This window comes from Aythya fuligula, chromosome 18 (assembly GCF_009819795.1).
Source record: "Aythya fuligula isolate bAytFul2 chromosome 18, bAytFul2.pri, whole genome shotgun sequence".
Lineage (NCBI taxonomy): Eukaryota > Metazoa > Chordata > Aves > Anseriformes > Anatidae > Aythya > Aythya fuligula.
Genome location: NC_045576.1, coordinates 3,624,875 through 3,901,994, shown reverse-complemented (window position 1 = coordinate 3,901,994; position 277,120 = coordinate 3,624,875). Strand labels below are relative to the sequence as shown.

The following is a 277,120-nucleotide window of genomic DNA, read 5'->3' as shown; positions in this document are numbered from 1 at the left end:
AGTGGGGCAGGCAGGAGTAGGCTTTATTACCCCATGGGGATGTGGATAGTGGAGAAGAGGTAAGGGAGAAGGCCGAGCCAGGGAATGAACGCTGCAGGCAGCTGCCGAAGAGGGCTCTGCTGCTAGCCTGGGAAGTAGAGGTAAATGAACTGGACCATATGCCCCCTGAGGGAGTTTATCGAGAGCAGTGCTGTGACACGTAACTTCAGTCGCACCTCAAAGGACAAGGAGGGGAACAGGAGTGGGTGGAGAGTGAACCCATCTGTCATCCTGCTGCCTGCCGAGGCGGCTAGCAAACACCCAGCAAAAGTGCTGATGAAAAGATCCAAGGAAATTTGTCTCGTCCAGAATGGCAGGCTCTTGAACCAAGCAACTAGACTGAATAGGTTCTTTCTACCACCCTTTCCCCCCCGCCTCCCTCCTGGCTGTTCAGTTGGATTTCCTTCAGTTCCTCTCAAGCACAGGAGACAAAGGGCTGCCTACAAGAGGCAGGGCTGCAGGGAAACACGCTGCGTTATCTCTGCGCCCTGCTCCCCGCGCCTTTCACACAGACTGCAGCACGGGCTGCCCATCTCCGTGCCAGTAGCCGTGTCCTTTTCTATTTAGCCGTGCCTTTTGTTCTGCCTCTGCAATCAGCAGCGGGGGCACTGAGATGGGGCAGGGGGCATCACATAACAAATATGAACAGCAGGATAGACAAAGAGGTAAAGCTGGGTATGGATCAGAACACCGACAGGCTCTTTGACTCAACAGAATCTGCTTCGGGAAATAGGGAAAAGGGGTAGGATGTTTAGGGTCGGCCCCACCGAGGGGGTGTGGGGCAGAAAATGCCGTGCTGAGCTCTGGGGCAGGGTGCTGGAGGAGGGCTGGGGCTGGATGTGGCCCAGCTGGCAGGGGGGCGTGCGGCTCCTCAGCAGCAAGGCTGTGTCTGAGTCCTTGCAGGTGGTCTCTGGGGAGGGTGTCTGGCAGTAATCGTGTCCCCCCATTGCATCCCACGCAGCAGCAGGGCAGGAGAGGTCACTGCTAGGGAGGCAGCAGAGGAGCACTGGCTAAACAGAGGCTATTTAGCTACCAGAAGTCCCTATAACCATGTAGGTTGGGAGGACACCTCTGAAAGCCTTTGAGCAAAAGGTTTGGGTTCAAAGGAGCAGCTTCTGTTCATCTTGCCCAGTGCTTTGGGGTGATCTAGGGGATGTGGCAAAAAGCTGTATGCTGTCTGTTCTTTGCTTTGCGTCCTGTCTGCACCTCTCTTCCCAGCACATCCACAGGTGTCTGCATCCCTGTCTTCCTGAGGAGCATTTGCTGCGGTTGTTAGGGATGTACGTGGGGAGGGAGGGAGCCCGCAGGCAGCATTTGGACATCTGGGCCAAGGAATCCTCGCAGGTGGGTGGGAGGAACATAACGGGGAAGGGGCAGGTGCCTCTGTGGGGTCTCAGGCTAAACGGGGAACCCTCATCCCTGGCGCTGGGATCAGGCCTGTGTAGCACAGCTGCTCCCCTTTTAGATCTCATCTATGTGAGGACTCCAGCCTGGGGAGGTGCCAGCGTCCTGTGCCTTGACGTCGGTGTGATGGGGTCTGGAAAAGGCCTTCCCCACAGAGCCCCTTTCCAGCACTGCTCCAGCTGGTCCTGGCCTTGCTCCATGGTTAGCCCCCTGTGCCCCGGGGGTTTTGAGCATGGGGCAAGGCCACAGCAGGTCAGCCTGACTCATTTAGGATGGGAATAGATTGGCTCAGCCATAAACACCTTTACCGTAAGCGAGATAACATCTTTAATATGCTGCTCTGAGAGCTCTGACAGTTCAGTTGTTTTTCCTTTCCCTTACGCTTTCCTCTCTGCTGGTATTAAAGGAGGGGAAAAAAGCACTCAACCTTTACCACCTTTCACAGATAAGAGTCCCAGTCCTCCCTTTGACTTCCTTGTAGAAGAAACTCACAACAATGCTTTCGCTTGTCTCGAGAGCAGGTCTGCCTTGGCACAGCACACGGCTTCCTTGACCTTTGCTCCTGAGCTCTTCAGGGAAAATACTGACCAAAGAGCAAAGAAGTCCCATGAAAAGCAGCACAGGTGAAAATTCCTGGAAGTTAAAATGGGGTGAAGAGTTTTAAAGTTGTAGCTTGAGATCTCTCTACGTGCCTGTCTGGCTTTATCGTCCAGGGAAAGAAGGGGAGAAAATTGACAAAATACCAGAGGCGCAGTGTGGACGTGCTTCTGTGGGGGGTGGAAGCTGGCAGAGCCTGGAGTGGAAATGCAGGGCCCCTGTTACGAGGTTTGTTCTGATCTGCTCTGATCGCTAGAGGTGAGTGAATGGCTGTTTGTTCTCCGCGGGGTGTGGAATGAAATACTGGCTGTGTTTAAAAATCCCTGCAAGCGCGCTGCGTGCACTGGGGGCACCTGGAGGCTTCAGAAGTCGTGTGCAGGTGGCAGTCTGGCTGTGTAAGGGTGGATTTCTGTTCTGGGGGTATCGTGGGTGGCTGGCAGCATGAAACCAGAAGTGTGGTAACAAATTCTTCTGTGCTGTGAGATGTTTTTAATGCCTTTTTATATTAAATTAATCTGCAACAAACAGCTCCTCCATGTTTGACAAGGTGTTTAACAATGCCTGCACTATTCCCCAGGAGTCTCAATCAGTGTAATCCCCTGCCTCTAGCTGATCTGTGCTGGCTTTTCTCTAGTCTTTGTAAAGAGCAAAGCAATTTCCTAATCTTCAACTGTTAAAGCCTCATATGCAAACTAGACATTTAATTTTCCCTCTAACTTTTCTTAAAGCATTTTTTTTTATTTTGAAGAAGCTGCGTAAGCAACTCTGCTTCCTCTGAGCTGCCTTTCCACATCTTCTTGATCCACAGACCTCTGTCCGCTGTGTTTTACAGTCAGGTTTAAAGCCCTGTACCTGGGGTTCCCTGATGGCCATGCAGACTGCGAGGCACGAGCAGCAGGAGGAACTAGCAGTGTGAAAATCGGCTCATTGGCATGAAAAGCCACAAGTCTGGTGTTAGCAGCAGTAGTTCTGAGAATTGCTCGCAGTCCCTTGAAGCAGTGCAATTTCTATCTGCCTGATTTTGATTGAAATAGTTAGGATTAGCATCAAAATTAGCCAGTTTCTGAAAGTACCTTGGTTGCCAAACAATACAACCACTGGAGGCAGATGGTGCCGGACCAAAAGGCCAAGCAGGCAGACTTAGGTGAGACACCTGGCCCCAAAATTGCTCTCACTTCAATTTGCTTCCAGGATATGAGCACAGGCATCGAAGTCCCCAGCTCAAATACAGAGAACAAGTACACAAAGTTGTATTTTGAAGGCTCGAGTTTTGAATCCAGAGGCTCCACATTGTCATGGTGCTTAGAACACCGGCCGTGCCAAGAAGCGGGGAGTCTTTGGGCAGTGCTGTTGGTAGAGGTTTTGCTCTTCCAGGGCGACATTCCCCCTTGAAATCCTTCTGTCCTTTCTCTCTTTTCCATTCATCCTCTCTGGGGGCCCGATGTCTTGTGTGACAGAAGAGCCCTGCTGTGCAGGGGTGGAAAGAAGCAGCGCTGTGCAGCATCTGGGAAACCCAGGGCAGCGGAGGAGCAGAGCCCTGCGATGGAGAAGGGAGGCACCTGGACTCCTGAGGTGGAAGCCTGGAGTTACACGCTTCACCAAGAGCTGCCTGAAGCTGCTGCTCCGCCTAGCAGAAGCACACAGATCGGAAAGCTTTCTGCTGCGGTGACTTCAGTGTCCCCTAGTGAACAGCCACGGTCACGGGCAGTGAACGTGGGGAAAAGTCCTCCAGAAACTGGGTCTGCTGAGTGGATTCTGGCGCCAGTTTTAGGCATACGCTGGCATCTGTCATGCTGTTGTTGTTGACGGAGCTGCTGTTGCGACATGGCTCTTTTGCGGGGCGGATGGCCACTAAGAACTGGCGCTTGAAGGTCTCGCTGAGGGTAATGTAGAGGAAGGGGTTGAGGCAGCTGTTGGCGTAGCCCAAGCTTATGGCAAAGTTGTAGGCGTAAAAGAAGGCCATGGACGGGGTGTCAATGCCGAGGTGAACCAGCTGGAGGATGTAGAAGGGGGCCCAGCAAATGAAAAAGGCAGAGCAGATGGCAACCGCCATGCGGGTGACTTTCTTGGTACGTACCCGGAGGCTCCTCTGGGGCAATGGGACCACGGTGGTGGCCATGTGCTGCAGGATCTTGAAGTAGACCACGCAGATTACAATCAACGGCACGGCAAACGCCAGCATGAACTGGTAGAGGGTGAACCAGTAAATATCAGTCTCTGGGTTGGGAAGCAGGAGAGCGCAGCGGACTGTCCCGTCCTCCAGAGGCATAAGGCCTGCGTACATCCACACGGGAATGATCGTCAGGAAGGAGAGCAGCCACACCAAGCAGATAACGAGAGCTGCAACACAGGGAGTCCGGACATAGGTGGATTTTAGAGGGTAGACCGTGGCCAGATAACGGTCCAGGGTCATCACCGTGAGGATGTTGGTGCTGGTGATCTGACTGTTGGTGTCCAGGGCAGTGATGATGGTGCACAGGGGAGCTCCAAAGTACCACGAGCCATTGCCTAGGAGCTGGTGGATGAGGAAGGGCATGCCCAAGAGGAAGAGGAGATCCACAATGGAGAGGTTGAAGATGAAAATGTCAGGCACGGTCTGCTTGCACTTCAGCTTCTTCTTCTTGACAATAGTGTAGATGACGATGAGGTTCCCCACGATGCCCAGGAAGCAGATGATGCTGAAGAGACTGGGCATGATCACGTTGGTGTACGGTGCTGGCTTCTCTGCTACTGCCAAAACAAACCAAAATCATCAGTGCAACCCAGAGACCACCTCAAGATATGTCTGCTTGCCCTGTTTTGGATCTGGATCCCCCTCGAAGACATAGCCTGGAGAGATGTTAAAGACCCTCTGCTGTCCTTGAGGAAGCTTAGCTGAGGATGTGACACCTCCTCCCTGCTGTGCAGGGCATGCAGCACCCCCCACCCCACCCCAAGTCTTACTGGCTCTGTAGGCATCTTTCCTCAGCTCTCCTGACGTATTTCAGTCCTGCCCTGAAACAACCCCGGCCTTGCTGGGGGCTGACATCAGGCTGGTCTGCCTCTGCTCCTGCCAGCACTCCCCAGGGAACTGATAGTGACTTTCCTGGGAATATTGGATGTCCACCCTGTTTGGAAGGCGGTGCACGGGGCAGCTTTGCACACAGGAGAAGCAAGCCTCTACCTGGGTGCCGAAAGCCAGATACAGCGGACAATCAGGCTGCTGTCAGTAAACTTCAGTTTGTCTGTCGGGTGGTTTATCTGTTGTTCAGTACGAGACAACTTCATTGTTGTCATCAACAATGAGTTCATTGACCGTGCTGGCACGTAACTAATGCTTATCTAAATGGGGAGATCTGGGACCGTACTGTGGCTGTGGCCCAGCAGGATTAGGCTGGAGCACGCCTCTTTCCTGGCTTCCTTCCCTGCCCCTCTCCCTTCCTCTAGGTTCCGTGTAGAAGAAATCCAGGTGGGGGGGGCAGGCAGGGTTTGGAGTAGGTTTCAGCATGGTCCTAAATCAGGGAATGCCCCACCTCTACAAGGAGCAAAAACACGTCTTAAAGCTGCTCTCTCTGGGTTGTGGATGTGGGTGGATTTCCAAGGCAGAATTATTGCCTGATAGCACTTGGCTTATCAGCACCAATACTTAAATATTGCTTGTTGAGGTGAGAGACCCAGACATAATCAAAGTCACGTTCTCCTCATCCCTACCAGGGTTTAAAATCACACCGAAGCCACGAGCCCACAGTGCCAACCGACAGATTTCTGCTCTTGTGCCCATCGGGTTGTATCTGAGGCACTGCTCGAGGTGCTCTGCGTTGTGCAAGTGCCACGTGCACGGTGTGAGTCCCAAATCACCCTGCTCAGCTGAGGCAAGCCTCGTTGCATCTCATTACTCCCTTCCTTCCTCTGGGACCTGTTTTATTGTTTTTAGGGGAAGGCTTTGTGTGAGTAATTTGTGTGGCTGTTACAAAGACATGCGTGACAGCCCCAGAGCCTTTCATTGAGTCGCAGATGATTCAAAGTGATTGGAAACGCTTGTCAGTTCCTCTACTATTGCTTCTCAGCAGCCTCCACCTGTAGGAGTGAGGTCAGCTCCTCCAGCGTAACTGAGGGAAATACTGGAAAGGAGATGAAGTGAGACAAGATACTCCTAATGCGTTCACTGCCAAAGTGGTGTCTGTTTGGGGTGGTATTTGCTGACACCTACAATTCTTGAGTACAAATGTCTGCGGATTTACTTTGGTGTGCCAGATGAGCTTGATTGAGTTGGCAAAATAACGGAGGCTGCACCACTGGTCTGGCCCTTGGCTGGAGAAGTGTGTGTGTGTGTCCTAGCACCCCTGCGTGGTGTTTCAGAGCTCCTAGCAGTGGGGCATGAGCTGCCGCTGCCCCATGTTTCTGCCACTAGGACACAGCATAGGTGTACACAAGGGCAGGCTCCAGCAGAGCTGTTGCTGTGCCACTTGGTCTGAAAGCTTTCGTGCTGAGGGCAGATCAGCCAGCATGGCACAGAGCAGGACTGCCAGGGGCCTGAAGGTAAAGGTGAAAGCCAGTCATAGGGGAAACAAGCCTGGTCTGGGCTACGTGGGGGAGTTAATGGTCCTTGTTCCTCCTGGCTGCTCTTCAATGCAAGGGAATGCCCCCTGATAAGCGGCTATCGATAGCTAAGTGTTATCAGCATCCTACTGAGACCTGATGCTTACTCTTCAGCATCCGGCTTGTGCATCCCCTGAACAGACAGGCAGGTCTCACACCTGAATGCTGGGGGATGCCAAATGCGGTTCTGCTATTCTGTGGGTGGCTGCTGGGAGCTCTGCTCGCCCTTCTTTTAGCCCCAAACTTTGCTGAGAACGTGGTGGGAGTGGATTATATGATTCAAGTGTGAAGGCTGCTGCTTTAGCTGAAAATTGGGACAAAATGACCCTTTTTTGCAGTGTAATAGCAGTGCTCACGGTGACCCTGTAAGGTTTCAAGTGAGCTCAGCTGGCCTTAGAGCGAAGTTTGTGCAGGCCCGAGGGCTGTGCGTGGAAGGCAGCTGTGTGTAGTGCTGTAGCAGCTTGCCTGATGTCGGTGTTCGCACAGGCAGGAGTTTCAAGCGTTATTAGCTGGAGGCTAGCATGAAGCTGGAGTTTGCGTGTGTATTATGGGATGGAGTGAGAAGTAGATGATTGTCAAATACTCAGAAAGTTCTCTCATCTCAAGAACAAAGAGGCTTTAGAAACGATTGAATCTGAATTTTCAATGCGGCTTCTGTGCGGATCCGAGTGTCTGTTTGTACACAGAAGCAGCTACTCTGAGGCATTGATTTCTCCTTGCCTGGAGGTTTGTGGCTGCCCTGCTGCTCCTGAAAAGCCCCAGAGGGGACTGCACTGTGTGAACTCAGCAAGGACCAGCATTCATCTTTTATCCAAAAGTGATTGTTGTCCTCAGCCATGCCCTGACACATAGCGAGCTGCGTCCTCGGTGCCTTTCAGGAGGAAACACCACAACCCTACTTTTAGGTTCTATAGGACCCATGGAGGGAGAAGACACAAAAGTCCCCCTGCAGCCACCTTCTGGGGGGGGTCTTCCACCACCTTGTACCCTTCAGGACCGCCCTGCCCGCCCCTCCACCACCGACCTGAGCGGAGAGAACAGGAGGCTGCGGGGGGATGCTCTCTGCTCCCCTCCCTGCTGGTTCTCGGCTCCTGCCTCCCCTCCCCGGAGGCCGGCGGGGCTTCAGCCTCCCCTCCCTGCCTCCGAGGCCCGGAGGCTGCGGGGCCAGGCGGTGCCGGAGGCCGGGGCCCGGAGCTGTCCCCCCGCCGGTGCTGAAGGCTCCCGGCCTCCGAGAGGTGCGAGGCCGGGCAGCCTCCGCGGGACCCCATCCCCGGGACCCCATCCCCGGGACCCCATCCCCGGGACCTCTCCCTCCTTTCCCCCCCTTCTCACCTGAGCCGTTCCGAGCCTCCGGCGCGGAGAAGTTCCTCGAGGAGTTACCGGGGGCCATGGCACCGGGCTCGGCGGTGGCCTCGGGGGCTCGGCGGAGGCGCCGGGGTCCGTCCTGCGGGAGGCTGAGGCTGAAGCTGAGGCTCGGCAGCGCTGCTCTCCGCTCGCCCGCCCCGCCGAGCCCGAAGCAGGTACTGACAGCGAGGAGCAGCCGAGCCGGCGGCGGCTGGGAGGTGCCCAGAGGACGCCGAGGGGCAGCCGAGGGTCGCCGGCTCCCAGCCCAGCTCTGGCCGCTGCCTCCCGACGGCTGCGCCGAACGCCCCTTCGCATCGCTCTCCTGCAGCCCCCCCGACGGCCGGCTGGGGCTCGCAGCCTCCCGTGCCAGCCAGCCTCCTCTCGCTGGCGTCAGGAGAGGAGGACCGGCTTTTGCCTTTTAAGCAGCTCGGCTCCCTCGCCTTTCGCCGTGGGTTTTCCTCTCGCAGACGCACGTGGCCCTTTTCGGCCCTGAGTCATAGGCGAGGCCCCGCCAGTGGGGCTGGGGGGTGTCGGGGCACCAGGTCGCCTTCCAAAAGCTGTTGTTTTGACCTCCTCACCCCTCTGCCTCTCATTCCCACCTGAGGTTCTTCACTTGTAATTAATCCTCTGCTGTTTTCTGCTCTTACAGCTCATTTGTTTCCTAGCTCCAGTACTCAGCTTGATCTCTAGCTCAGGTTTTGTTTGTGCTCTCCTCCTTTTGGCCTCCAAAATACCAGGCAAGAACCCTCCCCATGAGTTTTGAGAGAGTGCCCTGCTCTGGGTGCAGTGTCAGAGCAGCAGCCTGCACTTTCCCGTGGCTCTGAGCTGATGATTTTGTCATGCTTCCTGCCTGCTGTCAGTCCATGGGCTGCGCTCCTCCGTTATGGTTTGATATATCACCTGTTGCCATCGGATCGTTCTGTACCTCCAAATGTTTCCTGCACTGAAGAAGTGTGGTGTCGTGTCAGAAGTCTGCAAGAAAACTGGCAGCAACAGGCAGCTTTCTGTGGTTTAGTGCAGTGTAAGGGATTAGGTTTACTTCATAAAAACTTAGATCTCTGCCTGGAAATCTCCTTTCCTTCCCTCTATCTGTAGCACCAAAGGCTGACACCAGCTGTAGGGACTATTTTTTTTTTATTGTGGGGGGGCTTTGCAAGTCTGTATCAATCAGGACCAGAAGTGACACCTACCATTAAAAATGAGGCCCCGTGTACGTGCTAGCAACAAGCCCAGCATGGGCTGTGAGTCAGGTTTGACAGCAGCAAATCTGACAGACAGTGCGGGCCTTTCACCACGTCAGCCGAAGCCGTTCATCATTATTAGGTTGTCCTCTAGTGGACCGCCAGGTAGACAGAGACCTGCAGCGTGCTTTGCCTGGGCTCTGAAGAACTGGAGACAGGATGGGGCCAGTTGATTGTTTATATTACATGAGGGGGTTTTAGTGAGTCTCCGGGGTTACTGTGTCAGTGATTTGCCCAGCAGGTTTCTCCCCAGCAGATAGCCGTGGTGTGTAAGGCAGTTCTGAACCCACACAGCCCGTGGGAAAGGCGGCGTTTCTCAGTCACAGAATATTTTCTTAATACCCTTTCCCTTTTACATCTTGGGTAAATCTTAGTGCTCATCTGTCTGGGGTTACTGCTGCCAAACAAGCCGCCGTTTGTGCACCGGGATGATGGAGTTAAGGCAGGAGAGCTGTTGGGAACAGGGAGTAGTCATCTGCAGCGAGTGCCTTTGTGTGATTATGCCTAATCCAGTCCTGAAGTGCAGAGATTGCATGGGAAACGGGTGGGCTGCTGCTATTCCAAACGTTTTCCCTGCACAGACAGGCTCCTACTCCCTTTCTTGGGAGAGGAACTGCCTTTCTTTCAGCTTTCAAAGCAAGAACCTGCTGTTTAACCTTAGCAGTTCCTAAAGCACAGCGTTATTTTTAATTTGCATCCTCGAGTATTGTTCATCTGTGAAACTGCCTGGCGTGTGAGGGGAGCTGTAATTCCTCCTTGTCAGCTGTAGGGGCACGGCAAACCCCAGCCACTCCATCCCTGCCGCACGCGTGTCAGCTGTGGTGACAGCACCGCGCTCAGCGCCCTGCGTCCACATCACCCGCACCTGCCTGTTTGATTACCGAGCCTTCATCGCCAGGTTTCGATGAGGTTTGGGCCTCCCTTTTTATGTCAGCAGCCTGGGGAAGTTCTCATCCCTAAGAAGGGGTGGTCTCCCAGCCCCCCCGAGCTGAAGGGTTAGGTGGAAGGAGCGGAACAGGAGCTGCAGCAGTGAGCGACGTGCAGCCTGGCAATCAGCTCATTATCGGGCTGAGCATTCGGAGGCAGCGGCTCTGGAAAGGACGAGTTCTGTGAGTGCTCGTCTGCTGGAAACGAGCAGGGATGGGCACTCAGGGGACCCGGGGATGTAGCCGAGGAGTTGTACTAACCATTCCGTGTAATTACAAGGAAGATTGAGACGTTAACCCCTTGAAAACATGTCTTAAATTAAACGAAAGATGTAGTAATTAATGTAAAATCAGGGAACTGCCATCTCAACAGCCTAGGCGTGGAAATGGGGTTCAGCCCTTGGTTATAAAGCAAACAATTACTTCTTCCTGCAATCTCTGCATCACAACTATCCTTCAACCATCCTGTCTGCAACATCACTGTTATGAAGAAAGATAGTAATCTTCCAAGGCTGCTGCTAGGCAAATTCTGCGATTGGGGAATGAATCTGGCTTGTTTAACAGTGGCTTAACCCTGAAAGGCTCTTGCATTTCAGTAATGAGCTCCATTTCCTGCGTCTGTCCCAGCTGGAGGTCCTGTCTTACCCAGTACGAGTAGAACCGCAGCATCCCCGGGGGTTGAGCACAGCACCAGCCTCTGTTACTGCACTGCCGAAGCCTTTCCCTGGCTGTTTCACCGAATACTTTCTCATTAGGTGAGAAATTAATATTTATTTAGCACCTAGCTACTACTCCGATTTGCACCCTGGAGAGAGGAGCCTTAACTGCGAGCTGAGTTGTGAACCCTTCCCTGTAGCTCCCTGGTCTCCGTATTCACAACGCCAGACTGGGAGGATGGAGCTCTGCTTGCTGCTCAGCTCTTTGCCCTTGTTTATATTGATCAAATGGTGTAATAAGTGAAGTTTAGCCCTTGCAATGGCCTGAGGGGCAGGCGTGATTTCATTTGGGATGTTAGACGTGATGTGTTGACCCTCCAGCCTGGCTGAGTGCCTGACTGCTCGTGTCTCTGGGCAGTAGCTGCACATCAGTCTCACTTCCTCTTTTTCAGGCAAAATTGGTATTTTCCAACTACTGATCTGTTTTTACCTCCCTTCTTCCTAGAAACTGTCTTTGCTATTACTTCTCATCTACAGGGAAAGAAAATCGCACGTGGCAAAGTTAAACATTTTCCCCCCTGCTGAGCTGGAGGTCAAAAATTGACAGTAATTCTCTCTGCAGCAGCGCTGGCTCAGGCAGCATCTCCTACACCTCCCCGCAATGATTATCCCAGCACGACTGTTTGTAGCAGAACAGACAGATATGTGCTGAATCCAATCACTTGATTTAAAAAATAAATAAATTAGGAGCAGCTTCATCAAGGCAACTTGGTGGTGACTCAGGTCTTGCTGTCATCAGTCTGGATGTGCACTGCTCGTGCCGTCCGTCTGGCTGGCTGGAAAGAATTTGCTGTCGTATTCTGATGCCTGACCTGAATCGGAGCAGTGCTACCCTGAGCTCGGTGCTGCCCCAAGCTGGTATTAATGAACCTGGAGCCACGGCCTGAGGCTGAGCTCCGAGCAAACCCCCCTTTTCCCAACTCTCAGGCTGTTTTCTCGCACATGTGTGAATTTCTAATGTAGGCAGCAGAGTAAATTCCCTTTCTCAGCTGCTCCCCAAAGCCAGGCATGCCTTTACAGGAACACTTAGCTCAACAATTACCTAAGTGCTTGTTATCCACGTTGGATTTCTTGTTAATTAGAACAAAGTGGACATTTATCCGAAGCAAGATGACCGCCACCTCTCTCCCTGCAGGCTTCCTCCTGCTGAAATGAAAGATCTGGGCTGCCTGGTCAGTCCTGCCTAATTCCAGCACCACGCTGCTAATTTGAGGTTTTAGCCTTCAGCATCTGCCCATTCTGGCTGCTCGCAGCGAGCCAAAGGCCAAGGCAGCAGCTTTCTGTGGTTTGGTTTTCATTGCTAAAGCTGAGAGGATCCCAGAGACAAAAGCACAGCCAAAAATAACAAGGAGGGGCCAAGCAGGGCTTACCCCGTGACGGGGAAGCAGAGAGGCTCGCAGGCTGGCCGCGGCCAATGTGCAGAGGTCAGGGATGTGGATGCACGCTCAGCGAAACAGGCAGATCCCGCTGGCCAAGATAAGGAGCTGCAGGCAGCTCTGTGTCAGCCAGAAACAGGCAGGAGCCCCGAGGGAGACAAATCCAGCCTCAGGGTACGGTGTTAGTTGCCTGGCTTCCCTTTTATGAGAGCAGGCATTAGCACAAGGCAGAGACAGCTGGAACTTGAATTCCTCCTGAATCTGAATGGGAACAAAAGTTTCAGCTCAGATCTGTAGCTCGTGGATAGCTGCGCACCGGGCTCGGGAGGAGGGCAAGAGGCTGTTTTGCTGGAGGGGGTGGGAGGAATAAACAGGAATAGATGTCTGCCCAACCCACGGCGATGGCTCTGCTTACCCTTTCAGCGAGGACGATGATAGCGTTGAACTGCTGCTCTGACGTTACAGATCTGAGATGAAGCAAAACTGAAAAGCCTGAGAGGTTCAAGTCAGGGAGACGAGATAAACCCCCCTCGCTGCCTGGGAAGAGCTGTCACATGAAATTGCAAATCCAAGCACAAGGATTTATGACGGAGCTATCAAAACACGAGGTGGTGTTTTATAACCAGACAGTGCAATCCCGCTGCCTGACCCCGAGCAGGGGCAGGAGGGCAGTCACAGCTGATGTTGGGAGCCGCGGTGCGCTGAATTTACATGAGTCCGGGAAAGCGTTTGGTAGCGTCTCCCAGGAAATCCTCAAGCTGGAGGAGAGGAGAGGCCCAGAACTTGTAAAATCCAAAACAAAGCACGAGTGAGAGCGAGGTCTTGTGTTGAGAGGGGAGCTGTTAGCATTGATAGCATCGGATGGGAAAGCCTCCTGACGGGGACCTGCCTCCTGATGGGGGCAGGCTGGGCTCCATCGCAGGCTGCTCCCTGCAGCAGCCAGATGGTCCTTGCCCCTCTCACCCCTGGCACACCACCAGCCGGATCTGCTGGGTGCTGCCACTGGGAGCCGAGACATCTGCCCCGCTGCAGGCGGTGGCTCGGGGCATCGGAAGAGGTGGGAACCTTTTAAAATGATAATGAAAAAGCAAAATGACGATCATTTATGAAAACAGTAATTGGTAAACCACTTAGCATTTCACAGCCCCAGGGCTAGGAGCAGAGGCATGCGTTCAGCAGCAGCAGTGAGCGTGTGTTTATCAGCTGGGAGTTCATTAGGTGGAAAGGCAGGAGAGAGAGAAGCAAGGCAAGGGTTCGGTACGAGCTACCTGTTTAACACGGCGTTAAAAAAGGCAAACGCGGTTCTCGGAGGGACCAGGGGAGACGTTTCCCTTGCAGGAATTACTGCCATTGTGTGAGATGCAGGCAGACTTCCTCTGGAAATCCGTGTGGGTCGTTGCTGTGTCGTGTCCGGCTCCCCGCAGGAGGCTGCAGGAAGGAAGAAGCGGGTCGGGGTGCGGGGCGCTCAGTGCCCCGCTGGGGCTCAGCACCACGGCCGCTGCTGCACCTCGGGCTCCCAGGACACAGCCGGGGTGGTTGCTGTTCTCTGGTGCTTCTTTCGGGCTTGGTGCAGGTTTCAGCAGAAGGGTTAAACAAGCCCGAAGCAGGCCGTTTTGCTGGTGGCCTTAAAATACTTGGAGAGAGTTCATCTGGATAAAAATCAGCCCCAAATGTTATTTTTGATTGACTCAGTTCCTGAAGGGTTTTGCGGCAGTCCAGGATGCAGATACAGCAGCGTAATGCTTTCTAAATGTCCCGGTTTGCCACCAGGCCTCTTTCTTTCCTCTTCCCCTGATTCTCCTGGTGTGTGAGAAGGGCGCTTGGTCTGGAAGGCACTGGAGATATTTCTGCTGCCTCCTGCCCTGGGTTATTTCTCTACACCAAGGCCCGGCCCCACATCTTGAGCCACCATGGCTCTGTGGTTCAGTGCACACGGTGCCTGCCGGCAGCACGTGCCTTGCTTCTGTCTTTTTTTTTTTTTTTTTCTGCTGTGCCGTCTTTCCCAGAGTGGGGTGACAGTGCCTTTGTAAAGCAATTTGAAATGTTTGGTGAGAAGTTTTGTCTGAGAGCCTGTGTCTGCGAATCTGTGCTGCTGACACTGCAGCCGGAGTTGTTAGCAGACCCAAGAAACCAGAGCTATCTCCCGATGCAGGTTCCTTGCCTGTCAGAAACACGTAGTTAATTAAAGCCTCCTCCTGAAAGGAATTTCTTAGCTGCACTAGAGGGATAACAAAGCGAAAGCAGTGTCCTTAATCCAGCCCTTTCATCTCCTAGAAATTCCTTCCTCTCCCGTCTTTCTCTGTGTCCTGATTGCTAAAAGAAACGAGAAATAATTTCCACTTGGAAAAAAACCAGGACAACAAAACTCCAGCCCAGCTGATCGCAGCAGAAGCCAAGGAGACGGGAGCTGAAAGGAGGGAGCTGTTAATGAAGCGTCAGCAGCGAGCCAGGGGCAGGAGCTGGAGCCCATCCAGATGGCCTGGCTGATCTGCTGCATCCACTTCACAGCGCTCCTCTCGGGGACGAGGCTGCGGCCTCTGCAGCGCCGGTCAGCTCCAGCCTCACCTGCAGCCTCCAGGGAAGGTTTGCCCAGGTTGCATCAAGCCTCCAAACAGTCTCACCTGAAATCTGACCCCCCGTGGATGCAGAGCAACGCCTGCCCCCCTGACCCATGAGGGAAATGGATCCCAAGGCTGGCTTTCTGCACCGCATTCCTGCAGGGATGCATCAGCCGCCTGGGGCTGCTCTCCCTGTGGCCCTCCCTGCCCTCAGGGCAGGGCAGGAAAGAGCAGAGGCTGTGGAGAGGCCGGGAGCACAGCTCGCAGGGCTGCTGGCAAGGGGATTGGGGGCTCGCCGGCACGGCTCTGGTGGCAGCGTGCTGCAGCCTGAGTGCCCGTGCTTCCCTTCATCCCCCTCAGCCCGGATATTCGCGTTTCCTGGCCTGACAGATAAGGCGGCCTCGCCATTAATCAAGAGGCCTGGAGAATGGGATCAACGTGAGGCAGGCGTGCTGCGGAGTTAATCTCCTTTACTCCCCGATGATGGATGGAGCTCATTTCAGACATTAATCAAGTCTGTGAGCGTGCACCGGGCAAAATGGATTAGACGCTGTGCTGTTGGCAGAGGCGCTCCCGAGTCCCTGGGCAATCCTGGAGGACGCCCGAGGCGCTGGCTTTGGGCACCCTCCAGCTGGAGCCGCAGCACAGAGGCATGGTGAGGGTGACGGAGGGATTACAGCTGCTGGGGCCTGGGGAGAGCTTAGGTGTACCCTCAGTTTAGCTCCACAAGTGCTTGCTGTGCTCTCTTCCTGGGGACAGGGCTGGGAAGCGGGTCCCAGCTGTTGCTGAGCCGTGTTTATTTGCAGAGCTGCGCTCCCAAACAACTTGTGGAGGCTCCTCGGTGGTTCTGGGTACAACCAAACACCTCCAGGTCTGCAGTCCCCGGGCTGCAGTGGGAACGGAGCTGGAGCACCAGGTCTGGGACACGCAGCAGAAACCACCTGTGAGCCCTTGGAGACTCCAGGAAAGGGCTGTCCTGCATGAGAAGGAGCAGGGGACGCCCACAGATGCCAGCCCTGGTCACGGCTCTGCAGCATCTCGTACAAAAACCTTTTATTCTGCTGTACAATCAGTGTGGGACAGAGATTGTAACCCAGCTCTGAGCCATGCTGTGGCCCATTTGGATGTCATTGGGCTTGAGGAGCGGTGTCTCAGAGGCAGAGCACCCTGTTGTAGATGATGTGAGAAAAATGCCAGGCCCACAACAAGCTCCTCACCCACTTCAGACTAGTGCTCGGTTCTGGGATTAGCAGGAGGTGCTGGCTGGTAAAAATAACCCCGAGTGTGCATCCTCCAAAGGGAGGTGTTTAGGCCTGGCGAGGCAGAGGGAAATGCCCAATTCTTGGCCTGTGCCATGGCCCAAATGTCACGCTACAGGAACGGGAAGCCAATTCACACCTTACCCATCCCAGCGCACCCGCTCATCCCACCGCAGCTCAGGGTATGCGCCGATCTGTATCGCCGTTATGCCGGTGGCCTGGCAGGCCGGACAGTCAACGAGCTGTGTCTTCAGATGTTTAATTCCCCCTCGCTCCTGATGGGAGCCGTTCAGCCTCCCCGGGGATGTGTGATAACCATCGGGGCAGAAACCTGCCGTATGCACACCGTAACGCCCAGCGCCGGGACTGCACGCGGCGGGGTTGGTCCTGGAAGGGCCCCGGGCTCTGGCAGTGCCCGGGTTTGTTAACGCACACTTTCTTTCCCCCCTGCTTTAAGTGCAAAACCCAGCTGACATCAAAGCACCAGAAAGTCTAATCCCGTTTTGAATCAGTGCAGCACACGCAGCGAATGTTAAACAGGGAATCCGGCAGCAAGAAAAGGGGGGATTATCTTTAATTTCCTGAGAGAGTGACTGAGGGGGGGAGACAGAGAAGAGAAGGCACAGGAGCAGAAAGAAGTAGCTGGCGGCACAGGCAGGTAGTGGAGGAGGAAATGGGGTGGATGGGAAGCAGAGAGGGGCTCGAGCAGCAGCACGGGTGTGCAGAGTCCTGATGGGAATGGGGCTGTGAAAAGGCTGCCGAAGGAGGTCGAGGGCTACCCAAAGGCTCCTGTTGGGAGCACGGCTTCCTGGGGGCCTCGCATGGGGTGCGTGTTGGGTCAGGGTTTGCGTTCAGGTGAATCCAGCAGGAGCCAAGCACTGGCACGTGGGAAGGCTGCTCCTGCCGGGAGCCCCAGGCCCAAGTTCCCAGGTGGGCCCGGGGAAGGGATTGTGCAGAGGGCGCGCTGAGCTGGGTGCTGGGGACAGGGCTGCCGAGTTGGTTTCTGAGGGAGCAGAGAGCTGGAGTCCACCAGAGCGATACAGAGGGAGGGCTGAGCGTGGTTTCGAGCGGGGTGGAGACACGAGGGCTGGTTACCTCTGGTCACACACTGCGGGCTGTTTCTTTGCCATAAAAGACATTACCTACTGGAGAGCTGCCTCTAGCTATGGTTTATGCTGCTGCCTATCACCACCGGGTACTGCCAGCCCTGCAAAGGGCAATCGCTGCTTCTTTGTACTGTTTTTGACATTTATGGAGCTGTGTCCACGTGGAGGATGTGTCCCAGCCCACGGCTCCCCACAGCGGCCACGCTGCGCCTGGCCCAGGAGCAGGAGGCGACTGGGGCCAACCCGACCCCCGTGCCTGCCTGCTGGAGCCTGGTCCTTGGGAGTGCAGCTTCCTCCTCCTCCTCCTCCTCCTCCTCCCTGCAGCCTGTGTCTCCCTCACAATCAAACCCCTGAGTTTTGCTCTCGGACTTGAAGCAGCAGCTATTGCCAGGCAGGTTTTAAAAAGGTGACGGAGTGAATGTGTGCATAGACACCTCGTGTGTCCTGCCCCCTGCCCTGCTCTAGCTTTGCCCTTAACACTGCGATGAGTGAGGTGCAGAGTGGGAAGAGCTGTGTCTGGATAGGGGAGAGGGGACAGGTACCTGTGTAGGAAAAAGGTCCCTGGGGTTGGGATGCGGGTGCTGAGCACCAGGAATGAAGCCGAGATTTTCTGTGCTGCTCACGGACAGGCCCAAAGCCCAGCAGCAGGGCCCTGAACACTTTTTGCTGCAGGAATGAACACCTGGAGCTGCAGCTCTGGGGGTGACTTTCCATAACCTGCCTCCTGCCTGGCTGCCTGCAGGAGCAGCCCTTCCTTGCCCTGCTTCACCCTCAACCCGCACCTTCATTCCCATGGGACAGGTGATGTGGCACCAGGGGGGTGCCACAGCCCCCCTGGAGGTGGTGCTGGCCTCATGGGTGTGCAAGCTGCACACCAGCAAGTGTCCCGGCAGTGTCTGTGCTCCCGTCTGGGGAAAGCAGCGCCCTGGGGATCCCCCTCGGCCCCCACGGGACTCGGAGCCTCCCCACACCCAGGTGCGAGCCGGAGCTTTCGGGTTGCAGCCACGAAAGGAGGAGCCTGAGCTGCAGCTGAGCCGGGAGGGGGAGAAGTGCGGCTCCGTCCAGCTGGTTCACAGCATACTTAAAATGTTTCAGATGTCTGCTGCGGGTCTCCGTGGCCCTCCTGCCGGCTCCTGGCTGGGTGGGGTCACCGCTGCCGCCGCCGCTTTCCAAGTTCGGCTCTCGCAGGCGAGATTTGGGAGCGGGAGCCCCGCGCCCTCCGGCCCTGGGCTGTGGAGCTGGGTCTGGCCTGGCCTCACCTGAAGCCGTCGGCGGAGCTGCCGCGGGCGTCACTCGTGCCAGCGGGGCCCCTTCCCTCCCGGCAGCAACTGCGTGTGCCGTTCTGGTTTGGTGATGGAGGGAGGGGAACAATTAAGGCAAATCGCAGAAGGGAGGGAGGTTGAATGCCCGCTGGGGCCGCAAGGACGGCGCTGAGCTCCGGCCACCAGTCAGCTGCCCAAGCCCTGGGCTGGGGAGAGCTGGCAGAGCACTGAGCTGTGTTCTCAGCCTAAGCTGCCTCAGTCGGAGGAGCAACGAATCTGCTGCTTCTGCTCTGCCCCTACCCCAACCACGCTGCTTTTACACGCTGCCGCGAATTAAAAACAAACCAAAGCAAACCAGCTCCTTCCCGGCACCCTGCGAGCAGCTGATCGTTGTAGCATGGGCTCTAGATGGCAACAGCGACCCGAAGAGCTGCGGGAGGAGCAGGGTCCACACAGGACCAGGCAGGGCCATGGCTCGGTGCTGCTTTGGGCACCTCGCTGCTGGGGCGCAGGGGCTCAGGCCAGGGTTGAGCTCTCAGCCAGCCTCCTGAGGGTGCCTCTGCCCCGAAAACTCCTCTCAAAACACAAACAACTCCCCCGTGGGCAAGGAAGTAACCAAATGTTAGAGAGGACTTTTCTGCAGTGGGATTTCAGTGAATTCCCTCAGCCCCTGGTCTGCGGACACGTGGAAAAAAACAAAAAACAAAAAACAAAAAACGTTCCAGGCCTCTGACACCTCAGTGAGGTGGAGAGGGCAGGTGCTGTGCGTGGGTCTTTGTGCTGAGGATCACCAAAGGGGCAACAATTTACCCAGGAGGTAACGGCAAAGCTGTGAGGTGCACGATAGGAGATCAGGGGCACTGAGGTTAATCCTCCTCTGCTGCTTGCCTGCTGGCACGACTGTAATGTGAAAGCCTCAGGCTTAGGCGTGGTGTCCGGAGCACCCAAACGTTGTTTAACACTCAGAGGCTGAGCTGGAAATTGTGGATGTCCAGCAAACCAGGGGGAGCTTCCCCATGCACCCTCGATTCCAAGGGCAGAAATTCAAGCTTCAGTGCCCCCGCTTTGGCCACGCAGCGGGTGGGGACGCGGGCGAAACGCACCCGCCCTGCGCCCAACTGCGACGTGCGCCTCGTGCCGGGCTCTTTGGAAAGCAGCTTTAGTCTGTGCTCGGGGAGCTGCACGGCGTAATTAAGATCATTCAAAGGACAAAAAGTGCTGGAGAAATTCAGGGGAATCTTAGAAATGTCACTGAGCTTTACAAGCTCTGGCACAACTCGCGGAAGGGATACCGAGCCCCGGCGCTTCCTGGGATGCTTCCAGCTTCGTGCTTCGACACAGCAGCTGTGAGATGTTGCCCTGGATGAGGTGTGCATCACCACCTCCTGCTTCGGGCTGTGCAGGAGGCCACCAGCCCCTCGCCGCCACCCCGGGTGCCATTTGGGGTTTGGGTGGCAGCGGGGCTGGGTCTTTGCAGCTCCCCCGGGAGCAGCGGGCCGGGCGCTTGGCACAGCAGACCCGAGCCTCTGCGTGGTTTTAATCGGCTCGGCTGCCGCTAAGCCGCCGCTATCGTGCAGCAAAAGCCGGCCGGCTTGCTGGGCAATCCCCCGCCTTAGCACAGCCCTGCTGGGGGCACCGGGGGGGGCAGAGCGGGGCGGATTGCAGAGGGGGCGAAGGAATGGGACGGGGGGGGCTGAACGCGGGGCTCGGCCCGCAGCGGCACCGCGCCCCCCGGGGACCTCTCGGGGACCTCTCGGGGACCCCTTGGGGACCCCTTGGGGACCCCTCTGCCGCCGGCCCGGCCCCGCTGGAGGCTCGGCACGGCTCGGCACGGCTCGGCCCCGCTCCGCCGGCGCCTGGCGGTGAGTGACAGCAGCCCCGGCCCTGCCCGGCCCGCCCAGCCCCCGGCCCTTTCCAATCAGGCCGGGCAAGGGAGGGATTTCCTGCCGGGACGGGGAGGCACGGCTCGGAATTGCACGGCTCGGGACTGCACGGCTCGGCACGGCTCGGCTCGGCGCTGCACGACCCCGCTGGGCTCGGGCTGTCCCGCTGCTTTGCGCTCCGGTCCCGGCACGGCTCGGCTCGGCACGCTGCGAGCAGCCCAGGTGAGTGGCGCTGCCCCCCCCCGGGACCCCGAGCTGCGCCCCCCGGAGCGGGGCACGAGTCCCACGGAGCCTCCCCGGGGCCGGGGCCTCGCCGAGCTGGGGCTGGAGCCCCCCCGGGAGGAGCCGGAGCCCCCCCCGGCAGAGCGAGCTGCCCCCCGGCCGCCCCCCCGAGCCCCTCTTTCTTTGGGGGGGAGGCGGCAGCCACTTTCTAGCATCTTTCCTGCCCCGTCTGCGCGATGGTTTCGGGTTTGTTTCCCTCCCCTCTTTCCTTTTTCCTGCGGCTGGTGCAGAAACTTCGCTTCTCCAGGTGGATTCCTGCGCTGGAGGCAGGGCTGGGATGGGGTGGGATAGGGTGGGATGGGATGGGATGGGATGGGATGGGATGGGATGGATGGGATGGTCGCTGCAGCTTCTCCAGCTCTGTGCCTCCCGCAACTCTGCGCTGCTGCTCCTCTCGCAGGAGCGGAGATCGGCACTCGGAGCTCCCCGCGCCTCTCATTGCATTTGTTGAGCCTCGCACGCTCCTGGGGAGGCAGGGAGCAGCGGGAGGCTGTTTGCTAGGTGAGGCCACGTGGAGGTTTTTTTTTTTTTGTGTGTGTGTGTAATAAACGGATAAACAGCACCAACGCCCTCGTACTCCCTTTTTTTGTGCTCGCAGAGCGGCGTGAAGTTGGATTCGGTGCGCTGCGGTAAGGGAAACAAAGTAGGCTCGAAGCCGGTGCAGTGCAGGAAGCTTCGGGAGGAGATTTGTTTGTGGCGAGGGCTCGCTCTGAGCTGAGCGGCTGAAACTTGGTTGGGATGGGGCTGAGCTGGGGGGGTGATAGCTGCCCGAACCGGGCACTGCTATCAGCACCAGGTGCTGAGGGTTCGTCAGCCGAACCAGCCCACGGCCCCAGGGAGTGAGTGAGAGGGGGAGAGCCCCCCAGCCTGGCCTGGGAATTTGGGCACCTCCTTGTCCCAGGAGCCAAACCAGCCCCAGAGCCTTGCCCCTGTGGCCGCCCTGCATGGCACTGCACCCAGGGGAGGGCTGGAGAGGGGGAGCCCCGTGCCGGGGGGCTGCACGGCTCCCAGGCTGGCCGTGGGTGGGCTGAGCGGCGCCGTGCTTGGTGTGGGGTCCCGGGAGGTGCTGGGACGGCCCTGCTGCTCTTGCCCCTGAAGCAGGCAGGACCTCTCCTCCCGCTGTTGTTGCTTTCTCTCTCCTTCGGTGGTTTCTGTCCTCGAAGCAGTGACCTGGATCGCTGGGAGGAAGGAGCACCCAGTGTTATGTAAATGGCCGAGGGCGAGCGCTTTGGGAAGGGAGACGGCTGGCACAGCACGGCCCGGCCCGCCTGGGTGCTGGCTGGGGGAAACTGGAGCCAGTTCCCATCCAGCCCGGGTTGGCGTGGCGGGAGTCGTGGGGCGGGCTGCTGGCAGCCCCGCAGCTGGCACGGGGTGAGCTCCCTGCCCTCCTGCTCCTCCCCGGGCTTCAGGGCAGCCTGGATGCACGGCCCTGAACCAGGAGCGATTTTCTTGCTGCCCTGATGCAGGGGGAGAGCATGGGGCTGGGAGGGGTGAAGGGCTGCAGCAGGAGCCCGGGGTCCTGTGGGGTGTCCCCGCCAGCCACAATCAGGGCTTGACCTCGTTCCCCTGAGCGTGGCTGTGCTGCCTGCTTGCACCCAGCTTTTTGCTTTGGGCCTAAGAGCAGTAGTTTACCCGGTGAAATGTGTCTTGGGTCCCGGGGCACTGAGCTCCCCGGGTAGCTCGGAGGGCCGGGGTTTGTCCCTGTGCCGGAGGGGAAGGGTGCCAGGCAGGTTCAGCCGGTCCCAGTGGCTGTGCAGGGAGGACTTTGGCTCAACCTCCCCTGCTCCATCGCGTGGGTGCTGCCACCGGCAGAGGGGAGGGAGAGACGTGGCAGAGCCCCGTTTGCTGTCCTCGGGGAGGGCACGGCGTGGCCAGTCCCCTGGGCAGGAGGGCAGGGAGATGAGCAGAGCAGCAGCACTCATCCATCCATGCGCCCCCCCCCAGGAGGCTTCCTCCGCAGGTTCTTCCCTCTCCTTCTAACAGGAGGATGAGCCCAGTCCCGCCAGGACTAAATATAGTCAAAGTATTCGTTCTTCGGCGCAGATACAAAAGCTGTCGCGACGGAGCCGGGAGGTAAATGGCCTCTGGGGGCTGACTGTGCTCTTCCCCTCCGCAGGTCCCAGGCTGCCGTGCCAGCCCGCACCGGGGCTCGGCTGCGCGCGGGGCTCCCCAGCGTGGCTGCAGCGCTGTCGCCAAGAGGAATGCCGAAGCGAGGGGGCTAATGAGCACCAGAGAGGGAGGATCTATGACTTCCAGATGGCAACGAGCCTGTAATCCCTTTGGGAAGAATTAGGGACTCATCGGTGTGGCAGAGCCTGGCGAGGGGAGCAAAGCGGAGCCCAGCGCAGCTTCAGCTCAGAGGCTCGCAGCATCCCGATGTCGACCCCACTGGGTGCCCTGCCCCAAGCCACCTCGCTGGGTCTCGTGGCGTCATCCCGTTGCTGCCGGGAGCTGGTCCCTCAGCACTGAACTTTCTCATCTTAGCTGATTGCATGTTCTCCGACCGAACCCCGTCTGGGTCCTGCTCCTCCCAACGCAGAAAGGGACCTCAGCCGCTAACAGAGACACTTCTTCCTTCATTTTTTTATGTCCCGTGGGATTTTAAAGCATCTTTCTTGCTGGATTTCACCGTCTCTCCGAGCATGTTTTGAGGATTTACAGGCTTACTCTCATGGCTTTATAAACCTCCGGGATCCGAGGGCTTCTTCCTTGTGCGCCGCTGCCGCTCCCACCTGTCCGCCATGGGGCGAGAGCAGGAGCTGATCCAGGCCGTGAAGAACGGGGACGTACCCGGCGTGCAGAAGCTGGTGGCCAAGATCAAAGCGTCCAAGAGCAGTGAGTACCTGGGTGCGGAGCTGCTGCTTCCCCTCGCTCCCGCCGGGCATCACCGCGTGGCCCGGGCTGTGCATGGGGCTGGTTCAGCATCTGCGCTGGGGTGTGAGCGCTGACTTTGAACCTGGTGGCTGAGTTCCTCCACACTTAGAGGCGGGAGCACAAAGGCAGCCCGGGCTGGTGGAGGACTGAGCTGTAAACCTCCCGGCAGGGCTCAGGTTCCCTTCGGGCTCAGCGCCAGGGACCCCAAAGTGTGGGCACCGAGCGGGGAAGGGCGAGGGGAAATCACAGCGGGGCGGGCGGCGAAGCTGCTCGGGGGGTGCGGTACAAAGGGTCTTGAGCCATCGCCGCCCGCTCCTGGCCGTATTTATCTTGTGAAAAATTATCATCCGAGCCGGTCGACTGGAACCAATTGTCAAGCCTTGAATTTCAGTCTGGTAATGTTTAACCCTTCAGCAGTGCTGTTTTCTTTCATGTGTGCTCGGAAAGGTCAGCCGCGAGCGGGCTCAGAGCAAATGCTGGGCTCAACCCATGCTGAGCGTTTGGTGAGCCGGGGGCCTGCTCCTGCTGGGGCTGTGGGGGTCCTGGAGGGACTTTGGGGTCCCTCCCAAAAACTTCCAGAGAAAATGGGGGTTTAAAAAGGCGGAGGAGCAGATTATGCTTGGTGCTGCAGACCTTGCAGAGAGCTGAGCTCCCGGGTAGGGGCTCCGGTCACTTCTTGTGCCCTGCAGAGAGAAGGAAGCTGGAAAAAGTAAATAAAAGGGCGCTTGTCGGCGGTGCGTGACCAGGGCAAGGCTGCACAGCTCCTGTGTGGGCTGCAGGAGCTGTGCTGGGCGAGAAGAGGCCAGAGAAACCCCTTCCCTGTGCTCACAGCCTGCGGGGTGGCTTCAGCTGGGAAGTTGGGACAGGAAAAACGCATCTGGGCCCAGCTCCCTGCTGCAAGGTGCTTGGGGAAACTCCATGAAGGGCCCTCCTGGTCGTGGCCCTTGTCGGGGTCACGCATTGTGGGAGGGTCTCGGGGGGGCTGCAGGAAACTGGGGGGGAGGAGAAATATTTTGGAGAGGGAGAGGGGAAAATCAGGTAGGAGAAGAAGCTTGCAGCCTTAATCGGGGTGGTTCAGGGCAGAGAGGCCAGTGCTGGGAGCCCTGAGTTAGGCTGGGGATTATAAACGTGAGGTGGGGATAAAATCCCCTGCGTCGGCTCCTGGAGGGATTTGACTGGGGCCAAAAGTTGGCAAATCCCAGCACTGGGCTGCCTCCTCCTGCCCCCGGAGCCAGCCCCGAGCCTGCTTGGGGCACCGAGGGTGCTGGGTGCCCCATATCTGGGTGACAGGACCGGGTGCCTTCACCTCCACGTGCTGCTCAGGGTCCCTGGGGGTCACAGGCCGTGTGGGGCAGGGACAAACACAGGTGGATTTCCTCATGCAGGAGGCTTGAGGGATGCCCCGAGGCACTAAATAAAGAACATCAGCCCCGAGCTGGTGTCCCAGGGCAGGCAGCACGATGCAGGCAGCTTGGGGCACCCCCAGCTCTCCTCCCCTGCGTGCCGGGGGCAGTTCACACTTGTTTCCTCCGATAGCTCTCGCTCTCAGCCCCTGTCTGTGTTTTCTCTGGCATCCTTCCCCCCCCTCCAGCCACGGGGCACCCACGTGAACGCCTGCCTTGAACTCCCCCGCTGCAGCGGCGTCTGCAGGTCCCTCGCTCTGCTTATTTTCATTTTACTCCTTTATAAGGAGGGGGAGCCAAAAGCCCAGACCCTGGCAAGGCCACCTCGCGGCCCCACCGCTCCCTCTCCCTCCTCCCTCCCGCGCCGTGCGAGCAGAGCGTTTGCTGCTCATTAAAGCTCCTTTTCCATATGACAGGCCGAGATGCCGATGTATTTTTTTTATTTTTTTTTTTAAATCCCTCTAAGAGTCCTTCTGCTGTCTCGGTGGATTGGGAGCTCCGTCACTGTGATTAGCCCTGCGGGACTTCCTGTGCCTAAAAAAGTCACCGCACGTAAGCAAGAAGCGAGCGCCAGTCCCGGCAGCGGGGATTTCAGGGCCGCGGCGTTGAACGTGCACCCTGAGCAAGCCCTCGGCCCCACAAGTGGGTCACAGCACCTGGCATTATGCAGGGGGACACAAAATTTGGGTTGGGAGGAGCAGGAGCAGCCTGCGGGAAGGGGACATGGGGACACCGCCGTGGCCGCTCCTACAGCCGGAGAGGAGAGCGGGCTGCTCCCGCTGCCCCGGCCGCTCTTTGTTGAGGTTCCCCTGAGCAGCAAAGAAACGGCTCCTCTTTTTAATTTCCTCCCCTCTCCCCTCCCCTCCGCGTCTGGAGTTTAATTGAAATTGTTAAACGACCCGTCACGGCTTTGGCCTTTCTCCCTGGCGATCAATCCCGGCCCTGCCTGGCCCCGCTCGCTAACAATGCCCCGGCCTGGCCGCGTGGGGCACGGGGGCTCGAGCCGGGGCCGCAGGAATCCCTGCCACGGGGTGACGGCTCCTGGGGCCGGACGGCTGCCACGGTGCGTGGGGAGCTTTGCGTGTCCCTGTCCCAGCTGGTGGCGGCGGCAGGGTGAAGGGGCAGGCAGTGGGGTGGACGCCGGGGGGTTTTATCCGAGGTGTGATCCTTACCGCCCCGCCGATAGCCCGGGACTGGAGGTGCTGGGGAAGGGAGCAGGAGCTGGGCTCGCTGTTTGCCTTCCTTCAGGGAGTGGTGGAGCTTTTTGTTTAAATGCGCGTGAAGTGCAAAGAAAGGGCGACAGCTGAGCAAACGCGCGCCGAGCTCAAGGACGGGGAGCGCAGCCCTGCTGAGCCTTCGCCCCCTGTCAGCAGCCACCCCGGGCTTTGGGGGCTCCCAGACCTCGAGAACGTGGGTGCCTGGGGTTCAGATCCACCTGGGCCGGGGCCTAACGAGATGTTAAACACCAGGAAAGCTTCTGGAGGGGGGAGCCTTGGCTCTGCCCTGCTGCCTGGCTCCGCTCACTGCCGCGTCCCGGCGGTGCAGGGCACAGCAAGGGCTTGTGCCAGCTCTCGGCTGCTGCCACCCGTCCAGCTGGGCAGGGGAGGGACGGTGCCTGGGACACTGCAGCGGGCAGATGTGGGCTAATTCGCTCCCTGCCTCCCCCTTAACTTTCCTCCTAAGCCCCGGTAGCTCTATCAGCCTAAGCCCCGAAGCGTGAGCTTTAATCTCTCTCCTCCTATTTGTTACCCTCTGCCACCGGCGCTCTGTGTCCCCGTTCTCGGCAGAATCACCTGCCCTCCCTCCGAGCCCTGCAGGATTTTTTCCTTGTCTCGGTGGCAGCAGGACCCATGGGTGTGCAGGGGAAAAGGTCGCTGCTCTCCTCGATCCAGGAGTTCCTTCGTGATGGCACTGGATGCGCCGTTGTGTCAGCAGCCCATCCCGCATCGTGGTGTCCTTCAAGGGGGCCCGTCCCACCCTTCCCACCTGCGGGGAGGTTTGGGTGGCGTGGGGAAGAGCCAGGACCTGCAGCGGGCTCGTTCTCAGTTCAGGCTTTTGCCACCCTGCTGCTGGTGGCACAGGGACTGCCGGGCACCGTGCCTGCTCTGCTCCTGCCCTGGGTGCTGCAGCTTTCGGGCTCCGGCCGTGCCACCGAGCCAGCACGCTGCCCTCACCGTGTCCCTCGAAGCCTGGATTTCAACCAGGACATCCCAAACATCCCCGGCGAGGTCCTTTCTTCCTCCCCATGCCTGCTGGAGGTCTGTTGGGCTGGCCGGGCTGCACCGCTGCGTGCGGGCTTGGAAAGGCCACGGGCATGCCCGGGGCTGCCACGAGCGGGGCCGAGAAACTTTGCCACAGCAGGCGAAGCTCCAAGAGCCACCGGCAGAGCCCGGCCAGTGGTGGCCCTGTGCCGGGGAGCCCCCCACCCCGCAGCCTGCCGAAACGTGCTTTCAACCAGCCCGCGGTAGGTGGGAGGGGGAAAAGGAGGCTTCAAAGGCTCCTGCCAGCGCGGCGCGGCCGCCTTCCTGCCGCGGGGATGGCGGCGAGGCTGCAGCTGCATGGTACCGAGGGGGGAGCCTCAAATCCTTTCCTCCTCCCACGGCTCCTGGCCTCTCCGGGGGGGTCTCTTGCAGCAGTCGTGTGCCAGCCTGCAGTTTGCTTGGTGCTTTGTTTTGTTTTGTTTTGTTTTGTTTTTTTCCTTGTTCCCCCCAGCACACGCTGTCATGAATCCCGCCTGTCCCAGCTCGGGGAGGGGTTTGCCCCCTTTTCTTCTTTTTTTTTGGGGGGAAGGACAAGTCCCACACAGGCAGCGGCAGCGAGAGGAGTGAGGCCACGATGGCTTTTCAAAGTTTTAAAGCCGGCCTCTGCCGCTTGTTGTCTTTGGACGGGGGCCACAGGCGGCCCTGCCGGGGCCTGGCTGCCACCGCTGCACCCGGAGCGAGCGTCGCCGAGCGGGGAGATAAGCCCCGAGCAAACAGCGCCACGAAGGCAGACGGAGTGGCTGGTGGGAAGGGGTCACCCAGCCTGTGGGGCACAGCTTTGATGGCCTCTGTACCCCATCACCCCATCCCGGGTCTGTGTTTCTGCCCCCATCCTTTTAAAAGCCCTTTGGCAGGGCAGACTTCAGCTCCGTGCTGCAGCCTGTGCCACCTGCGGCTGCTTTTTTCCCTCTCTGGGTGAAATAGTGGGGAGATAAAAAGGGGGATAACAGCGGGGAGTTGCGTAAGGGATGTGCAGGGGAGCTGCTCTGGGGTGTTGCTGCCTTCCCCAGGGGTTGGCCAGCAGCTCCTGTGTGTCCCAGGGACGTGCCCGTCTCTCCTGGGGAGCGGAGCCGTGCACGGGGCCGTGCTGGCTGCGTTTGGGCCGGCAGCAATCCCCAACACAGCACGCGGGAGGCTGAGGTTTGGGGCGGGAGAGGGATTTCCGTCACTCGGGCATCTCCCGGTGACTCAGCCCTGACCACAGGGCTCTGCCCTCCCCCTGTGGGAGCTGCGTGATCCCTCTCAGCTGCCTGGCCCAGAAACGTGGCACGATTTGGGTGCCGACAGCTCCGAGGCAGGCGGGCAGGGAATCCCAGAGCAGCGTGGGACAGCGCCTGCCCTGCTGCCGGAGGCTGTAACGGGGACAGCGCTCCCCAGGGCTGCTCCCAGGCGGGGGAGGAGGAGAGGCAGCAAGGGCACCGCTGGCACTCGTGTCCCGACCTCCTTCCGTGTGCCTGGGACGTGCTGGGGGGGCACGGGGCTGACGGCAGGCAGCAGGGAGCTGCCAGAAGGTGTCAGGAAGGCTTCCCGAGTAGCGGTAACTGAGCTGGGGGTGCTGTGGTGTCCCCCCCAGGGCCAGGGTCTCCTGCTGGAGCTGACGGTGTGCTCTGCGAGCACCTCTGCCGTGCGCCCTGCCACGTGCTTGGAAGCAGCCCCACACGTGCCCGTGCTCCCTGGCTTGCCGCCACCCAGGAGGGAAACTGCTTCTAGATGGAAACCTCGCCGTGCTCCTCCTCCTCCTCCTCCTCGTGCCTACTGGGGCTGAAAATCTCGGCTGTGACCTAGAAAAGCCACCCGGAGCGTCTCCAGCACCCCGGGCATTGGCCCTCTTTGGAGCGGGGACAAGGCCGTCCCCGAGGACTGCGACCAAGTCAGCAGCACGCCTCGTGCTGCCTCTCCACCGCACGGCCCAGGGCGGGGAGACCATTTCCCCAGGCCGAGGAGCGAATTACCCAATTCCAGCACCTCTCCAGGAGGATGGTTTGCAGCTGAGCTGGCTGGGAGCGCCCGGCAGCATCCCGGAGAAGGCCGGGAAGAGTTAAAGAGGCGCTCGGTGCCGTGCGTGTGTGTGTGCATGCACGCGCCCTGCTTTGTTTTGAAAAGCGCCTCGGCTGGCCTGGCCCCGCGCCAGTCCCGGGGCCGCCGCTGGCAAAACGCAGCTTCGGCGAAGAAGTATGAAAGGGCAGAAACTAAATAACAATAAACCACCTTTTCTGGCTCCTGCGGCAGGCAGGGGGTGGGGAGCCGAGGGGCGGGAGCCTCGAGCTTGCTGCTTTTCCCCCAAATTGTGCCACGGATTCCCCCCCAAAATCACCCCCTGGCTGGAGAGGCGAGGAGCTGCCTGAACCTTGGGCCTCACCGAGGTGTCCCGGTGAGTCACGGACCTGTCTGGAGATGCCCGACCTGCTTGGAGACGGCTCCGCCGGAGCGCTCTTTACCCTCCTGGGGAAGGGCAGGACGCCCTCGCCCATCCCTCGCTCCCGTCGGACGCCCGGGGCCGCGGCAGCCAGGGCGCGGGGTTTGGGAGCGAGGGCACCTCGAGCTGTTTGCGACCCGGGGAGAGCGGCTGGGGCGGCGAATCGCCGCCTTCGATGGCGAGATAAGGGCAGCGGGGCCGAGCCGCGTGCGCGGCAGGTATGCGGCTCCTGCAGCAGCGCAGGCTTGGCGCAACACGTTCCGGCTGCGCTTCCGCAAAGCCCTGCCAGCGCCGCTGCCGCTCCCCCGGGAGGCCCCAGCCAAATGTGTGCAGGGAGCGCGCGGGGGCCCCCAGCGCCGCCACCCAGCCCCTGCCCCTGCCCCTGCCCCTGCCTCTGCTCGCTGGGATGGGCCGAGCTGGGGGTGGCTGCGCCGTGGGGTGCGAAAGGGCTCCAGGGTTTCCTAGCGCTGCCCATTGGCTGCAGGCGCTGCTGGTGCTGGTTGTGTAGCAGCCCTGGCCTTCCCGTCTCGCACAGGGACTCGAGCAGAGCAGTTGTGTGCAGTAGGGAGGATGGCTTGGGGTGCTCGAGGTCTCCGACCTTGGCCCCTTGGAGCAGCGGGCTCAGGGTCTCCGTGGCTCCTGTCCTCGCTCCGTCCTTCCCTCCCCTCCTCCAGCAGCCCAGCTCCGGTCTTGATCTCGTCTCTTTGCAAGGACGGGTGCAGATCAGGGGTTTTGGGGCTTGAGCTGAGTTGAGTACAAACACCCCTCGGGAGAGCACAGACTGGGAAACCCCTGGAGCTTTCCCCTCATCTTCGGAGGCTTCTCTGCCACCCCTGGCATGGGGCACGCCGTGCAGCAGCAAGGCGACGTGAGCGCCGCTCACCTTGGCAGCTTCCAAAAGGGGCCAGAGTCCTCCCTGGTGGCTAATCATTGCCTACGGGGGGACGCGGTGCCCTGCGGGCCTGGCCGGCAGTGCAGGGCAGCGGGGATTGCTCCAGGCTCCAGCCCAGCTCGCTCTGGTCACCCTGAAACACCCCCGGCTGGGTTTTGTTGGGGCTGGTGTGGTGGGAAGGGCTGCCCCCGTCTTCCTCGAAGGAGCTCCCGGTTATCCCGAGAGGTTAAAAAGAAGGGAGATGCTCCTTGCAGGGGAAGAGGCAGCGGGGCACGGGGCAGCCCGGGAAGGCCTGGCAGCCAGCAGGGATTTGAGCTGGCCCTGGCCCTTTCCTCGTTAGGAAAGCCACGTCCCAGAGCGGGGCTGAGTTGTGGCCACGTGAGGAGGTGCCGTGAGACAGCTCCTGCTCGCAGCCTGCCTTTGTGGCGCAGGCACGTTGGGTTTTGCCTCAACCCCATAGCAGCTCCTTGCCCCTCACGTGTGGGGCCCCCAAACTTGTGTTCCCCGGGGCTGGCAGAGCTCCCTGCCTCGGAGCGGCTGTCCCGCAGCACGTGCCGGGCTGGAGCCGCTTCACCTGGAGCCTGGAGTGGGTGGGGGTCTCCTCTGCCTCCCCGCCGAGTCGTGGCTCTGCTGCACCCCGCTGCACCCCGCTGCACCCCGCTCCCAACGCCTGTGGGGCCAAATTCATGCTGGAGACGACCCCAAACGTTTTCCCGGCTGGGGTGCGCGTAGGGTGAGGGATGCAGGAGCTGGTGCGAGGGGGTGCCTTTTGCCCTTTTGCTATGAAAGTGAGCCGCCGCGACCCTTTTTCCCCCTTCGCACCCCCCTCTTTCTCCTCGCCACCCCCTCCGGCGGGCGCTGCGAGGCGGCAGGCGGGGTTTTCTGTGCTCGGCTCCCAAGTCCTGCCTTTGCCTTTGCCTTCGCCGCCAACTCGGGCTTGCCGGGGCCGTTCCCGACACGCACCCGGCGCGCTGGAAAGGCGTAAACAGATCGGGTTCCCGGCAGGGGTCCAGGGACCGGGCAGGCCTTGGCTTGTGGCCCACCACCGCTCGGTCACGTTGGGGTGCTGGAAGCGCCGAGGGAGGGTGCTGGGACCACGGGGACGGGCCCTGACCCCGCTGTAAATCAGCCCGGCCGCGTTGTGTGGTATGCGGGGCGGGGGGACAGGGCTGCTCCGTCCCGCCCTTGTCCCCAGCTGGTCCCCGAGCAGCTGCTGCCCGGCTCCGGCACGGCTGTGGGGCCACGAGCCCAGGCTGGGCCATGCGAGGAACCCCGAGCAGCTGGGCTGCAGGGAGGGCAGGGACGCGGTGCCTGGAATAACTCAGCAGCCACCGAGGCGCATGGAGGGACGGGCACAGAGCCCCCGCCGTGTCCCCGCTCCGCCATGGGGACAGGGGGACGCCTCGCCCACGATGTAGGGCATCGCTGGCTGCTGCAGGTGTTTGCTGGGGGAATTTGCTTCCACCTGGGGACACGCAGCGAGGTGTGGGGCGCTCCTGTCCCCTGCGGGGGATCGGGGAACCTTTTACTGCCGCAGCCAGGTGACAACGTCCCTACGGCCAGGGACAGGCAGCAGAGCAGAGCTGGGTCCTTCTCTCAGGCTCACCCCAGGCTGGATGAAGCTTGGCCCGCACCAGGTGGGACGGATCCTTCCTCGCCCCTTCCTGCGGGCAGTTTCCTCTTGCTTTGGGCAGGGAATGAGGGCAGCGAGGAGACGTCAGTGCCCGCTGTGCCCGAGCTGTTCCCAACTCGCTTTTTCCTTTACCCGAGCTGGGGTTTGGAGAGGAATCCCTGCCGGCCCTGCGGCACGTGCCCTGCCATCCCCTGCCCCTGTTCGCTGAGATCCCGCTGCTCTTTCCCAACGCAGGTGCCACCGGAGGCTGCAGCACCTCTGCACCTGCAGGAGCCGGGGCTGCACAGCGTCCCCAGGGCCAGCGGGAGCAGGATGGAGGCTGGGTTTCGGCTCCGTCTGGAGGGAAGGAAAGAAAAGCTTTGCTGGAGCCGCTCAGCTCTGGGCTGGGACTCGGATCAAGCTCTGTGCGTTTGCTTGAAGGTGTCCCTGGGAAGCCAAGAGCTGCTTCAGTGGTCTTGGCCCCTCAGAGAGGGAATCCTTGTCTGGCACGGAGGGGAAACATCCCCAGACGGGGTCCTGCTGCCTTCCCCATCCCCTGCAGGGCCGGGGCCGCGCACATCCCGGGGGAGCCGCCGGCGCGTTCCTGAGCGGGGCTGGCTGGCAGCAGCGCCGGCTCGCGGGGTCAGAGTTGAGGAAAGGCATCCGCGAGGTATTTTTAAACACTTGTGACTTCAAACCCTGTCCGCACAGCCACCAGCAGCGCTTGGAGGTTAGTGCTCGGCTGCGGCCGGCCACTTGCCCGGGGCTCCTGGCACAGGGGGTGCCTCGGAGGGGGCAGATTCGGATCCCGGCCGCTGCAGCACGGGGCCTGGGCCCTGGGAAGGGGCGATGGTGCTCAAACCGTGGACCTTTGGGGTGACCTCGAGCGAGTGGCTTCACCTCCCGGTGCCTCTCCTCCCATCCTGTGTGTGCCTTGCCTAGATTAGAAAGCATCCAGGGTGGGGACAGCGGCTCCGGCTGCCCCGGCAGCGCTGCTCCAGGCACACAGCCACTTCCCCCGGGGCCAAAGGGTGAGGAAGTCACAGGATTTCCAGCCACCGCATCGCTGCCTGCTTCGAGGACCGGCTCCACCGGCCGGAGCGGATCCCAAATGCCGGCTGCCACGTGCAGGGGACAGAGCAGCCCCTGTGGGTGCCGAGCTGGGGCAGACGGGGACAGAGCAGAGCGCCTTAGGGCGGCACCAGCCTGGTCCCCCTGCCTCAGCCGTGCCCTGCCGTCCCCGGGAGTTACACAACGTGCTGCAGCCTTCCGAGCTGGAGCCTCGCTTCAATCCCTTGAGCTCACGGGGTTTTTTTGCCGGCTGCTCTTGGCTGCTCTCATTTTTATCTGGGGCTCGTCGTTGGAACGGTAAAATGAGTGGTTAGGTGCTCCTCTGGAGCGTCAGAACCCTCCAGGTGTAGGTGGGTTGCTGCGTCCCTGCCCGCCCTCCCTAATTAACTATTGCTCAGCGAATCCGGGCCGACTGACCTGCCCTAATCCTCCCGTGCGAGGCGAGCCCTTCAGCTGCCTGCTCCTGCTGCTCGCCTCGCACGTCCGCCACCAAGCCCGGCCCGTGGTGGCTGCAGCCCCGAGGGGGCACCCGGAGGCACCCCAGGAGGAGGATCCCCCCCTCAGGGCTGCCTCACGCCGCTGCCGAGGTTGTTTCCCTCACCTGGGGCTCCCTTTGTGCTCCCATTCATCGCCTGGTCCCCCCACATCCTGCTTCCCCCCTTTCTTCCTCCCATTGAACGTCTGCTCGGCGGAGTGTTTCTCCCCAGATGCTCAAGTTCGCTATTTTCCCAAGCTGAGTCTGCACCAGTTTGTTCCCTGCTGCCTTCCTAACCTCTCCGAGGCCCTTTGTATGATGCCGACCTGCCCAGCATCCCCCCGGGTTTCATTAACGTGCCCTTTACTCGACATCCATGAAATCGCTGCGGGTGCCGCTGCGGCCCCTTTGCCTGGGCACTCGCAGGGACCGGCGGCCCCTTCCCCAGCTCCTGGCAGGGAGCTCACGCTGGACCAGCTGAACAGGAGCCAAAACGCGTTGGTAACGCCCGAGCAGGTCCTCTGCTGCCATCTGCACCCCGCAGCCCCCGAGGTGTCCCCAGTGTCCCCTCGGCACAGGTGGGGCTCGGCGCTGTCCTTTCCGGGGCGGCCGCGGGAGCCGCACTTGGCCGCTGGCCCCCTCGGCTATCGCCCCATCTCTTCCCGCTCCGGGAGGTGTCCTGTCCTTTCGGAAGGATGGGGGAAATGGAAAAGGCTCCACCTCTTCCCTCGGCAAATACAGCTCCTCTGAGTTCACATCCTGCAGAGCCCAACGGCCAGGTCCCAGCAGGGACGGTGACTTCACCTCCCGGTAACGCGTTTCCCCGGCCAGCTGGGAAAGGAGCCTCCGTATCTCTGAAGGAGCCGCCTGGCTTCCCCCACCCAAAGCCTTTCCCAGCTGTTTCCATCCTGACAGGGGCCGGGGGATGCAGAGAAAGATTTCAGCTCCGTGGGGAAGGGGAGCTCCTGTTCAGCCACGGTGCCTCGAGGCTCGGCCACGAGGCTGGGGGAGCCCCGGGGCTCGGGGGAAGGAGTCGCGCAGGTGCAAACCCCGAGGTAGCACGGGGAGGTGGAGCGAGCACCCTTCTGAGATCCTTCTGAGATCTTTCTGGGGGCCCCAAACCTGGAGCAGGGGCACGTCTTTTGCTTTTGCAAGGAAAGAGGTGACTCCTGAGACGTATTTCCAAAGGGCTCTTGTGGCATCGCCTCCCCTCCTCGGGGCTGGCCCCCTCCATCCCCACCGAGACTGCGAAACCTCAGGGCAGGGAGGCGAGAGCTGCTCCTTCCCCAGCTGCACGGATGGGGACAGGGCTTCCGACGTGGCTTTTCCTTTCATTGTTCTGAGCGAGTTTGCTTTGAACGAGCTGTGTGTTTTTTCCTGCTTTGCTTAGAGGGGGAAATGGCAGGGGGGAAATCGGGGGTCTGGCTGGGGGTCCCTGCGGATGGCTGGGGCCGTGCTGCAGGTGAGGGATGCCCGGAGGCTGCGCTGCCTGGGGATGCTGCCCCCGCTGTTTCCGACCTCTTTCAAATACTTCATTGTTGGATTTTCCCTGCGAAAAGCCAAAGAAGGAAGAAGTCTCCGGCTGACTCCAGGGTCCTGCTGCCGTGCCCTTGGACTCGTCAGTGGGTGTGGGTTCCCCAGACCAGCCCACAGAGGAAGGCAGAAACTTTGGGCCTCTGAAACTCCTCCGTTGGCTGCTCAGAAATGGGTTTGTGGCTCCTTCAGTGCAGCCTTTGCATGAGGGGACCCAGTGGGGTGCTTCCAGCGAGACGTGGGGCTACCAAACCCAGGAGTGGGGCTCGTTTGTGCCGGGCACTGTGCAGCCTCTGTGGCACCAACACACGCAGGGCCCTGGCCAGGTTTGGTGCAGCCTGCGCCCGGCTTTGGAAGGTTTCTCAATGGGTAAAGACACCAATTATCCCCGAGGAGCTGCCAAGACACTGGGGCAGGGAGTGATGAGGGGTTTCCAGCCACCCAGCTCTCTCCCATCGCCATGGGATGGGATCTGCCTCCCCGCTCGCAGCCTCCCTGCCCCTGCCAGTTACCCCAGTGGCTTTGCCCCAGTCGGACGCACCCCACGGGCGCCTGGCTTGGCAGAGGAGCTGCTGTCAGCGTTGGCCGAGAGCCTGTTTGCAGGGGTGCTGCGAAGCCTCAAAGCCCAGCACGAGCCATTTGTGGGCAGGAAGGCGCTCGTGGCATTCGTGTGCTCGGCCGGGTGTCGCAGGTGGCACCACCCTGGCCCCCGCCGCCACCCTCTCATCTCGGGGAAGATCGGGGGCCCCTTCCCAGCGACCTTGCCACCTTTTGGGGTGCGGGCTGGTGGCTGTGGCAGGCAGCCAGGGTCGGGAGCCTCTGCTCTCAGCCAGGCTCGCTGGGCAGCTTCAGTTGTGTCTCTTCGTGTCGCTGTGGCCGAGCTCCTTCCCTATCAAAGCGGGCGAGTCTCTCCCCAACCAGTTGGGGAACAGCGCTGCAAACAGCAGGGAGGAGCCGGGTGTGGGTGGCCGCGGCGGACGTGCCTGTGGACGGAGGGGTGGCAGGAAGGGGAAGGTTCCCGCGGAGGAGGGATGGATGTCACCTCTTCACGTCTCATTTTCTTGGCAGACACCAAAGTCTGCCCTGAGCCCCTGGTCCAAACCTGCTGCAGGCCAGGGCAGGGCTGCTCCGGGCCATCGAGGCCGGGCAGAGCAGGTCGGGTGAAGCTGCCACCTCCTGCCACCTCCGCCTCCAGCCCCGCGAGGTGGCTGGCTCCCTGCAGGAGGCGGCTGGCGAGCTCCTCCAGCTGGTTTATGGCCACAGTGGGGACAGTCCCCTGGTGGATTTTATTTTCCTGAGAGCAGATGTGCTCCTACTCGGTGCGTCCAGAGCTCACAGCTCTGCTCCCACCTCCCGGGGCAGCAGGCACGTGTCCCTGCGGTGCCCAGACAGGGCACGACGCACGGTGCATCAGGTGCATGATGCTCGGGGTTGGGTGTTCGGGGCTGCTCGTGGCTGGTGGTACAGGGATGCTGGTGGTGCAGGGGTCTCCACCATGCAAGGACAGCAGCCACGCAGTGAGGGAGCCCTGCTGTGGCACACAGGGCACACAAATTCATGGGGGGGTCCCAGCAGGGGGAAGGCAAGCCTCCTTTCTTGCACCTCCCCAGGCCAGGAGGCCCCAAGGGACGCGTGGCAGGTGCCTGGGGCGTTTGGGTATTTCCCTCCCCAGCGTGACGTGGCCAGCGGCACCGTGTCCATCTGCAGCGCAGCGCTGGAGGGGAGAGAGGGCGTCCTCGCGGGGACGAGGTCCCCGGTGAAGGGCGCGGGTGAGTCACGGTGCCCGGCGTGCTGGCACAGGGGGTGCCGGCGGGGCTGGGCGAGGGCACGCCTGGCTCCACGCAGCCGGCACAGCCGGCGCCGGGCGAGCGCCCCAGGGGGGGTAAATACGGGTTTGTGCCGGGCCGGCTGCCAGCGGTGTGCTGAGGCACCCGCCCTGGCCCGCTGCCCCCCCTGGGGTGCCCCCGCGCCCCACGAGGAGCTGAGCACAGCCCCGCATCGCCGTGGCAGGGAGCAGCCCAGCCCCGCGGGGAAACTGAGGCACGGGGGCAGCGTGCTCCTTCCCCCGGGGGGCTGATGGCTCTGGGGAGCTGCTTCCCCGCACGGCACGGGGCCGTGCCGCCCCAGCCACCCCCCTCAAGCAGGTGCAGGGCAGCTCCATCCCTCCCAGCCAGCGATGCGGGACTGGAAACCTGCTGTGAGCAAGCGCCCGACACGCCAAGAAGCCGGCCGGGGTGGAGCGATCGGCCGCGAGGGTCGTGGCACCGCATCGCAGCGGAGCCTCCGCCACGGCCGGCGTCCCGAGGAGCACGTGGGCCCGCATTTGTAAGCAATTTGCTGGAGCTCTCCGGAGGTGTTTCCTGCCTGCCGCTTTGGCAGCGAGTCGCCGCACAGAAGCTCGCTGCCTTCCCTCGAGGCCTCGCTCAGCCCCGGCCGGCGCTGCCGAGCCTCGTCCTGCCCGGGCAGGAGCAGGCGAGCGCCAGGGGCACGGATTGGGGCCGGCGGGACCCCCAGGAGGGGCACGGGGCTGAGCACAGAGGACGTGCGTGTCCAGAGTTAACCCTTGGGGTGTGCAAAGCCCTGCTCTTCCCTGGAAATGTCCCCATCGGGGTTTCTTGCCTTTCGGTGTCAGATCCACCTTTTTTCTGGTCTTGACTCAGGGTTAATCCTTCTGGGAGGGGTGCGTGGTCCCTGCGTGGTTCCTCCGGGCTCTCCGGCCCCGGTGCAAACCCAAAGGAGGTGCCAAAGCATTCGGGAAGGATCTGACCGCCTGCCCCATGTCAGTGCCGTGGCTCAGCCTCACAGGGTGCTGGGTGCCTGCTCCTTCCCCTGCCTGCACTTTATCTTTCATCCTGGCTTCAAACCCTGCAGATCTCCAAGCAGTGATTTACCCAGATACAAAATGGGGGTGAATTCCTCCCCTTCCCCACCAAGAGGCTTTATGGCATTTCCATTCCAGAAGAGCCCCAGAGGCGGAGGCTGCTCCAGCTCCTCTCTTTGTCCCTTCTGCCTGCCCCATGTCCCGGCACAGCTCTGCCGAGGATGGACCATGCAGGTCCGCTGGGGTGGGGAACTAATTTGAGGAATGTTGCTTGTTGAAAGGAGCAAAACCAGGAATTTGGCCGTGCAGATGCTGGCTGCTGCCTCCCCCAGGGCTGCAGGGACACCCGCTGCGTCCCAGCCCTGCTCACCGGACCCCTCTGGCCAACCCCAGCCCCTCACAGGAGATTTTGGGGACAGCTCTCCCCATTCAGATGGCAGGCACTGCTCAACTCCAGGACCAGCTCCTGGGGGTGTTTCTGCCTCTTTGGGCTGTGCTTGTGCTCGGTGGGCGTCTCCATCCATCCCTTCTCGTCCCGCATTGCCCACCTGGCTCGGCTCTGCTGCTCCTGGCCGAAGGCACAGTGAGGATCCCTCTTCCTCCTCCCCAGAGCCCCTGCTGCTGGTGCTGAGAGCAATTCCCTCCCAGACTTCATTTCCTGGTGCACAGAGCATCCTTTGGGACTGCGGATTTATAAGCCCTAATTAAAAGACAGGGGTGCAGGAGGCCCAGCATGAGAGCCCTCCTTTCAGCTCCAAAACTGCTTGTGTTATGCTGTGCCAAAAAGGTCGCAGCTCTCTGCAGCATCGGGAACTCCTTCATGGCATGAAAACCAGAAAGCATCCCTGACCGGCCTCGTCCTGCGGCCGAGCAGGAAACACCAGCTCTGTGGGCATTTCCGTGCTGCCGGGCAGCCAGGGAAGCTGGTCCGGGACTCGCTCTGAGTGATTAAAGCTGCTGTCGGTAACTCCGAGTAGAGGAACCCTTCATTTAGTCTTCAGTTTGATCTCTGTTGTGTCCTCTGGAAATCCCCCAGCAGCTCCTCAGCTCTTCCTGCTCCCCGTTTCCAGCTTCTGTCGGAGATTTTCGGATGGGGAAGACGAGGACTTTTCGCAGAGCAGCCAGCAGCCTCCCTGGCTCTGCCGGGTGCCCGCAGTGCGATCCTGGCTCAGAAAACGCCTCTGTAAAACACACACCACGGGGTTCGGCGTTTATTGTCCCTCTGTGACTCAGATGAGAAGTGGCCGGCTGCTTTACAAGTGAAATGTTATTTTTTCCTAAGTGTCAGGCCCGCGGCCCTGGCTGGCCGGGGAAGCAGCCCCTCCGCGTGCGCCACCGCGGCCAAGGGAAGCGGCTTTTCCTTGATGCCGACCCCAGATCCTCGGGTTTGGGGTGAAAAGGGGCTGGAAGGAAAAAGGCAGAGCACTGTCCCCGGGAGCAGCCTCCTTCAGGGAGCCTTCGCACTTCTGCTTGGCACGGAGCTGCCCGCCCCGGCGCTGGTGAAGAGCTAATTACGGTGATCCCATCCCGATCTGCTCTGCTGTGGCAAGAGTCACGAGCCCTTCACCAGCAGCCACTCAAAGCCCATTTGGAGTTAATTAGGCTGTTTACAAAACATTTGAAATTGCAGTAATGAACGTGCACCATTACTCGGTTTCCTTTTAATTATACATTTGCATGATGAAGGAGCCTGCCCCCTCTTCAGCTCTGCTTTCCGGCAGAGGGGCTGCGCGGGGGAGCTTCGGGTGAGATGGGCGGAGAGGCTGGGAGAGGAGAGAGAGGAGGAGGAAAAGGAGAAAGAGGAGGAGGAGAGGAGGCTGGGAGAGGAGAGAGAAAAGGAGAAGAAGGAGGAGGAGGAGGAGGAGAAGGAGAGGGCTGCAGCACCCGCCCCGCAGGCCTGCCCTGCTGCAGGGGAGGTGGCTCCTTCCCCAGGACCCTGCCACATTTCAGCAGGGCTTGAGTGGCTGCTTCAGCCCAGGCTTTGAGCCCAGCTCCCAGACTTTGTTTTTCCATAGGAAACAACACAAACCTTGCAAAGCATTTAATCCTCCCCGGCTCGGCAGCGATGGGGCTGCCTGGAAAAGCAGAGGAGGAGCGGCCGCATTTCTTGCCCCCTGCATACCTTTCCCTTTCTTTCCCTTTTTACTTAGCACATGAATTCCAGAGATGTTAATCCGCTCTCAACCCCTCGGTTGAGAATAAAACGTCCTCTCTGTGTGGGAGGAAGGAATTCATTCGAATTAATTGCGGGAAGGAGCGGGGAGACGGGGGGCGCGCGCGCCAGGCTGTGACGAGGGTGGGGTGAGCGTCCCCCGCCGCTCGGTGGCCCCGCAGCGGAGGGGAGGGACGGGCAGGAGCTGGGGATGTCCAAGGTGGCACAATCCTCACATTCATGGCCGGAGGCTTCAGCCTCTGCCCGCGCCGTAAAAATGCCAGCCATGTGGTCTGTGGGCCTGGCCTCGGCGGCTGTGGCAGGCGAGGACAGCGAGTGGGGGGCGAAACGGCTCCGCTCAGCACTTCTGGGGTGCCACTGCGTATAAAAGGAGGGAAGCGACGTCCCCCCGCGCAGGCTGGCAGGAGCTGCGGGGCCCCGACCCATCCCGGGGCCGTGGGGGCGCGCAGAGATGGGGCAGGAAGGACAGAGGGGGGAAGAGATGTGAGCTGGAGCGGGCTCAGCCCGTCGAGAGGGTCCGTGGAGGTGAAAGCAGAGCAGGAGAGAGGAGCCGTGGCGGGGATGGGGCAGGCGCTGTTCTGCGCGCTGGGAGGTCAGTGTGGCCGCGGGACGTGCTTCGTGCAGGGCACCGAGGTTCCCGTTCAGCCCTGTGGGGCTGCCGGATCGTCCTCTCGCCCTGACCTTGGCCTCTTTTCTCCGCAGAGCTCCTGGGATCTGCCAAGCGCCTGAACGTGAACTACCAGGATGCGGACGGGTGAGTGCTCCCCGCTGGGGGCTGGGCGCCTCCCGCAGCAGCGCCTGCACGGGGCAGGGGACGGGTTTGCTCGGGGCAGCTCTCCTTAACATCCAGTTGGTTCTGCCTGGGTCTCGTAAAGCTTTTGGGGTTAACTGCTGAGCCTGGAAAACACAGCAGCATCCCGAGGCAGTGCCACTTCACGAAGCCAGGGCAAGCCCGACAAGAGGCAGAGCCAAAGCCTGCGTGGATCTGAGCTAAGGGCTGCGCTCAGCCCACCCTGCACGGGTGCTTTAACAACAAAATTCTTCATAAAGCGCTTCTGCATCCCCCTCTGTAGGGCTGGGGGTAAAAAAGGGTGTAAAATGTGCTCAGCCAGTGCCCTGCGTGCTGAGTGCTGGGTAACGCAGAGCGGAGCAGCCGTCCGTCCAGCCACAGCGCATGCACGTGCTTGTGTCTGTGTTTAATATCCCAAGAGCAAAATCCCTTCATTCGGGGGGTTAGAGAAAGAAAAGATGAGGTTGCTAAGTGACCACAGCATATTTGTGTAGCTCATCACTTCCAAAATCCAGGCACTTAATAAGCTTGGTACTGAGAGTTAAGGAAACCACAAAGGCCCATAAAATAAATAAGCGCATTATTCTTATTGAATTAACTCTGACCCATGAGTTATTAGCACTGGTTTATGTATTATTGTTGTACCTAATTTCTACATGTTTTCTTTTCGAGGACTCTGTAGGAGGAGGTGTCAGCTGATGAGTCCTAGCAGGCCAACAGGGGGTTGAAAATGTGCAGGATGGCTGTCTTAAAATAATACTATGCAGATGGAGCTTAATAGACACAAAAATGTAATAATAGAAGCGATGATCTGATTCTGATAAGGCACAGGGCTCGCGTTCGGGCGGCTCCGGGAGGGCTGCTGGTGTGAGAAGGGTCTGTTCCCCTCCGCAGGGCCACATGTGGTGTTTGGGTTATAAAAAGCACTGGTGGCTGTGCTGGGCTTCCCTGGGGGGCGGGGAGGCAAGTCCCGTGCACATGGGGCCACACCACACACCCCTCGGGAAAGCCCTGCTGCTGGCGGTGCCCTCGTCCTTCAGAGGGGGTGGGCGTCCTTATTTTGGGGTGCAGGTTTTTGGCGTGGGCTCGGTGGTGCGGTGGCTGTGTTTGGAAGAGGGAGCAGGCCTCCCTGCTGCGGTCAGCCCTTCGGTTAGCCCAGAGACCCCGCAGGGACGCGAGGATGCCCTGGGGTGGCAGGGCAGGAGGGGCGCCGTGCTGGTCAGGCCGTGCTGGCGGTGCAGGGCTGGGAGGCTGCCGAGCCCTTCGGAGCCTCCGCGGTGGTGCGAGAGCCCTGTGCTGAGCCTTGCCCTTCACGTGACAGCACCGGGGGAGCACGCTGGGCAGCCGGGCCCCTTTCACAGCCCCGAGACACAGACCTCATTCATTCCCAGCTGCCTCCCCCGCTGCGCCGTGGGCTCCCGGCATCCCTGCTGGCACGGGCAGAGGGACGGCGCCGGGACAGCCGAGGGCACGGAGAGCACAGAGGGCTTTATCTCCTCTTTGCTCTGGGGAATCCCATGGGAGCTGTGTCTGGAGCAGGGTCAGGAGGGACGTAGCCGTGAGCCACCCCGCTGCGTGTCCCCACGCAGAGCAGGGGCTGCAGGGACAAGTGCTGAGCCCTGCCTTGTGCCCGTAGGTTCTCGGCGCTGCACCACGCGGCCCTGGGCGGCAGCCTGGACCTCATCTCGCTGCTGCTGGAGGCACAGGCCACCGTGGACATCAAGGACAGCAACGGTAAGGGGTGACCCCCTGCTGCACCCTGCGTCTCCGGCAGCCGGCTCAGCCCTCCGAGCGATCCCGGGGGCCTGAGCCCTGCCCTGCCCTGCTGAGCCCTCTTTGCCCGCAGGGATGCGCCCCTTGCACTACGCGGCCTGGCAGGGGCGCGTGGAGCCGGTGCGGGTGCTGCTGCGAGCTGCTGCCTCTGTCAACATGGCCTCGCTGGACGGGCAGATCCCGCTGCACCTCTCGGCGCAGTACGGCCACTACGAGGTGGTAAGTGAGAGGCGGTGCCACCCCGACGGGGTCTCTCCCCCGGTCGGTGATGATGGAGAGGGCAGGGGCACGGGGTGGTGCTGAGCCCCCCATAACCACGTTGCTCCCCCGCAGTCGGAGATGCTGCTGCAGCACCAGTCCAACCCCTGCCTCATCAACAAAGCAAAGAAAACCCCCCTGGACCTGGCCTGCGAGTTTGGGCGGTTGAAGGTGAGCACCTTCCCTCTGCCACGAACCCCAAAGCCTGGCAGCAGCACCCACCTCCCCCCACGGCTGGGCAAGGCCGGATCCTGAACCCACGAGCTTTGGGTTTTGCTCCCAGCCTCGCAGCGGGGCAGCAGCAGGCTGGCAGCAAACCTGGGCATCCTGATTCCAGTTCCCTGCAACTTCTCCCCCCCCAGCCCCAGCTTTGCTCCCGTTTAAGCACAGACAGGCTGAGCTCCCTAATCCCCAGCAGCCCGGAGCGCCCGGCTCCACTCAGCTGCTCAGGATCCCGGCGTGGCTTGTGGGGATGGGGCCCCCCTGTGCCCCAGGAGACCCCCACCATGGGGCTGGGCTGGCGTTCAGCCAGCCAGACTGTCTCATGCCCCCACCGGGGAGGGGAGCAGGGGCATATTTCCATTCCTGGAGTATCTATAATATCTGCAGCTATAAACAGGGCAGTAAAAATAACTCCTCTGTGCCTTTGAGCTGCCCTGCGATGCTGAGAGTCGCTCAGGGCTTTGAGAGACTGAAGTTTTTTAGGGCTTGGTCTGAAAAGCCTGATTATGGGAAGACTATTTCTGGCTGTGCTGACCTTCTCCAGCCCCTCACAACAGCGTGGCCCCTGCCAAGCTCTGTCTGGGCCCCGCCAAGCCCTGGGGCTGTGGGATGGACGGGAACAGTGGGTGGGATAGGGAGCACAGAGCTGTCCCTGGCAGCAGCAAGCTTGAGTCCCTTGCTGGGATGTTGTGACGGGGACACCTACACCTCTGCTCACCCCTGTGCCCTGTGCAGGTGGCCCAGCTGCTGCTGAACAGCCATCTGTGCGTGGCCCTGCTGGAGGGGCAGTCCAAGGACTCGACCGACCCCAACTACACCACCCCGCTGCACCTAGCAGCCAAGAATGGGCACAAGGAGATCATCAGGTAACCCCCGCCAGCCCCTGGCACTGCCCGATGCCAAAAAACCATCACGACTTCCATCCTACATCCACCTAAACCCACATCCCTCCTACAGGCTTGGGTGCCTCATCCCCAAAGCCTCAGCGGTGCAGAGGGCTGTCCCCTTCCCATTGCAAAGCAGCCGATCCCCTGACCCCTATACCCGTGGCCCCCCGTTCACGCCTTTCCCTCCTCGATTCCAGGCAGCTGCTGAAGGCAGGGATTGAGATCAACAAGCAGACGAAGACGGGCACAGCCCTGCACGAAGCCGCGCTCTATGGCAAAACAGAGGTTGTGCGATTGCTGCTGGAGGTGAGCACCAGGGGACAAAGCTCTCGGGCCTGGCCTTCGCCTCCCTCCCATCCCCTCGGTCCCTCCATCTCCAGTGGGGTGGCTGCTGCTGCTGCAGGCTGTGGCACTAACCGTGTCCCCTCCTGGGCAGGGTGGCGTTGACGTGAACATCAGGAACACCTACAACCAGACGGCACTGGACATCGTCAACCAGTTCACCACCTCGCACGCCAGCAAGGACATCAAGCAGCTGCTGAGAGGTGAGATGGGGCCTGTTTGTGGCCCCTCCCTGCCTGGAACAGAGGGGGACTTCTCCCTAACACGACCTGCCCCGTGCTCCCAGCTCCTCCTAACAGCCTTTAGCTGCAAGTGTCAGGATCTCAGTCCCATCGTGCTCCCACTCTCTGTGCCAGCGATCCCCAGAGATCGAGTCCTTCCTGCAGTGTTAATGTTCTCTTCTTCCCTCTCCTTTCTCTTCATTTTCTCCTCCCGCCTTTCTCAAACCTCTCTCTTGCCCCGCTGTGCTCTGGTTCCTTTTTTCTTCCCTCCATCCCTTGTCTTCAGAGGCATCAGGAATCCTGAAGGTCCGAGCTTTGAAGGATTTTTGGAACCTCCACGATCCCACTGCTCTCAATGTCCGGGCAGGAGATGTCATCACGGTGAGGCTGCTCCCCACTCCCTGTCCCCTGTCCGGCCGCTGCCTGGTACCAGCCCTGTCCTCCTCATCCCCACGCAGGTCCTGGAGCAGCATCCCGACGGGCGGTGGAAGGGGCACATCCACGACACTCAGAAGGGCACCGATCGCGTTGGGTACTTCCCCCCCTCCATTGCCGAAGTCATCAGCAAACGAACAGGTCGGTGGCCCTCCTGGGTGCGTTGTCCCCGCTGTGAAACCACCTCTCCCTGCCCAGCCCTTCCCACAGGACAGGTCCCTGTCGCCCCAGCTAGCTAGGGGGCGGGGAAATGAAGGATTCTGGTGGGTGCAGGGGGTTGTGTGACCGGTGGGGTGGAAGTTTTGGGGTTTGAGACTCAGATACCGCCCCCCCCCCCCTTGCCGCCTCCTGCACGAGCTCTGACCACGCGTGTTTTGTCTTTGAATGCAGGCATGATCCTCCCCCGCATGGCACCCACGCACCAGCGCCAGGGCCCCCCCGGGGCCCTCACGGCACCCCCCGGCGGGCTGCAGCACCTCCCCGACGAGTGTCCGCAGCAGGCAGCCCCAAGCATCCCAGCACCCTATGGCCACCTCACCCTAACCCGGACGGCCCCGGGCCCTGACAGCTCAGGTCAGGGGTGGGGCTGGGGAGGGAGAGGGGCCGGGGACCTTCCCCTGTCCCCAGCCCTGCCTGCGCAGGGGACGTGGGGGAATGCTCTCCTTCCACCTCCCGGCAGGAAAGCAGCCAGACAAGAGGGAGCAGCCACAGGGCAAGGGAGTTCAGGGGAGCCCATAGAGCAGCCCCTTCCCTCCTGGAATCTGTGGCCGTGTCCCCGGTTCCCACTTCCCCTTCGTGTGTCCCTTGCCAGCTGAGGTCACCCTGTCTGTGCTGTGTGTGCCGGGAGGGACTGATGCATGCTCTGTGGCTGGAAGGATCTCGTGGGAGGCTGGTTTTTACTGGTGTCACTGCTGGCACACGGGTCCCTGCCGGGGACTTTTGTGCCCTGTGTCAACACCAGTCCCGGGGCACTGCTGATGAGCTCCCCGTCTGTCCTGAGCAGCAGGAGACAGGAACAGCGTGGGCAGCGAGGGCAGCATCGGCAGCATCCGCAGCGCCGGCAGCGGCCAGAGCACCGAGGGCACCAACGGGCAGAGCACCAGCATCCTCATCGAGAATGCCAGGGTAGGTGCCAGCCCCTGCTGCCCCCACGTTGCTCCCCCAGCTCCACCCGATGTGCTGGCAATGGGGCCCAGCACAATCCTGTAACCCCCGGCACCTCCCGGCAAGGAGGGGGCCGCAGGAGCCGAGCACCCCCCACCAAGCCCGCATTTGCTGCTGGGACTCAGGGGGGAAACGTTCCTGGGGCTGGAGTCTCCTGGCTGCTCCAGCAGCACAGCTCTGCCCCCTGGGAGTGGTTGGTACCGTGTCACATCTTCACCTCGTCCTGTGTCACCTGAGAGGATAAAAGGGCCACATCCTGCCCAGATCTCTCGCTAGGGGCCAGCTTTGCTGGGCCATGCAGTGAGGCTGTGCTGAGCTCCCAGGGGTGCAAGGCAGACCCGGGGACAGGGCCCTGTCCAGAGGGATTTCCTTCCCCTCCTCACTCTTCCTCTCCCCAGCCACTGCCCTCCACTGGCGACGACCTCCAGCAACACCTTTTGGGATCGGAGCCACGCAACGGGCAGCTGACTTCCACAGCAGGTGAGGGATATCCCAGCACCATGGGGCCTTGGGGACAGCTGTCCCCCAGCCCTGGGGGCTGCTCGGTGCCCAGGTCCCCCTGTGACACCTTCTTCTCTCCTGTCCTCTCTGCCAGGGCCCCCAGGCCACCAGACCCCTGGCAACTGTCCCCCTGGAGACAGGGTCTTCTCCCACCAGTTCTTGCGGCCTGAGCAGCTCCTGGAGGGGAAGGTAACTGGGCCAGCGGCGTGCAGGGTGGGAGGGCAATGTCTGGGGGCCTCCGACCAGCTCTTTCTGCGCTGGGCACATGGGACTGGGTCTTGGGGACGCTGGGGCCAAGTGAGTCTTGCCCCAGAAGGTCCTGTTGTCATGCCCCAAGCAGTCAGGTCCTTCCAGGCCCTGCAGCCGCGGTCACGGGCTGCTCTTTGCCTCGTCCTCTCCCCAGGACGCAGAAGCCATTTACAACTGGCTGAGGGAGTTCCAGCTCGAGTCGTACACTGCCAACTTCCTCAACGCCGGCTACGATGTCCCCACCATCAGCCGCATGACCCCCGAGGTAAGGCAGGGCCTTCCCTGCACCCCCTGAGCTGCCGGCGGTGGGTGCCCACTGCTCCACGCTCCCCGTGCCGCTGCTGACTGCGGCCCCGCTCTGCTTGCATTAGGATCTGACAGCCATCGGCGTGACCAAACCGGGCCACAGGAAGAAGATCTCCACTGAGATCGGGCAGCTCAGCATCGCCGAGTGGCTGCCCAACTACATCCCGGTGAGTCCCTGGCACCAGGGCTTTGCTCCGTGGCACCCCCTTTTCTCAGAGCTGCATCCCCCAGGACAGGATGGGGGCTGCCGATGAGTAAATGAGCTCTGAAGCGACCAGAGAGACCCCCAAAAAGCAGGCTCCTGGCCAGGGGCAGGGAGGGGATGGATGGAGGCACCGCCTGTCCCTTGCTGCTCACGGCAGCATCTCCGTGCTCTTCGCAGGCTGACCTGATGGATTGGCTCAGTGCCATCGGCTTGCCCCAGTACCACAAAAAGCTGGTGAACAACGGCTACGACTCCATCACCATCGTCACGGACCTGACGTGGGAGGACCTGCAAGAGATCGGCATCAACAAACTGGGTGAGTCCCTGCTGCGGTGCTGGGGTGGCCCAGGGCGGCCAAGTGTCCTGTCCCCGTGCCCTGACATCCCTCGGCATGTCCTGTGCACCCAGACAGGGCAGATCAGGGCCATCCCCAAGGACTGCCCTGAGCAGGCTGAAGCCAGGCTGAGCTGGGTGAATGTTGGCAGTTTGTCTCCTCCCGTGGCAGGGTTTGGATAACCGGGATGTCTTTGGCCTGGTTGATGACATGACTGTGGCTTTTCTTGGCCAAGAGGCTTTTTTAGGAGCCAATTTAATGCCCCTTTCCTGTTGCCCCTCTCCCACAGGCCACCAGAAGAAGATCATGCTGGCCGTCAAGAAACTCAGAGACCTCCGCAAAAGCCTCAACCAAGCGGAAACCACGCTGGCAAGACGCAAAGTCCCCGGAGCCCTGGACATTGTCACCATTGAGTCGCTGGAGAACGGGGAATGCCAGTCCCCACACACTCCCAAAATGACCACATTCCAGGACAGCGAGCTCAGCTACGAGCTCCAGACAGCCATGTCCAACAGCTGCCACGAGACGCTCAGCATCAAGAACAGCCAGGGAATGTCGCGGAGCCAGGAGAGCATCGGGGTGCGCTCCCGGGGCTCAGGGCACTCGCAGGACAATGTTTTGTCCCGACACCTCTCCAGCCCCTCGCAGGAGAGCCTGGGCAGCGGGGAGAGCAGCAGCAGCAGCGGGCAGTCCTGCGCGCCGCCCCGCAGCAAGGAGAGCCCGGCCAGCCTGCCGGGACAGCCCAGCCCCGAGCCCTTTGGGAAGCTCGTCTCCCCCGAGGGGCTGAACGGCTACACCAACGGCAGCGGGGGCAGCCCTCTCAAGGAAAGGAACCTGCCTGAAGGCACGGATCAGTACGCTCGGCCAACGGCTCAGAAAGGTGCTGGCCCTGCAGGACCACCAGCAGTCACCCCTTGTACCCCTCCCCAGACCCCCAGCAAGGGGACGGCCCCGTATGTCTTCATGTACCCGCACGTCTCCTTGAAATCCCCGACGGCCCCTTCCCTCCTGGGGGCTGAGCAGCCCAAGACCCTGGCACACCCCTACCCCTCCTTCCCTTCTGGGCAGAAGAGCAGCCTGCAGACATCAGCCCAAAAAGCTTTCTCCTACCTGCACAGCCAGTGCAGCCCCACCGAGCCGCCCAAGGCTGCCACGGCCCCGGGCACCTGGCAGGCCGGGGAGCAGCACAACGGGGGCGAAGGCTTCAAGTACAAGAAGCGCTCGCACAGCCTGAACCGCTACACGCTGTCAGATGGAGAGCACGAAGAGGAGGAGGGGGTGCCCACCAGCACCCTGGGCTCCTATGCCACCCTGACGCGGCGGCCGGGCCGCAGCCAGATGCCGCGGGCCTGCCTGCAGGCGGAGGCCAAGGTGACCCGCAGCCAGTCCTTCGCCATCCGGGCCAAGCGCAAGGGACCCCCGCCGCCACCTCCCAAGCGTCTCAGTTCCGTCTCCAGCACCCCCGCCACCGAAGCGAGCGGCGAGCAGCCCCCCGACCCCGAGCAGCAGTCTCCTGTCCCCCAGGACATGGCTGATGCGGGCGCCAGCCCCGGTGACGCCAGTCGCAGCAGGACAGTGAGGAGCCTGGCAGCTGCACTGGAGGGGACACCCGGGGCAAGCCCACCCAAGCCCCTCCTGGCCCCAAAACCGCTGCATGTGGCTCAGGACTCTCTCTCTAGGGCCAGTGTGGACGATCGGTCCTACGATGGGGGTGATAGCGGCAGCACCGTGCTTGCTGACGCTGGCAGGGACGCCTTTGAGAGCAGCAAGCCGCGGAGACGGACACTGAGTGAGCCCAGCGCTCCCATGACGGAGGCTGTGCAGGTCGGGCGGGAGGACGCCTGCTCAGACACGGAGGAGGAGGCCAAACCCGAGGTGTCCTCATCCTCCCAGAACAGCTCCAGCGAGTGCATCCCCTTTGCAGAAGAAGGCAACTTAACCATCAAGCAGCGGCCGAAGCCTGCTGGGCACCCCAAGGCCGACACGGCAGTGCAGGACGCAGAGCCCAGTTCCCAGCCAGCAGAGCCCCCGTGCTCCACTGGGAAGGAGCCGGCGGCACCTGCCACCACCAAGGAGCCGCCCGTGCTCGAGTTCAACCTCACCGAGTCGGACACGGTGAAGCGCCGGCCCCGCTTCAAGGAGCGGGAGCCGCTGCAGGCTGTGCTGAAGGCGTTCAGCCTGGCGGGGCAGGCGGAGGCGGGCGGCAGCCCCACGCCCCAGTACGCCCAGTCCCAGGCTGTGAGCATCGTGGGCCCCACCACTGGGCTGGCACCACGGGCCGGGCTGGCTGGAGACACCTTTGATGACGACAGCGTGGAGTTCAGGATCGCCGAGATAGAGAAGAGCATCTTGTCACTGGAGAAGGGGATCAAGAAGACGCCGAGCCCCACCAAAGCCCCCAGCCCCACGGAACTGCTTGGCACTGCCGTGGTGAGGACACCTGCTCCAGGTACAGGGACTCGGGGGGGTCTCTGTGAGGCGGTGGCAGGGCCTGAGGCTCCCTCCTTCCCCTGCTGGGGCAGGACAGCATCCCCGGCTGGCCAGGAGGCAAGGGGGACCCGTGCCAGCGCCTGCCACGAGGCTTCTTCCCTTGCAGACGTCCCCGCCAAGCACACCTCGGTGGCGTCCACCAAGCTGGTGTTCTCCGGGCCCAAGACCATCTACCAGCAGGTCCTGCAGCCCTCCCGCCACACCGTCGCTCCCTGGGCAGCCCCCGAGGCGGTGCCAGATGTGGTCGGGTCCCTGGCTGCTCCCAGCCCTCTGACGCTGGAGGCCAGCAGCAAGGTGTCGGCGAAGCCTTTGGCCACTGCCCCGGGGACCGCCCTGGCCCAGCAGCGGCTGGAGCACACCAACTGCAGCCTGGCTGCTGCGCTGCAGGCGGCCGAGAAGAAGATCACAGCGGAGGAGGTGGAGAGGTGAGGTGGCGCTGGGGGAGAGGAAAATGCTGGGTGAGATCCTGGGGAGCGAAACTGGGGAGCCCCCAGTGGGGGCAGGCAAAGAGCTGGGGGTCTCCAGCCCTGGCAGGCGGCACCTCAGGCGCTGGGGCAGCATTTAACCAGCTCTCCATTCCCTCCCCAGCCCCCCCGGGGCCGTGCACTCGGCCAAGAACATCCTGGAGGACATCAGCAACATGTTCGACGACCTGGCCGACCAGCTGGACGCGATGCTGGACTGAGCCTTGCTCCCTCCTTCCCTTCCCCGCCTCCGGCTGCTCTGCCAGTGCCCGTGGTGACGGGGGGAGAACGGATCCAGCGCCGCTCGGTGCCTCCGGGGCTCTCCAGCCGCCTCCCTCCCTGCACTTTGCACCGCGGCCGGGAACGTGGCCACCCCTCCTCACCCGCCCCGTGTCACCGGCCCCAGAGCCCCCCGGCTCCATGTCGCACGCCCCGGCCCAGCCGCGGGGGTCAGGCGTTTCCCACCGGACTGGCAGCAGGAGGAGAGCCCCGAGGGGCTGCGCCTGTGGTCCCGGAGGCCGCAGAGAGTCCCTCGCACAGCGCTGAGGAGCCTCCACAAGGGACCTTTTTCTTTCCGCACTGCGTTGCCCAGTCCTGCCTCTCATTATTTATCCCCTGCCAACAATGTGTCAAAGGAAAGACCTCCCTGGGCAGCCGCCACGGAGCTGGCTATTTACTGAGCAGATCCCAGCCCCGGCAGGGCCTGACAGCAGCTAAAAGCCAGGGCTTGTCGCGATTTGGCAGCTTACAGAGTGAGAAGGAACCTCCCTGCTTTTTGTGTTGCTTTTTCCAAACGCATCAGCTTGGTGCAGCGTGTAATCCGAGGGGACCGAAATCCCTCGGTGGGACCCGCAGCCCCTCAGGAGGGGCCTGGCACAGCCCGCAGAGCTGCGGGACGCGGGGGGCGACCTGCACCCTCCTGCAGCACCGAATTTGGCTGCGGGGCCCCCGCAGGATGGCTGCACAGCACCAAAGGCCGCTCGGGGCTGCGCGCCCCTGCGTCCTGCTGCATCGCGCTGCCAGACTGAGGCTGCCCTCTGCTGACACTGCCTACACAAACTGCCCCAGTGCTCCCAGGGAAGAAGTAGCAGAGCGGTTAGTGTTTTTTTTTTTTCTTTTTTTTTTTTTTTTTCTCCCTCCCCTGTTTCCCTTTCTTTTTGGGGGGTGCCCCCCTTTTCCCCCTGCCCCTCCCTGCAGGGAGGCGCTGGCACAAGCCCAGCCCCGAGCGTCGCTAGGCGGTGGCAGCACTGGGGACTGCGCACGAGGCTTCCTCGCTGCACTAAAACCCAGCGGGAGAGGTGACCCCGCATGCACGGGGTGAATTCAGCTCAGCAACAGCTACTGTAAATATGCGCTGGATGCAGTCACAGCCCCGTGGCTGCAGCAGGGGAACAGCAGTGATAGCTCATTGCATCCGAGCGGTAGGAACGGCTGCATAGCTTGAAGACAGATTTCTCTAGCAGGATCTGTTTAGTAGTGCATGTCTAAATATGTCCAAGAGCCCCAAACTTGGCTTGCGCTCGGCATGCCAAGCAAATGAAAGCATCAGAGCACCAGAAGGGAACCTAAGATTGTACTGAAGTGCCATTTGTTACAAAAATTCCAGACGAAGGGAAGAAAAAAAATTCCAACCCTTGCCCCTTGTATAAAAAAATCACCCGCACAAAACCAAACTGGAAAGGGAGGAGGTGGCCAAAGAGGCGGGTGCTCCCCAGCCCTCCGGGGAGTTGGTGACTGACTCTGGCTGCTCGCAGCCCCTTGCTCCCTGCACTGAGGAAGGAGCGGAGCCCTCCTGGATGGGTCCCCAGGGCTCACCAGCGGCGGCAGTGCCACGGGCCCAGCCGGCGGGAGGCGCCAGCCTGGCTTTGGGCTGAAAAGCACAGATGAAAAATCCCTGGAAAAAAAAAAAAAAAAAAAAAAAAAGAAAGAAAAAAAAAAAAGAAAAGAAAATCATTGGCTGGGACTTGAGGTCAGTTTGAGGCGATTAAGACACCTCTATCCTGGCCAGTTGGTTGCTCTGTTTTATACATCACATTGAGTGTATTTTAATGACCGTGTCCGACAGGCAAGTGCTACGCCGTGGGCCTGACTGTTTTTAAAATAGCTCCAACCAGTGGCACTTTAACGAAAGGTTTGCAGAAACCTTTTAAAACTGATTTTTATTCTCACACGTCAATCTGGGGCAAGCCCAGTTATTTTTTTCCAATGTTGATAAAACTGTAAATGTTTTTTTAAAGGCCAATGTATATATTTTAAATGTGATTTATTATATATATTTACTAACCAGAACTGCAAGTCTTGTACTCTAGGGTCAGGGATAAGAGGACACTGGGGTGGAGCTGTCGCTGTCTGAGCCACCTGAGGGCAACATGCTGCTCTCATTGTCAATAAGGGAATTAAACATTTGTTTTGCAGAAGAATGACTATTTTTTAAGCTCTAGATCTCTATTTTGAAGCTACTGTATGGTGTGTAAGTTATGTACACTGCAACTGGGACTAACTGACCCTGGCTGCACCTGCTCCGTGCAGCAAGACAGTGAGGGAAAAAATAGCCCATGTAATCACCAGACTGACAACAGATTTTAAACCATCTGCTCTGTTTGTGTTGATCATGTGTTTTGTTTCCACTAACATCCATTAAGACTAAATTCTATTAAACAGTGGGGCATATTTTACCCTTTTGATAGTTCTGCCTAGTTGTCTCCTTCGTGTCAAATCATACGAGCTTGTCTCCTGCTCTGTCTGAAGTTCATCGAGGATCAGCTTTATCCTGCCCCTTGAGTGCTTAAGATCTGGGTTTCCTCAGATCATCTCCCTGGTAAGAGTTCTGCTGTCGCCTCTAGCGAGGTTAATGCTCAGTCTGAGCCTTACGACTGTGACAGTAACGGGTGGTGAGCACGCTGGGGACCAGCGCTGCCTTCCCGTGCCCCTGTGCCCAGCGTTGGGTCCTGCTTTGCTCAGGCCTCCTCGTCTCGCCGCTGTGTTTTTCTCCAGTGCTCCCAGTGCCTGTCGCAGCTCACCCCGAGGCCCCACCGCAGTCAAAGCAGTCGGCAGCGACCATCACAGCAACCACACGCACTGTGCCCAGACTGGGGCCACAGGAGGTGAGTGAGGTTACTCTGTGGGCAGGAGCCTGCAGGGCTGCACATTTGCCCACGGCTGGGCAGAAACTGGCAGAAAGCGCCAGGATCGGATCCCAGGAGAATCCAGCTCTCGGGCTGTGCTCCTGGCCCAGCGCTGAGCCCCGTTACCTGTGCCATGACCAACACACACACATTTTTACCTCCTCGCTCTGTTGGGTGCAAACTCCCTCCCACTCTCACGGGGTGTTACCAAGACAGTCGTTTATTGCCGTTCGTACAGTGGATGTGTGCGGGTTAGGGTTCGTTGCTTTTTTTTTTTAATACAAGTTTTAATACAAATCAAATATTTTTACATACATCCCCAAAATTTTAATATAAAATATACACCATTTAAAAACATCTCGATGTAGGAAACTTCTGACTGAAGCCGTTCACCCTGGTCCTCAGGTGCCTCAGTGGCAGAGGGAAGGGTGGCGATGGCGAGACCATCCCAACGGCTCCGTTCCTACACCTTGGCTCCCTCCAAGTCTAACACGGGAAGGAGGGTGCAGGAAAATAAACGTTTGTGATCACCCAGAGAAGGAAACCTTGGAGTCGCCTCCTCTAGAGGAAGGTGTGGCCAGCAGGAAGCCCTGGTAGCTGCTGCCTTTTATCACCTACAACGGTTAAGTGGCACAAAGCAAGAGCTAGGTCAGGGGAAAGCCGCCCTGCGGGGATAGCAGTGAGTGGCTTGGCGCTGCCGCTGGCTGCAGCTCAGCTTGGCCATGGAGGAGATCGTGGCCCACTTGCCAGCCGGCCCTGGCATCAGAAAGACAAGCTGGTTTCTCAAGTGCCAGCGATAAGATCTGCAGCTGGCACGCAGTGAGTTAAGTGCGACTGAGAAAGGCAGCGTGTGCTCCCTGCGCCAGGCAGCCCTGCGGACCTGAAAGGGGCGAAGGAAGAGCTCAGCCCAGCTGGCGGAGGTGAGCAGACCCACTGCGAGCAGGACTGGCCGGGTATTGCTGCATTGCAGGAGGGCAGCCCTGCCTTTCCCTGCCTGGCTCCCAGCCCTGCCAGCAGCAGAGCCCAAGCAGCTGCTCCCCAGCTGCAGGAACAGGGCCCAGACCTCCAGACACCTGCACCTGGCCCCCTCCAGCAGCCCCCCTCTGTCCCCGGAGCGCAGAGGCTGGCCCTACCCCTGCTCCACGCTGCTGCCAGACCCACAGCCAGAAGGGTATTGCTTAGCGACACGCTGTGCGAGTCCTCCCTGCGTTTGCTGAAATGGAAGGAAGACGAGGTGGAGCAGCAGGGAGGGCTGGGGTTCCCGTCCAGCTCCCTGCCTGCCAGGGAAGGGCCAGCAGCCACTTGGTAGCCTCGGACACCAAAGGGAAACAACAGCCGTGTATTTAGTGTTAATATCGGAAGCAAAAACTGTGCCAGGATTTGTCAGGTTCAGCCAGTTTTTAGAACTAGGAAGAGAGTCAGCATCTCCATCGGCTGCAAATATTCTGGTAGCCAAGCCTGGGTGCTCCTGTTTGGCCCCTAAGGGTCAGCCCCCACCAGCAGCAGTGCTCCCAGTACAGCTGGGGCCTGTACAGGAGCTGCAGTGTGTGCAGTGTGCTGCACCGGGGCAAACCGTGGCTTACAGAGCCCTCAGTGGAAGGTCGGGTGAAGAAGGGACCTCCAGAAAAACAGGTAAGAGCTAGGAGGGCAGAAGCATGAAGGGGAGAGTTCCAAACACTAGCACAGGAAGGCGTGACAAGGGGGGGTTTCCCTGTGCCTTGGAGAGCAGGTACTGGATGCAGCACGGTCCCAGGCTGGGAAAGGAGCTGCCCACCAGCTCCGTGTTAGTCACAGCTGCAAGATGCAGATGGAAAGACATCTCCCTCCCTACCTCCCTCCACGGCAGGGGAAGGCAGGTCTCAGGTTTTCTCTGTAGCTACAAATATTGCCGTGGCCTTCTCAAGCAGGCATTTTACTGAAGCAGAACAGCAATGCAAATCACAAAAATGAGGACAGTTACAACCCTACCTCTCTGGGGGCTGTGAAAGCATACACGAGCTGGATCAGCAGGGCTGGAGGAAGCTGGGCCATGCGAGCAGGCAGAGCTGTCCTCCCGATTCCCTGTGCACCTTATAAGCAGGGTCAAATGCAGCCAGTTTTCCTTAAAGCCCTGCCTCAGCCTTCTCTCGAAGTACTCGACAGCTGGCACGAGGCTACAGCAACAACGCTAGAGGGCAGGCCTGGCACAAGCTGGCCATCGCGGGGGCTTTTCAAGCGTGGTGCCAAAAACCCCTTCCAGCGTCCCTTTGGGAATGTGAGCTCCAGCCCTCACCTGGCACCCAGCGCTCCTGGAGGTGCAGGAGAGACGGCTGATGGAGGTAGGTGAGGGCACGCGCAAGCATGCACATGCACGTCATCCAGGAAAGCAGGCAGAGAAGGAAAAAAAAAAATGGGTTTCAATAGAAATCTCTGGCCTCAGCAGCCCTACGTCTCCCCTTCTGGCCCCAGATTTTCCTGCCAGGTCAAGGAAACCCATCTGCTCACACAGAGGGAAGGAGTCACTTGATTTCAGCATCACCATGATACTAACAAAAACCTCTAGTAATAAATAAATAAAGGAAGAGCAGCCTGAACAGCCACCAGAGCTTGCAGGCTCCCTCGAGAGCACCCTGGCAGGCCAGGGAGGCGCTGCATACCTGCTGGGGGGTCCTGACAGCAGTGCCCTGCCTGGGGCCCCCAGGAAGGAAGGTGCTGATGCAGTTTTGCAAGGAGGCCGTCTGGTTTGCATGTGTGAAAGAAACTCCCTGAGCCTTTGGTGCAGCCGCTCTCCCAGTGCAGGATGTGTCTGTCTGCCCCTGGCCCCAGGGAACTCAAGTTGGGAGGTTTTAAAATGGAGAATTCATCCCCAGCTTTGTTTCAAACTGCAGCTTCTGCCTCTTCTGGTAACGCACCCGGACCCTGGAGGAGACAAGACAGGAGAGAGCAGAGTCAGTATGTGGAGGGGTGAAAGGCAGGCAAAGCTGCCCCGCTCTGGTTCCTGAGCCCTGAGAAGCCCCTGACCTGGGCCCTCTGGTACCCTGCGAGAAGAATCAAATCCAGAGAGCACCCCGTGGTCTCACACCTACCCCACCCCAAGTCCTATATCCAAGGCCACCAGACACAGCAGAGAAAGGCCCAGAAACCCCTCCCAGGAACAGAGATGAGGGCCCTGTCCCCATCACGGTTCCCTGTAACCCCCCTGCCTTTCCTCAATCCATGCTCATTAGCGTTAACTCCCAGCTCTGGCTGCTCCCTGTGCTAGAGCAGCCTCACTTTGCCTGCTGTGAATTCTTGGCTTCAGCCACTTCCCGTGAAAGCGAGCCCCACAGTTCAGGCACTGTGTGAAGACGTATTTCCTCCGCCGTGATTCAACGCCTCCCTGTCCTCCTGGGACAAGATGGAGAGAACAGCCCTCTGCGAGCCATACTGGTATGTCACAGACCTTGGCTGTCTCCTCCTCATTGGAGGGAGATAAGGAAATTTCGGTCTCCCTTCCTGCTCCCAATCACCGCCCCTGCTCTCCCCTGACCCTCTTTCCTCCCCTGCGCTTCCTCCCGGAGAGGTGGGACATGAGCTTGCACACAATGGCCAGGTGATTTACACAATGCAATCATCTTTTCCTTTTTATTCCCCACCCTGTTCCCTGTGCATTATTCCTCTGCAGCTCAAGGCCAGGCTGCAGTGAGGCTCCCACCCTTTGTCTCCATCTTCCCCACCACCCCCGTACCTGATTTCGTGCAGCTTGACAATCTCGTTGATGATAACCACCAGGATCAAGGAAAGAAAACCCAGGAGCCATGAGACGGGGGAGATGGAAACGTAGTTAAAGGTCAACGGAGAACTGAGGTTTTCCCAGAGTTTCAGGTCCAGAACAGTCTGCGCCACTTGCCCCAGCAATCTAGGATTGTAGACAGACAGAGCAGATCTCAGCAGAGCGAACATGCTTCCCAGGACCTGCAGATCAGGGCTCAGGCCCAGATGTACCACCCCGAGTTTACAACAGGGATGCTTCGCTGGGAGGGAACAGAGCAGAACCCTTGCCATGTATTAGGAATTTCCTCAGCGCCACCAAACTGGTGCTGGAGGACCTGGAGCCCTCCTCCCCTCCACATCAGGGCCTGGGGATACTCACACGACAGCCACAGTGAGCGTCCACCACCGGTTGGAGAGGGGGCTCTTCTTCCACAGTGGCTTGGTGCGATGGACGTGGGTGATGGATATGAAAACTGCAGGTACAGAGGGAGCAGGGGGTTACTGAGCATCACACACAGATACATCACTTTACAATACACACCCGCAGCTATTGCCCCAAAGGAATATGAGGTTTATGTTCCTGAAACCAAACTTTCATTCCAAGTCCTTCCAGACCACACTCCCCACAGCAAATCCAAATCCCCAGATATGCAAAGGGGGACGTGGTAGCAGTACTGCACGGCGTTACTGCAGGCACACCGGGGTTTGTTCTCAGCCTGCTGTGCTTAAATAACGCACACTACCCCTCATCACAACAGCTGCCCCTCAGATCAGGAGGTGTACCTATTGACCCGGACACCCCACACATCTCAACGTGCAATGTTCTGGGCACCAAGGCACGCCACCACTTAGCGTGGTGGAAAGGGAGCGGAGGCCCCTTAGGGTTCCACGAGAGCAGCTGGAGCTGCTCTGCTCAGCAACCGTGCACTGGCTCCCCTCCCCTCCAGAGGGGATAAAAAGCCTTCCAGCTGGAGGGGTGCTTCACAACACGGCAGCAGGAGCGGAGGAACTTTTAAGGCAAGGAACTTTTCTGTAGAACTGCAGGCTACTGCCTGTTGGTTTGCAAGAAGGCAAAGGTGGAGGCTGCCCTTGTGCTGAGACTGGAAGGGACCCAGCGCTTCGCCAGAGAGAAATTCAGCTCTGAAGGTGCTGTTTCTACTTTGTTGGGGCAATGTATAGTAAGGCGAGGGGCTTTATGTCAAAAGCCCAACAGTCCCCACTTCTAATGAAGTTTGTGCCCTCTGGCATGATGAGGGGCACAGAAGGAAACAGGATGCAAGTTTTCCCCCAGAGTTGGGGGGTGGGTGCTGAGTGCTGCAAGCAGACTCACCTGTGTGTAAAACAATCAGGCCAGCTGTGAGCTTCTGGGCTACAAGAAGAGCATTGGAAAATGTCCCAAACCAGTCAGGAGCATGAGGAGCATCACTAGTAAATGAGAGGACAGGGGGAAGAAATCAGGAACAGTAAGGACTCGCTGTCTGACCCATTTCCACTAGAGCCCTGCCTCTCTCTGATAGCTGAGCAAACCAGATATGAGCTTGGAGCCTTTTCTCAGTAGCAAAGTGGGCTGTCCTGGTGCCAGGAGGTGACTGAGCAAGGCCAGGCTTTGCCCCAGAGGTGCAATCCTCCAGGCTAGGGAGCGCCCAGCCTTCTGCACAGCCCCTACAGCCAGCTCAGCTCATGTGAGAGCTTGAAGCTTGTTTGAGGGGCTCAGCTCCACCTGGGAGCAGCAGGAGCAAGAGGCACCGCAGGGTGTTGGCTTGTGCCAGGCTCGGTTCCTCACCTGTGCAGCATGATGGAGGAGCAGGCTGTGAGATTGTGGCTGGTAGTGTTCACCTCCTTGCAGGACTCGTGCAGCGTGAACCCGAAGCAGATGAGGCACGAACAGATGGTCAGGCTGAATTTCAGCAGGAAGCAGAAGAGGAAGTAGTGCTGGGTCTGTGGGTAAGGGAGAGGCAGGAGAGTGACACGGGCACGTCACCGGCCCAACCTCCCCGCCGTGAACCATCGGAGGCTGCAGTACAGATTTGGGATGTTGCCCCGTGGACCTGTCCTGCAGGCATAGTGGTACTAAGGGATTCCCTTCGTGACCATGATGAGATTTGGCTAGGGTGGCTTGTGCCACGGATCAGTTTCCCAAGGGAGCTGGGAAGCCATCTTAGCACAAGGCCTCAGCTATGCATCAACATGGGAACAAAGCAGAAGAGAAGAAAGGATGAACAATTCTTATCAGATGGGCTACCTACCTTCTTAGGAATGGAAGTCAAATTTTTCCCTGTTGCCATGGTCATGATGGAGCTGTGGGGAGGCTTGCCCAGGAGCGAGATGCTGGAGAAAGGGAAGTTAGTATTTACCAACACGTTCAGGCACCACATCTGCTTTCTGGGCTAACATCTGAAGCCAAAGAACCTCCTCTGAGTGGAGCGCTGGAACTTGTCTGACCACTGCTTGAGCTGCACTTGTATCCCACTCCCTGAAGCGTGTGCTGTGCAAGTGCTCATGCATGGCAAGTGTAGCCAGGGAGAGGTAACTTCCAACTGTGTGAGGGGGAAAATCTACCTATGGTATATATCGACCTCTGCCTGCCACCCTGTGCTCTCCATCACACCCCAGCCAGTGCAACAGTGTCAAAATCAGAAAATGATTCTCAGCTGGAGGCTCAAACAAGATAATAGCAGCTCTCAGACAGCAGGCAGGGCTAACAGCACTACACAAATGATCCTATCTGTTTCCAAGCACCTTGTCAAAGCAGATGCTTAAAATAACCCTTGCAGCCTCCTTAGCATGCTGTGAGCGGTGTCAGTTTCCTTCTACCATGGCCCTGGTGAGGCTGAGGGACAGGTCTGTGTATCCTGTGGGCAGGAGATCCCACCCTGCCTCATACTCACCTGAGCAGTGGGTAGCAGAAACAGGAGAGCCACACGATATCCGTGGTACTGAGGATGGGGGGCAGCTGTACCAGGCAGGAGAGGAACTGGATGGGAACAATCCGGAGTGAAGAGCATGAGCAGTGCGGGATGGTCCTGGTACCCCAGCTGCCACCATCCTCCCCCCCAAACACTGGGATGAGCTGGTAACGAGGCTGCTGCTGCACAGCCCCTCCACCTGTTTCGGGGTGCTGGGGCAGGGATGCTTTTCTCCAGGGAAAAAGGGATCAGAGAAACCTCTGCAGGAGGGTGAGGGAGAAGGGACAATGTAGGCTGGGATCTCAGTTTCTAACTTTTCCCAAATGTGCTGTGTAAACCTGCCTGAAGGCTGCTGCCCCACTGCAGCCACCCGTTATTCTTGTTAGCACTCCTGTCCTGTGACCTAAATGCTGTCCACAGCCAGGCTGGACTCACCTGAATGACAACCAAGGTCAGCTGGCACTGCAGCAAGAAGAGGAAACACTTGCGGATCCCATATGTTGCGTGCCGTGCCTGGAAGGAAGCACAAACCCTCAGAGCCCTCGCTGATGGGAGCAGTTATCAGCCAAGAGCAATTATTGGCAGGCAGGGGCAGAACACGTGGCCTGTGGGGGAAGTGGGAGGAGAGAGCATCTGGACATGGTGTAAGCAAAAGGGGAAGGTCTCCTGCTTAGATACAGGGATGATAGAAGGGCAGAATTTAACCAAGGGGTAAGTTAGTTTAAACCCCCTGGATCTTCTGGGGTAACACTTCTCTAGTACTGATATTTTCCAGGTAGGGATCTCTGAGTTTCTACTCAATCCAGTTGAATGATATTTGTGCCCTGGTGCAACAAGGTACCGTTCCCAACATCCCCTACACCTTGGACTGCTAGGAGCAGGCAGGAAGAGCATCTCTTGTGTTTCCTGAACGAAGGACAGGAGACCCAAGCAAAGCTGCTGTGGGCAGCTCAATGAGAATGCTCATGTGGGCTCCTGGCTGTGCTCCTCATGAGCTGCAGGCAGTGGGGTGTAGGCAAGAGACAGAACTAGAAGGGGGGTGTGCCTGGCTCACCTGCTCTATAAGCCTGATGATGCTGGTACTCTCTTCTTGGCGGAAGGACATGGAGCAAGGCAGGCTGTTGAGCTGCCCTGAAAGCTGCAGGGGGGTGAGCTCATCAGAGGCCTGAGTCATGGTGGTGCTGGTGGCGTAGCCAAAGGTCTCCCAGGAGCAGCGGGATGGGTAGAGAGGGTCCAGTGCTATACTGCATGGACAACATAGGAGTGTTAAGGAAAGACCTCATCCTGGAGGAGAAGCCATGCTCTGCTGCAATCCAGCCTGTAAAGTCATGCAGTGCCATCTCTGTCTGCCTCGCTGGTAGAGAAGTTCTGAGCTGGGATGTGAATTTAGGATCAATCTCCCCTAGATGTTATTTCCAGATAAATACTGAACATATTTGGGTGTGTGGCTCTAGGTGCACAAATCGGTTGATCCAGCAGGGAGCTGCCATTATTTTGCCCAAACAAGAAGCATCTGCGATTCCAGTTGGTGCACAATACTTCAGCATATAAGAGTAACAGCTTCCTTTCAAAGATGTAGAGAAATCTGTGTGTCAAGGGATCTAGGTGGTCACTCCACTAAAAAAAAAAAAAATCCCATCCAACACCATCTAAATGTCCCTTACACACCCAACTAATAACACAAACTGCGAGCATCCCCCTGCACAGTCGCCAAGCCTGCTGTGTCCCATGGCTGGGCACACCAAGGCAGCTGGAAGACTGGGTCCTGCCCCACCTGATATCACTCTGCAGGAAGAGGCAGCTGTTCCGCAGGTTGGCAGAGCTCCCCAGGCAGCAAGTCACCTCCCCGTATTCCTGCATGATCTTGATCATCTCACACATGGCTGCAAGGGGACAGAAGGAGAAGCACAGTGTGTTATCTCTATGCTCGCAGGCTTTGTGTATGCTTTCCAGTCTGGATAGCAAGCAGTCGTCTTTTAAAATGACCCCAGTCAGTATTTCTCAGATGTGTGTAGTCAGACCCAAAGTCAGAGGGCACAATCAGATTGCTAATTAATTGCAGTCCAAGCACCCGATGTACCTGCCTTCTGCAGGAGCTGAGCTGTGATTCCCAGAAGTGTGACCCAGAGATCTGCACCTCTAGCATGTCTCTTTCAGACCAGAGCTCTGGGTGTGTAACACAGATGGCTTCAGCATCAAAGGGTCTTGTTAGAAAACCGTAGAAATTAAACTTAGTTGAATAACTCAAATTTGAAAAAAATACACTTTCTAGTTCAGCACTTTGCTGCTGTTCCAAGTCTGAAGGAACAAAGGAAATAAAACAAAGTACTCCAAAAGCAGTGCTACACTTAGTCCTGTTCAGAGCCAGCCCCTGTTCCTCCACTCCCAGCCTGACCTCTACCCCTCATCAATCTTTTTATTAACATCCTCCTGAGGACTCTAAATCAAAGCTGTTGTTTGATCCAATTTTTCTTCTGTAGCTCTGTGCACAGCACTCTGTGGATATACATGAGTTCTCTAGAATAGTCTAGCTGCACAAAAAAAACAAAACACCCTCTGCAGATTCCTGTGTAAACAATTTATCCAAGTGACTGGTGTACCCAGATCTGCAGCACAGCAAGGGGTTGGATGGAGTGGGGAAGTGTCACCTCTGTCAGTCAAAGGAAATTTACTGGGTACTGAATTCCCAGGCAGACTGGTTTGTAGCTGGTTCTCACTGGCACTCCTGTAAGCTGTGCCCACAGGTGCCTAAAATGCCAAATCGATTCTTAGCACTTTTACTGGAGGCTGGACAGGTATTAGCCAGCTAAGCACTCAGCCCCTTTAGCTAAAATAGCATTTCTCAGAAAGAAATTTTGTCATTTTTGCTCTCTGCAATCAAAAGCTCTGCACAGCAGCAGAAGGTGCTAACAGCAACTGCCAGAGAAAAATACTTCTGGGAAGTGACTTCTGAGTTATATAATAAGGAAGCGAGGGTTGCAAGCAGAGATCAAAGTCTCCTGGCACACTGATAACACTTAATAACAGGCATTGTGGATGTTTGCTTTTGTCTCTTATGAATGCAAATTGAAAATGGAGTGGCTCTCAGCCCAATTCTGTAGCTACGGAACAGTTGTACTGAAGTAAAGATTGCCTCCCCGCAGGTAGCAATAGAGGGCCGTTACTACCAAAATGCCCGTTTGCATTTCTGGACTTTTCCCTTTCCCTTGACCCATGTCCACACCCAGATGAGCCAGAGCACATGGAAGGGGAATGTATCCATGAGGACAGACCCAGGCGTTGTGCTACTTACTTTCTGGGGTGCAGTCTGTGAAGAGGGGCACCAGCAAAGGCACGTTGTCTATGTTTTGCAGGTGGGGTCTCACTTGGTGGATCCCTCGTGGAAGTTTGGCCTGAAAAAAAAAGACAAAGAGGAGACTAAGCAGGAGTGTGTGTGAGGGAGGCAGTTAGCAAGGAACTGCTCAAATTAGAATTCCCAGACTGCAACTTCAAGATCAGATATAAATTGATGCCCCTGCAGACAAAACCTGGCTTTCCCAAGCTGTTTTAAGAAGTCTTCTACTAAAGTTCTTCACTGCCATGGCAGGCTGGCTGTGCTCTCCCTCTGGGTTTGTAAGATCAGCATCATAAAACTGCTCAGGGATTTCTAAGGAACTTTTACATGTGTGGAGAAACCAGTTGGAGAATACAAGTTGTTTTCCACCACCTATCCATTGTTTCAATTGCAGCTGTAACATGCAGCAAAGGAATGTTTTTGCCTTCCTAAACACGGGCCTAATAGATTTATTTTTTTTTTTTAATTTCTCTCTCTCTGATATTTCTGTATTCTCTGCTGAGAATGTCTGAGTTCTGTGAGGCAGGAAGAGCATGTCCCACACCCTGACTGCTGGTCAGCACCTAATACTGCTCATGGGTGGGGAAGAAAGTTTCTTCTGTCTGCGTGGAATGTGGGGATGTGCCCCGTTCCTGCCCAGCACATGGGAAGGGGACCCAGATGGACTGAGATGAGCTTCTCAAGGCTACTGTGAAGCTGCAAGTGGGAGGAGAAAGATCAGGATGTGAACCAGTCACGAACCAGTCAATCAGTTTTCTTGAAAAATGAATTCCCTCTGAGATGCTGTCACACTGTTGACTTGACAACAACACAACGTGTGTAAGGAAAGGGGACCTCACCCTGTTACAGTCCTCCAGGAAGCTGGGGATATCGCTGTCTGTTGGCTGAAAGCTGATGAGATCTGAGTGCCCTTCCTCTTCCATCAGTAGGAGCCCCTCCACATCATCTCGAGAAACTGGAGCACAGAGAAACACCACAAACAATAAGCACAAACTGGCCTCTGACACTCCTGTGCCACCCACATGGTACATTCACGTGGCACTGCAGAAGCCAGGAAGCGTGAAGCCTGATTTTTCTAGGTTAGCAAAGCTTAGATCCTCCTCAGTCATCTAAAATGCAATATTTTTAGATGACTAATCTGCTCAGAGGTAGATATGTAAGCATAGTCTCTGCTTTGAGGCACAATCATTTATCTGTTCCGTTCTTTTTCTAGGGGAAGGAGAGATGAAATCCCACTTAAAGAGAAGAGCAATGCACAGGTAAGAGACTGACCCTCAGTGGCTTGACCAGGGCCTCAGCAAGAACCAAAAGTGATAACAAGCAGTTGTAAAATCATGGCAGCTGGTGCACAGAAGGATGTTTGTTTCCAACAACTGCAGTACTGACTGGGTAGGAATGCTGTAAATGTAAGGCTCTCTCACTCACACATACACACACCTCAGGCCCATCCAGCTTTGTGCTCAAAGCTCTGTAGGATCAGGTATCTGGTGAGGACACAGGACCCTATGAACGGGTTTAAAAGAACCATCCGGGCAACACGTGGCATTCAAAGTGGTTTAGGCGCAGTTCTCTCACCCTGATGTAGGTCATCGTGCAGGGAGCCAGCATGGCTGGGGCTAGAGGGAGGGATCTCTGAGCCAGGCACGTCACCATTGGGCGTTAAGGATATGTGACAATTCCAGCCAGTCTCAAGACCCATCTTCTCAGCAAACACCTACAGGAGAGCAGACAAAAGAGCTGAGTGTAGCTATCAAGGCCAGAGCATTGCAGACAATGTCGTATCAGAGTGTAGGTACCTACTGGACCCACTAGGCTAGCTGAATCAGATTAACCTTAGATGGCACTGGAGCTAAACTCTCCAGACAGACAAGGCAGGGGCATGCAAGTTCAGGGAGTTCAGCAAAGACAGCTTACCTTGCTTTTGAGCTCATCTTCCAGGGAGAAGTAGACAAAACGAATGCAGGCATTGACCAATCCATCAATGAGGCGGACAATGTCAAGACGGGCCTGATACTGAGATGAGACCATTCCCATGAAGATCTGTCCGCTCAGAGCCTGGATACAGTCCTCCTTCTCCATCACTTCCCCAATCCCTTCTTCAGGCATGCAAACAACACGCAATCACAGAGACAAGTGGCCACATGTGCATCAGACAACAGTACCCACGGTGGGAGAGTCCACCATGGTAATACCCAGGGACGCAGTGCCCAGGCACACAGAAACATGCAGGTACACACATACAGAAGGAAAATTGAAGACATCCATTTGTCCCAGCATACCCAGTCAGAGAGGCAGTTTCAGAACATCCCCGCACATGTGACCAAGTGTACAAGTACGAAATAGACAGCATGGAAAGGAAAAAGACAAAACAGAAGACAGGGATCAGTCACAAAGAACTGGGGCAGAAAGGTAGAGGATGTGTGCAGCATAATGTTCACATGTGCTTTTTAAACGCCTCATACTGTGCTTAAACATGATGAGTCTGGCTGAGGCAGAGAGGCATCTGAGTATGAGGGGCTGATGCAGGGAACTGTTCCCTCCAGAGCCATTGCAGGCACTCCCAAAGAGCCTGTGAATGCTCTTTGTCAGATTTCCTTCACCATCACCACATCAGCCTGTGGTGAATGGGAGCTTAATACAACATGAGGGGCAAAATAATGAAATACTTCCCACAGTTGCAAAGTTTGCCACAGGCGAGACTGAAAAGGGTTCTGAAAACAGTCACCACTGCCTCAAAGCTGTTGGAAACCCTATTACTTACATTTTATAGTATGGGAGACCAAGGCAGAAAGAGATTAACGCTGGTCTTACAAGAGTCTCCTCAAGTTATGCAATGGTATGTGCTTATTTCTCAGTTTCCATTGCTGTTCTGGAGATGTACAATCTACATCTACTGGGAATCATATCCTTCAGCACAGCAACCAAATCTATCAAGGGAGGGTAGTCACATACCATCATACATCTAGTTCCTTTGAAGAAAACACAGCATATGTGATTTCCAAAAACTTAGTCAAATAACAAAGTGTCGAAATACTCAGAACTCTTGACTCTCAGTTGCCTGCTTTAAGAAACAGACTTCCCACAAGTAGAAGAACTCTGCAAGCTTCCATAGCTACGCTAGAAACATACTTACCAGCTGCTAAATCATTACTTCCTCTGGAAAAGCATCTACTTTAGAAACCCTTAGTTCTCGGTTTGCATCTGCTGCTCTGAATGAAAGTGTTCTTATACTTCTGGACTGATCAGAAAGAAAGCACCTGGCCTAGTAGCAGACTTTACTACATGCAGAACAGAACATACATACCATCAGAGCTCCAACTATTCCTCCGACTGCTCTGTTTGATGGGGGTTGTTCCAGGGAGATCACAGCATGTGAAGATGGCACTCTGCCCAGGGACCTGCACCAGCTCTATGCACTTGCCGTTGAGCTGGGAGGACAAGGCACAATGCATTGGCTTGTATGCAAAGGCAGAACAATATCCTGAGAGGCAGGCCCGCTGGTAGAAATCTAACACCTTCTTCCTATGTGGAAGAGACAAAGACCAAAGTTAGCAGAAATGGGCTGTGTTTCTGACTGTACCAGCTATAGTTCAGTGTAGAAGTCACCACCTGGGTAGGTGGAAAAATGTATTCTGTGAGGAGCAGGGCAGTGTTCCAACAGGGGCGGTGATGAACATTGCTGGTTGTTCATCAGACAGATGAGTATGAACACAGTACTCTGAATGCTCTTATTGACATCCTCTATGATTGCCAGATGAGTCTAAGGAAGTTCACTGCATGGCAGCAGAAATTGAATTAATCAGAGAGAGGTTATCTGTAGTGAGACAGACACCATGGAAGGAAATGACAACATGATGATAGTAACTATGGCAGAGATAGTTACAGCAACGGACTCTTCTCCTATCCCCTTTCAAAGTTTTGGTCCCAGGAGCTGTATTTCAAGTCCACACTCAGTCAATATTCAGTCACTAGAATAGTGTGAAGTTCCTTCTCTCTGTTGAGCTCACAAAAGTAACAAACTATACATGGGATTTTTCATTGGGTTCCAAGATGATAAATACTCCAAAAAGTTCTAGTGGGAGTTTTCTTACACCTGAGGATTAGCAGACTTAGAAGAACAACTCGCTGATATTCAGTGAAACTAAATATTACTGGTTTGTCTGTTCTGCTACAAAGAACAGAAATTTAGCCTATAGAAAAATGTGCAGCAGACGTCGTCAGATGCTGGACAGCTACAACAGGCCTAAATGGGTGTGATGTGTTGTGGAGGACTGGTTTAAAGGTGTCAACGGTAGGCAGAATTGATCACTTTGCATTTCATGTAAGATATTTCTTGAATAAGAAAACAATTCCCTGCCACCATCAAACGATCCGATTATAATCCATTGTCCTGCTACATGGTACAGTCAGGCTCCACTTATAAGAGGCTAATATGTTAACAGATACGGTACAGATTACTTCTTGACATCTAATCTCTTGCACCGCTATGATTATAATAATTATAAGCAGAGACAGCTTATGTTCATAACCTACTTCAAGCTTCTATTAAATAGCATAAGCATCAGTAAAGGGAATTTTAATAGAGTGGCCACGTTCCCTCTGCAATTTTGCAGCAGTTCCTGAACGCACCAAATGACAAAGCTGCCCACCTGTCAGAGCCAGAGAGGGGGTAGATATCGGTACCATCCCAAAAGTCTGTGCAGGCCTCAAGGATGATGTCAGCTGTCCCATGAGAAAACATCTGTTCAGTGCCTGAAATATGGAAGAACATGGTATGGAATATGGAATGAGTCAGCATCACCCATACAGGATCCCAGGCAAGAGTTCTCATAACAACTGCTCCTTTATTTGTCAAAACAGTGCTCCCACCAACTGCCTTGATCCACTCCAGGTACGCACATTCCTCTGTTGAAAGTCTTCAGTCCCTGTCAAGAAATTATTCAAGACTGGATGATACGTATGTGTTCAGCTGCTATTTGTGTCCATCTGGGAATTCAAACAAGGCTGTGATAAAATGTGACCCAGGTAGTCAGCTCCTATTCTTTCCTTATGTTGTGTTAATCCCAGTCCTACAGAAGGTGGGGAAAAATCCTGCTCCTGCATCCAATGGAAGAAGAAAATATATTCTTGTGTGCTTGTTCTCATGAGAGTATCAACACCAGTGATGAGTCTATGGGGTCAAAGTCTGCCTGAAATGGAAAGCGCTGGGCCAGAAGTGAATCTAAAGGCTAACAGCCATTCCTGAATAGCTTCTTTTCAAGTAGAGAAGATAATTTAACAGCGTGACCGGCAGCATTAGGTAGCAGCCTTTTCCACAAAGGGTCCTGAAAGTGAGTTAAATCAGGATGGGTCAAAAGTTCAGCAAAGCATACTAAAAAACAACTCACGTTGTGATCAGGGAAGAACTGAAAATCAACAGATCTCACAGCTTGTCCTATTTTTTCCTTACTCTACTTTACTTTTTAATGCAGTCTGAAAATCGTTCGTTCCCTCTTGTAGGCTGAGGTGTTAAGTGTTTCTTGAAGGTGTGTGATGCTACTTGTCTGATGCAGGTCCCAGGCACAGGACACAAAGTGTGTCAGGCTGTCTCCCCTCTACCCTTCCTGTTCCCTTTCATTTGCACTGATACATTAACATTGCGCGCACGTAGACTTCACTGTCTAGGTTCCCTCCTCCAGCTGCTCTGTGACTTTGCCCCCAACAGCTTCAAAGCTGATCTAATGAAAAAAACATCACTGCCAAGAAAAATGAGCCCCAAGGCCTCTTGGAGGCATTGTTGCTGACTGCAAATGCTCACACTAGCTGGTAAAATCAAGAGCCAAGAATATCCACTCGCACAAATCAGGCAGGGACCTTCAGGAACACCAGAGGATTTTCCAAAACACAGCAGCTCTCTGCTTTCTGCTATAAATAGTCATCGCACGCCAAGTTTATCAGCATAACAAACCTCCAAGACAAATAGGAGCTGTGTGTGAAAGACTGAGCCTGTTTCAGGGACACAAAGGAGTACTTGTGTGGGGCTCTGGTTAATTTTATTGTATAAACACCTAATCCTTCCCACCTTGGTCCTGCAGTCAGATAGTCCTTGTTGGGAAAGAGAAAACAAAACATGTTCATTGATTCATGCAATATTTATGGCCTGGACACGGAGCAAGAACTTGCAGATGACCACACACGTGCACATACCTACATTTCTGCCTGACAGCAACTGCAATCCGTTTCCTATAGGATTCCCGTTCAGCATCAACAGTGTCCCACATAACAGTCCCTCTAAGGGGTAAGTGACAGTGACAGCATGCTCCATAGCATGGAGGGAGCTCGTTCAGCTGTCGTTGCCAGCAAAGTGAGCTCAGCCTCTTCCCTCCCTAAATCATGAACTTAAAGGCCAGAATTTCTTCTCAAGGGAGAGAGCTCATGAACAGACAGGGAGGACAAGTATCCATTTATGACTGCTGGAACTCGTTAGGAAGAACCAAGCCTCTAGAGACGAGCCAATGAGACAGAACAAAAAATATATATATTTCTAAGAATGAAGCTGCAGCAAGGGTAGACAGAGACAGTACCAAGCCATTTTACTGCACCAAGGACGCTGGTGAGCCCCTCATTTCCATGTGGTTACTATGGTTTTGGGATGAATGCTGCCAGATGGTGAGGCACGTACTTCAACGGAATAGTAAGGAAACATGCAGATAAGCTACCTCCTATTTCTGCTACAGCTGTAGAATTTATGTATCTCCCTTTGACTTCAGCATGTCATGGGAGTGGGTGGATTCAAAGATTTATTCACAAATACTGAATCAGGAGAAGTTAGGTAGGATCATCTGTTCTGACTGTGCAAATACAGTATTTGATTTCACATAATAGCTGCATAATCCATTATTTCTGGTTGCACACATTTTAGAAAGTTTCAAGGGCCAAAACTCTCATGTGAGAGGTGTTCCAGTGGTTAAATAACCTCACTGGCAAAATTCCTCTTAGAATTTACTCTAGACAGAATAATCCAGGTCACACTCATATTCGTCTGAGCTCCAGCCTCTGAACTAAACCGTTTAAAAATGAGGATAAGGAGTTGAAATGAGGCAACATTAAAGGTTTTTCAGCTACACTAAGAAAGAATTAGCATCAGAAAAAATCTTGCTCACAAAGGTAAGATAGCAGCAAATGGGGCAAATGAAAAAAGCTCCTCCTAAATTAAGACACAAATTTAAGAAGAAATAGGCAAGAGAAGCCGGTTTACTTGGTAAATTTGGGGCCAACATAGTAGCCATATTTCAGATTCAATACTGAACATATGCCAACTCCAGAGAGCCAGGTTCAGTCGATTTAAGATATTAAGAAGAGACTAAGAGCCCTGACAGACAAGCTTTTAAATCTTGCTGAAGTTCTTTAAGATCTCACCATGCCCATCTGCACAGCTCCCAACCCCTCTTTGGATGCCCAAAGAAAGAGGCAGCCTTACTGGTAGTGGTGTCCTTCACGAACAGGTTAATCATGTGGCTCAGCGGTGGTCTCCTCTTGGTAATTGATGAAAGCTTCCCCAGCATCGTCTCCTTAACCATCTCATCACTTGGCAAGCGGTACAAGGCCAAATAGTTCTCCTGCTTGAAAAGATCTTTAGCACCTGGTGTGAAACCTGAAACGTGAATGCAAGGAGGAGAAAAGTGAGACTGTAACCAAATCAAAAGAAAGGTCCTCTCCTCTTCTTTGCCATCCATCTTGCCTGCTCTCATTCTGACATTACCCCATAAACAGATAGGTAAGTTGTGCTCTCTGTGCATCTGCACCAAGATGGTTCAAGATCTGTATTGAAAAATATTCAAAAGGACTAGATGTTACTAGTAATTAGAGCTTCCATGCTTCTGGTTCATTGAAGAAAGGAACGGTGACACTGAAGAACAAGCATAGAAGTGAGTTCAAGAGCTTTCACATTTTAATTCTATTGCTGCCTCTAACCTTTTACCTCTTCTATTCCTTGGTTTTCCCATCCATAAGAAAAGCTGAGGTACTACACATCATTTACACCCAATCTCCTGGTAAAGCATCCTGGTAAAGACAGGGCAGCCAACCATCCTTTAGTAGCTGTTCTTGTCTCCAGATAAGATTGTCAGACTTGAGCCAGAAGAACACCAAGTCTAGCCAGGGCTGGCTGGAAATATCTTTGAGGACAATTTTTTCCTTTGATAGAATCTACAATGTCTGAACTTGCCAAAAGCAGCCTCTTTAATAGACTCTTTTGGCAACCCAACAGGGGCAGAATCAGCTCTGTAATTCCACCTTCTCAGCAACAAGAAATTGGAAAATATTTCTCTTGTGCTTTCTAAGGATTAAGTGCCTACTGGCAGCTCTGATTTCTTTGCGTCCGTTCATCCAATTTCTCCTTACCTATGAGCCTGGCAAGCTCACAGAGGCCCCAGGGCACATGGACAGGCAGCACGGCGTTGTGAGTTTCCTGGAGGGCAATGTTGCAGAGGTGGTCAGAGAAGCGGCACAGACGCTCTGTCACACTGGCATTGCAGAGATTGAGCAGCACGTTCAGGCCCAGAGGCTTGAGGGAATTCAAGTGCATCTGCCAGTTGGAGTCATCAAACTGGATGCAGGAGGGGTTCTGCTGGTCCTGGGACAGGCTCAGCATCTCAAGGTGGTAGTCACACACAAAATCTTCAGCCTCACAAGCCAACACCTCAGTGTCACCGGCAACCTGGTCCAGCGGACAGGAAAATTGTGGTTGTTACAATGAATACAGCTTGAGTACAGAATCTTACAGGGAATTCCCCATTTAAATTCCCAAAAGAGGAGACTCTACAGGCTTGTCTATCTTATAGCTCCACGACAGACTAATTGTGTGCCCCTTCTAGATGTCTTACCTGAGTATGCTCCTCCTCTCCACCCTCTGTGTCCTTACTAAAACTCACGTTGGACCCAGAGGGATGCTTGCTTCTGCTGTTTGGCTTTCGGTGGGCATGGGCGTCGGGAGCCTTTGGAGGGTCACTAGCCCAATTGTTCCTCTCTTGCTCATTGGTCACATGGACTGCGTCTGCCAGGGAGCCAGAGAGCAAAGCGTCTCTTTCATGGGGCTGCAAGAAACCAGCAAAATGAACGGTGTTGATTCTGTGGCTGAACGTGAACCACTGTCAATTCATAAGCAAAATGTACTGAACTGGGAAGAGAGAGGAAAGAAGAGTCACTGCTTTACAGCTCCTGTAGAAGAGGATCTCATCCTTGCTGCTTCTTAATCTTTTAAGCATAGAATTACAGCCACAGGAGTTCTCTGCTGGCAAAGAGCTCCCTCTGCAATGCTACACTGCATGTCAGTCATGCTGTGCTTAGAGCCAACGTACTGCATTATGGTTCCATGTCCCTCACCTCCTCTTCCATCTCAGGGTGGCAGAAGGACCGCGTAGACAGCTCATCAGTCAGGTCTTCATGGCTATCATGTGGTGGTTCCACCTTCCCACTGAAGAACAGAACAGTCTCTGGGCTGGGGTTTGGCCAGGAGAGAATCCCCTGCTTGTCTACACAGCAGAGCACCTAGAACAACCCACAATACCCCCAAGAAAGTAAAATCTCAGTGAAAACATGTCTTGGTGGTCACAGGCAGTTGCAAATACCATGAAGTTGAATAAACACATGGGATGACAGATCATCTTCATCATCCTTCTGTCTTAAGAAACTGCAGAATCTGAGATTTCCCTGCTCTAATAGGATCGATAGGTTGTTTAATACCAATTTTATCTAAGGATATTGCAAAACTAGGCATGGAAACCATGGGAAGGGAACATCTGCTGAACCTGTTTAAGCAGTTACGTGTTTCAGCAGTTACCTTATCAGGACCAGAAGAGGGTTGTGGAACATACAGACATCCTTTTAGATGCCACAGAGTATCTCTAACTATTGTTTCAGCCTGTGAATGTGCTGCTTGGAGAAGACAGTTATAAGCTCTTCTACAAAGACAGGTGCCTGAGAGGTCTCTGATGGTGAATGGATTACTAATAGTCAATGCTCAGGGAAGGACTGCATGAACAATGCAAATGGAGCATCCATGCAGGGCTTCTCCTTCTGACAACCCAACAATACTCACAGTGACAGATCCCAGGCTGTGGAGCAAGCTGGAAGTGAAGCTCAGAGTTGGGGATTTGCCTTTTAAAACACAGAGGAAGTGGCTCCAGATGCAGCGTATCATTTCCTGCCAAGGGAAGCAGAGGACATCAGCCAGTTAAAGGCTCATTCAGAGAAGACAAGGGGAGAGAAGGAAGAAAAGGAGTACGACATAACCTGCTTTCAGGTTCAGCACAGTGATACACTGTAAGATAAACATCGGTCTCTGTGGGAACCAGTTAACTGATATGGCGCCGATGTTCTCATGGGAAAGGCATTTCTTCCCTGTTCCAAAGGATTCTAAGAAATATTCTGATTGTTGAATTGAGAATTCACTGAAACTACCTTTGTCTATCCAAAAACACAGGAGGAATTTGGAAGGGATTTCTTTTGCAGTGAATCAGCTGCTACCTCTAGGTATTTTTCCCTGAATTAACCCTCGTCTCGTTGGATCGAAGAATTGGATGCTCTGCCCTAAGATCAAGGTCATCACCCTGCAAATTGAGTAAGTAGAGTCAGTGTGGTAAAGTGACTTTCCCAAGGTTACTTACTGAGGAAGTGATGTTGGAAATGAAGCCAAGGTGGCCTGACTACTGCATCATTACAAATGAATTGTAATCAACGAGGTAATAAGCAGAAGGAAGGAGATATTTTGCAAAATTAAAATGTCACAGTGGCACCCTACATCTTCCACATGAAAACATTTCAGAGCAAGCCTCTCAGTTCAAACACCAGAGCTATGTTTTTTCTCTGGGCACTCCTAAAGCCAGCAAAGCCAGGTTTGCATTATAATGGTATTTTTCTGCTTTTTAGCTGTTGCTCTGGAATGCTGTCACTGAAGAGCACTTCCCCCCAAAGCTCCTTAGATCTAGTTCCTTAGATCCTCAGGGTTAGTACAGTCATAAGGTCAAATGCAAACAATCACGAGCTATCACAAAGAAAAAAAAAACACTCTTGTTTAAACCAGTTTCTTGCAAGAAAACTTGTTACATAGATACAAAAAGGAAAGAAGCGGATCTTTTAAACTGGGAAGGTCTGCTCAAATCAATCCCATTTTTAATACCTGAAAAACAGCTCGGCCAAATGGACTGGCATAGAAAGACAACAAAATATTCAGGAAAGAAAGCATGTGTATCCGTGTGCACTCCCCTATGTAGCTGGGAACAACAGGACGTAAATTGATTCTTATAATATCCAGGGATTTTTAATCACTCCTGGAGTCCATCTGCCTCCTTATGGAAATGGGAATCTTAATGCCCGATTAGACAGCAAAGTGTCTTTCCTCTACCTACCTGCTTAATCTGGGTGATGCAATTTATAGAGTGGCCAGATGCAGTTCCTCCCCCTGAAAACTGGTCTTTTCAATGTTTATTTGTTCCAGATTTGGAAGCATTAGTAACGTTCTTAAGCTCATTAAGAAGCCTCTGAAACAGGATCAGACTTTTGGCATGAACATCCTATGCTCCCCGTTCTGCATTTGATCTTGGTGCTGACCCCCATCCTCACTATTCTTTACTTTTGTCTCGAAGGTGTTTCTGGTATAAGCAAAATAGGTCGCTTCTTTCTGACACAGACCATAAAAAGTTTATTTTACTCCTGGAACAGGAGGACTTGAAAGAGGCACTTTCTTCAGGACAGAAAAAAGTTTATTTCAAACCATCTGCAATATTCAGAAAAGCAAAGCTGGATTCAGTATCAAAGTCACCTCGATTTATGGTCACTAGAGCAGCATTTACATGGGAGGATGTAGGAGGAAGACATGCAACCTGCATGCACAGCAAATTAAAGCAGCAAGTGAGTGACAATGGACAACTCGCACAAGCAAAAAAAGGTCTAGGAACAAGCAGGAGTTCAGACAGGAAGGGGAAGGATATCATGAAGTTCTGCAGTGAAGCTGGAAGAAAACAATTCATAATAGTAGTACCTGAGAAGATACCATCTCTGTGTAGCTGCTGAGAGTGTCCTCTGAAAACTTAGCAAGCTGCAGCAAGAGAAGAGACCAGTTACTATAATCGTGCTCAGAAATGTGTCATGAGGAACATCCTTCCCTAAGTACTACACCTTCAGAGAGAAGAAAGCAGGAGTCCTGCTCTGACAGAACTGCTATGCCAAGACAGATCAATAATTCCTCAAAGCAATTAAGTCTTCAGCGGACTATGTCATTATCTACTTGTGAAGCACAAAGTGCTTGGTGCTGTACATCACAAAAGACACAGTCGTTATCTAAATGTCTACAGAGAAAGTAATAGCAATCAGATCCAGAGGAAGCTCTTTCTGGATGGTTATTTTAAGATAGAAAGAGCCAGTATTGACTGAACTGTTTTTAAGCTATACAAGTCAGTTAAAAAAAAAGGAGCTAGATGAGCGGTTGTAAAAGCAGGTACCTGGAACACAATAGACACAGAGGAATGAGGTGGTGTGGATAGGAAATGAAAAGAAATGAGTTAGAGCAGAGCACTATCATGGGGTTCTTGGAATTACACTGCAAAATTTACTAACTGAAAAACTGTGCATCCAGCATAAAAGAACTCCAAAGTAGATGTGATTTTGAAAACCAGTTTAAATTTAAGTAGATTCATAGGCATAAGTGAATTTAGCAATTCCATTTGTATATAAAGAAAACAATACTCCAAATACTAATGCATATATCTGGCACTTTAGAAGGGATCACTTTAACATAGCTTTAAAAAAAAGACAAGACAAATCTATCAGAAATTATGTAAACTGAAAAGTATGAAGGATATCTAGGAACTGTTTAACAATATTTTATTAAAATTTAAAAAGCAACAATCCCATCATTTAAAAAAAAAAAAAAAAAAGTCTGGTCTTGAGAGGGAGTGAAAACAGAACTAAAAGTTAATATAAAAATAAGAACAAGTACACCAGTCCACTGCTTGATAGACAGTGAAATTGCAAATTGTATCGCAGGCAACCAGATGTGTTGAACAGTGCTATTCCTCATTCAGTGACATAATCATCCCATATAATAACCATGAAATGTTTTCCATTTTAACACTAGCTACTGAAACTAAATTTGTTTTAAACCAGCACACTTGGACAACTTTCTGAGTGATACTGTTCGTTTTGAATATGTCTTGAAGCATTGATTAAGACCCAGCACAATGGAAGAAAGCTAACGTGGTGCCAATACCTAATCAGGGCAAGAAGAACAAACCAAGTTACCACAGGACCCCAGACAGACTGATTTCAGACAGAATAACAGAGCAGCTGATATGAGGCTCAAATTAAAAGAACAGAAGTGGAATAATACAATCAGCGCCAAACACCACAAGCATATGGGTAATAAATCTCATTATGCTCTTGTGATTTTTTTTGATAGAATTACAAATTTGACTGATAAAAGTAATGCTGCTGATGTAGTACATTTGGTACTTTGACTGGATAAAAAGGGCTTTATTGGTTTTCTAGCAAAACCAGAGTGACACCAGAATAACAGGTCCCATATTCTGTATATTAGAATTCGGCTTTCTGGTGTATCTCCAAATGGAACAGAAACTAAGGAATCATTTGCAATAGGATGTGTTACTGGCTCAGGCAGGGCCAAATTCTAGTTATGTTATTAATAGCCTGACATAAAACACAAAATAATTACTGATAGGGACTGTAAACTATACAAAGATTGGGGAAGGGTCTGATATCAAAGAGAACAGATCATTGTTACAGAGCAATACAGACTGCTTCATAAAAAAGCAAAAAATGCATACCACAAGTTCAAAAATAAGTCTGCACACCTAGCAGCAAAGATGAAAGTTGGGCATACAGAATGAGACTCTAGCTCATAACACAGTAACTCTGTAAATTATCAGCTGAAAAAAAATGGCCATTTAAAGCAGTGGCTAAAAGATCTAACATGATTCTTTGTGCCATTAACAAGGGAACGTAAAGTCCAAATTATTCCAAAGTTCAGCACAAGCACATCTGATGCTGGAATTTGTGGTTTTTGGAGATTCATAATTCTACAGTGATCCTGAAACACTGGAGAAAGCTAAGAGGAAAGACAAAAGATTATAGAGTTGGAACATATGCTTAGAGTGACTCAAAGTGCTAAAACTGTTCCGTTAACCAAAGAGATGGTAAAAGGGAACGTGAGCAGCTACCACAGAATAGAAATTTTATTGACTTGGCAAAGGATGTTAAAAGTTTTAAGGGCTGGAAATCAGATACTACAAAAACTCTGACATGGAATGTCCATTTTTAGCAGTGAAGGCAAATAATTACTGAAAAAAAACTATCAGAGGCAGTATGAATATTTTCAAACCAATACCAAATCCCTTTCTAAAAGCAATGCTGCTGTAGTCTGGCTATAGTAATGAAACCTGAGGCAGAAGCTCCTCTGGGGAAGCCTCTGGTTTGTGCCATGCAGGATGCCTGACTACCCAGTCACGCAGGTTGCCTATGACCTTAAAAAATGGCAATCAAACAGCTTCAGCGTGGTAGGAGGGGGCAGAAAGTGGAAAAGAGTGTCACACAGGCCAAGTGATTGGAGAGGAAGAAGGTCTTACCTGCTACATTTTGAACAAGGTAGAGAGAAGGAAGGAGTGAAATAGAGAGGCCAAAAGAAGACTGCCCTAGCCAAGAGTGAGAATGACCAAGACACACCACAACGGTTGTTCTGCAGCAACAAGGACGGAGGATCGTGTTTGAGATGTCACAGAAAGAGCTGGTTGGACAGAGTGAGTTGCCTGGACAAGAAAAAGAAGATAGGAAAGAATACAAGGAAGGTGCAAATGTGAGTGACAAGGCAAATGGGTATGTTGAGAATGAGGAAGTAGAGAAGCTGAGAATTTCTGGCTTTTCCCAGCCAAAAAGCAAGGTGTGTAGAGAAAGAGGAGGCTCCAAGGAAGGAAAAATGTGATGCAGAGAGTGGGTGGAAAATGTAAAGAAGAGAAAACACTGAAAAGAGATGGTAAAGGGGCAAACACTTCATTGGGGGAGGTAGCATGTGTCCTCCCTCTCAGGACACAGTAGTCTAATCACGTAAAACCCATAGGGGAATGAACAGAAAACAGACCCAGGGCCACAGAGACCAAGGAAGGACATGAAGGAGAGAGAAAATCTGTCCCAGCACAGGCATAACAGAACGCAGCAGAGAAAACAAACAGCACAGTGCATCCCACCAACACTGCCACTGGGAAAGAACAGGAGACACCCATCAGCACATCCAGTTCAGGATCACACATCCATCAGACTACCAAATTCCAGTCCCCAATACAGCACAATCACCAGAAATTTCTCTTACTCCCTGACCACTGGCAAGACCAGGCCTGCAAGCCAAGCCCCAGAGCCTCAAGAGAAGGCTGCTCAGCCCACAGGGTATAACAGTGGATTGCGAAGGATCTTGTGTATCCCATTCCTTCTCCATAGCTAAATGTTCCCTAGTTGTGGCCATCACGTGGCATTTATCTTCACGTTGACTCCTCCAGCAGATTGTATTTAGCTGATAGAAACCATGTCTTGATGAGAGTGACGGATTCTCGGGAGCTTCCTATCACCTTTGGCGTATCTGTAGACAGGCTGAAAAACTGAAACCTGTTCAAGAAGCCATACGGTGCTGCAGGAAGAGGACATTGCTGGGATACCCAAAGATCCAACAACGTTTTATGATTATGTGAATACATCTGCTGAATTCACTGTGATCGCCTCACAGAGCCCTTCTCATCTCCTGCCCTTTTCTCTGATGTAGTTTGATGTGGAAAGATACCTACCAGTGAGGTGGATGAGGCCTTGCTCATCTGGGCTAAGACTCTGGCTTCTCCAAAGGCTGTAGCAAGAATCCACAGGACAGGAAAGAGCATTGGAAGGATGGGTAGGACACCATTCACCTGAAAAAAGAAAACATCCCGGAATATGATCAAGCACAGAGACAACAAGAAGTCAGATCTATCACACAACCTCTTTTCCACCACTGTGAAAAGACAGGTAACAGGCAATAGCAGGAAGTATGAGGAGAGCTTGCACTGGAAGGAGTGCAACGCAGGGAGAAGCACAGAAGGGAAGACACACACGCACACTTAATGGTTTGTAATGAAGCAGGACATGAATAAATCACACTAACTTGCAGCTGGTTTTCCTGCCGAATTTGGCATAAGCTCTTAAAGTTTAAAAGCAAAATGTATCACAGACATATACATACATGGCAAGAGAGAGAGCAAAGAAATTAAAGAGTAGTCTCGGAAGAATGGCCAAGGTAGAGTTATTGTCTTGCTCCACTCAGAGCTTTTGGATCCAGTGTGCACAGGATGCTGGCATGGGATGAAGCACGTTGCTGATGAATTAGTCACAGTGGTGCTCTGAGGAGGAAAGGTGTAGCGGAGCTCAACACACTCCTTTACCTGTAGCTGAAGAAGAGTGTACTGCCAGGAAGCAATTCCAGGAGCTTTGAAAATGAAGCGCACAGCATTGGTAATCAGGAAGCCAGCCTGCAATTCAGAGATGACGCTGTCAGCAAATTACCACTACTTACAGGGAAGGAGTTTTCTCTCCTTTGTAAGATTCTCAGCACTAGGAAAAAGTACAGAAGATATACTTGGTCTGCTGCTGCAGTTCTTCCATCCACTCACTGCTAGACAGCACAGCATCTTTGCTCCTCTGAACTACCCAACGTACACACAGTCAGCTAGTTAGCTGCATGAGATAGAACCTGGACACAATTTCCTGTTGATGGCTGCAAATTCTTCACCTATATTGACCAAACACGGCTATTTTCAACACCAAAAGCTTGAAATGAGACCTACCAGTACAATCGGGACAGCGTATTTCAGCATCACTGACTGTACGGTGAACCTCTCATTATCCAGGGCTGTCACAGGACGTGACAATGCCATTTCCAGACACCACCTGAAAAATGGAAAAGAAAGCTTGAGATTTCAGCAGCCAAGGTCCTAACCCTGCACCTTCTTCAGATACAAAATTGTGTTCAACCGATGCTATGAAGGGGACCTTTAGAAGAGAAACCAAGATTCAAGAGCTTTAGGAAAGCAAACATCTTTTTCTTGTTTTCCAAAAATGTGGTTTGCTTTCATGCTAACATGGACACATTGATTTTATAATTGCCTCGGGGCCCTGGCCTTTGATTTACAGAAGATGCCACTGCCCAGAGAGTTATCAATTAATCTCTATCCTCAGTCTCAATCTCTAAGATTTAAAACCGTTTCATCTGGTGTCACGCACATTTCTAGCCATCAAAAGCATGAAATCTATGACCTTCCTGCATTGTTCACATTTAGCTGAAAAGTAATGAGCCGAACAGAAATACTTTGAATATATATGTTTTTAAATATCAGCTAAGGAGGACAACTGAAGACAGACAGTAAGAGTCTTATAGTTCTAGAATTCCCAGGTGATGTAAAAGAGACAGCACAACATATTTGGAAATTCCTATACTGGACTGGTAAAATCTCTTACTTTCCTGACACGAGACAGCAGCAAGGACCTAGACAAGCTGTCAGACTCACCTGACATTATCAATTATTGGGGTCTTCAAGACACGGAAGAGACGATACAGCTGAGGATTCTGAGGTCCCTTCTTCACTTCTCCCCGTGGGGAGGGTGGAGGTGAGAAAGGTGGAAAGAGATCTCCTGGCTCCAGAACTATGTGCTCATCATCCTAGAAAAGAAGTCAGAGAGCCCAAAGGCTGCATGGCTGGGGCCTCAGTGGAAGCCTGCTTCGAGGCACTGGACTTTTAGTTAAGCAGGATCCTTCCCACTGCAAGTGACACAACGCATTTGTCATAGTTCTTTCAGCCCTCCCTCAAAAATTAATTAGTTAAACTTCTGTTTCAAACTTGAAACAAAATTAAATGCTTGTGAGCCTTAAGCAGTGACAAGGCACACCTGGCTATTTCAGGAACATTAGCATTTGGAATGAAAGGTACAATAAACAACAAAGGTAAATCTCAAGCTTTACTTTTTTTCTGAGCTTCTTCAAGCAGCTAAATCTTTGCATAGATCTTGTAATTGATTTCTTAATGTACTTCTACTACAGGTTTTTTGTATTACCTTCTTTTATAATAAATCAGTAGTAAGGGGAAGGCTAAAAGAGACAAATTTTTATTTCTCCACATAAAAAACAGGACAAAGTAGGGGTTTTGTATGTTATATCCTACTGGATATTATTTCCTTTATTATCAGCAGCACATTACACTTCCCCCTTGACCTGGAAGAGATGGAAATATGGTACTTTGGTATCACATTAGCATCTCCTGTCCATTGTGTTTGGGTGTTCTAGGGAAGATTCAGTCTGTCTTAACAAAGCACTTTCTTTGACTAAACTGGAGTTTTAAAGCATTTTCAAGGCTGGAAGTATCAATCACTAAGACTTAGAGTATTAGCAAGAAAACCCTGGGAAACATGTCACAGGCCAGGGAACCAAGACGAGCAAGTTACCTTAATTCCTCTCAGAGAAGCAAACGACTCCTGGCCTGGCCTCAAAGCAATGACGTCTCCTTCTACCAGCAGGCTCACAGGCAGGTTGACAAGGTGCCCATCCCTGTAGGCCCAGTGGAGGGACCAGGATGGGGCATAAGGCATGTGGAGGTCCGGGTACATGGAGTCTGGCCATTTCACCTCTTTGACAAGTGTATCTGAAAGCACACAGCATGAAGGAAATAAGTGGTAGAACTTCTGGAAGGGCCAATCATACATCGATTTACATCCTACAGTGGCTAAGATCAGTCCATTCCCTGATCTTTTACCATTTCTGTTTCTCCTTGATGGCTTTCCCCACCACCACCACCCTGTACAAAGAACCAAACAGTCATAACCTTGATACATACTTGCACAATGGAAAAGCTAAAGGCTGTCCTTAAAGCTGCCACACTGAAATGAACTGCCTCCTCAAGTTCAAAAGCCCCTGTTGAGAAGATGCTCATGCACAGCAATTTATTTCCTTCTGTTCTATGTTGTGGTACAACCCCACGTATTCTTCTCTCATCATCTGCTGCAAGGCATATATTTTTGTAAGATTTTCGGGATTTGAATTACTCCAAAGCACAGACATAACAGACGCCTACCTGGTAACACACAGATTGGAAGCACATGGCCACGACAGCTCAAAATAGCTATTCCACAGGACAGGCATGAGTAGGACAATTCTCACAGCCTGTGTAACGCAGGGCAAGGCTAGTAAGCTCAATTAATAACGTGTGTAATCAGGTTTGGAGAAAAATCCTACGTGCGGGGAACACAAAATCAAATGACAGATGAACAAGAACTCACCATTTATCTTATCAATGATCGTCTGAAGTCTCCTCTCCACCTCTCTGCACTTCAGCCTCTCTTGACGCCCAATCATGAAGAGATCCAAGAGGAGAAGGAAGAAGAGTGCCAGTGCATTAACTATCTCGGCACCTTGGCTTTGCACAGCAAAACAGAAGAAAGGAGAAAGCAGATGAGGTTTGAGTAAATGAATAGAACACGCTGCCAGCCACCCACAGAGATAAATGCACACTTGTTCAATTGTTTATTCCTACATCCCACAGAATTATGGCTTAAAAAGAAAAGCAGAGAAGCTATGATCACACTTCTTTAGGATACCACCACTAGAAAAGTTTGAATAGAGCTGTCTCGATTCAAAAATACCTTTACAAATAGTCGAGTGTGCTATGGCTCATGTGACAGCACAGTAACTTCTCTTAGGAGACACTGACTTCTCTGGTTTCAAAATCCTTCTGAACAATTGTAATGTCTTAGGATTTTTCAAGATCTAGGAACCCTGCAGAATGAAAATCTCATTCTCTCCACAGAACAATCTCTGGGTCTATCAGAAGCAGAATTAACTTGGCTGAAGTTTTGTGAAAGAGACTGATAGCTACAGAATTACCAGTATGAGTATGCTAACGTTTAGACAGAACGAGGGACGAGGCTGATATGGCAGCCATACACAGTGCCGGGAGGATATAAAACTACCTTTTGCTTCAGTCAACCAGCAAATGATGTTTCTGCTTACCTCCCTTGTGGCTGGCTCCCATAGCAGCACAGCAGCAACAGCACTGCCAGAAGCATCAGAGATGCACCAGGCCAGTGGAAACAGGAGCAACGGTTACCATGGTACAGAAAACTGCTCCTCCACACCTCCTACAAAAGGAGAGCAGCAGAACTGTCAGCATTCGTGGAATACAGAGCCAGGCATTTCAAAAAGCAGAATATGGATCAAGGCAGCCGTTAACAGACACTGCAGGGTGAACACAACTTTGTAAACCCCCTTAGAATGATAGAGAGCACCCCAGGGCAGTTATGGGGATGCTACAGCACTAAAGGTTGCTCAAGGAGTCTGGGTGAACACGTTCATCTTTACTCTTGCTTGGAAGAATGAAAAGGCTTCTGTGCCAGGCTGCCTCGTTGTCACTAACTCAGAAAGAAACACTTTTAACATTTAAGGAGTGTGAATAAACACTAGCACTTTGTATTCAGTAGGTGCCAGATATCTCAGGGGACAAGGGGAGACTGTTGGGTTCCACAGCCCTTTCTCTCAACTTGGTAGGGCTCTCCTGTGCACGCTGCCACCAGTGGCTCTTGAAGCCCTTGGATCCTTTGCAGCTGAAGCTAAGCTCCTATAGAGCTCCAGCCGTCAGGAGAAAAGCACTGAGAGAAATATACCCTTAGGTAATTCCTTGCTCTGGTCCCAAGGACTTCAGCATTTCTACACCCGGAAACTCTGCGGCAGCAGGCAGGGAGGGAACGCAGCCAACTTCCACTTAATCCTCATCTTTGCTTTGAGAAGGGGAGAGGGAGCACCCAACCTTGTGCTGTTTGGCGCCTCACCTTCCACGAAGTTACTTTCTTCCGTTCCTTCTGATGCCCCTCCAGCAGTGCTGACAACTGGTCTCTCAGGATTGTGAGGGCTTTCTTTGTGCTAAGGCCCAAACTTGAGGTCATCTCATCCTGAAGAGACAGAAAAACAAACTGCTCAGTGCTTTCCTATTTTCTTTTCAGGCTTGTTCCTAGTGGCTGGCTGAGCACATTATTGTGAATGCCTCTTGCTGATCATCACCGGTCTGATTCTCCATTTCCCTGAAATCATCTTCCCTCCTGTGAACTTTAGACTGCTGGCTGGAATTGGAGCACCTAGATAGCATCAGGTAAACAAACCAGTCCTGACTGTGTCAGATAAATACTTTATCAAAGCACAATACAAAGTCATTTCTGCAAAACAAGATTCTAATCAGCAGAGGCTGGAAACGATACAAAGGGAGACTGATCAGACAGCACAACACAGATGGTCATGGTAGACTTTTAATGACAGAGGATGGACTTTGCTAACAGTAGTAACAACAAAGTAGTGGAATACCTGCAATTCTAAACAAGAGTGGTCTGATTTCCTCAGCTGCTGATTACCATTTTTGGTTATAAATCCTGCCTCTGTGGCTATTTTGATGCAGAATTCCCCAGCCGTAAGCACTTGGTCGTGCATCAGTTCAGGAGGAGACACGACTCCAGCATCAACTCTTTTACAAGAGCAAGCCCTGGAGTTTTTAGTGCTGAATTGTGAGAATATACAGAGGAGGCAATTGGGCTTGAAGGAAGCACGTGCTGTCCAAAGCACTGCTGCTTCATTGTTTAGCAAAGGAGCAGTAACCCAAGGGAGTACTGTTTGGACAACACTGATTTGAGTTGCTTATCATCAAGAAAGTGGGGTACATGTTTGCTTTTCTGGGGCAAGAACACAAGCATTTACCTTCCTTTCAAATCACTGAGACTGCTGAGAGGTACTGGGGGTACCAGATCACTGCAAGTGAATCAAAAAGGAAACGCAGGCAGGTGGCTACAGCAGATACCACGGCACTGGTCAAGCAAAGCTCTCGTTTTCATTTTGTGCTCTAATACAAACACCCTGAAGCTGCATAGCACATAGGATATCCTGCACAATAGAAGTGCTCAGGTGTACCACGCTGTTTGCAGAGCACAGACCTACCGAACACAAAGCAGGCAGGAAGCTTCCTCCTCCGGCCCCCCCCCAGCGTGCCACACAGCCCAGCACACCCAGCTGAGGCAGGAGCTGCAGCCTTTCCTGCTGTGGCAGCCACCAGCTCTTACCAGCCCTGCAAAATCCACCTCGGTCTCAAACTGCAGCAGCTCAGGAGCCGCACGCATCCACACCCAGCTCTTCAAGCGCATCTCAGCTCTGACTGGCACTTTTCTTCCTGTTCCTTAATGGAGTGGTTTTGTGATAAGCGTTCACTGGAAACCAGCCTCAGACTTCAAACCCGTTTGCAGTGATGATCCAACCCAGAACTGTATCGGGGTGTCAAGGAATGGCAGAGAGCTGCTCTCCAAACTGTCATCTATCACACCACACCCCTACCTACCAAGGACAACTGGAAACAGCAAATTCTGGCCACGCAGAGTCCAGCACTGCTGCTTTAGCTGCAGTTTTAGAGCACTAAAAATAATCCTGCTGTAGTTTTCATTCTTTGTGTCAGTTTTAGGACTAGAGGAAGCGGTTCCGTGTTGTTCTTGGAAGCAGCCCAGGTAACATCAGCACAGGGCTAAACATCTCCCAAAGGCTCCCAGAGGAGAAGAGGGCAGGCAGCGTAGCTGGCATCGGGTGTGCCACTGCACCGAGGGAGTGGTGCAAGCAGGAGTGCAACGCGGGACAAGCAAGGGACACTGAGGTTGCTCGCTGCTGGCTGTTTGTGGCATAGCAAAGCACCCACAACAGCATTTACTCTTTCTTTTCAACACAAAGAAAGCAGTCAGGTAGATAAAAGACAAACTGAAACGCAGCAAGAGTAAGGGGGACTCGAACTGAAAAGCAAGGTCAAAAAGAGAAAGCTGTGCTCAACGCCAACGTCCAGTGCAGCTACACGCTGCCTAGAAAGAGAAACATCACAGCAGGCAGCGAGCAGGGAAAGGGAGCAAATTCAGGGGGGATCAGAAAGGTTCCTGAAATCCTTGCACACCTGCTCCCACCTTCACACAGCTGGGAGGGTTTTGCTGCAGGCTCAGCTGAGGGAAGGGCAGGAAGGCACAAAGCGAGGCAGATGGAGGAGGTGAGGAAGGGCGAGTGCAAAGTGCGGCAGGGCTGAGGAGGAAGCACAAATTAGGAAGGGAAGATTTTCAAACACTCGTCTTTACGCTTAAAACGTGGAGTATTTGGCGAAGCAGGCAGCCAGAGCCAGGCTGGTAAACAAACACTGTAATAATGTGAGTGCGAGGCTGCCTGTGGTGACTCAGAAAACTGTAGGTGAGCATCAAGGGAACGCACTTGGAACCAAAGAAAGAAAGGGACAGGCAATAAAAGACACCCTGGGATCCTGCAAAGGGCAGCCGTAGGTTTTCGCAACAAGATCTACCCTGCTAAGTCATCAGCTGCTAATGAGGCATTTTTCAGATGCCCCAAAGTAAACCTTTCCGCGTGGCAAAGCGAGGTGCTCTGAAGCTGTCCCAGAGGGATCCCTGCAGCGTTTCATCAGCTGCAAACGCTCTTCCTGCCACAGAACGGGAGGTGAGCACCCCGGGGTGAAGAAGGCCACTCACCGGAGGTGTCAGTTCATTACTAAAAACCCCAACGTTCACATCTCTGCTTTGGAAAGTCGCGTTCAAAGACTCATCTGCTAACTTTCAAGTCGAAGCACACACAGCTAGACAACACCAGCCCACCCAGCTGCCCGTATTCAGCACGGGGCTTCTGCTGAAGAAGAAGAAAAGAAAAAAAACAGGCAATGAACTCCAGGTTGCAGTGAAAGCAAAGCCCTGATGGATATCACGAGGCCTTTTAAAAGGCTGTACTTTCCTTTTGCCCATGCCTGAAGGGAAAAAGTCCTGAGGAGAAAATGAGCAGTTGCTTCCTCCTTTACCCCGAGAGGCCCGGAGAGCACACGAGGCTCTGTGAGTGCACTTAGGACTCTTCTGGAGCTCACCCGGCCCCAGCTGTGACAGCCGGAGCCCGAGAGGTGTGACCGAGGCCGGGTCAGTGTGGGATGATTGCTACCCTCTGCCTTGCCTGATGGTGCCTCTCTCAGGGCTGTAATCTGCAGGATGGCCATTAAGGAAAAAGCAGCCGGAGCAGGAGGTATTTCTGTACACGTGATGCTGTTTTCTAGAAGGAACGAACGCGCTGAAGGCTGAACAGGAGGCTGAAAAGATGAGCGAATGAGCTCCTCTTCTCTCTGCTTTCAGTAAATGTCCTAAATGTTAAATTACTGCTGAGCGTGCCTGCAAATGTCAAGGAAAGGGAACCTGAGCTAGATCTAGCAGCTGCCCTTTGGTTTGAAGAGCTGCTTTGGCTCTTCAGGAAAGAGACCAGAAGCGGCTCAGAGCCAGCAGTGGGGCCACAGAGTCAGGAGACTTTTTGCTGCCTTCTCCCCTCGGTTGGCCCTCCCCAGTTTGATGCAGGGAAATAAGCTGGCAAATGCAGACCGGTCCAGGAGCTTGTTTACGTCTATAGCCTTGCCTTGCTCAAAGTGAAACGTTTCCTCTACCTTCCTCGTGAGCTGATGGAGTGTTTGCAGACGGATAGGTAGGAAAAGATCGACCTGATTTTCTGATTTCCCCCCCTGCAGCAGGGTGGGGCAGGGGAGAAATGCTTGGGGTTCCCGAGCATCACCACCTAGCCCTGCCTGCTTCTCGCACGAAATATTAGTGTCCTGAAGTCCTCTTGTTTTCATACAACCCTTAGACAGCCACAGCAGCACATTGATTTGTTGTATCAGTCTGTGTTGATATCATAGTTGTTGTACCACATGTGCCAAAGACTTTTTTAAACAATACTGGAGCACACAAATATGCTTGGCTTTACAAAATTCGCCCTTCCCACTGGCTCCGCAGACACGTTGATTGAACCCAGCGGAGTGGTAGACCTGTCCTGTCCTCTGTGCAGTCAGTCTCTTGCAGAATAAAGGCGAGAGATCTCCCCCAGACTGCTGTGCACTTCGCTATAACTGCCTGTAAAAGGGCTGTTTAAACAAATAAGGGAATGGAAAGCAGAGGATTTGCTGGAAGCTTCAATTTTCATAACTGCAATTCCACCTCTGATTCAGAGTGGGATGGAAAGCCCCTGCCAGGCACTGTCAGGTTGATTCCTTCTCCCCAGGCTGCACACCCCAGGCCCCTTTTTTAACTCTTTGGCTCAGCTGCTTTTCAGATTTAAACACTTGGAGGTGGGAAACTGGGCAGGAGAATGTCCTGCCTTTTTCTGAGAGCTATTTTGCATTCCTCTAGCAGAAACACGAAGGCAGTTTTTAATTTAACAGTAATAGTTTGCAGGCTATTAATCTACTTCAGAGATCACACCTCCTGAAATCCGAGCATTATTCACAGCTTCACAACCACACGAGGAGGAATAACTCCACCAAACGCATTTGCATTATGGAAAGTCAGATTCTTGCTTAGGAGAAGGCACAACAGGACCCGCAGTGGGGCTTTTGTCGGTCCCATCGGGGAGGTGGCAGACACACACACAAAAGCATGCGATTTCTCAGGGCAATATTTCTGACAGCTAGTGCTAGAGAGGGATTTATTTTTGTTCTGAAGCAAATCGTACAGCAGTGCACTGCAGGTCTGCCCAGCTGTGGCTGCTGAGGTAGTGCTCAGACTGTCTGAAACCCAATATCCACTGCGGAGCGATAGAGATGGAGCCAGCAAAGCCAACAGACTGGTCACTCTGGGCAAAGGTTTCCTTTTATTACCTACACCCCTGATTCTGTTAGGCTTTTTGTCTTTCTTGGTGCTCACCTGGTTACTTTTAGAGGTCAGCTTCCTGGCTCTGCAAGAGTGCTCACCCAGTGACCCGAAGTACTTGAATCCTCCACCCTTACTCATTCCCTCTCCTCACACAATAAAGGATCATCTTTTGACTGAGCATCTGGGCTGTTGGTGCAGCTGGATTCTGCTCCTCCTTCTGCCACAGATTTCTGCGTGACAGTAGGAAGATCAGAGGCTGCTCCGTGCTTTAGTTTCTCATCTCTATAATGGGACTACCAACTCCCTACCAACTATAGGCATTAGGAAGATTATAACATTCACCAACCCACCTGAATGCTACTTGGCAGCACAGAAAGAAGAAATACGAGTTGATGGCGTGATTCAGGCAGCTCCATCAAGCACATCAGAGCTCTGCGGGGACCCCTGCCTTTAAAAGTGGCTGTACAAGGAAACGTACCAGAAGGCACGGCAAACACAGCTTTTAAACGCGGTTTAAATGCCACCTGACACGAGCTTGGCAGCCACAGCCTAACTGCTGGTGGTCTCAAATCAAATGAAACAAGTCTGCAGCGCAGCAGTGCCCGAATTAATGGGCAGAGCAATGCTCAACAGCTGTCTCGTTCCTCCATCTGCAGCAACAGGATGAAAGGCAGCCCCGAATCCTCCCGTCCCAGGAAAAAAAAAGAGCCCCCACAGCGTGGTAACTGGGGGCCTGCGGGGGCTCCAGTGTGGACGGTGGCTTTGAGGCTCCCTGCAGCTCATCGCTAACAGGGCCTGCAGCCCTACACCGCAAAGGAGCAGAGCAGCAGGAGCACGGATCTCGGAGATCTGGCCAGAGCAGCACTGCTCAGCCGGCTGAATCACGGCTGCATGCTGCTGCGAACAGAGCCCATTTTATTCCAGACAATGACATTCAGATTTTATGCCCTCTGTAAAGCACAGAGCGAGATGCCAACAGGCACAATCAACCTTTCCACACGGGTAACGCAAAGCTCAGCGCTTTCTTTCTCCCTCAGCCAGCAGCAGCTCAGCAGCAGGATTGTTTTGATTGCACCTTCCCCGGTCTGTCTCTTCGGTCCTGTTTGCAGCAGCAAATCCCCAGCCACAGTCACCTGCTCCACCAGGCTGCTGGCAGGATGAGGCAGTGTTTATGCAGCGCTCTGAAGCTCACCTGTACTGTGCATTTTAAAGCCTTAATTACTTTAATTTATCCTGCTAAAGTGTTCCTTCGAGTTCAGAGACCAGGTGGGGGTCCGTATTTAGTCTGTTTTGACACACTCTGTACTGCTTCATGCCAATGCAGAGCTTACTCCAGAGGATGGTAATCCCCTCCCCGAGACAAGCAATGCTCAGAAATCAATAGAACTAATAGAAGTTCAGCAATTCTTTCATCCTCCTAATAGTTTCCTTCCCATCCCCATTTCTTCATCTGAAGACTTTGGGGACTAAAACTATGATGTGATCTAGCAGGTGCACCACAAAGCACGTTTCAAAGGGGTAAGGAGGATCAACAGCTACAGATCAAAGCACATAAGAGAAGCAGACAAATTTAAGTCAAAAGGCAGAAGGGCAGCAAAGCAGGAGTCAGCAGCTAAAATCATCTTCAGTCCCTCCAGCTAGTCCTAGGGTTAAATCTGCAGTTTCAAACAGGGTTTTTTTTCCCAGCCCCTCCAACACCATCCCTTTGCTAAAATCTTCCCAGCTCCATGTCCTGCCCTAACCTCTTTCCCCAAAACACCCAAGCTCTTCATGCACCATCACGTCAGGCAGGATGCAGGTCGGGGAGGGAGAGAGGGAAAGCCATTTTGAATGTAAACGCTAAGGGAGAGAAACTTACTTTGCGGCATTTGCCTTGGCGGGGGATCCAGAGATCAGCCTGCTTAAAGAGCATCGGGGCTGAATTCCTGCGCCACTTCCACAGCAACTTGCACTGCTGCTGCCCTCCAAAACCGAGAGAGCAAAGAGGGAGAGAGAGCAAGACTGTGCAGAGCCCGGCGCTGCAGAGAATGAGACAGAAGCAGCAGAGTGAAGCACCAGGCTGCTGATTAATTCAGCCTGTTTCCAGTCACGCTGCAGATCCAGCAAGGAGGCGGTGGATGGGGGTGGGGGATGAGGGAGAGAAAGGGAAAAAAAAAAGGCAGAGAGAAGAAAGTTTGCCCAGGATAGCACCAGATGTCTGAAAGAATGGTCCATTCATCAGATGGAGCCGATGCAGCCAGAATCCCCGGGTTCCCTGCCTGTAGAGACGCATACACATGCACAGTAAGGGCTGATGCTGACAGGCAGGGCTCTGTGGAAAAGCAGATGGCAAATTAGACACGACAAAGTGCTATAAAATATTCTACAGGGGAGGTAACACCTGAGCAGGCTAGGAAAGAAGACTAGATCAAGACAGAGAGATCCAGGAATCCTAACTTCCCTTTGTAGCTCTAGAGAATCACCCAGATGAGTTCACAGCTTTGGATTCAAACTCAAAAATAAACAAGGTGGTTACAGGTCCAGTCTGAAGTGTTGCCACCCTCTCTTCTTGTCAACAGAGAAAACAAGAAAAGCCCCTCTAAGCATCCCCTATTCGCACATCCTGAGCCACCCAAAGTGCCTGCAGATTCTTCCCTGCCACGCACCGCGCCTGGGGCTCCCCACTTGCACGTGGCACAGAGAGGGCAAAGGACTGGTGCAGGCAGGGAAGGGCTGGGCACCAGCACAGGCACTGCAAGCAAAAGGCCTTGGGAGGTGAAGCAGGAACGAGTCTCCTCCGCCCCATTCTCATCTTTTACAGGAATGCTTTTTCACTGCTGGAGGGAAGTACCTCGGGTTTTTATACAGCTCCTACTTCAGCGCTGTCCCGATTCTGTCTGGGCTGCCCGGTTCTGCAAAGCAATCATTAAATCAATTACTTTCCTTCCACATGGTAATGAACCGTCCCAGCCAAGAAGCAAGCCAATAGCCTGCCAAGGACTACAGTGAGCCTGTATAAAATGGAATGAACACTTCCAGCCTCAGCAGATCGTGTCGCTCCGGAGAGCACACGCAGGTGTCAGGACTTGCCTGCGAGCCCTGGCCAAGCTCTTCACTTCCTCTCCTTCCCTGAGATTCAGATGCCTAAACAGGCCCAGCTGCTGTTCTGTGTTTAAAGCCAGAAACGCAGAGATGAGAGGTCTCAATATTTAAAATAAACCCAGTGGAGGGAAGATCTAAGACAATTCCTGAAAGAACGAGTTATCACCTTTGTGCTGGCAGTGAGTTACGCTTTGGTACGTTATCTCATGAAGCTCTTAAAGGCAAAGTTGAATGGAGGCAGCTACTGCATTTAATGTCACTTCAGGAGAAAGCAGAGGGAGAAAGAGGGAAGAGGACATCCTTCATCCTTCTGTAGGCCACTTGGTTTCCTAGACAACAATGTTAAATTGATTTTAAATTGTCGAGAGGAACAAAATGTCCTAATGGCACAATTTTTCCTTACCTCCTCCTTTCCTACTAAGAAACTAAACTCACCTCCTCGATCTATCGCAAAGAAAAAAAGTAAAGAAGAAAAAAAAAAGGAAGGACAACGATGGGGTTAGACCGGGCAAATCCTCAAGCAACATACACGTGTCAGCCCCTTCTTATTGTGGTGCTTGCTGAGCTGTTTCCTGTGGCTCTGCATCTTCTGGAGACTTGGATGACTGTGAATAAAACAAGTTGCCAGTGACAGCGCAGTACCAGGAATAACCTTTGTGTTCCGTGCAGTCAGGAGATCCCAATACAACTTTCTTCCAGCTCTGAAACCCCCCGTTTGATCACAACACAAATGGAAATACATCTAATCGACTCCTCTTCTTTACCCCACTGCTGAGAGACTTTGCTCTGAAGCATTTTGGGCAGGGCAGTAATTAGCACTACGTAGCTTCCTTCTGGTATCATCTGGTACCATAAATTGCATCTGGCCATGCATTTGTGCATTAAATAACAGAACGTGCTGTCTTAGAAAGAACAGAAGCCATAAACTTAAGGTCTGAAGATAACACTGGGTTGAAGTAACAGGCTGAGTATGAAGGCACAGGGGAGGGACTGAAACTCGTAAAAAAAAAACACTGCAGCATAGAAGAGAGACACCTGTAGAAAAAAAGATCAGTTTGGGAAAAAGCCTTTAGAAAAAGGGCTAAGATTTTAAGAACCTGCAAAGCAGTGAAAAAAAAAAAACAACAGAGATGGTTCCTGGCAAGATGAGAAGAGACGGAGGAGTTAGGCTGCTCTTCAGTCCAAAGGTAGGACTGCAGCTCTGGTTAGGCACAGCGGAAGGAGATCGCTCAGGACCATCTGTGCTGCAGCCAGAGCAACGTGGAGTAGAGCCCAGGCTCTCTCGAATCCATTCCCAGGCTGTAGCCATGAGGCACAGTGCTGCTGTCAGGCTGCAGCAATTACACTGGGGTAACACAGCTCAGTAATTACTGGTAACCGTGGGATGGATGATGTCAATAATTTCTAATAGATGGACTTGCTTCAGGTACGACCTAGCTGAAGTAACTCAAACTCATGAGCCTCGTGCTCTCCTGCAGCAATCAATGCTTTCGTCTACCTTGATATACGCTCAGCGGGTCTCAGAGCAGAGATTCTGGCACCTTTCACAAGTATTAAATTCACTTCAGAAATACAGAGAAAATTAAAAAGTCAGGAGAAAAGGGGAAAGAACAAGAAATCGGTACATTTAATTTAAGAGGGTTTTGGCACTGCTCCTAAAATCCTCTCTGCTTTTCTCCGCAGTGTCTGGCTTCTGGCAGGCTTGGAAGGTGGCCTACATTACACCTGAAAAACTCTGATCCTCAGCCATTTCTAACAACAGAAATGTATTAGCCGACTGAAGCCAGAAGACGTCTCTCATCCTTGTGAGTGACACATGTCTGCAGCAGTGCTCAGAGCATGTCCTCTGCTCCAGGAGCTCTAACTCTTATCGCACGTATATTCACCCATGGTCTTTCCTCAGCCCTTAAACAAAGGAAGTTATAAAACACAGCTGTATGCACCAAGGATTTTTTAATTCCTATGGAAAAGAGAGTGGTGATTTTAATCCCTGTTCAGAAAGGAGGGACAGAAAACTTCAGTAAATCAGGAAAGGAGACAAGGGCTTCCAAACACCACGTTTCCCTGTAATCTGTTGTGCAGGACATGCTGCAAACTCAGACACAGCTCAAGATGGAAGCCTTTTAAAGGACTGTTACAAAACAGACCACTCTGCTGTCTGTCCGGCGATTTGGTATGCTCTTCCTGCTCTGCACAAGGAAGGATGTCCTATCAGAAAGAGAAAGATGAAACAAAGATAGTGACCTGCAGCTAAAGTGTCCCCCGTGCTCTGCTGTGGCTGCAGCAGTGCCGCTGTTGGAGCGCTCAGATCCCATACAGACCACATCTCTGTGCAGAATGGTCATTGCGTCATCTCTTCCAATGATCAATACCAGAGAGCTCACAATGTCATTAGCAAGAGAATAAATAGATCATTATCTTCATTGGAATGCTACCTCCATAGAAATCCAGCAATTTGACATAACACAGTTCAAACACATCTTCCGAGCATGCCAGTGCTGAGGGGGTCAGGTGTGAGCACGCTCAGGCCTTCCTGGTGTAGCACACCACGGAACAGCAAACCCAGGAAATAAGAAGCCTAGGAGGCAAGTGCAAGGGCTGATGTGAAAAACTGAGCACCTTTTAAGTTGCTGCTGTAGTAATCTGTTAGGGCAGATCTGGCTCTAGATGATTATCTACCGCACTTTGCACTAATGAACAAAACCACCTCTTGATGCTGGAAGCACTGTAAACAAAGCAGCAGGACAAGGATGCACGCAGAGGAACAGAGGCAGCAAACGCTCCGCCTGGCAGAACAAGGTTAAAGAGTGGTGGAGGGAGGGACGCCAAAAAGGAAAACCAAGAAAAGGAAAACCATGTTCTCTTACCAGAGCCAGCTGAGAGCTTGGTGTGTGCAACCTCCCCGCTGGTCCCAAACCATCACTCCCATTACTGACTGGGATGCAGAGCAAGGCCCAGTTCACGTTTTTGGAATGACAAATACATTTGCGACCCAGGTGGCTGCTGAAATAAGGCTAAACCAAATCTTGAAAGAACATCTTGCAGCACTTCCAGCACAAAGTTGCCCAGTACCTACATACACTGGTCATCGGAAAAACAGGACTCGGAGGATTTCGTTACCCTATTTTACTGAAAACACCTTGTGAATTCAGCCTCTCAGATAAAGCTAAACTAAGCAGCCAGAGGACCGAAGCCCTACCTTAAACCTCAAAAAAGACACAGCATATGTGAGAGCACATACTTCATCTGTGTTGTTCCACCATGGTGCCTCAGTCCAGCCTGCAAAGGACTCGTTCTAGACATGGGAGTTCTGCTTTCTCTAAGCCATTCAGTTCTTCAGCTCCACCGAGATTCCCCGTAAAGGGATCTGGATGAGATGTGAGAACTCACCCCCTACCAATTCAACACATTTAAATAGATCCCTGTGGAAATAATTTTGGGCCTCTGACGAAGCAAGCTATGTGTAAAGCCATCAAGCAAAAATTAATTTCCCAAACTAATTGCCTAGGTTAGCTGACTTCTAAAAGAAAACTGAGCAGCACTAAAATCCACAGCTGACTTGTGAGCGCAGGAGGAAATCACACCGCTGGTTCCTGGGAGCCCACCTCACGAGGTCTGTTAACTGCTTTGGGGATTCCTAGCTCTCATCCCACTGAATGTTGATCCACGAGCTGTAAAATACGAGACAACTACTACAGAACAGCACCCTGCCATCTGTGGGCCACCCCACAGCAGATCTTAGCGACTGCTCCAAGCCAGTACATCCCCGGGGTGTGAAGGTGACAGAGCTCTCACTTCTGACACTGACCATGGGTTGCACCATCCCATAAAAGTGCCCAGCGGTGAGTCTTGGCTTAAAGTAATGAAAAACAGTTAAAAGGGCTCAGTGTTTAAGTTGGGCGTGACCCTTACAAGGAAACCTACCTGACACTTCTCCTTGAGGTCCATGGCGATGCAATTCCGTAAGCATGTCCAGCAGAAGGGGATTGCTTCTCAGGGGAGAATGTCTCTCACATCACCAGCTGCGGAAACAGAAGGGGAAGCAATTAATCTCCCCATACCGCTGCCTTTACAACAAGAACGCGACGGAATTCACATAATTCAGATTGTTCTTTAAAAGAAGGAGAACTGGGGAGCAGAAAGTGCTTCTAATAGTACAACACCTCCCCTTTTACCCAGAGCTGATCCCATCAGCTTAACCCCCCCCAAAACTGGAAGCAGGAGATGAATTGAGCTCCCCGCAGCTCCGAGTAAGAGCAGTAATTGCAGCCCTGACATACTTTCAGGCAAGCATCCAGAAAAAGCTGACAAGGCTCTGGATTCCACCAGGTGTTGGAGCAGGCTGTTACCCATAGCTATTTGTCTTGCTATTCTTATCTTCTGGGAGCTTTGTCCAGCTAATCTCTAATAGAGCCTGCAGTAATGATTCTTCCATTTGCTGCAAAACACTCCCCGTGACAGGGCTGTGCTGCTGGGGACCCGACCATTTTTATTTTAACAAACTGGGGATTTTTAACAAACTGGCAGAATTCAGCTAGGAAGCAGCTCTGGAGCTCCCATCCTTTTCCTCGCCCGTCCATCCCTTGATCTCCCATGGCATAAATTTGCTCTTTCCACAGACACAAAAACATCTTTTCTGGTGCCCAGCAAAGGGTCTGTGTGCCTTGCTTCAGAGTATTCTCGTATACACGCTGAGATATTAAAAGATTATGCAACAAGTGGTCTTGGGAAAGCCTGTTCGTTGGTTAATAACTCTTGTTTCTATTTTAACATCCCACACCAGCTCAGGGCTTGGACATGCACTTCTTGTAAATCCAAGCAAACAAGGAAGTAGCTAGTTCTGCAAATCAATCCCAACCATCCACACGCTTCTAGATACAGAGGGCTGGCTTTTGCCAGCAGGGCTTTATCACCCCAGACTACTGCACTGCCTTCTTCCAAGGGTTCCGGCTATCCCATCCTTGTGACAGTCACCTACAGCACTGCTCTGTGACGACTGCTACTATTACTGCGATGCTGCGTAATTTGAAGGGAAATAAAAGGCATCTAAAGCTCGCTCAGAAAGCCCCCGCTGCCAGGCTGAAGTGTTAGATGTCACTATTTCCTCTCGTGCAGGCAAGCAGTGCCCCTGCCTTCTGGGAAGCAGCAAGTATTCAGTCCTCAGGCTTCCTGTTCTCAAAGAACCGCGTGCAGCACAGCCACCAGCACCTGCAAGTGCCATTTGCTGGCCGCCGTCTGGCTGGCATGAGCCACAAGTCTGGACTCTGCCCTACTTTTCTGTTCCGTGACCCCTGTCAATGTGCACACACTGAGGGAACGAAGCTATTTTCAGTCACTTCATATCCCTGCCAGGCCAATTAGCAACTGCAAAGGGAGGATCAGACAAAGTTACTGGAGCGAGGCTGACAAAGGGAGCTGGGAGTGGGAAGGAGGAAAATGCAGCTTTGTGCGCTGGCACACAGCAATTAGAGCTTCGGTATCTTGCTTTAACTTGAGCCTCATTTCTACAAAAGAGATGATTTTAAGATGGAGGAAACGGCCACTAACAATTAGAGGGCTAAGAAATAAATCCACGATTCTTCTTTTTACTCCCTCCCGACAGAAGATTTATTAGTACCGCAGGATTTATGCACCTCGCTCTCACTCGTTCAGACAAAAGCAAAGTGCCTGAACTCTCTGGATCTGGACTTCAAAAACACAATTATCAGTGACAAGACTGGGTAACTGGGAAGCCAAAGTCACAAAAGTAGAGCGAGAAAAAACATCCTGAACTGTCTGTGCCAATCCCTCAGAGTCTGGATCAGCAGCGGTAGCGAGTGGCTCTGGCTGCAGGGCAGGGGCCACAGGGGGAGCAGCAGGGCAGGAGGCAGGATTTGCTGTGCTGCAGCGAGTGCCCCTCTGGGTTAGGCACCGGCTGAAATGTGATCTTGAATGCAACACACGCCGTGCCTTAAAGTTCAAGGCACACCACCCGCATGCTTAGGAACACCACCCCGAAGTCCCTCGGTGCTAGGAAGCAGGATCCGCAGCAGCAGTGTTAAAGTAGGGAAGTCTGGTTGGAAAGAGGCTCCTGATCTAGAGAAATTCAAAAGCTGTTAAAATGAACAATATAAGAGCTTGCAAAGGTAATCAGAAGTAATCAGAGTGGTGTATGCGGCACTGCTTCATCATCAAACACACGCAGGGCTTCTCCAAAATTGGCTGCAGGACAGCTGATAGTAAAAGCAAAGACAGGCTGCAATGAGAAACAAGCTTTCCTGAATTTCTGCACTAGGACTAGCATTGTAGCTATATAAAATGCAATTTGCACACTTCCTTTCAACTGCATGCTTTGTCAAAATAAAAACTCTGCAAGATTAGTTGCAAGAATTATGTCATACAAACTAAAACCTCAGATGCATTTCAGGGGTCTCACAAACACCCAAAAAACCGCTTCACATGACAAGAAGAGGAAGCAATTCCTGAATTCTGCAGGCAACTTGCAGTCCATCGATCTGCAGAGATGTGCAGCCATCCATCCCAGCTCTCCTCCCAGACTCTTCTCTTTCAGGGATTCCTGTAATTCCCCGCACTGGGTACGTGTCCCTCCATCACCCCTAGAAAACAGCAAGGCCGTGCCACGCTCTGGACCCATCCCAGGAGTTCTGTGCACTCCTGCTTCCTCTACACAAACGTATCTGCCTCCTCTGTCCTCCTTGTTCTTATCTCTCTTCTGTCTGCCCAGGCAATTAGTCACTCATGCTGTCAACACGTTACACTCTGCCAGAGAGCAGGACAGAAATGAAACAGGGCTGCTTTGCTGGAACATGTCAGTGGGCGTCACGTATTCAGCCGCAGACGATCAGAGATGCTTGAGGCTGCGGTTGCTCCAGTCACACACCTGAGGCTCCAAGGGCACCCAGTCTTCCCCTTTCACTTTTCCAGCACCCTCCCTTCTCCTCGGGATCCTGATGCCTGCAGCAGTCTGTGAGACTTGGGAATGGCCGGATGTGGCATTCGAGTGTCATCATGCTACAGCCAGGCTGGGAAGTGCATCCAAATCATGAGGTAGAGAGAAACCCAGCACAGCTCCCACCAAATAAAATAACCCAGTCCCGTGCTCATATCACTAACCATATGCTAACTCTGAAAATCCTGCGTGCAGAACTGGGCCTTAGCCATGTGGAGAAGTCGGCACTACACGTTAGGATTTCTTTACTTTCTAAGAATGAACGAGTTCAGCTCATTGCTTGGTTTCAGCAAGTGGATCTGCCATCCATGCCTTTTCAAACCCAAAGAATACCTTCCCGTCGCTCTGAACTCATTTCTGTTCAGAAGTGCCTTGATCTGAATATCAAGAAGTATTTGAAACATCCTTCTGAACATCAAAAGCAGAACTCTACAAAGCACCATTCAACTTTCATGTACCTAAGCATACTGAATGCTGTCTTACGCAGTCAGTGTATTCAGATGGGTAATAAACACGGCGCTTTCAGCTCCTCCATTTAAGGTCGGTTTTAAAGCATGGCAACTTACTCACACCATCAGTATAAGATATCACTGCTGAAATTTAATAAGAAATTATACAACATGATACAGCACACTGAACCTATAGACACCGGGAAAGAAAAATGTGTTTCAGAAGCTGCAAGTCTTTGGGGAGAAAAAGAAATCAAGCTAACGATAAGTGCTTTCCTGAAAGCATTCAATCACTGATTCTTTAGTGTTATTTACTGAAAATTCTCAACATAGACTATAAAAATGATGGGGACTCGGAACATTTCTTGCTGCCAAAAGTGTATTCCTCAAGAACAGAAGTCTGATCTGTCACCAAGAATAGAAACACGGGGGAACAGATAATAACGAAAAAAGCAGCTGCCTCCGAAAGCATGGCTTAGATTAGAGCTGATTGTTTTGATATCAGCAGAACCATACGGTCTTCCTACTCATCAGTAGCTGAGATGTCTGCCTGCTAATTTGCAATATGGTCACATTTGCTGATATATGGGCTTCCAAAGGTGCATAAAGTGATACTGTCAATTGATTTGAGAGCCACTGAGAGCACAGAATAATTACAGCAAGGCAGCTGGCAGTCACACTTCTTGGCTTTGCTATCAGCTTGTGAAAAAAAGAACTTGTCAAAATTTGGACCAGCTAAACATTCCCTGCCTCAATAACCCTGTACTAAAGACAAGGAGATTCATCCCTGCTTCCGAGAGAAACTCTAAAGTAAACGTATTAGTTTTTGTAAAATGAGATCCTCTGCGCTGGGGCTGTGTATGTGCTAAGTATTAGCGACTCAGCAGTGGTCAAGCGTCTCACTGGCGCGTGGCTGTGAAGAACCAGGAGTGCATTTCACAGAGGCTCCAGTTCCCTTGCTGAGAGAGAGAGACCTCTACCACCTTGAATCAGGAACAGGATTAAGCTGGAAACAAACTTAAAATTTGTCTGCAATTGGCAAGTGTGCCTTTTAGGGTGAAATTATTTTTTGCTTAAATCTTACTTGCTGAGTGTTTTTCAAAATAAAAAATCTCCGACTCCTTCCTTTTTTTCTTCAGCACAGGACTTGCACATGAGACTTGCTCCACAGGACAGTGGAGACTTAAAACAAGAGCTGAGCAACAAGGAGGGAGAAGGGCAGCAAGAAATAGCTTTGGCACACCGGCCTCTGTCTCAGGTAAACAGCCCTCAGTCAGAATATCAGCTTACTTGCAAGATTAAGATTGGTAAAACAAGATGCTACACAAAAAGAAGATACTCAAAAGAACACTTTTATTTGTGTGTTGTTTTTTTTTTTTTTTTTTTTTTCTGGTGACTTGAGAAGCAATTGGCAGATATGATCAAAAGAATGACCGAACTAGTTTAGTTTATTTTACTGTTTCCACAGGAGCTAACGCTGTTTCAAATTAAGGTATAATAAATCTGAAAAATCTTTGTAGTGTTCATTTTTTCATTTTTGGAAAAAAAATAAAAAGGAGTGTTTAGGGATTAAAGGATTGCTTTATCTTTTCTGCTTCAGGTATGCTAAGCCTGTCACAGAAAGACACAGCATGTATTCAGCCTGATTGAAAGTGAAAAACACAACAAAAGGCACAATTCTGGAAGTTGTAAGGGCCCCTCCAGCTTTTGCAGAGCGATGAGACATCATCTGCTTTGTGGCATGATGCCTTAAATGACAACTAAAACATTTTACAGCAAATGTATGAAGAATTCACCGCAAAAGTGACAGCTGTCATTCATCATCATGACACAGGTTGCTATGGGAACCAGGATTTTATAACAACCTCCATTAAAAAAAAAAAAATGAAATGCCTGAAAATGACAAAAAGGCAGCAGCTCAAAGTAAAATAAACAAGACCATGCTGTATTTATAGGAGCTTCTAGCAAATCAATTTTTGCTGGTGTACACTGACTCATAGATAAAAGAGCAGCTTTTTCTCCAGCTTATAAATAAGGGTGCATAATTGCTTATAGTAATGCATAATTGCTTATAGTAAATTGAGGCCAAAAAAAAACAAACACCTCTCACACCAGCGTTTGCCATTTGGACATATTTACCAAATGTCATGCTGACGGGAGCGTGTTTTCTGAGAGTTCCCCAAAACAGACACAGCACCTGAAGGCCATTAGCAAGATCAAACTCATACATTCGTTCAAAACAAAGCACAGCCCTGAGGTGGAAAAGGCACCGTTCAGTTCAGCAGATTGTGTATTTTGATATTTTCATAACATGTTCCATTAAAGTTTTATGATGAACAACTGTGTTTAGAAACATGGCAGTAAGCTGACTCACTACTGGGAAGGGGAATCGGGAGCTCTGTGCAGCTCCTTAACACCTCCTTTCCACCACTCACACAAGGGCACTCCGGACAGAGCACAGAAGTGCTTTATTTGGTAGAAGCAGTCCCATTTGCAATTACAGGTGCTAAAAACCCAACCACCTGAGAGCAAACCCTGCCTCCCACAGGCCTGGGGGCAGGGCAATGTTGCCCAGGCCTTGGGCAGGACTCTCCTTTTGGGCAACTCTACTGAAGGACTTGTCTTTTGGCCAATCCTCTGCACCCCCTAGCCCTGCTGCTGGCCAAGCCCACCAGCACAGGGCTATATAAGCCCTCACTGACATTCAAGAATGTCTCTCTGCTTGGAGCAGGTGGGTCTTTGCAGTGCCTTCTAGCAGCTAGGCTGGGTAGGACTACATCAGAAATGTGGGTAACCTCCAAGAAACAGCCTTAAACAGAGCTGTAATGTGAAGATTAGAGGAAAAAGGTTTGTTTTCTTGGTATTCCACTTGCAGTACCAATATTGATTTGTTCTGTGACCTAAGCTCAGTACTAATATCTTAATCTTCTCATCAGATAAAAAAAGGTTGGCAATGTGTTTGTGAAAAAGGTCGCAATTAAGAATATTATGCAAAGTGTTTTGAAGTGCTTGAGTAAAAGGCAACAAAGAAATAAAAAGAACACGAGGTATCTCGTATAAAGCCAGCAGAGTGTAGCTACTTTTACACATGCCTCTATTACAGGCTTTTTGGAAAGTAAATAGGTTGTGCTTGCCAGCTTGTTCAATTTTTGCTATATTTGAGTAAGATGTAATTCAACAGTAAGGTGGCTGCTAGGTAACAGTGTATTTATCTAGAGATTTGTGTTTTTAAGGAACCTCGAGTGTTTCATTGAGATTGTGCCCTGTATCCTTGTATCTCACTGGGTGTGAGCGGCTTGTTCAACTACGAACTTTGTTCCCCAGTTCTTGGGGGAAATAATAGGATTTTAAGCAGATGTGACATAGGAGCTTCCTCATCTGTGAAGGAAAAGTGGGAAGAAACAAAAAAGCATTTACTACTACATTTACTGCTTGGTCGATGCCTCAGGAAGATGGATGGATGCGTGAGGTTCATCTGCTGCTAACTCGGTAACTTTAAATGCCGATGAGACTAAGTTAGGAAGTCTTCTGTGGTACGAGGTTCCTTCTGCAACAACTCCATAAGTTTTAAATCCCTATAAAAATCCTTTTTCTGTCGGTGAGCACAAAACGGTGCTGCCGCGGTGTGCTGTGCCACCAGCACCGGGCACAGCCCCAGCCACAAACCTGCCCATCCCCGACCTGTTTTTGCGGGGCCCTGTGGCCGCTTTTGTCGCTTGGAGGCACAAATTCCTGTCAGCCTCGGGCTGAGAGAAATTCTTGCTGCTGGTAGCCGTGTGGGCCGGGCTGCTGCCTCACCGGGGACAGGAGCCCCCGGCCGGGTGTGTTTAACCACGAGCACGTGTTGGAGCTCTTTTTTGTGCTTTTTCTGGTGTGTTTTTGTAGTGTTTTTTTCCCTCCTTCCCGCCCCGCTTTCCCCCTCTCCTTCAGGACCGCCTCAGCAAGGCGCCGGCGGTCGGGGGCTGAGGGGAGCGGCGCCGCTCGGGAGCCTCCAGCCGAGGGATGGGACCGGCTCCGGCTCCCCTCAGGCCTCTCCGGGCAGCCCCGGCCCGAGCAGGGGTGCGGGGGATCCCGTTTGAGGGAGCAGGGCCCGGAGGGACGGAGGAGCCCGGCCGCGGCCCGCCGCCCCCCCCCCACTCCCGTTACTCACCGGTCTCCGCCGGGCCTCCCCCCCGCGCCGCCGGGGCCGCCATTAGGGTCGCTGGCAAAGCGGGACGCCACGGCGCTGGGGAGCCGCGGTGGTGCTTCGGGGAGGTGTCAAGAAGCCGCCGTCTGGTTGGTGGGATCCCGCACGGCCGCCCGGACGGAGCTCGGTGATTGGTGGGGGGAGGGTGGCGCGCGAAGCCGAGCGGCGGGTCGGGGTAGCCCTGAGGCGTGAGGTGAGGGCAGGGCAAGGCGGGGGTGTAACGGGCACGAAAACACGAAGGGTTATGTGGCGGGGAGGGGAAGCCGCTGCACAACCTGGAAAGGAAATCGGAATAGATCACTTTGCCTCTGTCTGCAGAGGGTTTGTTTACTGAGCTCAGGGTGGGCTGGCTAAGCTGAGATGTGGCAGCCTTTCTGCCTTCCCTGGGATTCTTCGCTTGAGTTGTCCCAGGTTGTGATGCCACTGCTCCCCTGTGGGGTTTCACAGAATCACAGAATTTCTAGGTTGGAAGAGACCTCAAGATCATCGAGTCCAACCTCTGACCTAACAATAACAGTCCCCACTAAACCACATCCCTAAGCTCTACATCTAAATGTCTTTTAAAGACTTCCAGGGATGGTGACTCCACCACTTCCCTGGGCAGCCTGTTCCAGTGTCCAACAACCCTTTTGGTGAAGAAGTTCTTCCTAACATCCAACCTAAAACTCCCCTGGTGCAACTTAAGCCCATTCCCCCTCGTCCTGTCACCAGGCACATGGGAGAGCAGACCAACCCCACCTTGCTACAGCCTCCTTTAAGGTACCTGTAGAGAGCGATAAGGTCGCCCCTGAGCCTCCTTTTCTGTGTTTGTACAGAACTGATGTTGGGTACTGTGTTAAAGTCCAGATGCCAAACTCTGATGCAATTGTTTGTGATTTTTACAGTAAGGAGTTGCACAAAGAACAAGCTCTGTGCTGTTCCCCCTGCAGATGAAGTTTTGGACAAGAACGTATTTTGGGAGAGTGCTCCTCAGACACAGTGTGCCCTCACAGTGTGAGTTGAAGACATCTGACTGCAGGAGTTCCACAAGTTTGGTTTCAGCTCTTGTAAATAAAATGTAAATCCGAGGAGAATGAAGGCCACAAATCTCCTGGCTTTTCTGAGCTTGTAGGTACCCAGAACGATTTCCTAGAATCAGAAGAATAAAAATAAAAATGTGGAACTCTTAGCACACTTGGGTGACGCTGTTTTTGCAGTGCCTTAGAAGGAAATAATGGCAGGTCTGGGGAATTTTCTGGTGTAATTTAGACAATATGAGGAACGGGAAGAGGATAAATGAGTTACTGGAGCTGTAACAGTAACATAAGATCATGAGTTGTACTTAGTGCTGCATGAGCATCTTGTTAGTTCCTCTCTAGATTATTCCACCCCACACCAAAATAAAATCTACTTAATTAGTAGAATGTTTTAAATAAAAGGTCAGAGTGAAGATACGTCTTGAACAGAGATCCGGAGTCTGGATTATTTTGCCTGACACAGATTCCCTGTGGGTCTTGAACAAGCCACTAATAAAACCTGGTTTTGCTCACAAGCATTCTCTATAGAATTTCTACTATTGAGACATAAAGTTAAGGGCTAAAGGACTGGACGCTAAACCTATTTGTGCCTTTATTTTGTCCTTGGTAAACTTGGTCTCACTGCTCTTCTCAGAGTGATTTAAGGACCTGGTGCTCGTAGAGCATGTTGAGTCTGTGCAAAACATTTTCAAAACACAGTATTACAAGGATGCTTGGAGCAGCAGAAGCCCCCCATGAATTGGATGATGTTGCTAATAGGTTCAGAAATCGAACAAGTGTCCAGAGAGCAACCTTCCCATGAATTACAGTACTAGATGACAAAAGGAAAACTCTCAAAAATGCTGTCATGCTTAAGAGACACTAAGGTGGGATGATTTTTGAATCTGAACTTCAGTCTAAATACCTGTTTTACAAGAAAATGCTCTTACATTACTCATCCTCATTTTTTTCTTATTACAGAATTGCGAATGAGTGTTCTAAAGGTAGACAAGATAATGGCATTTCTGGCTGTTTATAGTAATATATTCTGGGATGGAAAGCTCAAATGGGTCAATCTTGCCTGCAAATTAATATCACTTTCCACGCTTGCCTCAAAATAGCTATTAAAACTGTTCAGTGGGTGCTTTGTTCCATGTCCTTGTACTTCTTGGAATTGTTTCACTCTGTAAAGGCATTCTATGTTAGTTGGGAATCAAATTTAAATGAAACAGCTACTGCAAGCCCTTGTGTATGCTCTGGAAATGCTTAATTTCATGCTCACCATGTCTTCAGCGCAGGGATATGCTGTCTTCTCTTGGGACCACAACATATGGGCAGAGATGTGGCTCAGCTTGCAGTAAGCTTCCGCCTCCGAATGGCTTGCCGTCCCTGACAGATCCAAGGGAACTATTTGACCTGCCTGCATGTGCCTTTCAGTCAGTCCTCCTCAGTGTGCTGCTGCGGGTAGAGCAGACATGAGAATTCGAGTAGGAGCACTCTAAAGCAGGTATTGTATGCAAAAAAAAAAAAAAAATCTTTCTTTGCTTTTTTAAGTTATCCTCTGGCAAGATGTTGAAGTTGCATTTTAATCAATGTGCTGAGTAGCATTTCTGACCAGTAGTGCAAAATTGAAAAATGAATTTTAAATCACTGAGAAATTCTTATTGTTTAGAAAAGGCAATTGCTGCATGTCTGATTTCTTTCCCCTTTTGCACATTTGATGCCAAATGCTAGGAACTGACCCTATTTCTAATATTTTTGTAGAAATAAGAGGAATTAAAAGGGGAAGAAAGATTGTTACAAAACCTATTTGTCTTAAATATTTAAAAGCAGTAGTTGACCAACACCTCTACCAAAGCTTGAAGGGAAGACAGCATTTTATTTTAGTGAAATGATATTACTTCCCAGCTCCTGTGCCTTTAATATATAAGGGAGCTGTACGTAATTCAATGTCTACTTATTTTTAAAAAGTGAGATACTATATTCCTCTAAAGAATGAGATTCAGCCTTTTAGTAATAAACAGCATCTGCTTTGTTTTGCCTCCCAACTGAAAGGTAATTGAACTGACAATTCCAAGCTGTCCAGAAAATGACAGATGACTGAATTGGGAATAGGAAGAAAGCAGAAGCCCTTTTGTACTAAAGAAAGGGAGATGGCACACTATAGTTGGGTCTGGTTCCCTTTTACAGATTTCTTTCAGAGCTTAAGCAGCTCCGGGTGACCCCAGCCAACTCATTTATTGTTTAATTTCTTAATGCCAGCAGTGGCTATTACAGTTCCCAGGTAGAGCAGCATTTACTACATAGTAATTTTTACAACAGTCTTGTCCTTTGTGACCATAGAGACGTGGTATGGAAGATAATCTGCTCCTATTACATTCTCCCTACTTCTCAGATTTATTGTGAGACTCCTGGGTGGTTTTGTTTTGGACTTTTTTTTGCTACTTTTGAGTCTAAGCTAACTTTTTTCCTCCTGGTCTATAGAAGTCAGAATAGTCTATGTTTGTGTTGCATGGTGATTAAGCTGCTTCACAAGTGCTCTTGAGATCTATACTGAGTGAATTGTGAGGCTGTTTTGGCAGATCAGCTGTTCTGTCTGGGTCACGAGCATCAACACTTTATTTACTGCATTTGGACAGATTCACAGAAGTAGACAGTTGTGATAACATTTCAATGTGTGAGAAAGCCAGAGCTCAACACTGGATGGTTTCTGAACAGGGAGAGCTGGCTGACAGTTGCAGCAAGGCTCGTAAGAACTATAAATTCTGTTTGGAATGCTGTTGAACGTTGTGGCATTAGTTAGTTGTATGGCTTTGAACAAGCTCCCTACCTCTGTTCCCCTGTTTGCAGAATATGGATATTTGTATTGTATGTATGCATAGATATCTATATCCCCTTGGTGTTGTTGCCTTTATCACTAACACAACTGCCAACTAAAATGAAACTAAGAATTTAGTATATAGTGAAGTGGTTGTTCAGTCTGTTTGCTATCCTGCTCTCCAAGGAATAGCTGTGGAAAACACATCTGGATGTTTTTTAGTTTTGCTGTCTGATTCCCTTATCAGCGCTCTCTCACCATGTTACAGATAATTTGGAGAAGTATTCTGCCTAGAACAGAAACCTAGTTCTTCACATTTTTTGATAAACTCTGCTAATATTGGTTAAATCTAGTAGACTCAACAGGTCAAGCTTGTTCAATGACTATTCTAACAGTTATTTCTACCTGAAATTAGTATCTGCAGGTTTGTTGCACGTGGTGTGACTTTCAGACTAGAACCTAGATGCTAGGCTTTCCCAGGGTATTTACTCTTACTAGAGCAAGCTGTACGCATTTCTGTTGTTGCATCAGGTGTTTGGTGAAGCAACTTCAGCTCCAAACATCTAGGAAGTGGAGCAGTTTGGGTTTTTATGGTGAATGTCCCAGGCTTGATTTCTCAGGCTGAGGCCACCATTCTGGTTGATGTGGGAAGGTGATGTTCATGGACAAATCTCAGCAGCCCTGTTCCCAGCCTTCCCTCCTTGCTGTGCTTACATTCCTGGCATTCCCCTATTTGCCGCACCCACTTCAGTCCTGCTCCTCTGAGGTATATAGCAAGTTAATTCTCCCACAGCTGCCAGAACAGTCTTATGGCGTTACATTTTCAGCTTGCCAGAAAATTGATCGGGACTATCTTGAGTTATCTAAGTCTATTCTACATTCCCTGTAGCAGACTGTCTAAATTGCTTTCAATGGGAGGAAGCTTTCTCTCTGGGCTCATACATCAGGCTGCTTATATACAGCTACAACAAGACACACAGCATGATGTTTTGTGAACTGCAGAAACGTAATGTAGAATCATAATGTGAATTTTTGATCTAAAGGTGACTGGAGCCAGTCAGGGGTTTGCTTTCAGGAAAAAAGTCACTACAGTTCTTTGAAATCAGGAAATGCGTCAGAGAAAGAAAGATGCATATTAGCATTGTATTTAATTATGCTTACTGTGCCAGAATCAGTTGGAAAATAGACTCATTGCAAAAGACACAGCTCCTAAAATTGGCAATTGTTTATTGTATTGTAGTTCACGATGATAGCATATTCTCCTGTCTGAGGAGAATGGGGCTAGGAACAAATGTGAAGACTGCAGAAAGGATGAAGTGAGACATCTCGGAGAGCTTGATTAGGAAGGAAAGTTCTCTGCCTGTGGTTCAGAAGGCACAGAAGCTGAAACACCTGGAAGGTAGGCTTAAATCACATCGTTGTAAAGAAATTATTTCAGAATTTTGTCAAGAAGGTGACTTGTCTGTGAAAGAACAGTACTGATGAAGCAGGGATTTAACCAAAGCTGGAGGCTTCCATGTTAAAGTTGGGATGTGATGTCTGATTCCAGCAACCAACAAGTGGTTCTTACTCATGCTTAAAGGAATTACACCCACCCCATATTCTCTCTGACACTGCCAGTATCTAATGTACTCAGAAGTTAGATTTCTCTCTTTGAGTGATTAGAAACCTTAAAAAAATAAAATAAAAAAAAATGACTCTACAACTTCCCACAAAGTTAACATCTACAAATTAAGGCTGTACAAATTAAGGATCATGTGTTGTTTTCCACTCAAGTTTGGATTTTCCTTGTTGAAGTCTCTGCTTTATCTGAGAGATGATAGCTTTCTTGAGCCCCAACAGTCTTGTACTATCACCAGAAAGATTCTGCTGTAGTTAACTTTGCTCACGATGTCTGTGGAACATAGAGACCACACTAGCTCATTCTTTCATTACTGTGTCAGTTCACAAGCTTTTAACTTGTGTTTGGCAATAGAGAGAACAGATATGAATCAAAGCTAGAGCAAATATTTTCTGACTATGAACCCTCTCTAAGTTCAGTAGCACTCCCAATAGCTCCCAGTTGCTCTTTTGTTTGAGGCAGAGGCCCCTGGGCTCCAATTTAAGCTCTGATGCTTAGTTTTCAAAACCACCTTTGAAGCTGTGTGTTGATGATCTCAGCAAGTGGGAATGAGAGGTCACTTCTTAATTCCTGTGAATGAGAAGAAAGTCTAGAATATCTTCCTGGTTAGTGCTTAGCTTCTTGCATCAGCTCTACAAGGAAGTACACTTACTGCATCCAGCACCACTAAGATGGTGACAGAAATAAGGAACATGTACGTTGTCTGTTACTGCATGCCAGAGTAGCTTGTCTGAAGGAGTATTGTGTTAAGGTGTACGCAAAGTTCATGCATTTGCTGTGGCACTAGAAGTAGTGACCTCCAGATGACACAGTGTGATTTCTGAGTCTTAACAATACAGAAGTTTCCACAATGATTAAATTCCATGGCAAGTCCGCAAACACTAATGCAGCATAGGTTACAGATGGTGTTGAGGTAAGGCAGATAGCACTACAGTTTGTGTTCAGTAACACTGCCATTAACATAACTGCTGTTGCTAACATTAAACTTCATGTCATCAGTAACTACCGTCTTCAGTCAGTAATACTGTATTAATATAAACATACCAAGCAGCAATTTTAAACCTTAAATGGCTGCTAATGCAAAAATAAAGCTTCTAACAAATATTCCTTGAGTCTATTAATAGCAAAAATCATACGTTTATACCCCAAGACTGCTCTGAGGTGTTTAAAAAAGGATCCAAAAGAAATGTCAGACACCAAGTTTTTTTCTTACAACTTCTTAAAATATTCAGAACTAATCTTAGATTGTTTTATCGCCACAAATGGACATAGAAAATTCAAGCTATTCCTAGACTACAGAAATGATTTGAAATTGATCCTCTAGCAGAACAGTGTCTGTCTTTTCACCCTTGCTTACAGCTATGCTGGGATTTCAGCTTTTGCTGCTGTGAAGCTGCACCGTATTTGTACAGTAAGCTGTATATATTTCTAAAGCATTAAGTTGTTTGCAAAGGGGGGAACATCTATGTTAATTGGTTTGCAAACAAGTATGGGTCAGCCACTTCTTTATCAGGAGTATCTTTCTGTAGCACTTTGATCTCTATTTCTAAAATTTGTTGCTTGTTTGGTCTTTTAGGACTGCCCTTTTAAAGACAGGCAGCTGCAGCCTCTTAAAGTAGCTATCATTCAACTGGCAGCTGTTAGCCATGTCTGGCTTTTCAAGTCCAGCTAAAAGTACCTGCTATAACTTTTCTGAGATGTCATTTAACTTTCCGAAAGCCTACTACGAAGTTCTAAATCCTTCCTTTGAGGTCATATGTGAAACCAGAGACTCAGTAAGTATGTTCAAGCAACAAAGAGTGGGGACTTGAGGTATCTTGGTATCTAGCTCTGATTTCAGCGGTCTTTGTGTCATCCTAGTTGAATCACTTCTGCATCCGCAGAAAGAATGTCTGAAATATTTGTAACATCTTCAGCTCCCATAGCTCTTTTTCTCCACCCTTTCCAATTTTTGAATGAAGTATTAGAAGAATTCATACCTTCCCCTAACACCCAGATCTGGGAAGAAATTAGAGCCTCTTAAATACAATGCTGTTAGATGGAGAAAGTGATCTTGCAAAGGGTTTAAAGCACAAATTTCATCCAAAAATAACCTGTCACAAATCTTTATCAAGCTACTTAAGCATTTAGAATGAGAATGTTACCAGACAGTGTTCGCAGAATATGGTTTGCGAGCAGAATTGCATGAGGTAAGCATTTACATTTTGGTGTTATGCTAATTTTGGTGTGGATGAAACCATGACACCCCACCCCTTCGGAGCACAGCTGGGGAGATCAACCAGTGTGGTGGTTTAAAAAAAAAAAAAAAAACAAAGTGGGTTTTTTTAAAAAAGTGGGTTTAATTGAAGGATGAAAATACACAACTGTCATAAAACAAAACACCAATTGTGTATGGCAGACTAAGGTGTAGTCTTGAACCCAGTCTTTGGTCAGAGTAATCCAAAATTTAAATGAGCAGAGATGTGATCTCTGCAGCTTACATCTCGGTAGCTGTGGTAGGTGCTATACTTAGACCCCACATTTCCCAGTTTCCCCATTGTTTCAGGGAGTGGGGGAGTGAGGAGCAACCTATTAAAAACAAACTTCTATAGTTGGCTTGTGGCTATTACTGCTTACTTCAGGTAAGTGGTAAGAGCCTGTTTGGTGTGAATGCCTCCTTTCAGGGGGGTGAAATTATAGAAAGCATTATAGAAAGCATCTGTTTTAGAAGTTAACTTTCCTCTCTAGAGCAAGAGGAGAATGTTTTATGTACTCTTTACCAAGGAATTGAGGCCTGATATTTACCTAAGCAACTGTTTTACCATGTTGTAATTACAGCCTTTTAAAGCTAAACGAACGATAGGAGGGTCATATAGTTAACCCCTGGAATTAGATGCCTGTGCAGTCTGAATTTCGCCCTCTGTGCGTTTTAATTGCAAAATCTGATCAGTTTTATTCCCTACAGCAAGGGTGCCTTGATCAGAGCTCAGAACAGACGGTGGCTGCTGCTGTACCAGGTGTGCTCAGGAGTTGATGTGCGCCTCTGCACCCTCTGAAAGTTGTGTTCAAACCCAGGTTGGGTAGCACAGTGTTCCTGCCTAGGGGCAGTTCTCCTTGGTCGTTCCAGCGGCATCCTCTAAAATTACCTGAAAGGGAGCTGAGGGTCAGTGTCCTGTCACAGATAACCAGTGATAGGAGCAGGGGGAATGGCCTCCAGTTGGTAACGGGAGGTTGAGGTTGGAAGTGAGGAGACATTTCTCCTCAGAAAGAGATGTCAGGCACTGGGATGGGTTGCCCGGGGGGGGGTGGAGTCCCCGTCCCTGGGGGTGTTCAGGGCTGGACGTGGTGCTTGGGGACAGGGTTAGGGGGTGATGGTGGTGGCAGGGGGCGGTTGGACCCGCTGACCCTGGAGGGCTGCTCCAACCCTGACGGTTTTAGGTGTTTTTTTCCCTGTTAACCCCCGACCCTGCCAACCCCACGCTGTGGCGCAGACCGCCCTGCCTCACGGGCATGTGGAGACGGCGATAAATGAAGCAAACGCTCCGCGGAGGGGCTGCGCCTCCCGCCCCCCTCACGGGGATAAGGAACGCCTCACAAACCCCTCACGGCTCCCCTCAGCGCTCCCCGCCCGCGCATGCGCGGAGCCGCCACCTCCCTCCCTCCTTCCCTCCCTCCCCGGGCAGAGCGGAGCGCGCAGGCGCGGGGCGGCGGGCGGCTGACAGGGGGCGGCTCTCGCGAGATTTGCTGCGGGAACGGCGGCGGCGGTGGAGCAGGCGCGGCGGGCGGGTGGGGGGGGGCGGCGGCGGCGGCGGCGGCTGAGGCGGCGCTGGAGGGGGCGGCCGGGCCGGGCCGCGTGGGGCCAGGCGGGCGGCGAGGAGCCTCGGGCGGGCCGGGGGACCCCAGAGCTGCTCGGTGAGTCCGTGAGGGGGGAGGGCGGCCGGGCAGCGGGCCGCTGGTTTCCTTCCCGCACGCACGCACACGCAGCCGGTCCCGTAACCGGGGCGCTGAGGGGAAGGAAGGGGCCGGCCCCTGCCGGGCTCGGTTGCCCCGGGGCGCTGAGGGGAAGGAGGGAGGCTCCCGGTGTCTCGGCCTGGGCCCCGGGGGTGTTCCGCCTCTCGCCGCTCAGCGCCTCGGGGCTCGCCTCGGGCTTCCCGGCGCAGCGGGGCTGAGCCCTGAGGGGTTGGCGGGGGGGGAAAGGGGGTCCTGGGCTCCAGAGGGGAGGGTTGGCGGGGTCTTGGGCCCTCGGGGGGGGGAAAAGGAGGACCTGGGCTCTAGAGGGTGGGGGGGAAAGGGGGTTCTGGGCTCTAGAGGGGAGTAAAAGGGCGTCCTGGGCTCTAGGGGGTGTGTGAAAGGGGATCCTGGGCTCTAAAGAGGAGTGAGAGAAGGTCCTGGGCTCTAGAGAGGGGTTATCTGCGAGGTACAGTGCCCTCAGTTGCTGCTCTCCTTCCTCGGGTCCCCCAGCCAGGCTGAGGTTTGTGTCTGGGGTCTCTTTGGTTTAATGTACATCTGTGTGGTGTTGTGTGCGGGTGGGTCTTGGGCTTATTTTCAATGTTCCCCGAGAGTTCTGTAATTTCAGGCCGCTTCCAAAGGTAAAAAGGTTGTGAATAGCCTGTAGGCAGGTTAACGTCCATACCTTCTGTTCTTCTAGGACCTTTTGTGTCACGCTTCAAGTGTGAGTTTTTAAGGGAGAGAAAGACGCCTCTCTTAGTCTTCTCTTTCTCTTCTGTACTTCCTGCTTGAGATACGCTGTTGGTTTTATGCAATAAGGTGTAACTTGCCAATATAGTTCCAAATAATCTATAGAGGACAAGGGTACTGCATGAGCAACTCACACAACGTCTGACTCCAGATAGAGATCTCTTTTACAACCTAAAGAGAAAATAGTCCGTAGTGTAGTTAATAACTGGAAGAGCTATTCATAGCTCAAAAAGAGTGTTTAGGGAAGTCAGTTCCTTGTTTTAAAGATTATGAAATGCTGTCTGTCAAGGGCCCGTATTTGAAGGGTCCCAGATCGTTAAAATCCTTCAAACGTGATGTTGTCTGTAATCCGTGTCTGCACAAACTTTGGATATTGAGCATTTGTGCCAAAAACGGCCTTTGAATTATTACAATCTCTTACAATGGTTAAGTCATTTAGTGTTTTAAGTATTTCATAATACCCGGGAAGCTTGTAACATTTAAACTTGCTTTATTCAGTTTAAAATAGGAAAGTGACAATAAATAATTTCTGCTAGAGCTGAAGTTTTTTATTACTTGATAAAATGATTTGATCTGATAAATATTATCTGCTTTGTACTGCAGCTTAGTTCTGTGATATCTGGACCTAAGACAAGGCATACTTAAGGAAATTGAAATGTATTAAGCTAATAGGTCTTGAGTATCATTTATTACCCTGAATGTTCTGGCTTTTATATGTTGATAACTTAATTTATATTTTACCTGGTTAGTTTGTAATGCTATACTTCCTTATTTGGCTAATTTGAATCAGGGCTCTGCCCTTATGATTTCTTCTTTCTATTCTTTTGTTTGGAGCTGACACTTAACATTTCTGCATGTCTTCCAGATGATGTATCCATACGTTTTTGTTTCTACCACCCTCAGTCATGTTTTGTCCTATAACAGATGATGAAGTTTAGGATCTGATTCTTTGCAAAATCTTCCACTGAATGTATCTTCTTACTTTCTTTTCTAAACTGTCTGTTCTTCTATTCCTGCCCATATTACTTTCCCAAAGAACAGTGAAAAGATTGAAGTTAGAAAGCTTTCGTCTGCTAGAAAATTAGTGAGAGCAGCATAAAAAGCCTACCTTTGCCTATGTGTTTTTTGAAATATCCGTTGAAAAGATCATGAGAATTGTTTCCTGTTGGCTACAACGGGGAGGTTTGTATTTATAATTACTTATATTCCTTCCTGAGCTGCAGCACTGTATTGTGAATAAAAGCTTGCTATTAGCTGCATCTTCTACCTTTTTTTTCCTCATCCATTTTCTTCCTCGTCCTCCCTGATTTTTTTAAGAGCAAAACAGTGAGGTGAGATCTGTTAGTTCTAGTAAGATCTGTTCATTCTTGTAACGTGTGCTCACTGGATTCATATTCTGACTGTGCTTCACTCTTACCTATCTTACCCTATTTGAGGTTTGTGGACCTAAGGTACAGTAGGCTTTGCAACGTGTCCTGTTCCCGGCAGTCTGCCTAAAGCAAATACCTACAGCTGTGCTCTCAGTTGGCAGAGACCTAGCACAAGCCACTTCCCCAGTAAGCTATTTTTTTTCCCTTGTGCAGTAGGTTTCTTTTATTGCAATGGTTGTGTGGCTGACTGTCTCTAAGCTCTTATTGAATAAGGTTAGTGCACAGCAAATGCTTCCTAAATGACTTTAAGGGAATTGGTGTTCTGAGTTTACCTGTTTTTGATGTTTTCTTGGTTTAATATTTTCAAGGCTTTTCCCTAGTTTCTGTGTATCTTTGTGTCTAAACTTTAGCTGTGCTTTTGCCCAAAGTCTTGATGGTTAAAGTTTTGTTCTACATTGCAGCTGCTGTTAGTATCGTTACCTAGAAACATAACTCTTTTATATGCTGACAATATATATGGTGGTGGTAGTAATACGAATGCATGTTTAAAAAGAAAATTACGTGATGAATCTCTTTCATCTTGAATTGTTCTGGAATATTTCCCACTGTTGTACTATTGCTGAGCTCAGGGAAATGCCAGTGTAGTTCTTGGAAGTGCTGCATCAGTTTCTCTATTAAAAAAAAAAAAAAAAAAGTTGGGTATTAACTCCTTCAGGTAAAAAAAAAAAAAAAAAGTTCATTTAGATGCTAGTAGAGTACTGGGTAGCAATGCTTGTGTACCCCAAAGAGAGGAGCGTTTACCAGCTGGCAGTAGCTTCTATCTTTAGCTGTATGTTAAGCCCGTAATGTATTGTCCGGGTTGTGCAACTTGCTTTTATGCTCTTCAATTTTGATTCTAGGGTTTCCAAGGAGCGTTCCCTTAGCTGATGGCGTTTGCATGCAGATAATGATACGCAGCTTGAAATGTAGCATTGAGCTTTCTGAAACCCAGAAATGTTGCAGCTATATTTACCCTTTAAGAAGGAATAGAAACTTGGCTGTGTTTACCGTGAAGCGTACAGGACTTACTGACAATACGCTTGAACGAGTGTTTGCATTTTCCATCGCTTCATATGCGGTCATTTCATGTTACACCTTGATACTGCTGGAACAGCAGAAAATGGTAAAAACAAAACATCAGTTTAAAAAATAGGTCAGGTTAGAAAGATGAGGAGATGGGGAACCAAACACAATAGAGGCTGGCAAACGGCAAGTCTTCCTGGTGCAAGAAAGTTACTGCTGCTGTTCGTATGTGTACGTCCATTCAGTGTGGAAGGCTGATGTCAGAAAAAACAGATTATTTTAATCAATATTGAGACTTAAGCATTTTAGAATCAAAGCGTAACTCAATAAAAGGACACGCTTTTTGGTTTTAAATATGTGTATTGGCCAAAGCCTGAATCCTGTATATTTATTTCTAGTATTTCCAGCAGCACAGGCAGATCGTTCAGTGTGATCCTCGTGGCTATCGACAGCCTTGTCAGCCTTACTGATGTTTTGGTTGTGCTGTTCAGGTGTACAAAAGAAAATCCCAAACCCTGTCCATGTGGGGACTTCACAGAGATGTTCCTTCTTTGACAAAGGACCTGTAAATATCTGTCCTCGTTCTGCCAGTGTGCTGTGATAGAAATCTTAGTTCTGATTTTTTTTTTTTCTTTTGCCTTAAGCTTCGTTAGTCTTTAAGGATGTGAAGCTAAAGATTGGCCAAGCATGGGACTCGTGGAATATAAGCACGTTAATTGCTCAACTGCATTTATGTAAGGCAGATTTTTTTCCCCAAAAGGGAGAAAATACTATTGCCATATGCTGCCTTTGCATGTAGCAGTGCTCTTTCTGGGCCATAACCACAATGACTGAATTAGCAGGTGCGTGGGTTAACTGGTGTTTGTCAGATCTTTTCTGTCTTGGATTGTCATTGACAAGGATCAGCTCTCTGCTGATTCTTCAAAGCGATAAATTCATGGCGGTTTTTAATTCGCTATCTTACTTGACTTCTTTCTGATCCCTTCCCTTCCCTGCTATCAAATGAAGCTGGGCTCTGATGAAATCCCTCCTGTTCTGACCTGAGATCAGGGGGTATTTTCAAGGCCTTCAGGTGGTGTCAGTGTCTATAGATGTGATGCCAAATTTGGTGTCGTTTTTCTCTGGGGCTGGCAGAGATGCTGCCTCGACCTTGCTGATTTTCACGCTGTGCTTCTGAAGCTCTTTGGGTTTATGTTTTGACGTGTTGGGCTGCTCACGACGCTGGGATTTCAGGAAGGTTGCCTTTATGTCAGAGCGAGCCCTGACTCTGTCTACGTGTATATAATTTCGGGGCGTTTTTTGCGAGCCGTTTCTTGCCGAGAACCAGCAGCACCTATCTTCGCTTCATCTCACTCATACTCAAATCGATACAAGCTGTATGAATGGGGGGGAGGAAAAAAGAAAAAAGAAAACCAGCGGGTGTAAACCGTGGCGTAGCGAGCGGGCTGCCCCCCCCCCCCCCCGGGGCCTCCCCCACCGTGCTGCGAGCCCCGCGCTGTGCCCTGCTCCCCGGGGGGCTCCGGGGGCGCCTCTCCCCGGGGCTGCTGCGGGCGGGAGGGGGCCGGGCCCTGCCCCAGCCCCTGCCCGGGCTCCCCGGGGCCGCCTCCCGGGCTGCTGCCGGCCATTGGCCGCGGGCCGTGTCACTCGGCGAGCCGGGCCTGCGGGAGGGAAGGGGAGGAAGCGGCGGCCGAGCCGAGCCGCGCCGGGCGGAGGGGAGAGGCTCTGGGCGCGGCCCCGGCCCTCGCTCCGTGCCACTTCCCCCTAATGGCCCGTCTCTTCCTCCCCCTCTAGGGCGGACCGACCCCCGGCCTCTCCTGTATGCGCCAGGCGGCGCCGGAGCCTCGGACGGAGCCGGGCCGCGGGAGGGCTGAGCCGGGAGCAGCCGCGGAGGCTGCGGGGAGCGCTTCCTTCCCACCGGGAGCCGCAGCCCCAGCCCCAGCATGGAAGCCATCGCCAAGTACGACTTCAAAGCCACGGCGGATGACGAGCTGAGCTTCAAACGGGGAGATATCCTTAAGGTGAGTGGAGGGGAAGGGCTCGGGGTTCGCGCTCTGGCCCTCGGCTTTTCGGCTCCTCTCCCTGGTGAGTCGCTTCCTGTCCCTCTGCCGAGTCCCCAGCAATTGCCAGGTCCTTTTAATAGGGTACCTAAACGTTTCCTCGAGCCCAGTCCGACCTCTTTAAAAGCAGGAGATGCTGTTCTGTTACTGTATTAAGCATACATCTCAAAGTCTCTCTCCTCTCTTCTGAGCCTGCAATATTTGAAAACTCGGTCTTAAACACTGTGGCGAATAAGCAGAAGTACAAGACAGCGTGCTCTGCGCTGAGTTCCTTTCTATGAGAGGATACCCTTCAGTGTATCTGAGATCTGTTTGGTGTTCCTTTCCTTTGCCTTCTGCCAAAGATTCCAGTATCGAAGAATGGTGATTATATTATTTCTCAGTAGGTAATCATTTTGCATCACCCTGTCAAATAATGCTGCTGAATTTTATCTTCAGACCTGATGAACTCAAGTGATAAGCTTGTGACTGAATATTTAATGGATCTGTGCAGATTTAAGTGGATGTTGGAGTGCATTAGAGGAATTTTGCTCTATAGCCCTTTTGATATATCAAATGCTTTAAGAATTCATCTTTAGAATTTGAGAAACACCGGAGTTTCTAAGACTGTAATTAAAATAACATACAGAACAAGCCCAAAATTTTGGTTGTGGAGGGAGTAAAACATAAAGCCTGTAGTGATTTGTTCTCAGCAAAGCATAGTTCTGAGCTGTGTTGCTTCCAAGTAGTAAGAGCATTATTGCAGAGTGTATTAATGGAGTTTCATTCAGAGCCAGTATTTCTCTGTAAACATAAACGATGGGCTTACCTTCCTAGTGTGATGCATTTACTATTCAAATATTTTAAGATGCTGCTTTCTAAAATGCTTTGAGTAGAAACTGCATTGAGAGGTGCCTATCTTGCAGATGTAAGGCTGTAACTTTGTGCATGCTGACAAATCAACTCCTGCAGACCTCAGTGGGATTACTCATCTGCTCAAAATTTTTACGAGAGAAGGGCTTGATTTAGCTACTATTTTAAGATAAGTTGGAAGAAGTCCTCTACATATACACTTAAAATACTTCTTCTAGAGCTCATATTTCAATAATGAAATGTGACTGTTAGAAATGCAGTAGTATTGTGTGGCTGTTAATAGAGAATGGCAGCAAAAACGTATCCTGCTTTGAAATTGTTCTTTTAGAATAATTGCATCTGTATATGTTCTCCACATCCCTGGTTCATAAATGACCTAAAAAATGCCTGTTAGATCTGCACACCTCAATTCCCATGTTCATGTAATAACCTTTTGCTGTTTTTAAACATTCAAAACTTCAGAACGCTAGATTTCTTTTGTGATAACCTAACAATCATTTTTCTATTTTGGGTCACTACTAGCTGCCCTTGGCTTTTATAGTGTATTTGAAGAAGGGCACAACTGAAGTAAGCTTGTAGAAAGTGCTGAACAGGAAGGAAAACATAAATATAGTGAAGTACAGTTTATTTTAAAGTGAGTTCTTCGTTATTTTGAGCTAGTTTGGTATAGGTGTTTGCTGAAGTACATGAGAAATGTCTTGTGTAATGTTTGTATTCATTTAAAAATATTTTCCTCTCTAAGAATTAAAGGGAAAATAACTTTTTTTTAGACTTTATAATGTTTTGTCTGTACTAAAACTGCTGCTTGTAGTAAAATGTGCTTGAATCTTGGCCACTTGATGTCGTCTCATAGATACAAATTCTGTCACGATAATAGAAAGATGCCGATATGTATGTAGTTACATCACGTTAATCCCTGTATTTTTTCCTAGAATACAGGGATTTTCCTACTCTAAACAAAACTTAGGCTTAACACTTCTGCAAAGCTATGATAAGTTCTCAAAATTATTATTATTTTTTGCTTATATTCTGAAAATACAAATTTTACATATTCATAGTTGAGTAAACTTTAGGCCTAGAAATGAGGACTTGCTCCAGATCACCACTAAAGTTACTGAAAATTCCAAGAGTTTCAGGGATCTCTTTTCAGCATGCAGTTGTAGTGAGTTTGTGTGGTGTGGGAAGGTTCTCTGTATAAAGCTGGCAAACTTCAGAGAAATAAGCCAACAACTCTTAGAATTGTTACAGTTCATTTTATTCAGACTGACAAGCTTCTGTGGTAAATTGTCAGTTTGAAAGTCTGGTCCACTTCAAAAGCATTTCAGTTTGTGGAAATTAATTTTCATCAGGCATGCCAGATCTGTTTTGTTAGTACTTTACTCATGACTGAGAAGTCTCAGGGTATCCCATTTGCGTGCCTCGTGATCAGTCTTATTTATTAGGTCAGTCCTGCTGCCCTCAAATGAGTGACGGAAGAGAAATAAACTAGTAGGATGTTGAATGCAGCTGCACACTTCAGTGTTTAAATATCCTTTGTGTGCCTCAAAGGCAATATCCTTTGAGGCACACACATAACTCCGCATGTCTAATGAAGATTTCTACTAGGGCTGGTCTTTACGCAGCTTTGGAAAGTCATGTTAATTTGGGATGCAAGATGATGGCAAAAAATAGTTCTGTTATACCTTAGCTACGCTAAGGAAAGAACAAAATCTCTAACCCTTTACTTCCCGCTCCTTAAAAGTTCATGTTTCTGTCTGTGGGGAGAGAAGGCAAAGATGCACGCTGCCTGACTCCATCTGATTTCAGCAGATAACTTGGCTATGATGTCATGGTGCCATTATTGCTGCGTGCCCACAGATTCTGGACTTGATTGAACAGCATTTGAACTGGAGCCATTAGGCTGGTTGTTAGTAATCTTGTGGCTGGGATCCAGAAGTGAGTGAAGATAGTTGACCTTTGACTTGCAATTGTAAAACAGCTGAGTGAAGAGGAAAAGTGCTTGGCCTTTTCTTTTGTGGGCAATACATGGTAAAAGCTGCTTCTATAATTTTGTAACGCTGGCAGTATGTTGGATCCTCATATTCTTTTGTTTAGTGATTCTCTAGCAGTGTGTGGTATTACCACGTAGGAGATACGCTGGCAGCTTGCTTTAAAGCTTTTAATACACTAAATGCTACTTGCCTAGCTTTTCCCAAAGGAAGGAAAGGTTACTGCTCCCTTGTGTCCTCTGATTGTAGTACAGTGCTGCAGCTTTCAAGATCACCTTTTTTTTTTTTTTTTTTTTTTTCATGTACTGGTGGCAGCTTCACAGAAGGTGTTAGTGACTGATCCCATCAAAGGTGTGAAGCTAGCCTGTCCCGTTATTTAAAAACAGAAAAAAAGTTTGAAGGTTTCCTACTTGAAATTTTTATTTACTCTTTCACTTTGAATAGCTGACAGTTGTCACGATGCTTTTTCAGTCTTTTCCCCTTTCACTTGCTGTGTTTGTTGATGTTGAGGCTAATTAACTTCAGTTTCTGTATATATTTGTCGTTCAAGTTCTGTGTCCCCAAAAACTAATGTATTTCTAGCAGCTTCTGGTTTGTTGGCCTTTGTGCTAGCTGGCAAGTGTCCAGACCTGAAGTGTGCTGATGTTTGCTGGTGGTTTGGCAAGAGTAGAGTGGGAAGAATAGAAAAATCATCTGATACAACTAGGCAAGGCCTCTTTGCTCTTTTCTTCCTCTATCTAATCTGAAGTGTACAGTTCAATATGATGGTACTCTGAGAACCATTCTGCACTGGTATGACAAAATCACTAATCGTATTCATGAATATCCTGAATATTGGATTTACTTTAAATAAAATATATATATATATATATATATATATATATATATATGCACACACCACTGCTCTATTTCCTCTTTTTCCTTCTTCTTTCCCAGGGTTGAGGCATAGCTGGAAAGTGATCTTCTAAAGAAGTAAATAAGTTCCTGTTTTCAGTGGTGGTCAGCATAATTCAGGGGTACTGACCGACTCTTTGAGAAAAATTATTCAGATGGCGCTTTAAGTAGAGGATCTTTATCAGCTTTAATTTTGGGATTTTTACCTTGTGAGACATGCAAACCAGCTTCCGTGTATACTAAAAGAAGGAATTCCTTGTAGGAATTGATGGTTTGAGAATTCCATTCAGCAAAGTGAAGATCTTTGCCCTGCTCTGAACACTTGACAGTCACCTCAGGTTCTGTTCACATTATTGTTTACCACCGGAGGTATTTTCTTTCTGTTGTTTTTCACAGGATTGTTTGCAAACAGTTGATGCTGAGATGGCATTTTCAGTTCCTGTGTGAAAAACCATTTTGCTGTCTGTATGCAATGAAACAGTTTTGAACAGAGGGAGGGATGTGTAACCAAAGGCAGCGTGGCCTCCCTTCTCTTCATCCTCATCCCTTGTCTTTTACCTCACCTGCATTGGCTGTTTTATAGTAGATTCTGTGCTAGAAAGCAGAAACACATGGCTTGTAGAAGGGTATTGCTAAGATTTTTTTCTCTGTTATGGGTGAAATTGTCTGCACTCTGATCCTTTCCTCTCCCTTTCTTCCTATGTGTCCCCTTCATCTTCCCAGTTTTTGTCAGGAGACAGACTCAGTGTAGTCTTGATGTTTTTAATATGTGAGAAACAGTTTTCTGAATCAGCAATTCAGGTGTATTGCAAGCAGTGTGCTTTCTAGTGAAATAGGTCAGATATTAGAATGGGTTGCCTTGAAGCTGTGGAATCCCTGTCCTCGGAGCTCTCCAGACAAGTCCTTGAGCAATCTGAGTAGACTTGTTTTGAGCACCAGGCTGAATTGGGTGTCTCCTAGAGGCCCTTCCAACCTACGTTGTTCTGACTTAACTGCGAATGGCAACTCCCTTGTATGTGATGATTGATTTGTAAAGGTGTGCTAAGGTTGTGTTCCTTGGCAGGTGTCCTTGAGTGAAGGTGATGTCATCGATACGTCACCAGGATTGTGATCTAAGACAAAAAAAACTGTCAGAAAATTAAGAGACTCACAAAGTACGGAGCAGGATCTCTTTGAAATTGTAGTTAAAAGAGGTTGTGTTCTTCTCCTGGTCTATCTAACTGTTCAAAGCCTATGTCTTTACTATGAACTTCTCAAATATTGTTCCCTTGATGTGTGGTACTAGCCAGGAGGTGGGATGCATTTTATCAGCCAGATTACCTAGGCATCAGGGTAAGGCTTGTGGGGAGAAACTACCTGACCTTCACGAGCTGTGTGTGCACAGAAAGGGGAAAATTCTCACGTTCTGTATGGTAAAAGAGCACAGAGCCACTTGGAGCAAGATTGTATTGATGAAGTTGTCTTTGTGTGTATAGCTTCTATAGTTGAAGCTATATGCGCAAAGCACTGCAGACTGAAGGTCTGAGGTAATCTTTGCCAGCTTCTGGAGGAGTAAATAAATTCCTCCTTAAAAATGGCATCATTTTTATTTAGGAGCTATTTGTGGTGATTATTTAAAGTTGTTGCTAAAAGGGGGGGAAAAAAAAAGGAGCTCTTGTATGCAGTGTGCTACCTGAAGCCTTCTGGAGTTCTGAATGTCAGATGAGGCTCTGATTAAAGCTAGTAGCCACTTCAGCTAATTTTATTGTGTTGACTTAACATGTATTACATTCTGGTATAACCAGGGGAAATGATGCTAATTTGAAGTTCCAGCTGCCTTTTGCCAAATTAACGGGAGTTGTTGCAGTTTCTCTCTGAGGTCCAGCTTTTGATGGGACTGGTGTCACAGCCTTGTGAAAAGTGTTCATAGACATACCAGAAAATCACCTTTTGGCTTGCTCGATTATTTCATCTGCTTGTTCCTGCAACCCACGTGATACTTTTTTGTTGTTATTTCCTGGCAACGCAAAAACATCTCTCCTGTTCGATTCAACGTCTCTCTTGTGATGATATTCGATGAGAGGGTGTCTGAGAATTTCAGACAATAAAACCAGTTACTCTGAGGGACATCCCAGGCAGTAACGAACTAACTTTGATTATTTTATTCAATGAAAATGGTAAAAGTTTGATCTCAGTTGAGGGAAGAAAAGAGGGATTGTGACTTCGTGTGACATGCATAAAGGATCGAGCATGTCATGAGGGGAGTAACCACGGTTCTCTGGTTTATGCACAGAGCCCTCTTAACTGGGGGAAGGAGCAGGATCCAGGCTGTTGTGAAATTCAGGCTTTTCTCATTTCTTACTCTAATCAATGAGAATCCAGCTAAGCAAGGGGAGATAAGGCACCCAATCTGTGTGAGTAATAACATAAACAGTGAACTGTATTACCCCTTCATAAAATCCTCTGTGCTTTACAGTTATCACTGGCTGGTGGCTATGTACCAGAAGTCAATAACCAAAGCCTAAACCTCAGGGAAAAAAATGTTCTGGGCAAAACTGATTCTATTGCTTTGAAAATGACGTAAAATTAAGTGTAAGTCCCCTAACAACACTGGAGCCAAAATCTTACAATCTCACTTAGAGCAAGAAGGAAGTGGTGTATTGTAAAATTCATCATGTTTGGTGAATTAATCTAAACCGGAAGAACTACTAAAGACAACATGAGTGCGTTTTCACAATTGCTGGGGGGCTGAACTGTTGAATTATTTTAAGGCTATTATACCGATGCTGTCAGTTTTCCGTACTTGCTGGTTACCTGTGAATTAAAATCTTTGTGAAGTTGTTCATACTTTTATTTATATAGGTCTGAAAACTGAAAAAAACAAAGCTAGTTCTAGAACTATAACAAGAAACAACTTTAAAACAAACAACCAACAACAACAACAAAAAAACATATTTAAAGTCATTCACATAACAGGCACCAGCAAGCGATTTGGCATTGTACGTGAAATAATTGAGATGAATTTTGAGCTTTTTCTGTGTGTATGTAGCTTCTCACTTCTTCTGGTCCGTGCTGCTGAATGTCCTTCCCAGGAGTGACAGCAGCACGCTGTTAGAGCCCAGGTGGAACAGGGCAGCGTGGTGCACCCTCTGCACCACGAAGTACGGGTATACGCTGTGCGGTCAGAGATCGGACTGTAGTCCAGCTAGCTGAAAATTAGCTTGGATATCACTACAGGAGATAATGATAATGGGATTCAGTATGATTCACAAAACGTAGTGAAACTCTGGATGAATTCTTAGCCTGTGCTTATTTCTGTGTACTGGATATGTACTGAATATGATCCCTTAACGTCCAAGCTGGCTACTCTGAAGGTGTTAATTAACAAGATGCGTGGCGAAGGATATGCATATTTCCCTTCTGCCCTCCTGCCCCTACTCATTTCTTCCAGCACTGGAGGGAAAGGTGCTAGCCAGAGAGATAAAGGCGGGGCTTGAGAATTTAATGTTTAGGTAGAAAAGCGAGCAAGGAGATGCATCTGTTCTTCCTCTGATGCCTGATCTTTATGGACTAGAAATTGAGCTTTTGTATAAATCCATTTCACCAGAGCAGAAGTGAAAAAAGCAGTAGGTCTCAGTGCTTTGTTACTGGCTTTATCTAAGGGTTTGTAAGGAAGGCTGCCTTCAATGTGTGTCGTTTCCAGTTTTCTGTGAAAATGCAAAATGCAAATGAGTAGGTGAATTGTATGCATTCTGCATTTCTACACAGATTGGCAAGCTGATACTGCGGTTGTTTGGTACACAGGTTCTTATCTGCAGCTTTATCCCACAGCACTTCTTGCTCTTTCATTTCCTTTGCTGGCTCTGCAGTGGCAGTTGACATTTTCTGCCAAGCTGGGCTAACAGCAGTGACTAGGGTATACACAGAAATAAAACTGTGTTTTAGATCTTGAGGTCTTGGGAAAGGAAAAAAAAAAAATAGGAAAATACTTTGGCTTTTTTGCCTTACCTACCGTGCAGGGAATGCTGTATAAAGTCCTTTCTTTCCCTCAAATATCTGTATCTCTTTGGGTGGCTCAACAGCATTGTGGATCTCAATCTGTCAAGCTTCAAGCTGCAGTTACGTTTGTCACGTTCTAGGCTTGTGCCCCGTTGCTGAATATTTAAACACCGATCATGAGTGGCACATGCCTTCAACTTTGAAGTCATCTTGTAGCACCTCACAGGAGTGGATGTTCAAGTGAAATGGAGAAATGGTTGTGAAGCAGACTGTATGCCGTGGAGCCTGAACTTGTTCCCATGTCTTATATGCGGGATTGGTGCCACCATCTGCCAGCTCAAGTGAGAATGGGTTTAACAAACTTTAAAATGTGTTTTTCGTGGTGACATGTGCTAAACACATGGGATTGTACAGCTGAGCTCTAATAGAGCAAAAAGTGAACTGACTGTCTCCAAAACTGCTCAAGATAATTATTTTTAGGATATTTATTATATTCCTGAAACCCAGATGCTACCCTACAATACTTCCTGATTAGTTACTAGATGAATCTGAAATTTGAATTTTAAATGGTTCTGTTTATAATTTTCCTCAGCTTTTTTTTTTTTTTTTTTAAACAGAAAAAAAAGCTCTCTTTAGATATTAAATAAAACCCCCTTTTAAAAAAGTCTTGAAGAGCCTAAGACTTTTCTTCTGGTTGCTTGTTTGAATTTCCATACCTGATCCTTTTGTCTTCAGTTGTTGAGGCTTTGAAAGCAGGAAGGCGGTCCCGTTATTGAAGATGCCCCATATCAGTTGTCCTTCCCATCCCATGGGGGCAGGCCAGCATGGTGATGGGGATAGGGCCAAAGTTAGGACAGCTATTTCTGTCTAGGAAGTAGATTGTCAGTCTTGGTGGAGTGATTAATTTATAATTATGATGTTCAAACATTACTGACCTTTATAAATAAAATATAGAAAGAGGATCCTTGGAGTAGATTTATTCTGTTTGTACCTGCTCAACTCCACTTCTTTGCAGGCGTTCGTGTCAGCACGCACGCTCTGTCACGAGCTGCGTGTTGGCTCCGCTGCAGCTGGACCTCATGCAGAGAGCAGAAAGCTTTTCTTTCAGTTCAGCTAAACTGTAATTATACAGTTATTCTCTAAAACCTCTTATTTAAATAATTTGTCTCTGGAATTCATACTTTCTGCATTGAGCCAACCTCCTTCTTGCTCTAACTTGTACTAAAACTCTACAGGTTTACATCTGGGGGGGGGAAAAAAGTGCTGCAGTTATGCAAAATCCTTTCCCTTGGGAGGAAAGGGGGGAATTCTTCATGAGTTATGTATGAGCCAGCAGGTTCCACTAATCATAGCAGCTCTACTAGTGCAGAAGGCTTGTGGTCTAACCTAGTCAGCCCTCTGGTTTATGAGAAATTGGTACTAAATTTTAAGCCATGCAACTCTTGCTGAGTTTGAGTAGGTTTTTCCACTCCAAATCCTTATATGCAGTCAATTTATGGGCGTTATATCTGCTGTTATCTTCACTTAGAATATTTCATGTTTATGCCTAAGTATTTGATCTCGTTTTCGCTTTCTGCTGTTAATAGTAGACTATGGTCTGCTTGGAAAGCTGTGTTTTGATTCCAGAATTCAGTGTATTTCAGAATGCTAGGAAGGATTGTAAGCTATAGAAGTGTTCATCTTTTCCTAGTTCTTCTGGAAAATCTGCCAATTTGGCTTAAGGGCTTTTTACTGAGCTCCTGTGTAGTTCAGGTCTCGTGTTGTAATCTTTACTACTACTTCGGGACGTAACTAATCAGGGAAACCTCCCAAATTATTTGGATAGAAAAACAAATGCTCGAAGTTTGTTCCACAGTTGCAGAGGAACACAAGAAATAAATGCAGGGAGAAAAATACAATGGAGACAACTAGATTGAACCCTTGAAGAGGTGGAATTCAGCATTTAAAAAGTTGTTTTTCCCTACCTTACCTTCAAACAGCACTTGAATTTTGATGAGATGAGCATCAGCTTGAAAAACATGCCTTCTTGAGGCAGTATCAGGAAAACCTGTTGTGTGTGTATCGAGCAGCTAAATTGTATGTATTTTATGTTTGTCTTTTGTCTTGCATGCCCTTGAGTACTTTGCGAAGATGCATCCTTAACCCTGGAAGTGGTGAAGCGGGGACTGTGGCAGTTGAGGCTCTCTTCTGACCTCCATAATGGAAGAAGCAGAAGCAACTTCTGCTTTCTCCTTGCCTTCACTTTTGTCCTTGTTTCTTAAAATACGTTTTGCAGTAATGCTTCTACCTTTCCTCTAGTGATGCTGTAGTTAGTCAAAAGCTAATCTGCGGATTTGTCAGTTTTGACCATTTGTATCAGGGTGCTTAAACTCTTTTCAAGCATGGAGCTGTCTTGATACTTTCTTACCCTTCAGCAGCAAATGTTGCAGTCCTTGATTTTCCCTGAAAACTGCCTTTCAGGGTAAGAGTGTAACTTGGTCTCTGCCAGGATGGATGGATGAAGACTATTGTGACTTACCTATGAAGACCCTGAATGAAACCAGGAACTCTCTTCACAGGCCTTAAAAACAATGAGATAACCACACTGATAAGTTGACTCGGCTTTCCTGGCTTCTGCCTCTTCCTTTACAGCGTTTATCTGTAAATCTTGGGAGCTGTTACTTTCATTCAGTCCATTTAGATAATACAAAAAGGAAGAGCACGGGTAAAAAGAGGCTTCTGATGTTTCTATAAACTTTCTTGATTTTTCTTTCCCTTGACAAGCTTGTTTCATCCCACCTGACTCCTATCTGGCTTACAAATGTGCGTAATGATGCTGTAGGATTAGATAACTATTGGTGTTACTTGCTTTATGAGTAATAAGTTCCCTGTAGTATTTCTTTAGAAGAAAGATTATTTTTTGACTTTCCAAAAAGCTGATGATATTAAACATGAGGCCTTATGTTGATAAAACAGCCACTCTGTAGTTTCAAAAGCTACCAGAATCAACTCATGGGTGACTTAGGTGACTTTCAGATCAGCAGTGAAAGCATATATCCCATGAGGATGTAGTTCTAGATCCTTTGGGGCTCCTTGGTTTAAAGTCCTCCCAAAGCAAACACAGTTGCGCTTTTAAAGTTTCTTTTGACTCTAACTGGATTTAGCTGCTCCTGTTCAGAATTAGAGTCAAAATGAGAAGCCTGCCCATACCTAATCTTGGAAAATCGCTTTGCTTCCTCTCAGTCACAGTCCCGAAAACTCCTGAATTACCAAGGGTGATGGGGGGGGGAAGGGGATCCATCATCCAAACCGGTGATGTTGGTGTCCTGATGCAGGAAGTCAGTAATGCTCCAGGGGGTGCTTGGGTTTTTTTTAACTTTTATCAGCATCAGCGTTAGGCATGATCTTCTTACGTGGTCCTTGTCATGTTCCCAACTCCCCATGGTAGTCAGCTTCCTCCTCCTCACTGTTCATTGCTGCAGATAACATGAAATGCATTGTGCCTTTATCATGGATTCTGCTTTGGCGTTTTTTCTTGTGGAAGTAAATTCTAACCTTCATGATGTTAAAATACTGCCCTGTGTCTTCCTGGGAGCAGTTGCCACCTGAAGCAAATTATGGACAATTTTCATGATCAAAAGTAATAAAATGCTCTTTATACAGATAATGTTCCTTTACTCTAAATATCTGTATTATTTGCCATTAGAGGCTGGACTAGATGGACCTCTTGTGTGGCTGTAGCTGGTGAGGCACTTAGCACTGTAAGTCATGTTAACATACTACCTGGTATAATTTCATTTCTTTCCCCATCTTCTGTCCCTCTCCCCTTGTGAGAGCTAGCAGGATAATCTCTCTCCCTGGACTCGGGGAGAAGATTGGCATGTGTCATCTTGTCTTCATTGCTTTTTCTTCTGGGGGAGGTTTTGTATACTGCAGTAGTCATTCCATACTTTATATGTGTTGCTTGCTTTTCATAGTTGAATTTTTTGGGGTGGACTGAGTATAGGTGCTCAGAGAGGGTGAGACAACAGAGATTTACAGCATCGAATGTTTGCTTTGTTTTTAATTCTTTCTTAACAAAACACATAAGTAATGTTTCTGATTTTGTTTTCAGATTACCACCCCTGTCATTCCACGGTATTTCCGGCAGAGTGATTGTTTAAAGCCTACAGCTTCGTGTAGTTACAGTTCTAGGGGGTTTGGGTCTCTTGTTTCACCTCATATATGTTCCTTTGCATACCATATTTGCTTTCACATTTATTAGTTGGTCTCTTAGCATTTAAAGTTACCAGCACAATTCATCAGTTTTAAGGTTTGTGCACACTCACTCTGTCTTGACAAAGTTCCATTTCACCGCTCTGTCACCTTCTCAGGTGATGGGTGAAGCTGTATGGGATCCCGTATGGGATGGCTGTGGTACAGCCTTTCTCCATTGTGGACGTTTACCCTTTGTTTCCTGCGTTAGCATTATACCCGGTCACTGAGGGGATTGCTGTGTCCTTAATAAGTGCACTTGTGGAGATAAGCAGAAAACCTGAGACTTTCTTAAAACAAAACAACCCTCATGAAACCTAGAGAAGTTTGAGTGTTGGCCTTGAAACTATTCTAGTTTATCTCAATTAGTGATTCCTGTGTCTTCTATACGGAGCTATATTTTTGTGCTGTCTTGCCACTGATTAAATGGGAGGTCTGAGGTGAAGACTGCCTTTGCTTTTATAGCTTTGCCAGAAGAACCCAGCTTCCAAACAGCTGCTTGGAAGTCGACTTAATTGGATAGCTGTGTGTCCTGGGAGGTTTTATGGCTTCATACTAGCAATATTGCTGCAAACCAGCTGGGACACACTGGCATCTGTTATGGTGCAAGATAGGGATGGAGGCAATATCTCTAGATAAGACCCGGTGCTGGCTTTTGAGTACCTACATGAGATGGGTTTCACATACTGGAGTTCTGAGAAAACCTCATTTATGTGAAAGTATCTACACTGCAAATTTGGAGAAGTGGAAGATTTTGAATGCATCCACCACGTTAATGCATGGTCTAAAAACTCCGTTTTGTTGTGTAGGAATGATTGACCCCTGTTCAGGGCCCTGGGGGTGACTTTTGTAGTGAAGGCATTGATCCCTTGCTCGGAATCTCCCAGTAGGGGAGAGTTTTAGTGCCTTAGCTTTTACTGAGCCTTACAATGGAGATATTGTGCTGCTATAATGTACTCGGGAGCTTAAAATTAGTCTGTGGTCAAATAATATACCCTAGGGTGTCAGTGACCTGCATTATGATATCCCTTCCAGGTTATTGCAGTGGAGCCATAACAAGTTCTATTCTTGTTTTAATTTGTTCTTGACCTGGAACAGTTCTCCTAATTTGAGACACTAATTAGGAGCTGGTTTTAGTTATCTCTGATCTTTTCCGTAAAGAATTCAGTGCCTCAGCTGTCTTGACTTTAGGATTCTGGAGCGAGCTGCTTACTGCTTTTGGCGCTTAGGATCTTCATTATTCATGCAAGGACAGTCTTTGATTTTCTTTTTTTTTTTTTTTTTTTTTTTTTTTTTTTTTGCCCATAACCTAAGAAAGCAGCAGTAGACTTGTAGTGAGCTCTGGTGTTTCTAATAGTATGATGCTTCTTTAAAGGGGGGGGGGGGAACATGTGCCAGTACTTAGTTATTGGTTTTATATTTTTCTGTTCCCCTGAGGTATTGCAGTTAATACCTCTTTTTAAATTAAAAAGAAATTCTTGTATTAGTGTACTGTATTTTCTTCCTAACCCTGGGTGGTTTTAGACAAGTGTTTCTTTTCTCGAGCCGTGTGATTGTGAGCTACAGTGACTGTTGTAGGCTCGGTCTTTTAAATCCACAAAATTCTGTTACTCTAATGTGATGTGAGCAAATCCCATTTAAATGGTTTGTTTTCCCTGGATGGAGAGAATTGTACACTTATCAGTGCTATTCTGTTAGCCTGGGACTGAAAGAGAAACTTCATAACAAGGGGAAATTTTTGAAGGCATCGCTTTGATGTGCAAATGTCCATTTCTTTTTTGTCCCCTTCAGTGTGTAATTTGGAACACTGCTTTCAGGAAGCCACCACAACTGTAGTTCTGGACTTTTTCTAAGGTAGAATTCAAGTGAAACTTGCTTTAGAGTTCTTGAACCTTGCTCATTCCTAGTTTAAATTGGAGTAAGAGCACTGTCATGACACTGAAATGAGCATATATTGTAGACCATCAGGCAGCTCTGGCATGGGTGTAGTCCTCGCTGCATGGCTGCTCATGCTTCCTCCTCATTCATCAGAGGAGTTATTGGCATGTTTCTGCTTTTTGTCATTCATAATGGCTTCTGGCATTCTGTATCAGTTTCCTCTTGGGGACAGATGTGGGCCATTCAGTTACGATAGCCATCCTTGTTTTAAGGGAATAATCCTCACGGCCCAACGCCCAGTTCCTTGTTTATGATTCAGCCATCCCTCTCTCCAGCTTTTCAGTCTATCGTTAATTATTGAAGTGTTTTTTCAGTCTAATCAGGATTGCATATTTTTACAGGCTTTGTGGGGTGTTTTTTCTTGTCTTTTTAAAGGTCTAATCTTTCCTGTTTCACCTGAAATTGTTGGGCTTTTTATGGTTAAGTTTAGGCCATTTTAATTCTGCTTTTTGTTATTCCAACTTCATGAGTACAGAATTAGAGATATTTCATTGTGAGCTATCGGTTCTCCAGAAATTGAACCATAATCTAATGAGGAGTTTGGAGAAAAAAGAAAAGCCAGTTAGTTTTCTTGGAGTGAATCAATGCTTTTAACCAAGATCCATTACAATTCAAAGATAGGCTAAGCTCATTGAGAGATTTCTGGGATATAACAACTTTAGCCCATACCACACTGAAAGGAATCATAAACTGAAAGTTATCATGAAGGAAGGCTCGATATGACATGTTAGTGCACCAAACCTACGCTGTATTTTTACAGGATTTGGTGCATTTGCCCAATAGAGGTTTCCGTATGCTAAAGCACTGAAGAAGCCTTGTGCTGAACAGGCTGGTGGTTTTGGCTCTCTCCTAAAAGCTGGGGCTGTGGATAAGTTTATTGCCTAAGTCTTTATAATAAAATGACTGAGGGTGCAGTGTTGAGAATATTGACGCACAACCTGTATCCCTCATAACCAAATAGCTAAGAAAACCTGGGAGTGAAGGCTTGGTATCTGAAGGAAGCTGGTTTTTTAGGCACCTTGTAGATTTACAAAGACAACTGAGCGTAGGCAGTTGATACTTATTTTTACCAGCTTTTAAAAATCATTAGAAACATTTTTCAAAGCAACCTGTGGCTTGGACGTTATTTAGCTGCAAAACCTACTGGAATCCAATTTTTCTGGGTATTGTTTTGATCTAATATCTCTGCCTTGTTGACTTTATTTTGAAAGTGGTTTGAATTTGGAGTGTACTTGATCTTTTTGGTTAATGAGGGTCTTTCAGTGCATGTTATATGAAATCTTGTTCTCTTAGCAGAATGTGACCAGGTGGAATTGACCAAAGTTGCTGCGAAAGCTCCTTGGTATCTCCTAACAACCTCCTGTGGTGGTCGAAGTGTCAGTGACAACAGGCTGTTTGTGCTGGCTTTGAACTCCATCCAGGCTATTGGTGTAACAGCAGCATAACCCTGTTTAGGTTTGTTCATTTATTTAAAAATGTGGGAGCTGTTCCAGTCCATCCAAAGACAGGCACAAGAAAGTGGCAGTGTGCCATCTCAGGCCTCTAACAGTAGTACTCTAAAATATCTGTCCATTGTAGGGAGTCTTTCTCCTCTTTTTCTCCCTCATCCTTCAGTGGTATGTGTGCAGGAGTATCACTGGCACTGATGTAATGTGGTACAGTAAAGCTACATCTCATTTCTTTTTGTTTGATTCTGTTTTATGAGATTGGAGACGCTCTGTAAAACATTTTAAGTGGGTATAATATTCTAGAGCTGGCTGTGCAAACTGTCTTCAGTTGATGCATTGTGCTCTTTGATATATTATTAGACCTAGGCTCTTGTAAAGGTTGCAAGGGCTGGGTGCTTTGCATTATGCAAATGTAGCAGGAGTGAGTCAGATGATTCTCGGCATGCTGATCAGAAACCATTTGCAAGTGTCTTCCTCTTGTGCGTCCGTGCGCGTGTCCCCTAGAGAGGAAGTCTGAGCAGCAGTGCAGTGACTGGACAGCGAGAAGAGTTCCTGTCCCCTCCACACTGCCGCTCGCTGACGATCAGCCAGACCGTGTACCTGTACGTTTTCCCTCCTAGACGTTAGTCAGTAAAAACATATTAAGCTATTATGAATCAAAAATATTAGATAGAAACGGTTTCTCTGCAGCTGATAAATCTCTTTTCCTGATGTGTATAATTGAGGTTCCTTACTGGTAAATTAATTACCTTTTAGGTGCCTTAAATGTTGAGTTTTATAAGAACTCAGTTTTCCAGCAGATGTCTTGCTAAGCCAAAATGTTGTTACTTGTACGCACTGAAATTGCCTTGATTTGTATGGAGACAGGTAGGCTTCATTGATTTCTTTATTTTAGTCAATGCTGATTTATAATTAAAGTTATAATCCAGTTCTGAAGGTGTCTCACTTTAAGAAAGGGTTTGTTTACATGCAGAAGATTCATACAAGAAGCAAAAAACTCTTCCCTATCATAAGGCTAAGGTCACTGTTGTCCATTTTGCTGTCCTTTTTGGGTGAGCAGCCCTGTGGAGCTGATGTGATCAGGTCCTTTCTAGTTCTTGCCAGGGGAACATTCTAAAATGAAATGGGTGTTCAGGGCTTTTTGCAGATCTGCACATCTTCCCCTCAAAGGAGAGTTAAATTTAACTTAAATTTCCCAGATAAGAGGCCCTGGAGGCAGCAGGTTATGCAGATGTATGAGCAGGGCTGGGGCAAGGGGAAGAGCTTTGTGTGGGTACTGACCAAATTATTAATTGTGGCCATGCCTGTGTTACAAAATCGTGAGGGCTGTGAGAGTGTGAACAGGCTTCCTGTGGGCTGAGTTAAGAAATAATGTAAAACTATTTGCTAAAAGCAGCTGTGTGCAAACTGCTAATGTCTTCGAAGAGTTACAGAAGTAATTAGGCTGAACTGGCAGGTGAACCTGCTCTGTAAGAGACTGGATCTTGTGCTTTTTTTCTTTTTTCTTTTTAGCCTTTCACAGGTTTTGTATAACTAGCTTACAGTACTGCTAAACTTCACATCGAACCTCAAAGGTCTCATGTTGCAGGCTTTGATTTAGAGAGCCTGAGGCTTTTGCTGACCTACTGGGTAGTGCTTTTTTTTTTTTCTAGAAAAAGTTAGGACCTGTTAGCTGCCTGAACAGTGTTTTTCTACTACCACCAGTCTGTTTTTAATTCCTTGCTTACCTCTGTTTGCCTTAACAGTGTTATTTAATCTCAAAGCATCTTTCTGACCCTAGTTAGTTCTAAAATATAACATGCTGTTTTTTTTCTTTTCCCTACATTTCTTTATTGCTGATTCTTGGCCAGGTTCCACTGAGGTAGCAGGATAGTGGCCGCTATAATGACTCTCAGCTACCTTGTATATCTGAGGCTATTTCATGCTTCCCCTGTCCCTGCTGATAGCCCACACAACAGAAGAGTTAAGGGATCATCGCTCCATGCTGCATCTCTTCAATATGCTGTCTTAAACAGAGATCAAAATTGTCCCTTCCTGTGACTGCTTTGCGTCAAACTAGTCACAGATGCAAACTGCTCTCCTAACAGTGTTTGTCTACCTTAGAGTGAAAATCAATAAGCCAGTCATGTGCGGCTTGGGGATCTTTGTTTTGCAAATAATCTGTTCTTCGCTAGATATGTTTCTAATTAAAGCATCTAGGACTGGTATTGGCTGGAGTCTCAGTTAATTAGTCTTTAATATTCTGCAGCATTAAAATCACATTGATGTATGACTTTGTCTTATCATGTAGTGTAGATTTGGAGATGCCCAATTCTACCTTCCAATATGTTGTATTAGAATTAGTTAAATAGGTAAAAATCTAGCAAAATACAGACTTACGCTATGGTGAACCTTGAAAAGCTGCCTATTCTAGGAAATTGGCCTACGTTATCTCTGATTTCATGCTTTTTCCATCTGTCTCAAAATGAAGAGATTAGGGCTGATCCTAGCTATTTTGTGAGGCAGATTATGGTAATCTTATTATTCTGATCTCATTACGCTTAGTCTCCAGATTTGAAAATGTTCTGGTTTTAACCCTTTCTGTGACAGAAATTTAGTGAAAAGGTAGTTAAGGCATGTTCTGCAAACTTTGGGTTAAATGTGTATCATCCTGAAATAATTAGGCTTTCAAAGATCTTCCTAGAGTTATAAACTTTGTTGCTGTTGTCTGAAAAGACTGTCAAAAATTGTGAGGAAATCAACTTTAAGTTATAAAGGTTGAAATGTCACCTATGTGTGACAACACCAGAGTAATGGTTAAGAATTCAGTTTTCAGTTCAATACTTTTTAGTTTTGGGGTCCTCTGTTCGTGATATGTAGATCTTTCTCCTAGCTTTTCTGAATAGAAAAGGCATTTTTCAGATCTTTGTCCCAGTGTTTGAAACCCAGAAATACAAAACTGAATGGAGTGTTTCCTCGTCTTATTTCAATTACACAAAAGTTACTGCCAGATGCTGGGAAATATGCAGCAATGCATTTTAATGACGGGATAACTGAATTGGAACATAGATACTGAAAAGATATTGGACATTTTTGTACAATATCAATATTGTACAATTTTTGTACATTATTGGAATTGTACAGCTCAATTCCACTGGCGTTACTGGGAGGTCAGCTGTGATCACGAAGGGTTAACTTTCTAGTCTGTGCTGAAGGGGCTTTTCTGCACTGGCCCAATAGTTTTTACAGAGAGCACCAAGGCAAATACTTTCAGGTGGGCTTTGAAGATTACAAGAGGTCTTTGTCTTAAAGTTGAGGAAGCTCTGGCCTTTCTGCACAGCTTCAGGCATCAGTTATGAAATAAATGTTATTGCCTCTTCCGGACTGCAAGTATAAGGAAAGCAAACTGAAAGCGAGCTGCTGATGGGGTGGAGGGAGTTGAAAAGCAAATACGATCCTCTGACTTTCAGAGCAGGTTCATAGGTTATTTGAGTTTGTATTGCACTACGCTGATGGACTTCGAGGTTAGATGCTGCAGGGAGCTCTTCTAAAGCATTTGAGCATTGCGCTGACTGTTCTGCTGGCTGTTTCTGACCGCCAGGTGTATTTGCCAGTTACAATCTGAAGCTGCATTTAGAGGAGAGGGAAAAATGGAAAGGAAAAGCAAGAGATGTGTTTGTACATCAAACAAAGCTGGGACAGAAGGAAGCAAGTTCCTGCTGTGTTCTGTCATTGTTATAGGTCATCGAAATTAACCTTTTGGTCGAACAGTCTATATTGTTACACCCCCTTTTTCTTAGTAGGGAGAAGCATGCAATGCAGGAACATCCCTCAAGCTGCTGCCCCAGCTGCCTAAAAACACACTGGGTGTGGGATTCTTATTTAGACTTGATCATTTTGTATTACAGGCACCTCTTCAGTTTTTCCTCTAGGTGCTAATTCCTGTGCTGAATTGATGCAAGATTCACGTAAGGGAGTGAAGTCCATTGGAGCTGTGTAAATTTGGAGTAAATGTAACCCCTGCAAATCATGGATCTTCTCTTCATCCTGTTCAGACTTCGCCAAGTTCTCCAATGCTTTGGCCATTACTGGGTGGGGATGAATAGTGCAGAGATGAGAATGAATGGCCAGTGGAAAGAAGGTGTGGGGAAAAGCTCAGCCAAGCTCTGCCCCAAGGTTCATTTGGGGAATCACTGCCCTGGGGACATGTCTGTCACAAACAGCTTGGCAACGGCGTCTTAGGGCATTCTGTGTTGTGTGTCACCCTCACTTGTGCTAGTGCAGAGCTTGGTACTGTGAACCCGGTCAGGGAAGAGAGCCAACAGTGGAGAGAGGAGATTTTATCAAGATTTGTTTGCGTGTGGGTTTTTTTGTTTTTGTTTTCTGGTTTAGCTAAGGTGGAGTCTTTGATTTGGTTTACCAGCAGTTGTGCTGGCTGCACTGGGGGGAGACGAGTTTTGGCATGGGGGGTGGATCGGTGTACCTAAAGCTGTCGTTGCTGCTAGATGTGCTCTCTGCTGTCCAAGTGCAGTCTTTCATCCCTGCCCTGGGGCTATATGTTTGGCCGAGTCTCATGATGGCAGAGCAGTGTTCTCTGTGATTTCAGAGCAGCCCTTTCTTTTTGTAGCTAGAACTATTTTTCTTGCTGTTCCCAAGAACTCTTTCAAAATTTGCCTTCTTACCAAAAATGCTGCTTCTATTGTGCGTTCGCGCTGGGTGGTGATGGTTGTTTTGCTTTGAGTGCTGAGTTGCTGGCAATGTTTTAATACAGTTTTAGATAACAGTGAAGTATTTGTTTTTCGAATGAGAGGTAGGAAATTGCAAAGAATAAAGAATTACATGAGCTGGCTTAGTGATAGCATGCCTGTTCCATTTGGGGTACTGGAGGAGGAAAGGGGAGTAGATGATGTAAGTTAGGCTGCTGCTCTGACACTCCCCCAGGAATGACTTCTGGGAGGAACTGTAAAGGGTGGAAGCAAAAGTAAAGATGTCGAGGTTTCGTTGACTTTGACATTTGCTGTGAGTCATATCTGGCCTGTTGTAAGAGAAGGATGATTCAAAGGAGCACAGCAAATGCAGAGCTCCCCCTTCCCCCCCCCCCCCAGTTTTAACACTTGTCAAAGCAGGGGATGGATTGCAGTCAGTCTGATTAAAGGGTTGTGCCCATACACAAAAACTAGCACCCTGCTAGAGTTTCATGCAGGACTTGGGGAAGCTTTGCATCGCTGAGGCAAATCTTCAATTTATGATACCTGCTGGTAGAAGTCAACTGCAGTAAGGCTTACAGTGGAAAGATGCACATAGCCTTGGGACCGGAGGCTAATTTTTTTGTAACATGGTAAAAAAAAAAAACAAAACAAAAAAAACCAGAGGGGTGTAGTGCAGTATTTTAAGTTCACATGTTCTGCTCTAATTATCTCCTGTTAATTTTTTCCACTCTAACCACGTGGCACGTCTGCTTAATAAAGAGGTATATCTTCTGTCCTATAAATGCTTATATCGTTTTACATCAGTGTGCCTGGTAATTTTATGCCTAATGCGAAATTGCACTTTCCCAAAGGTGCAGATGCAGCTGCTCCATTGCCCTGCCTAACAGCAGTAAGAAATACAGATTTTTTTTGTGTGTGCAGATTGACAGTTGTTCATGGAAGGATTTTCAGATCCCTCCCAGAGTACTGGAGTTGTTTTGCAGTGATTGCTCATAAAATCCTGTCATAGGCGGACTTCTTGGAAGTAATGTTCAGTTTTCATCTCAAAATGATATTTCAGCACAGTTTTCTTCCCTTTAAGTAGGAAGGAGATTGAAAAAGCACGGGTGGGGAGTTCTAGATCCATTTTGAAGTTGGGGAAAATGCAGTTCAGATAGATGGTGATAACGTTGTTCTTAGATTGCTGCTGTCAATCACTTCTAGTGCTCCAGGAAATGGCAGACTTCAGCTTCAGTGGCCCAAAGGATTGGCCTTTGCAACTGGGGGCTGAACTGAACAGTGACATCTGGGGCAGCTGTCCCAAGGTAGCAGACCACGGGCTTTTCCTTCTTCTGTACTTTCAGATGCAAATTGCAGAATATGCTCTAGGGAGTGGCAGGAAGTACGTACGTGTCTTAGACGTGCAACAAATGGTGATTGTTCAGTTGCTGTGGCAAAGATGTCAAGTGTTAAATACAGTACGCTATCTCAGTCAGGTTTGGGGGTTGTGCATTGCTATTAACACCTGATTTTTACACATTTAGGCACAAACCCCCACTCTTTCCCATGTGTGCAGATTCACAGCGTGTAGTTGGATGGAAGGGACTTTTACTGTGCGTGTCAGTGATGTAACCCTTAAAGAATTAAACTTGTCAGAAGGACTAACAGCTGTTGTATCAAAAGTATGGAGCAGGGGGGAAAGCTCGATCAGCTCACCGGTGTTTCTTGCAAGTGTCCCTGAACGTGATAGCTATTTCTGTGCATGAAGCCAGGTTTAGCTGTCTGTGCTGTACAAATCTTCTCTCAGCAGGATCACTATGAGGCTTAACTTAACCTGCCTGCCTGACCTGAAAGTGACTTTTCTTCCTATCTTACCCATTAAAGGCCCCAGCTTCCATTTGTGTATAGCTTGGGGGGTAAAAAAAAAAAAAAAAAAAAAAAAAAAAAAAAAAAAAAAAAAACAGCAGCTGCCAGAGCAGTTACCCAAATGAGCCTATCATCGGAAGACAAATGTCTCTGTAAGCCTCAGCTGAGTCCCTCACTTGTGCTTCCCTATTTCCCTTCCTCCCACTCGCAGTCAGTTGAGCCTGATGCTGCGCCTCTGCAGGACCACGCGCGTGCTCCTTCCTGAACTCCTGTCCACCTCGTGTCTGCTCTTCCTTCTCTGCTTAACTCTGCCTAGCTAAAGCTTGAAGCAAGTGGGACTATTAAGCCTTGTGTATGTAAGTTTTTTCGGTTGTTTGTTGCAGGAAGTGTAGAGCAGGCTCTTCTATATCTTTTGAAACTGGAATGAAGAGTCCTTCCTTCATGACAGTGCCTGCTCAAGCAGTCCTACCCTACTCCCCTCCTTTCCTTCTCAGTCGCTTGCTTCAGTTCCAGACTTGTACCCTGCGCTTGCTGGTGTAGGTGTCTGTGTAGCCAACCAGTCAACTGAGACAGGTAAGTGGTCCAGCTGTCAAACACCGCCTCCCGAAGCTGTTTTGCAGTCAGATCAGTTCCCCAATCTCTTCAGCTACACAAGTGCCTGTTGCCACTGCATGGGGTGTGTGTGGGAGGGTGCAGCCACACGGCAGTGACTGCATAAACCAACTCTCCGTGCTGCTGCCAGGCGTCTAGCCTCTACAAACTGGTAGCATAGCCTCTGAGTTCATGCTTGGGTGGGAATTCGTGCTCAGAAGCATCAATTAAGTAGCAAGATTGTTAATACTGAGGTCGAGATGTGCATGCAGTATCAGTGTTAAAGATTTCTCTGCTAACTGTGTTGAGAGATGCCTGCAAGCATCCTCCTTCATGGATGCAGGCTTAACTCATTTGGGTTTTGACTTGAAAGGCGGAACCAAACAGAGCTTTAAGGCGTAACTTTAATGTATTTCTGAGGGCCAGCAATAAGAGATCTGAAACATAAAGTTCAGATATATCAGAATAACTAAAATATTGCATTACTTTTCAAGTCTTTTTTTTACTACAAGATATTAGGTGTTCTTGACGTGAGCAACTTTGTTTTATAGATAATTAATTGGCAAATATTGCTTATTCCCGATATCTTTCTGGCAAAGAGCTGAGTAAGACTGTTTCACATTCTGTAAACTTTGCAATGCTATAAAATATTAAGCAATCTATATTAAATGCCAAATTCCATGCTAGTAGAATTCTAAGCCTTTACATTTTAAAAACAGATGCAGTAAAACTTAAGGATTTTACTGCTCTGTAAAATCTTACGCATGTGAATGCATAGCATGTAATAAACCAGTTTAAACAAACCCATGCGTTTAGATAATCTTAATTTTTTCTTTAATACCACATATATTTTACAAGATAAAATGACACTGGAAGACTTCTTTTTCCTGGTAATGTTGCTGATAGTCTAGTTAATAGGAATTCACCTCTTGTCTTGATCTTCAGAAGCTAGCTACACCTTCTGCTTCTTGTGATTACATTTTCACTGGAAAAGCCAGCTAGAGCAGCTGCAGATCAAGTTGATTTACTTCCTTAAAAAAAGGTCCGTTTTGATCACTCTAAACTTTTCTTTAAGGCCTTTATTGGTTGTACCTTTTCTTAGTGTGCTTTAAAACATAGCAGGTAGTGTCTCTAATTTTCTTTCCCACTGAAATTCAGTTGTTTCTTGGTATCTGTTTTGGGCAACCTTTCCATTTTTTCCTTCTGGAATTTTTGTATCAGACAGTTAAAGCACTGGTGTCTCTGTCTTCCCACCCAGTAGTCTGCTTGTGCAAGACGTGTGTTTTTTCCAGGTTTTCAATAAAGTACGTCAAGGCTGTAGTTTTCCTAATGTCATTGGGGGCATGTTGTTGTCACTTAAAACATCCAAGCACCCATGCATCCTTAAATACCAAGTCCAGTAGTCATTTTGTCACATTGACAGCCTGTTTTATTAGCAACCAGGGAGACCTGAGAGCTGGTATGGGAAGGGTTGTAAAAATATTTAGAAAACCACCATCTAGCTTAAGTAGCGATGCTTTGCTGTCACACTTGAAGGCTTTGAGTATCTTTCTGCAATATTGAGTATAATAATATTGTATCTATGAGCTGAATGATGAAATAGGACATGCTTATAATATTTGTGGCAATGATTAGTTGAGTTGGGCTTATGTATGTGGAAGATAGAATTTAAAATGTTCTTGACAGTTTGAAGAAGTACATTAAAAAAAAAAAAGGAAGATGTATGGCAAAGATTAATGTACTGCCGCATACGTGGGCAGAAATAATCAACTGCACCAACACAGGATGGGGAATAACAAGCAAGGTATCAGTTCCTCTGAAAACACCCCAAGCAATACAGTGGAAAACTGATTGAAATCAAGGTGAGGTCATGCTCTTAAGATAAGCAAAACTCACAATGAGATGTATAGATAGAGGAGTAACACTTCAACACACAGATTATTCCAGACAGTACATGTAAGGCGTTGGCCATAGAGCACTGCTGTCTAATTCAGAAGCTGCAAGACAACTGTAAAACTGCCCTCTAGTCCCACATCCTAAATTTCTGAGCCAAGACTGATAGTGTCTATCCAGGTTGTGCTCTTGTTCCCTCCTGCCCAGCTTTTCCAGCACTGAGGCAGAGTTGCCTTATGTGGTGTGATATTTTTGCAGCATGCAAAATGGGCTGAGCATTATCCAACTTGGATTGTCTGCAGGCATGTTCTGGGAAGGTTTGCGTTACCCAGCTGTTTGTAAGCTCTTCATCTTCTGCAGTGCATCCTTTTAGGTTTTAACCTGTGATTACCTGTGTATCATAGCAACTCCGTTGTGTACAAACATTAGAATTGATGTAATAGAGCACCTCTTACAGGGATCGATTGCTAGATACTGCTCAAGAAATAATTAATCCCGTGTGGTTAAAAATAGTCAGTAAATGCCTTGAGTTCGTGTGCTAGAAGGGCTTGATTAAGAGCACTGGTACAGATGGGGAGTGTTGGGCTTCGTGGTTTCTTGGACAATGAAGTATATCCAAGGTGATGGTACACGTACTCTGGAATAGAAAGCAAGGCTGTCTTCATCCCCACATTTCTCATCTTTCACTCTGGGTGGAGGAGTTTAGGGGATTTTATATCCTTAGAGAATTAGGGGTACCAAGGATGAGATAATTCAGGGCTGGTTTTAACTGTTGTAGTACGCTGTTCTTCAGTGAAATGCGATCCTCTTCATGTCCTGTAATGGATGTTTCAGTCAGGTGACTGCTGTAGTGACTTCAATGCAACGCGTGGGACAAATTGCAAGGTTGGTCCTAGTTGTGTTGTGGGTATTTACAGAAGAATTGTTCCAGTTGCGGTTATAGGTGTTTCTGCTTCCTCAGAGATGGTGAGGAATAAATTCTGATTGTGCATTTTGGCAACGGATACTAGGACAAAATAGGAGATGTGCAAATAGAAACTGTATGGTATACAGGTAGAATTGTTATGGAAAGCAAATGAATTTGACAAACTGAATCTAGTCTGACTCAGGACTGCTGTACAGATTTACTTTCTCAGGATACCTTTCAAACTCCCTGTATGTGACCTGCTGCATTGGTATGGCAAAGCCATGAAAGGGCAGGCACAGCTGGAAAGGCAAGCACATTATGATTGCTTGTTCTTCGTTACCTTTTTCAGTTCTGGTTGATACTCACACCATCAGGTCACGAGTTACAGCAGAGCAGCGTGATTACTGAAGAGAAGTTGCGTAAATGTGAAACGTACGATTTCAATATGCCTGCGAACTACAAAAAGACCACTGCTGGTATTTCTGCAGCGAGTCTTTGTGAAGTTTGAAAGCAACTCCGCAACGCGCTCACTGGAATGCTTGATAGCTTTTTTTTATTATTATTTACTGGCAGAGTGACTTTTGACCTTCATCCCTCAGAGGTTGTGCCAAGATTTCTTACAAAAGCCTTATGATTTCATTAAAGGCCTGAAAAGTCGTAGTTGGTTGTACTTGTGTAAATAGTTGAGAGCCTACGATAACAGACGCGTTGTGTGCCTGGTATCCATGCTGCTAAATTTGAAGGGATAGCTGGAAACAGCCCCTCTTTTAAGAGGGCCTGGCACTTAGAGCATTTGCATTAGCAGCAGATTCAGGAATAGAAACCAGGAGACCTTATTCTGGCCGCTACATAAAAGCAGTTTTCTTCTCAAAATTGAGGATTTATTTGGATGCTTAAGGCAATGTATATTCTGTTCTTTATGTACAGATGGCCATAAATGCATTTGGTTTATTCAGGGGGGCGGATTTTGAACATTTTGCAAATATAGCAGGATCTTACTCAGAACTCAAGGCTGTTTTCGTTCATCACTTAAGGAGAGGAGGATGCCCGAGCTCTCTAGGCTTCAGAGCGCCGCCTGTTCTTCAGCTTGTGTGCCTCACTGGGGGTTCCTCTCCTGGGACCCTGCTTATAGCTAAATTAAACAGTGCTCATCTGTTTACATTTTTAATAAAATTCAATGAGGAAGGACGCCCATTTGCAAAGAGGTGACGGTCCCCACTGTACCTGGATAAACTAATCCACATGGCACAACAGAAAACTGACAAAATGCTGCGTTCTTCAGTGCTTCCAAGTGAAGTGTGGCTTGAGTTTGAGATTAAGGAAGGATGTTTTTGTCTTCTGTTTCCGTGATAACATCCTGAGCACTACAGCTAGTTATAAAAGACTGCTGGTCCTGGTCTTTAGTCACTGTAAACTAACCCTTAGTCTGGTAGGGAAAAACAACACTCCCCTTCCTTTTTCCCAAACTGTTCCTGTGAATCCTATAGCATTCTGCTCTCTGCATGCACAAGCCAAGCTGTGCAGCCTAGGCTGCGATAACAATCTTTTTTTCTTTGTTTGCACTCCATTTTGATCAAGTACTGAAATGAGACACTGCATTCACTGCAATGTTGAAATGTTGATAGCTGAACAATAATCCTTGCATTAGGAAGTTTGTAAGAATTAGCGTTTACTGGAGCACCATAAAAATTACTGAACATAATAGGAATAGCACGTCTGAGAGTCCCTGCTGGTACTGAAACCTTTGGGGGTCCTCTGTAACTACTTCTAGCTCTATAAAGCTATTTCTATTTGGGTTGTAAAATCACCAGTGCTGTTTTTTCTGCAGGTTAATGTTCTTTCTGTAGCAGAGGTTATGCATTAATCTGCTTCAAAATGTGTGATTTGTGGCATCTATAGCTTAACCTTTATACAAGTGGCGATAGTGGGAGGACTGATGGAAAGAGAAAATTCTGCAATCGCCAAGGCTGGCATCTCCAGCCTTCACGAGCAACGTAGGCTGAATGGGTGAATTTGTGATGTTAGCTCTGTGTTTGTGCTAGTGGAAACTTCCTACACAGAAGGAAACGTGAGTGAAGATGCAAAGAGAACTATGGCAAAGTTCTTAGAGCAGTGCTGATGCTTTCCAGGATCTCCTAGCTATTTTGGAGGTCACTACGATACACTTTAATTTTTCTTTTCTTCCATCTCTATGCCATATAATCCGAAGTAGAGCTACTGAGAAAGATTTGTTGTCTAGGTTGGCCTTTTTTTTTTTTTTTTTTTTTTAATCTGCCTTCTATTATTAGGTGAGGAAAAAAAGTCTTTGTAATTGATGGAGGGATAGAAGGCTTTTGCCACAGGGGAAGTGGTGGCACAAGACTTGCAGGGCCTGAGAGGCAGGGTAAGTTTGTCTGTGCTGAGCTCTGTCCCGGAGGCTAGACGTGATTGTACCTCAGATAACTTAAAGGCGGCTATTGTGTTCTTGTGTTAGGTCCAAAAAATCCAGATGATTTTGAAGTGAAAGTTTGAATGCTAATTTCTAGCTGTGTTTCTGTCTTCAGACTTTGCTTTGTTGCCACATTCTGTCTTTACTGTGCTTGCCAGCCAGTGGTACTGGATTTCCTTGACCACTCCTCTTGTCTATCTCTTGTAGCTGGAGTTCTGTGTTGCGTGGAATTAAAATTGCACCTTGCCCTTATTTCATGCAGTTAAAATAAAAGTGCTGTAATATAACACAGCAACTTCTCCCCGTCAGTCCTTTATGAAAGTTAGGGCTGTACTGGATTTACCTATAAAAGCTCATCTGGATGGAATGAGCCTGCAGAGATGGGTAGATGTGTGCAATAGACTGAAAGGAGAATGTTACTTACAGTTGGGAAGGAGACTTAGCTCCTAGAGTGGCTGTACCCCGTGACTTTGATTGTCATTTGTGGTTTGTAGTCCTTCAGCATTGCTTTTATATCTTTCTTCCAGCTCTCCAGGTTCCTTCAAAAGGAATAGAAATAACTTCTTTCTGAAAAGAAGATGCCTAAAGACAGCACTGTGTAGCCCAGGCACTAGCTTTTGATTTGCACACTTGGAGATGTGCTCTCCGTGCTTCTTGGGTTCAGCTTGGCCTGCTGCGCTCTTTTTGTGCATTTCAAAGGATAAAGGTGGAAGAAGTGTTTCTATTAACACATTATCACATTATATACTGCGAACTGCACACCTGATTTGGGTATTGTACTATAATACTTGGTAGCTGTCTGCAGTTCAGGAACGAATCTTTCACTGGCCATTTTCTAGTTACACCTGCTCTGGCTGTTAGGTGCTTTCACAGCTTCCTAGACCCACCTGGAGAGCAAATATTCAGTCTTACAGGAGTCACGTCCAAACCTGATGCATCAGGTTTTGATGTGAAAGATGTATATTTTCATTTTTAGGTGAGGTTATGATACGCAAGAAAAAGCCTAAAATATTTTCAGCAGTTGCTGTTCTTGAGCTTGTCACCTTCAGTTGCCTGATGCATCTCTTCGCGTCGAGTGTTTGAAGTTGAAATGAGCTGCCATCCGTGTTGTGAGGAATAAACCAGGAAGATAAAGGCTCTGATTTGCCTTGGCCTGAGTTACAGTGCCATGTTGACAGGCACAGTACCTGAGGTTTTCTGAATTTGCCATTTCCTCAGTACGGCCGCCTCAGTGGTGGCGTGAGGCAGCCAGAGCAGGAGGCTACGGCTGCTCAGAGGAGGTTCTGCAGCATGGGCATGAGGCAGGGAGGAGGTGCAGTTTGCCAGGCAGTGTCTCGGGCTCTCTTACAACACTCTGAAGAGATGAATTTTAACACTGTGTGGTGCCATTGCAGTAGCTTTGGGGAAGGAAAAAGCCCTAGAGTAGACTGTTGAATTTACTCTGAATCCAACTGTTTGAAGCCTTGCAGTGGTAGCTGCCTGCATGTGATGTGGCTGCTTTGTGTTCGTGCCTCTTTTCGTGGAGCAGAACAGGAGCCGTTTTCCTCTGAAAGGAGAAGCTGTGTTAAAGCACTTTGGAGTAGAATCATAGAATCATAGAATATCCTGAGTTGGAAGGGACCCTTAAGGATCATCAAGTCCAACTCTCGACACCGCACAGGTCTACCCAAAAGTTCAGACCATGTGCCTAAGTTCACAGTCCAATCTCTTCTTAAATTCAGACAGGCTCGGTGCAGTGACCACTTCCCTGGGGAGCCTGTTCCAGTGTGCAACCACCCTCTCTGTGAAGAACCCCCTCCTGACGTCCAGCCTAAATTTCCCCTGCCTCAGCTTAACCCCGTTCCCGCGGGTCCTGTCACTAGTGTTAATGGAGAAAAGGTCTCCTGCCTCTTGACAACCCCTTACGAGGAAGTTGTAGACTGCGATGAGGTCTCCCCTCAGCCTCCTCTTCTCCAGGCTGAACAGGCCCAGTGACCTCAGCCGTTCCTCGTACGTCTTCCCCTCAAGGCCTTTCACCATCTTCGTAGCCCTCCTCTGGACACTTTCCAACAGTTTCATGTCCTTTTTATACTGTGGTGCCCAGAACTGCACACAGTACTCGAGGTGAGGCCGCACCAGCGCAGAGTAGAGCGGGACAATCACCTCCCTTGACCTACTAGCGATGAGTAGGGTGAGAGCTGCCAGTCCTGGAGCCTCCAGCGCTGCTCGATGTCAGCGGGACTCAATAACTGACCTCCCAGCCACCATTCCACCCCGGGATGAGTAATTTCTGGGCTTAAACATTTCAATTGCAGCATTGCTGGCTTGGAATCATTTGTTTACTTTTTAAAATTTAATTCCTGCCCTAGCATGAAGTGTTGTGAGCACTTTCCTCGGGTTCCTGAGACTCTGAGAGTGTTTGTAATATACTGCCTTGTTTTCTTTGTGGCGATGTCAGCGCAACTTCGTTCAGGAGGAAAACCACATTGGCAGCTAGCAGGCAGTTGTAGCTGAGAGCAGTTGTTACCTTCTGTTTCAGTTAGCGCAGCAAGAATCCCAAAACCTCGCAGTTCAGGGGAAGGAGCTGGGTTCAGCCAAAACTCAGAGCCCTCTGTGAACACGTTTCTTGGCTTTTGGCTCTCCAAAAGCCAGGCGTTCTGATGAATTTGGCTAAATTTGCAAACATGTAAATACGTTCGATGCCTTATGTTTAGTTTTATGTTTGCATATGGGAGCCAGTCTGCTTGTCGTGTTCCTGTTTAGTCTCTGTGTGTTCCTGAGAGATGCTTGGCTTCGAGAGTATCAGGACTGGTGCAACAATTCATGAGGATGGAAAGGCCGTGCTTAGAAACCTTCACCAGGTAGGGGGTCGAAAATGGCCGAGAATACTTTCTGCGAGCAGTTTCGGCCAAAACTTCGTGATGGCCTTGTTGTGCAGCTCTTGAGCAGTGCCATTTCGCCATTTCCATGGGAACAGATGGGCTCTCATTGATAAGAGATCTATTATCAAACCAGGAAACTGGCAGGCAGCAGTTGAGCCAATATTACTGTAAAACAGGGCTGACTGCAGACTGAGGCCATCACATGGCAGTATGTGTTCGAATGTAGTGGCTAAAAATATCCTTCCTTCTTCCTCCTCTCCGGCACAGATGCCCCAGTGTGAAAGGAGGAGTCGCTCTGTCGTAAGCCTGATTAGATCTGTAGCAGACGTGGGGACTGGCTGCAGAGGAATGCTTCATGGTTTGACCTGTATGCAGAGCAGCAATTTTTAACAGTTGATGAGATAAATGTGGGCTTTTTAGATATTTTTTTTGCAGACTCTGAAGGCTGTCTTGATTTGGAGCAGTAATCTTTGTTTCACTTTGTTGCTTAATTTATCTGCATTTATTTGCACTTTGGGAAATCTTCAAAGCAAAACCCAGTTATGTATTCAATACTTAAACTAAATACTGTAGCCTTGAAGTCTAGAAAAATCTTATGACAGTTCAAGTTAGGAATCTATATTCTTCTTTCAGGCATAGAACTGGTTTTTAGGTATTCAGTAAGAAATTGTAGTTCTAATTATCATCTGAAAATCTCTTGAAGGCCAGCTGGAGATACGGACTAGATGGACTGACTGGATGCTTGAAATGCTTTGCAGCAGAACGAGTTAATTACATGATGTCAGTTCTTTCATTTCAGTGGGTTTAAGGCTAAAAACAAAGAGAGCAATGTCAGATGTAAGCATCTAGGCTGGATTCCCCAGTGCAGAGATTTCCTCCGTGTTCTTGACTTACTTTTTAGTTGTATTTCAGTAGTGGTTGGTAGTGGCACAACTTCTTGAAAGCCAAAATTTTATCTGACTGTTCTGTAGCTGTCACAGCAGTAGGTACCTAACTTGGTAGCAGCCACCAGAATTACTGCTCCCTGCATGTGACTGCAGAGCTGTCCTCAATTTAAGGTGCTTCAGTACAAGTCACTTTTGCTTGACTAAGCACCGGGAGCAGCTCCAGGGGTGCTTATTCGAGACGCTGTCAGAACAAATGATTTCGTAGACATCTGTATTGTGGAGGTGACCTCTCTTTAAACAAGACTTGAACTTGAATGTGGAGCTTTCCAAAGAAGACGGTAAATTCTGTTGCTCCAGGAAAGGAGCACACTGAAAAGCCTAGAAATGAGCAAACAAAGGTGCCTCCAGGGTGACTGTGTGTGTATAAGCTCTTTAGTACATAGCTGAACTATCCGTGTCCCATACTATCTGCCAGGGTGTGACTGGAGCTGTGACAACGGCTTGAAATGATCCTGGAAAGGACAAGCAGCTATGAAGATGCTTCAGTCCTGTATGAAGCAGAAAGAAGTCCTTGGGGCAAAGTGAGCCAGTGAAGTGGGGGGCTCTGGAGGATTCATTATCACAGCAGATGCCCCCTGAACAGGTTGGACATGCACATGTGGAGGCAATTCACCTTACCCTGCCTTTCATCCAGCTGTTTTTTCCCGTTGCAGAGCTCAATGCATGCCTCAGCAGTGCTCCCTCACTGGCATCTGGCTTCAGGCCAGGCATTAATGAGTACCCCAAGCCCTCTGTGATTTGGCTCCTCCAAACCTATTAGCATATCTTCAGAGCAAGATAAAACTCATTAACATAATTTACATTAGGGCTTTAGAATTTCTGATAATTTTTGATTCCTACTGCCAAAAGCACAAATACGTGGTAATATCCTTCATATGAAGCATCGGCCTTTCTGTTTGTTTTTTTTGTTGTTTTTTAATTTTTGAAAAATAGACTACCATATCCCCTAACTGCACTCAGTGGTAGTGAAATGGGTTGGTACACAATCTGGTCAGAGGTTTGATCGGTGCTATCTCTGCTAAAGGAAAGGATTCTATTTGCGTAAGATGTTGCTTATTAGAAATAACATCAAAACGTGTCTTGTGCGTGTGTTATTTTGTACAGTGACTGTGGTGATAGCTTCAAGGACCTGTAATAACCAAAATTCCTGATCATACAAGCTCTGTGCCAAAATCTTTGTATGACTGAGCTGTTGATCAGGGTTCCAACCTCTGCCCTCCACCTTGATAGTCTCTATACAATTCACTTTTTTTACATAGCTGTTCTTAACCTCAGGGTTCCCTTTGTAGTGTGGCAGAGCTGCCTGCCGTTATCATCTAGCTGTGTTTCAGATCCTGGAGCTGCATCGGTTTCTGCACAAAATGCTGTCTTGCAGTCAGTGCAGCAGTTGAGATGTGCAGTTTTCCTGCTTAAAGGCGAGTTAGCAGACATCAGCTGGTCTGTGTCAACTCCTCGTGTGCAAGCTTTTACCTCGGAGCCTGTAACAGAGCCACCCTTGAACTGCTCATGACCTGTGGTCAGATTATCCTTGCTGAATGGCCGTAATGCTTGTAAATAAATGGAAACCCAAAGCAGGAACTGCATAAAAGTTGGTCTGAATGTCTTTATCCATATAAAAAAGTTTAAGATGCCTTAAGTAGTAAAGTCCCTTCTTCAACCGAAGGTATCCTGAACTGGGTCATAAAAGTGAGTATCGTTGCTGACCTAAAGGTCAGAGGATGTGGCACTGCTGCTGTGCTCGGCGCCTCATGAAACCCCAGCACCAAAGGGACATCCCTGGGACTGTCAGCCTGATCAGTCGGGAGTTAAGGAGCAGGCAGGTAACTGCTACCCACTGTCACTCACGGTGGCATTTTGAATTCTGTTCTCCTTTTGCTTTAACAGATTCCATTTCAGTAGGTGATGAGGTTTTTCTCTTCAGATCCAGCAGTCAGCAGTGGGGCAGATTAGGGTGTTAATGTCACACATTTTTGAAAGGCAGCAAAGATTGATCTTCAGAGTTTAATTTTCTGAAGCACTTTTATCAGCTCTAAGCATTTTAAGGCCTGCACTTGCAAATTTTTGTCTGCTTTTCCTTTTTAATTTCCTCTTGTTGCCCTTCCAAAAAAGAAGCATAGTGAGATTGCAAAAATTGAAGTAATTGCTTAGGAGGATTTTTCTGCTGGGTATCTTCACTGTTTGTATGTAGTCTGTGATCTCTGGGGCTGCATTTGTGTTGACTTTCTCTTTACATTTCCTCATTGCCCCGCATTCTGGCAATGCTAATAATGTGACACTTTTGTGACTTGAGGCTATAAATTGTGTTTTTTTAACTCACATCTAGCTTTTTGGGGGCCACTGTTGCAAAGGGGAAAAAGAAAAATCAGCAAGCTGAGCAGGAACATAAGTGTTAGAAAAAAGAATTACTGGGGTGCTTAATTTTGAAAGGGGGTGGGCAGGATCTATGTGATTGTTACTTCCAAACCCAAATAAAATCTTTTTGGAGTGAGGTGGTTTTAAACTATAGAGTGGTTTTATTTGTGGAACCTCATCCTGCTTTGTTCCAGAGGCTATTTTCAGTTATTCTACCTGGCTTGTCAGTCACACTGTACCATTTAGCAGGGATTCAATGAAAAATTAAAACATTTGTTTTGGAGTTGTGTGTTTTGAAGTACTGATTCATGTGAAAAAATGTGGTGTTCTGGCTGTTCTTTGGCTATTTTCAATTATTGGTCCAGCTTCTGGTTCTGAAAGCTCGTGAGATGCAGTGGAGCAGGATGGCTGGCAGCTTGTTTTTATAGGTTTGCCTTACAAGAGCAGTCTTGGCAATAAGAACTGGAAGAATAAGGTAATATCTGCACCCATTTTGCTGTAACTTGAAATGCGGTGAGCTTATTATTTGTTTCCTTCCTTCAGGTTTTGAATGAAGAATGCGATCAGAATTGGTACAAGGCAGAACTCAATGGAAAAGACGGCTTCATTCCCAAGAACTACATAGAAATGAAACCACATCCGTAAGTAGAGCTTTGATAGGATCTCTTGATCTTTCCACGTGCTTCCCTTCAAACAAGGTGGTTTGCTGCTGAGCACTTGGCAGATTGTTCCTTACCAGATCTACCAAACCATATGGCTAGATAAAAGATGGCCACTGAGTTGTATCTCTGGCTGTAGCCTACAGTGTTCACAGGAACTTATTTCACAGCTAGCTATGGAGCAGGACATTTGGAAGCTTTTCTAGTGCATTCTCTGGTATTTTGCTGTAGGGTCAGACTGACTGACCTTGGGGGTTGCAGGCTTAAACCAGCAGAAAACTGTTCAGTAGAAAGTTGTTACCCAGAGTCCCAGGAAAAAGCGTGACTGTGTTCTTGTGATGAATTCTTTTATCTGCTACACAAAGTAAAGTAAAGTGAAAGTTGCAGCATTTACAGCTTACCAAAAATTTAACTCCAAATGCCCTTAAACATTTTTTCTGGTATGTTTGTTGCATTCTGGGTACTGAATCAAAGGATAATTTAGGTTGGACAGAAGCTTCTGAAGGACTGTACCCCAAAAAAAGAGAGGGGGCTGCTTTAGTGCAGCCAAGTGAGAAGTGAAGCAAAGTGTACAAGAAAATTATGAAGTTTTTTAAAGCCTAGTTTAGTTTATCTTGATCTGCTAGTCCAGTGGGGATCAGAAATGCATATTGTGATTTCTCCTTCATGGATTTGAGTCATTGTGCATCTTCTAATAACAATTTTGGAAGCATTTGAGTTATACTGTGGTCTGATGTTGACATTGTTTGTTCTTTAATCATCCATGTGTTTTTGTTTGAGTGGGATAGAGCTGTCAGGTTTTTTTCTTACTGATAACAAAGGGGAATGAACAACATCCAAGCCTACAAGTGAATGAGTTTGGTGGTTTTAAAGCATAGTTAGTTTGACCTTTTTTGAAGATGTTTAAACTGCTGATGGCAATGGGATGGCGGTAGCTCCATGTGTAGCACTTAGCAATGCTGGGGAGTGTATTAACAGGCCTGGGAAATCACACAAAAGTTCACGCAGCATGGTGTTTGCTTAGTGGTAATGCAGAGCTCTTTAAGTAGTCCAGCAGGTCCTACAAAAAGCAAACATCAGGCAGCTGACCAGGTGTGAGAAAGAGACCGTTCCTTTTCTCAGACTGGTATCAGTGTTGTGGGAAGGTGCCATGAGAGCTGCTCGAGAGGATTTGGAAAGAAAGCATCTGAAAAAGCCTTTAAAGGTTAATTCTGTCAGAGGTTCTGAGACTTAAATCCTCCAGCTTCATAGTTTGTTGTAAAGACTGTTCTATCTTGCTTGTATTTTGCAAATCTTCCCGTTTGCTTTGTAACGATGAGCAGACAAAGCTGAGAGGGAAATGTGGCACATCTCAGTCATCGTCTGAGTCACCTGGGTTCTGAAGGGTTAATCCAAATCGCATATCAATTCACAAAGCAAAGAAGTAAGTAGACAGCAGCATGATACTCAGAAGAGCTGCAGGAAGCTCTGGGCAGGGAGGCTTCCTGTGAAGGCACAGCTGTGCAGTTCAGGGGTAGGGCTACCTTTCTGCTTTTAAGGGGGCAGGGAAAGAATTTGCCATCTATGAAATGATCTGGATCAGACTTGTGTTATGTGTGTCCAAGTGTGCGTGTTCATAATCAGCTGTTCTTTAAGGTATTGCTGAAGTCTTACTTTGCAGTTTATGTGGAAGAAATGAGCCAAACTAAATGGTTGCACTCAGTGAAGCCAAAAGAATTGTCAAGCTGCTGATTGAAAGGAGTCTGAACGCAGCGTGAGCTTCGCGTTGTACCAACTGGTGCATCGCCCTCTGTGCAGCATCAGCAGTAACGTCTGCGCTTGGTTCTGTAGTGCTGACTGGATGAGTTTCATCTGTATTACAGAGCTAGCTGGAGAGGAGTGGTAGTGTTATCAAGCTTAGCCATTTACTAGGGAAGCTATGAGAATGTCAGTTTCTTTGGCCTAGTTCTTTTGGGCACACTGATTTTTATTATTTTTTTTCAGTCATTCTTCAGGAAAGATTCATATGTGCAGAATACTTCTGATGTTTTATGAGGATGTTCTTAAATGGACGGTAGTTCCTCAACATAACTTTGATCTATGGGGTTTTCTTTCTCTTCATCTTTTTTTTTTTTAATGAAGTCAAGCTCCTGTTGCTCTATGAATGGCTAAACTAGCAATGAAATGATAAAGCTGCTTTGATTAAAAATCTTCCTATTTAAATTAAAATGGCTTGGAAACAGCTGGCAGAAAACTTTAAGAATTGGATATTGTTGTTTTGGAAGTATTACTTTCATTAATCAACTTGTACACTTCAACTTTCTAATGAGTCAATAAAATTGAGGAGAAAACAAGGATAAACTTGTGAGGCTTCAAGAAGGATGACAGAAGTTCTGAGCTCTTCTAGGTTTCTTTCTATTTTTCAGAGATGAGTGAATTTTGTTAGTGTTTTTTTGTTGTTTTTTTTTAAGCTGAGGCTTTCATTTGCAAGTCACGTGTAATTGAGAATTATTTGAGAACCAAACAGAATTAAAACACATTGTAAACAAGAACTGTGTCAGGATATCTGAAGTCGTAACAGAACGTTTGCTTTATGTAGCATTTGGCAGAGGTGAATTTAAGGGCTTATCTCTGACAGCTGTGCCAACAGCCCAGAAAACAAAATGCTACCTTGGAATTCTGAAGGAGTTTCGTGTAATGGTTTCTCTTGGTTGATTTTGGAGGCAGCACAGTACTGTGTGGGACAGGTAGGTGTTGGTTCTTCTGGCTCTGCCACTGCCTCACGTACTGAGAAGAAGCACAATTGCTAGCCCATGGAGAAAGCAGTAAATGCAGGACTTCTTTGTCACTAGAAGTAGGCTGGTTGTGGGACAAAGCTTTTCTTTTCCATTCCAGGGGGTACAGGGAGTAAAAAGTGCAAAATAAGACCTGCCAGCAAGTTTGTAAACAGGGTGCATCATTTCCAGTGCCAACATAGCTTACATAACAGAGCTACGTAGCTAAGAGGTCTGTACAGTCCCCTTACAAGGGAGATGGCCTGGAGTGATTTGATCTAATGCTGCATGTAGTAAAAGTACCTTTGTGGTATCATCATGTTAGATATAATATGGGGCATGGTTTTGTGTAGCCTCCTGTGGGGAGCAGATGCTGAAGACAGCTAGTGAGAGGAGCTAGGGCTGCCAGTAGCTGAGAGGCTGGTAATCAGGTAATCAGGTCCTCCTTTACCTCTGGGGACTGCTGCTTAGAGAGGAGACTTTGTGGTCTCCTGAAAGCTTCAGCCTTTCTCAGGAAAGGCTCAATTTCAGTGAGGGTTTTGCAACTTCTCTTTGTTGTACCAAAAACTTCATTGTGGAAAGGAAACCTTTTGCGTGGAGCTTTTGTTCTTAAACGCTCCCCTCTATGGGCAGTCATCTGCGTGGTTAAAGGCTGTGGTAAGAGCTTCTATCTGGTGTGATCTGTTACTCGGAATTGCCAGCTGTGCTTCTTGGTTGTGCACACAGCTCAGCTCTTCCCACACTGCGTGACCTACTGCTCAGCCTTGTTTGCCTTTAGTCTTGGATTAGGCTGGAAGTGCAAATGTGAATGTAGGTAAGGATCCTTGTGACCAGGTCGGTGCTATGATACAGCTGCCTGATGCAGGTTCAGTCTTAGTGCCACAGAGGTGAGCAGCCTCGTGCCTTTGACTTCTGTGCAGCTGCCAAGAAGTTGAGATGCGGCTTTCACGTGCAGCTATTTCATGGGACTGCTTATGTGAAAGCTGCTAGGTTGTCCTGACTACAGAAGAAAGCAAGAAAGAGAGGCTGCTGAAACAAGCCTTGTCAGCACCTTTCCTACCTTTCCTAGAACTGATTTGCATGCCCAGCTCAGCAATCATCCACAAAGAAGCAGAGGGAACTTGAGGGAACTTCTCTCACTTTGTCTGCATATAACTCCACTCCTGGCACCTGCTTGAGCTCTGCCATACAGAACCTGTCCTAGATGGCAGTGCCCTGGGATGCTGATCACTAGGGTCAGAAAGGTTGGGCTCCGTGCTGCGGGAATAACCAGCTGCTGAATGAAGCTACTCGTTCTCTCTGGCAAGTAATCATGTCTTTCCACCAGATCTAAAAGGCTAGAAATTGTTGTTTGATATAAAATGCACTTTCCATTTGTGCAGGATGGGTCAATCCATAGACAGGATCTTGTTTCTACAGCTGTGATGTTTCTGAAGAAACCTGTGAGTGAACTCCCAGTGTTTCCCTTGCGTTGTGCAAATATTACATAGATATATTTCTAAGGTTCCTACCTGCTAAAATAGCGATGTTTCTGTGCTTAATCCTTACGTGTTCTGCATTGTCTGCTTGGCAAATTGTGACTAGGGCAGGGGTGGCTTCTCCTTGGGGGGCGTAAGTAGTAAAGGGGTGTGTAACTACTCACTGATTATCTTAGGGCAGCAATAGTGAAATAAATTGTGATGTCACAGAGAAGTTCAGTGCTGACTAGCCACCAGTGCGTGGGCTCCTTTGTAATCCCTGACCTGACGGTATCATACAGTTTAGGCAATTAAATGTTTGCATGTTTGTATGGAGACATGAGACTTTAGCCCTGAGTGACAGAGGAAGAGTTAAGAGTCGAGTTTCTTGCTTGAGCTAGGAATCTGTTTGTCCTTAGGTTACAAGGCCTGATTGCTAAGATACCAGTGCAGACCGTAACAGATATTTTAACTGTGTCCCAAGTTGTAGCTAGTTCCCATAGCAGTCTTTTTAGCCTCACCAAGTAGGACTTAGTGAAGCAGCTGTGTACATTAGGTTCTTGTGGTTATATGTATGTATGCTAAATATCATCTATGTCTAAAGGGTAGAGTAGAGTGCAAAACTGTGAATAACACATGAAATTTTGAGCAGTTGGGTTATTTCCCCCTTCTGAAAATAAATCCTGTAACTTGAGGGTTTCACACTTACCACATCTCTGCTTTGCTAAGTTGGGTGAAATAGGGCGATTGCAAGCGCATCATGGTAGCTTCGCTGCCAGGACGAAACATTCTGAAAATGGTTCAGTAGCCTGTAGTAGGGTGGCAACGAGGTAGGTGTAGCTTAAGTACTTCTGTAAGGAATCATTTCACCTCGGTGTGAATATCTGTGTCAGGTTTGCACATGAAATGTTTCGAGTTCTTAACTTCCTCTGTTTTCTTTTCCTCGCTCCTCAGGTGGTTTTTTGGAAAGATTCCCCGAGCAAAGGCTGAAGAGATGTTAGGCAAACAGAGACATGATGGTGCCTTCCTCATCAGGGAGAGTGAGAGCGCTCCTGGGGACTTCTCTCTCTCAGTCAAGTAAGTAATGCCCAGAAGCACTTGTGTGGCAATCACGACACCTAATGCCAGTTCTCAGTCACGGATAAAGGACGGGTGATTGCTAGTGCTGATGGGCAGGAATAATTTTCGAGATGCCTTATAGCAGGCCTGTTCTTCCAGTGATACAAATTTTCTTACTCCATCTTCTGTCTTTGTGCAGTACGCTTCCAAATGTTTTTTGTGGCCACTTGGCACCTACTTTAGGGATAGTCATGTTCTCTAGCGCTGGGTCATGATGCTATGAAGGGAGAGGCCTCTTCCATCTCTCAGTGGTTTATTTCACCTTCATAGAGAATCTCTCTAGTAACAAAAAAAAAAAAAAAAAAGAGGAACATTAAGGAGGAACAGTTCACATCCTTGAGCAACCTTTCTATAAGCACTGGCTCTTAACCAGCAGGAGTTCCTGAAAGGTAGCACGGTATAATGTGAGCCATGTCTAAGTATTTCACATGTCTGAAGTCTCTGTAAAATAGAGGTATTAAAAACTTTTGAAAGGGTTTGGGATGTAATTGAACATAAGGAGAGGGGAACTCTCTCTTTAGCAGCTTATTTTTCCCTTTTTCTTTATTTTTTTCCCTCTCCTGTACCAGAAATTAACAAGATTTTCTATCTATCTTGATGGATTTAGATCATTCATGCAAGATTCCTAGTTTGCTGTATTTTCTGGGGCTATCAGTGATCTGTCTTAGCAGATTCTTTTTTCTAGTCGTCTCTGGTCTGTAACCAAGTGTTTGTCATCCTGCACAGCAGCACCAAGTCATGCCAACAAACTGAATTAAGCAACTGATTTTAGAGTTGTTTATATTTCTGTTGGATACAATAATCTGAGCTGGAATACTAGATATGAATGGAAGCTTCATTCCAGACATTGCATTCCTTTATGAAACCTAAGGTTGTAACAGCATAGCTCTGCCTGCCTGTTCAGTGTTGCCACCTGGTGGTAATACCTCAATTGCTTTTTTCTGTTTTATTTCGAAAAACTTTTTTTTTTCCCTTCCCTGAATGGTGAGCTGCAGCATTTGAAGTGGTGAGAAGCTCTCAGGTTGAGGAAGGGGAGCAGAGGCAGTACCCATGAATTGTTTCGTGTTAGCTTTGTCACCAAGACAGTATCTACACTTTCAGCCACAGTATAGGAGCTCTTCGTGCCAAATGGGGAATTCTTGCCTCCTGTTTTTAGTGCTTAGACTAAAGAAAAAATACTGGTGTACTGTTCATCTGGAAAATTCTGACACTCCCTCTTTGGAGTTACTCTTTATTTAGGATAAAATTGTTGGCGAAGTAGCTTCAACTGAATGTCGTCATTTGTCAGAAAAAAGTTGTTAAAGCACAACTGAAGTTGCTGCACTACTTGTGAGCATCACCTTGTAAGGGTTTTTGTGCTTTTTTTTTTTTTTTTTTTGAAAAAGTGGAGAAATCTGTTTTGCAAGATGTCCTTTTGCTTAAGTCCAGACCATCTGCCAGAAGAGATGATCCTACCCCCCTTGCTACAGCAGTTCTTTTCCCAGCATCTCACCTTTGATGGGACTGGTGCCTGTGTCCTGCATTATCACACAGGCACAGTGGTACTGTGTGAGGGAAGGGCTGAGGCTGGGAGAAGTGCAGCAGCTTAGCAAGAGGTAGCACGAGCTTGAAATGGCTTTGAGTCAGTTGTGAAATTGCTGTGGCTGAAGAACTAAACTGAAGCACGTGTTCAACTTCTAGTCCACATTCAAATGCAAGATTCGGAAGGTGATGTGGTGCAGCTTCTTCAACATGACCTTGTGTTTGTAAAAGTCCATTGCACGTGTCCTAGGTATCCTGTGCACTGTCTTCAGCGACACAGGTGACTGCATACAAGCATCCAAAAGTACACGTACCGGATGGCAGCTATGTGGTAATGCAGTGTAAAAAAGCTGAAATGACTGCACATGCTGTTGGAGAAGGAGTGTTGTGACACCAGAAGGCCTCAAACTTCTGCAACTTCAGAGTGGTTGGAAAAGGTGGTTTTAAACTGAAGACCTACTATAAGAAGAGTGAATCTGAAACTTGCAGGATTTTTTTTTAAATTTCAGTGTTTGAATTCTTTCTGTGACCGCTGATTTCTGTAAGATGCAACTGATGAATGGTTTTCAAACATCTTTACAACAATGAACTGGTACTTGTAATATCAGTGCTACCAACAGTTTTTACTGTGCCCCGAACAACCTTTTTGTACCCAACTCTTCACACTCATGATCCCAGCAGAATGCTCAGTGACTAATAATGTGTTTTTTTCTTTTTATTCCTTCCCAGGTTTGGAAACGATGTGCAGCACTTCAAGGTGCTTAGAGATGGGGCTGGCAAGTATTTCCTCTGGGTGGTGAAGTTCAATTCTTTGAACGAGCTGGTAGATTATCACAGATCCACATCTGTCTCCAGGAACCAGCAAATATTTCTACGGGACATTGAACAGGTGCCACAGGTAAGACAAGTGTCCTCATAGAGCATATTTTTTAGGCTATTGCAACCACAGTCTGAAGTGGGATTACATCTCAGAGTAAACGAACAGGGATGGAGAAAAGCTGACTTCAATTTTTTTCTGTTGAAGTGTAGTGTTGTATCTTGTTGCCAGAATTATACTGGAAGATTAGCTGGATGTTTGTGCAAAGCCTACCTGCTAACTCCTAGTCTCTCCTTCAGTCCTGGCAAAGTGTTGTTGCTGCTTGGACACTCGGCTTCTGTTAATGTTTATGATTACTGTTGAAGTAAGGTCATCTGATTCCTGTGAATTAAGAATGGGTTTACTACTGGTTTAGGACACAGTAAGAAAGGACAGTTCTGTTTGTACTGGGTCACAGCCACAACTGCACCTTGGTAGCAGTGAAGTACTTTGTTGAAGAGGTAGCTACAGGTGGTGGCATATGGAACATCTCTAGCCTGCTGTTTTGAATCCAGCCAGCGTAAAGAGGAACCAAAACCTCCTGCTACGTGTCAGTAGAGCAGCTTGTGTGTATGTAGCTCTTTTTTGTTCCATTTCCCAGGGCCGTCCAAATGTTACGTTAGATATAACTGGATCTTTTGTCAGTTCTGGATAAATCCATTTGCCTGTATCTGCAGCATTAGCTTGAAGAAGCCAGAACCTCGCACTTCTCTGGGTGCCCTGGGCAGCCTTTGCCAGAGTTCATCTGAACACACAGCTCTGAACAGTTGGGTCAGTGATGAGCAGAGGATGAGAAGAGCTGGCTGAGAATGACAAGCATGAAGATACCTTGTTAGACTCCCAGTTTTAAGAATCCAAATGCATTTTTAAATTAACCCCTAGGTTTTCCATAACAATGGAGACATTTGCTGACCAAACACGATGCTTTGTGGCAAAACTGATATTGGAGGGGTTTAAGGAAAATGTGTAAAATGCCAGTACCCAGCTTTGAGGGGGAACTTTGTGTATTTCAGTGGTTAGGTAGGTTATTAATACTCATGTTGTTGGTTGTTGTAAACAGGACAAATAAGTAAAAAGGCCATTGTAGTACAGTACAGATTTATGGTAAGTAGTGAACACTGGAAAACAACTACCAGAACATCTGAGACATCTGCTGTTTTTATTTCAGGGTTTTCACAGAAAATTGACCATTTTTCTAAGGTCTTCTATAGATCATGCTTTCCTTTTTTATCGTGTTACAGATGATGGAGGCTGGCTTTCAGGAAAGTGCAACAGCCCAAATGTTCACTGCTTATCTCTGGTGCAAGTTAAAAATCAATCCTGCCTGAGGGAGCAGGTGTCTCGAGTGCTGTAGATGACTCTCATTTTGCATATCTTTCTCTTTCCCCTTTCAGCAACCAACGTACGTTCAGGCCCTGTTTGATTTTGATCCCCAAGAGGAAGGAGAGCTGGGTTTCCGCCGCGGAGACTTTATCCAAGTCCTTGACAATTCTGACCCCAACTGGTGGAAGGGAGCCTGCCACGGACAGACGGGCATGTTTCCACGCAACTATGTGACCCCAGTGAATCGGAACATCTAGAGATAAATATTAGAGATTATTTAAAGAAACAAGAGAAACAGTAAATACACATACAGAGCCTAACTGCAGCCAGTGACCTAAAATCACACGGCGATAAAACCTGAGTCACCTTTCACCGTGAGGTGATCCTCCTTCACAGTACGGAACTTCAGGGGTGGGGTGGGGGGGGAAGAGTTCAACTTACACACCAAAACTTATCTTAGGAAAAAAAAAAGAGAAAAAAAAAAAAAGAAAATAACAAATTTCCTCAGCTGCTCCTGGGTTACCCCCTTTCATTCACTCTTCTTGTTTCCCCCTCCTCCTCTGTCCATCAGTGCATGAAGTTTTAATGCCATATAAAGTCCTAGCCATGCAGTTAAAGGAAAAGGGAGAAACTCTGCTGGTATTTTCTCTCTCTGCAAACGGTCTTCATTTGACATGAAGGGACATGAGAGAAGAACCAAATCCACAGTCCTGCCTTTAAAAAAAACAAAAATCATCAGTCTGCTTTTGCCTTCAACATTCAGCTCTTCTTGCCTGGGAAAGATGAGGTGTTGCTCTAATTTTTATTGTCTCTTCTCCTTTGGCACTTTCTTCTGAAGCTCAGCAGCTTCCAAGCAGGGGAAGGGAGAAGAGTTATGTGGCTTTTAGTTTTGTTTTTTCTTTTGAGTCAAGAGCTGCTTTCAGAAACTCCAACCTACAACTGAAGTCTATTAATGCTGTGCTGACAGCTTTTTTGTTTTTTCTTAAAGGTGTACGGTTGAGCACATTTTTCCATAGTGCCTTTCCCTTATTTTCTTTTTTATTATTATTTTTTTTTAAGTTAAAAGGACAGTCCAGAGCTTTTCAGAGGGTTTTTTTTCTGCCTATGTGTAAATAAATACTTTGGGGCGAGGGATGTAGAGGAGGGTGGCTTTATCAACGGACATTTGAGAAAAATCTGCAACCAGAGATGGAGCTTTAATCTTAAGATTTGTCTTACTGTTTGAATTTCCTTATTCCAAGGGGGGGGGGGGGGAAATCAAGGCATTCAGTGGCAGCTTAGGCTGCTCAGTGGTGGAAAGCTGCAACCAGGAGCCTGAAAAGATAAAAGAGAAACCGGGAAGGTATGTCCAGGGAAAATGAGGAAGAATATTTTGGGGAGGGAGGGCTGAGGGGGGGGGAATTTGAGAAAGAGTAGTCCTGAGATGTCCTATAAAATGTACATTCCTTTGATGGAAAACTTTATAATGCAGAAAAACCTCAAGAAATAGTGCTTGAAACCATTTTATGCTATTAGTGAATGTTTCTACGTGATGCATGTAATCAGCCTGTCTCTTTTGCCTGGATAGGGAGTATTTGCAGTCGTGTTGCTCATGAAACGTGGGGTTGGCATCACTGTTCTCCAGTTTCTCCTCCCTCCTCAGGTCAGTGTTACTGTTAAAGTAGATTTCCCTCCACCTCGCTCCCCATTCACAGCAGGCTGTGTGATGACTGTAATCCCCACCCCTTACCATAACGGCATTTGTTGTGGCCATTCGCTCTTCCACCAGAGCAGTGTGACGTTAAATTGGATGGAAAGAAAAGCAATCAAACCACGTTGCTCTCTGTGCCAATCTTCAGTTGCGTTATTTTTCCTTTTGGTGGCCGCTTGGCTGTATCCCTTCACCCCACCAACGAATCCAAAAACTGCGGTGGAGATCTCCTCCCGCCCTGCATAAGCACGGGCAATCTTTTGTTGGAGGGTGCCTTTTTTTGTACTAAATGTTACAAGTTTTATTCCTGAGATGGACTCTGCCTTACACTTTGATTTTCCAGCAGATGAAAGAGAGAGCTATCCTGTAGAGTATTACTTTCTCCCCCTCTCCTTGCTAGCTGTCACTCACTTTCTTCCTTCTTTGTAAAGTGATTGGAAAAGGAATCTATGGCATTCTACACCTGGACCATTTGATTGTTTCCTTATTTTGGAATTGGTGTATATCATGCAGCCTTGCAGACATATGTCTTGTGTGTGTATATATATTAAAAAAAAATCAGTGTTTAAATAAAAAAAGGCCTATGTACTTAATCCTTTAACTCTGCAGCAGCATTTGGTAGATAGTAATTAACTGTGAATAATAAATATACATTGAATTCTTCACTTGAGCATCTGTCTGTTATTTCAGCTGACCAAAATATAGCTGATCGAGGTAATTTGTAAGTGCTCAGCCTCTGTAGCATCGCGGTTAGATCTCAGCACGCCTAGCCAAAGTCATGTTGCTCTTTCAATCTGTCAACTGAGAACTGTGTCACTGAACCACATGTGCTGGTGTGAGTAGCGAAGGGGGGAGAGGAGCAATCAGGTTGCTGTCAGAATGGCAAGCAGGATCTATTAGTGGAGCGGGAGGGTGGCACTTGAGCCTTTCTTCCTCTGCTTTTTTTTCTCAGCTCTTTTTGTAACCGCTCGAGCAGCCCTGTGGTGCTGACTCTAATGCAGTGAGGAGCCAGTACTGGAGGGCGATACACTGGTTATTTCTGGAGTGTCTGCTAAAGGACAGAGGGAAAGATGAGCGTCTGACTTGTGCAACAGCAACACCTCCAGCTCAGACCATCACAGCAGCTTTGGCTCTGCGTGGTCAGTGCCTGACAGCTCGCTTTCAATTTTCTCTCCTTGCCTAAAGAAATGGAAGAGGTTGGCTGTGCTAAGGAGGGCTGTGGGTGGCTCTGCAGGTCACTGCAGAAGCTGCTCCCTTGGCTCTGCCGCTTCTCACCAGCCTTCTCTTACAGGCACTGCCTCTGCCTTTTGTAGTGGGTTTTAACGTACAATAGGAAGAGGCCCAGTGACATAACCGGCCTGTGGTTGTTCCTCCCAGTTCTGATCAGAGGCAGATAGGCACGGAGTGAATCAGAAACGCTGCCGTCTGCCTGTTACTAGTTTTCATTTGCACCAGTGCAGTCAGTACAGAAATTATTCACAGCATGGCTTGAAGTTTTGGGCACTTTTTTACAACGCTGTAGCAGGACACACTTGGAAGCGTGTTCATTCGTTCCTTGAGAAGTTCTGCTAAACTTTTCTGTGCTTTATGAAGAGCAGCAAGGTGCCTGTCGTGGTGACGGTAGGGTACGGTTAAGGACCAGCTGCTTTGCACTTAGGGGTTCCCCTCACCCCCCAGCACCCCAGGGTGCCCCATCAGCCGCCCTCAGGGGGCGGCGGGACCCGGACCCCCCGTCAGGGGAGCGGGGCCGCGGGACTACAACTCCCAGCGTGCCCCGCGGCGCGCAGGCGCGGAGCTGCGCCCGGCAGGCGGCTGAGGCGGCGGGTGGGGCCCGCGGCGGGAGCCGGCCGGCACCGAGCGGGCCCGGGGGGGGGGGGGGCGAGGCTGAGGGGAGGTTTGGGGCTGAGGGGAGGCTGAGGGGGGAGCGGAGTGAGGGGAGGTTTGGGGGCTCGGGGCTGCGGGTGAGGGCTCGGGACGGGGTGCTGAGGGGCTCCCCGGGCAGGCATGGTGGGCTACGACCCCGAGGCCAAGTGCGTCTCCACGGTGGAAGCGGCCGCAGCGGGCTCGGCCTCCGGCTTCGTCACCCGCGTCCTGGTCAGCCCCCTGGATGTCATCAAGATCCGCTTCCAGGTACCGGGGGGACGGGGGGCGAGGAGCCCTCGTGGAGCAGGGCTGGGGGGTGCTGGGCGAGCGGCTGGTGCCTGCACAGCGCTAATCCTGAGCGCCGGCCTTACCCCGTGTCAGGTGTGGGGCAGGCGGTGGCAGGGCTGCCGTGCACGTACCGGTTATCTGTATGGCTTGGGGGTCCCAGCGGGATCCTGTGTGTTCTTGCTCTGTTCTCTTTTTCTAAATGATCTCAATCGTCTAGTTTAATTTTCACTGTCAGCCCTACCGACGACCTTTGCGTTGTTTGTGTGCTTTTACTGGTCAGAGACCTACATAGATCGCGTCCCAGTCAGGTCTAGATGTGATTCTGAGGGAGACAGAATGCCTCAGGATGCCTTTGCGTAGCATGGGTTGGCTCTTAGGGTTGTGAGTTCCTCAACAGGACACTTGAACATCACTGAAACATGATGTGGAATTGAAAAGATTTTTTCTGTTTTCTTCCAGCTTCAGATCGAGCAGCTCTCCTCCAGAACCCCAGGAGCTAAGTACTATGGCATCTTGCAAGCTGTACAGTGCATCTTCCAGGAGGAGGGGTTGGGAGCCTTCTGGAAGGGGCACGTTCCTGCCCAGTTCCTTTCAGTTGGCTACGGAGCTGTTCAGGTAAGGTGACCGCACATCAGCTGCGCCCAGTGTACCTCTGCAGGACTCTGCTTTGCTCTTCTTCAGACTGGCTGCGTGGGCAGATACAGAAAGGTAGAAGGGTCCAGGTTTACCTTGGACTGATTCAAGGTAGCTCTAGTCACGGAGATGTATAGCTGTGTAATGTTGGTGTCTAATTCCTAAATTAATTTTCCTGAGCTTGCAGAGCAGAGTTTAATTTTGCTTGGCCAGCCTGGAGCACAGCAAGAATAAACTCAGTTTGCGCTCTGCCTGATGTCGCAGACAAGCCCTGTTTGCTGCTGACACTTGGTTTAGCTCTTAACATTCCAAGCCTGCGTAGTTTTTTTGCTCTGGTTCACATTTTCTTAGCAAGCTGTTAGGGCAACACAGTCAATGAGGCTGAATTAACAGTATTTTGCACAACATTGCCATGCTTTATTTTTAAGTATTAGCAATATATTTTATGATCAGCCATTTAAAGAATAATTGGCGCCGTATCTGTAACATAGCAAATACTTTTGGGGATATATAGAGCATGAAGATGAGTTTTCACAGCTCTAAATGCCAGATGCACCAGAAGTGTCAGAGATCAGAATACCACAGGCATTCTTAAGGCTGCTCAGTGATTTTCACAAGGCATTCTTTGAGCACATGCTCCAACAGGTTGCAAATTGGAGGACTTTTGAAGGACAAAGAGAGGAGGTGGTTACAAGCTGTGGGTGGAGCTCTTGGTGAGATGAAAGAAGAGGAGGAGATCTGTGTCAGTGATAGGAACTGACTCCTTGACCTGTGTGTGTTTGTTTCTGTAAGTTCATGGCGTTTGAAAGCTTGACCAAGCTGGTGCACAACGTCACCTCGTACAACGCCCGTGATTCCTTTGTGCACTTCATCTGCGGTGGACTGGCTGCATGCACGGCCACTGTTGCAGTTCAGCCCGTTGACACACTACGCACCCGCTTTGCTGCTCAGGGTGAGCCAAAGGTACGGTTCAGAATTCACTGCTTGGAATTGCCATCTCTCGCAGGAGCAATTTTTATTTCTATGAATGTGGGAAGGTTGGAAAGTACATAACAGTCTGTGGGTTAGCGTAAAGGAGCAGGTGCTGTTGTTGGGCAATGTTTGTGTTGTTGCCAAGGTATCCTCTGTGCTGTTGACATTAGCTTTCTTAATTATGTTTTGCTGGGTCTGTTTTTGTTTGACTCCTGACAGGTGATCCAGAAAGGAGAAGCTGTCCTTATCAGGATAACTCAATTTTCGTTTTGGCTGTTGGCCACTTATAGAATACACTCCCTAGCCTGTTGTGCGTTGCGTGTTTCAAACTTTCCACTTACACAGAGTCATGTTTAGATCACGGTGGGGGGTGAAACTTGAAACCTTTCACCTGTGTTTCTTATCCTTTCTTGTGTAAGACCTGGTCTCCATGCTAATTAGGTCTGTAATAACTAGACAGGTGTGAGTTTGTATCACAACCATTTGTGTTTTTTGTCTTAGCCTGCAGTAGAATGACAATATGTATTATATTAATTCTGTTGCAGGACCAAGCAGAGCTGTTAATAAGAGAATTAAGTAACTATGGCAGTGATGCAAGTGGTCTCAGTCCACAGCTCAGGTCTGTGCCTTGTTCCTTCCCCTCAGAAGCACAGCTTGGATGTGGGATGCAATGTCAGCCCAGGCCTTTCAGTGCAGAGCTAATGATTCAGTCATTCAATTAGTCTCTTGTGGCTCAGATGTAGGTTTAAATTGTCAGCTTTCTTAAAAGAGCCACAAGGGCTCAGCTAAGAATACTGCGTGAAGATGTGCAGAATCACTTTGTTTATCGCTCTGTGCTGAAAACCAGTCAGTTGTGTTTTGGGCAGCGGGAAGTTCTTATCCTCTTTACCAGGAAATATCCTGACCTTTTTTGGGTTGATGTTTTTAAGCCTGTTTCACCGGCGAGTCAGCATCTTCTGTGTTGTCTAGGTCTATCACAACCTTCGCCATGCGGTGGTGACCATGTACCAGACAGAAGGGCCTCGGACTTTCTATAGAGGTTTGACCCCCACAATCATTGCCATCTTCCCATATGCTGGTCTCCAGTTCTCCTTCTACAACACCTTGAAACAACTTTCTGAATGGATGATTCCAGCTGAAGGAAAGGAAGGAGGTAGGCACTTGGGCCAGTGAAGTCAGTGATCTGAAGAGAAAGAGAGGGTGAATACTAGTTTGGGAGAGTGTCATAAGCCCAGTTTTCTGTCCTATCTGTCCTTTTTCAATGCAACCTCTGAAAAGCATCTCAATTTCCCATCTTTTATTCTTATCCCTGCACATATACTGCACAAGTAAGTAGAGTGAAGTTTACAAATAACTCATTTTATAGAACAACCATGACGGAAACATGGTTAGTTGGGAAACTCAAGCGTCACAGGCCAGAGGGTGTTCTTTCTTGAGCTGTGTCACATTACTCATACCATAGGAAGACCGTGCTGGCATAATCTTTCTCTCAATTTCAGTAGCGCTGTACAAACAGGACTCAGATTTCCTCAGTAAATCTGCCTACGGGTTCCAGCACAGCTGCTAGAGCAGAGGATTCATTTAGTCTAATTTGAAGCTATTTGATTTGATATTCTTATCTTGATTTCTCGCTCCATTATAAAAGAGCCTCATCTTGATGCAACCTGTCACCTTGACAGTTCTGGAGGCTAGTGCCTCCCAGAGAGAGAGTGGATGCTGCGTAAATGTGTTTGGGTTCCTCAACAGAATTCCTTCAGATGGGGGAACTAGACTTTTCAATATCGTGTCTGCATATTTCCTTTCCGAAGGCTGATACCGATGGTGGTTTTGTGCTGTTAACTCACGTATGTCAGGAAAAAGACTAATACCATAAAATTAACTTCTCACAAGACTTTGTGAAATCGGGCAATGTCAACATGTGACTTAAATTGACTTTCTGGATGGGAGTGAGCAGTCAGAAGCACAAGGTTTCCAATGGGAAACCTTCCTTTTACTGAGATCCATGAAAATTTTTCTATCCGGTAATGACAGGTTCTCTGGTGACTCTCTTTTTTTGCATTGCCACTTGGTAGATAAAAATCATAACTCAGTGCAATGAGCTATCATATCACAAGCTGTTGTGCTCTGGCTCCAGTGGACATTGTGAGTGTGATGCAGAAAACACTGGTTGAGGTTCAGAGGCTCAAACTATACAGAAGAGATGGTGTGATTTTAAAGGGCCATACTTCTTGTGAAAGGTTATTTTTAATTTACCTCTCGTGACTTTTTCATCTGAACTTCCCGCTAATCCTCTTTTCTCCCTCTGCTGTCTTCTCCCCTTTCTGCTTCTCAGGCAATGTTAAAAACCTCGTTTGTGGCAGCTGTGCTGGAATCATCAGCAAAACCCTCACTTACCCTTTTGACCTGATCAAAAAACGACTGCAAGTGGGTGGCTTTGAGCATGCCCGAGCAGCCTTTGGGCAGGTGAGAAATGTTTGACTTCTGGGAGCTAATTGTTCTTGTTTAATAATGGGAATAGCTGTGTGAATAAGTTGATTTATTTTATGATATTGTCCAGAATACCTGCGCCTTGCCTTCTCATCCACCTTCATCAGGCAGGCTGTCTTGGAGCTGGGGATTAGTTAGTCAGACAAAGGGGGGTTGATTTCCTTTATTCTTTTACTTGCTGCCTGGTATTTGTGATTCAGGAGCGAATGACTGGCAGGGGATTACACTGGCTTTATGCTAGGATCGCCTGCCAGTATCCTTTTCTGCAATTATTGGTTTGATGTGAAGAATGGGCACCAAGTGTTCAACATATGTCTTATGTACCAGAACATCCCGACACTCAAAGTAAATTAAATGCTTCTGGTGTTCTTAAGCACCATCTGTAGCACCTGGAAATACACTTTAGGGCATATACAGATCTTTCAAGGAGCTATCTCTTTCTTTTCCTGAAGACTAGAAATTTTCTTTTTTTTTTAATTTTTCTTTCAAATTCTGTGGATCGGAGAAGTAAATCAGTCTGTATCTCAAGAAACTTTTGGATAGGAATTGGAAATCTTAACCCGTTGCATTGGATGCTTCTTTCCTTCCAGTGAGGCACAGAATTTGTTCTTAGCACTGATGTGTCACAATGTTAAACCTTCACGGTGTGACATGATGACATACAGACAGCTAATTTAAAGACTTCTAAGTGCTGTAGCTGTGTTTTCTTTATGTCAAAAAATTGAAGTTATTTCTCCTTAGAGAGTGAGGAAGATGGCAAACAATAGCAGTACAATCTGAAATAATTGCTTTACAAACTCCTACCATAAATAATACATGCTGTTGTGGCATAAAGATTTTATGGGCATTCCGTTAGAATGATCTGCTCAGGCCAGTGCTGATGCAAAACACGTACTTTCTCTCTAGCAGCACGAACAACCCGACTCTCTGACACTTTCAGGTAGTTATAACAACAGCCAGAAAAGCATTTCTGGGCTGCATGTCTAGATTCTGTTTCTGTGGTATAACTTGGGGCTCTCTGTGTTCTCTCCCAGGTAGGCTCTCTTGGATTTCTTCTCCTTTAACCTTTTCACCATTCTTTCCCAGGTGCGGATATATAGGGGTCTGCTGGACTGCCTAAGGCAGATCATGCAAGAGGAGGGCCTGGGTGGATTTTTTAAGGGCCTTTCGCCCAGCTTGCTGAAGGCTGCTGTCTCTACTGGCCTCGTCTTCTTTTCCTACGAGCTGTTCTGCAGCCTGTTGTGTGCCCTGAAGAACACTGACAGCAACAAGAGGAAGGAAAGCTGAAACGGGCATGCGTTTGGCTACCTGGTGTTCTCCTGGAGGAAGGAAAGCGAAGGCTTTGCTCTGTCTTTATCATGCTGGAAGTGGCAGAGCTCCCAGAGTTCCACCAGCCTGGAGGAAATGCCATCCTGGGACCAAGCAGGAGGAGAAGGTGACTGCAGTTCTGCTGACGATGCTGAAATGCTCTGCTGGAAGCTGTTAAACAGAGCACTTCTTTGTTTCTTTGTTCTGTCTCCTCTAATATCAGCGCACATTTAGTGAGGGGAGGAACCAAGCATCCAACCACTTAGCAGAGCCTGTGCTCTGCAAACACACCCAGGAGAGTGGGTGAATTCCTGTGCTTGCACGGGAGGGATCTCTGATCACAGGGAGGGATCCTGGCTAGCTGCTGCTGCTGCTGCTGCTTACCCGACGTGATACCACTTCTCAGCACTAAATCTGCCCAGCTTTATTTCCTTGCTTATGGTCTGCTGTTGGCAGCGTGTGCTTTTCTCTGTGTTGCACAGGTAGCTCTGCACCACTGTTGTGAAGTCAGCCAAAAGCTCTTAAGTGTGCACAGATCCTTTGTTTTCCTTTTCTTTGCTGCAAATTTTGTCTTGATTGCCACTCACTGGCTGTGCCTTCTCAGCCACTTTAAACACAGTATCTTAGTGGATCATGCTGACTTCTACTCATTCTGGTGAGCTTGACTGTATCTCAAGTGCCAATTTCTCTTCCTGTGTGTCTTGCCATACATCTCTTAAGGTTTTGCATTGTTTTGGTCACGCTTTTTCCAAGTAGACCCTGAGATGAAGAGCCCCGCTTTATGGGGTTTCAACGCATAAGCCCAATTCTTACTGCAGGGTGCTTTGTTTCCCTGCTGAGTGAGTAAACAAATGCTGTTTTAGAAATATTTAATCTACATAGGAATACTGAAAGAAAGTCCTGTGGAAAGTACTAAGTCTTTTTTTAAAAATACCACCTGTGAATGTTCCTAGAGAGTATCTCTGTGTTGGTCTCAAAACATTTCTGAACCTCAGTCCTACGGTGGTGCTAGCAAATGAAAATGTTTTGTCAGGAATAGCTGAAGTGACAGAACTGCACATCAAAGTGGAATTGTTCAACTGGTGTTTAACGAGAAAAGGATGATTGAATTATAGCTGGAGAAGTGTTTTTCTTTGAGTTTCAGAGATTTTACAAATGGTTTAAAAAAAAACACTCTGAATTATGTAAAAGGGAAGAGAGGAAAATGACTTTCTTCCTCCTCTTCTTTTTTTTTTTTTTTTTCAAGCTTAGCAGGGCGTAGCTGGACCAGGGTGTGGAAGGCAGGCCTCCAAGGAAGAGCCAGTGTGATACAAAAGCATGTTAGTCATCTGGTGAATGGTAAAAAGGGCAGAGCACTGCGATTATTTTGAGGATGGTTTGATGGTTCTTCTCTTAACGCAGTTCTCTGTGGCTTTCTTTCGATATTCAGGGTGTTAATCCCAAATGGCCTGGCCAAATTCCAGCATGACCAATTCCATTCTGTTGACGCAACTTCTGCTGGCAATTCGGATTGCGTATCAGTGTTACTCACTTATCCTGAACTATTGTGAGAGGCTGTTTTTAAAGAGCAGCTGTTTCACTGGTGAGTGAGATATCCAGCGAGATGCCTTGCAAGCCCAGGGCAAATAAGCAAAATAACTTTGTGTCTGCTGTGGTTTGAGATCTTTGAGTGCACAGCGGCTGTTTCACTTTGAGAACTATATAAAATTAGACTGACTGAGCAGTGTCGGGTAGGAGGCTGAGACATGAACCTCTCAGTGTTAAATGCATGCACTGAAAAAAAACGGGCAGTTTTTCTCAATGTTCCTTGCATTTCTCCTTTAAGCAAAGTTTTGTCAAAGTGCCTCCATTCCATTGGCATTTTTCTGTGTTACCTCGGTTCTTCTGAGAGCTCCCCAAAACGTTCTTAGAAATGTTTTGCCTTTGTTTACTGTTTATCCATTGTTCTTGGAAGACATCCTAGCCTGTAATGACTTGGAAGGCATCATAACCAGTGAGGAACTTAGCCTCCTGCTGTCCTTCTGAGGGAGAGAAATCTCGTTTCAAAACAGGCACGAACAGGTTGGGATTGTTCCTGCCTTTTGGCTGCGGGTAGAGAGGAATGCTCATGGTTAGCAGGGACAGGACTGGCTACAGCAGAAGTTTTTCCATGCTGACCTAGACCTCCATACCCCTGTAGGAAACGTGGGCCCATCCATCCTGTTTAGCATTACGAGACTCTTGTTTTCCATTTTGCGTGAAAGAGCTGCTGTTCATCTGCACACAATAGAGGGAAGCTGGTTAGGAGCTCAGCGGTGGGAAATGGAAGCTCTGGAACAGAGGATGATTTTCTTTGCTTTTCACAGGGGTCAATGAATAAAGAGCACAAAACTGTGCTGTTAGGGGTGATGTCCGTGGAGCATGCCGTGAGGTGATGCAGATGAAGAGCTTTTGGGTGCGTGCAACCTGACTGCTCCACAGAGAGGGCAGCAGTGGGGAGTGCAGAGCAGCTCCTCTCTGGGGTAATTTTTTCCCCACCCTGCATGCAATGAGCTTGCCTCCAACAGATGGCAAAGTCAAAGTTTAATTGTTGTGCCAGTCTGGTGTGGACTCCAGAAGAAGCACTCCGTGGGCAGAGCACTTTGGTGCACAGCCTGGTTTATAAATCCCTTTGGGCTGCTAAATGTAGGCCCCTAAAGGCAGCTGCTCTTTCGGTGAGGGGGGAGAAAGAGGTGACGACCCTCACTACAGAACATGAGAAACATCTCAGCCACTTTGTCTCTCACCTTTGGTCAGCAGCATCTGTCCCTGAGAAATTCCTGATGTGCACTTGGCTGACGGGGAGTTGCTGCTGGAGAAAGGGCTGTGAGAGGAGCGATGCTTTCTCTTAGGGGGGAGACTGGTTTCATGCAAAGAACTCGGGGCCAGGTCTTGCTGCTGATGCTACTCCGGCTAAACCCAGTCACACCACTTCAATCTGAATTCCCTGCAATTAGAGGGGCAGCAGACAGGAGAGAGCTGTGGGCCCCTTGTTCTTCCATAAGCTGGAACAGAATTTTTCTTAGAAAATACTCACTGGATCAGCCTGCTTCAGGCGGATCCACACAGCGGGTGACATGCTGTGAGGCTCAGCTGCGGGGATGGCTGGGGATTCACTGAGGCAATGTGGGGACGTGCGTTGCCTGAAATTCCCCTCTCAAGCTGCTCAGCGATTTGTTTTCTTCTAGTGCCTTTTCTCCTCAGAATGTCCAAAAGCACTTTGGCAGGTAAATGTTGGACACGAGTCCCGCGGTGGTTGTGGGATCCACCGCAGCTCTTGGCCTGCCTCGGGCAGGGCCTTTACGCACAAACTCCGTGATGAATGCACTGCTCCCTCTAGCACTGACCGGCTCCTTGAGTTCCTCGGGCAGTTGTGTTCTCGGGATGCTCATCCAGAGCTGCCTCGCATCATTTTTAAAACGAAACGAATGTTGTACAGCTGGTTCTGGAATGGACCATTTGTAATTCGGGTTTAAGTTTCTGTTGTGGTGCAGAACTGTAATTCTCTGCATTTTGCTGTGTTGTCCGGGTGGATCTTTCGCAGCTGCTGTAGTCTGAAAGCATCTGAGCACAAAGTGCACAAAGTGTGTGGCTACCTTTAGAAAGACTGAACATTAAATATTTTTGTTATGCTCGTGCCTGGCTGCGGTTTTTCATTCCTTCCCTCCTAGCGGGGACGCGCAGTTGGAGCCTGCAGGGCCGCCGTGGCCCTCCTGCTGCCTGGAAGGGAAAGATAAGGAGGGCCCGCCCGGAGCAGCAGGAGCTGTCTGGATTTCCCTTCCTTCTCTGGTTCCTGGGAGGCCATACAAGCAGGCAGAGCCGTCCCTTCCCCCTGAGACACAGGAGATGCTTTGGGCTCTGTTGAGAGCTGACGGGCTCTGTGCAGCCCCATCCCACGGCCTGTCAGAGCCGCGCTGTTTGTCCCGAGCCACAAATCCACGGGGGATGAGTTCAGATTTGTTTGTACCTAGCCAGGCCACCCAGCGCTGCAGAAAATGTTGACAAACTGCTCATTCTGCATTTCCTGGGGCTGCTCTCCGTTTCCAGCAGCCCGGCTGCTCCGCTGCTGGCTGAACGCTGCTAAAGCTTCAGCCCCACAGGGATCTTCCTCTCTTTGGGAGCTCAGAATCAAAAACACGAAGTGCGTTACACCCCGCTCAGCGAGCTGCTTTAACACTTCCCCGGCGTGATTTTTTCCTCCTATTTTTATCCACACACACAAATTCAGCAGCAAGCAGATCCGTGCCTGCTCGGAGCCTCTCTTTCCGTAGCTCACCCGCACCTGGAGGGAAGAGCCAGGCGCTTCCCACCTGCAGCCGGAGGGGCAGAGGTAGGCAATGCCCTCGGACACTGCCCGGGGATGGGGGGGGAGATGCCGGGGGGGGACCGGGGAGGTCCGGGGGGGGTCCCGGGGAGGAGCCGGGAGGTTCCCGGGGGGTTCCCGGGGGGTTCCCCGGGGGCAGCCCCGCCGCCCGCCGTGGCCCGGCGCTTGCAGGCGGTGGCGCTGCGGCGGCTGCCGCCGCTCTCCCGGCTCGGCCCGGCCCGGCTCTGCCCTCCCCCGGCTCGGGCGAGGAAATGACCTAAGAGGAAACCCGGCCCGAGCCGGGGCTGCGGGGTCCGGAACGCTCCGGCCATGTCCCTGCGCCCCAGCGGCCGAAGGACGGAGCGGGGGCGGCCCGGCAAGGTCGGTGGGGCTGCGGCCGGTTCCCCCCTGCCCTGCCCCGGGGCCCTTCGGTTCCCCCCATTGGGGTAGAGGCGAGGTGGGGGGCTCAGGGAGGCAGGAGGAGGTGGGACGGGGGTCCCGGGGGGCTGGGGATGCCCCTCGGGGGACTGTGGGTGCGTGGTCGGTGGTGGCAGAGGAGCCTCGCTGCTCCTCTCCCCTTCCAAGCAATATCTGGGGCATGTCCAGCCCTTCCCGACAGGGATAACCCCCTAGGGTAGGGTGCTGCCGTGTAAGGGGCTGATTCCCAGTGGAGCGAGGAAGCCAAACCCAACCAGCTCCTTCCCCAGGTGGCACTGGGACAGTTTTTTTAACGGGGACTGCTTGCAGCAAGCATTTACCCCTGGGAAACGCTGCGCCCGCTGTCACCCGCTGCCACCATGCAGGCGGTGCCGGCAGCAGGACCTCTGGCGCAGACGGGGCCCGGCTGGTTTTGCACTCAGGCTGTGTTTGCTCCCAGCAGGGTTACTTGGCCCAGCACCACAGCGCGGCGGTGCCCATCCCCAGGGAGCCCTGGGGAAGGATGCTCCCAGGGAGCTGCTGGGCGGTGGCGGCACCGACGCTGCCAGACGGGCTCGGGCGCTTCCTGCGAGCTGAGCTGAGCTGAGCCGAGCTCTCGCCAGGCTCTCTCCACGCACGGTGCTGCCGGTGGGATGCGGGGCTGCCGGTGAGCTCAGGCTGCAGCGCAGCATGGTGTGAGCACAGGTACAGAGGGGGAGAGCCGGCAGAGTGCAGAGCAGAGGGCGGGTGGGGAGGTGTTTGCCAACCAGGCTCTGCGCTAGGAGTGCCCGGCTGCTTGGGGATCCCTCCAGGGAGGAAATCGCTGTGCAGTTCGGGGGCAGGTGACACCAGGCAGAGTTTGGGCTCTGAGAGGTTTGTTGGCAGCCCCCACGGGGCAGGGTCTGCCCTGGGCCTCCCCAGGAGGCAGGTGAGGAGGGCAGAGCTGGGCCTGTCCCCCTCCAGCGAGCTCCGCTGTGTGCTCTGGGTTATTACGTGCTGTGCCAGGGCTTCGTGGCGAGCAGGGGTCGCGCTGTTTGCGACCCGTTTCTGTGCCTCTAAAGGGCAATGGGCTCTTCAGCTTTAATCGGGGTAGGGACCTGTTTGCACAGAAGGGTGACTAACGGCCGAGGAATTTCGACGAGTTGGCAAAACTCATTTGGCCGATTGCCTTCTCCCCGATTACGCTGTAGGTCTGGCAGCCTGGCATTTCGCATCCAGCAGCTTGCCTCGTGTGTGTGTCAAAGGAAGCCCTTCCTCCCTGTGCCGGGTGTTGTACCCCCTTGCCATCTTTGCTGCATCACAAAGCAGAAGAAAATGAATCTAGAGAGCGTTCAGCAGCGCCGTTTGTGCGCAGTGAGCTGTGCTTTGCTGCAGAGGGATGAGAGGGGAGCTGTTGTGGGGTTTGGAGGAAAGGCTTGCTGGGTCCTGCTGGGAGTTGAGGGAGTCTGGCTCTGGTGCAGGAGAGAGGCTTGGCTCATACTGGATAGGGTGGATTGGATGCTTGGGTGCTGGTTTTGAACCCTCCCAGGCTTTGCATGAAATCAGCTGAATTGCTGCTTCAAAGGCACAAGGGAGTGGCTGCACGGGGCGCTCCTGCGTGTGCTTCCCCACCTATAGCCACAAGGAAGCCCAGTGAAGCTGTTACACCTGGGGGTTGCCTTGGTGTGCTGTCCAGTTTGAACCTGCAGATCAATAGGCTGAAATGCATTTCTCACATCAGAAACATGCAAATGCTCTGAAGGTGAAGCCCAGGAGTTTGTTGTCATAAGCTGGTAGGAAGCAAGGCTTAAATAGGCGTGGGAGTGAGGCTGTGCTCAGATTTAGGGCTGGCACTGGATGCCCTACGAACAGAGGATTTTTCTCAGGAGCTGGGGGGCTGCCAGGGTAAAAGCCTGGGCTCCAGCACTAGCTGGGATTTGCAGAATGGCCAGGTGAACATCTAGCCCAACTAAACCCTGTTTGCTCTTTTCCCAGGGGCTGCCACTAGCACATCCGTTCCCCTGATTCTGCCGTCGGAGGAAGCTGGTCATGGGGGAAACAGGCAGAGAAGAGTATAAAATACAGTCGTTTGACTCCGAGACTCAGAAGCTGCTGAAAACAGCACTCAAAGGTCAGCAGGCTTCCTTCAAGCTCCTCTGCCACGCTCGGCTTGGCTAGCCCATGAGGCTGGGTGCTCGGACACCTTCTGCTCACATCAGTTGCTAAGTGCAGAAAAGCTGTTCTGTACATGCTGTATGTCTGGGGCACGGGTGAAGCTGTTCTGAGAAGCTGTTTTCTTCTTGTCCCCCCTCCACCACCACCACCCCCTCCCCGCTGTGTAATGCTGCAGCTCTTCAAATCCAGCTCCTGGTTCTCAGGGAACTGTGCTCATCACTGTGGCTTTCTCTGATTTTGGGTATCTTCCTCTCCTGCTTTCACCCGGCATCTCTCCCCAGCTCTGGCCTCTCACTCCTCTCCCTGTACCCAGTTCTTGCTCCTCCTGGCCCCTGGGGTCTCCTGCTCACGTCTCTGGTCAAAGCCCAGGGGGAGCCTGCATGGCTGGCTCCTGCTAACCCAACTTCAAAGCTGTGCTGGGATTTCAGATTCAGGTCAACATCTTGCTTCTCCTTATTATCGTGCTTTTCTGCATCACTTTTCCATCTTGTTGGCAGTGTCTCCAGCCAGGGAGGACTATTGGAGATGGTATCTCCAAAGCAGCTGGTGTGCAAAAGGGGCAGTGGGAGCGAGCATGAGTTTTTCCACCGTATAACATGGTGGTACAAGGCCCCAGCTACTACTAGACCAACCCCGGTGGCTTTCTAGGCACACCAGAGCAAGCAGGGCACAAAATGTGCTGGATCCTGACAGCGTTTCTCCTCTCTGCAGACCCCAGCAGCGTGGACCTGGACAAAGTGGCCAATATTATAGTGGACCAGTCCCTCAAAGACTGTGTGTTCAGCAAGGAGGCAGGGCGCATCTGCTACACCATCATCCAGGTAGGAGATCCTTGTGTCCTGACAGTGGAACACCGTTAACCTGCGCTGGTTATTGTTAGCTGGGAGCAAGAGGGGCTTCTTTCCAGCCCTGCACTCTGACCCTTCAGCCAGCTTCTCTCTTCCACTTGCCCCCTGCAGTGGCAGGATCCAGCTGTTCAGCTGGTGAGTGCAGGCAGTTAGTTCCAGCTTCCATGCCTCCCCGGGCATCGCAGGAAGGTATCTGGATGGTCCTGCATCACCCAGATACCAGCACCCCCCTGCCCCTCTCACACCCCGATTTCATCCCTCCGTCCTGCTCTTGTGGGGCCACAGGCAGAGAGCAAACAAGTCGGCCAGAGCGTCTTCCGGAGGAGCCTGCTGAACCGGCTGCAGCAGGAGTACAAGGACAGGGAGGATCTGCGCACCCGGTCACTGCAGGCATGGATCTGCTACGTCACCTTCATCTGCAACATCTTCGACTACCTGAGGGTAAGGAGCTGGAGCAGGAGCACCCGGCTGCTGCTGCCCATGGGTGCCAGAAGAGCCCAGGGGTCCGGGGCAGGGGTGTTGGATGTGTGTTGCACAGTATCCTAAGGCCACGGCTCAGCAGTGCAGGGGCCAGAGCCAGTTCTCAGCATAAGGATACTCCCAGGCAGGCACACAGCCTTGGAGAGGCAGAGCCAGCTCTGGCAATAGTCGCAAGGTCTGAGCTTCCTTGTTTTGTACCTGGTGCTCGAAATCCCGATTTGGCTGCTCCTGAATGTCCCAGATCGAAGTAGTTGCCGTTCGGTCCAAGGGGAGCTGCATTTTGTTCAGTCACGTGGGTGCTCACATCATTTCTAGCCCACGTATTGACGGAGTTTGTCTGCAAGCCTTTGCTGCAGTGTGTGCGCTTGGATGTCTGCTTGGTGCACGTCTAAAAATGATGCAATTCCTGCAGGCAAGAAAAATGCTGTTACAACAAGTGCATTTCCCATGACGACCTGCTTACATTTAAAAATAGATGTTTTCACGTTGTTTGTTCAGTTTCTCTGGCTCCTGGAGACTCAAATGTCTGGTCTGCTACGTAAATCCCACCGATGCTGCGTTTGGCAGCACAACTGAATTCTGCTCCCTTCTTTGAAAAGCAGCAGGGGGAGAATTCTTTAAAATAGCTGCAGCCTCTTCCCTTTCTGCCACCAAGCTGACAGCAGGTCCCGTGTCTTTCCAGGTGAACAACATGCCCATGATGGCTCTGGTGAACCCTGTTTATGACTGTCTGTTCCGACTGGCACAGCCTGACAGCCTACGGAAGGAGGAGGAGGTGAGTGCAGGGAAGTGGTGTGGGGTGCTCGTGTGCTTATTGTCCAGCCAAGGACCAGCAAAAAGCACAGTTCTGAAGGGTTGCAGAGAGGGCTGGTGCAGAGGAGAGCTTTAAGGCCAGGCAGGAGCATCCCTCCCCCATTTTTGCTGGAAGAAGACCTGCTGGACAGGAGGATTCGCAGCCCAGGAGGCAGGATGGTGTTGGTTCTGACTCCCTTGCCCAGGCTCTGTCCTCCCTTTGCATGGCTTTTTCCCCATTGCCCAAATGACGGGAGAGACCCAGCAGTCCAGCTGTTCCTGGAGATAAGGGCTGTCCTGCGTTATGGAGGTTCACCTCTTGTCATGGGAGAAAAATGCAGTGACTCCCCTGTTTTCACAGAAACAACTGCTTTTGCAGCTGAACATCTGGAAACGCAGCTGTCAGCCTGACCTGCTGAGGCACTGCAGGCACAGGAGGTGACAGCAGGTAGCTGCAGAGGCTGTGCATGTGTGCAGGGCAGCTGTCTGTGTCCTGCAGGGCCCAGTGACACGCTGTGCAATGCTCTTGTAGCTGCTGCTCATCTGTCTGGGCCATCGGAGCTGATGCTGTGCCAGATCCCAGCAGGCTGAAGCTCTGCTGGAGCTTTGCACACATCTGGTCAGTGCAGGAGGGTGCAGCAACCCGCACAGGACATATCTGAGTCACCCCAGGTAGCTGCTGAATCTATGGGCCCTTGGATGGGCACTTTGGCTTTTTTTTTTTTTTCCTCCTCCATCTTATCTTAGCACAACTCTCCCACCCCTGTGGCCCATTGACTTTTCCCTCTTTAAAGATCCAGTTAGTGCCCGTTTCCTGCAAATCTCTTGACTTTCTAGTTCTGGAGCATTCTTCCCTCTGTTCTTGAAGGCACCTCCCTCCAGCCTCTACTTTCCGTCTTGTTGAAGTAATGGTCTACTTTCAGTCCTTGTGAACATCTCGCAGGAAATTAACGTTTTTCTACATGTTGCTGGTGCATTTTTCTCGTAATTTTGTTTGTGAGGCAGGGCAGTTCCCAATGTGCTTTTCCAGCACTTTTGCCAGAACAGACCTGCAGCCCCTCCTGCCTCCCAGGTCACAGTACCTTGTGGGAAGCAGCACTGTCACTTCTTGGAAATTCAGAGCAAAGGGAACAGCACGGGTTGGTCTATGAGTGACTGGTGGGGACCTGCACAGAGATACACCAAAACTCCTCATACCTCTGTACTCAGCTGTCTTCTTCTCTTCCTTCTGCAGGTGGACTGCTTGGTGCTGCAGCTCCATCGCATTGGTGAACAGCTGGAGAAGATGAACTCCCAGCGGATGGATGAGCTCTTCTCCCTCCTCCGAGATGGTTTCCTTCTGCAGGAAGGGCTCAGCTCCCTGTCCCAGCTCCTGCTGCTGGAGATCATTGAGTTCCGGGCCGCCGACTGGAAGATGACGGACGCTGCCCAGAAGTACTATTACAGCGAAGTGACAGATTAACCCCTCTGCAGCAGAGGTGGAGAGATGTCCCCAGCACTTTCACCAGCAAGCTTCATACCAAGTTTGAATTTCTTCTCATGTTAATGTTTTTCTAGCACTTCCTGTAAATAGGGTTTACTCTGGGCACATAACTATCAGTATCAGTCTGCAACTGGTGCTAGCCTGACTTTGGATGTTTAGAGAGGTGGGAAGGGTAGGGCACATTTAAGCCAGCAAGTTCTTCCACTCAGTTTGTTTAATGATGCCCTGCTGCCAGCAAAAGGCAAGGAAGGCTTCTAGCCTTTAGGCTGAGAGCATTTTGGTTCACCCAAGAGCCAGCAGAGCCGAAGGAGGCAGAGGGAAAATCTTTCACAGCTCACAGTCCTAAAACAGGTTGGATCTGGTCGTCTGGGACAAGCAGAAAATGCTGTGGTCGGATGCCTCACAAGCAGCTCATCCAAGTGCTGTGTTCCCCTCCTTCCAGCACGCTGGCAGCACCTGCATGCAGCACAGCCTTCACCACTGGTCACAGCCACCAAGACCTGCCACGGGGCAGCCTGCAGCAGGACAGGTCCCTGAGCACATGTAGCTAGAAACAGGTTTTATAAATTTTATACAGTGACTGTTTTTCAAAATTTAGTGAGTTTCAAATACACTATGTTTCTTAAGAGAATAAGAATGGGAGAGGAAGAAAGAAACCAAAATAGTTTAAATAAATGTGTTTTTTTTTTCTAATAAAAGTTTTCCACTAACGTGCCCTGCTTTCTCTCTGTAGAGCTGTGAGCAATACTTGAAATGCTTGCAATACTTGCTCCTGACTGAGGTGGGGATGCTGTGATGTTAATTTTCTCCTCTGGTGTAGGGTGTCAGACAGGCTTTAAGCAACCAGGGTAGCTGGAACACCAGTGTGAGACTCAAACAACAGAGATAAAAGTTTGGAATCGAGAAACCTTTCCCATAAAGGACCAGCTTTATTTTTCCTGTTCACATCCCCCAACAGATCTGTGCAGAGAATGTTGCTGATGACCAGAACCAAAAGGAACATTTTATTGCCTTTTGTACCAATCATGCTAAGGCTGGCTATGGTATGGAAAAAAAAAATCCAGATCTGCTCTTCCCTAGCTCTACAGCTAGAAAGAGAAAAACGTTGCTGATCACAGGAGCAGAGACTTAAAAGTCCCCAGGAAACAGGTAAGTGGAATAGAGAGATTACTCTGTACAGTGTTGCCCTAACAAAAGCATTCAGGGATTATCTTCACAGGAAACCAATTATTAAACAAACTAGAACGTCCGTGCAGGGGTCAGTAATTATTTCCAATTCCCCATTCCCCCATCCAAATGAGCACAAAGGGAATGAACCTTGGGGGAACTGGAGAGGCTTTCCTTGGCTTAGCTCAGAAGCTATCCAGAAGGGATCTTCCACCTTTCCCTCTTCTCCCCAGCTTCTCTCAGGCAGGCAGCTCTGGGACGCTGTTCCCCAGGCTGTTGGGGTGGTGGCAGTGCCGTGCAGCACACACATCCCCATCACAGTCCCTACCACCAGCGGAAGTGGGCGTAAGCCCGGTTGGCCTCTGCCATCTTGTGCAGCACGTGCTTCTTCTTGATGATGGGCCCTTCGTTGTTGAAGGCCAGGAGCAGCTCCTGGGAGAGCTTCTCAGGCATCAGCATGCGCCGGTGCTTGTTCTCCCTGCACTCAGTGATTAACCACTTCATGGCCAGGAAGCGTTTCCGATTGTCCTTCAGGGGGACTGGGACCTGGGAAAGATTTAAACCCTAAGAGTTATTGCATGTCGAGGGGGCAGGAGCCTGCTGTTCGCCAGCAGTTACACAGGTCCAGCTGGACACCACAGATTTGCACCCTGCTGTTACTCCCACGGCAACATACAGCAACCTGTCGTGAAACTAGCTCTGGGGGTCCCGTGTGATTTGTGCCAAGTCACCTCGTCTGCCCATGGAAACTGGACTTTGCTACCAAAACAGAAATTCTGGTCTTGGGTACTGCATGCAGACACTGGCCTTTGTAAGGACCTCTGGCCTATTTGGGAATTGGATGCAGGCAGCTTTGTTCTAGCAGAAGTGAAATAGCCACCATTCCCCTGCACCAAATGACAATGAAATGGCAGCGTGTTTCATTTCTCCATCAGGTCTCGAGTGCTGCAGAGCCCATATTTAGAGACAGGTTCTGCTCCTGTTTTAAACCTTGCACTGTATCTAGTTAATCTCTGCTACACTGACCCACCCAGGGCTTTGGGGCTTCTATTCTAGACACATCATGTAGCAAAGAGGATGCAACTGCTATCCCCAGGACTGCTGATTCCTTTGCTGTGATCAAAAGGATCAGAGATCAGTCACCTCTGATTCCTTGGACAAATGTTTGCTGCGTACCCTACTTCTTACCTAGTCAGAGAAGCAGAGCCCCATGCTGCTAGGGGAATTGCCATGCTCACAGGCTAGGGTCCTGATCTTGGACAGGGTTTCTGAGTGCTGTTTTAATCCAGATTACAAACTGGCTCTCTTTCTGAGAGAGAGAAGTCCAAGCTGAAGGGGTGGCAACCACTGCATTTATTTCCCTAGCTAATTCTCCCCCAACCAGATGTGGTCCCAGGCCCCCTCCTTTCACCTGGTAGGTTTTGCCACCTTTCGTGATGTTGCTGAGTCCAATGATGGGCTGGCAGTTTTTCAGAGCCTGGTGGAAAATGATGTAAGGGTTGCATTCGATTTTCTCCTTCTCATCTTCTGGAGCTTTGTGGTACTTCTCCAGCTGCTTCCTCTTAATGGCCTCTAGAGTCTTGGGACAAAATCAAGAAAGGAGACATGAAGAGCAGAAGGATAATCCCATTTCATGGGGTAAGATCACTTTTGTAGGCACCCTATTTACGCTTGAGCCTGCAGCTTGTTTGCTAGCCCTGCAGGCAACAGGCCTGGCAGGGGCTCTCTGACTCAAGTTTTACTTCACCCTCCTCCAGCTCTTCAGTCTCTCTATCAGTCATTGCATTTGGGGTGAGGAGGACAAGTAGCACAGACCTGGGCCAGTGCAGTGCAGGGACAAAATGGAGACAAGCAATGCAGGTCTGTGTGCATTAAGCATCATCTTCTCCAAAGCCTGGAACTCAAGACCCCAGAGCCTGCATGTTTTTGTGTCACAAGCAATTGGCAATTTTGGGAATATTTAGACAATCTGTGTCCCCGTTTCAGGGGCTGGAACAACACCAGATGAGACCACCAGCTAATACCCATTACTGTATGATAATGAAGGGGTAAAAACTGTGTCATACAGGTGACACATTTGTGGGACTTCATTGGAAAGGTATATAGAAAATAAGTCATGAAGAGTTAGAAGGAAGATCTTTTGAGAGAATGATGCTCTTAAGGGTAGACAGTTTATGCATACATAAGATTCAAAAGGTCCAAGAGACACTGAAGAATGGAAAGTGAGAGTTCTCTGTTAAGCTATCATCACTTGGTCTGTGAGCTGAATGAGGTTGAAATTTGTACAAAGTTTATGCCTGATCACGTAAAAAAATTGTAACAATAATGTACATGCAGAGGGAAGCGTGTTAGGATAGCACAGAAGACCTGAATTCAGGTAATTCCTAATTCCAGTGGGCTTGATGTCCCAGCCTTTTGTTCCATATTGTTTTAACCTACTAGTTAGAAGAAGCACGAGTTCTCACCTGAGCCATGAGGCTTCTGGCCAGCACTTTATTTCCATTCTTCATCATCATATTGGTGAATTTGCTGTAAACACAAAGTCCAATGTGATCTGATTTAAATTCTTGTTTCATCACCTGCAGAGGTAAGGTCCCCCCCCCTTCTGCTGCTTTTCCCACGCTTAAATCTGGGTGCCACTGGAGCTGCTTGAATCATCTCTAACCATTGTCAGTCAGTGGACTGGCTTTGTGGTAAAAGATTAACCCAAAGAAATTGTGCTGTAAGAGAAGGCAACGTGCACCACAGCAAGTAAAGGCTGAGGAGGACAGCACAGCTCCCTGGCATTCTGGTTCCATGAGACCTAGCTGTAAGAGACAACACTTTCTCTGACCTGATCATAGGGTCGCTGAACACGGAGCAGGACACACTGGGAGGAGCTGCTTTTATGGGTTGAAGAGCCCTAAGCTCTTGTTTTTCCTTTTCTTCCTCAGACAGCTCATCCCAAGGCTTCCGATACAATTCCTTGTTCACTTCTGGCTCTAAGAAGCTGGGGTTGTAGCGAGTCCATCGCACTTGTGTCAGCCTGCAAAGAACAAGACGAGAAGGAGGGTTGAACATCAATATACCTGATAAGTCTTAGAGGGAATTTAGACAGTTGTATGAACACATCTCAGAAGTGTATGTCAGATTTTAGAGGCATCTCCACCTTCACTATAGCAGAGGCTCTAACGAACTGGAAGGCTCACACTTTCTGAAGAACAATCCCCGCAATCCCACAGGAAGCCTCACTGCAGCTTCAGAAGTCAAACAGTGGCAACTCCTGAGCTGAATGCTGGAATAACTCTTTAAGTGTAACAAAAGCAGAGCGAGAGGCTCCCCTCAGGCCAGCACTGTTCCCTAGCAGTGGTTGTGCCTTGCTCCCACCCTGGTACACCAAAAAAAAGGAGCACGGCAGCATCTGGCCCTTGGCACCCCCAGGAGAGGAACCTCGTGAGGGCTGCGAGGTCCCAGCTTCTGGATGGCTTGAATAACTACACCAGCGCTAGCAGAAGGGGAACAAGAATCTTAAAACAGTTCTGTACGGAAATATTCAGCAGCAGGAGGCCGCATTTCGGGCACGTTGTGGAGAAAACCAAGGGCACCGACGACATCCCCACACTCCTCCGACGCTGGCGGGACCCGGCAGCGCCCGCAGCTCCGGCCCCAAACCTCATCCCTCGCAAGGAAGCAGCCGGGAGGAGGCCGTTTATCTCCCGTTTATCACCCGTTTATCCCCTCGGAACTAACGGAGCACCCCTCGCTCTTACCGGGGCAGCCAGGCCCGCAGCCGCCGGCCCAGCCCCGCCGCGCTGGGCGCCGCCATCTTACGCCGAGCTCAGGCCCCGGCGGCAGGGCGGAGCTGGGCTCGGGGCGGGGGGAACGGCCCGGCTGCGCCTGCGGGAAAGCGAATAAAAACCCCTAAAAAGTGCTGTCCTCCATACAATAAAACCCACTGCCCGCCCCCCGGGGGTGCCCCGAGGGCTGGCTCTGCGCAGGGGATGAGGGGGGCTCAGGGGGGTCTGGCCGCGGTGGATGGGGGCGTCCGGTGAGGGGCGCGGTGCTTGGGCACGGAGGGCTCCGCTCTGCCCCCACCCCGGGGCACCGAGACCCCCGGCTGCGGGGTAGGGAACGGGGCAACGGGGCTCGCTCGTGGGCGGCCCGGGGAGGAGCCTGAAGCCGGCGGGGAGGCTCCGAGGCTCGGTTCTCGCGGAGCCGGGGCGGAGCCGCGGGCCGGGCCCGGCCGACAACATGGCGGAGGCGGAGGGGGAGAGCCTGGAGTCGTGGCTGAGTGAGTACCGCCGGGGCCCGCCGCCCAGCCCGGCCCCTCAGCCGCGGCCCCGCTCCCTCACACGCACCCCGGGGGCCCCTCGGTTCCCCTCGGCCCCTCTCGGCCCTCTCAGCCCCATCCCTGCCCCGCTTTCCCTCGCCTTCCACCGGGAGCCGCAGCGGGGGAGCGCCCCGGCCCCTGCCCCTCGCTGCGGGTCGGGGGGGACCCCGAGGCTGTGGCCGTGTGGGCACGGCAGCGCCGGGGGCCGGTGATCGGCGCTTTAATTCTTAAAACATCGGGCAGGGTCGCTCGGCACCTCCGAAGCTGTCGCTGCTGTGACCACAAAGGCTCTGCCCCTTCTCCTTCCCCCGCCGGGCTCGCTGGTAGCGCCGCGGATGGGCTGAGCGGTGCCCGTGAGGCTCGGGGCTGGAGGAATTTCCTAAATAAATTGCGTTCCTGTGTTATACAACCGTGTTTTTCAAGCAGGCGAGCTGCTCTCTCTGCCTAGCTGCGCTTGCAGGAGTTTTGGGCGTCCATTGGAAGGCTGCAGGCTGGAATATTTGAAAATCGTTGCTTTAGGAAAATTCTTTCGTGTTACAGAACATCAGACGTTAGAGGCAGAAAGAAAATTGTCTCGTTCACCTCACAGCCATTGCCGAGCATCTCCCTGCTGCCTTCCTGTCCCTGCCCTTTGGCTGTGCGGAGCCTCAGTGCTGCGGGGTCTGGCCCAGGGCTGGAGGGGACTTGCAGGAATTGATCAGAACTGTCATTTTTTTTCATATATTCCAATTGCAGGGCTTCTGCTCCTGCCTCTGGGATGCAGTCTTGCAGATTGATAATTTATTACCTGGATTTTTTTTATATATTTTTTTTAGAACAGCTACTTGTTCCATTACAGTGGTGAGCAAAGTTCCTAACTAGTTGGGTGCTGTGCAAGGAGCAGAATCCTGTCATTCCCCTCAGTGCTTCAGGATGTGAAATCTGGTGCCCTTTTGGAGCTGTACCTCCACTAACAGGATGAAATAATTCTTGTTCTTCCTTGAATTTTTATATAAAACTTAAATGCATATGTGGTATCATCATCCATTACAGGAGTTATTGGCTAAACTACGTTTTCAGCTCTCACTTCTCATTTTAGATCAATCCCTTCTGTCCCCTTATAATTCTTGCTCCTCCTCTGAACTCCCACAGTTTGTCAATATCTTTCTGTTTAATTGTAGCCAGCGAGACACATGAAGGAACACCCACATACCTTCCTTTTAATCCTCCTCTGAGGAGGACTGACTCACCAAATTCAGCATGTGTGTGAAAATATCGAGTAGGAAGGATATTTTAGGCTGTGCAGGCTGGAAAGCTTCCTGGCTCTTTGCTTTGTGCTTTTTATTTATTTTTAATTGTGGAAGTTGAGAGAGGAGTTAGCTCCCTTGACCACGCAGTAGGATGCTCTGGCACTGAGAGCACAGCATTACAAAAACCGTCCTTATTATAAGCAGCGCTGCCTGCTCCATGTTGCAGTGAGCCTGATTGCAGAGCAGTGCACATTTTTTTTTCAAGGCTTGAGCGTTGCTCTTGTTTACGATGATAAATTTATGCCTGGTCACTGCTACGGTGGTTTGTGCTGGTGTGATTGTACAGCTCCTCCCATTGTAAGGAAGCATGGTTCACTTATTAAACGTAAATTACCGGAGGAGTCGTGCAGACCGGGAAGGCAGAGTGCAAAGGCTGGTGTGTCTGCGTGCTTTCACCAGCCCTCCTGAGGTTATTTGTCTTGTAACTATCAAAAAGATGTACGGTGTCTAACGCTAACCTTGAGGGTGTGCACCTGCCGTACCCTTATTGAAGGGAAGGGCCAGAACTGTCAGCAGTGCAGCCAACCTCCCAGGCACAGGAGGATGGGAAAATCCTTTCCAGTGGTTTTTCTGTACTGGTGGTATGCAGCCTTCCAGGCTGCCCTGGCTTTTGGTCATCAGGTGGAGTCCTAGACCCTTGAAGTAACATCATCCTCGTGTCCTAATGCTGCAGCAGGATCTGTACTTCAGCCTGCCATGATCTAGCATCTTCATCTCCTGTCTTGTTTCAGGCAGTTGGGGTGAGAGAAGGAGATCCCTTCTATTCTCTCCCTGTCTGCAGCCTCTTCTTCTGCAGTTAATTGAAATAGAAGAGGAGGTTAGAAGACAGCGTCAGGTGTACAAACACAGCTGGATGCTTTAACTTCAGTGCTGCCTGTTCTGCTGCTTCTGAAAGGAAGCTTATTGCATCACATTCATGTCAGGCTGGGGCAGTGTACAGGTATGTGACAGATGGAGGCAGCTAAAATACGATGATTTTCCTTTTTTTTTCCCCTCTAGTATCACCATGGGTCAGCATTCTGCTTGTCTTCCGTGAGCTACAGACAGAATCTGAATGTTAGGCTCTGATGTGCTTGGACAAGGCATTCTCAATTCATGTGCTAAGCCTGACAGGGAGAAACACTTTGCTGGGATGGCTTTTATCTTATTTCTATAGAGAAGTAAACTTGGGAAAATGAGCGTTCATTACCAGCCAATTAATATTCTCTGTATTCCAGAGCTGTTGCGCTATACAGAAAATAAGCACCTTTGTTTCACATGTAATGATGCATCTGAGCGTTGACTCATTAGTGTTTCGGGGTTTAGCAGAGCAAATGAATGTTGAATGGCTCTGATGCTTAGGTCAGGTGTGAAGCAACTTTCAGACAATGCTGCGCTTAGGACCTATAAAGCAAAGGCAGAGATGCTGAAGGGACTGGGCTAGTGCAGAGACTGGTTTCCAAACTGCTGATTCAGATTTACTTGGGTGCCACTGTGAATGGGATTTTCAGGATGGGACCTCGTGGACAAGCATCTCCACAAAATCAAACTTCATAACCGGTACCAAAGGGGCTTGTTTTGGCAATTTCAACAGAGAAGCCAAGGATTTAATATTCTGTAGCACCAAACTCTTCTTCCTGGAACTAGTCCTTTCTTGGAAGGGTTGAACTCTATTTATAGGGCAGTAGTAGCTTCCTGCCTACATTTTAAGTTTTCTGCATAAAAATAGAGGATTTGAGGTTATATCTTCACAGGCGTGATGCAGCTTCACGTGGGGAGATGCTGAAAAGGTTAAGCAAGGTAAATTAGCTTGACTGGGATGCTGTGTTGACGTGGCTTGTACTGAGATAAGTAAGCAAGTCACTTAAGGTATCTGCACAAATCAATGTGTTGTCATGAAAAAACATCAATCTTCAGAGCCAGGGCGAAGTTTCTGATCGAGAACATTAACTTACAAAATAGGGCTTCACGTGGAGATTTTATGAATGTGCAAGATAGGGAGTTTCTTTGTGTGGAACATAACCTCCCTTCAGTAATGTCCCTCTCCTGGCGATTTACTATCTTTATGTGAGAGCTTCTGATGCAAAAAAGGAGGAATTTGAATCCAATATGAGTCTGAGAAATAATCCAGTGCCATTCCAAGAAATCTTGAATTTTAAAGCTGTTCCAAACGTCTCTAATATTGGCAAGGGCCTGTTGGTTACATTTTTCCATTTGTACCAGATCTCTCCCCTAATTTCAGGATGTGCCACCAACAAAGAGTTCATTTAGTTGAGTGTCCTTCCCTGTTTGTGCTCTTCCTGTTTTTATTAAATAAATACCATTAACTCCAGCCAAGAGCTGTATTTCTTTCATCTAGGCCTGCAGAGCAGCAGAGGTACTCTGGAGCACCAAACCGTGCCCGATGCCATTTGACTTGCATGAAAAGGCTGTGGATTGTTACACGTCCATGTTTTCATGATGCTTCCAGGGCGTTGAGCAGCTGTGAGCGTGGTAATAAGGCTTAAGTGCCTCATGTTTTGAGCAGTTGCTTGGCTCTGTAGCAGCTGCTTTTTAAAGTAAGCCTTTTTGGAATCTTTCAAGCTGAAAAAGTAGCCTGGTAGCTTAGCTGGCACAGTGAGATGTCACCCCACAGTTAGGCTTCCCTGGCTGCCTTCTTTGACTTATGGAGGGTCCCGTGCAGGTCAGCAGCAGATCCAGTGGTGCAGAGTATTTTACAGATGCATCCCACAGAACAACTCGCAAAATTGCTTTACAACTGTTCTTTTGTGAGGAGGGAACCGTGAGCAAACCTTGCAGGACTGCTGCAGGAGCAGGGCTAAGGTAAACTGTGAAAGTGAGCTTTGAGCCTAGGTACTTGACAGTTGTTTTTATTTGCCTGTGGAAGGGTAAAAGGATATGTTTTAACCGTGACAAAAAGCGATGCTTTGTAATGTTACGTGCATTATTTAATTATGCTTTCCTGTATGATTGCAGTACAGGCATGTGTGCTGTCTGTTTTGTTTTGTTGTTTGTTTTTTTTTTCCCCTGTACTTCATCCCCTGCTCTATATGATCTGGCTATCTAATCCATTATTTTCTATTTCCATTAAAATCTTGAGGAATATTTCTTAAATGCCAGACCCTAGCTAGCTACAGTGCATTGTTGCTTCCCATACAAGAAAGAAATCTTCATGTCCAGTCATCTCAGCTGGAAAATTAGATTAAAGCAGGAATCTTGTCTACTGTAAATACAGTGCTCCATCAGTGAAGTAAAATGCATGAAGATACTTTCGTAACAAAAAGAGATGGTGATAGCCTCAGGATCCTGCAGTCGTACAATAAGCGAGATGCCGGTGGCTGAGGGAGGATCCATCAGGAGCTTGGCACAGTCCAGGCAGTAGAGCATCAGTCTCTGTTTGAGCATGCAGGATTTGAATCCTTACTCACGTACAGGCTGTGGTGTTTATTACTTGCAAGAAGAACTCAGTGTGTAATAATAAATTTCAGTTCATAGTTCCCAGGAGAAATGATAAAGCGTCCAACAAATCACCTGACAGTCTAAAAACAAGTGTCAATGCTAAAGGACTTCTACTAAACATCCGATCTTCCAGCTCTCACTTCTACAAAGCTCCCAGGGAATACAAAAAGAATTTCCTACGTAGAAAATTGGAGGGTTTAGCCTTTAAGGAGTTTATTGTTATAGCCAAGAAAGAGCGTTTCAGGTAGAGGGAAGCAGAATGAGCTCAAATACTTTCTCTTGTACTTCCATTTACAATGCGGAAAAAGCATGTTTCTGAGTACTTGACATTTGGCATCTGCTTTTTGGAAAGCTGTGATTCTTGCTGGATATTTGGATGCATCAACTTGGAAACACCCTTTCCCCTGACCAGACACAGCATGTGTCAACTTTTCTTCTTTTTTATAGTTGGCGATGGATGTCAAATGCCTTTCTCTAGGAAATGCATGACTTTTTATACCATTCCTTTTTGCTTGTTTGGTAACATATTTTCTTTCTCTTGCTGAAGATAAAGCCACTAACCCATCTAACAGGCAAGAAGACTGGGAATACATCATTGGATTCTGTGACCAGATCAACAAAGAGCTTGAAGGGTAGGTGTCCCAAACCACGTTAGACTTAGTAATTTAACATGCACAGTTTAAAATATGACATTTAATTATCGAAGTTTTTATTTTCTTACATATACTGATATCACAAGGAGGATCTGGCTGCAAATGAAACAAGGTGCTGTGAGGTTTGGTTTCCCTTCTGCAAAGGGAAGGTTTATCCTCAGACTGAGTACTAGGAAAATATGAATCCTGAATCTGCCTCATGTCAACTTCTGCAGCTGCACGGTTCTTACCCAGGCAAACTCATCCTGTTTTTCAGTCTGTAAAACGGGGTTAGAACTTTCAGTGCTTGATGGGTCTTCACGTAAAATCTGTACAAACCTCCCAGTCACAGCATTCCTGTGAGCTAAGGAAGAAGTGTTTTCTTTTGGAAAAGGAAACTAATTCATGAGAAGTGATGTGATTTCCTGGGCTGGGGACTGTACTGGGAGTTGTTTGGCCCATCCCAAGGACAAATCTGGAATTGCTGGCTCAGAAGACCAGCCCTGCTTCCTTTTATACATGCAAACAGCCAGGCTTACAAAGATACCTTGAAGATTTGTTAGTCTCTGTACACTGATGAAAACATGAAAAGTACTAATTTCTTGTAATCGTGTGAAAGATCTCATTTAAACAGTAGAATTTTTGAAAGCCTGAAAATCCCTCAGTGTGTTCCCCTGCATTGTAATGGGCACCTGCTTTGTTTCAGGCCACAGATAGCTGTGAGACTCCTGGCTCACAAGATCCAGTCGCCGCAGGAATGGGAGGCAGTCCAAGCCTTGACAGTAGGTAGTCCTTGACCCTTCTCTTAAATCCAGCTATATATCATTTGACATTTTCCATGCAGAGTATAAGAGGAGCACCGTGTGTGTCAGTGGGGTTAGCTGGGGCAAGTTCTGGGGCTGAATTCCCTGCTGGGAGGGTGTGGACAGGGAGGGGGGGCACACTGCCTGACCGAAGTGTCCAGATTGTGCATTAGCAACAAAGCAGTTGGAAATAACCCTGTGTTTCAGCTGCTTTCATTTATTATCCTCAGATAAGACTTGTGTTTATTGTTGTGAGCCCTAACAGGGAGTGACTGACCCATACCCACATCGCTGGGAGTGGGCGAGCAGCCTGTCCTGGTGCAGCACTCCTAAAGACAAGGGATTTGTGCCTCTGTCCCAGAGCAGGAATCTGTGTCTCACTGACGTGGGTCCTTCAGCTCCCCTATAAGTTGGACACATCTAAGCTGTTATTGTAGGGTTTTGGTGTTTGTTTCAGCTCCTATTTCTGTTACTTGAATGCAGGTGCTGGAAGCTTGTATGAAGAATTGTGGGAGAAGATTTCATAATGAAGTAGGAAAGTTTCGCTTTTTGAATGAGTTAATAAAGGTTGTGTCTCCAAAGGTTAGTCCCTGAGCCTTACTACTTTATTTATTCTTTGTCTGGCCTCCATAAGCTAAAGGCAACATCCAGAATGTTTCCAGTGCTCTGTCTGCCTTATTGCATTTATTAGCAAACATTCAAAGAACATTTGTTAGTTAACTTTTTTGTGCTCTTCCTACTATTTTTCTCAGTATGCTTTGCCTATTTACTGTTGATACACAGCCCTTGTACTGTTACAATGCTTCATGTAACGCAAGGGGTTTTAAGCCACCATTTTAAAATGGTTAAGTTGTGGTTGGTTGTTTTCTTTGTTAGTTTTGTTTTTCTTGGGATGGGATTGGTGGGGGGACATGCCAGCATCACTGGAGGAGAGATGTGATACTGAAATTAGAGCATGAGATATGGCAACACCACAGAGTTGTAATCCTCACCTTGCTGCTGACTTGCTGTAAAGAGTGCCTGGGCAAGTCCCTCGATATCAGTGATCAGCTTAATGCGGTGACAAATAGATAGAAGCACCCCAAGACATGATTAATACAGTGAAGTATTCCAAGATTCTTTCCTATAAGACACTGCAGGGGCCTGGTATCTCTATTGCTATAATTTTTAAATAGCAACACTTTGAAACTAACAGAGTATCTGCTCTTTCTTTTGCTGAAGATAGTCACAAAGCCTTTGCTGTTAATTCAGATATATTTGAGCACTTTTTCCTTTTAGCATCGCACCTTAGATCTTGGATTATACACCTCTTAATGTATATCACTGAACTCCCGTTCTCTGTGTGTGGGCTTTATTCTTAAAAAGAAATGAAGAATGTGGAGAATTTCCATCTTTTTTTTTTTTTCCACATTTTTAGTACCTGGGAGATCGGGTCTCGGAAAAGGTGAAGACCAAAGTGATTGAATTGCTGTATAGCTGGACAGTGGCGCTGCCAGAAGAATCCAAAATCAAGGATGCCTACTACATGCTGAAGCGACAAGGTAGGAAGTCAGCTGCTCCTTCACACATTCTCTTCAGCCTGTGCTTGTAAGCAGGAGAGTCACACAACATACAACTTCTAATTAGATGAAGTCAAGGCAAACTGAGAGGAGATGGAACAAGGGAGAAGTTCCCTGAGTCTTTGGGAAAACTAGTTATACTGTGGGCTGGGTTGGGTCGGTCTTCTATTTTTTTAAACTAGATTAGTGAAACACCTTGCAAATGCTTTTGGTTTTGATTTGTAGGGTTTTATTTTGATTATTTTTCTCTGGAACTAGTTTTAAATGATTTAAGGACAATTTAAAGTCAAATAAGAGCATCCATGTAGCTTTTTGTGTTGTGTTGACCAGATCACTTTACAATTGTACCTTTTTAAACTGATACAAATGCATAGGCAAAGTGAAAAACATGTGGTAGAGAAGCATGTGGCTTCAAAAGGGAAAAATTAAAAAGGGTTCTGGGAAAGCTCCTGGGGGTAGAGCACAAATCTAGGGTTTGGCAATGGAACAAGCAGGAAAATTGGCTGTTTCCCCACTCATGGTTAGGAGTCTGCTCATCACCCCATCCTGCATTGCTGTCTGCTTTCCTGCTCAGCTCATTTTTACAAAGAAATGTCATGCCCTTGAGTTTGCACAAAGCTAGGTTGTCTGGGACTTTGCGTAGTGGCTCAGAAGCTAATGTGAAAGGGGAAAAGACAAATAGTGGGGAGCTACTGGTTATACTGAGCTCTTAGAGGAGCAGTATGGACATGGCAACACAGTTGCTGGGGTTTTGTCCTTTATCAAAGAAGGCGTTCTTTGTTTGGCTAGCATGCTCAGTGATTTTGATGCTGTATTGTGTATTGGAACAGTGTGCTAGTATCGGTGCACAGATTGGCAGCTTGTTCACTTTGACAGCAGCATGTGAATAACAGGATGCACGGCATGGTGGGACTGCACTGCAAATCCATGTGGGTTGCCTTCTGCTTTCAGGGATTGTTATGTTTGATCCTGTGATTCCTGCGGACAAAACCTTGATTCCTTCTCCACCACCTCGTCCCAAAAATCCTGTGTTTGATGATGAGGAGAAATCCAAGGTATAGTGAAGATTTTTATCATAATTACTGATAAAAAGCAATTGCTTAATGCACGTTTGGAATAAGGAAGGAAAGTACGCTAATACAGCTTTTATTTCTGGAGAAGTGATCTGTACTTTCAAAGAACTCATTGGTTTAAATATGACTGCTTTGTCTACATACCTAACCTGAAATCCAAGTGAAGACTTGTCTGCGTTATGATTATGTAGTTATTTGTTGTTATAGTGCCATCCTGCTGCAATACTAGAAGGCAGAAAATGTTTCAGACACATTGCCAAAAATCACGTACAGGAGGAATAATTGCCCAGTGTCAAGTCTCTGCAGTATGACAGTACAGGTCCTGTGCAGAAGCAATAATGTAACAACTCATGGAAAACAACAAACCCAAAAATGATTCCTGGCTTTGTAAAGTGGTCTATATATGTTTTTCCCTGAACTGTTCCACTAAATTTTTCTTGCTGCTTCTGTTTGCCCAAGAGTCTTTGTTTCCTGAGTATCATCGTCTTGTCTTACAGCTTCTGGCCAAACTGCTGAAAAGCAAAAACCCAGATGATTTACAAGAGGCAAACAAGCTTATAAAATCCATGGTAAAAGAGGTAAGAACTTCCTGTAAGTGATTGGTCCCAATCAGTGGTCTGCTTTGCAGGTTTTAAGCAATTTAACCCTATATCAGTGGAGAGCTTTAGGATCATGTGTATGGCAGAACCTTGGTTTCTTAGGCTTCAGGAGCATTTGTGTTGGTATGTTCCTTAGTTAAATTGCAGGGACTGAATGAAACTGACCATCAGTAATGGCCAACCTCTTCTTGTTTTCTTAAAACTTAAAAAACTTGCATCTAGTCCAGGCGATTTGGCATAAAAGGATGCTGTCAGATGACTTGATGACTTAGCAGGGCTGCATTAAATGAATGTGTTGGTAATTTTGACTCTAGCTCACTACTGGGAGATATTTGTATCACAGAAATGTCTGCGGTTGGTGTCCCTGATGAGACAGGGCAAGAAGTGGCAAGGATTGAATGCTGTGTTGAAATTAACTGCGTTCTTGTTGCTTGAGATGCTTTTTCACATCAGGGTTTGGTGGCAGCAGTTCTGTACTGCCCCTGGTTACCGAGAACTGAGTCATCAGACTGGGTCTTCTCACAAGCAGCCTCATGGAAACACCTTCCTGTTTGTGGAGCTGTGATGCATCCACCCATGGCAGGCATTAGAAACCCTGGAGTCCAGGAAATGACTCAGTGTGATTCTGGCAAAAAAAAGTATAGCTCCTAGACGGAAAAGAATGTATAGGTTTCCAAAATATTTCCATTCAAGCTTCTCCTGTCCCCAGGGCAGAGTCTCCTACATCTTTAGTTGGAATCTCAAATCAGAGATGGGTGGATATTTTCTACCCGAGTGTGCTGGTTGTTTCTAGTAAATCCTTTGTTTCAAACACATCTTTTTTTCATAAAATGTCAACAAGGAACAATAACAACAAACTCACATACCAAAAAAAAATAATCTGAAAAGGTCAAAAAGGGACTTTTGGGAACATGGTGTTTTGAACACTTCTATTTTTAGTAGTATAATTATAAATTAAAATTTATTTAATGAGACTTTTTGGGAATACGGAGTTTTCTAGTTTTTCAAAATGGTAGTGAAAAGATGATCAAATAAACAAAGCTTCACATGAATGGAGAGTGGTGTGGTGGTGGTGTTTTGGTGTGTTTTTTTTTTTTTTTCCTTTTTAGCTCAACTTTAAATAGACAGCATTTTACATGATTTTTGAATGATACTTGCTGTTGTGATGCTGTGGACCTTTACAGGAAAACTCACTTTTCATGTCTCTCTTTACACCCTGAAGGATGAGGCTCGGATTCAAAAAGTCACAAAACGCATGCACACGCTGGAAGAAGTAAATAACAACGTAAAACTGCTGAATGAGATGTTGGTTCATTACAGCAAAGAGGAGTCATCAGAGGCAGACAGAGAGCTCATGAAGGTGGGTCTGAGCTGCTGCTTCCCAGAAATACTGCAGTCGGTCCTTTTTTCTTCTTGTTCAGATTTCACTGAATTTTGCAAAGAATTATAGTGCAATAAAATGGAGAGCAGTGCCAAGAAACAAGAGCTGTCATTGGAAACAGCAGGCAAGAAAATAACCATATTTTTAATACTTTTCACCAAAGGACTCAGTGCCTTACAAGGATAGTGGGTAATAGCTCTTTTGCACATTTTTGAAGTCAGGTACAGCTGTTCTCCAAAGACGCAGTGTAGCAGAATTGAGAAGCTGCAATTTCTAATTCTTGGTACCATTAGAGCATAGTGGTTGTGGATAGTAATTGTCCCTCAGAGCATATCCTCAGAGCAGGATAAACCAAAGGCCTATGGGGGCAGAAAATACATCCTCCCATGTAGCTGGCATTACAGGGTTGGGAGAATGTCAGGAAGATGAAAATTAAAACAGACATCAGAGTGTCAGTGTTTGTGCTGAATTAGGTTCTTTTGGATATTCCAGACATGGAGCATGAAATGTTTGATATCAGAACCAAATTTTTTGGAAGCTATTTGAAGTTGCACAGTTCTTCAATTTAGAAAAATGGTAGAGCAGTGTACTGAAATCGTTATGCAAACACAAATGTTTGGGCTTGTCTGTTGGGCTGAGCCACATATTCAGTCCCCCATGCTGGTCTGTCTAACTCAGGGAGCCACAAAGATTCTTTAAATGAGCTTGGGGAGAAATGTTTACACCACTAGTTGATCCGTTTTAACTGTTTATAGCTTTTTATCTCAAACAGAGGTTTCCCTCAGCCCTCTTTTTATTGAGATAAAGTCAGCTTCTTTGCAACTGCTGCAGTCAGTTACATGGGGGTGGTTGGATAGGCTCAGAGCCTTGAAGAGTTGCACTTCATGTCGTTTTAAAATTTAAAATTATACTTTTGTTTAACAACAAGGTTGTGAAACAATGGTATGAAGCTTAAGAAAATGGTTTATTTCTGTGAAATGTTTCTTTCTTGTCACCTTTCTTCTGTGTGGTTGCAGACTGAGTAGAGGCTGCAGAATTCTGCTTTCTCATGCTTTTAGGGACAGCTGTAACACAAGGAACAAAAATCCCATTATGGACTAGAATAGGCTGAAAATGCTGATGTGAGGGAGGACTGAGAGGTGTCGTGTTGAAAATGCAGACTGGGCTCTCGCAGTGGTGTAACACTTCTCAGTTCTGTTAATAGGGTAGGGACAGGGGATCTTGGCTGTCCTTCTACACTAGCCTGTCCAGCTCAAGGGAAGCTGGCTGCTCTGTCCTGGGCTTTCCACAGAATGCCTGGGCAGTCATTGTGCTGACTGGTGTTGCTGACAGTGGCTCCTGGCTGATAAAACCCTCTGTCCTAATCTCTCTTCCCAGGAGCTCTACGAAAGGTGTGAAACCAAAAGACGGACGCTGTTCAAGCTAGCCAGTGAGACAGAGGATAATGACAGCAGCTTGGGTAAAAGAAGCTACACTTCTCCATTTTAACTGCAGTTGTGACCTGTGACTGTGCGAGGGTTCAGCAAGGGAACAGCTGCTGTAAAGATGCCTCTGTGGATGTGCTTTGCTTTGAGCAAAAAGACAAGATCCTTGCTCGTTATGCTTATCATTTACGTTCATGCAAGGAATTGGCATTATAGGAGGAGGCTGGGGGAGATGATGTGGAACAGCTGCTGCTTTGGAAGGGGAAGGGAGTTACTGTGGAGAACAAAGCCTTGGAGTCATTTTCATCATAACTGTAACGTATGTGGACCTAGAAAGGTCAGGGTCTTGCTTAGAGAAGCATGGCAGACAGAATAATGGAACTCATAGATAAATAATTGTGTTTTTTCTTGCTAATTATTTAGCTGTTAAACGAATCCTGTCAGCATTAGTGACTAAAGTCTTGGAGGTTGTTTTTGTCTCTCTTGCCTGTAGGGGATATTCTGCAGGCCAGTGACAACTTATCCCGTGTGATAAATTCCTATAAAAAAATAATAGAGGGGCAAGTGATCAATGGTGAAGTGGATCTCCCTGTGACGTCAGCAGTGGAAGGTAAATTCCTGGGAAGCCAACTGTTTAATTTTGAATCCTACAATTTTGTCTTCCAGACAGGGTTTCCAATTAATTGTGATAAAGTAGGCTATTGATGGTTCCTTTGGCCAAGACTTTATGAATAAGAGGGGAATGAGGCAGCTCCCAGGCAGTGGATAAACAATTATGGACATGGGCTACAGTGCTACAGCTTTGCATTTTCCATTGGTGGTTGTTTGTAATTGTAATGTCTGATAATATTAGTAGCAAACCAGCATCCAAACAGTTTGTGTGCCTGAAGTTCTCATACATTTGTCTTTGCGTTTGTTCTACTTCTTAATGGTGACATGTAAGAAGAGGAAAACTTCATCAAAAGGACAAGAGGCGGAGGGTGGGAGCCAGGCCAGGGGTCCTATCCTGGTTTTGCCAGCAGTTCCATTTGTGCATTTAGGCCAGTTGTCCAGGGATTTCAAAGGTGAAGCTGAAATGTAAAGTGGACGTGTTGTGTGTGGCAGGATTGCCACTTGGGAGTTACTTCAACATTTCTGCATGAAGAGCAATAGAGGAAATGCATAATGTTGTCTGACAGCATCCTATTGCAACAAGACTGTCCTAAATATGAAGGGGATTCTAGATCCAGACTGCATATGTTTTCCTTGACTCCGGCTTTCTGGTAGCCTTAGTTCTGGAGGATCTCCCAGGGTCTGATCTGAGCTCAAAAGATTTTGAAAAGACTACAAGAAGTGCTGGGGAAAGAGCAGGTGTTGCTTTTCAGATATTAATTTCCTAAGTATCTGGGTTGATTACTTAACTTGTGGTCAGCAAATGGTTAGCTGGACAGTGTGAGGGCTTTCTCCTTCATTTATAAAGAGCAGTAAGCCACAACTAAGGGGGGAATCCATGTTACCTAAACCATCTCGCTGATTTCTTCCATATGATGTGCTTGCTCGGAGCCTTTTGCCTTCTTTCCTAGTAGTGCTCTTCTGTCTGCTGCAGGGAGTAACTCCACGAGTAACCTCAACACCCTCATTGACCTTGCTGGATTGGATGTCTCCGGCACGCCACCGCCTCCGATGCCGCCCACTACCCTGACGCCAGCCCCCCCGGCAGCCCCAGCCCCAGCAGAGATCCCCATCCTCCCACCTCCTCCACAGACGTTTGCGCAGTTGCGGAGCAGTTCCTTGAGCCAAGTGGAAGCTGCACCTGCTCAGCAGAGCAGCACTGCCAACTCCCTTTCCTTGCTGGATGAGGAGCTTCTGTGCTTGGGTAAGAAGACACTGAGGGGCCCAGAAAAGGGTTGCTCAATTCATGCTTCTAAAAGGCCACTTACTTCCTCCAGCATGAGGTTGAGGAGCATGAGATGCCTTTGATTTTGGCCACACCAGATTCTTCCTGCTCTTGTCTCCTCCAGTAGGTTTACTTAGTGAGCCCTTAGGGCTGTCCTGGATCTTGGTAGGTAGAGTTTGAGGGATGGTTGAGAGAGGTTGGCGATTGAGATGGTGCAGTTGGGAACAGTAACCTGTGCTATTCCCTAAATATTTATATTGGGATATCTTTCCTTGCTTGGATTCTGCTCAATCCTGCGTGTCTTCGGATCTGTTATTTCTAGAGAAGTCCAGAGGATTTGAGACACTCCCTTGAATCATCCTGAATAGAAGAACTGATCCATGAATCAGTGTTAAACTCTGGTGTTCCCAGAGTAGGCAGCAAATGAAATAACCGTTGTGTGTGATTACAGTCTGATCTCTGCAGGTGCATAGGCATTGGTGCTGATTTCACTGCTGACTTCATGGCTCTGCTAAAGAGCAAGGTGCCCTAGAGGAACTGCTTGGTAGGAGCCTGCAGAATTCCTGCCCGTGAAGCCCAGATCTGAATAGCAGGAGATGCCATAAATCAAAATCGGGATGAATTAGGGGGGCCGTGTGCAGGATGTTGGCTGCTGGTGCTGTTGGTCCCTTTTCATCATCACAGCCTTGCAATGCATTTCAGTTTTTCACTAGACTTTTGGTCTCTTGCAGGGCTGAATCAAGTAGTTTGGTACTGAAACAACTTCCAAGTGATGACACCTAACTCATTTTCCGCTCCAGTAACCTATTTGTTATTTTTCCTTTTAGGCCTGAATGACCCAGCCCCTGCAGCAGTGAAGGAGACATCAGAAAACAACCAGTGGAGCATGTTTGAGGTACAAAGGAGGGAATTTCTCAAGGGAAGGGAGGGAGGCTTGCTAGTGTGGGAGGTCTCAAGACACACTTTGTCACCTTGGAGAAGAATGATCACACACACGAGCGGAGGGGCGGCTGTTCCGGAGGGGAAGTCTGGCTTGGTCCCAAGATCTGGGATAGCTGTGTCTGAACAGAGTAAATACCCCTGAGTGTGGCTGTCTCAGTTTCCAGTCTGTCCCCCATGATGTTAGCACTTCCTTTGCTTAAATTACAGATCAGATGTAGTCCTGACATAGGCCGCAGACTTTGCTGCTTGCCACCCACCACCTGTTTTTGCGGTAAATCTCTCTCCCTCTGTAACAGTGCCACCTCTACAACAGGGGACAGCAGTGAGTTACAGCATGTACTTGTCTTCTCTTGCAGAACGACCAATTGGACCTGGATTTCTTTAATCCGAAGACGGTGACTGTTGCTTGCAACCCTGCAGGGAACCCTCTTCTCCATCACACATCCCAGACCACATGTGGAACGTCGGTGCCGCTGCCTTCTGCTTTCACAGCCTCTCAGACTGCTTCCAGCATCCCTGCACCTATCTCAGCACCATTTGCATTCTCTGCTGGACCAGCTGCACCTGTGGGGCCTCCCAAGACTGTTCCAGCTGCTCCTGGGTACTTCAGCTCATCTGTGGGGAGCAATATGCCACATAAGATAGATGCGTTAGGACAACTTCTTGAAGAAGCCAAAGGGTAACTAAAACTGCTAGACTTCCCTTTGTCTTTGTGGTTAGAAAACCAAGCTTGCTGCAGTGTTGGGCTCAGAGATAGATGTTCAACTCTCTAGTTTGGTAGAAATGTGTGACTGGGATGTTTACGAACTGAGTTCCATCTTCAGCAGGGCAATGCAGACACTACCAGGTAGAGAACAGCTGCACTATTGCCTGATTTAAGTCTGCAACATGAAGTTAGGCTGCTAAGGTAGAAAGGCCTTTGGCCATCATAGTCTTGCCCACCTTTGCCCAGGTGAGGCTCTGCTTTCACCTGGACCTAGTGATGCTTAATCCTACCAACACCACTTTCCTTGTAGGCCTGCTTCTTACAGGAGACATCACTGAGTCGCAGACTCCAAACTGGCTCCAGGCCCGTTTTGTCCTTGTGATTTGCTGTTAGCTCTGGGTTCGTGGTGAAATGCCTGCTTTGCTTTCAGCTTAATTTTCCCATGTTTTTTGTCTTCTAGGACTGCCACCCAAGGCATGGCAACTCCCTCAGTGTTCCCTGGGGTTACTTTGCCAGCCGCTGCCACCTCTTCTCCATTAATAGCACCTGCAGGGCTGCCAGTCACTGCCCCAGGAGCCCCTCCAATGCCTTTCCCAAGCAGCTGCCCTGCTGGCTCAGGGAGCCCTCTCTTCCAGCCAGCATCGTTCCAGCAGCAAGGCAGTCCTATGAAAGCACCTGAAATTTCTTTGGCCAATGTTCACGTTCCCTTGGAATCCATTAAACCTAGTAAGTACTTCACGTTTTTCACCGTTCTCTGAACATTTTTTAAAAGCAAAGCTCCCTGACTAAGCTAATGAAGTGGAGAACAGGGATGAGAAATCCCAGCCACGCATCAGATTGTCTTCTGCAGCATACACCTGCATTCCTCTCCTCTCTCTGTGGCAGGCAGCGCCCTCCCGGTGACGGCCTATGACAAAAACGGCTTCCGAATCCTCTTGCATTTTGCCAAGGAGTGCCCCCCAGGACGGTCGGATGTGCTGGTTGTGGTAGTCTCGATGCTGAACACGGCACCGCTTCCTGTGAAGAACATTGTGCTGCAGGCTGCAGTCCCAAAGGTAGGGATGCATGGTTCGGACCCACAGCAGAGTGAATCCGCGCTTTCAGGAGGGCCTGGGTGCGGACTCAGGGACTCGGATGCAACAACCTGGTTCTGCCTTTCTGTAGGCAGTGCTCTGCCTGCTTCCAGAACATAAAGGTGGTTGTCAGAGGCAGAAAACACTAAATAGGATAAGATTAAAACTTCAGGTAGTATATATTTTCTTTTTTAATCAATCCAGCTGTGTCTGGCTATGAAGATGGCCCACAGCATAATGACAAGACTGTTCTGTGGATAGAGCCATCCCTGAGGTCCTTGAGAATCAGAATTTCTTGAAGACACCTTAAATTTGAAAATACATTCCATTCTGGTTCTTACTGCACCTACATAATTCCAGGTGGCTGGTTCATGTTTTGAAAGCTGTCCCGGACAGCTATGATCTGCCTGCCATGAAAATGCTTGTGTTTAAAACCTCTGCCATAAGAGCACTCGGGTAGGAAGGTGCCGTTGGTGTTCACCTGACCAGTGCTTTTACTCTGGGCTGACTTGTTGGGACTGATTTGTTGGTCTTCCTGTTCCTGTTATATTGTGTAAGTGGGCTGTCTCTTGTCTCCTCATTCTCACATGTGGATGGATTTCCTTCAGCTTGGATGTCTGTTGTTATCTCCCCAGCCTGTGCATACATCTTCCATCCTCCCCAAGGTAAGAGGTACTCCCTGAGGTTCCACTTCTGTTTGTTTGTTTGCAGTCCATGAAAGTGAAGTTACAACCACCCTCTGGCACAGAGCTGTCTCCATTCAATCCCATCCAGCCACCTGCTGCCATCACCCAAGTCATGCTTCTGGCAAATCCTACAAAGGTGAGAGGGGCAGACTGTAATGGAATGGGATTTATCCTGTCCTTTTCAGCCAAAATTGATGTAAGCTGAATTCTTCAGGGAGTTTGGACCAAACCTCTGTGCTAATGCAGCTGTTATTTCTTAAGTTGCTCTCCAGAGGTGGTCAGTGCAGCATCAGATCAGTGGCGTTCCAATTAAAGGCTAGAGTGAGCCTGTACATAGTCTCTTATCCCACAGACTTTTTCAGCAAGGAAAGAGGTGAGAAGACCCTGCATATTTCTCCCAGCAGAAGGGCAACAGTCAAATAAGGGTCAACTTCAAGGGGGAACAATCAGAGCTGCATCAAGAGCTTGTCTTAATTTCCTTGTGCGCTGGAAGTGCTCTGCTTTGGTGCTAATTAGTGTGATGTGAAATTAGGTGGTGCTGTAAGAATACTTCTGTGGTGTTGAGGCTATATACAGCCTGCCAGAACTGAACAAACAGGCTAATTAATGTCAGATCACGTTCCTTCCCTTTGGCATGTTATGAGAGGTACCTGTGACCAGTGAAATGTCATTAACACTTTCCTGTCTGCTCATTGTGCTAGGAATACCTGAATAGCTGTGGAAACCCCTACTGGAGTGAGTCATTTAAGTAACCTGCTCCATAAAGCTCAAAGCCATGTACTGTAGTAGTTTCTAATTTTTTGACAAATCTAGATGTTACTAGTTGAGAATTACAGCCAAAATGTCTTTAAGGTATCAGCTGAAAGCTACAAGATCCAAAAGGGTAAGCATCAGAGGGGTTTGGTGTATTGTTGAAGGTTTCACTTTGTGAAGCACAAGGAGATCCCCTCACTGAAAGACTGTTTCCACCACTGGTTACTGCTTACTGGGAATTTTGCAGAGCAGGAACTGTTTTATCTTCCTGTACATGATGTGCACTACTCCAGCAGCATTCTTCAGGCTCACTGGAGAGCAGCTGAGCGATGAGTGCTGGCTACACGTACATCAAACTATTAGTGCAGATCATTTCTGCTTTTCTCCTACTGTTTCATGATAATCAATAAAGTTTGTGTTTTAAAAACTGTAATGTAAATAACTCAGGTTTGCTAAGTAGCTGAAATAAGCCATGAACATACCATAGCCCTCTTCTCCCTGCTACGTGCAGTACAACTGGTGTAATTTCTGTAGAGCTGTAGCGGTGAAATGTTTTGCTCAGGAGCAACTGAGGCTATTCTCACATTGCTCTTGTTTTTTGTCTTCCCTGCAGGAGAAGGTGAGGCTGAGGTACAGACTGTCCTTCACACTGGGAGACCAGCCCAGCACAGAGGTTGGCGAAGTGGATCAGTTTCCCCCAGTAGAGCAGTGGGGGAATCTATGACCTTAGGACACTGCCAGAGACTCTGTGACAGGACCAGGAAAGGATCCCACAGGACTGGAATGAATGTGACGTGGGGAGGGACACACATGCTATCCACTGGTGATGTTCAGCTTTGTTTACATGTCCTGACCACTCTGCTTGTAGCTTTAGTCCAGAATGTTTTACCCCACGCTGAAGGGGTCCTGGGACATTTTTGCCAAGCATGAACTGAGAGGCAGCCAGTGCTGGTTGCTTTTATCTTGGCCTCTGGGTGAATCTGGTTCTATCTTCCACTCTGTTAAACTTGAAGTTACTGTATTTTGAGGGGAGACCTGTCAACAGAAGGGGATTTAGTTGGCGTGTTCCTGTACTGCTGTCCAGAGATACCTACAGGCTGGTGGGGTAATGATGCCACCTTGAGCTTTCTCAGTGCAGAGCCCTTACCCGTGCCCTCCCTTGGACTTCTACCGCCTCAGTGCCAGACTGGACCCGCTAAGCATGTGAAGCAATAATGCTGGCTCCGTGAGGGAACGCTTCTTTTGTACACTGAAATGGCACTTAGCTCCCTTCCTCCCCCTCCTCTGCTTCGTTCCCGACAGTCGATGTAAGCAGGCCCCAGCTCTGTGTTGCGTACCTTTAGTTAAGATATTTATTTTATAGTGCTAGCTGCCTGCCTCTTGTACCCATTTTGGGCAGCTGGGGCTGTTTTGTATGCAAATAGCTACACCGGTTGTTTTTCTGCCCTCATTGCATTCCATAGCGAGGGGAGGAGAGGAGACGTGCGGGGAGGAGGTGTGCCCATGGGGCTGGGAAGCGGTTGTCAGTGTTGGTGGAGGACAGCACCTGGGGTGCAGAAGTGTCCTTACAGCCGCTCAGCAGGCGCAGTGACTGAATCCAGGGATAAGGGGAGGTGCCCCTCGGGTGCCCTCATGCAGGCAGTATTACGGGGTTGTACTGAGAGGAGTATGGTGAAACACACGATGTAAATAGTAGAGCTCTAGGATGGCTGAACAGAACCAAGCAGACAGTGAAAGGAAAGAAGGCTCCGCTGGGCTGTGCTGGTGCATGTGCTGGGCTTAACGCCCTGTTTTATTTGTTCCCTCTATGAAGTGGCTAAGTGCAATCATCTCCACAAGGTGGAAAGCAGTTTTACCGGACATCAGTGTTCTGTGCTAATGGGGCAGAGGAGCTGAGCCCTCCAGGTGCAGTCACACAAACTAGGTTGAAATTAGTGAAACTTGATTCCAGCAGTCCCTTCCTCCTCTTCAATTTCCAGTCTCGAGTAGTGCCTCAGCTAGCTTTGAGACAGACCGTTTTAGCTGAACGCTGGTTTTATTGTTTTATTGTTTTTTTGTTTTTTTTAAACATCCATTGACAAAAACACAGGGCAGGTCCTTAGCTCAGCATTTCTGGCAGTGCTGTTGAACATCAGCTCTTAAACTGTGGATGGGAGCAGTCACCTAAAGTGCTGAGAAAATGTGTACACAGGAGGAGACCCCTGCTGTTATAGGAAGAAAACTCCAGAGAAAGTGCTGCTGGAATTAATGGAGGCTGTAAAACCCATTATTGCAAATACAGCTTGGAGTTATTTATATTTTCATTACTGTGATAAGAAGTAAAAATCATTAGAGGTGAAAAACTCAGCAGATTCAAAGGCCTGAGGCTTTAATCAAAGGCACCAGGCAGTTGTAGAAGGAGGAATCAAAGCTTGGCCGAGGATCTTGCTGTAATTTCCTGGTCTGAAGCTCACGAGGACCACAGCCTTGTCAGCTCCCTGACAGAGAAGGCAGGCAAGAAGGATGGTTCCATCTTTGAGATTGTTAAAGAAAGCAGCAATTTTAAACTGATGGACTAGGATGGGGGACAAAGAGATCTCTTTCTGCCTCAGACAAGCTCTTGCCAGCACTTTAGACACAGTAGGCATAGGGATAGTGTTTAGGTCACTTAAATCTGCCCAGGTGCTGTAGTGTGTCCTGAGGAAGCAGGTTTCACTGCTTTAGATGCCTACACATGAATCTCACTGTGACTTTGAGGAAGTCAGAAGAGCACAAGTGCTTTCTGCAGAATGGCTTTGTTCTCAGTGTTAACAGCAGTGCATTGCCTGTGCTGTAAAGCCAAATGGAAGGATGCCATAGTCTTGCTGCGTGGAAATGCATTGTTACAAGCTTTGGAAATTAAACTATGAATGTCCCTTGTCTGTAGGTTGAGGTTCCTGCTTCATACCGAACAGCCGTTACTGTAAATACATCTCAAATGCATTTGTCCTGCTGCATGTTAAATAAATTGTTTTCCCTACTTTGGTCTGTGGGTGGCTCTCACTAATGACTGATTGTGGAGTCTAATGCTGATTCTGGAAATCCTGAAACTCAACCCATCATCTGAAGGCCATCCAAACTAACCAAAAAGGCAGAAGTTGCTGTTTGCTAAAATGCCAGTGCATTAAAAGGTAGGCTCAATTTCAGTTCTGGGTATTGGTGGCAAAGCAACTGAAAAGACAAAGGTAATGAGGTTTACTTTACAAGGCAAGGACTGCCAGACCGAGTTGGAACAAGCAACTGTAAATGTCCTGATGCAGCTCCTTTTTAAAAGTTACATTTACAAATTTTTAAAGTTATGTTTATGGAAGATGAGAACAGATCAAGCAATATGCAAAACAAGATGTTTATTCTTAGAAAAAGCAGTCAGTTTTATGTACAATAAGCCATAGAGGAAGAGTTAAAATCACCCCTTGCTGTCTTCAAGATCCTTCCAACGTGCCTTCTTTGACAATGACTCGTGCAAGATTTCGTGCAAGAGCAAGCCTCAGCATTTCCACTTTCATGGTCTCAACATCATCGACCTAAAAGCAAGTAGAATTTTGGTTACACTACTACGTGCAGTAATGAGCTGGTGATGGGGTCTCTTTCTAGATTTTGGAAAACAAAGATGCAGGACATAAAGAGTGGGAGAACACATTTAACTGTCATTGGGACCTCCTGAGAATGGGTAAAAGCTCCACTTCTTACTTTTTAGATCAATGCAAGACAGAATTACCAAACTTTTTCTTGCCTTTTTTTTTTTTTTTTTCTGGCAGCTACAGAGTTTTGCATGTGTAGCAAATGGCTCCCTGTTCTGTGCCTGGAACGTATCTTAGCTTGAGCTGTTAAATGGCAACATCTCAGCTTTTCATTGCCCATGTAATTTGCAGTTATTTATCTTGGAAAAACATCACAGTCCAATCCAAATCAGTAGAGCAGTGAGCAGTGGAAGTGCTGTGTACTATTTCTGTACTTAAATATCTTTTGATGATGCCTCAGTTGGCTGGCCTTTAAAAAGAACAACACACATTAGCCTCAGTAACTGAGGCTCTCCCTCTTTTCCTCCCCCCCCCAGGAACAGAAATTTAGAGCTTTCCCTGACTGCCCCATGACCCCCCTCATCCATTATTTAGTTCAAAACAGGAGGTACCAGGAGTTTCTGCTTATCTGGCTTCCCTGCAGTCAGGTCTTCCAGGCACTGCATCAATTCATAAGTCTGCTCTGCTGAAAATATTACCTGTGGAAATGGAAGTATTTACTGAAAATAATCACATTGAAGGACATCGTGCAGTCTGAGAAGGTAACTCAACTGAGAGGAGTAGAATGCTTTCACGCTCCCACAGATCCATTCTGACCCTGTAATTCACAGGATCACAGGAAAATTCAAGTTGGAAGTGACTTTGTGAGGTCTCTAAGACAACCTCCTGTTCAAAGCAGGGCGAGTTATGAGGTCAGAGTGGGTGCCTCTGGGCTTTATCCAGTCATGGGGTTGTAATTACTCAACTGCCATTTTCTTGATGGATCTTAAAGCAAAAACTTGGCTGAGCAGAAAGAAGCACACTAGAAAACTCTCCAAGCCAAGTACCAGAAGGAACTTGCTGCAGTGTGTACTTAAATCATCAGCATACATTTATTCTACTTCTATTTTCTAAGAGCAGGGAAATGAGTGATTATCCTATGCTGGGTCCTTTGTATTCCCACCAGTAAGACATTTGGGGAGCTTCTCAATCCTCGAACTGCCATGAACAGGTCACTTGCACGGGAAGTGCAAACCCTAGCTTGGGGGCAGAAAGTGGGGGGGACTCACTGCTTTGAGATAAATTGTCAGGAAGAAAAGAAAGGCTGTGGGGTGTCTCTGTCATGTTCGACCAGCGTGTTCACCTCTTTCTGCTCCAGCAGGGGAAGGGCATCTGTCAGCAGGGTCATCCAGAAGGAGCAAGGAGCAATATGAGCCGTCATCAACATCAGCAGCAGCTTGGCAGCTTCAGAGAATCGCTTCTCCCCATATAGCCGGTGGAATTCGCGGTACTTCCCTACACGTGGGTGTTGGTGAAGGGTAAAAGGCGTTAGTGTCCGTCAGAACAGCACAAGCTGGGATTTCGGGGTGCTAGGAAATCAGTTTGCTCTTACAAAGCCTTGGCTAGCATTACCTCCCAAGAGAAACGAGTCTCCAAAGCAGCAGAGTTTGGGAGAATGGGAATCTTGTGCATGAAGAGAAGTTAAAACCCAGGCTGGCTGAAAAGGTAGCCAAAAACCTGCCAGTGTTCTTGGTAAGATTTACTGTTTGAATCAGCCTTGTTACCTAACTGATACTGCCTGACATTGAGTGTTTGCAGGGTGAGTAACAGCATAAGTGGCTTAGAGATACTGGTGGTGGCTGCAAAAAACTGGGGGGAAGCAGGGGAAGATGGATGTTTTTTGATACCTCAAAATATCAGGAGGTCTGAAAAGCTTCACTGTTTAAATGGAAAATTAGATCTTTGTTAATGTGGAAAATTCTGCTTTTGCTAAGAGTTAGTTTGACCACTATCCAGTATGTAAGAACTGGCTGAGGATGAAAGTGAGCTTTCATCTGCGGCTTTGTTTTTAGCAACTAAACCCTCAAAATAGAGGAAGTAATCATTCCCATTCAGATTCACCTTTGATTAACACTTGAGCTCAAGACAGCGATGTGAAGGTTGTCTAGCAAAGGCACACCTTATGTTTCTGAAACCTCCAAAGGAAAACCAAACAGACCATTTTTAGACCTTTAAGGGATTTTACATAATGCAGAAAGGGAGCTCACTTCCCTGTAAACGCGGTTTTAGAATGAAACTACAACTCTTTGGGGCTGATACAAAGGTCACTTGGTGACAGTGGACAAATCAGGAGGATTTCTGATTTGGTAAGTCACAGTGAGCTTCTTAGCTTAATTTAGGTTTTAAATGAAGGAAATGCAGCTAGATCAAATTGAGGATCACCCTCACTGTAATGTGAAGGCAGTCATTCCAATTGCCAACAGCTGTTCCAAATTCCTGTTAGATTTTGGCACCTGTAATTGGGTCTGCTAACAGCCACATCTCCAGAGAAAGGTGTATTTTAGCTCCATCTCCTTTCTTGGTCCGTTATTTAAAGGCCACGCTGTAGCTGCAGGCAGATGGGCAGGTTACCACAGCCTGTGCTTGTGCCAGCCAGAAGGAAGTGGTTGTACGGAAAGGAAACTGGCTGGAGGCCTTCCACTGATACTTGGCACAACTGCTGTAGTGGAAGGGCAGCAGAGGTCTTTTGCTTGTGAGCTTGAAGTTGGTACAGTGAACTAATAGAAGGTGTAGACAAGGTGGAGAACTTTACGGAGTTAAAAAATCGTGCTGTCTGAGTAAATTAAACCAGTTTTGCTTTTCTAAGGGTTCCCCCCGCCCAAGAGTCATCCACTTTGTTTTTGCTAATACTTTGAAGTCTCCAGGTAGTAATAGAGTCTGGATAAAGACTAAGAAAGGGGAAGCATACAAGTGTCAGAATGCAAGTCTATCCTACTCAAAGCAGTGCAGAACAGATGCCTACTGTGAGTGCAATTGGAAATGCAGTCTCCTGGTAGCACGCAGGCTGCATCCCAAATTACCTTCAGTTATTTGCTTTCCCCTCATTGCTATAACAGGATGTAGCAGATGGAGGAAGAGACAAATCCAAATAATTGTGTGGCGTTAGCTGTGTTCTAACTAACAGAACAGAATGAAAACCGTAACTCCTTCTCACCAAGAAATGTCAGCCGGTCACTAAGCAGCATGGATGGTCCCAAATTATCGATCAGGTCTAAGTCAGAGAAGCATCCCCTTTCACAGTAGTCCTTAAGGAATCTAGGGAGAAAGTAAAACACAATAAAGGCTTAGAAGGGAGAACATCTTCCACTTTCTTTTTGTATCTCCCAATCCCTTCTTGGAAAACTTTAGTATAAAACTGAGTTCCATCTTAATCAACCTCCTGTGAGGGTTTTGGAAGACATCGAGGCATTTCCTGGGAGTGCCCAGTTGAACCGGTGTAACATGCGCTTAACTGACACTGTATTTGTTCCTCCAGATTTCATAGTAGTTGAGATCTATTCTTTAAAAGGAATAAGTAAAGGAAGGAGCACAGGAAGCTGAGGCTGGAGGGTGCATAAATAACCTTCCCAGTTCGTAACAAAAGTTCTGTTTTTCTGCTATTAAAAAAAGCAGGAACAAATAGAATTCTAAAAGCTTTTTATCTGTTTTGTCACAGCCTTCATTATGCTGCTTTTTTCAGCATCTGCTTCCTGTGATGGTTTTCTTTCACCTTCTGTTGAAGGAAATATGATTCCTGCTTCCTCAAAGAACAAATGATAGGAAGAAAAAAAAAGCCCATCTCCTACTACTCCCTTTTTACGGTGTTGAAGATAGAGCATTACCTGGCCATCTATCCAGAGTGTAACTATAAAATTATACTCCAGCTACACAAAGAGATTGGTACCTGCCTATTTTAAATAAGTAAAATATGACATGGGTCACGACCCTGCAAGGTCAGATACTGTGACAAGTTTACAGAAAACCAACGACACAAAATTTTACTCTGTTACTTATGTTTTAATAGTGGCTTAAGATATTTTTTGAAGAAATGCTGTATTAAGTGGCTCACACTGACTGGTGAACTAGACTGGTTAAAAATAACCTGCTGAATAAAGCACAGAAGGGGATTTATCTTTCACCTAAGCCCATTCCGTGCTTCACTGTACAGTCAGTCAAACAGGTTATTGGAGCAAGTGAAAGGGCAGTGCAGAATGTAGAGGTATTGCCAAAAGAGATGTTTATCAAAGCAAGGCCTAAGAGCACTGGACTGTTAGATAAAGCCAATCTGTTTCATCTCTAGATTTCATGGAGCAAAATGGTGTAGAAAAACAGCTAGGGTATTGCAGATGGAAGTACCCAGGAATGTCATTTTCTAGTCTGGAAGCAGGTACTTGGTGTGAGGGAAAGATGACCTCAGCCTGCCTGCAGCAGGACCTTTTCAGGATGGCTGCCTTCTCCCTGTTCTGACCATTCTGCTACAGCAGCTGTCTTCCAAGAGCTTCCAATTTACTCACCGATCTGATATTAGCGTTGCAAAAGCTGCATCCTTAGCTCTGATGCTCCAAGACAGGGCAGAGCCCAAGCGATTATTCCGCAGAGCTTTCATGGCCATGATTTTACAGATGCTACGAACTTAGGAGAAAACATCAGAGAAAAGGGAATCGGTTTCACTAGTTTTTCTTGCATCACCTTGTATCTTGTATAATAATCTTGTATTATTATCAAAATAAAATGATGAAACTTAAGAATCAATCACCTTGCTCGTGCATGTGTCTCTGCTCACAGATTCTCAGCACTTTGAGGGCCTTTTGTTCGGTGTTAAGGGGGATCCGCTCAATGTGAAGCTCCAAGTATACTCTGCCATATTCTCGGCAGTGGTCGAAGTAGTCTACCCCCAGCTGCCACAGACTGAAAGTAAAGGGGGGAAAAGAAAGTCAAGCATTCCAACCATATAATTCTTAAGCAAAACAGTAAAGCCACAAGTAGAATATGGGCCTGCATTACTAACAGTTGGTTCTGGTTAACTTAGTATTCAGACCTAAAATGGTTTTTACTTTCTACCAACTATCAGCTGCCTAATACACAACTTAGGAATACCTGCAGCTAAGAAGTGCTCTGTACCAAAAATGCCACAGTGGCAGTAACCATTCTATCCTGGCCAATATACCTGATGGGTTCTAATTGATAGCTTTCATCTTTAATTCAGGAAAGGAAACTTTGTTAGTGCTGTATGACCCCTTAGAGACAGACACCTTTGAAATCCTAACAGTCTTCTGTAAGTTTTGCCTCTTTGGTTCATTAGTATGCAGTTACTTGTTGATGTTAGTCTAGTCTCCGACAGAGTAGAATAAATAATTGTTACCTGTGATGGGAGAAGAGTCCTGAGGCATACTCTAGTAGAAGGAATTCACGCATGTTTGAACCAAAACTGCAGGGAGTAAAGAAACAAAAGAAACAGGCATTACTGCTGTACTTCATCAGAAAAGCCTAATGACTTTATTTCTTAAGTACTTTCCATTTATGCAGCATGTTTTCTCTATCTTAGAGATGTTTTCTTCTGTCTTAGTAAATTTCATACATCAGGCCTCAACATACAGGGCAGCTTTCTCAGCGGGGAGACCTGCCAACTCTGTACAGCACTTAGCAGAAGCAATGCCTGCCTTAAGACACTGAAACGCCAAGGGAATTCAGACAGCAGAAATCTCAAACTTGAATTTATTGGAAACTTAGGTATGGAAGCTCTTTCTAGATGAATTTCTCACTGTTCCAAATAATCACAAGCACTTGATATTTCAGCTAAAACTATATTAAAAACAAACAAACTAACTAACAGTGCATGAGGTACTGTTGAATAGTGTGTCAAATTCAGGTCAGCAACTGCTTCTGCTTCTTAGAGCATCTGGGCTGCCTACAACTTCAGAGGCATATGCAGTACCTCTATTCTACATCTTTTGCAAATGCCCAAGATGCTCATTTTCAACCAAAATCCACATGTTCTTTTAGTCATTCTTCTGGGTGTCTGAATAATCAGTGCAAATAAATACTTACTAGAGATTGTGAGACTGCAGGAGTTTACAGTGATCCAGTAGGTCAGTCAGATGAGCCACAAACCACCAGTTGCTCAGAGCAATGCTGTATTTGAAACAAGGAAAATAAAGAAAAAGCTAAGCCCACCGCTGTCAAGGAATGTCAGGTTTTCCACAGGCATTTTTTACCACCCATGAGCTATATTACAGCCTAACATCTGGCTGCGTTGCTGCAGACCCAGTGGAATACTTTTAATTGCTACCCGCTTCACATATTCCTGTTAAATTATTGGAAAGGATGATCAGGTGGCCTATACTCATACCTTCTACCCCAAATACTATTGGAGTGAATGTACACAGCAACAATACTACAGAACTAGAGAATCAAAAACTTTAAGAACTCAACCTGCATTCCTTGATCACTTGGTGCAACTCGAATTCGAAGGCTGCCATTAAAATTGTGTCTAGAGGCTCAGGGCTGTTTTCTTCACCCAGGAACAGGTCCATACTAGACTGTGGAATAAAATTACAAGACATGATAAACCGAAGTTTTGACAAGGTAGAAGCAAGACATTTGTTTCAATGTGGTAGCCTAGCGTAGGTTATTTTATGGGAAAGAGTACATCATAGATATTGAGCACACTAACAGAAAAAAAGCTATATTTTAGCATCAGGAAAATGGGAAAGCAATTTGCAGGAGCAAGACTGGTAGCATTAGATGCTAAAGTGACCCAGTCTTCAATAATTATTTGCCTACTGTATCTTTCTCCCACTCCACTTACAAGTTCTGTGAAAAGTTGTACAGGTACGTAGTTGCTGTACCATGTCAACTCTCCCAAAGTTTTCTTTAACTATGGTAACCCTTCTGTGGGTAGAACAGGATATAGAAGTAATTCTATTTCATGCCTGTGCATAGAAATGTAGTTCCATTGGCTTCACAGTTGGATGCGAATACAGGAGTCGGGTAACCAGAAAGTGGTACCAAGTAGTCAGGAGTTCCTTTTTCTCCAGCATGGCATTCTCATCTCCCCCCAGGATCTAATAAAAGGAGAAAAACAAAGGAGTAATTCTGAAAATTCAGCACTGTACACAGCTGCATCTTAAGTTTTCAGAGGCGCTACTCCTCCCATTTTGCAAAGTTGATAATTTAATCAAAATTAAACAGCAAAGGACAAAGATCCTTCTCAAGATCCTATGGCCTGGGATAGGAAAATGATCTGTGCAGGCTTGCAAAAACTGTGGCAAAACAAGTAACACAGTAAAAAAAGGCTGGCCTGGAATCTCCTGATTCAATGAGCAGATCATCCAACATTTTAACATTACTTATGACTATCTGTAGCTCCTAACGTACACAATGACCCAATACTTGTCCAGTTTCCTTTCCTTTCAGCCAAAACATACCTTGCAGATGGATTCCATATGGGGATTGGAAGCAAAAGTTCCATCCCGTATATACCGCTGACATTCTTCATGCCAGTGCTGCCATTTCAGCTCCAACTCGGTCAGCGTCTGGGTGTTGCCAAGCTGAACCCAAGGTAAGATGCATAAAATAAAGGCAATATCAAGTCAGATCACAAGAGGTGCTTGTGCTGAACTCACAATTATTCATGCTAAGACAGTAAACACAAGAATACTATCAATTTTTAACTTATTCTTCAGTTGCATTAGAAGTGTCTTAATTTGTGCATCTAAATAAGGGAAAAGACCCTAAAAGAAATAGTGCAAGATTACTGTGATGCAGCTGCTATTTTTTCCTCCATGAGATCATTGCAACAGAGGAAAACTCTGTGGGTAAGGCCTTCAAAGAATATTCTGTGCAAGTTCTCAACAGGAACTGTTTCAGAAAACTAGATAACATACCCTGCTGCAAAAATGTTGTTTCTGACTATGTTGGTTTGTCATCTAACAGGTTTTTGCCTGTACAGTTGGGTCTCTTGGATAAGTCATGCAAATATTACTACTGTAAAGAATTAAAATTGGAATGTTTTAATGGTCAACAGGCTGTGATGTTACAGGAGCTACAGCAGAGATGAAATAGACTGGACTAATACTGTCATCCCTCTTAGCTCTTTTCCCAGTGGAACTGCATGAAAAAAACATACATACATTGGGCACAGGCATCTTCATCATCAAGTCATCCAAGATTTTGTACATGCTCATTGATGTGGGATTGGCAGTAGCTTCCTTTGAGAGCAAGTGTCGTGCTTCATCCATTCGGCCTTGCAGCACGAAGACATCGACCTGTAGAAACCACAAGTCTGTGAGCACCACACTGCACAAGGCTACCAAATACCCAGATGGATTACTGGGGGGAATTTTAACTTGTGATTTAGGCAAGTTAAGTAGAGTTAAAATGCTTAAATTTCAGAACCGCTAATTCAAATACCCAGCATAAGTCATGACCTTTATGGCTCATGAAATTTAAAGGATCAGGCTAGGAATGAGGGCAGGATGATCTTCACAATGGCTTGGCTTTAACTTAAAACTATAAAGGCAGGCAGCAGCGGTGTCCCAGGTATTAGTTTGAGATATAGTACGCTGCTGAGCAGGAAGGAGGAAGGTAAAACACACAGGCATGAATTCTCTAAGAATTCTACAGGTGACTGTACTCACCACATTCCAGAAGAGTTTGTGTTTTGATGGATTTTCACTGCTCAGAACCTCACGGACCATGCTGTCTACATCGCAGACATGAAGTCGAATCCAGTCAAGGAGGCGAAGCAGGAGGGGACCAGCTTTACACAGAGAAGGTATCATTCTGTTAGTTCCTGAACTGTTACTTTGTGTACTTGTAGCCTTAATGGTTTGATGATCATTAAATGATGTTTACTAATCGGATTTCTATCTGCCACACTCAAATTACAAAGGAATGGAGTTCCTTAAATAGCCAGGCTGTGGGAGCACCAAGCTGCTGATGGTATTCCACGTGGCAAGTTTTAGATAGAACAGTGGCATAATCTTGCAGAAAACCCTAACCAGTTACTTGAAGAAATAAAAGGTAATTCATATCATAAATCCTGTAAAGCCAAAAGACCCATCAATGCTTAGAGTTGTTTAATGTATCATCTCATTACTAACCAAACACAAGGATGAAATTTAGCAGGAGGCACTTACCTTTTCTTCAGATTAAGTAATCTATAATTTGTCAATCTCTCTTCTGAATTCTGGGACTGAATAACTACATTAGAGCAATCTGATTTCCTTAGAAAATTATTTACTACTTTGAAATACTCATGTAAATACGCTGACTTCTAAAATGGCACCCTAAAGTTAAAAGAACTGCATCACAGCATGTGTAAATGTTAGTTGGCATCAACGTATTTGATACTTTAAAATCTGTTTATGCTTTAAAGTCAAGTAATTGGCAGCAAGATTTTTGCTGCTGCTCTTCGTTATTTTTCTGAAAATAAACAAAGAAACAAAAATAATTTAAATTGTAGTGCACTACCCATGAGAGGGAAAAAGTAGAATGCAAATCTAACATCCCAACATAATACAAAGAGGGCAATTTACTGAGTCAGAAGTAGTATTAAAAGGTTTATTGACACTTGTTATAAATATCTCTAAATATGCTAAAATAACACTATGGATGCTACATACATCTTAAACAAACATGCAAACAAACCCTTCTTTGATCTTAACATCAGAATAGTTCACTGCTCACCTGCAGCTGCTTCAACAAACAGGATCTCACAGAGGTTCCAGATCAGCTCCATTGCAGAGAGAATAGAAACCTGAAAAGAGGAGGACCATGTTTCAGATTTAGTAGTTGTTCCAGCTGATTATTTTTAACTGCACAAAGGAATCTGCTGTCCACAGCAATCAGTCAATTTTTATAGACAAGACCAATGTCATATTGGTATTGCAAAGATACAAACTAAAAGACAGAAATAAGCCACAACTTCTCTACACATATTCAGCTTAGAAAATATGGAAGCAGGTTCTGTATTGAAATGCAACAGTAATCTGTCAGCAGTAGGAATACAAAACAGAACGGGAGTTATTCTCAGAGTTTTTGTACTCTTGAGACTTAACATAACAAACAGCAAAGTAAAAAAGGCTAATTAAGCAACATTGGTGCAGCTAATAGAACAAAATTACTGTCACAGTGTTGGTCTTGATGAATGTACTAAGCAGTGTTCACGTGACTGAAGATTACCTGAGTACTGTACTGGCTGTGTAGGGCAGGGTCCCGTGTTGCAGCTGAGGGAAAAATTAAAAAGCAATGTATTTACCTTATTTCATGACACTTTCTGGACTCAAATACAATACCTGATAACTCACCAGGCATTGATCCAAACACATACACAACCAACAAAGCTAACCTTTTATAACTTTATATAACCTTGTACAAATCTGGTAAGCTTATAGGACACGGATGGAAGGGAAGAGTAAAATCTTTCACTTATTGGGGGGAAGCAATCTATTAATTTTGACTCTATCTCCTATAAAGCAACAAGCCATGATATGAAAAGACTGCACGCCCTCCCCAAGTCTGTTGCAATGCAGTGCAAAAGAGTCTCAGGCAAGGTTTACAAAGCAACTTGGAAATCTCCAGGATGGAATGGAGTCAATTTCTGAAATCTCTACATGCCATTTTACATTATTAACTTACAATCGAAGCTTTGTTTTTATAATCGTAAATGGTGTTTCTTTTTATTGCAGTAGAATACTGCAAGAATACTGTAAGTAGAAACTTACCAGCTGCACGGTGCATGTCCTCCATGCAGGCTCTTATGACCGAGCGGTAGTTTTTACTCACTTGAACCAATCTGCCAAACACAAAAACCATCGTTTAGAGAGCTGCTTGAGTCTCAATCCACTGAAGTCTCGCATGTTTCTGCACATCAGTAGCAGCTTCCAGGACATGGGTGAATCTGGTGGGAGCCAGCCAGGCCACGCACCACCGGCTACACACCCACAAAAGCGCCGCTACTGGAGGGCTCAGGGCCATGCTTTGCAGAATTACTCCAGCACAGCCATTTAGACCGCACAACTGCTAATTAACGGCAGCTCTAAGTAGTCTGGGTTTATAGGAGCCATGGTGTTTGCCTCTAAAAACGAGGCAGCGCCAGCAGCTCCCGCTTGCAGGGCTGCAGCCCCGCGGCCCACTCACTGCGCTCTCCTCGACTTGCCGGCCAGCTCCTCCTCGCAGCGCTGCAGGCCCACGAAGATGCCGTGCGACTCGTTGAAGAGCTTGCGCAGGGTCTGGATGTAGATGTCCTGGTCCCTGCGCACCACGAAGACGCGGGAGGAGCCGGGCGCCGCATCCCCGCCGCCTGCAAGGCCGGATCCCGTCAGGGCTCAGCCGCCGGCCCGGGGCCGACCCGCAGCGGGCCGGAGCTCAGCCGGGACCCGGGACCCACCTCCACGGTCGAACCGCGTCTCGCACACCAGCACCTCAGCGGGGCCCCACTCGAAGCACAGCTGCCTGCAGGCCGGGTCGGCGCCGGGCACCACCTGCGGGAGAGGGCGGTGGGGGCGTCAGGGAGAGCCGGGCACCCCCGGGACCCCCCTCCCGGTCCCTCCCGCTCCCCCCCGGTCCCCTCACCACCAGCGGCGGCTCCACGTCCACCTCCTCCATGCTCCCAACCGCGCTCGCCTCCCGCTCTCCGGGAGGCCCCGCCGCGGCTGCCCGAGCCGCTGCCTGCCGCCGCCCGCGGGGGCTCCGCCGCGGCTTCTCCTCAGCGCCGCCGCTCGGGGCGAGGCACCCGGCGGGCTCCCTCCTGCCCTCGGCCCCCACCGCGGCTCCTCCGTGGGGCTTGGGGCAGGCGCCGGGGGCGCTCGCCCCGGATGCGCCGAAGGCTCCGCAAGGCCCCGGCGGGGCGGGAGCGGGCTGAGGGGAGGAGAGGCCGGGCTGAGGGGAGGGGAGGTGGCCGGGCTGAGGGGAGGGGAGGTGGCCGGGCTGAGGGGGGGGGTGGCCGGGCTGAGGGGAGTTTTGGCTCTCGGCTGCCTCCGGCGCTTCTCCAGAGCTGGGGGAGGCTGGATCCGCCCTCAGCAGAGGAGCCTGGGGAGGCCCCGCTGCTTCGCTCCCCCCCAGCCTCGCCTCCCCTGTGACGCGTTTTATTTTCTCGCTGTTTCAGGTGTGCAGGCGCTGTCCTCGTGTCCGCCTCGTTGATGTTCCTGCCTTGTAACGAGCGGGTTCTGTCCTTTCTGTGCGTGCTTCAGGTACTTGCAGGTAGCTGAGGCTGCAGGCTGCTGAAGGGGATGTTCTCGGGAGCTGAGGTGCAGGAGCTCTCAGGCAAGCTCTGGGAAATCTGGCTAGTGAATTGTGTGCTTCCTGCCTGTGGGTTAGAGAAAGGCTGGTAACAAGGCGTTAGATTGACCACAGTGTGTCAGGGGCAGTGCCGGCATGTGTCAGAAGGAATTGTGCTGTGCACATGTGCCTTATTCACCTTCTTAGGGTCACTAGCTGTGTTTCTTATTTCCCTTCTCGGCCTGTCAGGGGTCAGGATGGGAGTTAGTACTCCTAGGAACTGGCAGGGTTTGTCTGCTGAGGAACTGGACACCACCAAATCACTTTCCTGCTCATTGTGGGAGCTCAAGTACCGATGGAAATGAACTTCAGCATCCACTAATAACTCGGTGTGAAAAACCCCAACCACACACTGCTCTTTTCTTTCCATTCTGCTGTCCTTCCTGTCCCTGCATGCACCTCACATTTTTTTTCCTATTCCTCTAAGTAACAAACTTGTTTAGGGATGCACTTTATAAGAAAATATTGATGATGCTGTCTTGCTGAAGTCTGATCCAGAAGAAGCCAATCACTCTCACTGATGCCTTTTGAAGAAGCTCACTAAGAATTCACTTTTCAAGATTGCTTAAATCATTCACTGACCTCCTAAGATAAATGCTGCAACACTCTACCGCTAAATTACCCTTTTTTACTTTATTGGCTACTGTATCTGTCATTTTCAATAAAAATAAAGCTGGCAGTTATCTTTGGTAAAAGCGAGCTGTTGCAGTGATCCTGCTGAAAACAGGAAGTGGTGGCTGTTCATGTCGGCCAGGAATGGCTTGTTGCGGGGCAGAAGAACTTAAATCTTCAGAAAACTGCTTTAGAAACTAAGATGCACAAATCTTAATAAAGTTTGTCCTTTATGGTAGGTGAGAGTCCTATATTTGGGGAGAATTTATGGATGTGTTTGAATCTTGTACAAAGCCAAAGTCTTCTGTTTTACAGGATGGTGCTGCTCTATGCTTAAGACCGTGGAGGACATCAGTGCTGATATCTAGGTCTAAAATATCCTTAAAATTATTACTAAAATGGGTTTGGGTGCAAATCAGAACTGGATGTCTGAAAACCCAACAGTAAGAGCTCTTCAGTCCTCCTTCTTTGAGGCTGCTTCTGTAACTGCACCGTTTCTTGTGATTGTGAGGAGACTTCTAATGGCTTCTCTTATCAGCCAGTGCACTGAAGAAAAGTACAGAGCCCGCTGCTTTTAGGGCGTTGCAAGTAAAAGGTAGCAATGCACTCAAATGCAAAACTACTGCAGAGTTGGCTCACTCCTTTCATGGAAATGTGAGGCTTGCCTACCAAGTGAGATCCTTGTGAGAAGGATGGGAGTTGCTATTTGTTTTCCCTGTCGTGAAGCAAAGGAATTCTCTCCATGGGAATGTCAACTGTGATGGCAGAACTTGCCACCAGGGGCTTTCCTAGGGACACTTGGGTGCCTGGAGCATCACCGTGTTCTTCCAAGTGACTGTGTTGTGTGGGTTTCTCTTGCTTGCTTTTTCCAAACTTAATGCTTGTCTCTGCAAACCACTCTGTGGGGCACCACAGCCCTTCCCACAGGGATGGGAAGCCACAAGGCAGGTGCTGGTCAGCCTTTACCAACTGTATTGCAAGGACTGACAACACCAGAGAATGCCCATCAGTCTCACCAATCTTATTTTTCTCTCCGTCAGTATGGAGAAAGAAATGTTGATGGTCAAGGAGTGGGATGGTGTCCTCTCATGCTCCAGGATCCTGTCCTATGCAAAGAGACAATAAAAACTGCTCCAGGAGCTGTAGCTCTTTGATCCTTTCCTGCTTTCCGTTTGGTAGATGCAGTCCACTTTGCTCACTAACTAAAAATGCAAGTGGCTTGTTCTGTTTGCAGCTTCTAATGCTCTTGAACTGACAAAGTGGCTGGTTCCTGGGGAAGTCATCCTGGAAACGTGAATTTTACTTTGAAATCTCTTAATCCTCCTTGGAAGGTTGGCTGGATGCCTGCGTGTATCTGGAAGGGAGACCTGCCTGCACTCCTTGTCTAAAAGCTTTCTGTGCCTGTCCAGTCTGTGTAATTCATCAGAATTGGCTACCAGAATGTCAGCATGGAACTTCATATTGCTCAGAAAGAATCTAGAGTTCGGGCTCTGGATACAGCCCAGGAAGGCAAAGGCAAAAAGAAACTGTTAACTGTTTTCTGGGAGGACAGGGAAACAGCAAAAAACCTCAAGGCCTGTTGAGGAAGGGAGTACTAAGTTGCAAAATAAAATGTTTGAAAGCTAATTCATGACTTGGGAAAAGGAGAGAAAGATCAGTATCAGGAACAAGGAAGGCACAGAACAGGCAGTGCCGCAGGCAAAATATTTATTTCTATTCCCAATGCTGAACTAGTATTAATGAAGAGCAAAACCTGAATAAGCCACTTAGCCCTTCAGAGGTCAGGCTGAGAAGGGAGCTTTAGCTCTGTTCTCTTACACTTCAGGTAACTGTTAGCTTCCTGTTCTTGCATTGAACTAATTGTAAGGTAATACACGGTTTTGAAGAGGCTGGAGTTGCCTTTGTAGGCCTACAATTGCTAGTGTATGGTAGCACATACCCTGTGCTTGTAGCTGTTTTAATGTCTTAAAAATCTTAATGTCTTGGTGCGGAAGGGAATGTAAACATCCCTGCCCTCTTCAGAAGAGGGTGGAGAATTAAGCCTGAGTGCTCTGCAAAATCTAGATAGGTCGTATTTTTTCCTTATAAAACTGCTGTGCAAAAATAAAACAAAGGCGTGGAAATATTTAGGAAACGTGGATTTTTTTGTTCCCAGAGTTGGAATTTCCATGGAATTCTCACTGTGATGCTTCCCCATTCACTTCTCTTCAATTCTGTACATTAGGAAGGAGGAGCTGTGAGAGACAAAAAGCTTCGCCTTTGCCCCCCCTCTGCTGCAGCCTGGACCCTGCAGGACTGGGCTCTTTGTAGTTCCCAGTGTGGCCTCTCCCCTGCCGCTTGCTCTGAGTGCCACTGTCTAGCCAGTTATCTTTGCATTTTTTAGCACTCTGTTTATTGTTAGCTCAACTGGATCTCCCGCATAATGTGAGTTTCCTCTGTTGCTCTGAAAGAAGAAAAGCCATATAAATGCAAGGGTTGTAGAAACCTGATCTGTGATTAGGGAATCTGTGTAATTGGTGGCAAGACCAATGGTGGTATAGCAGAAACAGTTTTCAGCTTCTCAGAGCATGTATAACTTCTGCAGTCGTAGAGAAATCCCATATATTTCATAAGATATAGCTTATTTTTATGTCTCCTTTTAAGCAAATTTGTTCTCTTTGTGATGCTGGCCTTAATGTTTGTCCCACTTAGCTTCATTCCTGCATTCAGCTCTTTCATGGTGCTCTCCGCCCTTGGGCAATTTCTTCCATGGCCCCAAGGCCATTCCCCAAATCCTCCTCCTGGACCTGCAACACAAACATCTTAGAGTGAGGGAGAAGAAGCAGCAAGAGCAAATTAAAACAGGCCCATCGAACAACATCGGTCTTGTGACATGGCTCCTTACAGCAGCCACTCCTCTGTGATGTTGCATCATTTCTATAAATAGAAGTTAAAATCCTTTGGGAAATAGCACTTGTCTTTTGTTCGGTAAAGTACCCACTACAATTTGAGTCTTGCTTAATAAAGCAGTGTACAAAGTATAGAAGAACGGAGCGGGTTCTAAGATGCTTTATTTCCTTGTGCTCATATTATCCTGCTTCTTAGTGGTGGATAGAAGTACGGCGGTGGACACCAGGAAGTTCAGATGGCATTGCCCATTGCGCTCCAAAGCTGAAATGAAAGATGAAGTGAGATTGTAGCAGACTCAAACTGCATGAGGGGAATTTCTACAGAAACGTGTTGTTTTCTATAGCCTCAGGTGTTTTTTGCCTCCCAGTTATCTTAAATAAATACAAAAACAGTACCACAAGGAATTAAATGCAGGGGAAATGGGCAGAATAGACTGATTGGGGCAGTTTTTGATGATAAATCAAGGAAAATGATTGGAAAGTACTGCTCAAAGGAGCATTGGTTTGAGCTGCAGTTACGATTTAAAACAGCATCTCAGTTGTCTTCTAGGGTCAGACCAAGCTTTTCCAGTGCTTCTATTTTTTTTTTCCATAACTGAATCATAAAGACTCTTGAGAAGGAATAAAATACTAAAACTAAGGTTCTGTGAAATTCTAGCTGAGGTTTCTGCTTTCTGTTTGCAAAAGAAAAGAGAGAATTTTACAGCATGTCGGAGCCTCGCATACAAAGCTTCCACCCCTGTTCTGTGGAGGCTCTGCAGCTGCAGAGGCCAGCTTCGCAGCCTCAGGTAGGGTTGTGGCTGTGTTATTTTCTTAGCTGTGGACTCTGGTAAACGTTCAGCTTCCTGTTCTCGGCGGGCGTTACTCTTCTTCGATTTCCAAGCAACTGCAGTAAAACAAAGCACAAAAATAAAAGCCTCCCCGGGTGTCAGCGCTCAGAAAGGGAGGTACCAGGTTGTGAATTAATGTGACAAAAGGCAGAGAAGGGGGAGCAAAATCCCCAGCGAGAAGAGTGAAGTCCGTGCTCTGCTGGGAAGTTCAGCTTCTCTTCAGCTGGTGTTTCACTACTTGAGTGGTTTATTCTGGACAAACCCCATCTTGTAACTCCTCCGAAGCAGTGCGGGAGGTGTGCTACATGCAGGCCTGGGTTTTGTCACTCCAGGAGCAGGGCGTGTGTGACCCTACAGCCACGGCTGCCCCACGACCGGAGCACGTGCACCAACTGCGCCTCACGGCACCGCTGCGAATCAGCAGACACCCATGGACTCCGTGCCTGTGGCCTTCACCAGGGCCGCTTTTTGGTGGCTCCTTTCCACTCTGTGCCGCCAAGAAGCTGTTGACAAACGGCGCTGGCAGATGTGATGTTGATAGGAAAAGGCTCGGGAGCCGTTTAGAGGCAGCGCGATTGGAAACGCTTTGAAGTCCCTGGAGTCGCTGAGAACTTCCTCCTCCTCTGCGCTCTGTTGGAGCGAACTTGAATCATTTTGGAGTGAATTCGAAACAATCAGTAGCATTTCCTCTTATTGATGTATTTTACTATGATTTTTGACACGCTGCATCACGCTCTTAGCCGTTTGGAGCCTAAGAAGTCAGCCTTGACTACGACTGCTTTAATTACACTTGAGCTGCGTTTCTCAGCTGTGGTGGCCCCGGCAGGAACGTCGGGCACCTCAGGGCAGCCCCTGAGGGGACAACCGGGGCTGGCCGGGCCCCGTGCCACCACCTCAAAAGAACCACGGGCGGTGTGTGTAGGGGGGGACACGAGGCAGGAGGCGAGGGCTCCCCTGAGGCGTGCTTGTGACGGGGCTGTGGGGGGGGACACACACACACGGGGCGCGGCGGCCCGGCGGCCATTTTGAGGAGGACAATGCCCGCCGCACGGCTCGGGCCCGGCGGGCGGAGCGGAGCGGGGAGGGGCGGGGCGGGGCGCGCGCACGCAGCGCGGGCCGGCCGCCGGGGGCGCGCGCACGCCCCGCCTCCCGCCGCGTTATGTAACGGCCGGGGCGCGCGCGCGCTCCCTCCTTTTCCCCCCCCCCCTTCCCCCCCCCTCCCTCCCGTTCCCCTCAGCAGCCTCCGCCCCCCCCTTCCCCCTCCCCCCCCTCCTCCCCCTCCCGCTCCCGCCCGCCGGGGCCCAATGGGCGGCGGGGCCGCGCCGGGCGGGAGGGGGAGGGGGCGAGCGGCCCCGTCGGGCGCGCGCACGCACGGGGCAAGGCGCGGCCCCGCGGCTGTGCGTGCGCGCTCCCTCCCCCCCCCCGCCTTCCCCTCTCTCTCTCTCTCTCTCTCTCCCTCCCTCTCTCTCTCCTCTCCTCTCTCTCCTCCGCCGCGCTCGCTCGCTCCGTCCCCCCCCCTTTGTGAGGCGCTCGGAGCGGCCCGGACCCCGCCGACTCGCCATGGCCGACGAGAAGCCCAAGGTGAGGCCGGCGCCTTCCCGCCCCCCTCCGCCTCCCTTCCCTCCCCCCCCCCCTCCCTCCCCTCCGCCTCACTTCGCCCCTCAGGCGGCGGTGGCGGCGAGGCCAGGCCGGGCCCCGGCCGCCCAGCCCTGGCCCAGCCCGAGGCCGGGGCCCCGCCGTCCCCCCGCCATTTTGCCGCCCCCAGCCCCCGGCCGCCGCCTTCCCGCCCCGCCGCCTGAGGGGAGCCGGGGCCGCGGCCTCCCGGGGCGGGCGTTGGATCCCCGGGGAGGGCGGCGGGGGCTGGGGGGGGAGCTGAGGGGGGAGCTGAGGGGGGCGAATCCGGGCAGCTTCCCGCCCTCCGCGGGGGGAGAGGCAGGGCCGGAGGCGGTTGCTGCCGTTGCCTTCCTCCTCCTCCTCCTCCTCCTCCTCCTTTTCGTCCTCCCGGGGCCGGATCCGGCCTCCTTCCCCCCCCCTCCGTCCCTCCCAGCTCCCTTCGGGTCGCCGAGGCCGCAGCATCCCCTGTGGCGACAGCCCCGAGGCCGGGGCGGGGGGGGGGGGCAGCACCCGGCGGCCCCTTCCCGGCCCCTTTTGTGCTCCCGCCCGGCCCTGAGGGGGTTGGGGGCGGTTTGGGGGGGGGGGGGGGGGGGGGGGGGGGGGGGGGAGACGAAGCCGGAGGGGGCCGCGTGGAGCTTCGGTGTGCAACTGCAGGAATTCGGGGCTAAAATACATAAATACATAAGTAAATAAATAAATAAATAAAAAACGCACGGGGAGAACTCGCAACTAGCAAAAAAAAAAAAAAAAACAAAAAAAACCACTGCGGGGTCGCTTTCTCTCTCTCTCTCTCTTTTTTTTTTTTTTAAATTCCTTTAAAATTCTTATTTTTTATTTATTTTTTTACACGTTTTTTAAAAGGAGTTTTGAAGGGAAAGCAGCGGAAGGCAGGAGGCAGCCCCGGGGCCGGAGCGCGGCGTGCGGGGCTGTGACACATGGCGGGGACCCCTCGGCCCCGGCTGGCTTCGTGCGGAGAAAACAAAAGCTGCCGGGGCCGGGGGGCACCGGGCGAAAACGGGGCTGCTCCCCCCCGGCCCGGGCAGCGAGCTGGGAAGGAGAGCTGCCCGGCTGTAATCCTGCCGCCTGATAGAAGCGGGAGAGTCGGGGTGCTGGTGGAGGAGAGCTTTTTGCGGAGTGCTCGCTGAAAGGGAAGGCTTTGCTGCTTTTTCAGGCGTTTAAAAGTGTCTGAAAGTTTTCTTGAGGAGTGCCTTCGTAGACTTGAAAAAGTTTGAGACGGAGCAAGAAAGAGCCTTCTCCTGGTATATTACTATAACATAAATATTTTTATTCCGTCGACTGGGAGCTGCAGTGTTGATTATTACCATGCCCTTGATAGAAATAACTTTTTTTAAAGAAACTTTATTGTAAAACTGCCGGTGTAGTACCGTTCATTGCTACTTTGCATAATAACCCCTCTCAAGAGTGACAACTAGTATTGCTAGGGGTTTTTGTTGTTATTTTTTTCCCAAATAAAAAGCAACGACCTTTATTTCCTAATTCAAAGTTTCGAGTTGGTAAGCAGCTATAATAATTTTATTTCCTCCTTTTTAATGACCTGTTGCACTTTGATAAAATGTTAACTTCTTGTTTCATACCTTTTTAAAAAGTTTTTTTTTTTTTTTTGTTTCCTCAACAGGAAGGAGTGAAGACTGAAAACAATGACCACATTAATCTGAAGGTGGCAGGGCAAGATGGGTCTGTGGTGCAGTTTAAGATTAAGAGGCATACACCACTTAGTAAACTAATGAAAGCCTATTGTGAACGACAGGTACGGTTCTTGTATGAACATCAGGAGAACCAGTGTCTGGGGGAGAGGTGATCTCCATAGAGATAGCAAAGTCTTAAACCTCTGTAAATATGCAAAATGATAAAGGCTTAACAGAAACTAATTGTGTAGTGGATAGCGAATTGTTATCGGGATCTGTTCTAGAACGGACTGACAGAGTTGTGACAGGAAATGGGTCAAATAAAGATCCGTTGTTATCTTCGAGAGATCTGCATTATAGATGTAGGCTGTTGGGAGGCTACTGTTATTGTACTGCTCCAAAATTTCAGCATGGAAAGGGTGGGTTAGAAACCTGCAGTAAGAACTTAAGGAGAGTTGAGTGATAATCTGAGGTATTTTTATAACACTGAGTAACTTACTGGTCTGGCCATAGGGTTATAATTTTATTAGCTCAATGTTGCTGTATCAAGATGAGGATATCAGTGGATGTTTCATGTTTTTTTCTAACGTCTAGCTTGGGAGCGAACTTGTATGCTTAATGATGAGCTTTGTTTTTTCTCATGTGGTCTAGATGTTAAATTAGTCCTCTGAGGGACAAAAAAAATGTACTTTGCTGGTGTGGTGGCAATTGCAGCCAGCCTGCTAGGCTGCAGACAGTTACTGCAAGTTTTAAAAGTACCTGCAAATAAGTAACTCTGTTTAGTATTTCATTCATAAGGTCTTGAAACAGGATAAAAAAATTAAGGCAAATATTCAGTGATGCTATGAAATACAATAAAAGCAGAATTGAATACCTTTATGCTGACATAACTGTTTCACCACACAGAAAAGCAAATTCTAATTCACAAACACAGTGGTAAAACCTTTTTGGTTTGTCACAGTAGGATAGTGATATGAATTAAGACAGGGAAAATCATCTCTCACTGAATGTGTGAGTATGTTCATGTATGAGTGTTCTGGGGGTAAACTTGTGAATGTTTGAGGCTGTGGGCTCTTTTTTTCCATTCTCTGTCATAGACTTGTTACATTATGTAAATCACTGAGTATTTCTTTTTCCAAGCGTATAGTGCAGTTATATCTGTCTTTTTGGGAGGCCAAGGCCTGGTTAATTATTTGTGAAGTCTTAGGAAAGGCGATATGAGAAATATCATTAATAGTTCAGTTACTTGGATACAAACAAAAGTAAGATCTTAAAACTTGTCACTCATGTTTCTACTCAGAAAAGAAAGTGTTAAATAGAGGAGGAAAAAAGATCTTTAGGATAGGAGATATTTTTTTATGATTACATTTTTAAGTAGTTAGGCATCCAAAGGATCTCTTTCTGGAGATGGACTTGTCTTTACATTTTATTTCAGAGGTGCCTACTTCTCAGACTTTGTTTAAAAGCATTTTGCTCCATGTCCCTAATGCTCCATGCCCAGTTTTAAAGTCCTTAAGCAGTGAACATTAGATTTGATTTTGGAGAGGTAGAAGCTGTACATAGCAGAGAATTTAGCAGCTTTCGAGAATAAAATCATGTATTGCATGTAGTAGACCTAAGATGGCAGTGGCTAAACCTCGAATGATATGTTTAGAAGATCAAGACCATTTATGATTATTTTATGTTGGAAAAAATGATTAAATATATGCATTTTTTTGTGAATACTAATGTCACAAAGGTACAGCTTTTCAGTATTTTTTTCAGTTAGCAGTTATCCAGCTCATAAAGTTCTCAAAAAACCTGCAAAAAAACCAACGCTTTCGGGATGGGAAATATATATTTTAAGAAACACAATGTCTGAGAACACAGCTCAAGCCAAATGTTGCTGTGCGAAAATGTGTTGCTGCCATGACACTTAGCCACATGGCTTTCTTAAACCACACGATGTTCTGAGCGAACGTTGCAGAATCTGAGGCACGCTGGAAGAAGGCATTTTGCTGTGAGCTATGAAGTCTTAGCAGAAATTTTGCTCCTGATAATATTCTTCATTAGGTTTTTGCCTGATGAACTACGCTAAGTTTGATTTTGTGTGTTACATCTGCTCTTGCATGGCTAAACGAGGTCTTTTCTAATCCAGAGGTGCCAGAGCAGCACCATGCAATACATTGGATTTACTTAAAAACCACACAGGTTTCCTGGATCTTTAGGTGTTCTCAGAAAGAGTAGATATAACTGGGAAAGGAGGAGGTCTGGAAAGTTCTCAGTTCCGGCTGTATCCTCAGACTTCCTCCCTCCTTTGCAGAATGTAGCGTGCTCTGAAATATCTTCGGATTTCATAAACTTGTGAATTTGAACCTTAGGAAGAAGGGATTATTGCTACGTAGTTATCTTATGCAATCTGTTGGCTCCAGCAAGAGGGAGTAGTGGCCCTCTGAGGGATGGAAAAAGTCAGCAGAGTGACGAGTGTATGTGGTAGAAATGCTGGTTTGAAACACCATTAGTTAGTTTCTGGTATTTAGAAGATGAACTTTTTGGAAAGTTCCCTTCAGCTCTGTATGAAAAAAAAAAAATCATTCAATTGGTTTCTTGTTTGAGGTCAAAAAAAAAAAAAAAATTACCACTGGCTACTCTGTGCTACTTCAGACTAATAGATGGTGGTTGCTTTCCTGGAAGAAATGTTTTAGAATACCTTTGCTTTTGGGAAGATCAGAAAAGGCGTATCGACTATAACTGTTTGTTATCCGAAGTTCTGCATCTAACTTTAAGTGAATTACTTATTATTAAAAAGCACTATAAACATTTTGGCTTTTGGGGTGAGACTTGTGTACTAGGAATTGCTTTATTTTAACTTCCAGTCAGTGGGGCACTGCTGCTTCCTTAGTAATTGGACGCAATGCAACTTTTAATACAAAACAGATTGCAAGGATTTGTAGTGAAATGCCTTCAAGTCAGTGCATGAGGGGACTGTGAAAAATGTATCATGCAGTATGAATGGCGGCTTTTAACGATCATGCTGCAATTCCAGTGATGAGTTCAAGAGAAAACTAGTGAGTATTTTCACACGAGACTTACTTTCTTTTGTGTTGCTTCTCTTTGTCCAGGGGTTGTCAATGAGGCAAATCAGATTCCGGTTCGATGGGCAGCCAATTAATGAAACAGACACACCTGCACAGGTAAACAACAGAAGCAAAACTAAAGTGTTTTTGGAATTTACTCCAGGAGTTGATGCTTAGGTTTCATAGAAAATCTTATGTAATTATACATACTAATAGTAGAACTTGATCTTTTACCACTATTTTGGTATAATTAGTTTAGAATTATTATATTACACGACTTCTGTGTTTGAATAACAAGCCTGTATCACTATAGTAATAAGAAGATGAAGTACAATGTTAGCAGATGGTGAGTCTTGTAAGACTGTCACTTTATTGAGTCACAGCTCTGAGATAAGAATTAGTAAGGTAAGAATTGAGTTTTTCATGAAGCAATAGCTTTATTTTTATAAAAGCTTGCCCAGCTCTTACGAGAAATCCTGACTGTAAACTTGAATTTTGTAGCATGAAAGTAATTTTCAGTAGCATAACATTAGTGTTGTAAAGTTTGGGTCATCAATGATTTGGTAGAACAAAGGCCATTCCAACAACAGAGTATTTCACTGTGACTCCTGATTATTTTTATCTACTGCTCCATGTAGCTGCTTTTAAACAACCTGTTACAATTTTTTATGCTTTTTAGAACCACTCATTACAGAAAAAAGGACTCCTGTTTTTAGAAGATTTATGGCAGATCTGTATTTTCTAAGCGGTTGCTCCAATGAATGTGCTTCTTCAGGTCACAATCTATGGAACTTTTTAACTTAAAATGCTGCGAATTGAGGCAGCGGGGTGCTTTTTTCTCCATCCATGTTATGCTGAAGCTAAGGATCAGTCTATTTATAGCTGCACTAAATGCCATAGACCAGTTTGATTTCCTGGAGCAGAAATTGAGACTGTTTAGAAATATAATTCATGGTAGTTGGAGCAACTTTTTCTGTCTTGGCACAGATTCTGTCAGGAGGTAACATTAACATCCTAGGAAAGTCAACTGCAAAATTTGCAGTGGAAAAAAAGAGAATTGTAGTAATGAAGTACTGCTGTTCCTCACTGGCAGTTTGTTACATCGTTGACCATGTAAAATGTTCTTAATTTTTTGTGATTTCTGATGCTCTTTTACTGCCTGCTCGGGCTAGGGGCTTTAATTATAGTCTGCTTTTTTTAGTGCTGTAGCTGAAGTCATTTGCACATTTGAACAACAACAGCAAAGAGAAATTGTGGCAATGTTCAAAGGTAAACTGAGGATTTAAATAGGAGAAAGAAGATGCAATGGCAAAGTAGGCAACAATTAGGAGTCATACAATGCACCCTGAAGTTACATATGAGAATTCATTCTAGGGCAAGTTACCCACTGGCATTTTTTTCCACATCATTTCTTTGCTTTTGAATTACGGTGAAGTAGGTTAAATGCACAAAGTGATGATGATGATGAGGGGAGCGGGGCTGGGCTGGATAAGTTTCATAAAAAATAAACATGAAGATAGGAAATGTGAAAACAAGCCAGCTTATAGTAGTTGAAAGCCTTTTTTCTTTTTTCTGCTATAGTTGGAAATGGAGGATGAAGATACAATTGATGTGTTCCAGCAGCAAACAGGAGGAGTTTACTAAACAAAAACAAACAAAAAACAAAAACAAACAAAAACCACACACACACAAAAAAAAAGAACCTGCTACTTTCCTGTCCAGAACTGTGCTCCCACAGGCGACACATTCACAATTAGAAAAATGAGACTTGGTTCAGCCACATCTGACTACTGCAGTATAGTTTTCTCTCTTCTCTCTCTGATTTTTTTTTTTCCTATTCCTTCTATTGTACATAAAGTAACTGGTGTATGTGCACAGACATAATGCATATTTTTTTTTAACTAAATGGCCAATGGTATGTTTTGATCAACATTTAATGGAGATGGGGTGGGAAAACAAACTGGTTCTGTGAAAATGCCCCTGGCTCCATTAGTGGCATGCTCCTTCTACTTTTATCTTTATATTCCAGTAAGTTATTTTGCTCTCACTGTTTAAAAACAAAAACCTTGCATACCTTGTTTGATTGGATAATTTCAATGTTTTTCTTTTATCATTGTAAAACCAAGGACAATTTTATAACTTTTTTGTACGTAGCTGTTACATGTAGAGCAATCTGTCTTAAGTAGGGATAAATTACTCTTAAAAAAAAAAAAAAAATCCTAGATAGTTCTCCCTTCAAGTAAAGCGTCTTGTTGTTTAAATAAACTTCTTGTTTAAAATAACCAGTTTTCTTTATTTTTCTGTGAAATAATAGTCTTCGGAACTTGTAGTTCTTTCTCTGCAGCACTGTATGCTTTTCAGGTCTCAGTTTTCTATGTGGTAAGTAAATAAGCATAATCCCCTTTTACAGTAGGAAGACTATTGGAAAATGAAAGGCTTCCTTGAGACTTCTCACTCAGCCAGCCAGCAACTGAACTGGAAATAGAAGTCAGTTTTTTCTTCTTTTGATTTTTGTGTATGTTCTTGTAAGCCAAAAATGTTTGATTAGGCAAACTGCAAAATACTGGACCTTATTACAGCTTTGGGTTGAGCTCTTTTTGTCAGTCTTTAGTAGAAACGCCAATATTGTTGTTACAATAGCATATTTAGAACTCTGTATTGGAATGCCTTTTGATGTAAACATTAAGTTATAAAGAGCGAATCATTTTGTTAAGCATTCAGTTTACCATGGTATCGAATGGGAGATGCTTGGAAATGTAAAGCAAAAATAAAAAATTGAGTTCTCTTTTTTGGGTGTATTCAGCTATGGTGATGAAGATTCCAAGCTCTGATTTACCATTGTGGTGTTACTGCCTGAAAGGGGAAAAGGCCGCCTCCCTTGAAGGACTGGGAGCTAGTGACCATGATTTTTTTCATGAGTCTTTTCCACAGGGCTGTTGTTCTTGAGTTTTCTCATGGGGGATGTTAGAGGTTGCGGTGTAACCCATGGACATTCGTGAAAGATTATACAACTGTCTACTCAGCAGATGGAGAGCATTCTCTAATGTCCTAGGAATGTTCTAATATTTTTGTGGCAGTTGCCGTAGTTAATGCTCTTTTTGGTATTAACTTGTTAGCAGAGTTTACCTTCTGGTGGTAGTTTTTATAGGAGTTACTTCACGAAGCAGGCCTGTACCTGCAGGATCTGGAAATCCTTAAATTGTGGCAAAATGATGGGCTTATGCCTTTAGTTGATAGATGATGATCTGTTTGACTTCTGTTGCAATTTTAACATAGTTAATGTTAAATTAATTGCATCTAGTATAGACATTAGAAAAATATCTGTTCTTGATAGGTTGCTTTTGGCTATGTAGTTGAAGGATGTCGTTTTCTATGCCATTGTTTTGATTTTTAGATAATTCTATTGCTAAGCAAATTATTTCTTATTCTGGTATTTATCTTGTAGGCTTTCGTGGTACATTGCAAGGTTGAAACTGCCTCTTGTAAACAAATGTTCTCATATCCGGAGCCACAAAGGCCTGGAAAAAGTTTCTTTTGTTTAAAGAAAAAAGTAGGGTGGATCTGTTTCAACACCTTTCAAAGGTTAGACATGGAATACATTCCTCTTTGGCTTTAGAATCTCTGGCTTTCAACCTGGCTAGATAACACTGTATAAAGTTACTTCAACTTGATGTCATGCCAGGACTTCTCCCAGGCAAAAGTTGTCTTTATCTTTTTTGGCCAAAAAAGATGTTTGGACTTGCTTTAGTTTCGGAAGAAGGGGTGAGGTCTCCTTAAATACAGCTTTTTCAACCCAAGTTAAGACTTTGGAGCTAAAAATTCCCTGCTGTATCTTGTCTATTTTTTTTCCCGAGGCAATAAAAGTCAAGTGACAGGTATTGAGTAGCATGCTTTCAGAAACAATGTCTTAGTTTCATAAATTCATACAATGGTACTTGATCTGTCATTAACTTAGGTGCAGGCCTCTTGTAAATATAATGTTCTGTTAATAAAAAGAGACCACTTAACATGAATTGTGACTAGCTAACCAAAATTCCTCTGTGAAAAAATATAAGAAAAACATAGACTTCTGTAACATTGAATTGACGTGGCAGCTGTGGAAATACTCCTTAATTCACCATAAGTTGAAGTTTCCTGTAGTATTTAGCAACAGGCTATTGAAAGAAACGGACAGGTATTGATCCTTTCACTCAGATGTTAGAAAAAGTGAGAATTTTTTTTTGCTCTTCGTCTGAGCTGGCTCCTGATGTTCCTGAAAGTTCTTCTAACAGTACTGAGTGATGTTTCTCTAAGATGGTGACTGCAGTTAAGTACAAGGGTATAGACTATGAGCTTGGAACCAGTTATCTGGAGTTCTTTTAGCTGCTTGCCCTGGTTTAATTTCTAACAGTTCTTGTGTTTACACTAGTAGCCCAGTGGACTACTAGAAGTCCGCATGTCAGAGGATAAAGGAAAACTGGCAAAGAGGTCTTGTCACACTAGTTGACAGGTAAGTTTTTCGTGTTTATTAAACAGCTGGGATCTTTCAAGAGCCTGGGCAAATTACATTATTACTCACAATTTTCAAATATCATATTCTAAAGTGATTGCCATGCAATTAAGTTAATGTTCCTCATGTGGTTTTTAAATGAAAAAATGGAAGTCATAATTGCGTACAAGAGTTTAGCAAGTCCTTGTGGATGATAAGACCTTGCCTTTTGTCTACACTGTGTCTTCAGTCTGGCAAACAATTGCAGTGTCAGTTGTGGAATGGACACAAGTGTCGTTTGTTTTTCCAGTTACTTAAAAAGATGTATCCAGAAGTTTTGGGCTCTGGAACCTAAAGAAGGACACTTTCATTTATGTACAGGGTCAATAAATAATGAACTGAAAGCACAGCTGATATTGGTGGAACCCCTATACAGTTAATGCCTGAAAATCAGCACCTTAGTTTACCTGCTCAATGGGGCCAATAACCATTTGAAAGGGCATTTGTGAGCATCAGTATTTAGTGCTCTGAGAAGCTGATTCAAAAAGGATTCTAGAAGTGCAAGGTGTTTCTGAAATGGAATATGCTAAACTGCTAAGGCTGTAAGGAAATACTCCGAGTGGTAACGAGAGATTCCTGCACTGACATATGGAGATGTTCTCGAAAGAAATTCTCTGAAGCAGTACTAAAATAATTGCTGCTCCAAGGTAACAGTGGTATCAAAACAGATGCAACATCTCCTCAGAAGTTATGGTCAAACATTATTTTCACGGGAGTATTTCTTTCTAGTACCTTCCCCTCATTACATCTGAGTCAAGCAGTGTAATCCAAGTGCTGTCACTTTGTCTGCAGGTTCTATTGTGACCATCACTGCAACATTAATGAAAAGGTGTAATGTGACTGGCCCAAAGAAATAATACTTCCTATTGAAAGTGAACAATAAATTGGAGGACTTTTTTTAGAGTTTTAGATTGTGGCCTCTTCTCAGTATGCTTATATCAGCTTGTGTGATAGACTGTTCTGGAGCAACAACAAAAAAAGATAAAAAGTGAAATAACTTGGATTATTTTGAATTGTATTACCACTGACCTAATACACGTCAGTCGGTGGCTTACTGAGGCTTGTTCTTTCTGGCTGTGAACTTGTTGGCAATGTGTTCTGTTAGTGAATAATTTAATCCTCTAATTTATCTTTTTTTGGTACTTAATGTCATAATTAATTGGTAGTACAGCACTTGTCCCTGATGGTGAAGATGTAGGAATGTGAGGATAAATAGGGGACGGAAGACTGGGATTTGGTCCATTTTCAGCCTTTGGTTGGCCTTCAAGATCCTTCGTTTCAGAGGTTTCCTGGTTTCTTCACTGGTAGTTTGGGACTGATGGTTTTACTCTAACATGGAGGTGCTGGGAGGCCTACTCAGTGCTTATAAAATGCTTTAAGTCCCTTTGAGAGAGGGACTTACAGGGTTTTCCCTGGAAAAAGAACTTTAGCTCATGCATGAGGCGTAAATTAGGACTGGTGGGGCTGCTGAAGTAGTGGCTCACTGACAGCAGAGGTCCTAGAAGTAATGAGGGTTGGTGTGGTAGAAAGAGAGCAGAAGTGTGAGCTGCCCAGGAGCTGCAGGGGAAATGGGGACTTTGGGAGGAGCTGTAGGTTTTGACAAAGGATTAATCCTGATAGAAGGGTGAGTTCGAAGTCCTGGGGAAAGACTAAGCCTGTGAATGCCCAAATAAAGTACTAAGAAGATTGTTGCTCATTAGGAAAGGAATATTCTCCAGGTGGATGGGGGAAAAGGAGGCAAAGGATACCCTTTCTGATGGATTTAGTGATGTTTTTCGTGGACTGGATGCTGAAAGGGAGAATCTAAGGTGTAGATGTGATACCCTGCAAGGCCTCTTGTAGGATCACCTAAGAAAATTTTGCAGTTTAAACAAACTCAAGACAAAAATGGAATAAAAGGAACTCAAGGAATCTGTCAAGATACTGGTTTCCTCTTCCAGTGATGTATGTCTGTTTTTCACTAAACAACAATGCTTTTTGGAGTACACTGCCAGAGTTGGTAATAATTGATGCTCAGACAAGAAAGCAGCAGGAATCACTCTGCTTTTTATGTTGTTTGGAACTACATCTCTGCAGCTTTGAGAAGTCTGGACATTGTGGTTCAAACCTCCCTCCCAAACTGCAGCTTATTGTTAGGAATTTTACCTGAAGATGCAAAGAAGCACCAAAGCAACTTTCACAACTCTTGCAAAATACAGCGTCTGCTCAGTAGGACAAACTTGGCACCTGTAAAATACCTGTATCCCACTGAACTTCACCACACATCACTTCAGATGCAAAACCTGGATTGCTCAGAATCCAGCTGTAACAGAAATTACAAGCTGAGGCTTACTTCCTACTTACAGCTATGAATGAACTGATGGAAGAAGACGAGACTGAGTCAAAACCTCTTTTGTATGATGTGCTCGGAAAAAGAATGTCTTTTGTCACAAATAGCAGATACGTATGAAGAAAAGCCTCTTGGCCACAGGAGGATCATCAAGCTGAATGTTTTCGCAAGCCAGTGGCATCTCTCCTTGCCCAGCCCTGCTCTGCATTTCCTGGAGTGTTGTTCAGACTTCCAGATGCTTTTTGCATTCATTGCACGATGAGTTTCAGCAACAGGTGGAATTGTTTGGTTTCTGAGGTTTTCAAACAGCTGCTGAGAATTGTTCTGGTCAAATGTCATCATCCTGGAAAGGACTGCAAGCCCAGTTTCTGTAGCGATCTTCATAAAGCCCTTGATCTCGTTATGGGTAAATAATTGGCAAAGCAGCTTTTATTTAAAGAATAACCTGCAGCCACGAATGTCTCAGCACCTCTGAGATCAGTGGAGTCCCTTGGAAATACTGAAGCTTTAGAATCTTAAAGCTGTATTTTAAAACTAGCTTTGTCAGAGGGAACGGGTTTTCCTTCATATTGAGTTTTTTTTTTTTTTAAAAAAAAAAAAAAAAAAAAGCTCTGCATGTCTCAGGGCTACAACAGTTTTCAAACTCAAGATTCAGATCCTGTGGGTTGGAATAGAAAGCTTTTCGATGATAAAAATACTGTTGAAAGCTCCCGAGAGAGCAGAGGCTTACCTGCTTGCAAGTAGGTATCATTTGACTTTAATGCCCAACCCTAAGGGATAATAGAATTAAGACAACTGTGTCATCTTGCTTAAAACTTCCCTTTAATCCACCTCCTGAAAGATGTGACAGAATTCCCTGGGGATCTAAGTAGTGATAGTGGGGTTCTGTTTTTTAACATTTTTATAGACTCTATATAAAAATAAAATACTATGGCCCTGCTTGTGTAGCTTGAGCATTCAACTCTTTCCTGAGTTGTTAAGGCATGATAATTCAGGTGATGACAATTCAGTCACTTTGATCTCACTTTGTAAACAGAGCAGAGCAGCACAATCCTCTAGAGCTTGCAGTTTTCAGACAAAAACCACGTATTACATATTTTTAGAAGACTTTCATTTGGAGACAAGTGTTTGGAGGGCATTAAAAGCTATTATGAGCGCAAATTGGGAGGGATGCCTACAACAGGCAAGGGTGTTTTTGCCCTCTCCTTTAGGCAAGCGCTAATTGCAATAATTTCAGCGCGGGGTCCTGGTGCGTTGGGTTTGGGGTCAAGGCAGTGGTGACCAGGGAAGTGTCGGTGGCTGAAAGTGGAGCTCGGGAGGGCCGCAGTCACCGAGCTGAGGGTGGGTTTGGTGCAGCTTTGTGCAGGCAGCGGGGCTGGACACGAGCCTCGTTGGACCAGCCCGACCCTCAGCTCCGAAATGTGCTGAGGGGGGTTTGGGGCTGGCCCTGCCGGAGCCGCCCGCTGGCTGCAGGCGGTGGAAGCAGCCTCGGGAGCCGCCTCAGCCCCACCCGGCCGCCTCAGCACCTCCGTGGCCTCCCTGCCTATTGTTCCAGGGCTCGGGGGCTGCGCTGTGCTCTGAGGGAACCGAGCTCCCGGGGGCCAGGTCCCCTCCTGGCTGGGGCTGGGGCTGGGGACGGGGGCGAGGGGCTGGGGGGCGCCGGGGTGGGCGCCTGAGGGGATTCCTGAGGTGATTCGGGGGGGGGGGGGAGCGGGGGCTGCTCCTCACAGCCCTCGGCCTCCGCAGCCAGGGGAGGGCCGCGGAGACTTTTGTCTCGCCTCACGCGCGGCTAAGCCAATCGCAGCTCGCTTCCCCTGAGCGACACGCCCTCCCGCCAATCATCAACAAAGGGCGCCGCCACCCCAGGCGCAGCCAATCGCCGGAGAGCAGACGTATTGCTTCACCAATGGGATTTTAAGGCTGAGCCCAGGCTTCTCGGAATAGACGGCGAGGCGGGCCAAAGGGCAGAATGGCAAGGCGTTGTCCAATGGGAGCCGAGGATTGAGTTTGAATCGCCCAATGAGAAAGCCGCCAGGGGGCGGGCCTTGGGGACGCTATAAAAGGCGCGGCCGGTGCGGGCGGCGGCTGCAGTTGTCACCGGCAGCAGCAGCGGCAGGGTCCGAGGGGGGAAGGGGCGCGCTCCGTTCCTGGGACCGTCACCTCCCGCCGGCCTCCTGACGGAGCCCTCTCCCCTGCCACCACCTCCTCCCGCCCGCCGCCATGACCACCACCACCACCTTCTCGGGCATGGACCCCAGCGGCAGGAACAGCTCCAGGTCCGCTGGGGGAGCAGGGCTCGGCGGCGGCCCTGGGGACCGTTAGGGAGCCGTTAGGGGACCGTTAGGGCGGCGGGGGCCGGGGCTCCCCCGTCCCGTTAGAGCCTCGAGGGGAGGGGGGGGGGAAGCGGCTGAAGGGAGGGGGGCGTTGGGCACCCACCGGGGGTGAACGGGGGAATTGAGGGGGTCCCGGCGACTACGGGGGGAGTCCGAGGAGGGTACCGGGGGGTCAGGCCGCGTCCTGCCGTGTCTGCCCGGTGTGTAGGGGGCTGTGTGGGGCCGGGGGCGGGGGGAGCTCCCACCCCCACACCCACCCCGGGCCTCCCGCCTGCCTCAGCCGCCTCCTAACAAAGAAGGGAGGCGACTCCCTCCGCGCTGCGCAGCCACAGCCGGGGGAGGGGGCGAGGGAAGGGGAGGGGGGCACCGCGCCCCGTTCCCCCTCCCCGTTTCCCCCCCGTCTCCCCTTTTTCTCCCCGGCCCCTCGGTGGGGGCAGCCCCGGGGGTTTCCTGAGGCTGGGCGCGGCCGGGGGCGGGCGCCATTGTCTTGTTCTGGGGCCCCCCCACCTCGTGCACCCCCCGCTGAGAGATTTGGGTGCCCCCCCCCTCCCACCCCAGGGCGGCTGCTCGGGCTGGGAGACCCTCGGGGTCGGGGAGGGGGACCCAAAGCCCTGCCCCGGCTCCCACCCCACAGCCGAGGGGAGCTGGGTGGGGAGCGGGGAGGCAGCACCGCCGTGGAAGAAGCCGTGGCCCTGCTCGGAACAAAGAAAACTTGCCAAGTCCGGCTGGAAGGGAAGGGATGCAGGGCACTTGGGCAGGCGTGCAGGGTGCCGGTGGATGCTGCAGCAGCGAGGGCAGGCTCGCCTTCAGCACCGAGCCTTGGCGGCTGCCTTTTCTGTAAGGTTTATGGCCTGACAAAGCAGATGCTTCCTGTTCGCTTCTAGCTTTTTTTTTTCTTTGGGGTGGAGGAAAAAAAAAAAAAAAAAGAAAAACGTCTTGACAAGTGCTTCCTGGACGTGGATGAATTTTCAGTGCACATCCGTGGGTATCAGGTGCAATTTTAAGAACACTTCATTGCCTGAAGTGTGAGTTGTAGCTGTGATGAAGCAAGTTAAAGCATCTTAGGGTCGAGAGAAGCTTCTAATAAAATCTGTCAACCTTTTGTCTTGTATTGGCAAAAGTGATTGCTTCTCTTAAGCAGCTTGAGTGATTTGCCTTTTAGCTTCAATTGCCTTTTCTGTTACTTTCATTAAGACCTTCTGTGGAAACTGCCATGCTGCTAAGAGAATACTGGTTTCACTGCTGTGGTAAAATGAGGTGATGTAAGATGAGGGGATGAGCCCTCTTTTTGAACAATCTGTTCTTCAAATTATTAAGTGTAACAGATGCAACCAAGAAAATACATACACAGGGACATTTCCTCTGGGGAAAAAAGGTAACGAAGTGATTCAAGACCATTATACTATATCCCTTAATTCAGAAAGGAGAAGCAGCAAATCACAAAAGTGTTCTTGGATTCATAAAGCATATTACACAATAGTGGGATCCTCCCATTAGCTCCTGAGCATTATTAATTATATATTTGGAAAGGAATTTTGTAACAAAAAGCAGTTAGCTAGTTTAGTAACGCTAAATATTCACGTCCAACACCTTTGTGATTTTTTTCTTGCCATTGTCTTGAGTACTCTAGGCTGGAGAAGTGTTTTTGTATTGCACCTCAATTAAACTATTAGAAAAGAAGAGGGAGTATGCACCTTCCCTGGCTTGTTCTGCTCTTCCTTTGAGGGCACTGCGTGTCTTGAAAGCACATTTCTCTTGGTGTGCTCAAATCTCTTTAAGCTCAGTCCAGTAGCACGCTGCAGGCCTAAGGGTTTTTCTGATGAAACAAATCCAGATAGAGGCCATAGCCCAGTCATCAGTGATGCAACCAGCACTTTGACTCATGTGCCAAACTTTAGTCTTTGCTGTGCTGCCAATTTGAAGATTAATTGCCTTCATAGGGTTCTCTAAAAAAAAGCTGGATTCTGGTGTGCCTGTATAATTATATATATATTTAATTTGGTCGGACACTGAAGACTGGTGGCAGCTCTTGTTGACACCAAGTGAAGCAAGGACACAAGTAGGATACAGGAGTATTTTGTTTTGCTTTTGATAAATGTCACCAAAGAAGAGCAGTGGCGATGTAGTATTTTGCCTGAATGCTGGCAAGCAATTTAGCTTTATAGGTTGAGTTATGCACTGAAGACGTAACAGTGGCATTTATTAAGAGCCAGTGCATAACACAGTTATCTCACGTAGTTCCCATTTGGGCAGAATGTAGCCCATGCAACTGCCCATTACAAGAGCCAACAATGATCTTTTAGCTTATTAGTCGTGTTTTACATGTTAGAGTGCTGCTCAGTAATGCAGATTATAAAGACCCAAGGTTGTAAAGTTGAATCTCTCTGCAGAGTGCTGCGCCCTCCTGGTGGCGGGTCCAACTTTTCTCTGGGTTTTGACGAACCAAAAGAACAACCCGTGCGAAGGAACAAAATGGCATCCAGCATCTTTGGAACTCCTGAAGAAAATCCACCTTCCTGGGCTAAATCATCGGGTAAGAATGTCGTGCTTTGTTCCTAGTTCTGCTGACATGCATTAATCCATTCTTGGTATTGGCCTGGAGCTGCTGGTGTCCGTGTGTGGAAACCTGAATTAACCTCCTATTTGGTAGTTTGGGGCTAGAAATGATGTCTACTTGCATGGGAATTTTTCTTTTTTGAATTAGTTTCAAACTCTTTTTCAAAATTACCTTTTATTGTATGTCTTGGACATAGGTGTTGCAAGCAGATAGCTAAGAGGAATGTATTTTGGATGTGATATCTCCAGATTAATCATGTTACAATAGGGTGAACTTCTTTCTTAGTATGTGGATGACCGCTGATCTTGATTAATCAGAGGAAGTTTAGCTTTGTGTTGTGCTTGCAGCTGGGGTTAAGCTTCCATTTCTGCAGAGCATTTCCAGTAGGGCTGGCCTTGGGACCCTGCACGAGATGCAGCCATACAATTGTAATTTGTGAGTCACTATGTAAAGACTCAGGACAAACCTCAGGGTGGTAAAGCTGTCATTTACAAAAGAAGAGCACCACATCGGTTTTCATCTGCTTTCCCAGTAAGTTAATCTTGCAACCTGATTGGAATCAATCTCTGCTTCTAGGGACTAAGCCAGGTGAAATCAGAGAAGACAGTGAATCCTCTGGACCACAAAGAAGAAACTCAACTGATGCTAACTATGGAGACTTTGTAGATCCAAAGGTCAGTACATGAACTACAAAGAGCCTGATAAGGGGACACTTTGCTCTCTGTATGTGATTGCTTTATCAGTGATAGTTGCTCAGTTGAAATGGTTGCAGAATTCAAAGTCTTATTCTCAAACCTGTTGTTGCCCTGAAGGTTCTCTATTCTGTAGGATAGTCTTACAGTGTGCTGGTGGAGGCTTGGATTTTTCTCAAAGGAGTGCTTTCTAGAGCCCTTAACTCTTCTTATTGATGGACAGTAATGAAGCGGTGTGAGATCTCACTTTAGCATTAATTGTTTTAATTATTTTTAACAGATTGTACAAACAATAGTTACCTACATTGAACTGTGTGGATTTATTGACTTACAAGGGACTTGGTTTCATATCACATCATCACGCCCCTCAGTGGCATGAATGCTTGTTTTATTTCTGTTACTCTCTTCAGTAATACTATCAGAAGTGTTATTTTCTATGTAAACTACTTGATAGCAATATGGAGCATAATTTATAGTGTTAACATGGCTTTTGATTGATATATGATTATAGTTAATAGCAAAAACAGGACAAAAAGTAATAATTCCTCTGAACGTAAGGAAAAAAAGTGAAACCTGGAACAGACTGCACTTGCAAAACCAAATTTCATAGGTGAAAAAAAATAAACCTCTTGAGCTTTAGACATAAGCCTAAACCTAAAGAGAGGTTTTCCAGAACAGAATTTTGTAGGTAAATCACCACTTAAATCTTGTATAGATACCTTTTGGGTATAACCTTATGGGTTATAAAAAGCAAGTTTTATTTTGATAACTGGCATCAATCATCAGTTTAACCCATTTTGTTATTAATAGCTTCAGTGAGCCACGGAATTGTTCATTGTTGCATAAAATATCTTGTTCCAATTTAGCAAATACAAGATTAAATTTATAGCTGCTACCACAGAAAACAAAAGTAAACTCTTTAGTCTAATTCTATTTTCTACTTAATTGTATTAAATACTCTGTCTTGTGGTTCTCAGCTTTGCAAACAGGATTCTTGTGATGCAGAATACTTTAATTTTGTGCAGTGATTAAAGCTACAAACAGCAGAAGCTAATGTACTATAGCCCAGTCTGAGATTTAAGGGGATGTATTTGCATGCATTGCTGTGTACTAATACCCTAACGACTGCGGGCTCACTGTGTAATTAACAATGTTAAGTCTATGGAAGTAGATAAAACCTCATGCCGTTGAGAAGCCTTTGCTGCTGGAGGACTTTCTGTATCTTTGTGTTGTTACAGTCTGAACCCAATGAGTATGAAAAGAATGTTTAGCTGTTTGTGTAATGAAGGAAACTTTATCTGTAAAAAAACTTCTTGATGTTTCACAAAAAAAAAAAGTTAAATATCCTGGATGGAACAAATATTCTTGACCTTGCTAACAGATACATGTTTGGTGTTGGAAAGATTTGCTTAGAAGAAAGGAGGGAACACCAAAATATTTCTAATTGCTTTGAGTATGATTTTCTTGTCGTTACTGCTTGGCAATTGCAATGATCTGGTTACTGTCAGTTCTGCCTGATGAAGGATGCTGTATTTAATAGTGCTGTAAGACACCTGCATCCTTCACAGTGTGGGAGCAACAAGTGTACCATATGTTATAGGTCATCAAGATTACTTCAGTACTATCTGTCTGTTTAAATTTTTAAAAGTATGACAGGTAAATAAGCATTTGATTAAAACTTAAATTAGTCACTGTGTGAGAACTAGTGCTTACAAACCCATCATATTAATCTGCATAAATATGTATCTAGAACCAGCCATGCTACTCTGATACCTGCTTCCTCTGCTCTCCTATCTGCCTGTTCTTGCTCTAAAAGTTCTTCATTGGGTCTGTCAGAGTGTGTCGTTGGGCAGAGCAGCACGCTTGACCAGCTTTGTCTGGCCGCAGCATGGAGTATTGAGTACCCTTTTGATGGAGGTAGGGGGAAAATACTTTTTGGAGTATGAGATATAACGTGTTCCTCTCTCTCTTCTAGGGAGGAGATGGTGGTGGTGAAACTTCTGGTGAGTAACGCCTTCAGGCTCTTCCAGTAGAACAGTTTGTACTTACTCTCCGTTGAAATAGAAGAGGTCATGGGATATACAAATGGTTTCTCTCAAGACAGACAGCTTGGGGTTCTCCCTGGAATCCATCAAATCAATATCATGACCTCATTACTTCAGTGGAAGTTGGTAAGAGTGGATATGGAATGCAGTGGCAGAATGCCTCTGTTTAGTCATCAGGTTAGAGACAAGAACAGTCCTGTTCGTTTATTTTGCCAGCAGCAGCTGGTGTCGAGATTTGTTTAAGTACTAGAAGGCAAGGTGGGTACCTTCTTGCAAAGACTTAAGTCATTGAAAGACTATAATTCTGTTTTTAGGAGTTTACAATTAAATAGTACAGTCAGCTTCATAGATTTTAGTTCAGCAGTTTACCTCTTTCCATAGTGTTTTTCCACACAGCAAACACTTGATGCACAGAAATAAGCAGGAACAGCTACTGCATCTGAAAGCATCTGCATTAACTAGCTTTTAAGTTCCTGTTGCTTTTTTAAATGCTAATTTTTGCCAAGGAAGTGCATATGCGTACTGAGCCCTTCATGTAAACAGAGGAACTTCCCCTTGCAGCATACATTTTACCTTGAAGGTTTTTTTTTGTTTGTGTTTTTTGCTCTGAGGGTGGAAATCTCTCCTTTTTAAGATTTACCTTAAGAATAGCTACTTCCTGATGTGAGGAATGTGCGTGTTGACCAAGTAGTTTACGTGTTACTTCTAACACCTAAGAGCTGTGGAAGATGGCTACGGCTATTAGCAGTTCCATATCCTGAGCAGACTTCTGCTGGGAGGGTGAGAGGTTTTCCAGAGTGCTTATTAACTACCTCTAAGTGGTATCTCTGGCCAAAATAAGTCTTTCTCCTCCGGCAACATCACTGCTTCTAATAAAACTATAAAGGCTGCTTTAGTCTGTCTTCCCCTTGTCTGTCTGATCTTAATTAGCACCCTAGTGGGCATTTAGAGTTTGTGCCTTAGGTAGGAGAATGTGGTTTGATAACAGAATTGCCCTGGTCTGAGGGCTCTGCTCCTTCTCCTGGTACTTGCTTAAAGCAGCTTACTCTGGGGTTAGAAGACAGCCTGCAAGGAGTGATGAGGCAAGAAGAGGTGGCATTGGAGGCAGCAGAAATACAGCTGCCTGGGTTAGCAACACCTGACTGAAACTTTGAGTACAGACTGATATTCCTGACTCTTACAAGTTCCCACTTTCACAGGTCTAATATTTGTTGGCCTTTGGTTTCCAGAAGGTGACAATAAAGGAAGCCTTTATCAAGCACTGAGTATATCTATGCTGGGAAGTGGTTTCCCAAATAACTAAATAAGCAATCTGTTATTGGACAGTAGCACCAAGGTAGTGTTCCTAACTGGAGTTGTCTGCTGTTGACTAAAAATTAAATGTTTGAAGACACACGGCAAAATAAAATGGAGGGCATGTTTGGCTCTTCAACTTCCACTGGAGGTACTTGGGAAAGGAGTAGGAAGTTAATGGTTCCTGGAGGTGGTGTATGTGGCAGACACCTGAGAATCTAGATGCATTGCTAAATTAATCTCTCCCTTTGATAGATTTGGGTATCTTAGCTTAATGGAGCACAGAGTCCTGTTGAGCTGGCTGTTTCACTCCACCACTTGATATTCCCGCTGTGTGAGATGGCAGGCATTGGATGGTGAACATCCCACTTGTTACACATGTCATTTTGCACTTGACGTTGCATAGCTGTCTCCTGGGTTTGAAATGGGATGAATATGCCTCTAAATAAAAGCTGTCGGTTTATAAATTCACAGCATAACTAGATTTTTAATAGGCTCCCATCATTAAAAGTTTCCTCTTGTGCATTTGGAAATGATTTTCTCTATGTAACTGATGTTAAAACCCCATGTAGGTGTCAGGTGGGATGTGCATTTTTATTAATCATGTCTGTCTAGGGGAAGAAGAGTTGTTCCTTTTGCAGAAGTGTTCATGCTTCCTGTTTGGAATCTGTAGTTCCTTTTTGTGCATCAAGGGTTCCAATAGTTTGCAGTGTACTCATTAGCAAACTGACTGAGAGGTTACATCCTTTCTGATAAGGGAAAAACTTCAATATTTGATCTGATCCTGTTGCCTTTTACCACTTCAGTTTCTAGGTTAGCAAACTGTGCTATACCTTGATTATGTGGGAAGAACTCCTGTGTGTCAGCTGGCTAAATGAGTCTCTAACATGCTATGGAAACTTCCTCAAATGCTCCTGTGATAGTAATTCATGTTTCTTCTGTGATTGGGTTAGTGCTGTGTAGCTGATGAATGTGACTAGCTAAGGGGAACTAGACAGTGCTTAATTGACTGTCACCAGTGACTGCCTTTCCATGATGCACTGGAAGGTGAAGTCTGGCGTTCGGTAGACAGATTATCATGGCGAGTACTTCACAGTGCTTGGGCTGTCTGCTTGAAGCACAGACAATGAAGCATTCAGTGCTGCCCGAGCAGCAGGCATGGCCACAGTTGTTCTCAGCTTGCTGAGTAAGCAGGCAGTGGTATGCTTGAGCTGCAGAAGCTTCAAGCTTAAAACTTAGTATTCAAACTATTTTGTTCAGATATGCCCGTGGGTTAATGAATGCAGCAGAGGATCTATACTGTAAATTATCTGGCTGCATGGAGGTTATGCTAAGCTGCTAGGGTTCTTTGTTATAAGGTTCTTTGAGTGGGTTTTCTGCATTTCTGATAAAATCCTGCATCAAAAGTTATTTTAAAAAAATAACTTCAAAAACAACAGTAAATTGCCACAGTATTGGATTAAAGCATCTCCTGTGGATTAGAAAATAGCTAAATAATAGGAGGCAAACAGTAGGGTTTAGTGATTGCTTTTCAGGTTGGAAAAATGAGCCATGGGAAGTGGTGTTGGGACTGGACTAGTTTTATTCAGTGTCTTCATCCATGACCTGGAAAAGGTAATGAACAGTGAAGTCTCCAATTTTGTTGGTGATAGCTAAGCTCTTTCAATGTGCTGATGGTGAGAAAAATCTTATGGTTAGAAGGACTCAACAAAGTGGGCAGATTAAAAGGTCTTTGCGTGAGTAAGTAGGAAAAAATAGTAACTTAAACCACCTAGGAAAATACCATGCCAGTCCCATGTTTGGCTGTGTGCAGCAGTTAACTCTCAAGATCTGCCTTGTGTTTAACTACTGAAAATTCTTTGAAATGTTTGGAGGAAGGCAACAAATTGTTGCATGTCATCTGGAAGAGAACTGGAAAGAAGATGGCGTTTTGCTTCTCTAAGTAACAGTATGCCTGCATCTTGCGTTGTGTGTGCAGTCCCTGAAGTGTGAAGACCAGATGGTTGTAGTGGGGGTAAAGAAAAGGGGCAGAGGAAGGCAGCAGAAAAGATCAAGGAGGTTGAGCATCTGCCTTGCGAGGGGACTTCTTGAAAAGAAGGCTGGGAGAGAGGGAACATAATTAAGATGAGCAAAATCATGATGGTACCGGTTAAGATGAATGTGCAGATGTTTCCCAACTCCTCCAAAAAGAGAGTTAGTGTTGATTAGATGAAACTAAGATCTGCTAAAAGCAGATGAAATACATATTCACAGACCTGGCCATGCACCCACACCCCCAAGCATCAGAAGGCATCGTGGAGCTGATTTAGGCTTTTGGATCATAACTGATTGTATTAATTTATAAAAAGAAATATGAGGTACTAATGATCTTGCTGTCCTTAGCTACTTCATTGACAATTAATTAATATATCAGTTATTTGCTAGAGTATCTAAAGTGCTTCCTGTGAAGAATTCCTCCTGTGTCCTGTCTTCACTTGTGGTTGTTCCGAAGTATTTAAAGCAGATGACGCTGTCATGTGCTTTCCAGGGAATGTAAGGCTCGAGCCTACCCATGCATGGATATTCCCCAGTCTCTTCTGTGTGAAGCCTCAGAAGTGTGTGTCAGACACTCTTCCCTCTAAATACCAGTTATGAAATTGGGAATGTAGTTTGAATCTGAGCTCTTGCTTCCCAGCACTGATGCTTTTGTTTCCAGCAACTGCTCAGATTGAGTTGAAATTGTTAGGGTGGTTGCACACTGACTGTGTACATGACTTAATTGTAGCTGCTTGTCATAAAAAATAATTCTGTGGTCCCCTAATAGTAGCTGAGTGACTGTGACTCTTGAATGCCTGAAACTGAACTGTAAGGCATCAGAGTTCTGAAAAATAGTTCAGGCAGCTGAAAGTCTGTCATGCCAGCAGATTACAGCAGCACTCTCTGAGTGTGTTTGTAAGCCTGGAGAAAACTTTGTGGGGCTGATCTTCTGTCTAAGCCAGAGAAACCTCTGGCTTTCATTATCTACATCAAATACCTTAAAAGCTTCTTTTCTTTTAGAAAACACTGAGGCTGATGTAGAAGCTGCCCCAGGTCAGAATGAAGAAAAATCCCTGCCTGCTGCACCTGTTCCTAGCCCAGTAGCACCAGCACCTGCACCGTCCAGGAGAAATCCACCTGGTGGCAAGTCCAGCCTAGTCCTTGGTTAAACCTTTCCTTTCTTTCCTGACTGTTTTGAACTCGTGTCTGTTTCTTTTCCCCCATGCTTGTGAACTGCACAACTTGAGCCTGACTGTACATCTCGAATTTCTTTCATTAAAAGAAGCACTTTATGTACTCCATCCTTTTTTGAGATCAAGTTTTGTTGTTTTTGTTGTGTTTTTTTTTTTTTTTTCCACTTCTGTCCTGTGTTTCCCCCAGATCTACTGGAAGTGACATGAGTGTTTTCTAGTGATAGACTTGAGGGAAAGCTTTATGAAGTATAGTAATGTAATTCAAAGGAGAGTAGATTGGTTCTAAATGTGCTTAGCGGGTTTTTGTACTGAGATTTTTAGAACCCCTTAGCTTTACAAAGGGTCTAGAGTCCTGGTTAAAGAGGCCAGCAAACAATCAGTAAGTGTGGTCCCTTCCTCCACGTGTGAGTTCGGGGGATCTAAAAGAATTCATTGTCTGCATGTGGTAAATGCCTTGAGCCCTGCTGTGCCATTTAAAGTGGTTAGTGTACACCATGCTGCCTTTAACAAAATAAAACAAAATAATCTTGGTACTAGACTACTACGAAGCAGGGTATGTGCCAAATAGAGGGCTAATGACCAGAGCCGCCTGGCCTGATGCTAGGAGGGGATTTATTCAGACCTTAATCAGTGAAGGTGGAGTGGATCGTATAAATAAATAAAAATTACAGGGCATTTTTTTTTTACAACTGACTCAATGCTGTGCATGATCATGCTGGTGCTTGACCATGAGGTGAAAATCTCATCCTTTAAAGTGTGTGTTGTAATTTCACGAAGCTGGACTGTTGCTTAAAGTAAATAATATAGAAATTTTGAAGCAGTGTTTCCTGTGTGGGTTTTATTTCATGGGTTTGGCTCCATGTTGCTCTCAGCAGACCTGCCTTACTCCGACATAGGTGGGATGGAGCAGAAGAGGTGAGTTTTCATACACCTGACCCTGGGGTACCATCACATGCCATCGTCCCGTTGAAGAAAGTGTCTGACTTCTCTTTGGTTTTACCTTCTAGAACAGAGAAGCATGCCCTATGGCTCGATACATGTAATCTGCTTTACCGGAAATATTTCCTTCTCAAGAAAATAGAGGAAACGAAAGTTTCTCGTCACAAAAATAAATCAGATCCTCACCAAAAAGGGGGTGTAAGGGAGACCAAGTGATCACGTGCTCTGCCGTCCTGGAGGGTATCTGCTGTGTGATAAGCCGCAGCACGGGGTTTTGTACAGAACTATGTGTGCAGGAGGGACTGTGCCTTTTTCACCCTCCCCCATCCTGGAAGAACAGGATCTAAAAATACCCCAGCTTTCCAAGTCAGTTTTGGAGAAGCCCTGGCCTTACATGTTTAGAGCAAATCCAGTTTTATAGGTTAGTGTGCTCTTCCTCTCCTACAGCTGGGGGTGTTCTTCCCTACAGCTGTTATGAAATGCTGTCTGGCTGCTGGGTACATGTAAATCATGCCTACCTGTTTCCTGGCCTAGGAGGAGGAAAATGATAAATTTCCATTTCCTTTGCAAGCTCCACAGCCAGAGGAACGTCTGAATTCTCCTTTACAGTTTCTGAGACTGGGCAAGTTGCCTTTCCACCTGCCTTGATCAGAGCATTGCAGCCGCAGCTGAGATTCACTACAAGGGTGCAGGACACACACAACAAGGCAGCTGCTCGCTATCCTTGCTGATCAGTTTTGTTTCTCACCATTGGCATAAGCCCAATTAGCGGTTCACTCACCTGTGCTCCCACCTGGGTTCTGGGTGGGGGGATTCATGCCTGCAAACCCCATCTCCCCCCGCTGCCTGCACTCGCCCTGTGGGCCCAGCTTAGGCACGTTTGAGCTGCTGGGGGCCACCCTGTGCTGGTGGCACATGGATGGCATCCTGGCTGACTTCGTGGGCGCAGTGCTGCGGGACTTCTGCAGTGAGTCGTGCCTGGAGCTGGTGGAGCAGCAGGACTTCGTGCCGGAGCAGTACGACGGGCTGCAGCTTGGGGTGAGTGGTGGGGTGCTGCGGGCAGGGGGAACACACAACTGGGGCTCCCCTGCTCGTAGGAGCTCCGTGGAGAGTTCTTTGATGCTAGCAGCCTTAATTAGAGTGGTAAGAGGCTTCTTCCAGGGAGATGCCAGCCTTTTCAGGGAGGTGTGTGTGAGAATGAGGGATTCTGGCGTAAAAATAACTGGGGGTGAAGTTTTTCGCAGAGCTGTGCTCACAGACTGCTCTGCAGCAACGGTGGTAACGTCCCTGCAGCTCCCTGAGCACTCTGAAGCATTAATGTAGCTCTTTAGCAGGCCAAAAAGTACAGATATTATATATGGGCCTTGTATGGTTAATAAAGCCCCATTTCTACATCGTTCCCTCTGCATGCTCTGAGGAGCAAAGCGCACGGTAGGGAAGTGATCTGGAAAAAAACGTAAAAGGCTTGCGGTGCACCCTATATCTGTGCAAATTGCTGCTGTTTTTAGCTTCCATTATGTTTGCTAATGACTGAATGAATAGCAGAGTTATTTGCAAGGCAAAATTATAAATACTATGAATCCAGGCTCCTGCTGCCTTCCTGTTACCACAGGACAACTGGGACTCTTCAAAAAGGCAGATGGGTGCTGATCCAGGCCGTGCCATGTACTTTCTGTGAGAAGTTCGTTCTTAACTTTTAAGATCCTGCACTGAGCATGTAATTTATTTATTTATTTCTAAGGAGTGACAACTCCCATGCATTTCCTTCCTAGTTCCATAGCTAGGTGCAGGCATCTGCAGCAATGTGACAAACCGGAGTGCTGGGTCTGGGCAGTGTTTTCACAGGCTCCAAATGACCAAGCTCTGATCCATGGCTGCTGATGCTTGAAACTTCTGGAACTAGTAAATGTGGGCAATAGACATTGTTTTCTTTCTTGCTTTATATGAACAGACACAACTTATTGCTTAAGTGAGTATGTTTAGGTATATAATATATATATATATATGTGCCTTTTATGAGACTCACTTAGGTGTACTGGGACAAGAAAAAAATATAAGTAATTTAAGGGATTGTGATCATGTGAATGTTTCATTCGGTTCTATTTCTGACACTTTTATTTCCTAATTTGGTTCACACTCATCCTGTTTGTTCCCAGACCTTTCATGTGTCAATGAAATAACCAGATAAGTGGCTTGAGTCCCACGCAGATCAGCAGGGGCAGAAAGTTCTTATCTTGCTGTTCATTGTTAGTTGGGCTTCACAAGGAAATTAGGTCTATGTATTCCCATCCATCTCCCTCTTCAGTAACCTCTGGATGTCTGGTTTAGGTGCATTTGGCAGAACAATAATTTAGCAAAGAATTTAGCGAAGATTTGAAGTTCCTAGAAGTGTTATGTAAATAACAGCTGGTTAAAGATACTGACCTTGTTAGTTCTGCACAGGCACTGGGAGCCTGCGGGGCCACGTGTCTGTGCAGGGAAACAGAATCCAGACTGGGATCAGCTGCACACTGAGCTCGTTGTGACAGGTGTCTACGAGGGCTATCCAGGAACATCAGAGGTGTTAAGATACCCTCGTGTCTGGGGGTTGGAAGCACTGATAATGATTTATGCAGTGCCCTCAGTGTTGTTTGTGCTTTGTGGGAGCTTATCAGCTGTCTCTTGAAACTCAATCCATTACTTGTTAAACTGTTTGTTTTTTTCTTTTGTTTTTGATCATAAATTGATCATTAATTTCACACTGTAAATCCTTTGCCTTTTTATTTAGAAAGCATTTTGTTCAAGACTTTCTTTACGGTGCGTGCCTGAACCAAGCACTTAGAGGTGTGCAGCCATTTCGTTGTCAGGGATTTATCTCTCACGTGTTATGGATGTAAAACATGTCCCCAGACAGTGTCAGAAAATGATTCAACATCTCCAGCAGTGGGAAGAATTTCTAGAATTACTGTAAGTATTGAAAATGGGAAAGCTTGGGCACAGATACAAGTCTCCCAGCTTTGTGTCCAAGTTGTTATCTCACTAATGGAAGTCACCAGAAGTCACTCGCCTGGGCAGGTGTTCCTGAGAGTTTTTGGAGCTTACTCTGAAGTCAGAAAATTAGATTAAATGAATCCTTGGGCTGATCTAACGTGGTAGCTCTCATACTTACCACTTCCTAAGGCAAACTCATGGGACAGTGGCTTGACTAGGCTTCGGAGAATTGGCAGATAGTTCTTCCACAAAGCAGAGCAAGGGTGGGATGAGAATGAGGAAGAAATTTTTTTCTTACTTTTGCTGTTTGGTGTGTTGTTTGTTTTTGAGAAATGTCTTCTGGTTCTCAGAGTCATCAAATCAATTTTCTTTCTTCTCCTAGCAAAGCCTGACTTTTTTTTTTTTTTTTTCTGATATGGAAAGTTGCCAGTTTCTGTTGTCTTGCTCTAGGATAAAAGAGCTTTCAGACACAAGCTTTTCAGACACTGATTCTGTAATCAAATCTCCTTGGGAAGAACTCCAAGGAATTGTTGCTGAGATCAGTGAAGCCTTGTGTGGAAGTAAAGACCTGGGTAGGTCTGATTGCAGTGTCTTCACCCAGACTCCTTAACCTCTTCTGATTTGCATGTGAATTCCAGCAGTGCTTCCAACTCTGTCTGCTGTTTTACCAGGATTTGTAAATGTTGACAGCTGAGTGAGCACCATCATTTGAGAGATTTCTTTAATGCTGAGTACTCATCGCTGCTTAATTGAAAAGGTTTTTTTTTCGTGTTCATATTCCACTGGTGATAGAACAGGGACATCATCAGCTGGACTATAAAAGCCATCTTGTACAATTGCTAAGCAGAGGTTGCCAGCCTGCCTTTGAAGAATACTTACAAGAACTAAGCTTTCCGCACTGTTTGTTGGCATGGGAATGTAAGGCTTTAATGTCTGTGGAAAAATGCTAGCTTGACAATGCTGAAGTTCTTCGTATGACCCTAGGAAAGGTAAGATTTGCATGTCTTAGAGTAGAAGAGATACTGGAAGCTTAACCTCTCACAAGAATTTCTTATCTGTGCATTTAAAAATTGAAAGCAAATGCAGGCAGTAATGCAAAAACAGAGTGCTGGTCAGTCCCACGACCAGGGTAACACCCAGGTCAGCAGCTGGCAGGGAAACCCAGCCCCAGGAAGCAGGATACTGACCAGGGCAGGGGTGCTACTGGGGCAAAACGCTTGTAAAATGAAGTGAGCTGCTCTCATCAGACATCCCGAGTCCTCCCCGTGTGTCTGGAAGCTTTTCCTGCATTCAGCTGATCTCTTCAGAGTCGTTCCTGACATTTGCTATTGAAGAGATACTATATGACAAGCAGGTGTTTTTTTTCTTGTTTGTTTGCTTGTTTGTTTGTTTTTGTGCTTTTAAGCTCACTCCTGTGTGTTTTGTACTGACTGGGAGCAGAGAGGGAAAAATAGGAAATAAAGCTCTGGAACTTGCACAGATGCAGGGTTGTTGTCTTTGTCATCTGTCACTGTCATCAACAACCAAACCCTGTATTTGTGTTTAACCACCCTGGCTTTTGGGTTGCCTTTTGCTTGGTTGGCTGACAATGAAAGGAGACCAGGCTGGCTTCGATCTCTGGACCATGTGTGTTAGTGAGTGGGTGAAGGCTGGACTGCAAATGCTGTAGAGAAATATTTATGAGTTGATACAAAACTGTTTACACAGCATTTAAGTTAATGTTTTATTAAGAGAAGGTTTTACAAACAGCTGTTCTTGTGAGCCAAAGTGCCATGAGCCTTTTTTCAATCTTCACCTTTCTCACCAGTGGTAATGAAAGAAATATAACTTTCCCCTTCCCAATTTATGGGATAGCTGCAACCTGTTCTGTGTAGTAACTTAACCTATGGCATGATGATAGGATGGCACATTCAGTACCAAAGTGATGTAATAAAATTGCAAATTGCTTGGGCAGAGAAACATCTTTCTTCTGCAGGAAGAATGAAGTTCACGTGACGTTTCAAAGTCATTTGAGTTGACAATGAAGGGGAGAACTGCAGCAAAACCAGCCAAGAACTGGAGGGGATGTAAGCCCAATAACCCAAACAGAAAAATATAATTGCTAGGAAGGATTATTTGTGCAAGCTGCACTTGGCAACCTGCTGTCCAACAGCCACAACCTGTTTTATTTTAAATATTTGCTTGCAGTTTATGCTTGGCTTGTTGTAGTGCTACATTGTCCTCTTTATTAAATACTACAATCCAGCACTAGTCTGACCAATTTCCCAGTCCTTTGTTCCCACCATGCTCTTGACCTGCTGAGCAGAAAGTGGAGACATGGGAAAACAGAGGGAGGTCTCCCCATTAAAAGCTCCCAAATGCTCTGATGTCTTCAGTCCTTAGGAAGAGGAATCCCTACTGCTGTGTGTTTGCTTAGGTTCTGAGCCTCTTCCACTTGCAGAGGTGTGCAGTAATCCTCCAGAAAGACAGTTGCCAGATTGCTTAGCCTTCTGCTGGCTGAGAGGGAGAAGCGTAGCATGCACTCCACCACTGGGAGAGCTGTGGTCTGCTGGCGGGACTGTGGCGTTGTCAGGTACATCAGCGTTGTGACTGCTGACATGACGGTCTCCTCATTGGAACTGGAGAGGCAATTTATTATGGGCTCTACCCCATTGGCCTCCAAGATATAGTCTTTGTTAGTTTTATCTAGGCACAGGTTACAAAGACCACCTGAAACAGCAAAGGACAGTGTCAGACACAGGCAAGACAAGTATTTTTTGCACACTTATCAGGATGCACTCTGCTCTCTGCTCCCCCCGCCTTACTTTATCCTATTTAAATAACTGGACACCTTATTCAGGAATAAAGGGCAATAGACTGAACGTATTCCATAGGTTTATATTTATTGATACTAATACTGTTTGATCCTGCCCAGTTAGATACTTGCACTGGGTTGTCCTTGGATGGCCGCTCTATCTTCTCTCCCTTCTGTAAGGCAGTACACAAAGATATTTTTCCTGAACAGCTCTAAATCTCAGGAATTGTAAGATGTTATTAATTATCTTACATAATCTCTTTGTTTTTTTCCCCAACCTAGAGTGGTAATAGAAATTATTTCCTTAAATTCAGTTGAATACAGGTGCTGATTTCTAAAGTGCTGATCAATATTTTGCTGATCCATCTTTTCTAATACAAAAATATGCATCCAAGTTTTCTGTAAGATTTGGTTGGAAAACTTTTAGCTGCTTCCTGGTCTGTTTTCTTTATTCTTCTTGGAGATTTTCCACCAGAGCACTCCTCCCCCTGTATGTCATTAGAGGGCACTGTACTGCTGTCAGCTAGTTTTCTCTCAGTCTTAAAAAAGAATCCTTTCCAGAAAGCATTTTTTTTAAGCACAGCAGATATATTAAAATGAAGGAGACACACTGCCCTTAAAGTCATTCCTGATCCTTCCTTCCTCTCACCCCATTCCACTCACTTTGCACTAACCAAGGGCTTGCCAGCACGCAGCACAGATAATTGTCATTTGCCTTCTTGAACCCGGGGTGAGCGGCTGCTGAACGGAGGCACTGGGACGAGCATCCCAGCTCCTGTCGTCCCCTACCCCAGTGGGTTGTTTTATCAGTGTACTCGGGTGCAGTTCTTACCAATAGCGAACTCCACAAGGGTCTCGTTGTCTTCAGTCAGCATATCAAGGAAAAGATCCAGGACCTGAAGCTGCCGGAGGTACTCGTAGTTCTTGGGGTCGTAGGCAAAGTTGGCGAGGTTGGCCAGCACCTGCTCCTTGGCCTCTGCAAGGGAGAAGCATCGTGTGAAGGAGGGGAACAGTGCCAGAGGCACCTGCCACGTGCGACACGAAGAGTAGCAAGCAACGGAGCTCAAACTTTTAAACGTTACCTGAGCTGTCCGTCACCTGGAACTCGGTGACGAGGGCCTGCAGGTACTCCAGCCTCCCCAGCTCCATCCCGCTGCTCCCCAACGAGGTCGGGGGCAGAGAGCCCGGTGCTTTGCTCTCCCCTTCCTTGTCAGCAGGCGGGTACCGGACAGGGCCTGGCCACACACGGGAAAGAGCCGGGACGGCCCTGGGGCAGGGGACGAGGCCTCGCCGCGCCCAACGGAGCCCGGCCGGGGGCCTCCACAGGAGGGGTGAGCGGGAAGGGCGCGGCCGCCATTTTGTGGGCGTCGCTCTCCTCAAGCGGCGGCCGCGGCTCCTCCTCCGCGGCCGGGTTGGGGGTGTCTGGGCTGGAAAGCGATGGGACCGTGTTACTTGTTATTGATAACTGCAAATAAATAAAGCCTGTTACTGATAACTTCACGTAAATAAACTCGAGTCTGGGTATTTCACTTTGTATTTGGCGAAAATTGGGGTTTTTAAGCACTTCCCGTGCACGGTAAGATAAACTACCTGGAAGGAGCTACTTAAAACGGCAGCAGGTAATTCCTCCCCGGCTGTACAACGTCCTGGTCTAAACACAGAGCAATTAGCTGATTCTGAAGAAAGGCAGTTCTAATGAAACCACCATTATGTGCACCACAAGTGGACTCAAATGTGGTTCACTTTGTGGAAATCCCTAAGTGAAGGTACATAAACATCGTGCACTGGGGGTAGGCTCAGCAGAAGTTTGCCCTGATTTTATTGAGGCAATTAAATGACTACAGGTTCTTTTGTAGATAAGGTAGGGAACAGTCTGTGAGCAGATGTTTTTGGTATTATCTCGAGTACTTGATTTTCTTAGAGAGGAAATTGAACGTGGTCTGATCTACCAAATATATGGCACCAGTGACAAGCATGCTGGGCTGATAATCGCTCCTACCACACAGCTGGGTGTAGTAAACTGCCCACAGCCACATTAAATAGAAGGAGGAGGAAAGAAGCTGCACTGCATACAGTAATGCTTTTAGCATTGTAATGGCGTGGGAAGAAAGGGAATGGGGAAGTCACGGTATTTATTTCCACTTTGTATAAAAGTTTAGGCTAGGCTAGCACCTTCAACTTATAATTCCTATGCATTGGTTCACATACGTGTATGTATATGAAAACGAGCAATGATGGTGCTGCAAACGACTTCCATGTTAGAATGTTAGCATATTAGCACATCTCTTTTAATGTAGGTATTTGTAAGTGTTGACATACTTTAAGCCACATCTGTCATTGCTAATGTGTACTGGCGTGTGACTAATGTGAGAAAGCAGAAGAGAAAGCAAAGGCAAACAAGCTAACCCAATACAAAGGAAAAGTGGTTAAGGATACTGGGATTGACTAATAAGGACTGAAAACCGGAGCATTTAAAGAGGAAAAAAGCAATAGCGTCTGCTCACAAATACTGTATTTGTGGTCAGTCAGTACACTTTTGCAGGCATAAAACCAGTGGAAACTTTGTCCTCCTCTGAACTGGTTGCAGCAGTGTTTAGAAACAGCTTGTACCTGTGCTGGCTGGATTTCAGGTGATGCATCTCTGAAAACTGTACTCTCCAGGTCACGCTATTCAGTGTGTGGCAAGAAGTAACCAGGGGGAGAGGAAAACTCGTGCTTGGCTTTCTGGGAACTATTTGCTCTGTTCCTCCTAACCTTCGTCTTGTTTTGAGTTTAACCAAAGCTGGTTAAGAAATATGAGGAACATTTTGCATTTAATTTGATGTGGTGCAGCTGCCTCCTGGAGGAGAGTTTGACAACATTCCCTGGGTCTTGTGGTCCTCAGAGGTTTTCTGTAAGAGTTGCAGGCTGTGCTAGCACTGCTTATATGGCGAGCTTTGTTACAGGCTGTGTGCTTGTCTGTGCGCTGGCTTGCTGCAGGGAGTTTGTCCTGATCATCCAGAAAGATCACTTGGCAGGAGGTACGTAGCCGTCTTACTCAGACTGTTTACTCAGGTGATACCTGCTATATTGTTTAATAGTCTGAATGCTCTGACTACTTGCTGTTTGCCAGAATAGTTAGCACAGAATGGGCTGTTATGTCTGGGATAGTCAAAGATCCAAGGCCTAGTCTAGTGACAGTGGTGTACTTTGATAGCACACCCACCACAGTTAGAATTTGATCAATTTTCATGTCTAGTAGGTATGTTTCTTTTCTCACAATTACTAACTAGGCCTGTAAACAGCACGCCAAATTCTTCATTTAAGTGATTTTGCACTTCTGAGGTGTTTTAAGGTTTGTAAGGTTACCATGACTCTTCTCCTTTTTTTTTTTTTTAATTAAACTTTTCCAAGAATCACATTGGCAGAGTATCTAAGGCTTATAAGGGTCACAATCTTGTAATATTTTAGTGTGAACTTCCTGGTGAATGTTTCATAGCACTAAGGAAAGGTGCTTGGTGCAAAAAAATGCTTAGATTGCAAGGTTAATGATACTTTTAACAACAAAGGGAGCAGGAAAGGATATGAGGGAACTGGGTAAGGTTTATTTATACCTGGCTAATTTTTCTTGCTCTGCTCATTCTCATAGGTTTGTAACCAGGCTGAGGTACTAGCATTTGTCTGTCATTAAGTCTGGGGTTATTTTGTTATCTGAAGGTTATTTAAAAAAAAACAACCAAACAAAAAAACACCTGCTTCAGGGGTGGTGGTAATTAGGCTGTGGTTGCCTTGCGTAATGGGAAAACCTTAAACTAATGGAAGGAATTCTTATTGCTTTATTTTTCTTCTGGGCCTCAAGATTCTTAAGGAGTGAGTATTAATGTTCTGAGGGGGAATATTTGTTATACTGTAGCATGTTCAGTATGCGTGGCCCCTTCAATTATGCATTACAAAGCTGCTCAAGGCATCTGAGAGCTCAGGTTGAAAAGAGAGGTAGAAGAGGAGGAAGCAGGGAACTATTTTGTCTGTTATGGCAGCTCAGTCATCTTATTTACTTGTGGAAGCACAGCCGTAAGTGTTAACCTGTTCTTTGTCCAAGATTTGTTTCTAACCCGTGGATTGCAGATTACTACTAACGAGTACATGTAAAGTAACCATTGGATATAAAGAACTCTAACTTTCTGTCCTTAATTGCCTTGCACTACTGTGTACAGCTAGGGGAATAGTCAAAACTGAGATTTCTTTGCCATAGTGCAGGAGGTGCACACATCTCTGTGTGGCAGCTTCAGGCGGTGAGTACCTTTATTTATCCTGTATCTTGCAAACATGCGTTAGACAATTCATTTACTTGCTTATGGGCTGACTAGGGCTAAAGCATTGCAGATAGAGCAGCACCTCTGCACAGGAGATGCATTCTATTACTCCTTCGACTAATCTTTGTTTTTCTGGGATAGATTCTGATCTTGCCTGTTTTGCCCAGGAAATTTGTAGCAGTGGGAGGATTGGGGGCAATATCGTGCCATATTTCTGGCAGAGTACAGAAAGGGAATATAAAAGGGTGAACAGAATTTCAGATTTAAGAATTACATCAAGAAAATAATATCAATCTGCTCAGCTGCCTAGCTGTTTCATTTGCAATAGCTAGAAGAGGTTTGAGACTTCATCCTTCTACATTGGTTTATTTTGATGAGGATGCTTCTGAACTGTGGAAGGAGGAACCATTCTGAAGGGCTGTAAATAATAGCTGAGAAACCATTAGTCTTAGAAAGCCTTGGAATCAATTTTCCAGTGGCTTCACGTGTTGGTTTTCATTTATTTATTTATTTTGGGGTTTGCTTTTCTGGGGAGCCCACAGTTCTAATGAAAAGTGGTTTTGTTGCCAAGACTTTGATACAACAGTTCTCAAGATTAAGTGTTAAAGTTGAATTAGAAGCTGCTGGTTCAGCTGTTCAGTTGAAAGGTGTTATTTCTTTCATTTCACTGACATCGTATGATTTTATCTTTTGGAGGTTCTATTATGTTGAGTAATCTTCAGCTCCAGTACTTTGTGAGATATCTGTTTAGATCAGGAGAGATATGAAATATAAACAGTTTGCAATTTGAACTCATTCTGAGGGAGTTCAGCAGCTGATGCAACTCTTGTGTCAGTGCTTACAAGTGTAACTCCCAGGAAGGTGGCAGGAAAAGCCACTTACAGTCAAAAGACTGCATGGATATGAAAGTTAACACTGGCTTTTCTTAGTATATTTTTCCACATTGCTTTCTTTTTGACATGTAAGTTATACTTGTGCAAACTTCTCTGTGCTGAGAATGCTGGTATACATAAGTCTACGAGTCTAAAGGCATTTACACAAGGATTTGGCCCTATATAAGGATAAGGATGCATACATTCGTTCTCTGGTCTACTACCACCTTTTATGTCGTGCTCTTCACCTGTACCCTTAAAAAAAAAAAAAAAGCCATGAATCCCCAGTTGTGATACATCAGGAAGCACTAGAAATACCACTAGTTATGCAAGGCACTCTCTGTAAGGTTTGGGTCTTTGTTTTTGATGCTCTGGAGTTGACCATTTGAGGCTTTGAAAATGCCTTTGGCATGAAGAACTCATATATACCTCATAAGGAGAAAAATATTTGATCTTCCTAGAGACTTGCCTGAGTTCTGTGACCCATATGGCAGCCTCCATATAATATTTTGAGATGTGAGAAATGGCATTCTTCCAAATGAAAGTGTTTGTTTCCTCCCCCCACAATGTGAGAGGCTACCAGGAAAGTTCATACAGACCTGCACCAAATTTTTACGTTCAGGCTAGGCATGTAATTACTCTGTGAAAGAACTACCATTGTGCATAGCCATCAATATGTATTTTCCTGTGCTAAAGCTGAAATGTGTACGTGAAATACCAGTGATTTCAGAAAGGCACTGACTTGAGCTGATTTAATCAACGTGGCTTTTGCTTCTCAGAGCTGGCTGCCATGGCTGTTACCCCCTGGCCTGCTTTAGGAAAGCACAGATCCGTGTGTCCTTCAGCTCCTGGGCTGGCGCTGGGCTCAGCCCGAGATCCACATTGCTTGCGTGGAGCCTGGCACGGCCCTGCCGAGTGGAAGCGCGGGGCAGGAGGACGATGATAGCTGTGGGATGCACGCACTTGGTTTCTCTGCCATCAGTGCCAGGCCTTGTGTAGCTTTGTACAAGCCACGTAATTGTTTGTATTCCTCTCTTTTTTCCTTTTTTTTTTTTTTCTTCTTTATTTTCATACGCTTGTGACATACACAACTGCTGGAGTGGATTGACTTTCAGGCTGTGGTTCAGTTGTGTCATTGTATTGATATCTGGAGGGATTATCCAAAGGGACTTTTGAGGCCTCTTTCAAATTTCTTTTTTTTTCCAGAGCACAGAAGCTGAGCCCCATGAACAAAGCAGCTGATATCAGGAGGAAACTGGAGGTGTAGAAGACATAGTGGAAATCATTGGTTATGTCCACCAGGAGACCTGAAATAGAAACCACAGCTTAGTCAAAGAGATGCATATTAAAGACAACTGTATGGCATTCACAGAAACATTAGACCTAAATAATTCAGCCAACTGCCATATACAAAAGATAAGCATTCACAGATGAGTTAAGTTCTCTTTTCCAGATTCTAGAGCTTGGTTGCACTCATCGCTCAGGTGGTGTTTCTTTTTCTATATAAAGTATTTTCCAGTAAACAGAGAAATCAGCAAAGAAAGGAAACTGTAACTTTTTCCCAACCGGCTGATTCACTTTGTTTACTTAGCAGAGGACCCCTGTGCCACTTCCTGGATTTTGGAATGAGTGACCCTGTTACATTCCAGGTCAGAAAACAGAACAAATAAAGAAAGAACTCTCTCACAAAAATGACGTGTTGGAGTCTCTAAGCTGAAGACTTGTCTCTAAAACTATGTAACTGGGGAGGAGAAAAAAATCACAGCGCAGCAGGCATTATAACAAACATTAAGTACCTCAATGTAAAACATGTAGACGGGTGATATATCAAGCGAGTAATTTAACACTAATGCTGGATACTGAAAGGTAATATTCAGGTAAACATATGATGACTCTTTTTAAGACTGCTTAATTATATGGAAATATAGGAGTAATTTTTTAAATAGATTTTAGGTTGCTAGAGATTGAACTTCCCTTACTGTACTTTGTTTTTGGCTATCTGCCTTTTCCATCAGAGATGTTCAAGAAAAGATCTGTTTTGCACTTTGAGAAAAGTGACTGACACACTTTGCCTGGGAATACCATTAAATATAGTGTATATTATTCCATTCTTAGATATTTTCCTGCTGGATGGAACACAGTTCATTGTTTGGAGAAGAGAACTCAAATCTGAATAGAGGATTCATGCTCAGGTTCACATTTGTTTGTCAGTCTTTTGAATGAGCTTCTGCAAAGCAGGAGCTTGGACAGGTCAATTAGTGGTGGTTGGAGTGAATTGTGAAACCACTGAATAATTCATTGGATTGGGGGCTTAACTAGTTCCCTTCCTTGTCTCCAGAGAAAAATGAATACACTCCAGAACACAGAAAGTGAGTAGAGGAGCCTTTTACTATAAGCTTCTTCAATTATATGGAGCCGGTAACACTTCTGATCAGAGTAAATGTGTTGAATGGGATATTTACAATTTCTTGAGGCTTCATAGATAAATCAATCCAGACTAGCAAAGCAGTGAAAGAATTCTAAAACAGCAAGATCATACCACTGTAATTCCTCTCCGTGTCCTGCCACTCAGGGAAAAACTTCTCAGTATTCTCATGCCTATTGAAGCTGCCAGCCAAATGGGAAACTTTTTCACTGTCTGCAGTTGCTTCAGTGACACTTGGGCCACTACAGAAATGACCCTTGTTCGGCAGTGAGATGGGGCTGATCATTCCTTTCTGACTCTCCCTTTTATATTGCTCCCTTTGCATAACTCAGCTGCCTGTGTGGACTTAGAAACTCCCTCATTCCTCTTCTTTATGCTCCCAAACACTTGTCACCAGTGTCTAAAAAAGCTGTTTTTGCTCCAGCCTGCTTTAATAGCTTTTCTCACCTGTGAGAGGGGGTCCAATGAGGAGAGTGATACTCTCCAGGATTGTGAAGAGCCCTAGAGCACTTGAGAACCTGTCCATCTCCACCACATCCATCAGCACCTGGAAGGTGAGTGCCCCAATGCCACTCATGGCGATGCTGAGGATGACGCAGTAGACGATGAGCACACTGAACTCAGCTGAAATGATGCAAATGAAATTGCTCAGCCCGCAGAGGAGCACGGCCAGGCTGAACAGGTAGATGCGTCTTCCCGTGAAGATTCTGTGTCCCGAAAGCAGCCCTGTCAAAGGGCGTATGAAGATGTTGATGAACCCAATAATGGAGATGAGGAGGGCTGCCTTGCGTTCCTCCACCCCATTCTGGATGGCATAAGGTACTAGGTAGACGTGGGGTAACACAAACCCCATCATCATCCAGGTCACTCCGATAGTGTAAATCTGGTAACCCTTGTTTTGACAGAAGATATCAAAAGCCAGGTACTTCTGCAGCACCTGGAAGCACGCAGTCTTTCTGTTTTGCTGCTGGTACTTTAGGTGGGGAGAAGATGCTCCATTGGACAGCTGTGCCTCTTCTGCTCCTCTCCCTGAATCCTCTCCAGGCCTGGGTAACTGTACAAGTGATCCTGAAGCAAGTTGCACTGGTCTCATAATGGCTCCGCAGACACAACAGTTCAATAGTATTCCTCCAAAGATAAGGAAAGTGTTTCTCCAGCCCATCTCGTCCAGCATGTATTGAGAAAGCAGCGGCCACAGTGTGAAACCGAGAGAGACACCGGTGGATGCCATGGCATTAGCCAATGTTTGCCACCGCACAAAGTAGTGGCCCAGCGCAGTCAGTCCAGCCTGGAAGCTGAAACATGATCCCAGACCTAAAGGTAAGAAGGAAAAACAACAGCACGTGATCCCTCTGCGGTGTCCTGCAGGGTGAAAAGAGCCCGGCCCCATGGGGTACTCACAGATGACTTCAATCTACCACTAGGCATATCCTCACCCGCCGGGCTGCACAACCTCTGGTGATTAATACTCAGCAACCCCACACTAGAGATGAAGAAGGGTATTGTGCATAAATTTAACTCCTTGTGTGCTCAGGAATACTAAATACACTGATCTAAGGAATACTAAGGAATACTAAATACACTGATGTTTGTCTGGGCTGCACTGCCATGTTTACGATTGTTATGGAATTGTTCATTAGAAAAACTATATTTTTACTGCATGCAGCAGGCAGTGTTGCCTTCCTGATGCTTTCTTCAGGGCCCAGGGAGTTAATTCTTGTTTTTCTCCATGCAGCAAACACAGCTTAGCTTACAAAAGCCAAAAGGCTTGGTCCCAAAGTGACCTGGCTGCAGAATCTCATTTCTCTTTGTTAGAAGAAAATATGGGTTGAGAAACAGTTACATAGGAGAAATATTTGGAAAGGAAAAGTTCCCATCTGTTACTTCTGTTCAAAACCAACACGTCCTTTTGTTAGAGAAAGATGACTCCATATTTCCCCAGATAGGGAGTGGTGAAACCCAAGCCCGAGGAACTTGTGAAGAATGTTGTCCCAACACATTGCATTTCAAGATGGAAAAACTCCTCTCTTCAAAGACAAAAGGCTGTGAAGCTCCTAAAGAGAACAGACGTGTTGGCTCTCCACTTCACCCCTTAGAGACCTGTAACCTTTTCCAGAGAGAAGCATGTTCCAGTGAGCTCGGATGGGCGAGGTGTGTTAAAGGGGTGTGAAGGGCAAGCCTATCCAGCATGCAATTCCTGCTGAGCTGTGGGGCTTTTGATTTATCCTATTTCACAGCTGAGTGAAAAACCTGAGCACTTAGTCTGGACTCTCACCACTTCCTTGCTCTCAAATAAAGGGCAGCAGCTGGGTTTTCCTGCTGTTCCTTGGTACTTACCAGTGATGAGGCCAGCTGTTAAGTAAAGCTGGCCGAGGGACTTGCAGAAGGAACTGGACACCATGCCCACGCTGCTGAGCAGGCCTCCCAGCATCACGGCAAACCTGTAGCCAAATCGCTTCACCAGGATGCTGCAGAGGGGTCCTAGGAGCAGTCAGAGAAGCAAAAGGGAGGCAGTTAGAGAGGCAGGAATTATTTCATAGCTGCTAGACTGCTGCAGTTATCGAATGGTTTAGTCTACAGATTATCCCAGCTGCATAATGCAGGGGGGGAGCCAGAAACAGAAAATACATTCCCTGATCCTCCAAAGTGCTTGGTCAGCTTGGTACATGAAGGGAATGCTCCTCTGCTTGGATTTTGGTCATGAAGTAGAATTCCTTAAGCTTCCCTGTGATGGATTTTAGGTAAAACTCTCAGAAATGGAATGGAAAAAGGACCTTCAAGTGTAATTCTGTTCTCATATGATATCTGTTCTGGGAATGATTTGAAAAAAGAGAGGACTTGGATTTTTGTGCCCCTGAGTAGGAGATGCTGAGTGGGTGGTATTTTCTGCTTGAATGTTTCTACTCTCATTTTGCTGTGTTTTTCAAATATTCTGCCACAGAATCTTGTCAATTGCCGTTGGCGTCCTGCTACATAAGTGAAATTCCCTGCAACAGAAGGCACGTTGACTCTGAAAATGATCCAGAATGGGAGAAAGAGGATTGTCCTTGAGGAAGATCATTTGAAAACAGCTGGAAGCATGTTCATGTCTGCATCGGAATCAGTCTAAGCTTCAGGCTGTGGCATCCAAGCTCCAGCTTGTGGAGTCTTGCAGCTGTCCTGCAAGTCATCTCCCCATGAAAGTAATAAGATGTTGTTGCCAGTGCGGCTCTTTGCACATGCCTGTCCTGGCATACCTGGCCGGGGTGGGTAGGCATGACTGTGTCCACTTCCAAGAGGACAAAGCCTAGGAGCAGAACACGCACCAACAACGCAGAGGCAAGGGCAAGACCTGGGTGCTCCTGGTGGGCTTGGGTCTGCCCTTCTGGAGCAGAAACCTGGGTCTTACTGCGTGCGTACATTGCCGGCAGGCTTTTCTAAGTAGGACTTATGTTATTTCATCAGAGAAAGCAATGAACAAATAGGCACGGAGATACGTGCTTAAGGTCAGTTAATTCTGTAATTTTCAAAGGCTGTTGGTGAGTTCCATGATATTGGGGTAAATCACCAGTTTGATAATGTCTTGGGTTTAGTGTGCTTCATTTTGGGGTAGGAGGAGATTAGTTCAGACCTGTCAATGGAAAACATGCTTCTCCGTTAGAGGAGAAACTGAAGGGACAGTTGCTCCTTTTGTGTTCCCATAAGGATCCTCATGCTTTTCCAGGTTTTATTTTTTTTTCCCTCCTCTTCATAACCCGTCAGGTTATGTAAGCAAATTCAGAATGACTGCAAGTTTCAGAGTTAGGAATTAATCTGTGGGGAAAATAACCTGTGGCATATTTGTGACTTAAGACAACACCTGGTTGGAAATAAAATCCACATAGTCAAGCAAGCAGAGGAACATTGTTAAAATCAGGACTGCAGCTGTCTGTATTTTGATCTGCTTGGGAGATTTTCACCTTGGACTTCAACTGGCTTTTGAAGAACTATTCACCAGGCTCAGCAAACCAGTGACTGCATTATTTTTCCTCTCACTGAGGAGATTAAGGATGGTACTGCTGTTTAATCAACCTGAGTAGCCAGAAATCATAAATAAAACATGCCAAAATCATGGGATTGGCTCAAAAAATCCTAACTATTTTTCATTACTTATTCCTGCCAACTTGCTTTCTAGGTTTCAAATATTATTGTTCACTTACTTGGGGCTTTTGTGCTTTTCTTTGCAAAAATATTTCCAATAGAACTGCTGCATTTGTACTAGTGCAAGCCCAGAGATTTATGTTTGCATGAATATCTAGAAGCAGGAGCCTGTAAGGGCTTGCACTCCTGTATTGCCCCCTTTGGAGTCAGCCATAGATCCTGAGGTCTCAAATGATTCTTATAACAAAATAACTAGTAATGGCTTTTACCTAGGAACATGGTAATGAGCTATGTTTGCTTTATTAAATTAAGTGCTATTCTTCACACTGTGCCCTTCCCTGTTTCCTTTCCCATCTCTGCTGAGCTGAGGTTAGTTCTCCTGCGTGGTGCTTCTCACTCGACTGACAACTCTGAGAATGGAGCACGCTGTCCGTTTCCTTAGCTGTCTACTATTTTTGCAACAAATATTTATTTTTCCCTTCAGGTCCTCTGAATTAAGAGTAAAGGAGAAGAAAAGTGAGAAGAATGTTTGAGATCCTGGTGACAGAGCAGAAAACAGTTTTGGAAAGGGTTTAAATGCCAAGGTGATGGATGCAACCTGAGAACCTGAATCAAACAAAGCCTAGCCTGCTGCAAAGAAGGTCAGAAGTTGCAGCAAAAATCATTGGCCTGAGAGGGAGTCCTTTATTTCTGATTTTTCGTTGTTTTTTCTTCTTATAGTTGTGTTAGTCCCAATTTAAGCTACTGTGGGATGAGAACAAATTCTCCTCTACTGTAACAGCCTGCAATAGGAGACACAACTGGCAAGTGAAGTAACAATGCTCTTGCAGTCCACTGGTTATGCCGTTACAAATTCTATTAGTGAATATAATCACCATGAGGCTGTTCGTTCCTTGTGTCATTTACAACTTTTGGATCTATTTGTTGGCTGTCTTTATATTACCTTTCACTGTGGTCCCAGCCTCTTACAAAACAATTACTTCGTTATAGAAAATAGGAGATGTGATATTTTCTTGCAGATGCAGCCAGAGTTGTCTTTCCCTGGCTCATTGGGACTGAGCTGCTTTTCAGACCATTTCCCAGGGCCACCAGCTCCTGTTCAGCTCCTTCCCACTAACAGCAGCCGGGCCACACGGGTTGGAAGCCCACCAGGCCTTTGAATTCAAGGACCCAAGACACTGCTCTATTTCTGCCATACTTCAGTGATGATTCCTCCCATAGCTGCTTCCCCTGAGGTCTCTTTCTGTCTGTGCCTTGCAATTCTTGACCAGCTGCTTCTGCTAAGGTGCAAGCTCTTTCCCCATGTCATGCTGTCAAGTCTTACCCAGGAGACACTGAACCCATCATAGCTGTCGCACCAGCATGACTAGGGGCTCTGCTTTTATTTTTTTTATATTTCCACCCCCATACTGTAGTGTCACCTTTAATCAGTATTGGAAAGGAGCAGGAATGAACTAAGGGAGCAGCTCAGATACCCAGGTGGCTTAGATACTTTGCTCCCCGCTGCTAGGTGGGGTTCAAGTAGTCTGTTTATCACACAAGCATGGGAGCTGCATGTGGAGGGGTCAGCAGCAAGACAGGACTGCTTGTTGGGAGGTCCTCGAGCTGCTGGGTGTGTTTTTCTCCTCTATGCAGCTGTCAGTCTGGATGTGACTCTGGGTGCCCTGTCCTGTGCAGCCCCTCATTTTCTCTGGGGAAAGTTTTCTGGGGGTGATTTGCTTAGTTTTTCAGGCGTGATTTGGTGCTCTGTCTGCAATGTACCACCCTTCTCCGTCCCCCTTCACCTGGAGACCTGCCTGACCTGCATCCTGCACTAAACCAGCTGCCCTCACCTTGATACCTGCTGGGGCGTGTGCTCCACACCACCGCCCAGGGGCTGCTTTAACCCTGTGCCAGCAGCCTGGAGGGGCTCAAACTGGGCAGCTTCTCAGCCCTGAAGAATGCGGTGGTCATATGGAAGGAGAGAGGATGGAAGGAAGAGCCCAAGCTCACCCTCACCTTTGTGAAAGGTATTTGCGAAAGGTATTGGTTATCTCTTAGAGTGGCAAAGGGGAGCGTTGTGTCTACAGACCCTTGGCTTTGGACTCTGTAGGCATGGATCAAAGCAGCCTGTGCTCTGCCAACCAGCCATACCTCCCAGTCCCTTACACCTTCCTCCTCAGGGAAATGCTGAAAGTGTCCTCATAACAGCCCCTCGTCAGCACCAGCACCTCAGGAGACAGTGGCGGACATTTGCCGCGGCCTTTACTCACCGCCTCCGTGCAGCACGGCCACCATGATGGAGGGGAACCACGACGTCTCGCTGTTGGAGGCCTGGAACTCGTGCTGGAGGTCCGTGAAGAAGACGCCGATGCAGGAGGGGAAGCCTAGCGTCAGCCCCTGCAGCAGCACCGCGGCGAGCAGCACCATCCATGCCCAGCCCCGGTCCTGGGGTTTGGCAGCTCCTCGTGCTCCTCCTTGGGACATGGTGGCTGCTTTCTCCTCCCAGGCTGGCCTGCTGGGGAAGCGACTGCAGCTACCATGCAACCCTCGGCCCAGGGAATGGACCTACGGAGAGAAGGGCTAGTGGTAGTCCCTGGGCTCAGAGCCACCAGCGTGTCCCAGACCTCTTGCAGCTGACACTCTGGACTTCTTGCTCTGCATTTCTCCCAGCACCTCCCTTCCTTCTCGCTGCAGGATCCTGGCAACAGATTACTTGAGAAACGCCTGCCTTCCCCTTTTATATTGCACAAGACTGTGAGCACAGCCAGGTACAGAATGGGACCACACCTCCTCTGAGGTATGAATTGGCCTTACCTAGTTCCCGCCCTTATTTTCCCTTTCACCTGCTTTCATCATATGGAGTCCCCTTGCTGGCAATTGCTAAGGTCACCAAGTCCTCACACTGAGAGGAGAACGAAAAACTCTGCAAATGCCAAGAAAAATAGAAACGCATAAAGCTCGCATGGTGCGGCAGGGCTCGGTGTGAACCTGTTATGACAACTGCTCCTGTGTATAGTTCAAAGTGCTAGTGCTGAAAAAACATTTCAAAAGCCATTAATTAATTAGGATCCAGCAATCTCAGATATGCTTTTGCTTTACCTTGGTAGAGCTGCTTCTGAGAGATCCCAGGTTTGATTTCTTCGAGACCAGCAGCATGAAACATATAGCAATAGCACTCCCCATCCTCTCCACATGAATAAACACACACAAAAAAATATCTCTGGCAGCCAGATGAGCTCAAAAAAGGTGCCCTTAAGGTCACTGCACAGCGCAATATTTATTTAGCACTCAAATAATGCCTTTCCCCTAAAACAATAGCCACAACTGAGTGTTGTGTGCAGCCTTAAAAATGAATAGTTTGTCCTTGCTTGTTATTTCAAATTTGCCATGGCGGCAGGCTCACGAGAGTAAGTTTCATACCTCGGGCTGAAGCGAAGGGCCGGCAGCGCGTGGTTGTGTGTGCAGCGCGGGCGGCTCATCCCCTGCATGCGCAGCCCGGCCAGCTCAGTGCCCACGGTTAGATGCTTCTGCTTCAGTAGCGACTAAAAAGCTTTGATGAAGTCTTTTGCAATATTAACCCGGACATCACTTCTGTAAACAGGGCTCTTTTGCCGGCTGGCTCGCAGCCAGAAAAAAAAAAAGAAAAAGAAAAAAGGGGGGAGGGGGGCTGCAAGCTGAGGGGGCCCGTGGGAAGGGGCTCTAACATGCAAATCACGGTGGTGGTGCTGAGCACACTTTAATCCTTTGTCCACTTTAGCTGGGTGCAGATAATGCGACTAATTCAAGTGCTTGTCTCTCTGGTGTGAATTAGCTGGATGACAGCCTAAAACCTCTCCCCGGCAACAGCAAACCTGAAAAAAAGGCAGAAGCACAGCTCCTCTCTGTTCCCAGCTGTCCTGCCCAATGCTTGAGCTTGTCCAGCAGATTTCTGGAGCCCTGGCTCCCCTTGTGTGTCCTTGTGCTCATCAAGGGGGCTGTCCTGGGGGCATCTGCGTGCTTGCCGTAGCTTTCATCCACCTGTGGAACACCTTCTCCCCTTGGCAGCTGGACCTGCAGGATCTCCTGGGCTTTTTGCTGCAAGAGCCCTGGAGATGCGCTGCCAAGGGCCACGTGGCCTCGCTGCCTTCTGCCTGCACACAAGTGAAGGAACGGGTTTGTTCCAGCCTAGCTCGGCCGGCTGTGCCTGTGAACAGCAGCAGCAACTCCACAAAACCCCCTTTTAACCCTTCCCAAGGTGCTGAGCAGCGATCATGTTGAAGACCAGGGCCAACAAAAATGCGGAGTCAGATCCTCACTAGCACGTGCTCATCTCGTGCTAATCGCATCGGGATCTGGATTGAAGTTCGCAGCACAGGACACACCTGGGTGCCTACTGCAAACAGCGTGCGGTGTAGGGAGCAGGCAAACTGGTGCAAAGGTGCTTCCTGGCCCAGTGTGTGAAGGGGAACGGGAGGAAAGTTTCCTGCTCATGGCACGCTAGGTCTCTGCGCCCTGCCGTGGGGCTTATGGCATCAGCCCTGTTGTGGGGATAGGTGGGTGTCCTGGGTGGAGCAAGACGGAGCAAAGCACATGGCTGGTTTCAGTCTCTGCTCGCTGTCTGCCGGTCGTTGTCTGCTTCTCTCATTCAGGTCTGAGTTTTGTGTCTTCTTCCAGTGATCCCCAAAACACCAGGTTCAAGCTTGGGTTTCCCTAGCTGTGACACAGCAGCCCCAGCAGCTGTTGGTTATGGCAGCGCTTGCACACTGCTTGTCCCCCACCTTCCCTGCCTCAGTTTCCCTCAGCCATGGTAGGGGAACAGCAACTGCTGGGCTGAGGGCACATGGCAGGGCTGCTGGCAGCAATTTGTGCTGACAAACACAGGGCACGGGGCATTCACTTCCTAGGGAGAGGTTTATACTTAGCCTGCAAATGATGGTGATATCTCTACATCAGCCTCGGCAAGAGCTGGTGGCTGCTGGTACCTCTGTGGGGAGCAGAGCAGCTCCCTTTTTGCCTAAAACTGCTCAGGATGGAGACACGGCAGCAGGGTGCCGCGGAGAAATCAGGACTCTGGCTGGTGGGGGAGGCTCAAAGCCCAGGGGATGCCTGCGGCTCGGGAGCAGGGAGGGGAACTGGAGGAAAGTTTCTCGTTCACGGTACATTAGGTCTCTGCATCCTGCTGCGTGCCTTGCAGCATCCTCACCTCAGCCCCGGTGTGAGCCAGGCGTGGGTTTTATGAACGCAACCCAGGCTGCATGCACAGAGGTGAGGCGTTTACTGTAAACTGAGAGGGGCGGTAAAATTTTTAAGGGTCACTCAGCGTCTGTTGGGGGTAGGAAAGCAAAGCACTTGGCAAACGCCTTTATAAGTGACTTTTTAAGTACCTTTTCATCCCGAGGTCTGGGCTTACTTTGCAGCCCTCTCCTGGGAAGGCTGTGCTGTGTCCCAGGTGATTTTCCCAAGGTCACTCAGATGGCTACAAGCAGAGCCCCCAGCTTTAGCTCTGCTTTAGGCACTGGCCCCATGCTGGTGTCTGCAGGATGTCACTTGTCAGCCGTCACTCGCTGCCCTCAAGGGGCAGTGGAGGTGGTTGAGTTCAAGCCCTGTGCACATCCATGTGCCAGTGTCACGGCTCTGCAAGCCCGTCCCAAACCCAGGAGTCTCAGCAGCAGTTTTGGGGCAGGCCACGTGCTTGGAAACTGAAGTGGAAAATACCTCAGAGCTCCCAAATTGCTTCTGAGGCTAGCTGAATTTGTTCCAGGCACCCAGATTAGCAAAGACTGACAGATTGAATCTCACAGAGGAAGTGCGTGTCTTCTTTCTTTCTTTTATGTAAAGCAGTGGAAACTCGGTGGCATTTTGGCTGTTGGGCTGTGGAGCGGCTCAGGGCACGGATCTGGGCATGGAGCTGCTCCTGTGCCAGGTCCTGTCCTGATGTCTCCAACCTGCTCCAGCAGGCTGCGGGAGCACCCAGATTAAACCCCTGCTCCGATCCCTCCCTCGAGTACAGACAGACCCAGTGGAAACCAAGCTCTCCGAGCACCTGAAAACTGACTCCTGAGACCTGGGGCAGGGACAGGGGCTGAACAACCCTGGCAAACCCCCTACAGACCAGCTCTGCTAGGGCTGAGAAAATTGGATGGTGCCAGAGCCATGGGGAGTGCTGGTCTAGCACCAGACTTTCCTAAGCAGTTCCCATAGCATCACTCCCACATCATCCCCCTGCAAAGGGTATCAGGGCCCTGACTGCACTAATTGGTCTTAATTAGTCTGACCAGACTCACCTGGATCTTCCTCCCACACCTTCTCCACCCAGTTTGACTCCCAGTTACACATAAGCCTGGCTCCTTGCCTGGACCAGCCTTTAGACAGATGTTCTGGTGCTGTTTCCTGCTTTCCTGGCTTGCTCTCAGCTGCATTGTGCTCACTAATCACAAAGGATGTGGTTGTGATACCAGGTAAGAAATCTGATTTTTGGGACCAGATTTCATGACTTTTAGCCAGTGCTGAGGATGACACTGCTTGGCTTGGAGGTAGGAAATGGGGATTGAGGAGACAGCTGGTACCAAGTGCGTGTACTGACAGCTTCCATCGACTCAGAGGAATCCAGCAAGATGTGGCTTGTCCCAGCTCCTTGCCGTGGTGGCTGACTGCAAGGATTTGCATGCAGGCTGGCAAACAGTGCAAGCAGCCCTCCTGACTGCTGCCTTCCTCCCTGGTGCTTCTGGGGTGCCCCGTGCAGGGGGGAGATCAGCACCCAACTCTACCTGAGGCAGTGGGGATCCTCCAGAGCTGAGTCTGAGAAAGATGTGCTTGGGGAAATCCATGCTGGAGGTGGCTGTGGCTTCTGATGGGATGCCCTGACCTGTCTCAGGAAGCTTTTATTGAGATGGAGTTGCCTTAAATTGTTACCCACGTGAAAACTGTGGGTGGTGGATGGGCATGTGGGATGTGGTGGGGTAATGGGCTGAGATCCCAGTCCTGTGCATCCCATCTCTGCTTTAGGTTGATGTCCAGAGCACTGAGCGGATGCTAGGGGGATTTTCCCTGAAGCAGATCTTATCTACCAAGCTCTTAATTGTTGTCCCCCTTGTTTTTTATCGGTGGGGAATAAGCCACTTAGGGAGGGATCAAGAGAAGCGTTTCCCTCTGGCTGGCTGCTTGAGTTAGGTGTACATCCTGCTGCTGGCAGATATGGGGTGGATGCTGGCAGGGGAACAGCCCTTTTTGGGGAGGATGGCAGGCAGGCATTGCTTTCATTTTGGGTTGCCTGCTTATGTGGGTACCTTGCACTCCCACCACCAGCCCTATTTCCCTTCGTGTTAGGTTACGCAGAGATGCGGTTTGCCAGCTGCCTGCTCTGTCTGCAGGCAAGATGCAGGGAATACAGACTGGGTCCTTTGTTAGTAGCTGTGAATCCTTAAATAGCAAAGAATCTTGTCTGCAGGGATGTCATGG

General features: G+C 48.4%; 13 protein-coding genes across 21 annotated transcripts; 7 read left to right on the top strand and 6 right to left on the bottom strand.

The window, feature by feature from the left end:
• Nucleotides 1–3,721: 3,721 nt before the first annotated feature.
• On the bottom strand, nt 3,722–8,008 carry LOC116496709 (melanin-concentrating hormone receptor 1-like). The gene is made up of 2 exons (XM_032199951.1): nt 7,951–8,008; nt 3,722–4,770 (listed from the first exon to the last, which is right to left on the bottom strand). The coding sequence occupies exons 1-2, from the start codon at nt 8,006–8,008 to the stop codon at nt 3,722–3,724; spliced, it is 1,107 nt and encodes a 368-aa protein (XP_032055842.1).
• A 12,487-nt stretch (nt 8,009–20,495) lies between these two features.
• On the top strand, nt 20,496–51,839 carry CASKIN2 (CASK interacting protein 2). 5 transcript variants are annotated; one of them, XM_032199768.1, is made up of 21 exons: nt 20,496–20,511; nt 22,688–23,406; nt 40,805–40,856; nt 42,529–42,626; nt 42,739–42,884; nt 42,999–43,094; nt 43,881–44,011; nt 44,230–44,338; nt 44,469–44,577; nt 44,891–44,976; nt 45,054–45,171; nt 45,421–45,603; nt 46,034–46,155; nt 46,593–46,674; nt 46,790–46,884; nt 47,099–47,209; nt 47,316–47,417; nt 47,633–47,771; nt 48,079–50,238; nt 50,386–50,704; nt 50,868–51,839. In XM_032199768.1, the coding sequence occupies exons 2-21, from the start codon at nt 23,313–23,315 to the stop codon at nt 50,962–50,964; spliced, it is 4,449 nt and encodes a 1,482-aa protein (XP_032055659.1). In that variant the 5' UTR covers nt 20,496–20,511; nt 22,688–23,312; the 3' UTR covers nt 50,965–51,839. The 5 variants fall into 5 exon arrangements, with proteins under 5 accessions (XP_032055659.1, XP_032055661.1, XP_032055657.1 ...); XM_032199767.1 differs by having other exon boundaries at nt 20,497–20,511; nt 44,882–44,976; XM_032199770.1 differs by lacking the exon at nt 45,421–45,603 and having other exon boundaries at nt 44,882–44,976.
• A 2,337-nt stretch (nt 51,840–54,176) lies between these two features.
• TMEM94 (transmembrane protein 94) lies at nt 54,177–104,270 on the bottom strand. Of its 3 annotated transcripts, XM_032199700.1 has the most exons (32): nt 104,207–104,270; nt 96,583–96,680; nt 84,718–84,837; nt 83,903–84,030; nt 83,173–83,309; nt 82,342–82,538; nt 81,411–81,562; nt 80,691–80,793; nt 80,289–80,375; nt 79,662–79,778; nt 75,860–75,916; nt 73,919–74,023; nt 73,204–73,368; nt 72,705–72,914; nt 72,223–72,538; nt 71,300–71,473; nt 68,490–68,592; nt 67,145–67,362; nt 65,755–65,936; nt 65,416–65,554; nt 64,680–64,795; nt 63,799–63,898; nt 62,281–62,389; nt 61,561–61,750; nt 60,942–61,019; nt 60,489–60,574; nt 59,847–59,928; nt 59,384–59,538; nt 58,931–59,025; nt 57,980–58,073; nt 57,575–57,745; nt 54,177–56,766 (listed from the first exon to the last, which is right to left on the bottom strand). In XM_032199700.1, the coding sequence occupies exons 2-32, from the start codon at nt 96,604–96,606 to the stop codon at nt 56,694–56,696; spliced, it is 4,083 nt and encodes a 1,360-aa protein (XP_032055591.1). In that variant the 5' UTR covers nt 96,607–96,680; nt 104,207–104,270; the 3' UTR covers nt 54,177–56,693. The 3 variants fall into 3 exon arrangements, with proteins under 3 accessions (XP_032055591.1, XP_032055589.1, XP_032055590.1); XM_032199698.1 differs by lacking the exons at nt 96,583–96,680; nt 104,207–104,270 and adding an exon at nt 91,436–91,566; XM_032199699.1 differs by lacking the exons at nt 96,583–96,680; nt 104,207–104,270 and adding an exon at nt 91,436–91,566 and having other exon boundaries at nt 65,755–65,933.
• Nucleotides 104,271–113,506: 9,236 nt separating this feature from the next.
• GRB2 (growth factor receptor bound protein 2) lies at nt 113,507–162,848 on the top strand. Of its 2 annotated transcripts, XM_032199618.1 has the most exons (6): nt 113,507–113,567; nt 118,577–118,803; nt 153,229–153,326; nt 158,509–158,631; nt 160,924–161,092; nt 162,445–162,848. In XM_032199618.1, exons 2-6 carry the CDS (start codon nt 118,726–118,728, stop codon nt 162,628–162,630), a joined length of 654 nt encoding a protein of 217 aa, XP_032055509.1. In that variant the 5' UTR covers nt 113,507–113,567; nt 118,577–118,725; the 3' UTR covers nt 162,631–162,848. The 2 variants fall into 2 exon arrangements, with proteins under 2 accessions (XP_032055509.1, XP_032055510.1); XM_032199619.1 differs by lacking the exon at nt 113,507–113,567 and having other exon boundaries at nt 118,478–118,803.
• Nucleotides 162,849–166,037: 3,189 nt separating this feature from the next.
• Nucleotides 166,038–178,385, top strand: SLC25A19 (solute carrier family 25 member 19). Of its 2 annotated transcripts, XR_004254028.1 has the most exons (7): nt 166,038–166,193; nt 166,674–166,829; nt 167,640–167,810; nt 168,789–168,972; nt 170,152–170,282; nt 171,393–171,741; nt 178,327–178,385. XR_004254028.1 is itself a non-coding variant. In XM_032199723.1 (6 exons), the coding sequence occupies exons 1-6, from the start codon at nt 166,068–166,070 to the stop codon at nt 171,591–171,593; spliced, it is 969 nt and encodes a 322-aa protein (XP_032055614.1). In that variant the 5' UTR covers nt 166,038–166,067; the 3' UTR covers nt 171,594–172,777. The 2 variants fall into 2 exon arrangements, 1 of the variants encoding a protein (XP_032055614.1); XM_032199723.1 differs by lacking the exon at nt 178,327–178,385 and having other exon boundaries at nt 171,393–172,777.
• On the top strand, nt 176,231–182,792 carry MIF4GD (MIF4G domain containing). Its single transcript, XM_032199724.1, has 6 exons — nt 176,231–176,316; nt 178,327–178,462; nt 179,218–179,327; nt 179,640–179,795; nt 180,517–180,609; nt 181,861–182,792. The coding sequence occupies exons 2-6, from the start codon at nt 178,381–178,383 to the stop codon at nt 182,086–182,088; spliced, it is 669 nt and encodes a 222-aa protein (XP_032055615.1). The 5' UTR covers nt 176,231–176,316; nt 178,327–178,380; the 3' UTR covers nt 182,089–182,792.
• A 209-nt stretch (nt 182,793–183,001) lies between these two features.
• Nucleotides 183,002–187,215, bottom strand: MRPS7 (mitochondrial ribosomal protein S7). Its single transcript, XM_032199510.1, has 5 exons — nt 187,026–187,215; nt 186,110–186,301; nt 185,742–185,805; nt 184,688–184,855; nt 183,002–183,822 (listed from the first exon to the last, which is right to left on the bottom strand). Exons 1-5 carry the CDS (start codon nt 187,079–187,081, stop codon nt 183,601–183,603), a joined length of 702 nt encoding a protein of 233 aa, XP_032055401.1. The 5' UTR covers nt 187,082–187,215; the 3' UTR covers nt 183,002–183,600.
• A 100-nt stretch (nt 187,216–187,315) lies between these two features.
• GGA3 (golgi associated, gamma adaptin ear containing, ARF binding protein 3) lies at nt 187,316–208,818 on the top strand. The gene is made up of 17 exons (XM_032199508.1): nt 187,316–187,546; nt 192,860–192,944; nt 193,651–193,726; nt 194,231–194,329; nt 195,165–195,288; nt 196,258–196,361; nt 196,877–196,957; nt 198,201–198,338; nt 199,737–199,818; nt 200,277–200,393; nt 201,369–201,638; nt 202,487–202,554; nt 202,958–203,280; nt 203,768–204,033; nt 204,193–204,362; nt 205,092–205,202; nt 206,433–208,818. The coding sequence occupies exons 1-17, from the start codon at nt 187,507–187,509 to the stop codon at nt 206,541–206,543; spliced, it is 2,265 nt and encodes a 754-aa protein (XP_032055399.1). The 5' UTR covers nt 187,316–187,506; the 3' UTR covers nt 206,544–208,818.
• A 351-nt stretch (nt 208,819–209,169) lies between these two features.
• NUP85 (nucleoporin 85) lies at nt 209,170–221,119 on the bottom strand. Its single transcript, XM_032199867.1, has 19 exons — nt 220,954–221,119; nt 220,769–220,862; nt 220,519–220,681; nt 220,104–220,174; nt 219,562–219,605; nt 219,067–219,136; nt 218,016–218,137; nt 217,509–217,643; nt 216,804–216,926; nt 216,309–216,440; nt 215,809–215,915; nt 215,425–215,508; nt 214,739–214,804; nt 214,133–214,284; nt 213,891–214,008; nt 212,552–212,652; nt 210,701–210,852; nt 209,970–210,056; nt 209,170–209,361 (listed from the first exon to the last, which is right to left on the bottom strand). The coding sequence occupies exons 1-19, from the start codon at nt 220,984–220,986 to the stop codon at nt 209,260–209,262; spliced, it is 1,956 nt and encodes a 651-aa protein (XP_032055758.1). The 5' UTR covers nt 220,987–221,119; the 3' UTR covers nt 209,170–209,259.
• A 6,333-nt stretch (nt 221,120–227,452) lies between these two features.
• On the top strand, nt 227,453–235,092 carry SUMO2 (small ubiquitin like modifier 2). The gene is made up of 4 exons (XM_032199695.1): nt 227,453–227,569; nt 229,239–229,370; nt 232,350–232,421; nt 233,886–235,092. The coding sequence occupies exons 1-4, from the start codon at nt 227,549–227,551 to the stop codon at nt 233,946–233,948; spliced, it is 288 nt and encodes a 95-aa protein (XP_032055586.1). The 5' UTR covers nt 227,453–227,548; the 3' UTR covers nt 233,949–235,092.
• Nucleotides 235,093–241,260: 6,168 nt separating this feature from the next.
• JPT1 (Jupiter microtubule associated homolog 1) lies at nt 241,261–252,113 on the top strand. The gene is made up of 5 exons (XM_032199666.1): nt 241,261–241,437; nt 243,885–244,027; nt 244,628–244,725; nt 246,719–246,746; nt 251,118–252,113. Exons 1-5 carry the CDS (start codon nt 241,382–241,384, stop codon nt 251,264–251,266), a joined length of 474 nt encoding a protein of 157 aa, XP_032055557.1. The 5' UTR covers nt 241,261–241,381; the 3' UTR covers nt 251,267–252,113.
• Nucleotides 252,114–256,908: 4,795 nt separating this feature from the next.
• ARMC7 (armadillo repeat containing 7) lies at nt 256,909–259,316 on the bottom strand. Its single transcript, XM_032199630.1, has 3 exons — nt 259,076–259,316; nt 258,826–258,969; nt 256,909–257,908 (listed from the first exon to the last, which is right to left on the bottom strand). The coding sequence occupies exons 1-3, from the start codon at nt 259,140–259,142 to the stop codon at nt 257,571–257,573; spliced, it is 549 nt and encodes a 182-aa protein (XP_032055521.1). The 5' UTR covers nt 259,143–259,316; the 3' UTR covers nt 256,909–257,570.
• Nucleotides 259,317–263,874: 4,558 nt separating this feature from the next.
• Nucleotides 263,875–272,167, bottom strand: SLC16A5 (solute carrier family 16 member 5). The gene is made up of 4 exons (XM_032199704.1): nt 271,954–272,167; nt 267,920–268,063; nt 266,030–266,896; nt 263,875–264,464 (listed from the first exon to the last, which is right to left on the bottom strand). Exons 1-4 carry the CDS (start codon nt 272,165–272,167, stop codon nt 264,226–264,228), a joined length of 1,464 nt encoding a protein of 487 aa, XP_032055595.1. The 3' UTR covers nt 263,875–264,225.
• Between the last annotated feature and the right edge of the window lie 4,953 nt (nt 272,168–277,120).

Excerpts from the sequence above, each read along its gene's own strand:
- LOC116496709 (XM_032199951.1), bottom strand. The coding sequence starts at position 8,008 with ATGGCCCCCGGTAACTCCTCGAGGAACTTCTCCGCGCCGGAGGCTCGG. Across the intron at positions 4,771-7,950 it reads GGAGGCTCGGAACGGCTCAG|TAGCAGAGAAGCCAGCACCG; the intron begins GTGAGAAGGGGG and ends TTGTTTTGGCAG.
- CASKIN2 (XM_032199766.1), top strand. The coding sequence starts at position 23,313 with ATGGGGCGAGAGCAGGAGCTGATCCAGGCCGTGAAGAACGGGGACGTA. Across the intron at positions 44,578-44,881 it reads CATCAAGCAGCTGCTGAGAG|AGGCATCAGGAATCCTGAAG; the intron begins GTGAGATGGGGC and ends CCTTGTCTTCAG. Across the intron at positions 47,772-48,078 it reads GATCGGCATCAACAAACTGG|GCCACCAGAAGAAGATCATG; the intron begins GTGAGTCCCTGC and ends CCTCTCCCACAG.
- TMEM94 (XM_032199698.1), bottom strand. The coding sequence starts at position 91,489 with ATGCTCTTTAAGCAGGCTGATCTCTGGATCCCCCGCCAAGGCAAATGC. Across the intron at positions 68,593-71,299 it reads CGTGAAGGACACCACTACCA|GCACTGAACAGATGTTTTCT; the intron begins GTAAGGCTGCCT and ends TCCATATTTCAG. Across the intron at positions 65,937-67,144 it reads GAATAGTTGGAGCTCTGATG|AAGGGATTGGGGAAGTGATG; the intron begins GTATGTATGTTC and ends GCATGCCTGAAG.
- GRB2 (XM_032199618.1), top strand. The coding sequence starts at position 118,726 with ATGGAAGCCATCGCCAAGTACGACTTCAAAGCCACGGCGGATGACGAG. Across the intron at positions 118,804-153,228 it reads AACGGGGAGATATCCTTAAG|GTTTTGAATGAAGAATGCGA; the intron begins GTGAGTGGAGGG and ends TCCTTCCTTCAG. Across the intron at positions 161,093-162,444 it reads ACATTGAACAGGTGCCACAG|CAACCAACGTACGTTCAGGC; the intron begins GTAAGACAAGTG and ends TTCCCCTTTCAG.
- SLC25A19 (XM_032199723.1), top strand. The coding sequence starts at position 166,068 with ATGGTGGGCTACGACCCCGAGGCCAAGTGCGTCTCCACGGTGGAAGCG. Across the intron at positions 166,194-166,673 it reads TCATCAAGATCCGCTTCCAG|CTTCAGATCGAGCAGCTCTC; the intron begins GTACCGGGGGGA and ends GTTTTCTTCCAG. Across the intron at positions 167,811-168,788 it reads CTGCTCAGGGTGAGCCAAAG|GTCTATCACAACCTTCGCCA; the intron begins GTACGGTTCAGA and ends TGTGTTGTCTAG.
- MIF4GD (XM_032199724.1), top strand. The coding sequence starts at position 178,381 with ATGGGGGAAACAGGCAGAGAAGAGTATAAAATACAGTCGTTTGACTCC. Across the intron at positions 178,463-179,217 it reads GCTGAAAACAGCACTCAAAG|ACCCCAGCAGCGTGGACCTG; the intron begins GTCAGCAGGCTT and ends TCCTCTCTGCAG. Across the intron at positions 180,610-181,860 it reads GCCTACGGAAGGAGGAGGAG|GTGGACTGCTTGGTGCTGCA; the intron begins GTGAGTGCAGGG and ends TTCCTTCTGCAG.
- MRPS7 (XM_032199510.1), bottom strand. The coding sequence starts at position 187,081 with ATGGCGGCGCCCAGCGCGGCGGGGCTGGGCCGGCGGCTGCGGGCCTGG. Across the intron at positions 184,856-185,741 it reads CCAGAAGCCTCATGGCTCAG|ACTCTAGAGGCCATTAAGAG; the intron begins GTGAGAACTCGT and ends TTTTGTCCCAAG. Across the intron at positions 183,823-184,687 it reads AAGGTGGCAAAACCTACCAG|GTCCCAGTCCCCCTGAAGGA; the intron begins GTGAAAGGAGGG and ends AATCTTTCCCAG.
- GGA3 (XM_032199508.1), top strand. The coding sequence starts at position 187,507 with ATGGCGGAGGCGGAGGGGGAGAGCCTGGAGTCGTGGCTGA. Across the intron at positions 195,289-196,257 it reads CTACATGCTGAAGCGACAAG|GGATTGTTATGTTTGATCCT; the intron begins GTAGGAAGTCAG and ends TTCTGCTTTCAG. Across the intron at positions 202,555-202,957 it reads ACCAGTGGAGCATGTTTGAG|AACGACCAATTGGACCTGGA; the intron begins GTACAAAGGAGG and ends CTTCTCTTGCAG.
- NUP85 (XM_032199867.1), bottom strand. The coding sequence starts at position 220,986 with ATGGAGGAGGTGGACGTGGAGCCGCCGCTGGTG. Across the intron at positions 219,137-219,561 it reads ACAGCCAGTACAGTACTCAG|GTTTCTATTCTCTCTGCAAT; the intron begins GTAATCTTCAGT and ends TCCTCTTTTCAG. Across the intron at positions 214,009-214,132 it reads GAGACACATGCACGAGCAAG|TTCGTAGCATCTGTAAAATC; the intron begins GTGATTGATTCT and ends TTTTCTCCTAAG.
- SUMO2 (XM_032199695.1), top strand. The coding sequence starts at position 227,549 with ATGGCCGACGAGAAGCCCAAG. Across the intron at positions 227,570-229,238 it reads TGGCCGACGAGAAGCCCAAG|GAAGGAGTGAAGACTGAAAA; the intron begins GTGAGGCCGGCG and ends TTTCCTCAACAG. Across the intron at positions 232,422-233,885 it reads AAACAGACACACCTGCACAG|TTGGAAATGGAGGATGAAGA; the intron begins GTAAACAACAGA and ends TTTCTGCTATAG.
- JPT1 (XM_032199666.1), top strand. The coding sequence starts at position 241,382 with ATGACCACCACCACCACCTTCTCGGGCATGGACCCCAGCGGCAGGAAC. Across the intron at positions 244,028-244,627 it reads TTCCTGGGCTAAATCATCGG|GGACTAAGCCAGGTGAAATC; the intron begins GTAAGAATGTCG and ends CTCTGCTTCTAG. Across the intron at positions 244,726-246,718 it reads GAGACTTTGTAGATCCAAAG|GGAGGAGATGGTGGTGGTGA; the intron begins GTCAGTACATGA and ends TCTCTCTTCTAG.
- ARMC7 (XM_032199630.1), bottom strand. The coding sequence starts at position 259,142 with ATGGAGCTGGGGAGGCTGGAGTACCTGCAGGCCCTCGTCACCGAGTTC. Across the intron at positions 258,970-259,075 it reads CCAGGTGACGGACAGCTCAG|AGGCCAAGGAGCAGGTGCTG; the intron begins GTAACGTTTAAA and ends TCTCCCTTGCAG. Across the intron at positions 257,909-258,825 it reads CCTTGTGGAGTTCGCTATTG|GTGGTCTTTGTAACCTGTGC; the intron begins GTAAGAACTGCA and ends TTGCTGTTTCAG.
- SLC16A5 (XM_032199704.1), bottom strand. The coding sequence starts at position 272,167 with ATGTCCCAAGGAGGAGCACGAGGAGCTGCCAAACCCCAGGACCGGGGC. Across the intron at positions 266,897-267,919 it reads AACAGCTGGCCTCATCACTG|GTCTGGGATCATGTTTCAGC; the intron begins GTAAGTACCAAG and ends TCTTACCTTTAG. Across the intron at positions 264,465-266,029 it reads CATTGGACCCCCTCTCACAG|GTCTCCTGGTGGACATAACC; the intron begins GTGAGAAAAGCT and ends TTTCTATTTCAG.